The 288,358-nt window shown below is 40.7% G+C and overlaps 2 protein-coding genes and 1 non-coding gene across 4 annotated transcripts; 2 read left to right on the forward strand and 1 right to left on the reverse strand.

Annotated features, from left to right (window-relative positions):
* Positions 1-81,716: 81,716 nt before the first annotated feature.
* Positions 81,717-237,992, reverse strand: RALGPS2 (Ral GEF with PH domain and SH3 binding motif 2). Of its 2 annotated transcripts, XM_059412825.1 has the most exons (20): positions 237,708-237,992; positions 202,591-202,737; positions 197,296-197,400; positions 195,914-195,964; positions 179,922-180,005; positions 174,334-174,423; positions 168,581-168,673; positions 158,049-158,175; positions 118,653-118,790; positions 117,576-117,666; positions 113,230-113,297; positions 110,777-110,912; positions 109,846-109,997; positions 106,329-106,383; positions 103,839-103,916; positions 102,175-102,280; positions 99,520-99,612; positions 92,474-92,579; positions 90,249-90,340; positions 81,717-87,403 (listed from the first exon to the last, which is right to left on the reverse strand). In XM_059412825.1, exons 2-20 carry the CDS (start codon positions 202,645-202,647, stop codon positions 87,374-87,376), a joined length of 1,752 nt encoding a protein of 583 aa, XP_059268808.1. In that variant the 5' UTR covers positions 202,648-202,737; positions 237,708-237,992; the 3' UTR covers positions 81,717-87,373. The 2 variants fall into 2 exon arrangements, with proteins under 2 accessions (XP_059268808.1, XP_059268809.1); XM_059412826.1 differs by lacking the exon at positions 103,839-103,916 and having other exon boundaries at positions 237,708-237,991.
* ANGPTL1 (angiopoietin like 1) lies at positions 124,424-147,543 on the forward strand. The gene is made up of 5 exons (XM_059414036.1): positions 124,424-124,786; positions 130,308-131,153; positions 143,252-143,445; positions 144,846-145,116; positions 146,850-147,543. Exons 2-5 carry the CDS (start codon positions 130,331-130,333, stop codon positions 147,035-147,037), a joined length of 1,476 nt encoding a protein of 491 aa, XP_059270019.1. The 5' UTR covers positions 124,424-124,786; positions 130,308-130,330; the 3' UTR covers positions 147,038-147,543.
* LOC132026366 (U4 spliceosomal RNA) lies at positions 206,739-206,876 on the forward strand. The gene has a single exon (XR_009406880.1). It is a non-coding gene; the product is annotated as a U4 spliceosomal RNA (small nuclear RNA).
* Positions 237,993-288,358: the final 50,366 nt, after the last annotated feature.

The raw sequence follows: 288,358 nt of genomic DNA on the forward strand, positions 1-288,358 counted from the left end.
GAGGCAGACAGAGAGAGAAATTGGAGGAAGTGGGCTCCCCAGCCGAGAGGAGAGGAGAGCCCGACAAGGGGCTCAATCCCAGAACCCTGGGATCCTGACCTGAGCCGAAGGCAGAGGCTTCAACCCACTGAGCCACCCAGGTGCCCCTGCGTAGTTCATTTAAGCAGTAGGGTGTAGTGGGTAGAACGCCTCCTTAACTGGTGGTGTGATACTACTGGGTGTACCACCCAACCACTCAGAGTATCGGTTTCCTTATCTGCAAAATGGGAGTTAATCGGAGTCCTTGTTTCACAGCGTTGTTGTGAGGTCCAAATTAGGAAACGCGTGGGGAAAGTACTTTCGCCCTATTGTATAATACATGAGTTATTTTGCACATGTGTGTTTACTGAGCACCTACCATCAGAAGAGCCTAGAGAAATGACTGGGCTTGACACTAGTTCCAGACGGTCTGGTTAGGGAGGCAGCCCTCTGCAGAAAACAATCCCTACAAGGAGTCCACTGTCAAACACAGGAGTTGTATCAGCTTTTAACTGGATGTTGTTGAAAGGGCTTGGGTGTCATTTGCGGACCATGCATACATAATTCTTAGGGAAATGAGCTGGATAGCTATGAGAGTCTACCTAGCTTCTCTGCATAGGAGCATTGGTCTGACTGCCATCAGTTTATCTCCCTGAAACTTGTTTGCGACATCAGATCCTAAACCAACAGCCAAGGTCAGTTCCTCTAAGATCCTTTATCTGAAAGGGGCCCTCTCCTCTTTTCTTGCCTGGAACTCTTGACGGGTAGTTGACTGTTGAACAGTCGCTGCTCAGAAGGCAAGCATAGTCTGCAGCATCGGCTTTCTGGTGACCCCTTCTGGCACTAGGGACACTGAGAGACGTGGGTTCACGGCCTCTCTGGGCAATCCATTCCAGGGCTTAATTTCACATCCATCAGATCCTTCCTTCCACTCCACAGGCTGCAGAAGAGTCACACTGTCTCCTCTTCTGTCTTTATAGATGGCAAGCCGGGGATTCAGGACCTTCCTGCTTTCAGACAGCAAAATTTCTGTCCCCCCAGTTTTCTCTTCACTGGGCCACGTGATTCAGGCTTCTGTGAACGTGTACGCTGCACCAACACAATCCTGACCCTCCACCATGCTCTTTCCTGCCTTCTCTTCCTGGAATGCACCTTGTTTCCCAACCAATCGACAATCAGTATATTCTAGATACTGTGGGGGATGCAGTCCTTTAAGAAGGGGATGTTGCCTTCAAAGAGTTTACATGACAGGCACACAGGAAGCAGCTGCAAGGGATACAGGGGACTTAAATTTTGCAGCACGGACCCTGTGATCACCGAAAGAAGCAGGGTCCAGGAAGATAATGTGGGCTGGTATCACCAGTGAGGGAGGATTAAGGTGAGCAAAATACGGGTGGGAGAAGAGAGGGACAATATGAACCAAAGTGGCACCTGGGTGGCTCTGTCGGTTGAGCCGCTGCCTTTGGCTCAGGTCATGATCCCAGGGTCCTGGGATCGAGTCCTACATCCGGCTCTCTCTGCTCGGCGGGGAGCCTGCTTCCCCTCTCTCTCTGCCTGCCTCTCTGCCTACTTGTGATCTCTGTCAAGTAAATAAATAAAATCTTAAAAAAAAAATGAACTAAAGTTAGGTCATGCCGTGTGAATTTAAAGACGGACATCCTTATCTGATGATAGAGACTGGGGAGTTTTCTAACTTCCTTTGGCCCTTCAGTGAATGTCTACCCAATGCCAGATGCTGAGCTGGATCCCATCCATGGAAAGGCCAAAGAAAGCCCAGTTCTCATCTTTGGGAAGCTGACAGTTTAGTCTTGGGAAATAGAACAGAAGGTCAGGCAGAACCTCCATTAGGAAGGCCTGAGACTTTGCCGAGGCTTCTGGGATGCTTCTTTCAGAACTCGTGATGTAGTTCTAGCTCTCCTTGTCTGATCTCCCCCCATTTGCCTCTCTCTTCCCTCTCTCCAAGCTGCAAGGCTCTTAAAGATACAAACTGACTTTATTTCATCTTTTATTTCCATTTGTGGAGTACTTTCCCCTCCCTGATGTGTCGAGGTGCCCTGAGTGGAAATCGGAGCCAGAACTTGGTGGGACCCCCTCCAGCCAAGGGCGGTGCACATATGTCCTCAGTAGAAGAATCTTGGTTAGTGGCCCAGGGCGGAATCCTCCAGGGCCTTGTCCACGGCCTGCAGAACTCAATAGCAACTCCTCTGCTTGGCATGTCCAGGCCCAGTGCAGCTTTCCAGGCCCATATTCTGCTAATTTCTTACCTTCCACCCTAAAAGACTCACTTGCTCTGGAAACATCCCCTTTTCTGCACCCACGGTTGTGATCATCTTCCTCTGGTCTCCACCCGCACCCCATCCCCATCGCCTCTTGTGGAAATGTTATACATCTTTCAAATACCATTTGCTCACAAATCCTTTCCTGACTTTTGCAACTGTCCGTGCACTCCTGGCCTTCTAAGACTCAGTCCTTCATGCCTCTTTTGGAGTATGGTTTGTTGGTATCTTTGGGGATGTCTCTGACCCCTTCCACAGGATTGTAAACCCTTCAGGGCCACGGACAGTGTTTTATTCCCAACTGTATCTTTCTTAGCACTAACAGGGTCCATGGCCCATGGTGAACACGCAACCCTTGGAAAAGAAGTTTTAAAACAGGTCCTTGTAGACATGGGCCATCAGAGGCAATCTTTCTTGGCCTCTTCATCATTGTGTTTTCCTTAACCTGTTTCACAATTTCCAGGTCTCTGCCAATTTGTCAAGCCCGAGGACTCAAATAACAGTCCAGCAATCCCAAGGTATAAGGGGAGTAGTGTCTGAAGGTGCCTGTATACAGCAGCACCAACAGAACACACACACACACACACAGATTTTAAGAGAATACCTCCAGGGACGCCTGGGTGGCTCAGTTGGTTAGGCGGCTGCCTTCGGCTCAGGTCATGATCCCAGCGTCCTGGGATCGAGTCCCACATCAGGCTCCTTGCTCCGCAGGGAGCCTGCTTCTCCCTCTCCCTCTGACTCTGCCTTCCACTCTGTCTGCCTGTGCTCGCTCTCTCTCTGACAAATAAATAAATAAATAAATAAATAAATAAAAAAGAATACCTCCACAATGGTGGGTCCTACTGAAACAAATTAATACTACATCAAGAAAGTCCAAAGGAGCTGGAGGCCAGTTCTTGCCAGTCCAGGGTGTAGGAGCCGAGGAGAGGGAGACGGGAACGGAAGGATTACTGAGTGAAGGAACACAGGTGTCCCTTGCAGGAGCAGGAGTTCATCCTCTGCCTCCTCTGCCTCCTGGCAGGATTGTTCTCTGCATGGGGCTCTCTGTGGACTGCATCTTTTGCATTTCTTTACCAGCTGGGCAAACTCCTATCTCTCTCCCTTTGCCACCGGTTCTACAGAGCTACTCCTAGCCCACCCCTTGCTTGCAGCACTGGGACTGCCCACTTAACCCTTCGCAGGGCTTGTCTGTCATCTGAGCGAGCCTTGGAGCCTCTCAAGCCCGGAGTCCCTCCTACCCCCGCCTCTCCGCCAAGGAATCGTTCAGGAGGCATATATCTAAAAGTGGTGCCGGGGCGCCTGGGTGGCTCAGTGGGTTAAGCCCCTGCCTTCGGCTCACGTCATGATCTCAGGGTCCTGGGATTGAGTCCCGCATCGGGCTCTCTGCTCAGCAGAGAGCCTGCTTCCCTCTCTCTCTCTCTGCCTGCCTCTCCATCTACTTGTGATTTCTCTCTGTCAAATAAATAAATAAAATCTTTAAAAAAAATAAAATAAAATAAAAGTGGTGCCGATCCTTCAGTTGTTTCTCTCTATCCTAGTTATTTCTTTTCAAAGCAGCCTTATTGAGATATAACTTACATACCATAAAACTCGCCTGTTTAAATTGGACAGTCCGATGGTTTTTCGTATAAGTATGGAGTTGAGCACTTAACATGAGTCTAGAACATGTCCCTCACCCCAAAAAGTAATTTGGGCTATTTTCTTTTCTTCTGAAAATATATGTTTGTTTAGCGTTGTTGTTGTTGTTTTTAATTTGTTTATTAGAGCCAAGAAGAAAAATACCTCAAGGGGACAGTGGAACTCCTAGAATGATGAAGAATGCAAAGAAATCCTAGCTCTCCAAGCTGTTTCACTTCGCTGCCGTTGCCTGGCTGTAGTCATTTAATTAACCACTCCAAGATGTACACTTCGTTGTGTTATATGCTCCCAGGTGAGCGTCTGGGGCCACGTCTTGGAACATTCTCCAGTCTGTTGTGCCTTTCTCTCATGCCAGCGGGCTCTTCAGTGGGTTTGGCAGAGACAATATTGCCGACTCCAGATTGCTAATTCCCACCAGGCAGTCATTTTGTAACATGCTCAGCATCGTAGCCATGCACATGGGTATTTAATACACATCTTTTTTTCTTTTTGCTGTGATGGAAGCCATTTAATTTTTATTAGCTCAATTTAATGCATGAAGTAATTGCATTAATTACTGCATGAGGTTATTACAGCCACCTGGAGGTTCTGGGTTCCTCAAATTCAGCACCCCTCACCCACAGGTAATGTGCAAAGAGTTAAGCTGAGGGCTCTTTGAGCCTCTCTCATCACTAATCCGGGGATATGGTAAAGCTTCAGTCTTCAGTCTGGACCCCTATGCCTGCCCTCCCCCAAAGATTTGAGTGTAATTGTCTTAGGGGGAGGGCCTAGCCAGGTTTTTTGTTTTTTGTTTTTTTTACAAAGCTCCCAGCTTACTCTCATTTGCAACCCAGGCTGAGGACTGCTGTTCTACCAGACGCTAAGGCAAGATCATGTTGAACCGTGTGAAGTTGCAGTCTTTGGAGGGCAAAACCGGTCGAATATTGGTAATTTCATATGATTCAATCTAATATTCAGGCAACTGGTTTATATTTTTGAGCGGGAGGAAAGATTGGTCTTTTGGAAGGTATTCCATAGGAAACCAGTCATTTCTCCCCAAAATCCTGCTCTGCAGTGTGTGAGGGTGAGAAAAATGGGACCGGAGGCCAATGACCTAGGTGGTCAAGATGCCCCAGCTCCATGGACCAGACCTGCCTGCATGTCTCCTTCCAATGCAGCTGAAACATTCAGCAGCCCCTGGGCTGCCGTGCAGGGAGGGAAATGGAAGGAGCAGGCCACGGGTGAGACAAGAAGTTCTGAGGGAATATGACAAAGAGAGTCTGGTCCCTCTTTCATAGGCATGTACGTTGATGAATGCATAAATCTTAAATATAGGGCAGGCCAAATAAATCCCATGGATGGAGGAAGCCTGGCACTCAGGCCCGCAGCTTGTGACCTTGTCCTAGAAGATGGCTGTTCATGGCACAGAGAGGTGGCTCAGAACAGGGGAGGACAAGATATTTGACGCAGTAGGACTCTGAGCCCAGGGAGAAAGGATCCAACACCTCATGGCCATCCCTGTTGTAGAATTATAGATCATTCTTTCAGCTGAAGAAAATTCCGTTGGGAGAATGTGTTACAATTTATTTATCCAGCTTTACTCTCTTGGAGATGTGGGTAGTTTCCAGATTTGGGCTGTTACAAACGGTGTTGCCGTAAGCATTCTTTCTGCCATGAAGAATGTTTGGGTTTACTTAGGAGTGGAGGGGCTAGGTCCCAGGGATGCTCATGTTTGGCATTAGTAGAAAGTGCCAGTTTTCCAAAAAGTGGAACCAATTTACACCTCTATTAGCAGCGTACAAATGGCAGTAGCCCCACATTCTTGCCCCCTGAGTGCTCTCCAAGCCACGGCATTAACCGAACCCGGAATGGTATACTTCCGACCTGAGTGTTCAAGCAATGGCTGGTTTCTGTTATGTGCAGACCAGAGCTTCCTGGCTAAGGCACTCTACAAGGGCAAGTCAGGGGGCTTGCCCTGAAAGGCATCTTCTCTTTAAAGGCCAGCCATTGGGGCACCTGGGTGGCTCAGTGGGTTAAAGCCCCTGTCTTCAGCTCAGGTCATGATCCCAGGGTCCTGAGATGGAGCCTTTCATCTGGCTCTCTGCTCAGCAGGGAGCTTGCTTCCCCCGCCCCACAACTCTCTGCCTGCCTCTCTGCCTCTCTGCCTACTTGTGATCTCTGTCTGTCAAATAAATAAATAAAATCTTAAAAAAAAAAAAGAAAAACAAAAATAAAGGCCAACCATTTTTTGACATGTGTCTCACCCACCACCTCTGGAGCCGGGGAATCGTGTCTCCTTAGGGAGTGGCACAGAGGTTCCTTCCTTGTTGTTACCCCTGCCAGCTCTTATCCAGGTCTTCCTCATTTCTGTCCTGGACGATTGCTTGCTCTGCGCCTGGGTGTTGTCCTCTGGGGCTCTTCCACTCCAGTCTATCCCTCATACACTCGCAGTATTAACTGCCATATACACCTCTCAGTTGAACTTCTGAAGTCTTCTGGATAATCCCAAAACAACCAAAATTCTTTCTTTGACAACTCATTTGTCTGCCCAAGAGTATACTGAATGGCTTCTTTACTGTTGTCACGGAATCACCCAGTATAGTAACTATTCTTGACTGAGAACTCATTTTGTTTGCCAAGTCCTGTGCTAAGAGCGGCACCTCCGTTTCATTTTGTCCTCACAACAATCTCGAAATCTTCGCGCCAATGATCAAGGTGTGGCCTCTCAGCTCCAAGCCACAGCTTTCATGGCCTGCCCTGGGAAAAGCAGCTTGGACCTTGTGAAAGTTTTTCTTTCGCGGATGCCACCATGTTGAGTTTTGTCAGTAGAGGGCGCCAGTGAGGCACTATCCCCTTCCGACCGCCAGACTCTAGGAGAGTCCAGGGGCCTGCTGCTTCACCCCGCACCCCTCCCGGTGCCTGCCTGATTGGCTTTCCTGAGCATCCGAGAGGGTGGGTTTCCAGCAAGTTTAGAGATTTCTAGCAAGTCCTCCATCGCAGCACCACCATGGTCTGTCCGCTGCTCCCCAATGAGCCCCAGCTATGCCCTCTGCAGCAGTCTGGATCCCAGCCCCGGGAGGGGAGGGGCTGTCCTGGAGCTCTGGCTCCACAGGACAGGGTGGCGGCTGCCTCTTGTAGCTGCTTCTCTCCTTTTCTGTAGAGTTCTGTTCGCTTCTTACAAGCCAGTCCCTCCTTACTCCAACCCACTCCTGCAGTGAATAATTCTTGGCCTCCAACGTTCTCTGTTCAAATTACTAAATTTCTACTCTCTGGTTGGACCCTGATGGATATAACCCTCTTCTGATTGCGCTTCTGGTTTTGTTTTTTGTTTTGTTTGTTTGTTTGGTTTGGTTTGGTTTGCTTTTGGGAATTAATGATATATATTTTTTCATTTTGTTGAGTTTTCCCTACTATTATTATTTTAATCCAAATATGTCAGCCAGTAAACTGTATCTCCTCTTTGTAAACACAAACATATTAGTTATTCTCATTTTCGCCTTAAGAAAACTTTTCTGGAGTTCTTGGGTGCATTCCCACACCATCTTTTTGCCCCTTTTTCCTGGTCTGCCTTCCACATCATGTTGAGCATCTCCCTGTTGTGTGGGCACTCATGCACACGCTTCCAGATTTTATCTTTTTTGTCTATTTCTTCATCCCTGTCTTTACAGACATATGTTTTTCAAAATACCCTTTGGGGCTTTCCTTACATGCCCACGTTTATGCTTCTTTGGCCTTGTTTTAAAGCAAAGTTTCATTTACTTGTTATCCTTTGTATAGAATCTATGTTTATTAATCTCATCGCTAAGGTTCTGATAAAGAGCTTATTATATCTAGGGAAAAATCCTTATATTGTTAATTTAGTAGGGTTTGGGGAGGAACCAAAAAAAGCACACGCATGTGTTTTTTGTGCCGTCTTTACCCAGAATTCCTTGTATATATATATTTTTGAAGTCAACTTAAAAAAAATTTTTTTTTAAGATTTTATTTATTTATTTGGCAGAGATCACAAGTAGACAGAGAGGCAGGCAGGGTGGGGGTGGGAAGCAAGGCTCACTGCTGAGCAGAGAGCCCAATTCCGGGCTTGAACCCAGGACCCTGGCAGAGGCTTTAACCCACTGAGCCACTCAGGTGCCCCAACTTTTTAAAGTTTTTAACTTAACAGTATATCACAACCTGCTTCCCACATTATTACATATCCTTTTACTACAACATTTCCTTAAATTACTGCAATATTTTAAAAGGTCTTTGGCATTCCCTGCAGAGGATAGTACCAGGTTTCCCTTTGTTGGATATTTAGGCTGTTTGCATTGTTCCGAGAAATTTTTATGAGGGTTGTGGAGCATAACAGAGATGGAGGTGCTCACCTAGGACCCTGACAGATAACACAGAGGCAGCTTGTCATGCACACAGCACAGTTACACACCCCGGGGCTCCAGAGAATCCACAAGCAACTACAATTTTCTTTAATGGCCCATCCACCTACCAAGGGTAGAACATCCTGAATGTCTTCTTAGTTAGCTGCCTGTACCCGAGAAAAGGCAGAGTTCCTTATTTTCAACTTGTTTTCAGTTTTTCCGTCTCCCTTTACTACTCTATTTCTCATTTAACTCCTAATTTTGCCTTCAATATATGAGATAAATCTATTACTGTCTTCCCTGCACACAAGTAAACAGCGTGCTAATAATTTAATGTCTTGGAGTTAATCATTGACACTATCAAGTGCAATGTTTCTGTGCTCGTTCTCCTAGCTAAGTCACTGTGATGGTCTTCCACGGATGAATCGGGCCCTTCTAACTTCTGGTGGGCTCTCTGCCGCCCGCCATCTTGGCCCATTAGACTTGAGCACATCCTGTGGGGGAGAGCAGCTCTCAGCATCTCCAGTTATAAAATGCACCAAATAATGACATAATTATGCAGAAATAAATATAGACTGCTCAGTTAAAACCTTAAGTTATGGAGAAACCTCCAAGGAAAATGAAAATAAGTTTGTCCCTTCCAGTCTTTACCCTCCTCCATACACAAACACAGACCAGCAATTCACAAGTAAATGCAAGGTTTTCAACGTCCAACAATTTGGAGTAGTGAAGAAAGAAGTCAGAAGTAAAACATTTTATACAGTGCCTCTCCTTGTCCTTTCTAAAACCCAAAAGAGGCTCAAGCGACAACATTCTCCTTCTGAGTTGAAACCAACGGGGGCTGAGGCTGCTCTGGGACAGTGCTCCTTTCATGAAGTGGAAGTGAAGACTGGGCTTATTCATACATAGAACTTGCTGGGCAGTTAGACCACACCCTTGTGGGCTGCTGCTCGCACCCAGGGCTGAGGCTGGGCCTTGATAGGATTGCTGACCTCCAGAGGGCAACGTGGGACTGCTTGTGAAGTAACCTTCCTCTGTGGAAGCCCACTGAGGTGGAAACTTTAATGTTGGTTCACTTTCATCTGTGGCTCTTGAGAGTCAGCCTTTCAACCCACATTTCCTGAACTGCTCCCATATGTTGGGCCTGGGACTGACAGAGGGCATCAGTTCGGTGGGGAGACAGACCTTGACCCCCAGACTCACAAGACGGTCTGTTCATGCTGCCTGCTCCTTGAACAAACATCTACCCACAAGCTATTTCTGCGAGCGGCACACTCTCCACACAGCGGAGGGGCTTGGGGGAGCCCCTGGGGTTGGAAGCTGGTAGCCAGGGAACTGGATGGAACAGTGTCTTCTTAGATCAGACACTAATAAATAGAGCAAAGATTTCCAAAGATGCTTTCATGTGCCTCAGACTAAAAAAAAAATGTTAGTTTTACGTATTACACAGGTCACCACATTTAAGAATATTACCCTTATTATTATGCGGGGAAGTAGAGGAGGCAACGGTGGGATTGTAAGACGCAGTCACAGCCCACCCCCCCACAGGCCACCCTTGGGCTACTGGCCTCCAGGCCCCGCATTAGAAACAGAGCGAGAGTGCCATCGGACACTGTGTGCCCACCCCCTCCGCCCCCTGCCGCATCCCCCTGGAGGAGGTTACCTTGTCCTGGGGAGTCACTATGCAAATAAAAAATGCAACACTGGGTAACGAGGGCTGCTCATGAATCCATTTACTGGATCATTTTTTCATCATTTACTGAGTCCTCACTGTGAGGCGGCCCCCCGGGGCTGGGTCCTGAGGGTACAAGACCCTAGACATTGGGTTGCCTGATACAAGACAGGGCGGCCAGTTCCATTTGAATTTCAGATGAACAAATCACAATGCTTTTAGTGTAAGTATGTCCCATGTAGTAATTTGATTTGCTGAGTCTGGCAGCTCTCTCAAGGAGAGGCCATAAAGAAGGCAAAGTGCTCAGGAGTGCGGAGTGGGGGAAGGGCTTCCTTGGGGCCCCTGCTTCTGTCCGGGAGGCATCTCCCGGTGAAGCCTCCACGACCATCCTCGTGCCCTGTAGCCCCACACCTCAGTTATTCTGAAACTACAGTGTGCCTGTCTATGTCATCACCCAGGGGCAAGGTCCTTATCCAGCCTGGTCACTGGCCTAAAGCCCAGTAAGGGGGTGTGTGGCCACTACTTGTTGAATCAAGCAGATGTTCCTGGGAGACGGAAGGCGGGCATGGTGGTCAGGGGAGACCTTGTAGGGGGAGATGGCATTGTGGTGGGGTCTGACAGAAAGGCAAGCGCTGAGGGGGTGACAGGACATGCCCTCAGGGGAATGGCGGGAAGGCTCTATGACCAAGGCTAACCGCCCTGCAGTTCTTTCCATGTGGAGAAGTAACAACAGCTCATGGCCTGACCCCACCAGCCTGTGTTGTGAGTAAGGTGGATCTAGTGGGTGATATGTTTTTCCCTGTGTCTCCAAAAGGACTCCGTGTTCACCATGATCTCAGAGAAGAAATTCCCTGAGGGAGTCATGGCGGCAGCTTAACTGTTTCTGGGAGCTCAGGGCTGAGGATTACAAAGTAGACACATGGAGATGGACGGCAAGCTAATGGCATTTCAAAGGACAGTGGTAATTCCTAAGCTGTGTAAATGGTATAAGAAAGGAAATTAAGGGGACACCTGGGTGGCTCAATTGGTTAAGCAGCTGCCTTCGGCTCAGGTCATGATCCCAGTGTCCTGGGATCGAGTCCCACGTCGGGCTCCTTGCTCAGCAGGGAGCCTGCTTCTCCCTCTGCCTCTGCCTGCCATTCTGTCTGCCTGTGCTCGCTCTCCCTCCCCCTCTCTGATAAATAAATAAAATCTTAAAAAAAAAAAAATTAAAAAAAAAAAAAGAAAGGAAATTAAGCTCGTGAATGTCTGTCTGTTCTGAGTCAGGCCCTGTCCTAGTCCCTGAAGGCCTCTGCCATCTTGTTCTTTGAGCTGGGAGTGAAGGCCAGGGTACATGAGGAGAGGTCAGAGTTTTGTCATGGGCTTTTGCTGTTTTTGGCTTTTCCTAACATGTTTTCTTTGTGAATAATCAAAGTCACTTTTATGGGGATGTACAGTCTATGCATTTTTATCCACATACAGATTCTCATAACTGCTACCTCAAACAGGATACAGATCATTTCCAGTACCCTACAGATTTCTTTCAATGCTGCCCCTTTGGTAGTCAGAACTTTCCCTGTCCTTAAACTCTGACAACTAACTAAACTCTGATAACTATTGACTGATCTGTTCTCTGTTCCTACATTTTTGTATTTCTGGAAAGTTCTGTGAATGGAATCATGTAGTATGGAATCCTTGAGGCTGGGTTTTCCCTCAGCATAACACTGGAGAGTCACCCATGTTGCTGTGTGCTCAGTAGCCCATTCCTCTGCGTTGCTGAGAAGTATTTTGTTGTAGGGATCTAACGGTTTGCCCCCTCATCTCTGGGAGATGTTCTGTTGTCCCCAGTATTTGGCCATCGTGAATAATGCTGCTATAAAGATTCACATATAGGGCTTGATGTAAAATAAATTCTCATTTTTCTAGGATAAATACCAGAAAGTGAGATGTTGGGCCCCATGAGAAGTGACGGTTTAACTTATTAAGGACGTGACTGTGTTCCAGAATGGTTGTACCATTTTGCAGTTGAGTTCAGCTGTTCCTTCAGAGTTCAGATGACCCTTCCTTCATTCGTCCCTTCTTTCCTACTCACCTTCTTTTCTTCATTTGCCTTTTCTTTCTTTCACATTTTCACTGGAGTAGAACTTATGTGCTATCTTCAGGATAAAACTAGACAAAGGGTTACAGGCTTGTAACTACCACCTGGGTGATCATAGGGAACATTTCCAGCACCTCCTCCTTGCATATGCCCCCTAGTTCCACAAAAGAATTGCTCTCCGGACTTACATCTCAAGCTTGTTTATATTGCTGAGTGCCATTTTGTTGTTTGTGCAGTAAAACTTAGACTGACCCTGCTCCCCTCCCCACAGAGGAACTTATTGAGAAGCAAGTCTGGGAAACCAATAAAATAAGGTCAGCTAATTCCTAATAACAGAGCCCAGAATACAAGACCAGGTCGGCCAGTTCTTGATAACAGAGCCCAGAATACAAGGACAAGTTGGGCCAGGTAGAGACATCCAATCAGTAAGAAACACATATATTTTTTCCCTAACCACCAAAGAATGTAAACCCCGCCGTTTGGGTGCCAACCTTGAGCACCAATTCTGACCAGAGTAATAGGTTAGGTCAAACAGCTACTATAGGGTAAATTGTGATTCAATTGGCCACCTGCGTGTGACCTAACATGACTACAATTTCATTGGCCACCTATGTGTGGCCAGACTTTTGGTCTATAAAAGGTAGTCTGTAAGCTGGGGGTGGTCACTCTCTTTGGAGACGGCCCTGGCTGGTCAGTCTGACTTCTAATGCTTAACATAGAATAGAGCTTTGCATAATTTCACCTTGTCTCAGTCTCGTTCCCCTGGCTGATCAGCCTAACTTCTAATACTTATTATAAAATAAAGCTCTAAATAACTTTCACTTTGTCTCAGTCTCATTTCGCTTAATAAAGGACCTAATACTGAGTCATTTGCATTATAGGACTATGCCTCAACACCTTTATACACTCTCCTGTAGAAGAGAGAGGGGACCTGTCATCTCTGAAAACTTGCATGGACTGGGAGGTTCTGTATAGTTGACCTACCCACCTCAAAGGTCCTCAGAGTCCCTTTTCTGCAAACTCCTTTGGTAAATCCTGGGAGATTAGGATTTGGGGAGGGACTGGCCTTTCCTCCTGGAACACAGTGCTGACTGCTCTTCACAACCGGCCAGGCTCTTTATTGAGGAAAGACCTCTCTAGTGGGCAGAATGAGACAGGTTGCTATCCAGTGACATAATTGCTTCTCTAATGCAGTAAGACAGCCCTGAGCGAGTTGTAACATCCAGGGACTCTAGCCCTGTGTCCAAGGGGGCTTACGGGAGAGCCGGAAGACTTCACTTGCTTATGCCCTTGGGCCTGTGACCCTATCTGACTGTGTAAGTTATATGTACATCATCTGTCTTTTTAGGAGCATAGTCTAATTATGAAAACTTTTCTTATTGAAATGAATTATGTTTCCAGAAGTTTAAAAACCATAAGCTTACAGATTTAAAAAAAAAAAAAATGAGCACAAAGTGAACACATCCAGGTAACAACCACTCAGGTCATTTCCAGCATCCCGGGGCCCTGGCCTGTGTCTCTCTGTCTCTACTTGGTCTTCCTCAAAAGTATCCACTCCTGGTTTTAACAGATGAATTTTGCCTGTTTTTAAACTTCATGTGCAGGGATAAGTAAGTGGAATCACGCAGTTGTGTTTCTCTTCTGTCTGACCTTTTCACTCAACATGATGTTGACTGAGTCATTCATGTGATTACATGCGGCTGTAGACCGTTTCTTCTTCTTGCTGTAGAGCCTCAATGGAGGGACTATGCCACAGAGCCATTATCCTCCTGTAGCTGGACATGGGGGTTGTTTCTAGTGGAGTTCTTACAGAAAGTGCTACTCTGAACCTTCTTGATCATGTCATGTGAGGCACCTATTTCATGCACTCTGTGTGGCTCTAGAACGAGGTGTGGAATCACTGGCTCATAAAGTATACCCGTGCTCACCAACACCATTCCAAGTCAAGATTGCCAGAGAGGTATTAAAATGGCGGTCCTCATTTCCACTCCGATCAGCAGCAGTTCATGACGGTTCCTATTGCTCCTCTTGCTATGGTCAGTTTCTAATTTTTAGCCATTCTGGTGGGAATCATGGTTTTTAAACATTGCAGTTGTGACAACTAGTGGGGGGAGGGTGTCAGAACACCAACCCAGTTCCATCAACACAGGGTTCCTGAAGGTGGGGGTGGGACTCAGGGGAAGGTGGCTGGAGCTATTTCAGAAGCCATTTCCATGATCCTCATCTTCTTGGGTCTCTTCTCTCCACCATGCAAAAGTTGTGGCATCGTTAACCTCACCTGAATTAGGTATCATCTAGCAATTTCACCTACCAATGGGCACTGGCCTTGAAATTGTAATTTAATTTATAAATTTAGCACAATTACAAGGAACATAGCTAAAGAAGTTGGATGGAGGACTTGGCAGGCTCTCTTGAACCTTTCCAAGTCAGGTTGGCCTTTTCTGAAGGCAATACATAATTCATATTTAAAACATCCCAGTCCAGTGATTTGGACATAGTAAATGTTCAGTATTGGTTTCCAGTAGTACAAATAGCAACTTAAATTATTCTAGAAGAGATATGATAGTTGCTTCAAGTAACTAACACTAGCCCTACAAATGTCACTAAGCAGACTAGTTTCAATGACCTGTTCATCAGCCAGTTACCTGAGTGCCCTGTTTACTTCCCAGCTTTAGGATTAGCCAAGACCATGGAGAAGGAGATGGTGCTGATCTTGAGTTCTAGGTGTAAGTCAAGGAATGTGTGTGTGCATCTGTGCGCGTGTGCGCGCACACACACACACACACACCACTGGTTTAGGATTGAAGGGAATCAGACCATCTGTACCCTCTCACTTCCCTCTGACCCCAAAGCCTTTCTTTCGCCATTTCTGCATTGCGCATTGTCTCTTAATGAGATTATTTTCCTTTCCTGACCCTGGGAAGTATAGCAGAAAGGCAAATACATGAGTGCTGCCTCCCGATTGCTTGGGTTCAAATCCCAGCTCTGCCAAATGGGAGCCGTGGCTGTGGTGGTCATTGTCATAGTGGTTCACGTGCATCAGGCTTTACCTGTTTAAATGTGGCTGGTGAGGGGGGTGGAGTCAACGACCGCCTTTCAGGGATGCACCTCTCAGCACATCCCATTAGAAAGTTTGGGGCCTGTTCATTTGCTCAGCAATAACATAGCTTTCCCCCAATGGAATATAAACCGCATGAGGGCAGGAATGTATCTGTCTTGTTTACTGTTATATTCCCAATGCTTGCTAGAGCAGTGCTTAGTAAGACGTATTGGAGGCTCAATAAGTAGTTGTTGAATGAATGAACACTGTTCAAAGGGCAGGAGTCGCACTGCTCCTAAATTTGAAATCCATAACCCGGATGCAGAGTGAAGGAAAGTGGCTGGGAGCTAGAGGAGCGAGCAGCAGAGATGTCCAGAGGAGCACGAAGAACAGGGGCAGATCAGGACCAGCAGGGAGCCTGAAGAGAGAATGGGGCAGCTGGGGAGGCTAGAGCCAGGCCCACCACATCTGAGAGCCCCACCCAGACAGGTGGGGTCTCCAAAGTGAAGGCCACTCCTCCTTCTAGCCTCTGGGCCTCCCCTCACCCTGGAACAGCCCGACCCCAACTGCGGGCACCTCTCTCGGCTCTGCCTACCTAAAATCAGGCCCTAAGTAAGACAGAGTCTAGATGGGAGGAAACTTTCTCTCTCTCTCTTTTTTTTTTAATGGTTTTATTTATTTATTTGAGAGAGAGACAGTGAGAGAGAGCATGAGCGAGAAGGTCAGAGGGAGAATCAGACTCCCCATGGAGCTGGGAGCCCGATTCGGGACTCGATCCCAAGACTCCAGGATCATGACCTGAGCCGAAGGCAGTCGTACAACCAACTGAGTCACCCAGGCGTCCCGGGAGGGAACTTCCTCTTAATGGAAAGAGGACAGTCTGTTTCTTTAAGGTTTGGATCTAGCAGGCAGAAGGACAAAGGCAGGAACCCCACTGACAGTGAGAATTCACTCAGGCTACCAGACGTGAACTGGGACTGACTTCCCACAGAAAACCATCCAGTGAAGATTTCTCTCATTCCTGATGCATCAACGTCCCTGAAGTTTGGGAGACCAAGGCAGTTGTTCGATGCTAGAAGTACACAGTAGCCAAGATAATAACAACAACGAGGAGTAGGAGTTCGAGGAAGCTTTCCAGCTTGGAGGTAGAGCTAAAGTCAACACCATGCCAAGCGCGTTCAGGTCACTGGCTAATTTTTCATGTTGACTCAGCACCTCCTTTGAGGTCGACATTGTGCGAGGGCCTGTCGTACAGAAATGGCTAAGACGTTGGGACCCTCCTCAAAATTGCATGGTTTTGTGGAAGCCAGCCAGCTTCTGAACACGAGACCCTTAAGTGCATAAGTCTTGCCACTCTGGGACAAAGAGGTGCTGTCAAAGGGCTCCGTTGACTTTCTTCTTTTTGTATGACTCATGTCATACATACATTTTTCAAGTGAATTATAGTTGACACACAGTGTACATTAGTTTCAAGTACACAATGCGGTGATTGGGCAAGTCTATACATAATGTCAAGCTTATCACAAGTGTAGCTGCCATCTATCTGTCCCCACACAACACTGTCTCAATACCACCGACCATATTCCCTCTGCTGCACCATTCATCCCTGTGACTGACTTACTCCGTAACCGGAAGCCTGTGCTTCCCAGTCCTCTTTGCCCAGGTTGCCCATCCCCCACCCCACTCCTCTGGCAACCATCAGTTTGTCTCTGTGTTTATGGGTCTCTTTCTGGTTTTATTTATGTTCATTTGCTTTGCTTTTTAGATTCTAAGTAAAGTCATATGGTGTTTGTCATTCTCTGACTTATTTCGCTTTATAAGACCTTGTAGTTACATTTATGTTGTCACAAATGGCGAGATCTCATCTTTTTTTATGACTGAGTCATGTTCCTGTGTGTGTGTGTGTGTGTGTGTGTGTGTGTGTGTGTGTCTACAACATCTTTGTCCATTCATCTTTCAGCGGACAGTTAGGCTGTTTCCATATCTTGGCTATTGTAAATAACACTGCAATAAACATAGGGGTGCGTGTATCTTTCTGAATGAATGTTCTTCATTTTCCTTGGGTAAGTAACAGCGGTGGAGTTACTAGGTCATATGGTATTTTTTTTTTAATTTTTAAAAGATTTTATTTATTTATTTGACAGAGAGAGATCACAAGTAGGCAGAGAGGCAGGCAGAGAGAGAGAAGGAAGCAGGCTCCCTGCCAAGCAGAGAGCTTGATCCGGGGCTCCATCCCAGGATCCTGGGATCATGACTTGAGTTGAAGGCAGAGGCTTTAACCCACAGAGCCACCCACGCACCGCTGGTATTTCTGTTTTTGATTTTTTAGGATCTTGCATACTTCTCCCCAAAGTGGCTGTACAATTGACATTCCCACCAACAATGCACGAGGCTCTCCTTTTCTCCACATCTTCATCAACAAAGGTTATTTCTTATCTTTTTTTTTTTTAAAGATTTTATTTATTTATCTGACAGAGAGAGATCACAAGTAGGCAGAGAGGCAGACAGAGAGAGAGAGGAGGAAGCAGGCTCCCTGCAGAGCAGAGAGCCCGATGCGGGACTCGATCCCAGGACCCTGAGACCATGACCCGAGCTGAAGGCAGCGGCCTAACCCACTGAGCCACCCAGGCACCCCTCTTTTTTTTTTTAAGATTTTATTTATTTATTTGACAGAGATCACAAGTAGGCAGAGGGGCAAGCAGAGAGAGACAGAGGAGGAAGCAGGCTCCCTGCTGAGCAGAGAGCCCGATGCGGGACTTGATCCCAGGACCCTGAGATCATGACCTGAGCCGAAGGCAGCGGCTTAACCCACTGAGCCACCCAGGCGCCCCTATTTCTTATCTTTTTTTGATTCTAGTCATTCTGCAGGTGTGAGGTGATAATCTCGTTGTGGTTTTGATTGGCATTTCCCTGATGATGAGTGATGTGGAGCATCTCCTCCTACGTGTGTTGGCCCACTGGATGTCTTCTTTTCTGGTGTCTTTCTTACTATCTGCTTCAGAAGTTTGGAGCTTGCCATGAAGCCTCCTAATTCCCCTGAGCTGTGTCTCCCTGACTCTTGGACTCACCCACATTTTGTGAATCTGTGTGTAGCTCCAGCCTCTGATCCTGCCTCTTAAGGTGATGAGTCATGGAACTGGGGAAACTCCTGAGTAAGGAGGATCATCTGGTAAATAGTCTCCATGTATGAACTTGCCGTGTTTCCTTCAAGCTCGCTCTTCCCACTGTGTTTCTTGTGCTTTTGAATGGCATCACGATTCATCCTGTTGTTCAAGCCAGAAATCAGGAATATTAAAGCAGCATGGGTCTGAGCAGGTGGGTATAAGAAATGGAGTGGAGGAGAGTGGTTCATCAGCTGTGGCGCCATCTGGGTCCTACAAAGGTAGGTCTTTATCCTCTGGCCCTAACTTACTCCTTTCATTCAACTGGAATGTGGCCCAGAAGTCTCACCATCCCCACCATTGTCCCATTCCTTTTTCTTTCTTTTTAGGTTCCCCTGCACAAGACACCCCTCCTCCTTCTAAAACCTCCCCCACTTCTGCCTCTTTCTTTTGGCCTAAACACAAGCTTCTGTTAAAAATATGACAACAGCGGCACCTGGGTGGCTCAGTGGGTTAAGCCTCTCTGCCTTTGGCTCAGGTCATGATCTCAGGGTCCTGGGATCAAGTCTTGCATCCAGCTCTCTGCTTGGTGGGGAGCCTGCTTCCTCCTCTTTCTCTCTGCCTGCCTCTCTGCCTACTTGTGATCTCTCTCTGTCAAATAAATAAATATATATATATTTTTAAAAATTTTAGAAAAAAAAAAAAAGACAAAGGTTCAAAATGGAGTTGTTTATGCCAAGCCCTAGGTCACCAAACTGAGACTTGACTACGGTTTCAGCCTTCCCAGAAATGGAACCTTAACTCAATCAACCAGGACTCCCTGATCAGAGCTACTCGGATAATCTGCCCGATAGACCCCTGCCATCCCGATAACCAATCCACTTTTTTGTCCAGTGTCACTTCCTTATTCTGCTCCCTCCTGCCTTTAACAGGCTTTCCTGTTGTATAACTCCTTGGAGTTCCTTTCTATCTGCTGGGTTAGATGTGGCCTGACTCATGAACCATTGAATAATGCCAAGAAGATCTTCAAAAGCTACTCAGATGAAAAAAAAATAATAATACTTCTGTTTATATAAACTCATGCAAGTAAGTACTTTGGAGAAAAGATGCCTCCAACATGCAGACACGCTGACATTGAACTCGTATCTAGGATCGAACAGATGAATCTGTGCTATGCATGTTCCAGCAGCTCTGAAACACATGCCCACGCTGAAGGGTCCAGTATCCACATTTGCCTTCTTCATCATCATTTAGATCGATTCTCTCAAGTGCTCTTGTGCCTTTCCTGGGCTTCACAGAGCATTCCAGGAGCACAGGCAGTGCGGCTCTATGGAGGCAGAGCAAGTTGCATTGTTTTGCCGCTACCTGTATTTTTAAGGATTTGCTTCTTTTCTGCCAACGAATCCAAACTGGCAGGATTTTCATTCATTCAACAAAAAGACATTGAGAATTGACTCTGTGCCAGTTTGTGTGCTAGAGGCCATTGTACAAAAGTGAACCAAACACAGCCGGGCTCAGCCCTTGAACACATCCCATGCAGTGAGGTAGGCGCTAGGCTGGGGATGGGGCAGAGACTCCAGTCCCAGGCCTTGTTGGTTTTTTTTTTTAAACCTTTTCTTTTGGAAACTTCCAAACACATGCAAATGTTAAGAGAACAGTATAATGACTCCTCACATACCCATCCATTTCCTGGTTTCAACAGCTATCAACATTCTGTCATTCTTATTTCATTTCCTGCCCCTACTTCTTTTTTTCTTGAGTATTTAAAGACCCATCCCAGATACCCTATCATTTACTTATTTCAGATTTCTGTTTGGTGCTTGAAAGAATGAGGCAGGCCCTACCCAGTCTCAGAGGGGGCTGGAAAGCTTCCCAGAGGAGGTGGCATCTAAACCGAGGCTTGGAGAAGGAAGAGGAGTAGCAGCCAGGTCAGAGTGATAGTGGGGAGGAGATGGGGCATGGGGAAAAAAGTTTGAGACCGAAAAACAGTTCATGCAGAGGTCAAAGGTAAGAGGTCAAAGGTTAGGAGAGAAGGTGTGTTTAGCCCCCCGCCACTCACCTATGGTCTGTTAACGAATGGATGTGGCATGACCTGGGCGCCTGTCAGAAATTTAGGAGCAGGAGCCCCAGCTCAGGCCTAGGAATCAGAATCTGCATTTTAATCAAAATCTCCAGGTGATTGGTTTGCGCATCTAGAAGAGGCCCTGGGTTGTAGGGAAGCCTGAGGGCTCCTGCAGCAGGAGAGAAGGATGAGGAGTGAAGACAAATGCTCCGGGAGGGGCTGCCGAATGTTCTGAGCAGGGACTGGTGTGATCACATGTGCCTTTTAGACAGCAACCCTGCGGCTATGGGGAGAGTGGTTTTTTTTTTTTTTTTAAGTTTTATTTTTAATTCCAGTTAGTTAGCATACAATCTTCTATGAGTTTCAGGTGTACAATACAGTGATTCAAACTTTCATACATCACCGAGTCCTCATCACAACAAGTGTCCTCCTTCATCCCCATCACCTGGTTCACGACCCCCCACCCTGCCCGTGACCATCAGCTTGTTCTCTACAGTTAAGAGTCTGTTTCTTGGTTTGTCTCTTTCTTTCGCCCCCTTCCCCTTTTGCTTATTTGTTTCTTTTCAAAAAAATTATTTGAGAGAGCATGAGTGAGCATGGTGGGGGAGGAGGAGAGGGAGAGAGGGACAAGGAGACACCCCACCGAGTGCGGATCCTGATATGGGGCGCGATCTCACGATCCTGAAATCATGATCTGAGCTGAAATCGAGAGTCGGACACTTAACCAACTAGGCCACCTGGGTGCCCCTGTTTTATTTCTTAAATTCCACATACGAGTGCCATCATACTATGTTTGTCTTTCTCTAACAGACTTATTTGGCTTAGTGTCATACTTCCTAGTTTCATCCATGTCATTGCAAATGACAACGTTTCATTCTTTTTTATGACTAGAGAAAGTAGAGTGGTTGTTGGGGGCAGGGGACAGAAGCCCTAGACACTACCTAGTTAGGCTTTTGTTCCCTTAGAGCTACAGGGTACCAGTGGGAGCTGGGCATGGACCCAGGAGCCCAACAGCCTTGCCTATGCTGCATTTTTATAGTGTTGTTCAAACCCTGGCGTGGCTGCTTTGCCTTGGGACATAGTATTTAAATTTTCTGAGCCTCTCCCCTGGCTGTCCCAAGCATGGCACCTTCTTTTTAGGGACCTTTGATCACAGTGTCCATGAAGAATGAATATCTAGAAATAGAACCTGATTTTGATCTATTAGGGATGCAAATGGAATCAGAAATGCTGCAGCTGCCGGATCCCACACCCATGTGTCCCCCTCCACAGAGGGCAGCACTTAGGCCCGTGGCCACCTGGGGCCTTCATGGAGAGGCAGCTTGCTGGCCAGCCGACGTCTGTGTTCGAACACGCCTGCCTCTGCTCAGGCCCATTCTCTTGCTCTTTGGGGCCTGAGGATGAGTGAGATACAGAACTCTGCTACCCTCCCCCTGTCAAAATGTTCCCTGTTCTTTGGGCTCATGCCCGCCCCCTCCGTGGCACACCGTCTCTCTCCCAAGAGGAGCGCGGGTCGTCAGTGGAGTGACAGCCCAACACAGCACAAAGCTGAGTGCCTCTCGGGGACATGTCACCAGAGGAGGACACTTAGTAGGTCCTGAGGAAGTCAGATCCCTCCTTGGGGGTTCTGTGCTGTGAGTAGGGACAGAGTTGGGTTGATCACCGAGGCCATGAAGGGGTCCTTGCTGAGGTCAAAGAGCCAGAGGACCACATTGTGCCAACTGTCTCCGCGGGTTCTCCTGTGGTGCTGCACCTCCACAAGTGGCCACACGGGGTCACTGTGCTTTCATGCTTGGGTTGACGCAGCCTGGCTGGGCCTTTGCCTCCCTACAGTTTGTTCTGCAGAATTCTGGCTAACGGAGAAAACTTCGCTGAGCCTGGAAGCAACATAGGCCCTGAGGGGAGAGGGACCCCATGGTCTGGGCAAGGCGGAAGAGCAGCAGATTAGTTCCACAGTCACATCGTTTCACCAAGAGCCATCATGGGGCCCTGCCCAGATGCCCTGCACACGTTGGCCCCGTTGGCCCCATGCTCTCTGATTCACCAACAGTGAGCGCTCACCTGGACGGGTGAGGGGTGGGCAGGAAGATCTACCAGAGCAGGGAGATGGCTGAGTTATGTGACTTTGGAAAGACAGGGGGTCACACCCCTCAGGAACATCTGGTGGTTCCTGTCCTCTGCAGAGCACCCCTGCTGGTCCTGGGTTTCAGGACTACAGACCCAGGAGGCTCAACGTACATCAGGCAGGTGGCCGACCCTCCTGCTGGGCAGGGCTTTGCTGGGGGGAAGCCCCCAGAGAGTGAAGCCAGCACAAGCACGTCTCACGGGCTCCTGGACTCTCCCACTCCCCAGACGGACTAGGGGTTCCTTGACCTCAGGTTGTTGATGGCTCCCAGGACCTAAGAGGCGAAGGTGTGGGTGGAGACTTGGAGGCCGGCCAGAGGGGGCTAGGGCCAAGGAACTCTGAGGGCCAGGACTGGCTGGTATAAACCCCTGAACCCCAAACCTAGGCTCAGGCCCAGAGCTAGGCTTTATGTGGCCTGAAGCTTATGCCATTTGAGGATCTTTTCAAGAAAAATAATATAACACTACACTACAACTGTTAAATTGGCCTAAAAGCAAATATTTAGTTAGAATGAGAAAATAGATCATATCAAATTATAAATTTTTATAAGGGGGTAAGTAGTGCAGATATCACAAAATCCAGAAAAATCTCATTTCTATGAACTGCCTGACAGACTTCTAGAATACTTTCCCAGGTGTGCCTGGATGTATGCTCTTTGATCACCACTTCATTTGCCAATGATCTGGTAACATCATTTTCCACATGGAGAACAGAAAGATAATCCAGCTCTTCCTCTAAGATGGTTGGTCAAAATTTGGTGTAAAATGCTACAGGCTTGTGCTTACAAACTCAGGACGTTGGTACATTCTGTTTTGTCAACCCCAACAAGGAGGAAAAAAATGTGACACGTTTAGAATTGTATATGCCGCATTATGAAGTCTGTTCCTGAGAGGAGAACCTCCTGGCAGAAGACAACTTTGACAAAGCATCAACAAGCACAAACCCTGCTTCTACATGTATGATGACTGAAAGAATTTCCCCACAAACTCGCTTCTGACCCTGGATGTTCTGAGCCTTGTTTCTCTTACACTTCCCACCTGCTTCGGGTGCCAGGGGCCCCAGGTCACATTCCTGTTGCCACGTGACCATGAGCCAGTACAGGGGACAGTAGGAATATTCTGGAAACCACTCTTACCTCGGGGGAAGATGCTAGAAATCATTGAACTGTACTAGGAAGTGACAAAAATCATATACATAAATGCACTCTTAACTCAGTTTCCCCTTAGCCGGACACTTAATAATGTTACAGCCTCTCCAAACCCCACCCAACATGAAAGGAAGCGTGAGCAAAGAACGTCAGAGTGGGAAGACACTGGAGTCTTAACTGGTTATGGTTTATATACACCACGCTTCTCTAGATTGTAAGCAGTTGCTAAGGGTCTCTCCCAGGAACTTGGAAGAGGTCCGTGCAAGTGAGGGGTCTTACAGCTTAAGCTTTATTAGCTAAACTCACCCTTGTCTGGAACCCATCACTCTTTCCTCCTTGTCTTCTTTTTTTTTCTCCACCCAACCTGTGTTGTTTCTGGTGGAGGAATTCGTTTCCTTCCAGGCGGAAGGCAGAGCCGGTCTCACTCCCCAGCCTCTCCGGGGTCTTGGCCTTCCTTCCACTAAACATACAGCTCTTCTAAGCTTTCCATTGAGTTGATAGCTAGAGACCACAGACATAGGGAATAAAGCAAATTCTTCGGACGTGCCCCTGAGAGGCAAAGTCACACACAGGTGTTACAATGCACCCCCAGCTGTGATTGGAGGCCTGAAGTCAGTAACCATATTTCTAAGCAAAACAGATTTAGGATCTCCTGGGGCTTTTATCCCTGGAGTTAGGAGTGAAACTCAGTAGGTAGACAAATAGGATAGAGGCCGGGGCAACTGGTGGCCAAGGCTGGGGTCATGGCCACCTCCCCACTTGGCTCTCCCAGACCCCATCCTGAGCCTTCCCTGGAAGACACCAGGCTTCCCGAGGGCAGAGGCTACGTCTCCTGCTCCTAGCATGATTCTTGGTACATAGTTGGTGCTCAATGAATGCTGAAGAGTGAAATGAGACTGTGGGATCTGACTGCTCCCGCGTGGCCCCAGAGGCAGTAAGAAAGACTGCATTGGGTGTGAGTGGCTACAGGTCTGTGAAGGCCAGGAGACTGCCCATACCTGGCAGCAACTAGGTAAGCGGGCCAAGCCCTCTGCATCTCCTCCTTTGGTGCATGCTCTCATTTATGATGCTATTTTATTTAACTAGGTTCTTCCTTTAGAAATCAGGCAAAGACCAACTTACGGCCTGGCTTTTTTTTATGCAGGGATTTCTTCTGAGAGTTTCTTGGGAAGTTTACGTGTTTTTCCAAGCCACGAGTCCTGAGAAAAATCAATTGGGAAAACAGGAAAAATACTATAATTCTCCTGTGAGAACTGAAGCTTAGCAATCAACATAGAGACATGACAGGTTTGAAGGATTCCATTGACGTCAAGTGAAACCAGGAGTGGAAAGTGCTAACAACGCCAAGTTGAAGGTTAAGGTTGATGTTTTGGAGGACGGGAACAAGAACACATGGGAGGGATGTGCTCATCATATCATCAGTCTTTCTTGTAGCTGTTTTAGTATTTTTTTTTGTGTGTGTGTGTGTGTGTGTGTGAGTCCCTGTTCTGGTGCTGAGTTGTATTGCTAACAAAATAAATATTAATAGGTTTATACATTTAGTATATGTTTTACAGATCTTATGAGTGGTGTTCCAAGAAAAAAAAACCCAACAAGATTTGAAAGCAAAAATAGATCCCTAAATTGACAGATTATAACACACAATTGTGTGTAGCGTTATTAGCTTTGTTAAAAGATCTGACCATTGGGGCACCTGGGTGGTTCAGTGGGTTAAGCCTCTGCCTTCAGCTCAGGTCATGATCTCAGGGTCCTGGGATCGAGCCCCACATCAGGCTCTTTGCTCAGCAAGGAGCCTGCTTCCCCCTCTCTTTGCCTGCCTCTCTGCCTACTTGTGATCTCTCTCTCTCTGTCAAATAAATAAATAAAATCTTAAAAAAAAAAAAAAAAGATCTGACTGTTGCATGTCCAGATTCTCCCCAACGACGTGCCCTGGGGCTTCCCAGGGTTTGAATATCGGCCATAGGCAGTGGTGTTTCATGAGTACCACGAACTTGAGCGATTCTTAGGTGCTAAACAAAATTGTGAAGATATACATACGAGTAAAGAGTATGAGGAATGTTGGAGGTGTTTTAAGAATAACTTAGGATTGGGGAATTTCCAAGAATTCCCAGGGATTCCAGTTTCTTATTCCTGTGTTCTGACGTTAACCATCTGTTCAAGAATTTGGGAATGCTATTCCAGCCTTAGTGAGGATCCAATGTCAAGCTAGGGGACTGAGAGAGAGTCACGGTTTGGGGGCCAGGACACTGGTGCAGGACTGCTAGGTTTATGTCAATGTCTTTTTGGTCCATATCGCTCCACGTGGAGATCTCAGCCTTGTTTGTGTTTGGCTTGGGGGATAGCATGGAATGGGGGATTGGAAGGCATCCAAGGGGCTCTCCAGCGACCTCACACTTGTGGAACACCCATGACGGGCAACGACTCACCCTTGTCTCCTTACCCGACCCCCATGTTCCCCACTGCTCCCAGCCCTGCAGAAGGCTGTGCTTATCTTCTCCCTGTGGGAAATAACGTTTCTTGTGTCCTGCCCAGGTCAGAGTTTTGGAAGTCTGTTCAAGAATCTGTTACTTGGCTTCCTGTGTGGAAAGAGCTCTGGGTCTGATCCCAAAACCCAGATTTGAGTCCCCCATCTGTCAGCAACGAGCTTTATCACTCTGGCCTCTAACTGGTCTGTTTACAGGAGCAGTCCCCCAGGCTCCAAGGCTGGGGTGAGGTCCTGAAACCAACCAACCAACCAACCAACCAACCTGGTCAGATAACTAGATAGGCAAGTGACTGGATAGTCGAGAAGGCATTTGGGAAAGGGGCTGGTGCCTATTAGGCACAATCTCTGGAGGTCACAAAAGAAAAATGAAAACTTCTAGTTTAAACCAAATGGTTGGGAAATGGCTGTACATCTCTCTTCCTTCCCCATGCTGCATGTAAGAGGTTTTCTTAAGAAACACAAACCATGTACACTTCCAAGGACAAAGATAAGATATGTCAACAGCTGCTTAGTAGACTGAATAATTGGAACTGGCCAGCCAGGGACAATGAGGCTGCCATGGGCTTCGGCTTCCTCAGGGGTCAGGGAAGAGGTGGCACAGAGAACAGAGGGACCCTAAAAATCTATCTTTCTTTCTGCCCCTCACTCTGGTAGGAGACAGGAAGTTCACTCTTCAGAGAAAGACAAGCCAGACCCAGCTCCAGGCCACCAGGCCGAGCAGATGGGGGAGAAAGGCACGAGCTGAGGTCAGGACAATGGACTGGGAGTCCCCAGCCTGTGCCCTGGGGCCCTGGGGACTCTTTCCCACTCTGATCTGAGCAAGGCTGGCTGTTACCTTCCAGGTGGGCAGTTGGAGGATTCTTCTCTGGAAAAAATGGACCAGCCTGGGGCGCCTGGGTGGCTCAGTGGGTTAAGCCGCTGCCTTCGGCTTGGGTCATGATCTCAGGGTCCTGGGATCGAGTCCCGCATCGGGCTCTCTGCTCAGCAGGGAGCCTGCTTCCTCCTCTCTCTCTCTGCCTGCCTCTCTGCCTACTTGTGATCTCTCTCTGTCAAATAAATAAATAAAAATCTTTAAAAAAAAAAATGGACCAGCCTGAGAGAAGAGACCTACAGCGACTGAAGTTTGGGTCCTCCCATCAAAATACCCAAGTCTTAAACTGGTCACTCTGTAGATAGGCTCTGCATGCAGTCCCCATGCCCTGTCCTTGTGCTCAGAGATGCCCCCGTACAACCACCCACAGACAGCCCAGGGTCATCAAGGTGGGAGAAAATCGTGGGTGGGCCAAACAAACACAAGCTTTGCCTTGAGTTCAACTTGTAGGGAAAACGCTGAGAAAACACTATATTTAAAGACAACCATCCCTGTATTGTAGAAGAGAACAAGTAGAATTATTCTTATCTGCTAGGAGTCTGTGCTGAGTGTTGAAAGCCTTGTATTTTATGGGGGGCAAAAAGGCTTACATCAACTTTAAATTGTGAAGATTAGTAAAAGGGAACCTCATTTATAATGAAGGCGGGAGGCCAGAAGGGGGAACTCTCACACCCTACAACTCATCAATCACTGCCCCAATGAAAAGAGAGGCGCCTTATAAATTGATACTACTTATGCTGTTACTTTACTACCCTAGTAGAAGGAAGGTTTTCTCCTCCCCTGGCAATAGCCCAGCCAATGAGAGACTCACAACCCAACCAATGAGAGGCCAGTATCCTTGGAATTTGGGATGGATTTTTCCTTTACAGCAGCCCTCCCACCTTCCCTCTTTCCTCTATCCAAGAGCCTTCTTTGTTCTCTGGACTTGCCGATGGTTTGGCTTAGTTTGCTTGTCCCAAATTGCAACTCTCTGCCATTCCTGAATAGACCCATTTTTGCTCTTAAAATAACAGGCTTTTGTTTTCTTAAAGTTTTTATTTATTTGAGAGAGAGAGGATGGGAGACAGAGAGAGACCATAAGAGGGGGGAGGGTCAGAGGGTGAAGGAGACTCCCTGCTAAGCAGGGAGCCTGATGCAGGACTCCATTCTCGGATTCCAGGATCATGACCAGAGCCGAAGGCACTCACTTAACCAACTGAGCCCCCAAAATAATGGGCAGTTTTAAGATTAACAGCACCTGGTGATCAGAAGTGGGATTCAGAGAAGATCCCCCCAACAACTCCAAGGCTGGTGAACAAACGAGTACTTACACCCATTAGACCAGTTGAGGTCAGTGTGTCTTGCCACCTCTGGAGTCTGAGGGTAAGTTTTCTCTGGGCTTTTAAGCTCCACTTTCTTTGTGTTTTGAGCTCTCTAGGTTTTATTCAGAATTGGTCTCAGGTCTTGTCCTTTCTGAGAGTACATGTTTGGCCTTCGGTCTGATTCCTTTTGAAGCCAGGCTGTTCCCACTGAAACTGTAATGTTTAGGAACTTTTCCTTTTTACTCTAGAGAAAAATCTCTAAGAAATGGAATACCAGTCATCAAAAGGCTTTGATAGTGTCGCCCCTTCTGGGTTCCTGCCTGGTTTTATGGATAAAAACTGTGGTCCCACTTCAAGCACATTTCTAACTAAATGGACCAACTTAACCTAGAGTAATTTAGAATTTCAGTGGCCATTATGGGGAACTTTTGATCTTCCCAAATTTGTTTTACTCCAAACTAAATTTGAAAGCCACAGTTCCAAAAAAAGCAAGAACAAAAAATTTAATGGGATGTTTATTTTAATTGGTATCTTGAGGCTTCCAAACATTTTCAGGATTCCAAGTTTGCTTCTCTGCGAAATACTATTTCTAACTTGACTGAGGCAAATAAACAATGAAATAAGTCAAAATGGTTTCTGAGGCCTCTTTTCCCCCCTCTCCCACGTTGGCATGCACCTGTGCAGCTGCCTGGGGCTCAGGCCCTCCCTCCAGGCTTCATTTTCCTCTATTCCGGCTGCACCTTCTCCAGCCCCTCAGTACTGCCTGCTCCCTCATTCTCATTTTTTCACCCAATTTCCCTTTTCCCCATTCCCTCTTTTTCTGAACCCATGAAAACCTGCCTCTTTAAAATTAAGTTTTCAGGGTGCTTGGATGGCTTGGCTGGTTAAGCCCCCAACTCTCCCCCCATCCCCCAAGCCCCCAACTCTTGATCTCAGCTCAGGTCTTGATCTCAGGGTCCTGAGTTCAAGCCCCACCTTGGGCTCCAGGCTGGATGTGGAGCCTACTTAAAAACATTTAAATAAATAAATAAATAAATAGTGAATTCTCAGGATCCAAATAAACTGCAAATTGCTTATGCTCTCTAGATTAAGGATGAATTTTGAGCCACAGTTTCCCCAAAGTAACTGAGGAACCCATAGGGTTGCTGAAGAGTTTCACTTAGTCAGACTTAACAAGTTGGTTTCTCAGGTTTATATCAATTAATCCACAGGACTGTTGGTGAAGGACAGGCCAAATGCTGAATGACAATAGCCTGATGGGAACATCCTGAAAGGGAACAGAGCTCTAACTTTTGGCAAGATGCTAGAACACTTGCTGGAAATCTCTACGAAGCAGTTGCAGTAACTTTTCCTAAGCCTGTTGATTGGAACAGAACTTAGGCTTGCACACAAAGGCCTAACGAACCTGTTCATGACTAATATTAACATCTCCAAATTGTATCCAGAGAAAATTATGGTCTTCCCTTAGATATTAAATTCACCTGGATAACATTTAACTCTGTTTATTAAATGACTGGACTGAGATCTTTCTCTTTTTTTTTTTTATTTTTATTTTTTTTTTAAAGATTTTATTTATTTATTTGACAGAGAGAAACCACAAGTAGTCGGAGAGGCAGGCAGAGAGAGAGAGGGAAGCAGGCTCCCTGCTGAGCAGAGAGCCTGATACGGGACTCGATCCCAGGACCCTGAGATCATGACCTGAGCCGAAGGCAGCGGCTTAACCCACTGAGCCACCCAGGCGCCCGAGATCTTTCTCTTTTAGTTAAAAGGAAACACTGATGGACTAAGAAACCCTGTCCACTCCATATTTAACTAATTAGGCAAGCCAGCTCTTTTGCACCCTAGATGAGTCATCTAAAAGAAAGACTGCTAAAATTCTCAACTTTCAACTCGGCAAATAAAGGTCCCTAAACAAAATCCAAGTTTCTGCTATTATTGCAAAGAGCCAGGACATTGGGAAAAATATCATTATAAATTTAAGAGTTCAAGCACCTTCAACCCTCTGGCCAGCCTTGCCAATGTCCTCCTCCTTGTCCCACTGATGGGGCTCTGAGGCACTACAGGGACTCCTCCCAATCTTCCCTCTTAATTGGCTCAGAGAAACCATTCTCCAGACTGGGAATGACTCTCTCCCCTCACGGACTCCAGAGCTATACTCTCCGTGCTGAGCCCTGCTGCTTTAAGGTAGTCCCTAAGTTCTGAAGTATGAAGCCAGTTCAGGAAGTGGGGGCTCTCCACCAAGCCTCAACAGATCCCTGTCTCTGAGCCTGTCCCCTCTTGTCTAGGCCCCTGGAGAGGTACACACCCTTTTTTCCTTGGTTCCTCCACCCCTCTTCATTTATTGGGTTGAGATTTCTTAGAAAAGTGGCATGCAGGAATTTCTCCTCTCAAAAGGGAGGGTGATTCTAGAATGTGACCATAATCAAAAGAGCCAACAGGTGGATTAGGTGATGCTCTGTCTCTGCCAGCACCATGGTTGGTCCTGAGGATGCTGATTATTTGCTCCTGTTGCACCAGCTTCCACTCTTTGTATGAGCAGAATCCCCAAGTGATGTTGGCAGAATTCACAGGGTACCGCTCATCAGGATTCAGATAGATCCTCCAAAACCTCTCCCCGGAACTAATCAATACCCTATAAATAAAGAAGCCCTTCCAGGCACCAAGCCCATAATAGAACATTACAAAGCTCAGGGCCTCACAACCCCGCCCCCCCCCATTAGTCCCTGTAATATCTCTGTTCTACCCGTGAGAAAACCCAATGGCCAAGGATGGAGGCTTGTCCTGGACCTCCAAGCAATAAACAATGCTGTCATCGTGGTGCGCCCTGCTGCTCCTAACCCCCATGTGCTACTGACATCCCTTGTCACCGAAAGCAAATGGTTCACTGCAACTGATCGATGCACTGTGTTTTTAGTGTCCCAGCTGGTAAGGATGGTGAGTCTCCTCTTCCCTTGACTTGCGAAGAACAGAAACACACCTGGACGGTCGTGTCCCAGGAACACCCAGAGTCCTTCTTGTTTTTCACAAACCTTAAAAGCTGAAATGGGTGATGGCAAGTTCTCTGTAGGTTCTGCTTCGTTTGAATACATAGGTGACTTGCTTCTCTGCTCCCCTTCTCAAACCTCTCTACAGGTACAGCATCCTCTTGTAGATCCATCCATCCATCCATCCATCCATCCATCCACCAACATCCATCCATCCAAAAGTTAAAACTTTTGGCCCAAAAGGGACATAGAGTCTCCAAAGAAAAATTGTGGTTTGCTCAAATGCAACTTCATCTGATCTGGGACCTGATCTGGTACCATTTGGATTCAGATGAAAACCCTCACGACTGCCTAATACTGACAGTTCAGCGTTTGACCCTGTGGCAATTTATAGGAAGCTCTTCTAACTGATATAGATTTTTTGTGTTTTTTTTTTTTTTTTAAGATTTATGTATCGATTTGAGAGAGAGCATGAGTGGGGGTTGGGGCAGAGGAGAGGGAGAGAAATCCTCAAGCAGATTCCCCACTGAGCATGGAGCCCAGCTTGGAGCTTGATCTCACAATCCTGAGATCATGACCAGAGCTGAAATCAAGAGTCAGCCGGCCAACCAACTAGGCCACACGGGCGCTCCTACTGATGGTACAAAAAAGGTAATTATGCTGCTACTGCAAGTTCTTTTAAAGTCATCGAGACAGCACCTTAACTGGTAGCCACTTCAGTTCAACAGGCCGAGTTCTGTGCCCTTACTAAGCTTGTACCTTAGCCACGGGTAAAACCCAAACCACAAACATTTATACTGGTAGTCAGTATGCCTTTGGGGTAGCTCATGACTTTGAAATATTTTGGAAACAACAAGATATCTTTACCCTCCAATGGGGATAAAATTTAAAATGGCTCCTGTGTTCAAAATTTATGAGCTGCTGCACTTTTTCAGGCAGCTCTTACTATTATTAAGGTTCCTGGGCATCTCGGACTTGACTCGCTGGAGGCCAAAGGAAACCAACTTCCCGATACTTCTGCAAAAAACCCCCGCTGCTGTCAAGGGAACCAATAGCTAATCTTCTCATCATGTTCTGAAAGGATGTTCTCCCAAAAGATAACGTGGGAAAATTGAACAGGGACACCCAAGAACTGGCCCCATTAAAGGAAAGACAATATTGGAAATCTAATAATTGTCGGTTTAATAAAAAGAACTCTGGTTTAGACCTGATAACAACCTGGCCCTACCAGGAATTCTAAGATCCCACAACTTACCACTGTATATGCCACAAACCACTGGTGTACTGACAAAATGGTAAGTGTTCATGAACCAGCCTGGGTGGGAAAGTAATAAGAAGCTCCAAAATTGCCAACCTTGCTTGTCCTGCTTGTCCAAAGTATAATTCAGGGAAACCTGTTCACAAAGATGGATTTCCCACAGCTGTCCCATCTCACAAATATACATATATTTTAGTCTCAGTTTGTCTGTTTTCTCACTGGACCAAAACTTTCTGTAGATAGGCCAATGCTTCTTCTGTGGCTGAAATTCCATTAGAAAACATTATCTCCACCTGGAGACCCCTCTTGAACTTCAGATTGATTGGGGAGCCTACTTGACCAAGTCTGTGTTATCTGGCTGACTTTACAACGCTTCATTGTGTGGGTCATCCTCAACCCTCAGGTGAGTTGAATGCACTAAGAGCAGCATCAAGACGTCATCAGCAAAATTTGTAGAGACCCGCCAAGTACCTTGGCCAAAAGCATTGTCCTTGATGCTTCTGAATCTCAGTTCCACTTCCTTTGGAACTTCTGGACTATCACGCTTTGAGATAGACACAGGACATCCAGTGCTCTTGGCCTCTGCTTCCTTTGATCCACAGTTAATAAAAGGAGATATACTAAATATTGCAAAGGCCTAATTGCTTCTATCAGAAATCACCATGCTTTGGTAGGGCAGTCCTCTCACAGCACACTCCTGGGAGAAAAAAAACCCCAGGCATCACAGTTTGCAACCTGGAGATATTTTCTATTGCAAAAGACACTTCCAGGTTGCCTGGATGGCTCAGGTAATTAAGCATCTGCCTTTGGCTCAGGTTATGGTCCTGGGGTCCTGGAATGGAGCCCTGCATTGGGCTTCCTGCTCAGCAGGGAGCCTGCTTCTCCTTCCCTCTCTTTCTGTCAAATAAATAAATGCAACTTTTTTTTTTTTTTTTAAAGATACCTCCAGAAAGACTCTCAACCTTGCTGGAAAGGCCCTTGTCAAGGACTATAAACCAACCCTTGGGTTGCCAAGAGCCAGGGAGGAGACTCTTGGACTCATCTATAGTCAGCCTCAAACCAGATGGACTTACACCCCCATCTGGGGACCTGAAAGATTTCCAGGACTTGAAGCAGGCGACATGCGACAAGACAACTTTTTCCAGATGTCCGACCAAGGCCTGTCTGACTTCCTCTCATTCTTTGCTTCTTTGATGCCTTTTATGAAAAGAAAATGATCTTGTCCATATTTCCCAATCTCTTGTGAAAGGGGGGGAAACTCTTACTTGGATTATGGCCTTTTGAAATCAGCATCATCTGGATCCTGTACACTTTTTGGAAGGGTTAGAAGGTTCAGAATTCACAAAAGCCTTTCCTTCATCTGAACTCTAAACTGAATTTGGATTCTTATCCATATTCATGGTTTCTGAATTTGCAACCTGAGAGGCAGTATTATTGCTAACACATTTGTTCTCAACAGTTCTTTTGATATGACAGTACTGTTTTAGAACATCTTTGAAGTTTTGTTGTTTTGCAAAAATTTCCTCATCTGTTGTTTCGTGTTTATAACAGCACCATATCTTCCCAAATGCACCTGATCCCCTCTCTCAGCATGCTCCTGCCATAGTCACTGTTCTGCTTCATGGCCTCTCTAAATGGAGATTCCTAGGAGGTGTGTGTGACTCTGGGTTTGTCCCCATATGGAGAACTTTCTTCCCAGAAGTTGACAAACATGCCAGGAAATGTTTCAGTTGGTTCCTTTAGACCTAGGTTCCTAGCTTAGAACCATCATTCAATTTGGAATTGTTGTGGGATTTCTTCAGTCTTATAAAATTATTTAAATTTTGCATTTACCTGTCAAACTTCTATCTATGTATTTATAAGATTTTATTTATTTATTTGACAGAGAAAGGAGAAAGCACAAGCAGGGGAAGCAGCAGGCAGAGGGAGAAGCAGGCTCCTGCTAAGCAGGGAGCCTGATGACATGGGGCTCGATCCCAGGACCCTAGGATCATGACCCAAGCCAAAGGAAGATGCTTAACCGACTGAGCCACCCAGGCGCGACTCTGGTCAAACTTTTATAAAAATGATGTACCCAATAAGGAGATGATCTCCAGTGCTTACCATCTTGATAAATATGGATGATAGGTAGAAAGTACCTGAGAGTGCTCCCTCATAACCTTCTTAGTTACTCAAACATGGCCTTAAGTGATTTCCAACGGCCACGTAGTTGCCCACCCCTGTGGGCCATGACAACCAGGAAAGGTCCTTCCTGGCACTGAGGGACAAAGCCACTAAATATGGAAAACCCTACTCTCAATCAATGATGTTTTCAAAGAAACTCATATTTCCCCCTTTTGATCAAGATGTTTCTTTTGAAAATTAATTAAAGGGAACCTCATTTAATGGGGTGCCTGAGTGGCTCAGTTGATTGAGCACCTGACTCAGGTCATAATCTCAGGGTCCTGGGATTGAACCCCGCGTTTCTGGGAGTGCAGCCTGCCTGAGATTCTCTGTCTCTCCCTCTGCCCCTGTCCCTGCTCCCTCATTATACCTCTTGCTCTCTCAAATAAATATATAAAATCTTTGAACCAATAAAATAAAATAAAATGAAGTCAGGAGCTCTCACACCCTACCACTTGTCATCAATTACAGACCCAACAGGAAGAGAGGTGCCTTAAGATACTACTTGACTGTGCCAGCAGGAGTAAGAAAGGTTTTCCTCCACCCTAGCAACAATCAAGCCAATGAGAAGCCAGTACACTTGAAACTCCCAAGTTACACCAATGGGCCTTTTGTTTACAACAGCCCTCCCAACTTCACTCTTTGCTCCAAGAAAGAGCATTTGTCTCCTTTGGTCTCTGGATTTGCTTATGTCTTAGCTGTAGCTTGCTTGTCCCAAATTGCAATTTTTAGCTGTTCCTGAATAGACCCATTTTTGCTGTTAAAATAGCTGACAATTTTAAGGTTGACAGAATCGTTAATATTATTCACATAACCATAGATTTATGATTAATGTAATTATCTAAAATTTCACAATTCTAGTGACTGTTTTAATATTAGGAAGTGTTTTCTTGCATTTCCTACATTAAAAACAAGTTTTAATGCAACTATGTTTTCTTATTTTTTTATTCCTTGGATGTCAGGAGCTTTTAAGAACAGAAAATACAGCAAAATGCAATCTGATTTGGGATTTGTAAACTTTATACTAGTGACTTTACCTAGCAAAGCATTTTGTTGAAAGAAATCTGATTTTTTTTTCTTAAGAGGGGAGCTTCCATATTTTTATCATATTTTATTTCTAGAGGGAGACTTAATTTTTTTCTTTCTTTCTTTTTTTGCTTATGTATTTTTCATCTATACCAGATAACCCCCAACATTAAAGACTGAGCCAAAACAAGCACCTCCCCCTGCCCAAACAAAAAATCAGGAAACAAAGATAATGTGCACAAGAAAAAAAAAAAACAATTTTAATGATTTTTAGGAAGATCAAAATCCATAAAAAAGGAGGATGCTACATATATATTTATATGTATAGATAGATAAATATAAAGGAATGCCCAGAGGACAAAAAATACCTCTTGGAAATTTAAAATAAAATTGTCAAAAATAAATAGGAGGGATGGAGCATAAACTCATGAAAATCTCTCAGAAAGTAGAATAAAAAGAGAGATGGAAAATAAGAAAGTCAAATATACTAAAGAAGTGTCAGTGGGAGAGACCAGAAAAAATTGAGAGGATATTATCAATAAATGAACACAAGAAACATTTTTAGTACCGAGGCCATAAATTACCAGTTTGAAAGATACCAGTGATACAGTGATACAGTGTATCAGAAAGAAGAATGAAAGTAGACCTACACCAAGGCACTTAATCTTGGATTGTCAAAACATCAAGAATAAGGAGACAATATTATCGGTGTGTGCAGCTGAGGAATAAAGTCACATGTGAAGATTGGTAATGACAATGGGATGCGATTTCTCACCAGCACCACCGGGAACTCGGAGACAGGGAACCATACCTCCAAAATAATGGGAGAAATGACTTCCAATCTCAAATTCTGTGTCCAGCCAAACTCTTAATCTTGGGAGAACAGACTAAAGGCATTTTCATAGGCATGCATGACTTCAAAATGATTGACCTTTCCTGCACCCTCTTTCTAGGAGTTACTGGAGCAGGAGCTCCCCACCAAAATGGGGGAGTGTCCAGAGAGGGAAAGATGGGGATGTAAGGGATCCAGGAGAGAGGGGACAAGAATCTCTGGGCTAAGTTTGTAGGACGTCTCAGATGAGGGCTCTGAGCTCTCCCAGGCCCAGATAAGAGTGGGAGGCTGAGGGCTGGGGCACAGATGTCTCGGAGGAAAAACAAAAATGGCCCATTACCAGGATCACGCACAGAGAAGGGGTTTTGGAGAAAAATTAGTGATAGGTACATAGAGAACAGAAGGCACAACACAAGGCAGTTCTTAATGTGGGAGTGGGGTGGAGGTGAGGAAGCTGCACAGGGAAGGACATGTCATCTGATGTATCTCTGGGAACAGCATTTACCTTGTCATGAGGCAAATACTGAACATTGTGTTTTAAATATCGCCGCCGTGCATCTTACTGTAAGGTGGGAGAGTGGAATGTATGTGTGTGCAAGGGAGACTCATCCTTATCTTTCATGGTGACAAGTGGTCTTATAAATATGGAGGTAAATTTGAAAAACACAGCTCAAGGAAATAAAGGTGGTAGCCCCTAGGGTTGGGGCTCAGAGGAGGACAGGAGCCTTGAAGTACTGTTTCGCTTTGAAAAACACACACCCTGGATTATGAGGCTAAGCCCCCAAAGGACAGGTCCCCAAAACCCTGCCTGCCATCATGTTGCACTGCTCCCCAGCAGGCCCTCTGCCCTGGGAAGCCGGCTCCCCATACATCTAAGGAAGGGCTCGGAGCCCTGCAAAGCCCACCAGGGTGACCTAAAGCAGCAGCAGTCCTCACGCTGGCTTGGAAGAGAGGAAGGCGACCAACAGCGCCCCAGAGGTTCAAGCTCTGCCCTTCTCCCCCCACCTTCCTTCCAGGCTGCTGGCTTCCTGCCAAGATCAGCGCTTTACTAAATCAAAGCTGCAAACCTTAAATCTCCTGCCCCACCCCCACACCAGATCCAGCCAAACTGACTTTGCAGGAGGATTTATTAAGCTGGAGGAACCTACAGAGGAGGAAAACATCCACTCCCCCCCGCCCCCTCCAGCCACAAGGCATCTTCAATGGCTCCTGTCCTCCCGAGAGAACAGAGGGGATGGGCTGCCCAGGGAGATCCGCAGGCGGGAAACTCGTTACAGATGTGAGCCCCGGAGTCAGAGGGGGCACTGGAGACCTGCACATGTCGGGACTTTGGGGGTGCTCGTGTGTTTCCTGGAAACCAGAGACCAAATAGGAAACAGGAAGCCCCAGGAGAGAGGCTGAAATATTTCAGCATCATTTGCAGAGGCAAAGGCTCCTTGCCAGGGCCTGAGAGCAGCTCTGGTCTGTATTTCTCCTCAGCCTCAGATCATCTGAGCCCTCTCATTCCCCTGCAGTGCACCCCACCTCTCTCTCACCTCTTGGGGTAGAGGTTGCTTCTTAAAGGGTGTTGGAGTCTGTGTTCACACACACACGCACACGCACACACACAGAGCTGCAAAGCCATTTTCTGGTGCAGATTTCTGATGAAGCTGACAGTTTAACACAAATACCATCTCACGCCTCAGAGTTTCCTGCAGCTACAGCGGCCCCTGGCACCAGGCACTGACTTACTGCTTCCATGTGAGTGACCCAGGGTGAGTCTGGGTCTGTCTGATCCCATGCTACGATCTGTAGCTGGAGCTGAGCATGGCCAAGCTGGGAGAGCTCCTGGGACGTGAGCCCAGAGCTCAAAGCACAAGTGGCCCCAGCTGTACATCCTGGCTGTGTCCTTTTCTGCTGCAGACACAGGCCTGGCCAAAGGGGCCCCCTTCACGGGGCCCAGAACTCTGTCTCTCTGTCACTGAGAACTTTCTTGCTGGGAACCAGTGTGCCACTCCCTCCCAACTTCTCATCTGAAGACCCTCTCCATGGTGGGGGGGGTGCTCCATGTTTGGGGGCTCTCCTCCCTCCACACCCCGAATCTCTGTTGGAAATTCCCATTTGATGCTAGCATCTGTGAACTTAAAAGTCTGGGACAAGCATGTGCTGTGAATTTCAGGATCAGACCAACCTTGCTTTCCAGCAGGGTGACCTAGATTTCAGGCAACGTAGCTTCTCTGAGCCTCGGTTTCTTCATTTATAAAAAACATGGGCTCCTCTCCTCTTGGTGGTGGTGTGTGGATTGGGGTGGGTGCTGCAGAATATCTGGGCCTCGAGTGGACATTTCTCCAGAGAAGATGTGCACACAGTCCAGGCGCACGTGAGAGCTGCTCCGTACTGTCAGTCACGAGCTGGTGAGCAGGAAAGTCTCAGCCACACAGCCACCTGTGCCCACAAGGACGGCCACAGTGAGAACAGGAAGATGAAAAATAACCAGTGTTGCTGAGCCTGGGAAGAAACCAGAGTCCTCACGCATCGCTGGTGGGAACATGAAACAGTCTAGCTGCTGTGGGAGACAAGGGAGCAGCTTCTCAAAAGGTTAAACTGGGGGGCGCCTGGGGGGCTCAGGCGGTTCAGCAGCTGCCTTCGGCTCAGGTCATGATCTCAGGGTCGTGGGATGGAGTCGGGCTCCCTGCTCAGCGGGGACCCTGCTTCTCCCTCTCCCTCTGCCCAATCCCCTGCCCTGCATGCTCTCTTTCTCTCAAATAAATAAAATCTTAAAAAAAAAATTTATTTATTTATTTATTTGAGACAGAAAGAAAGAGAGAGCGAGAGAGGGAACACAAGCTGGGGGAGTGGGAGGAGAAGCAGACTTCTGAGTCTGCTGATACTGAGGCCTGGGCCCCACACCCAGAGATTCTGATTTCCCTGGTACGAGCAGTGGCCTACAGGTCGAGATTTCTGGAAGCTCCCCCAGGTGATCCCAGCAGCCCAGGACCTTCCCCAGCATTTCCACCCAGCTGCTCACCTCTTCCTTCCCGCTCTCAGGCTTGCTGAGGGCCCAGGGGCAGCTAGATGGGACCAGAGTACTTGAGCGTGTGAATGCGGAAGAGAGTGAGGAGCCAGATCGATATATGTGACTGTGTGAGGAAATCTCCCATGAACCCAGGAGTGGGGAGACGGAGTGGAGCTGAACACAGGGTGCTTCAGGGATCCCAGAGGTGCCAAAAATAGAAGCTCCCAGGCATTCATAGGACTCAGGCCCAGGCCTGGCCCAGCAACATTTCTCCCAGAGGCTCTTGGTTAAAAAGAGCTACAGGCCTGGCCGGAATTCAAGGGGAGGAACACACCACCAGGCTATGAATGCTGGGAGGTATGGGTCATTGGGGGCCATTTGGGGACACAAGCTACCATACAAAGCCTTTCCAGAACCGGGGCTTGTTACCCGCTCCATTCTCCTCTACTCATGTTTCTGACTACCTGGTTGGCCTCTCCTTTTTCGTTCCTCATCTTGAGGAGTGACACAACCATTCAGGCCCTTAACACTGAACTCAGACGCTTCCTGACATTTTCCTCTTCTTTCCTGCCCCTCCCCATCATGCTGTCACCACAAAATCCCATGTATTCCATGTCCTGAATACCTCTACTCTTCCCTAACACCCTCCCCACCCTGTCACGGCCTTCCTCTAGGCCACCGCCATCTCATGAGTGGGCTACTGCAAGCACCCCTCCAACTGACTAGTCTCCTGGCCTGGCCCTCTCCCGTGCCCCCCCTTCCTCCCAGAGTGAGCAAGCCACAAAGTGGGGGCCTGTCCTCCCCGTCTGAAGTCTTCTCCCTACCCCCGAGTCTTCCCAGGGCAGGCTCCTGCGTGGGGAGCATGGGGCACACCAGTCGCTTTCCCTGACCACCGACCCAAAGTGCCCCCCAGGTGCTCTCTGTGAGGGGGTTCGGTTTTGCTTTCTCCACAGCACTTCTCCTTACGCACTATTTTCTTATTTTTTTGGTCCCTTCTGTCATGATTCCTTTTCTTGTTTCTGCTTTCTGTTGTGTAGTTCTCATACTTACAGTTCTTTATGCTCTTCTATCTCCTTAGATTGAACTTACGGAATTATTACTGATACTTGACTTTTTTTTTTAAGACCTAAAAAAAAAAAAAAAAAGGCAATTTCGTGGGGTCTGACCCAATAGATCATGAGCTACTTGTAGGTGAGTAGCTTTGTGTCTTGCTGTCCTTGGCACCTGGTATGGGGTTTTAACTAGTTGGTCACATGCACTAGCTTTAGGAAAGAATTTCAAGAAGTCAGGAGGAAGGGCAGGTGTGACCCCAGAGACGTGAAAAAGAAATATGCCAGAGGGACAGGAGGCTCTAGATAAGAAGGCTCTGAGAACATAACCAGGGATAATCTCAGTGAAGAAGGAGACATGTTGAAATACAAGCAGGTGCTTCTTACAAAACACTGAATGTAAAGAAACTCACGTCAGTCCTGGAGCAGGGTTGGAGAGACAAGGTCAAACTCGAGAACACTTCTTGAGTAGCATCAGGAAAGCCAAAGCTTTGCAAGAAACAAGTGTTTTTAAAGTTTTTTTTTTTTTTTTTTGACAGAGAGAGAGAGAGCATGAACAGAGGGGAGGAGCAGAGGGAGAGGGAGAAGCAGGCTCCCCACTGAGCAGGGAGCCCAACTCAGGACTCGATCCAAGGACCCCAGGGTCACAACCTAAGCCAAAGTTAGACGCTTAACCGACTGAGCCACCAGGCACCCAAAACGGGTGTTTGTTTAGTTTTTTGTTCCTTGTTACTGTGGTTGTTTGTGTATTTGTTTTCTGTTGCTGCTCTGACAAATCGCCCCAGATACAGTGGCCTGAAACAATGCAAACTCATAATCGGACAATCCTGGAGGTCAGAAGTCTGACGCCGGTCTCACTGGACTAAAATCGAAGTGTCACAGGTCTGCACTCCTTCTGGACGCTCCAGGGGAGAATCGGTTTCCTTGCCCTCACCGTGGCTTCTAGATGTGGCCGGCATTCCTTGCCTGGTGGCACCTTCCTGCATCTGCAAGGCCAGGGATGTTCAGCCATGTCTGCCTCCCGTCCCGTGTCCCTGTGATGACCTCGGGGGACCCCAGGCTCATCTCCCTGTTGTAAGAGCTGCTGACCAAGCAACCTTAATTCCACCTGAAGTTCCATGAACCCCCTTCTAGCATCTCAGTCGTGCAGCCTGACCGATTCTGAGGGCGAGGGTGTGCTCATCTCCGGGGCACCGTTCTGGCTTTACGGAGAGTGTGCGAGTCTTTGCGGGAAGAGAGCTAATAAGAAAGATGGACGAGAAAGGGGCAGAGGTGCAGTGTGGGGAAGGTGGTAGGCGCGAGGGGCTGTCAGAGTCCACGCAGAGGCTGGGAGGCCCACAAAGGGAGCATGGGCGGGGTTGAGAGGAGCTGCGATCCCACCCAGCCAGGAGGTAACGGAGCAGACAAGAATCCTGGCGCAGGAATTCGAATGTGCAAGAAAGGCCACATTTAGCGGATTTCTTCAAATTGATTTCAACCTGACTCCAAGTCCCCATCCTGCCGGTACGGCAGGAAACTCAACAGGAATGATTACCAAAGCTTCTCCTCTCCCCAGAATCCAGAGGCCGCCCCTCCGAACAGTTACCCACCACGACCCCTGCGATCCCGTGTGCCTGGCGCTGTTCTGAGTACTTGCATGGACCAACCAACTCACGACAGGCCTGAGCCCAGACGAGTACTACTAACGTTCCTATTTGACCCGTGAAGAGGCGGAGACCCAGAGAGGTTCAGGAAGTCGCCTGAGGCCACACAGCTCCAGGCCATTGTGGTTGTGGTCAACATCCTCCATGTTCTTCAAGGGAGGAGTAGCTCCTTACAAGTCTTGGCTGGCTCAATGCCACACAGGAGGTAACCATTGCTAAGACGGGGCACCCTGGCCCCTGTGCCCCCCTCCGCACCAGGGATACCACGCAGCCGGCCACCCAGCAACCGCACCACTTGCTCAGCTCTGCCCAGACCTGCTCCCTCCTCTACCCAGATTAATGATTGTTTTTTTCCCCCCCTCAGAGAATCAGTTGCCATTAAAAATATTTATCATCTTGTCTTCAACCAATGCTGGGAAGAGACAGCCAAGTGAATACTTCTATTTTGGGCCTCATTGTACAAAACTCCCCTGTGGGGAGGGAATGCACACAGATCCAGCTACCCTCACCCATCTGGGGACTAGGACATTTAAAGATGAAAATGCCCCCATTAAGACTTCAAGAAAGTATCCCGTCACACAAGGAAGGGAGTGCCCACCATCCTCGAGTTAGTTCCTTTACGTCCCAGAGCATGGCGAGAGCCTGAGAGGAATCTCCACGCCTTGGCTTGGGCCTCTTTGAGTCATCTCTTGGGAAGGCTGAGGGTGCCAAGAGCCTAGCAGATTTTTGAACCAGTGTTTTAAAAATGGAAAAAGAGGTAGATTCCAAACCGACCGATCTGAACGTTGACAAAACCTTCTGAAGAGATTATTAAACACGTAATTTGTAAGCCATTAGCAGAGGAAATGGTCTTGTTTCCTTTAATAATGGGGTTCTCCAGACTGGAGATGTCTTGCTGTGGGTTGAAACAGGAACCTAAACGAAGACCCCCACTGAGACCTCTCCCAAGTGTCTCTCCCAAGTTCACGTGATGAAGCCCTAACCTTCAATGTCATAGCATTTGAAGGTAGAGACTTTGGGACAGAATCAGGCTCCGATGAGGTCCTGTGGATGGGGCCTCGTGATGGGTTGAGTGCCCCTGTGGGAGAAGGCAGAGACATCAGAGCTCTCTCTCTGCTGTGTGAGGACACAGCATGACGGCAGCTGGCCAGGAGCCGGGCTCTCACCAGAACCGAACCGTGCCGGCACCCTGACCTTGCACATCCGGTCTCTAGAACCGTGAGAAAATAAATCTGGTGGTTTAGCCTCCCAGTCTGTGCTATTTAGTTATGGAAGCCCAAGCAGACGAACACAGATGGGTTTGTAGCTGGCTCAGGGAAAGTTCTTGAAAAGTGATTAATGAAATTCTATCAGGGTCGGGGTGGTGGTGGTGGCGATCAGGGCAGACCTAAATTAACATATACAGGGTGCATGTGCCCTGGACCTATGCCATCCCACATCTGAATCATTTGCACGGTGAAAGGTAAAGCAGCTAACGCATGTGAAGTCTGCCCTGGGCTGGGGGTGCGCAGAGGGCTAGCTTACAGGTCAGATAACGGAACCCCAGCACAGAGCCTACTTCCACGAAAAACTCAACGTGCAGACCCCCCGCCTCCCTTTGTGCCACGCTCTCGTGACGTGTGTCCCTGAACTCTTTCTTGTACCGACAATGGCCCTCTGCTTTTGTCTAGTCCAGGAACACGCTCTCCTTTCTTTACATCCCATTCCCATGTCATCTCGGTGAAGTCTTTGTGGACCTGTGTTCCCGGGAAGCTGAGCCCTCCCGGGGCTGTGCCCTTTGCTTTGTAATTTGTGATTTAACGTATGTCTTCCTACACGCAGTCCCGGCTGCGATCTCCCAGGCTCCCGAAGTGCCGTGACGGCCTTGCTCCTTTCTCTCTGGGCGCCTAGCATAATGCCTTGCATGTAGTAGGTACTTGATAAGCATTTGCAGAGGGAAGGGGGGTGGGAAGGAGGAAAGGAAGGAAGAGAAGGAGAGAGGAATCAAGTTGACTGCTGCTCTGCTCTTGCCATGGGAAGGGGTTTTGATGATCTATTGCTACACCCCGAACCACTCCCACACTGAGTGTCTGAAAACAGTAACTATCTTATTTGCCCCTGCTCTGTGGGTCAGGAACCCAGCGAGGGCTTCACTGGGTGGCTCTTCTCCTCCACGTGTGCTGGCGGAAGCCATGCACTTAGCTGTATTTGATGGGGGCTTGAAAGGTCAAGAAGACTTCAGTCATACAGCTGGGATTCCCACGTTCTGCCATGGGGCCTGTCCCCCTCCATGAGGCTTGAACTTGCTCAGAGAATGGTGCCCATCAATAGTTGGACTTCCGACATGGCGGCAAGTTTTCAAGAGGGGGAGTCCCAAATGGCGAAGGTTCACAGAAGCAGTGGATCTTGGGAGGCCCAGGCTCAGAAGTTAGGCAGGGTCATGTCTGCCACATTTTATTGGTTTAAGGAGGCCATAGGGCCAGGCCAGCTTCCTAGGGAGGCTTCAATGAGAGGAGCAGCAGAAAGGGGTGTGCGGAGCTCCCAGAAGCCTTGCGATGTAGCCAAACAACCATATGCTTTGGTGTGGGGCCCTGGGTTCAAATCCCACCTCTCTCGTATGTAGGTCTCATGTGACTTAGCCTGTCTGGGCTGGTCCCTCTATGACATGACTCTGAGGATAATGAAGAGGGGCCTCTTTCCCAGGGTTATTGTGGGTTTCAAATGAACCCAGTTGTTACCAGCGGCAGAGCCAGAAGTGGTAACCAGGCCAGAGAGACAGCCCGCAGCCCTTCCCAGTGGCCCACGCAACCCTGGGGAAGACTCAGCGACCACAGAGTCCCCAAAGGCCAGTGAGTGCTGGCCACCTGTCTGCCAAGGAGCCCTGTCTCACCCTGAATAAGATGTAGGTCATAATCCTGCCGCTGTGTGACTAAGTAGTCTGTTCTTGTGTCTCTGTTGCTGGGTGGAGGGGGCGGTTAGTGTTGTCAGGGAGTGGGGCATGTTTGGCAGGGTTTTGGGGGAGCAGGGGGGTTGCCTAATTTAAATCCAGGTGGGAAATAAGCACGAGAAGATTTTTTTTTTTTTCAAAACACTTTAATAACACTCTCTGCCCCGAACTCCCCCAGCCGTGCACGTGAGAAGTGCAGAAGGAACTCTGACCCCACTTGCCCAGGACTGTGGGCCTTGGGCTGAGCAAGGTAACAAGCAGATGTTTCCCGGTCATGTGCATTCTTGTCACCTAGTCTGGCCGAGCTGCTCTTTCTCTCCTGACTGGTCTCCCGGCTTCCCCATGGTCTATGCTCCACACAGCCGCCCAGTATCCTCTTATATCCCCATTTCTTCACTTGTCAATTTCTCTCTTTTTAAAAAAAATGTTTCAAATTCCAGTATAATTAATGTACTGTGTTATATTAGTTTCAGGCATCCAAGAGAGTGATTCAACAACTCTACAGATGAATGGATAAAGACGTCGTGTGATATATACTGGAATATTACTCAACCATAAAGAATGAGATCATACCATTTGCCACAACACGGATGGATCTAGAGTACATTAGGCTAACTGAAATAAATCTGAGAAAAACAAATACCTTATGATTTCACTCACATGTGGAATTTAAGAAACTCACAATTGAACAAAGGAAAATAAGGAGACCGAAAACCACTCTTAACTATCCTGTTAAATTTTTAGTCGCACCTCTCCAGCGGTTCCTCACCCCGCTGCCCTCCCCTCGCACACCCCACCCTGGCCCTGCGGCCTCCTGCTCTCCCTGAAACACGCCAGGCTCTGAGCTTTGCACGGGCTTTCTCCCACATCTAGAACACTCTTCCTCCAAAGTCTGGGTGACCCGCCCCCTCACCTCTTTTAAGTCTTTGCTCATAGTTCACCTTCCTAACGAGGCCCCGCCCAGCATCCTATTTACAATTGCAGCCAGTAGCTTTCTAGGCCGCTAGTCTTTCTCCCTTCACTCAGCTCCCTGGCGGCAGGGGTTTGGTCAGTTTTCTTTGCTGCTAGACCTCAAGCCTCCGAGGCAGCTGCTGGACCACAGGCAGCCTTAGCGGTCTCTGCTGCCGCTTCCTGTGTGCCCCTTCTGACATGTGTGCAGCTACACTCCCCAGTTCCTGGGATGGCCATGTCATTTGTTTGGGTTCCTGAAAGGAGAGTAAGAGGGACATGTGCTCCTTCCAGAAGGGACGTTTCAGAGGTGGCATGTGACTGATCACAATTCCCCTGTCATTCTGGTGCAGTGATCGATGGTTCCTCGCCAGGTGGTGGTGGTGGCTTTGTTTGCTCTTGTCCCTTGGTCCGAACTGGGCGCAGCAGAGTCCCTGTAGCTGGAGGGTTCAGTAGCCCTGTCCTGAGTCATTAAGATTTGGGGGAATTTGTTGTTGCAGACGGATACAGTGGGCCCTCCACAGATATCGAATAAATTAATGAGTTGTCAATGAATCCCTTTGTCGTCTCCTTTAAAGTCCTGAATTAAAAAATCCCACTCGAAGTATATCATATATAATGATAGTCAGGATTTTCTTGAATGCCAGCACCTAGAAGTTTGCGAGTTGTGCTTACCCATTTAATCCTCAATAACTGAATAAGAAGTTAAGCTATTGTTATTCCCGTTTGTCACAGGAGGAGAATGCAGGACAGAGAGATGGAGGCCAGACCCACTGGTCTCTGCCGGACTTCTAGTCACATGGCGGAGCTCAGCCACATTCGTTGGGGATGAACCCAGGCCACCAGCCCCACCCCTGGGCCGCGGTCAGAGCGCACCAGCTGGCAACGGGAAGACATGCAGTCATCATTTCCCTACATACACGCTGTCTCTGGATATGGTGCAGGGCAGGAATGCGTGCTCCGAAACGGGGTGGGGGGGCAGGCAATCAGCTTGCTGACCTGCTGAGCTGGGTGATGGGTCACCTGGATGATTCCATGTCTGGTTAACATCTCAGGAGGTATTAAGTGGTTTGGCTGCCAGTAAAATTCTCCAATTGTGCTTTGTGCGGAGGAAAAAAAATACCCAATCATCCAAAAAAAAAAAAAAAAAAAAAAAGAATCCAAACCCTATCCCTGCCCTTTAATTTTTAAATATATATGTATTTTCCAGGAAAATTCAATCCATATGTTTAACCTTTCATATGCTGAACCGTTTCCTAGGGAATATTTGACTTGCAAAACCCTCAGAACCTTCTCCCACCTTCCTCTCCCTGTCTCCGGCACCCCCAGCACTCCAGAAACAGGAATTCACATTTCAGCAAAAGTGAACCTGGGGGGAAACAGGAAGCCTATACTCTGGGAAGGCCAAATGGCCCTGGACTGCTGAGATGCCCACGGCGCCCTCCCCCTGGGGCTATCACCTCCAGGCCTCACACTGTGTCACATGGGCTGCCCTCCACTGCTCCATGTGTGTTCCGCTCCCTGACCTCTACTTTGGAAACAGTGGAGGCATCTTGAAGGAGCTCAAAGCCTCTTTACACACTTGGAGTTGGGACAACCAGACAGTACAAAGACATACGTGAAACCAGACAGGGGTCCACATTTTTGTGGGGGAGCCTGGAGCCTGGGCCTCCAGAGTCTCGAGATAACTCTACCCATTCCTGATGGTGGCTCCTCCTGTGGGACCCACTAGGGACTGGCCAGTGGGAAGGGAGTGCGTACAGTACATCGGACCTGAAATGCAGGCTCTATGGGGGAGTCAGGCCAAGCGCCGCATGGTGTGAGCGATAATAATTATTAATGCCTGACTTTCGTGTAACACTTCATAGTTTAAAAAATGCTGTCAGCAGTTTGATGTAGCCAGTTTTTTGAAGCCAAAATGCTTGAATTCTGATTCTTGGTCCTAGCTGTGCAACTCTGGGTAAATCACCTAACCTCTCTGAGCCTGGACTTACTTATTTGTGAAATGAGGACAAGAACAACTCCCACCTCCCAAGGCTTGTTGGAAGTCTGTGAGACAATGCCAGTGAACCCACTTTTAAGCTGTGCAGCTCTAACAGCTAGAGGTGCCTGTTGTGGAGGGGACACCTCATCTCCCTTGCTGTTCAGGTCTCGGTGCTTGTGAGTCTGCCCCTGCCCTGAGGACGACACATGAATTTGCAGTTTTCCATATATATATATATATATATATATATATATATATATATATTTTTTTTTTTTTTTTTCTTACCTTTCCATCTTGGGTGCTCTGGGTGGCCAGCAACACTTGTGGGTCCCAGGATTCTGGACACTGGGGAATGTTTCTAGGATGGACCATGAAGCCTCTTAGGGGAGAACTTGTCCTCAGGGTAGGAAGGGTCAAGGACAGGCCTTGGAGAGGCCATATGAAGGAGAGGAGAGGCTTCAAGTACCTCTGGAGAGTTCTAGCGGGAAATCAATAGACACAAGCGGTGGAGGGGTTCCCCTAAGTGTTGTCAGGCCAGGAATGAGGCCTGCAAAACGAGGTAGTGCACAGAGACAACTCAGTGCCCATCCCAGGGGCCCTTCTTGGGCTCTGGGGAGCACTGGGCAGGGAAAACCTTTCCAGGGGCTGGGAGGAAGGCACGGCAGGAGTGGGGTGGGCGCTGCAGAGCTGTCTCGCACACACTGAGACACCCCTGGGGGGCCCTTGAAGCAGGGGTCCCACGATGGCAGGTGGACATAGAGACCAGCACCATTCAGTCTCGTGACCGTGATGCTCCTCGACTCAACTGAGACTCACGTGCATGAGAAGTGGAGGCGGACAGCCCCCTGCCTGCAAGGTCTCCTCCCGCGTCTGTGCCCGGCCATCACCTACACCACCTCCCCCTTTCCCTCTGGGCCCAGCAGAGTGTTGGATAAACGTTGGTGGAAAACAAGTAGGAAGAAATGAAGAAGTGGAGAACTGAGGGCCCACCCGGGACCCCCCAGTATTCAAACTGAGCCCCAAACCCGTCTCCAGCGTGAGCTGCGTTGCGTTCTCCTGCCCTGGTCTGTCCCAGGGGTCTGTGGGCGCTTTGGGGGGAGGGGGTCCCAGGCACACGGCCCCACAGAGCCAGCGTGCGGCCGCACACTCACCTTGCCCCAGGCGGGGAGGGCACAGGCACCCAGTACGGGTCTCTGCCGCGGGGGCCGTCCTGGGGGGTGAGCCTCAGCTTTGTAAGCTGTAGCTGGGCATGGGCATGGCTGGCCTCTGACCCTCCAGGCTCTCTCCTGAGGCACCTGTGTCTGAGCACGAATGAAAGGCAAATCTCCTGTGACTTCCAGGTGAGGTGTGTCTCTGCCACCCATTAGGATCACCTGGGGCGCGCTGAGCGTGCCCTCCACCCCCAGCCCCCCTCCCCGTACCCCCATCCAGGCTTCATGTCACAGCAGCGCTGGACTGGTACCCAGGCGTCAGTTTCCTTTAAAATGCCCTAGGTGACTCTAGGGTACAGCCAGGTTTGAAAAAAGGTGATGTAGGGAGCTTTAAAGAAATCCCCATGCCTTAGCCTTATCCTGAACCCATGAAACTAGGCTCTCGGGTGCCTGGGTCTCCTTTGGTCTGTGGTTGTGTTAGGTGTCCAGGTGATCCTAGTTTGCATCGGGGTGAGGTCTGATCAAGCTCAAAGCCCACATTTTGCCCACGAGTCACCTGCAGCCCAGAGAGTCAATTACCTCCCTGGGGACATGGCATACCCAGTGGGAGCAGGAAACGACTCCAGCTCCAGGGCCCTGAACCCCAGGCCAGGGCTCATCCTGTCACACAGGGCGGGCAGAGGGCACATAAGGACACTCCCTCCAGCCAGGAAAACCCACAACTGGAGGGTTTGGGTTGGCTGATTTGGTCAAGAGAGGTCCTGAGATTCCCACTTGACTTTGATCAGAGAACTTGCACAGGGCAACCACTCCCCTCCCCTGACTTTTAGTAAACCCAAAGGGCAAAGTCCTTCAGGGAGACCTTGCCCAATTTCTGAGCATGGGCGTAGAGTGTCTTGGTACTGAGGCTGATGAAGATGGTAAAGGTTAAACACGAACTCGCTGGAGGAAAAATCTGGAAGGAAGAACCACACCCAGGGGAGCCTTCTGGGCCATACACACCCCACATATTCTGGGGGGCTCTCTGGGGTCTTTGCGCTCCTGGCCCTGATTCCCAGGGCTCTTTCTGTCCATCCCAGCATGCAGTTCGGTGGGAGCGTCATGGGTCTGGAGGCCGACTGCCTGCTTCCCCTCTAGCTCCACCACCAACACCTGCTGGAAACCAGTATTTGCTGAGTGCCTGCCATCAGCAGGAACGATACCTTCTCATGCTTGGCCTCTCTGTACTCAGTTGGGGATTATTAATGCCCATTTTACAGATGGGAAAGCTAAGGCTCAGGGAGGTTAATCGCTTGCTCCAGATCACCTGGGTATGAAGGCACAGCACTGGGATCTAAACTCAGGTTGCAAAGTCCCTGCTTTCTCCTCTGGAGCACCATGACCCCAGTACCAGCCTCACCTTGTTCAAGGCCAAGGTCCTTCACCTGTTAAGGGCCTCCTCCTCTGTTGAGATCTCAGTGGCTTGCTTCTGGTCCTGCCTGATAACCCACACCACAGCCTGGGCGGGGTGTCTTCTGCACTCCTCTGGGCCCCTCTGGACCCAGCCCATGGGAGGATCCTCCTGACACGGACACACTCAGCCTGGGACAGTGGGCTGGCACTTTAATTTTACAGGACAGTTTTATTATTAACATAACATTAAGGGAATTAAAACACCATTAAGGGAATTTATTTATTTATTAAAATATTTTATTTCTTTATTTGACGGAGATCACTAGTAGGCAGAGAGGCAGGCAGAGAGAGAGGAGGAAGCAGGCTCCCTGCCGAGTAGAGAGCTTGACGCAGCTCGATCCCAGGACCCTGGGATCATGACCTGAGCCGAAGGCAGAGGCTTTAACCCACTGAGCCACCCAGACACCCCACATTAAGGGAATTTAAAGAGAAAACAGCACAATGTACAGTCTTAACGACTCCTCTTCCACAGTCTTCTTTCGTGCCACTTTCTAATCTTGAGTTGGAGAAATGTACATTTTTTAAAAACTGTGTTCTAACTACAGCGCTTATAAACAATTTTGTGTTCTGCTTATTTTATTTCGAACCAGCTTATAAATACGTTTTCCTAGGCTCGTCCTCACACTGCCCGGATCTAGCATCTAGAGTCTTTCTGTCCCCTAGTTTGTGCCATCGTCAAATCGTTCCCCAATAGCCCGAAACTGCAGTTCATTTTACACGTGACTGCGTAAGGGATGCTTCTGTCCACACACTCCCTTTGCAGGGGCGCAGAGGCCAGGACTGCTGTGTGTGGCTGTGGGATAAGAAGGGCTGGGCTGGGGCGGGGAGTGTGGGCAGATCCTCTGTCGCCTGGGCTGTGTCTGCCCCAGCCAGGGTCAGGAAGCAGGCTTCCCGGCCACCGCCCTGTGGGCAGCCGCGGCCCGTGCAGCTCTGGCAACTTCTGTGCGGTCTCAGGCTCTGAGACCCTTGGTACTCTTCCTGCTTACATTTGCAAAACTTGACTGTGAAGAGAAGACTCACCCCGGAACGCTATTTCCAGAGAGTCACTGGATGCAGAACAGTGTGCGTGGCGGCAGGGTGGGGGTGGGGGGGAGGAGTGTACGTCGTGCTGTTGGGGACCCCAGCGTGAATACCGCGTGCCCCCGACCCTAACGCTGCATGCAAATGAGCTTCTTGCATCCCCTCACACGCTGGAGTAGCTGTTTGACAGAGGTGGCCAGGAAGGACCCACGCTGTCTCCTCTAGGAGGTAGTGATCATGGGCTCGAATCCGCATGTGTCAGCTTTCCATCACTCCCAAGACCTGGAGAGGTAGGAAGTCTCAACAGAGCAAAAGTTGTCATTTCCAACAACCTCAGGAAGCAGCTGGAACTTTGGAGCCACACCCCATTGGGCAGGAAGAGGGGCTGGGGTGTTGACATGGTGGTGAAGTGACAATGAGGTGAGGGGCAAAAGTTCCCTTGAAAGCTGAAGAAGGCAAAGGTCTAAGTCCCCTTGGGGCTTTCCTGTCAATACCCCAGAGGGGGTTCCTATCCCTCTCCAACGTGGCCATCATTTTTAATGTACGCACTGTGCCTCCATCTGGGTGAGAAGCTTCTGGAAGGCAGGGTCTGGGTTACACTCTACTTCAACCTTGGGAATCGATGAGTCTCCACCACTGTGGGGCAGCCTCCTGAGCTCGGCTCTGAAGGATGGGTGTGATCTGAGTTGGTATAAAGAAATGGGAAGGGCAAGCCAGGCTGGGAGAGGGGAATGGGCAGGGAGTGTGTGGGGTGAGTGGGGGATCAGTGAGAAGACCGCACACACTAGGTTGGGCCTGCATTGAGAAAAGAAACCAGGCTGGAAACAGGGCCCCCGGAAGAGCCCTTAGCCTGGAGAGAGCTCCTCTTCCATGTCTGATTTTCTCTGGCTCAGAGTGGAGAACAGTGATGAGGGTTGGGGGTTGATTACATTTGGCACCTTCTTGTGATCATTCAAGGGGAAAAACATAACCCAACACTAGATTAGGTAAACAACCGAGATCCACGTTGCCAAGTCCAGACCCTGAGTGAAAACAGGCTGTCTAGTGCCTGTCTCAATTCAAACTACAGTCTCCCATGAGCACAGCCCTGCATAGGGTCCTGAGGGAGCCGCAGGGACTCTGAGGGCGGGGCCTAATCACTGCCTTGACCAAGGCTTTGTTGGGGGGGCAGGTGACGCTCAGGCTAGACCCGCTGCACAGCACCAACAGGGTGGCTGCTTGGGAGGTGAGAGAGGGTCCTTTCTCTGCAATGCCCCCTCTGTTCCTCACCTCTGCTCCTCACCAGAAGCTCCAGATCTACCAGGAAAACCAGGGGAGGCAGGGACCATCTTCTGGAATGACCAGGGCTCGCTCCAAATGCCTCTGCACCTCGACTCTGGGGCTCCACCACCCTCGCCATATTCCCTAGGGTCGGCAGTGGAGGAGGGGGTCAGCCCCTTCTCTGGGTCCCAGCCTCTGGGCTGTTTGCTAATTTTGGTTGAACTCTGGTGTTAAGTAAAAACATCAGGGATTCCTGGCAGGCACTCAGATGAAATGAGACTTAGAAAAACAGAAGAGTGTCCAGGTCTTCCCAAGCAGTGTAAGCAACAACAGCCCAAGCTGTTGACGGCCCCTGGAGAAGCCCCCTTGGCAACAGCCAGCCCCGCACCACCTGCATTTAACTGGGGAGCTTTTCTCGGCCTGTGGCTCAGGTGAGAAATTCTGACCCACATGTCCAGCTGACTCTTGGGATATTTCCATCTGAATGGAAACACCTCACCCTCAACAGGTCAAAGCCAAAGTCTCCCCCTACCCCTGACAGCCCTGTATGTCCACTTTGTTCTCTCTGACTCTTTCTCACTCGGTGGTGGGTTCCACTCTCCTCCCGGAAACCGGAACCAGGCACGTGGGACACGCCCTTGTCTCTTCTATCCAGACACCAGGCAGTCCCCGCAGCTCCCCATCTTCTTCCCCGTTTCTGCTGCTTCCTGGGCTTAGGGGTCTCCTTTTGAACTGTCACAGCTCACTGTTTGATGATCCTCCTACCTCTGTCCTGTCCCTTCTCAAAATCATCCTTGACCTAGCTACCAGGGGGATCCATCCAAAATATAAAGCTGATCGAGTGCCCTGCCCCCACTCCCTTGACAGGGACAGAGGAGAAAACAGTTGCAAACCATTCATTGCAGGGTCCAGTCCTGTAAGTGGGGATGTAGATCTCTGTCCCGCTTCCTTCCCCTTGTAGGAAGCAGTGGGGAGAATATGTGAGAATGGCTGAATTTGTGACTTACTGTTTAGGGCAGCACAGAGAAAGACTTAGCAGTCACTGAAGGTTCATATTGTAAAAAAAATGTAGGTGAAAGCTATAAGGCACGTTGTGTTATGCTGGAAAGAGGGCTATGAGCACCTTATCTTAAAAATGAATATTTTTGGGGCACCTGGGTGGCTCAGTGGGTGAAAGCCTCTGCCTTCGGCTCAGGTCATGATCCCAGGGTCCTGGGATTGAGTCCCACATCGGGCTCTGTGCTCAGCAGGGAGCCTGCTTCCTCCTCTCTCTCTGCCTGCCTCTCAGCCTGCTTGTGATCTCTCTCTGTCAAATAAATAAATAAAACCTTTTAAATAAATAAATAAATACTTTTCAGTGTCCGTTACCACCAAGGGAGTCCTCTTGCCCCCGTCCCTCACTACCCCCCTGTCTCATACTCACGTGCGCCCAAAGCTCCCAGATTGTGGTCTCTAGTATCATTTTCCACTAACAGGAATGAGAATTCCACCGAGGACAGCCGATTCCACGTCTTTAAGAGGCAGGGAAAAAATCATGATGGGGTCTGGAATGTCTCCTTGTTGCCAGAAAGCAAGAATGCTTTCAACAATGTCAAGGGCAGTGCTCTGAGGACCGAGGAGCCAAACCGAGGGGTTCCTGAACCAAGCCTTGACCATTAGGACATTAATTAGAACAGGTTGAGCCGGAGAAGGAATGCGGGTTCATTACAATACTCAAAAAACCAAAACCAAAACCAAAACCAAACCAAACTAAAAACCTTAAAGTGTGCAGAGAAGTGGTTGGAGATCAAAAAGAGGGTGAATACAGTGGGCTATGTTAATTTGTCTCGGCTTTAGTAAGTGAGGCATTTCATAGGAACAGGTCTTCTGTTTCTTCTACTAATTATAAATCTGCTTATAAAGGATAGACATGTGCTTGTTTCTAACTGTGAAAGCCAGAAACAATAAATGCAAGGAACTCTGAGTCAGTCAATTTTTTGGTGGTGGTTGTTTTTTTAAAGTAAGCACTGTCCCAAGAAAGGGCTTCTCAGTCCCGAGGTCACTCAGGACAACTGAGCAAAGCAGGGTCCCCTGTGTTCCCAGTGGGCCCAGGGAGGGGCAGGAAATGCAGAGATTTGGCTCCTCCTTCCTTAGGGGATAAAAGTTCGAGATGGCCCCTCTAGGTGATAACACAACATCAGCAAGGAGATGCACCTCTTTTTTTTTTTTTTTTTTTTTTAAGATTTTATGTATTTGATAGCAAGACAGTGAGAGAGGGAGCACAAGTAGGGGGAGTGGGGGAGGAGAGGGAGAAGCAGGCTTCCCACCGAGCAGGGAGCCTAATGCCAGGCTCAAACCCCTGAGCTGAAGGCAGACACCTAACGACAGAGCCACTCAGGCGCCCTGAGACTCAGATTTTTAATAACGCTAACAGACCAGGGCACTATATCATGACATAAGGCTGGCCAAGCAAAATGCCAGCTCATCTCATTTTAGGGGGGAAAATGTAATGCCACAAAACTGAAAACGTTCCCGAAAGGTGCGGACTTGAAAAGTCTTAGTGAAGTAACAAAGTGTAATTATACAAAGGAAACTTCTCCCCATATTTGATCTCTTCTCATCAGACTTTGCAACCCAGACTCAGGCTGACCCAGGACTGATTCAACCACTCAGATTTTCACAGACTCTAGCGGTTTGAGATGCTTCTCTTTTGGTCTGGTAAGATTGTTAAAATCCCTAGGAAGGTAAAAATAGTATTTGGTAAAAATCACTGAAATCCTAGGAAGGTGTTAAAATTGGCGCCCCAGGAAGGTGTGGAGTTTAGGATGAAAAACAGAGTGAAATCCATATTATTAGCACTTTTATAACAGGTTTTGATATAAAGGTATTAAGCAGTTTTGGAACTGTGATGTTCTGTATATTTAATACATTTAGAGCTTTTAAAAGGATCTGCTGTATTAAATTTGTGTATTTAAATGCTTGGAGGTGTTTCTTTATGCTGGCAATCTGTGTTAAATGTTTGTGAAAATCCAATGTGCTAAATGCATGATTTAAAAAAAAAAATCTTATTTTTTTCAGAACAACTTCAGGTTTATAGCAAAACTGAACAGAAAGTAGATAGTTCCCATATACCCCCTTCCCACAACAGCACACAGCCTCCCACCCTCCCAACATTCCCCAGCAGAGTGGGACACATGTTACAATCAATGAGCCCACACTGACATGTCATTATCAGCTGAAGTCCACAGCGAACATTAGGTTGTACACCTTGGTGGTGTACAGTTTATGGGTCTTGATAAAGGTATAATAATAAGGTATAATAACATGTATCCACCATTGTACTGTCCTATAGAAGAGCTTCACTGCCCTAAACATCCTGTGCACTCCGTCTACTCATCCTTTCCTCCCCACTAGTCCCTGGCAACCCCTGATCTTTCTATGCTTCCCTAGTTTTGCCTTTTCCAGGCTGTCCTATAGTTAGAGTCATACCATATGTAGCCTTTACACTTGGACTTTTTCCACTCTGTAACACGTGCTTACATTTCCTCCATGTCTTCATGGCTCGCTAGCTCATCCCCCTCTCCCCTTGAGTGCTGAATAATAGTCCACGGTCCAGATGTGCCACAATTTGTCCATCTGTTCACCTACAAAAGGACATCTCATTTGCTTGCAGGTTTTGCAAATTATGAACTATAAATATCTGTGCATTGGTTTCTGCGTGGACAGAAGTTTTCAACTCCTTTGGGTAAATGCCAAGCAGTACAATTGCCAGATCATATGAGAGTGTGTTCCATTGTGTAAGAAACTGCCATCTGCCTTCCAAAGTCGTGATATCATTTTGCATGGCCCCCCAGTAAGCCCCCCAGTGATGCCCCCCAGTGATGAATGGAAAGTTCCTGTGGCTCCAAATCCTCACCAGCATTTGTTACTATCATTGTTTGGGGTGTTGGCCATTCTAAGAGGTGGGTAGTGGTGTCTCATGATGACTTACAATGAAATGTAATGAAAATCAAAGCCACAATGAGATATCACCTCACACCAGTCAGGACGCCTAGCACAAAACACAAAAGAAATAACAAGTGTTGGTGACAATGTGGAGAAAAGGGAGCCCTTGTGCACTGTTGGAATGTAAACTGGGGCAACCACTGTGGCAAGCAGTACGGAGGTTCCTCAAAAATCTGAAAACAGAAGTACCATACAATCTGGTAATTCCACTTTGGGGTGTTTACCCGAAGAAAACAAAAACACTAATTGGAAAAGATACATGCACCCCCATGTTCATCGCTCCATTATTCACAGTAGCCAAGAGACGGAAGCCACCAAAGTGCCCACGCATAGATGAATGGATACGGAAGAGGCGGAGTATTACTCGGCCATAATAAGACTCAAATTTTGCCATTCACAACAGTATGAATGGACCTAGAGGGTGTTATACTAAGTGAAATAAGCTAGACAAAAACATACCATATAATCTCACTTATATGTGGAATCTAAAAAACATAACAAACACACAATAATAACAAAAATGGGGGAGAAACAGCCTCATAAATATAAAGAATAAACTGGTGGTTGCCAAGGGAGATGGGGTGGGGGGAGGGGGAAATCGTGAAGGGGATTAAGAAGTACAGTTTTCCAGTTATAAAACAATCAAGTCATGGGGATGAAAAGTACAGCATAGGGTCTATAGTCAGTAATACTGTAATACACTTACAGTTCAAAATGTATAAAACTGTCAAATCACTATGTTATATACCTGAAACTAATTTAATATTATAGGTTAACCACATTTCAATTAAAAAAAATTTTTTAATAGGCATCAAACCACATGTAAATAGTAGTCAACATTCCTCTCCATTGCCCAGAAGCTCTGCAGACCTGATGAGACATCAGTGGTCTGACTATGCGCCAGAAAGCATGTGCCTGAGTGGAGCAGGTGAGGAAGGGCCGAGTTACTCCTGGTTGTAGACGGGAGGACTTAGGGAGGAGGAGTGTCAAGGGCAAAGGGAGTTAGTCAAGGTTGGAGAGAGGGGGACAAAGAAATATGGTGGGAGAACAAAACTCAGGACGGTGGAAATGGCTAAGAAAGATTTTAAGAATGGGAAGGTTAATATCTTGTTTGGTGAAATCAGCATTGTTGGGATGGGCTCCATTTCCACAAGTGGGCTGCCCTGCGTGAGTGTGGGCTGTTTTGTGCAGAACTCCAGGAGAAGTGATGGAGCTCCTTACCTGTGTCCCTGAGGGGTAGAGAAGGACCAGCTACGGGCAGGGCGAGGTGAGGACACCAAGCCCGTAGCAGCAGGCTGCAGGCTAACTAACTAATGGGGGCCCCTTCCCCCAGGGATGCAGGGCAGGGGGAGAGGTCTCTATGTGACTCAGGAATGCGGGCCTTTATCAGCTCACAAGCTGACTGTTCCATTTTCAGGAATTTTTGTGAGTTGCTTATTAAACTATCAGTAGATAGAAATCTGCCTGGAAGCATTTACACCACAGAAGTTGGCACAAACAAATATTGCAAATCAGCAACTTCCCCAACTCCGCTTACAACGGCCGGGTAAACGGTGACTGGTGCACCATGGCAGGTGAGGTCATCCGTGATCGGGCTCCTGGCCTCTCTCCAGGCTCAGCTCCTGTCACATCCTGCTTTTCACACTGATGCCAGAGGCTTCACAACTCCTGCCTCCTGGCTTTCTGCAAATGCTGTCCGCCTTTCCCTGAATCCCTTTCTTTGTTTTTTTTTTTTTTTTTTTTTTAAGATTTTATCTATTTATTTGACAGACAGAGATCACAAGTAGGCAGAGAGGCAGGCAGAGAGAGAGAGGAAGAAGCAGGCTCCCCGCTGAGCAGAGAGCCCGATGCGGGACTCGATCCTAGGACCCTGAGATCATGACCTGAGCCGAAGGCAGCGGCTTAACCCACTGAGCCACCCAGGCACCCCACCCCTGAATCCCTTTCAAGATTCAACTCCAGTGTCTCCTCCTGGGGAAAGGCTCTGTTCCAGGGCTGATGTGTGAATCCACAAGGAAAAAGTGTCTTGACCCTCTGGCGTCCTCCCTTTCATCCCATCCCCTCCAGCTCAAGGCTTTTGAGATGCGCCTGTGCACTTGTCCTTCCTTTCTGTGTCAGGAGAGTCTGGCGTGAGGCCGGAACCTCTCTGAACTTCTACAGACTGATCTCCCAGGGCAGGTTAGTCTTGAAGGACAGTCATGCAGGACCAAGTAGAAGATGATGCCATCTTTTAATTTAGAGGGAAATTCTCTAGGGCATCTTGGATGAAGTGAGCTGAGGGACAGCAAGAGCAGGGCCTGCTGACGATGACAGGGAATGACAGAGGAGAGCCCCTGTCAAGTGCTGAGGCGTGGGGTTCTCCAGAAGGCAGCAGAGGCCTGTGGTCCCACCCATCCCGCCATGCACTGGGCCTCAGGCCTCTGGGATTGGCTCCAACGTGTTAGCGCCCCAGGCCCAGGCCTTGGCTGCCCACTGACCATGTTGCTTCCAGCCAGTGTCACTTTCCGACCCTATGGACTTGTCAGCAGGGCTGAAAATGGTGACTGGAATGAAAAATTTAAGCTGCAGGGGAATTTTTCAGGGCTGTAGAGAAAAGAGCTGTTCTTGGGGCCTTTACAAGGGTCTCTAGTTTCCAAAACAGATGCTACCTCAGGGTGCTTGGCTCCATCCATTCTCCTTGGGAGAAAAAGGTGGTAGAAGAGGAGCAGGAAAACGGAGAGGTGCCAGATGAACTGGCCTCAGGAACCTGCAGGGAGTAGGGCCTCACTGGATGGCCTCTGGACTGCTTTGCCACCCCTCTGGTCAGGGAGATGAGGGTTCTGGAGGAAGCAGCCAGGAGGGAGAGGGACAGGCAGACAACCTCTCTTGATGCTGTTTCCTGCTCTCAGGCAGTGCCCCATCATTAACACCATTTACTTCAGAGTTCTAATTGACATCTAGAAATTCTACTGACATTTTTGGTAAGATACACAAGCCAGTCTTCCCGGTGCTGGTAGGACACCATCTCCATCGCAGCAGGAGATGGATTAGAATAAAATAGAAGGCTAGGAGCCCACGAGGGGGACAGCCAGGTCCTGCCCAGGTGCTGCCCGCCTGGGCCTCCACTTGAGTGCCTTACTGCTCTGGACTTGCTGTTTCCTGAGAGTGACCAAGATGGCTTTTTCTTGGAAAGCCAGGAGCCTGTTTTTCCTGAACCTCTGGTGCCCATGCAGGCCTGCCCTCGAGGATATCACCACTGCCCAGGGGCCGGTGTGTGTGTGTGTGTGTGTGTGCGTGCGCACGCGCGAATTCGCAGCTTGCAGAAACCCTTTGCTCAAAGAACTCATCTCTGAGGCAGGTGTGCCTGCCAGACAGAGCTGGGAGTGTGAAATTTCTCAGCAGGTCTGCTCTGAGGGCTGGAAGCAACTCTAGGGTTTTTTTTTTTTTTTTTTTTTTTAAGATTTTATTTTTTTGTCAGAGAGAGAGAGAGGGAAAGAGAGCGAGCACAGGCAGACAGAATGGCAGACAGAGGCAGAGGGAGAAGCAGGCTCCCTGCTGAGCAAGGAGCCTGATGCCTGATGTGGGACTCAATCCCAGGACGCTGGGATCATGACCTGGGCCAAAGGCAGCCACTTAACCAACTGAGCCACCCAGGCTTCCCGCAACTCTAGGGTTTTATAGGATTCCGAGGAGGCCTCGTTATTCTTGTTATTCCGGCCTGAGCAACTCAAGTGTCATATGTCTACTTGTATCTTCTTTAGGTGACAGTCCTGCCGTCACCACCTGAACAAGCCATGGCTCCAAGGCAAAATGATGGAATTCCCTTTATAACTTGTGGGCCGGGTGCCTCCCTCTATGCCTCCTGTTCTTCCTGAAGCAGGTCAACCCCGCAAACAGCCGCTGGGTACTTCCGTGGGTCAGTGATTGTGCTAAGCAATGTTTAAGCACCATCTCATGTAAAGTCTCCACCATCTTGGGACGAAGCAGAGTTCTCTTACTGTTACCATTTTCCAGGTGAGAAAAGCCAAGCTCGGAAAGTTATGGTAGAGCCAGGGTGCAAACTCCCATCTTTCGGATTCAGGGGTGCGATACTGCCTTCCTGTGCCTGCAAAATTCAGGCTGATTCTAAAGTTCAAGTCCAACTTGGACTAGTCTCTGGACAATAGACAAAGCTTACAGTATCCGTCTCCTTTTGAGAAAGTAGGAAAATGTCACCCCTAGCACATTTCTGTCAATGACTTATCTAAAAGTTAAATTCAGTGTCAAGTATACCGACTACTGATGAAAACACTGAACTTCTGTCTTGTTTTCTCTCTACGCCATGTTTTCCCACTGCCACTTTCCTGGTAAGTATTATGTCGAATTGTTCGAAATTGGTGTTATTATAGGTAAAACCAGTAAAATATCAGCATTTTCATGTGGTTCGAGCTAATAGTACACATTGCAACTTGAAGAGCCTTCACGTGTCTCAACTGCTCGGTCTCCCTCCATCCCTGACCAGCGATGCCTCTTGTCCAAATTGTGCCCTCACTTCGGGGTTTAGCTGAAATAATGCCACCTCTGCCAAGAAGTCTTTGGTGAATTCCCATCTGGAAACCATCTTTCCTAAACACCCATGACACTTTACTTGCATTCCTTGTCATCATTTTCCTGCATGGTGGCTGTCTACAGGGGTACGTGCCTTTTTTCTGATGAAGGTACAATGTCTAATTTGTCTCCATCTGACAGGCTCTTTAGCATAATATCTGGCACTTCGTAGTGATTTTTCAGAGTTTATGGAAGTCAGTTATGTGCCCTCCTGCTCCTTGCAGGGGCAGTGTCTGTCCCAGGGCTTCACACTATAGCCTGTAGGAGCATCTGAGTTGGGAGCACCGGGCGGGGGGTGGGGCGGGGTAGGTGGTATCTTTCCCTCGAGTCCCCGCACTCCACTCCCTATACCGAGGAGGGATACACTCCTCCTCTCTCCCAACCTTGCCCAGGGCTAAACTAGAATGCAGACAGGGCAAGTGATACTTTTGGGGACAATTTTGGGGCACACAATCCAATACCAAGCACGTGTAAAAGTACTTTGAAAAATAAAGAGCTGTATAAACCTGAGGACTTAGTATTATCTATTCCTTCCTTAATACATTTACCGACGGCCTGGGAACTGTTAGGCAACGTGAGCAGTGCTGGGGCCAAAGTGAGAGCTCCGCATCAGGCAGACAGCAGTGGGGCAGACAGACAGAAAAAATAACCAGCGCCAACCGGGCAAACATGAGCGTGAAAGACACGGGGTGGTAGGGGTCGAGGAGCCCGTAAAACGGGGGCTTCTTGGAGAAGGAGGCCCCCACGGAATCTTGCGTAGCAGGAATTTACCACCGGGGAAAGGTTAGAATGAGGAGGGAAGGGCTTTCCAGAAACGTGAGCCCCAGCACAAGGGTTCTGAGTGAGGAACTCAGGTGTCCATGGCGAGTAGGAAGGGTGCAGGTGAGGGCTGGGAGGAGGGGCAGGTCCGGCCGGGGAGGGCCCTGGGAGCCACACCAGGACCTGGGGCTGTGTTCTGGAAGGAGGAGGTCGCTGAAGTTGTGAGCAGGTGAGGGACAGGGACAGGAACAGGAGTGGGTGTCGGGTCCATGGCTGTGTCTGTAGTGAGCACAGCAGCTGGGGGTGCGGAGAGGGGGCGGAGCCAGGGCGGGGCAAGGGCGGGGCCTACCGGACAGCCCGCTCCATCAATAGGGACGCAAGATAGCGGGAGGCTCAAATGAAGGTGGTAGAGGAAGGGGGCCTGTGGATGGAAGCAGAGAAATTGAAGCAGTGTGAAGGAAGCTGAATGTAGAAACTTAGTAAGTCACTGGATGGATGGAGTTAGGGAAGGGGTAAAGAAGGGGAGTTCTGCAGTGTGTATCCTGAGTTTCTTTCCTTTCAAATGGGGAAACAGGTTTTCCCTCCTTTACACGTTTGTTTTATTGACACTTGTTTTGTTGCAAAAAAAAAAAAAAATCAGGACACACAGAAAAGTATCTAAGTGAATAAAGATTCCTCTTAATTCTGCTACTCAGAGATAGTCAATCCCTGGGGGAAAGTTCTTCCAAATCTCTTTCCTGTGATATATAATTAAAAAAAAAAAAAAACAAACAGAATTGGGAGTAGAGTATAATACTGTTTTTAAGACTTTCCATGCTTAGGTATACCTAGGTCAGTCCAATCAGAATCTCCGAGAGCGGGGGGACCCGGCGTCAGTGTTGTTTAAAGCTTCCCAAAGGATTCTGAGGCGCAGCCAGCGTTGAGAACCAGCACTCTAGAGGCAAATTAGTACAAGTCCGCGGCACTGTGAGGGCGCCTGGGTGGTTCAGGGGGTTAAAGCCTTTGCGTTCTGCTGGGGTCAATGATCTCAGGGTCCTGGGATCAAGCCCTGCATCAGGCTCTCTGCTCAGCGGGGAGCCTGCTTCCTCCTCTCTCTCTGCCTACTTGTGATCTCTGTCAAATAAATAAATAAAATCTTAAAAAAAAAAAAAAAGACAGTGGCGCTCTGAAAGCTGCCCCCTGCTGAGTCCAGGCTGTTCCGGAAGGTTCCAGAAAGAACTCGGAAATCTATGTAGCGTCAGTGATCACAAGGCACTTTAGACTTCTACCCAAGAGTCAGACCAAATTATGATTCAAAGCATGGAGTCGAAGTCAGTATTTTCAGGTATTCTGCTCAAAGCGCCTGGATGCTCTGCCCCAGCCGATGGGTGATGGGGAGCCACTTCGGTGAGGCAGTAACACCTTAAGGTCTCCAGCCCCAGGCTCTGTGGCTAGCCGGCCTTGTCGAGGAGGCTGTTAGCCAGAGAGCAAGAGTAGCTTCGGGTCCTAGCAAGAGAAGGGATTATAAACTCCGGGAGCAGGCAGTCCCCATCCCCGAGAAAGGAAAGAAGGTGAAGAGGGAAAAGAGCCTTCGGTGCACAGGAGAGCGTCGAGTCCAAGAACCGTAAACATGTATAGGCTGCCAAACCTCACTCTAAATATATTCCAATGATCTCATGTTTTCATATGCAGTGCAATAAAAAGAGGCATTTTTATTCATCTTGGATGACAGCGTCCCGAGCTTTTATGAGAGCGTCGCAGAAGTATTAGTTTAAGCAAGCGCTGCAGTCGGTATTTGAACCCTTTGAAGTCACGTAGATGCGCTGGTGACAGCTCTTTATCTTCTTGCAAGTGGGACCCTCAAATGCATTCCCAGAGAGTGGCGGCGAACCCCTACCCCACGGGGGAAACGTCCCGAATCAGGGAGCCTCCGAGGAGAGCCAAGGGAGGCTTTGGAGGCAGCAGCACATACTTTGAAGTGATTAACATTTCGGTTTGGCCTCTTCCTCCGCGTGGACTTCATCTGTTACTCGTTTTCTCTTTGGCCAAAGAGACCACATCCATGTCCCGAAGGAGAACGCTGGAAACTTTTCTGAAAGCCCTTTTAGGTGAAGCCCACTGAGAGGGCAAAGATAGCTTTATTCCGTTTATGACCACAAGTCACTAGAGACAGAGACAGAGACAGAGACAGAGACAGAGAGATCGATAGAGTTCGTCTCTGTCCCACCACGGTCTGTGGATCCTGTCATTCTCCGCCCTCACTGAGCTGAATGTCAATCTCAAAGCCCGGGACCCTGTCAGTGCCCCCCACCTCCCCTCCACTCCCCAGGTGACAGGACCTCCAGCGCCTCTCCACCGCCCACCCCAGAGCGAACCCTCACAGGGGCTCTGGAGTCTGCGCTCCTGCCCTTTCTGGCATAAATCAAGCAGCAGGGTAGAGCTCGGAAATATGACGAATCCCTTGGCTGGCTCTTGCTCCAGAAGACAGGGGGGAGGAGAGGGAATCTAAAGTAACCAGGCCTTGGCTGAAGTGCAGCTAGAATTTAGTGTTCCTGGAGCTGGCCCCAGCCGCTCAGGGAGCTGCCAGGGGAGTCCTCCCTGGGGGCAGCCCCGGGGCTCAGGCTGCAGGAGGAGGGGGCTCCGGTGTCTGTGGACTCTTCACTTCTGAGAACGGACCTGGGAGCGTGGGGAGCTCAGCCCCAGGCCTGGGATGTGTGGGCACCTATGAGCAAGCACGTGTGCTCATGTCAGGGGCCGGGGAGGCCTGACAGTCCCTTCTGAGGGTCCAGTGGAAGGCCATCTCCCTGGTGCCTGGTTGCCAGGGCTTAACCAGCTCCCCATGCCTCTGGTCCCCTCGGGTCATTTTTCCTTGGTAGGGACACTTTGGCTCTGTCTTCCCCACCAGGGACCACCCAGTAGGAAAAGCTGGGGGTCCTGGGTGTCACCCTCCCGCCTCGTCCATCTGCTGGGCCCCAAGGCTGGTCACAGTGCCCACTCCAAGCAGCCCTGGGGGGCCAGGCTCCTCCATCAGACGCCGCAGTCCTGACTGCGCATGACAGGGTTCAGGCCTCAGAGCCAGTCCACCTAGAGGTTTCTTTTCATTTTGTACTTGAAGAGTCTGGAGAGATGGTTCCGGCAGCCACCAGACCAGAGATTCTAAGCACTTGCGTTCAGCTGGAGGAGGGCCCATGGGGGGCCTCCTTTGAGAAGACCTTGGGGAGGGCTCCTGCCTCAGCCACAGCAGCCTCTCAGCAAACACGTCTTCCTAAAACCATTCATCACCTTAATTCACTCCCCTCTCCAAACCTCTTCAACACTTGAATGCACTTTTTTGTTGAAGTGGTTCTTTTTCTTTTCTTTTTTTTTTAAGGGGAGGAGCACTGTGAGACCCTCACAGCCAGAAGGCAGACGGTTACCATCCCCCTTCCCCTCTGCTCCCCAGAGCCTCCTCCAGGCACCGGAATCCACTGCTCTGGCCACAGATCGATTAGAGCAATAAGCTTCCTGGGGCGGGCGTGGGCAGATCACCCAGTCAGGCCTCTGTCCAGGGCTTTCCTGTCACCAAAGCCACACAAATGCAAATACATTTTTCATTAGGTGAAAATAAAACTCACAAGTGACATCAACTGAAAAATGTTCTTTGAGAGCAAGTTATTTCCATTTAAAGCTAAGCACATGACAGCTGGGGACTTTTAATGGAGAGTAAAATTTGCTGGGCTGACTTACTATCAAACCACTTGAGAGTTTGTGTTTTTAATTTTCCTTTTTGGAAAAAGGCAACACTTTGGAGTCCAGAAGCGCAGATGAGGAATGGAAAGGTCTGGTCTGCTCTCTAATTATGGCCATAAAAGACCCTGGACAATCCTCAGCAAAACCATGTTCCAAAACGTAGGCACATTAATTTCCTATATGCTTTCCTTGAAGCTCACTTAATAAGCTGGTCAGGAGACAAACCTCTCTGTTCCACCATTCCCTTGGGCTCTATACCAACGGCTGCATGAGAACTGAAAACTCTGAAACTGAAAACACCGTTTCCCCGATTCACAGAAAATGCCTGGTATGACCAGTGGGTATCTGTATGGATTATATGTTTGTGTCCTCTCCAAATTCGTATTTTGAAATTCTAACTCCCACTCTGTGATGGTAGTTGGAGGAACCACCTTTGGGTTTTAGATGAGGTCATGAGGGTGGGGCCCCCTTAGTTGGGATTAGTGCCTTTAAAAAGTAAGATTTATTTATTTTATAATAAATAAATAAATAATAGATATATAGTATCTATATATCTAGTATATTATATAGATTATATTATATATCTATATATCTATATATCTAGTATATTATATAGATTATATATAAATATAATCTATATAATATACTATATTATATATACTATATATATTATATACACTATATTATATATACTATAATAATAAAATAAAATAATATAATAAATAAATAAAAGGGAGGGGAGGGGCAGAGGGAGAATTTCAAGCAGCCTGACACAGCACTCGATCTCACAACCCTGAGATCATGACCTGAGCCGAAACCAAGAGTCCAACGCTTAACTGACTGAGCCACCCAGACACCCTTGAGATTAATGTTTTTTTAAGAAGAGGCAGAGAGACCAGAGCTCTTTCTTATGAGCACACAGCAAGAAAACAGCTGTCTGTGAGGCAGGAATAGAGTTCTCACTAGGAACAGAAATTGCTAGCACCTTGATCTTGGACTTCCCAGCCTCTAGAACTGTGAGAAGTAAATGTCTATTAAATCAGTCAGTCTACGGTACTTTGTACTAGCAGCCCAAGCAGATGGAGACAGTATTCAGGGGAGAGAGGAGGTGCTCTGTGAATTATCTGAACACTTGAGCTGCATTAGACGTGGAAGAAAAAAACTATGTGATACCAGACTTCTGTTTCAGGCCAAAATAAATTCAGTTCCTCTTTCCCTCCAGAATCTTCTAGCACTTTTAGAGTCCGTAACACATCGGTTGTCTATGTGGGCAGTAGAGAGCATTTGGGGACAGGATCAGAAGGTGTCAGCTGTTGAAGGGAGAAGCTAACAGAATCTTCACTAACAGAACCATCTACACACACAGCCTGCCCTCAAGGAGGTTTTGCATGTGTGCTGCTAAGGATATCACGGTTTGCTACGTTAAGAGGAGATAGTCCAGGGTGCCTGGATGGCTCAGTGGGCTAAAGCCTCTGCTTTCAGCTCAGGTCATGATCTCGGGGTCCTGGGATTGAGCCCCGTGTTGGGCTCTCTGCTCAGCAGGGAGCCTGCTTCTCTCTACTCTCTCTCTGTCTGCCTCTCTGCCTACTTGTGATCTCTGTCAAATAAATAAACAAAATCTTAAAAAAAAGAGGAGATAACCCAATGTTTACCAGAAGATTACATCACATAAAGTCATGACCAAATAAGAGAAGATAAAGAGAAGAGAGTTGATTTGAGGAGAATTAAAAAGTAGGTATGAAACATCCCATGTAGAGCCTGGGAAAAGAGGGCTGAAGAGTAAGAATGTAGTTAGTGTTTATCCAGGGGTGTCAAGGGAATGGTAGAGAAGGCATTCCAGACTCTACCACAGTCCGAGCCCCACACTCTTCACTACCTACTCCCGATTCCTGCTTGACAAGCAGTTATTGTGTAGTTGGCTGTTCAGCTGTTTGGAGCATAATGCGGAGGACTGTTAGGTCTTCTTGGAGATTGAGCCCTTCATCATCATGGAATGCCTTCCTTTATCCTTGATCACTTTCTTTGCTGTGAGATCTGCTCTGTCTGAAATCAGTGTAGCTTTTCCTGCTCTTTTTAAATTAGGATTAGCATGGTATATTTTTCTCCATCCTTTTTTTTTTTTTTTAAGATTTTATTTATTTATTTTTGGCAGAGAGAAAGAGAGATCACAAGTAGGCAGAGAAGCAGACAGAGGGGGAGGAGGAAGCCGGCTCCCTTCTGAGCAGAGAGCCTGATGTGGGGCTTCATCCCAGGACCCTGGGATCATGATTTGAGCCAAAGGCAGAAGCTTAACCCACTGGGCCACCTAGGCACCCCTACCCATTTCTTGATTGTATTATTTGTTCTTTGGGTGTTGAGTTTGATAAGTTCTTTATAGATTTTTGGATACTAGCATACATAAGCATATATATATATACACCGATACATATGTAAGCATACATAAGCTAAGGCATTGCTGCTATTACTATTTTGAACAAACTGGTATCTGCTAGATCAATTAAGAAAAATAAAGTTTTAATTTTACTTTCACCTATCCTACCTTCAATGCTCTTCCTTTCTCTGTGTAGATCTGGGTTCCTAACCCATTTTTCTTTCCAAGCAATTCCTTTTAACTTTTCTTGCGAGATAGGTGTACTGGCAACAAATACAATTTTTCTTTGAGAATACTTTTCTCTCTTGGTCACTCTTGAACAATAATTTCTCAGGATACAGAATCCTAGGCTGGTGGTGTTGGTCTCTCAACACTTTTCTCTTCTTGCCTGCATGGTTTCTGTGGAGAAGCCAGATGTGATTTGTACTTTGACTCCTCTTATAGGTAAAGTGTATTTTCCCTCTGGTTCCTTTCAGGATTGCTTCTTCTTGATTTTCAGTAGTTCAAAAATGGTGGGTTTAGGCATGGATTCTTGCTCTTCTGTTTGTTTTTGCATTTATCTTGTTGGTGTCCTCCAAGCTCCTGGATCTGTGGTTTGATGTGTAACATAATTTGGGGGGAAATTCTCAGTCATTATTGTTTCAAATATTTTTTCAGCTATTTTTTCTTTTTTCTCCTTCTGGGACTCCCGTACAACTATGTTACATTTTTTGCAGTTGTCTCCCAAAACTTGGATGTTCCATCTTTTTGTTTTTGTTTTCTTTAGTTTTATTTTAAAATTTATTATTTTTTTAACGTCTCTATTGTCTCTGCTCTTCAGTTTGGAGGTTTTTACTGAAATATCCTCAGGCTCCAAGATTCTCTCCTCAGCTGTGTCCAGGATCCTGTTAAGCCCATCAAAGGCATTCTTCATGGCTATTACAGTGTTTTTCATCTCTACCATTTCTTTTTGGTTCTTTCTTAGGATTTCCATCTCTCTGCTTACATTGCCCACATGTTCTTACATGCTGTCTACTTTAACCATTGGATCCCTTAGCATATTAATCATAGTTGCTTTAAATTCCAACGTCCCTGCCATATCTGGTTCTAATGCTTGCTCTGTCTCTTCAAACCAGATTTGCTGATTTTTGTGTGTCTTGCAGTTTTTTCTGGATAGCTGAACACAACACCCTGGGTAAGAGAAATTTCTCCGAATAGCCCTTTAGTAATGAGGTGGTGAGGTGTCAGGGGAGGGGAGGCATTCTAACTCCTGTGACTAGGTCCCAGCCTTTTTGGTGAGCCTATACCTCTGGACCATAAACTTCCCAAGTGTTTTTTGTTTGTTTGTTTGTTTGTTTGTTTTCTTTTCCTTTCCCCTTAGCTGGGGTGAGATGGTGAGAATCTGCCGGCATGGGATATTAGCCTCCTCCCAGGTCAGCTAGGCTCTGATAATACCCCACCCAGCAGGCTATGCTCTAGTTCACTAGTTTTTCCTGAGGGCAGGCCTTAAGAGGAAGAGTGCTTGGCCAAAGTTCAAAATGGTTCCTTTTGCCCATGCTGGCAGCAAGAGGGTCATTTCCCCCAGGTATTTACTGTGGGAAACTGGAGGCAAATTTCGCAGCAGAGTGCCCCTTCCCTCTCGCCCATGATGAGGTTCCTCCTAGGGTTCTTACCTCTCAGGTGTCCACCCTGAGCCTCCAGAGATCATCAACTACAGTTCATGTTTTCCGACCTGGAGTTCATTCCACTCTTTCCCGGCTGGTCACCGCTCCTGCATCTGTCTGGCGAACTGTGATGCCTGTATTCACCTGTCTCTCCTGTCTTGAGGACAGTGCTATGTCCTATGCCCTCCTCCTTCTTTTATGGATCTTATATATATATATTTTTAAAGATTTTATTTGACAGAGAGAGATCTCAAAAAGGCGTAGAGGCAGGCAGAGAGAGGAGGAAGCTGGCTTCCCACCGCACAGAGAGCCTGATGTGGGGCTTGATGACAGGACTCTGGGATCATGACCTGAGCCGAAGGCAGAGGCTTTAACCCACTGACCCACCCAGGTGCCCCTTTTTTACAGGTCTTAAAAGAATTGCTTTTTCAGGTTCCTCAGCTTTTTTTTTCTTACTTATTGTTGGGACTGAAGTGACTTCCAAGCCCCTTGCATGCTGAACTAGAAATAAAAAGTAATTTTTAAAAATGCAAATTCTTTTTTCCTTGCACACTGCTGTACCAGGGGGCCCTGGAGAAGCAATTGGAAAGGCACGTCCTCCGTTGTCAGTCAGTTCAACCAGCATTCTGGTTTTTCTATCAGTCCGCAGTGAGTTTGGCTGGGAGGATTTCACCTCTTGGGGACCAGTCAGTCTTGCGGGGATCCATTACTTGAGGTTCCTGAAATCCAGAAGCGAAGGGCCTGATCTAGACCAGACCCGCCCTGGGACACAGATGCCCTCTGAGGCTCGGCTTGAGCCATGGGATAGTGTAACCCGGCAACTCCACACCCGCAGCTGTCCTGGTTCTGGTTCTGCTTGCTGGTAAGTTACTTTGTACATATTCTGTCTTCCATAAGTCCTTCCTTTACACTTCTTCCTTACAGTGCCATGTGTTCTGTAGCAGGGACATGGTCCCTCCTCCTCCGTCCTTTATGAAATGTATGGTAGCTCGACCACAGGGACGCTCGATGTATTGACTAGCTTTATCAGCAAAGACATTTGAAAAGGCAAGAAGTGCAAATATATCCTCTTTGGAATCCAACTGTAAACAGCATGATTAAAGCAAGCTAACACATTGTTGTTGGATCTTCTGCGTGTCTGATTCGACTCTCACGCCACTCTACTCTTGAGTGATGAGCAAGAAATTCCTTTTTACCACATCTTTCCATATTCTGTCCTACAGCTTTTGTTTTCGTTCAACCTGTCATTTACCTGTCATGACCTGCGATGCTATTTGGGGCTGATTAGAGCTTGCAGGGCTCACATTCTTTCCCAATTATGCAGTTGGAGGTCATTCTTATAGCAAATCACCATTATGCAGCTACAAGCCTCTCATGATTCCTGCAACAAAAAACTTGCTGAACTTGGGTAGTCGGAACAGCAGTACTGGGCTTACTGTGAGGCCTGAGACAACGTGGAGGGGGGCGGGGAGCACCTGCAGGAAAGGAGGGGCTCGAACCAGATGCACAAGAGACAGGATTTTGTTGCAACACTGGCTAAAGGAGTGGGTTTTGGCAACACCTTTCAACCATGATTCTATCTTCTCATTTATCCACGATGTGGAGAACAATCCTTATCTCACAGGACTGATGTGAGGACTGCGAAACATCGCATCTGTCAAACGCACAGTGTGGCGTCCGGACATACAGAGTTGGACAAATGTTAGTTTCTCTGTTTCTCCTGTGCGCAGTGCATTGGAGAAGAGGAGGAGTCAAGTCTTATGGAAAGGGTCTGCCTAGTGTTCTGGGGACATGACCTCTATAGCTGGGATCCAGAAGCATCCTGGAGTCCCACCCAAAGACCTGTTATGGCTTGGCTCCAGAGCCTCAGAGCATAAACACAAAGGGGAAACCAAGTCTGTATGTACAATTTAAGTAACTATGAAGTCATGCTTTGCTGTCAGCATGGAATGACTTCTGCCCCTCATGTGAGACAGTGGCCTTGGTCCAGCTTATCTTATAGGAAGCCCTAGAAAGTGATACTTTATTTAAGATTTTTATTTATTTATTTAACAAACAGATCTCAAGTAGGCAGAGGCAGGTGGGGGGTGGTGGGGAAGCAGGCTCCCTGCTGAGCAGAGAGCCGGGATGCAGGGCTAGATCCCAGGACCCTGAGATTGGGACCTGAACCGAAGGCAGAGGCTTAACCCACTGAGCCACCCAGGTGCCCCAAAAGTGATACTTTAAATCGCCTGCTGTGGAAAGTGGCGACCCAGCCACTTTCCACAGCAGGCAAGTCCTCAAAAAGCATGCTCGTCACCCGGGAGGCACTGGTTTCCGCTGACCAAGGGAGCAGAGCCATCCTACCCGCGGCTCCCATCTGCTGACTGCTCACTTGCGCCAGGCCCCGTGCTTTGCATTTTCCATGCATTCTCTCAGTTGACCTCCCAATAACCTCAGGAATGAGGAACTGTTTCGTGCTGATTTAAAGGCTTGAGAGGAATCAAGGGAAATGGGCCTTTGAGCAGGGAGGCTCCTGGGAGTGAAGATCCCATGTTGGCTCCAGAAAGGACATTGTGTTGTTCTCGAGGTCCACCGTCGCCTGCCAACAGCTCAGGGATTCATCATTCCTGGCTGTCCTGCTCAGCATAGTTCAGGGACCGCGGGGCATGGGACCGGGTGGGGTGCGGGGAATGCTTCCTTCAAAGTGCTTTGCAGTTTTTTTTTTTTTTCCCCTGTGCACCCACTTGGGGACAGACCTGCTTTGTCCCACTCTTGGAGCACAACTCCTTCCTGCCTATTCTCCCAGCACCGTCCAACTCCTCATCCTGGCAGGTAAAGCCCTCAGCAGCTTGGGTCTAACCTGTGTCCACTTTTACTTGGCAGCGTGAACTCCTCCCAGCCTCAGTTGTGTACTCCAGTCCTTGCTTTCAGTTATCCTCTGCCCTAAGTCCTACCCACAGGTAGGTCTTGCCTGTTCCTCCCGACCTCCCCTGACGCCTCCTGTCATAGTGCAGGGCCCCCTCCAAATAAGCAGAGCTTCCCTGGTCTCGTAGGCACATGCGGCGTTTAAGCAATTCAGGATTACTGGTGCGAACTTCTCCGTCCTGTGAGCAGAGCGGTTGCAAAACTCCAGGGACCCACAGTGCAAGGCCCACAGGGAGGCAGGCTCAGGCCCTAAGAGAAAAAAGTTATGTCTGTGTGTTGACACCACACGGATTTCTTCAGAAACTGTTATTAGCAAGGATAGTTAAAACAGGAAGCTGCTGGGTTTTTCTTTCTTTGGGTCACGTCATAGATCGCATTATCTGCCGTGTGTCTGTGCCGCTAGCAGGACTGAGAACCAGACCCCTCAGAGTTTCAATCCTGGCTCCACAAATTCCTTAACGTCTGACGTCTCCTGTTGTGATCTGGGCAGAATTATCCCGCCCTTACTGGGTTACGAGGAATAACTGAAGTCTTGCGTATAAGATCATAACCACGTCGTCAGCGATGGGAGGCTGAATCCCACTGTGCCGTGTCTGTGAACGACATCGGGGACTTGGCTGGTGTTTGCAGGGGCGCCACGAGGACACAGAGGGAAGCACCAGAGAAGAGGCCGGCATGAAGACTGCTGCTTAGTCACCTGGGCCTGGGGAGGGTTTGGGTTCACAGTGCAGGGACTGGGTGACGGGCTGGTGGCTGCCGCCAGACACGGAAATGAGTCCCTTCTTCCCAGTGACCTCCCGAGTCTGACCTCAGCAGCTGGCCTCGTGCAGGTGGCGGCTCGCGGGTCATTCCCGGTTCCCACCCTGACTTGGGGGACCCTTGCTCAGAGGCAGCCTCTGATGCCCCGGCATCTGGCACACGGCACAAGATTAGTGCCTTCTGCTTCTTGCTGGCCATTCCCAAGTACACCCTTTCCAAGAATAAAGAAAGACTTCTTCCTAGACCAACTAGCTAACCAATGAATGGATAATTAAGATGTTTCAAGAAAGCCATCGGTTAAGATTCAAGGAGCTGCTTTCCTTAAGGTGCCCCAGGTTACATTTTTTGACAGCAAGTACAGAGCTCAGGACAGATTGAAGAAAGACAAGCACAAGAGAGAACACATCCGTAAGCAAGCCTTGGGCTTTGTTTAGCCACTGTTTACTGGCTACCATAGTAGCACGCCTCGCCCAGAGGCTGTGTGACAGAGGCCTCATTAGCCAGCAGCGGGGAATGGAAATATTTGAGAGTAAAAGCCTAATTATTTTAAGACACATCAAAACAAAAGCAATGAGGGAAACAATCTGGCTTCAGCAGTTTGAGGATTCGGCATCTCGGTAGAAGCTGGTGCTGTCGCTAGCAAAGGGAGAAGAGGGCCCAGAGCGGGCGGGGGGCTGCCCAGGGACACAAGCAGAGCCCGGGAGGAGGAGGCGGCCAGACTTGTGTGCAGCTCCCCATGGGCTCACTTTCCCTGAGGAAAGGAACAGGACATTCCTTTGGAGCCGGAGGGCTGCGGAGTGGGGTCCCGAAGCCATGGGAGTCACAGCCTGGCCCGGGCTCGGCGGGGTTCCCGGGGCACCCGTCCCCAGTTTGGGACTTACGTCCTCGCTGCCTGCGGAGGTTGCATTTCCTCCCTACTTGAGTTAAAAAACCCACAAGGAATAGGTGTTTTTCTCCCCTGTTTTGAGATTGTGAATACCACCTGGTTGCACTTCTAAAAATTTATAATAGATGGGGACAGAAAGCAGAAATCGTGAGACAGTTCTCTAGTTATTTTTTTTTCCAGCTACATCATTCCTTAGCACAGGTTAAAGTCTTAGAGGCGGCCTGCCTTTTTTCCCTTTTTTCCTTCATTTTTCCTCCTCTTCCTATCCCTTCTTTTTCTTCTCTCCCTTTTCTCCTTTATTTCCGTTTTCTTTCACTTCCTTTTTTCTCTTAAAAGATTATTACTATACAGGCGTCTAAAAGTCAGGCTCTCGTAAGCTTGGATTAATTCAGCAGCACAAGGAAATCATTAAGGACCTAGGTTCTTTCCATCTTCCCTTCTCTTTGAGGACAGCTTTGCTTTCTGGCCAGCTTCTCTCTTGGTCATAAAGTGGGAGCCTAGTTCCAGGGATCGCATTACAACACCTAGGTCCGTAAAAAAATGAATGGAGAAAATTGGTCTTGGGACTATAGGAAGGGATGTGGTGTGCGGGGGTCTGGAGTGAATGGCCCTGCCCAAGGCATTCAAATACAAGATAATTTTTTCCCATGTTGCTTCAGGCTATTTTGTTGTAGTTAGAGAGCAAAAGGTGATCATGGATGTTCTGAAATAATTCCTATGAGAGTAAATGCACTGTGCCAGTGGCTGAAAGAGTCACCGATCCACTCTTAGAGAAACCAGCCCTGAGCAGCAGGAGGACCTGACCTTCCTGAGATCTGATAAAGGTGAAGGTTTTTCCTCAGCCTCACCTCTGGGCTCCACAGCAGCTGGGGACCTGGCTGCTGCTCAGTCATGCGACACACTCTGCCTCCTTGGGCCGGGGCAGGGGGGGATATCTTCCCCCTTGGGTCCCACCCCACGCTGTGGGTCGTGCTCTGGATGGCGTCCCTTCACACTGAGAGATGGAGCTGCACTCTCAGTCTAGGACTGACACTCCAGTGCTCCCTTCTAACCCAGTTTCTAAGTTCCAATGGTTCCCCAAGTGTGGACCGTACGACCCAGCATCGGCACTGCCTGGGATCTTGTTAGAAAGGTGCATTGTTAGGCCTTACCCTGCACCTGCTGATGCAGAAACTTGGGGAGCAGGACCCCGAAATCTGTCTTAATAAGCCCTCCAGGTCATTCTGGTGCCCTGTAAAGCTTGAAAGCTACTGTTCTAAATAAAGTCTCTGGGACGTTTAGAGACCAACAACTTAAATGCTGGTTTCCAAGCCTGGCTACCCATTCTTGTTATCTGGGGAGCTTTAAAGAATTATTAATGCATAGATCATATCCCCCCGCCCCTCCCCCCACCAATTCTTATTTACAAGCTAGGCTGGTGTGCAGCCTGAGCTTTGGGATTTTTAAAAGCTCCCTGGATGGTTCTAAATTGTAACCAAGGTTGAGTACCACTGATATAAATAAATATGAAGGGAGAAAAGTATACTATAAATGATTACATAGAAATCCAACAGTGAGATTCATACACTGAAATAAAATGAAGAACAAAAACCCAAACCTAACATGATGGGTTAAACTGTAAAAACAGAAACATAAGGGAGGAGAGATGACTTGGGTTCGACACTGTTGGGGATATTCCAGTCTAGGATTCATTTATTGAGAGAGAGAGAGAGAGAGAAACAGACAGACAGACAGCATGAGTGCACCTGCAAGCGGAGGGGGTGGGTAGAAGGAGAAAGAATCCCAAGCAGGCTTCACACCCAGCCTGGAGCCCAACGTGGGCCCTGAGCTCATAACCCTGAGATCGTCTTGAGCCAAAACCAAGAGTCGGACTCTTAACTGGCTGAGCCACCCAGACTCCTCACCCACTCCTAGGGCTTAAGTGGGGCTGGAAAGCTCATCAGCTCCTTTGGCAACAAGGATGTATCAATGGTTTCTAAATACTGTAGGTTAGTGTTACTTGGAAGTCCCTTTTACGGCTTCAAGACACACAGCTCACTATGTTATGGAACACTCAACATTTGATGTTCTGTTAACTGTCCTTTCCCATTTTCCATGAGTTCAGATAGATGAAGCAGATGAAATAAGCTTAAACTGCGACAGCCAGCCTCAAGTCCCCATCAGGAACAGGAAGGGTCCCTATGAAAGACCCTTTAATGCAGAAGACCCTAATGGCTCAGAGAACAAAGGGCATCCATGGACTACTTAACCAATATGCAAATAGGAAATGAGCCCCTTAAAGACAGAAAACCATGAAACTGGAAATGAGTGTTCTTGGAAGAGGGGAATCAGTTTTAGTTTAGTGAAACTAAGGAATCACTACTATTTCTGTAACTCAAGTGCAGTAAGTTACCTTGATCTGCGAAGAGCCCTAGAACTTCATTAGGTGTATCACAGCAAGTTAGGCTAGAATCAAAGGTCTCCATGCAGATCGCACCAGGCCACACTCTGGACTGTTGCCAGGTCGTCTATTCCCAGCACCCAGTGAGATACGATCACACTCAAAATACAGTCACTTACCTATCTTGAAATAGAAATTCTAACTGTGTGTTTGTGTGGTTTAAGACTTGGTAATGATTTAGGTAGTATGAGATCATGAAACATGGCTTCTCCAGGACTTACTGGTTGGCGGATGTCCATCCAAGGATTCACAGTGAATCTCCAGGTTTTTCTGTCATAAATAATAGCAGAGGGTCCCGCTTTTATATTAAAATCTCAGAACTGTTCCTGGCAATAAAAACAGCAACTTGCTTGTCTTTCTTCTACAACAGCTTAATATGTAGATGCTAAGTTTCTGAACCTAACCGGGACAAAAACCCTGATTCTGACAATTAGGGAATAACACAGCAGATTCAGCAACTGTTACTTCTTGCAGCGCCTGCAACGTGGGCAAAGGAACCCACATCGAGTTCAAGCTTCAGCAAGCACCGGGCACCCACCACAGATTCCGACTTAACTAGTCTGGGGTGGTATTCAGAAGTCATGGTTTTAAATTAAATGTTGTCACTGTTTTAAATAGGCGCTAACGTGGGTGACATACTTCCTGGTCTTCATAATCAACAGTAATAAGCAGGGGTTCTTTCATGGGTGGCTTTTCTTGTTTTTCTCTACTTGCCAGTTTGCCTATGATGAATACACCTAGCTTACTTATTTGGTTTCAGGTTTACAAGTTATTTCTTAGTTCACTAGGACTCAATGAAGCAAAGACCCTGCTGCCTTCTATTTAAAATTTCCCCCTTCTCCCTAATCCCACTCCCTGCACCTGACTCAAAGAGCAGACTGTGTGACAGGGACCCCAACTATAACACTGCCCGTGCTGCCTATGGGCCACAGAGTCCTGCTCTAAGGGCCTGAGGCACTTAGTTAGCCTCAGCTTGATAAGTGGGTTCTGCTGTTGTGTACATTCCACACATGACAAACTTGAGCGAGAAGGTTGAGTGGCTTGCTCAAGGTCATGCAGTGTTGGAGTGCTCTATATACAAATACAAGTTCCCTAATATCGTCCAGAAGGTGTCTGGCATGGTTCCTTACCAGCTTATACTCTTACCCACATACCTCACCATAACTGGTATTACCTGCCTATTTTTCACCAGTTTGACAGATATAATGTGATACCTCCCTGGTGATTTACTTTTCATTTCTCTACTAGTGAGGTTGAACATCTTTTCACAGATTAGACAGATGAGCTTCCTTCTATAAACTGTCTATTTACATCCTCTAGCACATTTTTCTACAGAACTCATTTTTGCACCAACTTGCAAAAATTCCTTGCATGGTCTTGGTATGAATCCTTTGTTTTATAAGTTCCAAAAATTTTCTCCCAATCTGTCACCTTATTTACAGCTCATAGGACAAAAGGATCATACTGGACAAACCATCAGAACAAGATAGGGGAGTCCAATAAGGCAATGGATGTTAAGTCTTACAAATGAATGCAGAGCTATTTCATAAGGGGAATGTTTAAAAACTATTAATTCTCAGGCGCCTGGGTGGCTCAGTGGGTTAAGCCGCTGCCTTCGGCTCAGGTCATGATCTCAGGGTCCTGGGATCAAGTCCCACATCGGGCTCTCTGCTCAGCAGGGAGCCTGTTTCCTCCTCTCTCTCTCTCTCTCTGCCTACTTGTGATCTCTCTCTGTCAAATAAATAAAATCTTTTAAAAAAACCTATTAATTCTCAAATTAATTCTTTATAGATTATATAAATCTATTTTATATAAATTATATAAATTCAAACAATTCCAGTAAGAGCACCAACAGTGTTTTCACTGATCTTGACACAATGATCCTAGAATTCACAGAGGAAGAGTTAGAACAGCTAAGGCAAATTTGGAGAACAAGATGGTTATAGGCTAACCTTGGAAATACTGTGGGTTTGATTCCAGACCCCTGCAATAAAGTGAGTCAAATGACTTTTTTGGTTTCCCAGTGAATATAAAAATTGTTTACATGGTGCTGTAGTATATTAAGTGTGCAACAGTGTTATGTCTAAAAAACCAATGTACATATCTTAATTAAAAAATACTGCATTGCTACAATATGCTAACCACCATCTGAGCAATTTCCTAAAATAGGACAATGAAGTCTGCCACATCAGTGGACCCTTTCATGACAATTACTCTGCAGCATGCAATGCTGTTTGAGAGCATTTATCCATAAGAGAACTTCTTTCAAAATTAGAGTCAATCCTCTCAAAACTTGCCATTGCTTTGTCACTAAGTTTATGTCAGATTCTAAATTCTTTGTAGTCATTTCAATAATTGTCATGGCATTTTAACCAGGACTAGATTCCATCTTAAGAAATGACTCTCTTGGGGCGCCTGGTTGGTTCAGTGGGTTAAAGCCTCTGCCTTCGGCTCAGGTCATGATCTCAGGGTCCTGGGATTGAGCCCCGCATCGGGCTCTCTGCTCAGTAGGGTGCCTGCCTCCCTTCCTCTCTCTGCCAACTTGTGATCTCTGTCATATGAATAAACAAAATCTTAAAAAAAACAAAACAAAACAAAAAACCACTCTCTTCACTTCCAGTCCTTTAGCTCAGCAGTTACCTCCTCCACAGAAGGCCCGAACCCCTCAAAGTCATCCGTAAGAGGGCAGAATCAACTTCTTCCAAACTCCTGTTCATGTTGGTATTTGGACTTCTTCCCATGAATCCTGAGTCTTCTCAATGACATCTAGAATGGTGAATCCCTTCCAGGTTTTCAATTTACTTTGCCCAGATCCATCTGAAGAATCAGTATCTGCGCCTGCTGTAGCTTTTACGAAATCTATTTCTTTTCATTTTTTTAAAGAGATTTTACTTTTAAGTAATAATCTCTGTACTCAATGTGGGATTCAAACTCACAACCCTGAGACCAAGAGTCGCACATGCCACTGACTGAACCGGTCAGGTGCTCCACAATTTTTTTTTTTTTTTTAAATAAGACTTAGAAGCCAGATTACTCCTTGATCCACAACTGCATACCGAGTGTGGTGTCAGCAAGCATGAAAGCAGCATGAACCTTGCTGTCCTTCTTCATCAGAGCTTGTGGGTGAGCAGTTATATATGGTTTTTCTTTTTTTTTCCCCGAGTAGTAAGTCTCAATAGTGGGCTTAAAATACCCAGTAAACCATGTTATAAACAGAGGTGCTGTCATCCAGGTTTTCTCCCAGCTGCATGAGCACCTGGCCAGAGAGCCAGCTTTCTCCTGAAATCAGGCGTTGACTCCTCTGACTGTTAAAGTCCCAGATGACTCTTCCAATATAAGGCTTCATCTCCATTGGGTCTTAGCTCTATCTTCCGAATAACTCGCTGCCTTACCCTGCTCTTCTGTGTTATGGAGACGGCTTCTTTCCTTAAACCTCATAAATAAACCTCTGCTAGCCTCCAACTTTTCTTCTGTGGCTTCCCCACTGCTCCTTCTTCACAGAATTGAAGAGAGTTAGGGCCTTGCTCCTGAAGAGGCTTTGGTTTAAGGGAATGTTGTGACTGTTTTATCTTCTCTCCATATTATTAAAACTTTCTTCATCTCAGCCCTAAGGCTGCTCTGCTTTTTTGTCATTTGTACATTCATTGAAGTAGGCTTCTCATTTCCTTCAAGAACTTTCCTTTTGTATTCACAACTTGGTCAACTGTTTGGTGCAAGAGGATCTATCTTTTAGCCTATCTTGGCTTTTTGACTAAGCTCATTTCTAGCTTTTAATTGAGAATGAGAGACCTAAAGCTCTTCCCTTCACTTGAACAGAGACAGGCCACTGCAGGGTTATTAATTGGTTTAATTTGCGTATTTGTGTCTTAGGGACAGGGAGAAATGGGAGGAACGGCCAGTTGGTGGAGTGGTCAGCACACACACATCATTTGCTGAATTCTCTTTTGTCTTATAAATGGGCACGGCTTGTGGCACCCTCCAACAATTACAGTAGTAGATCACTGATCGATCATACATCACTAGAACAAACACCGTAATAATGAAAGAAATCTGAAATAATTACCATAATGTGACAGACACTCAAAGTGAGGAAGTACTGTCGGAATAATGGCGGACTTGTGCAAAGCAGGGTTGCCACAAACCTTAGTTTGTAAAAAAATACAGTATCTCTGAGGTACAAGTACGTTTATCCTGGCTCAAAGACCAACAACTAATGAGGCAGAAAAGGGAACCCAGAAACCAAGTGTGCACATATGGAAAGCTCCTGCCAAAGGCGGTGCTGTGTGAAGTAGTAAAGACAGGTTTGGCCCCATCGGAGGATTGTCACTCTCTTTTGGTTCCAATTCAGGGACACTGAAAATTTTCAAAGGTCATTAGAGAGGTGAGGAAACTGTTGAAAACTAGTTCTTAGAGGCAAGCTCAAGAGAAATTCTTAGGGCATAACCAGCACCTCAGCCAATGCCTTATGGGAGGAGACTCCAGAGGGCTATTTCTGTACTTCTGAGAAACCATGAAATACGGTATGTACTAGCAAAGAAGGCCTCTTTGGGGACTGCTCCTACCACATCATATACCTGGGAGTGGGAAGATGAAGTTGGATGTACCAGACTTGTGGCCCCTATTCCCCCAGACCCCATCGTCAGCATGCCAGAGCGTATCCCCATTCCAGGACAGGGAAGAACAACTCAAGTGCACCCAGACGGCAGCTTTCTGTACCAAGAAAACCCTTGCCAACTAGTTTAGAATGAGAAAAAGATCAAGTTAGAGCACTTATTTAAAACTTAATGATAAAATGCACTTTAGAAATTAATGACAGAAATGTAAATATGGCAACAAATCACTCCCACACAATCTGTATTTTTAAGTAATTTATTTCAATAGAAATATTTCAGAAAACTGTACTTAAATTCATTTTTTAAGTTAGCTTATGCAAACACACTGAAGATCTCACACTCACATCTGCATATTAAGGAGAAACAAAAAGTGAGAGAGGAACCAAGCTGCACATCACTCAGGGAGGTCATAGTGCAATCGAGTGCTTCATCATTAGAGTACCTCAAGTTAACTGGAATAAAGAATAAAAATGGCTTGTGTTTTCCTGTATCTCATCATCCTCATCGGCTATGTACCCCCACAGATGTTTATCTCCTTTAGATTACACTGTGAACGAGTTCCCCACCCCCTCCCCACATATACACGCTTCAGTGGGTTGTAAAAACAGTACATTTGTCAACAATTAAGATGTTGAAACTCTTCAGAGTCTGGTGACTTATAAGCAGCTACTGTGTCTGGCCTGACAAGTCAATGATTATTGGACTGTATTTGTGAATAGTCCTAATAGGTGATAGTATCTTTAGAGGAAATGGAATATTCGCTAACTGATATCTAAAGCACATGAATATTTATAAAATTTTCAGCTGGTCTATTAAAAAAAACTTCAATCCTTTCAAAGCACTTTTACATTCCATTCCTTTAATTCCATCACCACTTCACAGGCCAAATGCTAGAAGCAAAATTTAACTACTACTACTAACCCTGAAGGATCAGTCAACCCTTGATCTGGCTTTAAAGACTATGTCTACTTCCCTATTCCAGAACATACTGGCCCTTAAAAAATGTGAAAATATCATTTTGACTCAGTTGAACAGTAGCTTCAGATCTTTTAAGAGTCTCAGAGAAGCAAAATGCTTCCAAGTTTTGTTTTGACTAAGAAAGCTTCCCTTTCAATTTATATATTGGAATTGTTTTCATGTTCCTGCCATAGTATTTCTAATGAAACAATAGTATCTGGTAGGTTAAGTGACTGCCTGTTTGTTCTGAGTCTTATTTAAATTTAAGAATGAAGCAATCTCAATCTCAACTTCATTTTTGGTTGTATCTCATGGCAAGACTTCAGTAGCTTTAATAAGACCCCAAACAAATTCTTTCTGGCTGTAATGTATTCTTTTAGGGATTTTCTAAAAGGCCTTATAATTAAACCGATGCTCAAAACCACCACTACCACCAACACAACATAAAAACAAACTCAGCTATATGGACGTGCTTCAAAGCTGTTTTTAAAAGTGCTCATCTAAAGGTTGATTTGATGGGTTTTTCATCAGGAGAGGAGCAGGGAGGGAGCTTGTCTGAAAAGACTCATGACCTAGGAGGGCTGCGGCAATGACCCAGAGGCATCTCTACAGACTCTCTTACACTTGCCGGGACAAAGAGTAAGCTGGTGGAGAGAGGGATAGCACACACTCCTGAAATAAAAGGAGTTTAGAGGGCAAATGATTATTGTCATACTTGATGCCCTAAAATTGGTCTTCAAATTGTTAAGGCACTGACCAAATTTTCCCCACACTACAGCTTAAGATACTGGTGTAATGAAATTGCTCTCAACAACTTTTAAGAGTTTGCATGTACAGATCTTTCATCAGAATCCTCTAAATGGGGAAAAAAAAAGTCACTTTAATTACAAGCCATTTTTAGGGGAGCAAGACCAAAAAGGACTTAGATAATTTTGAAACGGTTGACTTCACGTTGAAAATAATGCTCATCAATGTGATTAAATAACAATGTTTGTATCTTAAAGCTTAGAAAAAACAGAATACCAATCTGGCTGTAAAACCATAAATTTACTATGCTTGAAAAAGTAGTATAAAAGGAGAGAGAAAATGAAAGCAAGCCCTAGAAGATCACCAAAAAGGCCAGGCAAGCCTCACCACATGCTCTGTATCGTCTCCTTGTGCAACAGCAGTGCCACTGTTCCATCGGAGCCCGGGCAAGCTCATCTTCACTTTCAAAAAGGGATCCAAGGATTTCAAAAGCCTCTGAAGCAGAGGAGTTCTTTTATTAGAGATTATCTCTGCGAAGCAACACTGTTCCCCCTTATTGGCAGAAGAAGGTAATATGGTGGTTTAAGAATGGATGGAAAGGAATGTACCTCAGAAAACAAAAAGGAAATCAATAGTGGATACATTCTTCTAAAAAGTTAATGGATGAAGTCTACTATTATTATTATTATGGATTTCCAATTAATGCCGTATAGTTTTAGAAAGGTGTTTTCAGTAGGAAAGGTGTACGGCTCACAGGTTTAAGCTTGGAAGACTGCTCAACTCAGGGGGCCAGGTAAATTCTAGTAATCCCGGGGTCCACAGTTCAACTAATCCGTGGGCTGCATACACCACAGTCAGCAACCATTCCCCCGCTATATCAGCAGTGCTCCTTGGGCTCTTCTAGAAGTAAACTGTAAGAGAAATCAAGCCACTTACAAAAACTTGGGAGCAAAGAATACCCTAACTCTTGACATATGGAAAGACTCAATACCAAGACAGTCTGCACAAAAGGTAGTGTGACAGTTGTATGGCATTTTCTACACAGAAAAATAATTGTCCTTGGAGCACATACCCAGGGAGGAAAAAAAATAGGTATTGTTTGGATCCCTTTTTGCTATATTTATACAAATAATATTTACATAGTGAAGAAAATGCTATAGAAGGTATGTTTGATCAGTTCTCTTTCAAAGCTTATAGTCTGGAGATTATAGTAAAAATAATACCTCTGAAAAAAATAAAGCAAAGTCCAAACACAGAGGGGGCATGAAACCAAAACTAGTACTCTGAAGGTCATTATTGTTTTTATAATTGTGTAAACTATATAACTATAGTTCGTATAGTTGAATAGTTTTATAGTTCTTTTTATAGTTGTATTTTAAAAACTGATGTTACTTCTGTGTGAAAATAAGCTTTTATGGTCAGATAAACTGTGGAAAAATATGAGATGTGCGTCAAACTGTATTTTGGCTAGTATTATATACTAATACACCAGACTGTATGCCAATATTTATGCTATTCATAAATTAGCTTAAATTTAAATTATAATGGAATTTCTAATGAGTTGTTCTTGGCTAGGAGAGAAACAAATGAGCTTAATATGATAGAAATTTCAAGCTTTTGAGTCACTGATTTACTAAATAAGCATAAGCTTAATAAGAAGAAAAAAATTTCATCTTCCTACTAATAAACTACCTAAATATTTAATATATTTTGGTGACCTATTTTCTTTGCTTGAATTATTATGTCGTTTGGTGAATTATAGATTGAAAACTCACCTAAGCTGACTGGTTTCCATTTGTTTCAAATGCTAAAATAATCTTCAAAAGCACTATCTAATCTTTTGAATAGACAGATTTGAAGAGAGAAGAACCATGTCTACTTTCACCGCACAGTTAAAAGAGTTTTGCTCAGTCAGAGGCCGCAATTCTATACGAGGACTATTCACCAAATCTGAACACTATTCTTTCCCTGTGCACGTATACCTTAATGTTAGAGCTGAAACATCAAACACACCTTCCAGTTTAGCTCTCTCTTTGGCATGGTGTGATGTCAGGCTCTGACTTCCAGTTGCAAATCTCCTCAAATATGGTTAAGCTAAATATGGTTAAATGTATCTAGTAGCTTATTTATGACAAACAAAATAATCATAAAAAAATCCACAGGGTTCTTATCCACAGTATTTTTAAAAAGCACATACACTGTTAAAAACTTATTTCTGAAGAGAAAATACACAATTAAGGAATTTAAAAAATGTAAAATGAAAGATGTGCAAGGTCTATATAGTAATACTGCTGGCGATGCAGGTGGTCTCTATGTACCCAACGTGGGTTAAGCCTGGGAGATCATTAATTGAGTAATCACTTAGCATAGGCAATATTCTGCCCTCTCCAGCCCACGTCACTGTCCACAAAACCGGAAATAATGGTAATTTCTAACTGTGCTATATGAGAAAAATATCTGAACTCTTAACATCCTTTCCAAAAGCTCTTCTACTTTCCTCTGGATAGACTCTTAGCTAATTATCCTGTGGGCAATATTTTCTATTTAATATTTAAGCTTCATGGCCTCAAGATTACTTAAAAAAAAGTATGAAATTCTTTAAGAATGCAAATGTGAGAAATTTTATGTGAGGCCCAAAGTATTACAAGTTTATTGGAAGAGATCAGTCAAAAAGCATTTCTTATTCTGGGCCACTGCTAAACTATAGGATGCCCCATGAGTTTCTAACATCTAAAGTGTGGCCTTTATTAAAATGCCATTTTTTGTTAAAACTCGAAGGCAGTTCACCTTGAGACTTTTTTCTTTCTTTCTGCAATTCAACATTTATTCTGGGAATTAAATGCGCTGTTGCATGGAAGAGCTCTCCCAAAACAGCTTGGCCAACTACTGACAAAATATGGTTTCATGGCTGGGACCTATAGTACGTTTTTAGAAAAGTGTTTTGTAATAAAGGAAAGTTACATATAGGAAGGAAAGTTTTGATACTTAAGATTCCCAGAATCTCAATCTTTCACCTTCTTCCCTTTTTAAATTATTTTGTGTGCCTTATAATAAAATACATATACAAATACATATGTGGAAGCTCTTTTAAACAAATGTGATCCTGAATCTCATATTTAACAAAAATAATGAACATGAGTAATAAAAAAAAAACCTGGCATTGTGTACATTAAACACTGTAAAAGAAAATATCCTGATGAAAGATCAGTATATCATCTTGACGACAAAAATCACCAGTGACTGGTAGAAGGGATAATTCAATTAACTTGAAAAAAAAAATGTAATTACTGTAAAACCCCAGAAAAGTTTAGACTGGGATTATGGTTCTTTCCTAAGCAGATTTGTAGTCCAACAATGAATTCATACAGAAGGCTAAATTTTAAACTCAGTTAAAAACAACCATGTTTTCTGGAGCCCACTTGAAAAGTGTCTGGACTAGGAACATTCAGCCTTGATGCCTCCTCTAAGAAATGATGTTCCCCATACAGTTCTAAATTTCCCAAGTTTAGTGTTAACAAAACAAAACAAAACAAAACTCCCCTCATCCCAAATAACCCCCGCCCTCAATCCCAAACGAACCCCAACAACTCATATTATGAACATGTCTAATTCTGAAACTGTAGCTGTGGGAGAGCCAGGGGGGCCGCACACGACTGGGAGCAGAGAGCGCCCCCCAGCCCCAGGTCAGGCGGCTGGGCACACCCCACTCTTCTCGGGCAGAGCATCTTCATGCCTCCGTTCAACACCAGCCCCTCATATAACCCATAAGCAATGCTTTTCCTTTTTAAAGTGTATCTAAAAAAAAGGCGATTCCCCCCTCCAAAATTAGTACAAAGTTAAAAGAAATGCAAATTAGCTATGATCTATTCCAAGCACAGCACCGCCAGAAGATTCACACACACTATTTGGTGTTTCATGTTGGTTTTCCTTTCATTCTTTTAAGGCAGTGGTTTCCGCAGGTCAGTTCAGAGAAAAGAAGCGTGGTCCATGGCAGTTTGTTTTAGAACTCCAATTTGTTCTCTGGGAATATCTCACTTCATTCCCTGAAATTAGTGCTTTTTTGGTTCAGAACACCAAAGGCTGAGACACAGCCTCTGGGCTCCTCCAGGTTCAGAGCTGGCTTATAGCTGGCACTTTCATCAGCAACTTGCTCTCACTTAGGGGCAATAGTTCACCTTGCTTCTTTCTTAGGCTTTTACTCAAAAGTCATCAAGTTTGTAGGAACCTTAAAAATATAAGCAGTACAAAATTGATAGTATTTAAAAGGTGCTTTTCAAAGTACTATTTCTTATCTTTCTTCATTATTTTAATCCCAGATAACTTTCTTAGAAAAGGAATTTTGACGCAAGGTACAGCAATCATTTATGAATAATGAATAAAATATGCTAGAACATTTTTGAGAAAATCACAGAGTTAATCCTCTCTTTCTAGAAACTGAAATTGGAACGGAAGAAAGGGTGGAGACAGTATCTTTCTTGTCTACCACAGGGCACTCAGCAGATGTCCGCTGAGTGAGCAAGCGAACAAGAAAAGCAGCATGGCTCTCGTCAGGGTGACACTCTGACAAAGGGACATATCATCTGTTTTCTCATTATCTCTATTACCAGGAATTCCTACGTGCACATTTTAAAATCCAGCATGGATAATTTTATAATGAACATTTCTAAAAATTTCTTTGTGAAATCATCATGAAATTAAGTGTAAAAGAATAAAACTCATTGCTAGATAAATTCTGATCTGACACCTGGTGACTCTGAAAAATCATCAGGTTACAGTGTGAGGCTTACAGACTGGACCAGGTTTAATTCGATTCCTTATAGAAACCAACAGTAAGACAGGAAGTCCACATTGTAGTGAAGAGAAATCCCACAATAAATCTTTGAAATATGAATATATTTTGTTTTTGAAAATCAGCTGATGAGTCCTCTAGTCAAGGACCAAAGAGGGTTTCACCATGTTAAAAACACTCTTAACTCTTACTGTTTTCTAAACCTGTAGTGGGAGAGAAACTCCCACTTCAGAGGTCATTTCTCTGTCCTTTAAAACAGCTCAACAACTATCACTTCAGCAATCTTTTTCTGAAAACCTAGGATATTCAAGGAAAAAAGAGGGGGAATCTTTTTTACATGTCGCCTTCTGTAATAACACAATCATAACTGAATCATAAATCAAGTGCAATACAAATGCTCAAGTACTTAAAGTATAAATTCTCAGTCTGGTTGTAAGAAACCCATGTTTAAATAGAGTGTAAGTTCATTTCCTCCTAAGTTCCTTGAATGTGACTTAAGGTATTGTACTTGAGTGAATCAGAGTCTTCTACCAAAAATTTTCACATTTTACAGCTTCTATTTATATATTTGTTACTATTCTGATTCTCCCAAGTACACGGACAAACAAACAAATAAAAAAAACCTACTTATACTTGTTCAGCTGGAAGGTCTGCTAATATAGTGAAAGAAACTGAACCTTTATGTTGGCGTCTAGATTAATCTTGAAATCTGAGATTTAAAAAAAAAATGACACAATACTTTAAGCACACTTTAAGTGTACTTAATACTAATACTTTAAGTGTAAGCTGAGTTGCACATAAGCTCAGTCTAGGCAAAAGAAGGTCTGTTTCTTTCATTCTGTCCCAGACCCTAACTTGACAAAGGCGAAAAAAGCTGACTTTGTTCTATGGCATTTCATGTCCTTAATGGAGGGTACTAAAAATGATACCAATGCTGCTAGCAGTCGTTCATATATACACATATATATGTATATATGAAATAAAAATTCTAAGAGAGGGCGCCTGGGTGGCTCAGTGGGTTGAGCCGCTGCCTTCGGCTCAGGTCATGATCTCAGAGTCCTGGGATCGAGTCCCGCATCGGGCTCTCTGCTCAGCAAGAGCCTGCTTCCCTCTCTCTCTCTCTGCCTGCCTCTCCATCTACTTGTGATTTCTCTCTGTCAAATAAATAAATAAAATCTTTAAAAAAAAAAAATTCTAAGAGAACAGAGCCTATTCTAATAATATTTAAAAAGAATGGACCTAAAAGATAAAGATATTTGATTGTCTAACCCTGCATATGTTGTTTAGCATTTGAGACTTAGCTGCTTCTTTTATCAAAAAAGGGGTACAACTTTGATCCTGACAATACAGGGTGAAAAAAACTTTTAACAGATGATATAAACTTATGTCATGTATTATAGTATCAAAATCAGCCACGGATAACACTTAATTGTACACTTTTGAATGTCAGTACCTGAAGTCAATGGTCTTCAAATATATCCAACTAAAAACTGGCCTACAAAAGGACTACAAGTATTTCCATAACTGTAGTTATGTTTACTTCACATCTTTTCTACCAATTCATGGCTCAACTTCAGCTCTGCAACAGGGTTTGGGGAAAACAACATCATGGCTTCATTTCTCCTCTGCAGCTGAAAAGTGTCTGAATTAGACCATCTTTGTTTTGGTGAAATAAAAACAAACAAATCCAAATGGTTCTGGGTTTTGCTGCCACCACAGGAAGCCATATTGTTATTAATAAAGATGAATCAGAACAATTTTTATTAAAGTGCTATCTAAGTCTTACCTCCCTGGGGCTCTATTTTTTCTTGTCTCTCACTATATTCTACTGACATGGGCTACATCTGCCTCTTTTGAACACCTTCAGCTCCTTCCAGCTTCAGGAGCTTTGAACCCTCTGTGCCCCCCACCAGACAATTGCTCCCCTGATCTTCACAAGGCTGTTCCTTCTTGTCACTCACGTCAATGTCTTCAGGCAGATCTCTGTTGCTCACTCTTATTAAATTACATCTACTCTTATCCCTCTGTATCACATACTTCTGTTTTCCTTATATAGTTTATATTGTTCTCTATATAGTTTAAGCATTTGAGATTTTGTTTTTTTTCATTATTTTATTGACTATCTCCTCACTAAAACGTGGACTTCATACATTGCTGACTGCTGTCAATAAGAAAAAGAATAAAAACAGTATCATTTCCCTGCTTCCTGCATCAAGTTAGTCTGACGACTTCCCCTGGAACTCTCTTTCACGGGCTCCTGAGGCCAGGAGCCGCTGCTCACCTGCTGCTTGTTGCTCTGGCAAGCTGCACTCAGATGCTTGAACCACAGCATCGCATTCATTCTGTTGCCAGCTTGAAACTTGTATGAGTTTCCTAAAGTTATTAGAAACAAGGGAAAAATGATAAAATTTTAAGGATCCTGACATATATTAATTTAGCCTGATATCAAAGAGCAAAATAAAACACGACTAGAATTCTCAGTTTTCAGAATTCTGTCTCAAGCATCTGATTTTCTAATACAAATAAAAAGAAGAGTTCTCTATGCTATGTTCACACGCTATCAGTTATTCAGAAAGTCACCGTTTTGCTGTTTACGAATTTGAAGAGAACCATTTTTGTCTCCTTAAATGTTCTTTGCAGTAAAGTATACACAAATGAAAGAACTGTTTGGCTCCTCTAGATTTGTATGTGGGACTGAGAGTACAGAATATGTTAATACTAAATTTTTACAGGCAAAGCGCTTTAACAAGTTTAACACTTAAACAGAGGTATATAACGTGATTAAGGATTAATTAGTTAACATCAACTATGCTTTTAGGTGTTAGTTACATTTGCCGAAATTATCACAGATTTCTGGGAAAATCTGAAGAGTCACTTTCCTTTTTGAGAAAACCAGAAATTCATCTGTGCTATGCATATTAGACCTTGCGTTGACTAATTCAAGACTGACATATAATAAATATATCTTATACAGTTTTGTGTACTGAGGTGATAAACTGAAAAAAGAAAGGATTTACATACTGAAGGCTGCCCTAGGCTGAGCTTTATTCCCTTTTTTTACTGACCTAAGTTTTTATTTCTCAATTCATTTCCAATTCTACTCCCTCCTTTTTTACTGCATTCAATGGTCCAAGAGCCTGACCTTCCTTTAGGCATGATGGAGCTTTCCTTTGAGACTGGAACACTCAGAGAACTTTTTCACTTTCAGAAGCAAGAGTTCACCAAATGTTTAATGTTAAATAATACTGTTTTACTTGCTGAGCTCAGACGTGGACATGAGACCGACTTGAACTGAAGGCATACCTCCAATAAAGCTGCCATTTATCTACTTTCTCACTCCCGCTCTGAAAGACTGTTAGTACAGATGGCACAAAAACCTTGGCTACTTGGAAATACTTTTATCAAGCCACACTAGGGAAACTGAAAGAAAGAATTTGTTAACTAAGCCCAATGAAAATGATCTCCTTAAAATGTAATTTTATGAGTAATGCCTTTGAGATTTGGGGCTGGAGCAGGGACTTTGAAATCAGAATGCTGAATAGGGAGTTCTTGTTCCGTAAGTCAATCTATTACATCTCAAAATGAGACATTCTGCTACTATTATTTTTTTCTATATACAACATATTTGCTTAAGTTTTCACTTAAAATGTTTCAATATTCTAAAAGCAGAGTATCTGTTGATACAAATACAAAATACATTCTGAATAGAGGTCAAATTATAGGTGCATAGCCAATAATTATCATTTCAGTGGTGAGTTGCTGCAGTTTAAGATTCTGGGCAGATATGATGCATTTCCTGTCTGGCTTCCTTTGAGGTGCTTATCAACAGCTGGCAGTTGTTATGAAGGAAGAGCAGCAATCACATGGGTCACGGCTTCCAACTTAGAGATGCACATGGTGTGATTCTACACAGCCCACCCTCCAACTTCTCTGATCCACTTAAAAAACTCCTCTGGTCAACAGTCAATAATGCCATCCATAAGTCTCTCCCTACACTGTAAGCAAAGTATTAATTATTAACTCTACTTATTTGGAAAGTGATAGGAGTTAAATAACCAATTAACTTAATTAAAAACAATGGAACAAAATCAGTTAAAGGAAAACCTCTGCCACATTCAGAAGAAAAGCAATTTATTTCAGGGTACAGATGAAGGGGTACTACCTATATATATAGCAAATGTCTGAGATTTTAAGGTAACAGATTCCCCAGTTCCCTCCTTCCCGCCGCGCTGCCCCCCTACCCCCGCCTGGTTCTTAGCTCCCCAAGGATTACTCGGGCTTTTAATTGCAAGCTTATGCCCAGACAGCAAAGAAAATATGCTTATAATAGATACTGATACCAAAAAAATGGATATTATTATTACACATCACGTGACAGGATTATTTCCCAAAAGACAAAACCCCATAAACATGCTCCTGGTCAAGTATTCCAGTTAAACTATGTTTGGACCAACTGAATGTTATATACTTGCAGTACCTTAAACACTAGATATTCTAATGATTCACCTTTCTCAGAGTCAGTCAGCAGGAAGAGATCTGGGTGTTCTGGGTCATCCGCCATCATTACGATCCATCCTACCACAGATACGTTCTTATTTGATGTTGATTTGAACTGAGAGATAAAAAGATCATTAATGGAAACACCAAATTTATGGCGCATCCTAAGTGAAAATTAAGGATAAGCACATTTTCAGTTTCTCCCACGAGAGGTAAGATTTGTGACTTCATGTTGGTCGAGTCTGCTCACAGTCTTTTGACTTACTACTAAATTCCATGTAGGCACGTCCCCTTTAGATAGTCTACTACTCTTCAGATCCTTCCTAGCTTCAACTCTTCATCAAAACCTAACTATCTGAGTCTCGAGTCCCAAAAAAGCATGATCTGTCGCTGGGTCTAATAAATTCATCACTGTGGTTTTTTTTTCTGTTCCTTACTACACTGCCCCAAACCCCTCTTTTCTTAGGAAACACACCTGCATTTTAATCGGGGTTTTATCTTCTTTTTACCCAGCTTTATTGATATAATTAACACAGCATAACTTTAAAGTATACAATGTAATAGGGTTATTATCTGAAACCTGATGATTTACTAAACCAGCAGTACTATCAGACAAAAAAAAAATTTTTTTTAAAGTAGGCTCCAAGCCCAGTCTGGAGCCCAACACGGGCTTATGACCCTGAGGATCAAAACTGAGTCACCCTGGTGACCCAGACAATTCTTAATAATATATTCTTACTTTATTTCTTAAAAAAGGTATTCTTAGTATGCTTGTTACTTTTCTATACTTGAAATAAATATAATGGAAAAAAGAGCTATTAAAAAGAACAGAAAATTAGGTTAATCTCATTCATGACCATAAATGAAAAAATATATTTTTTTTTTATTATTTTTTTTTTTAAATATTTTATTTATTTATTTGACAGAGAGAAATCACAAGTAGATGGAGAGGCAGGCAGAGAGAGAGAGAGAGGGAAGCGGGCTCTCTGCTCAGCAGGGAGCCCGATGCGGGACTCGATCCCAGGACCCTGAGATCATGACCTGAGCCGAAGGCAGCGGCTTAACCCACTGAGCCACCCAGGCGCCCGATAAATGAAAAAATATTAAGCAAAATATTGGTGTATAAAAAACCTAATGGAGCATCTGGGTAGTACAGTCTCAGTTGAGTGTCTGACTCTTAGTTTCCGTTCAGGTCATGATCTCATGGTTGTGAAATGGAGCCCCACGTTGGGCCCCACGCTCAGCATGAAGTCTGCTTGAGATTCTCTCACTCTCTAAAATAAATAAATAAATCTTAAAAAAAAAAAAAAACCCAAAAACTGATATATGATGACCAATTTGGATTTATCTGAGGAATGTGAGGTTGGTTTAATGTTAGAAATCAACTAAAGCAACTAAATTGGGTTTATTTCGAGAAAGCAAGATGAGTTCAACTTTAAAGAAACTAACTTCAGAAAAATTACTAAACTAAATCACCATATTAATAGATTAAAAAGGAAAACAAATACATTCAACTTAGTTTACCCAACAAGCTTTTGAAAAAATATAATGTGTATTTGCAACAGAGTAGGAATAGAAAGGAATTTTATAATTCAATAAAGAGTATCCACCAAGTAAACCAAAACTTACACAAAAACCAAACCAAAATAAAGCAGGAAAAGACCATAAATAAATAAATCCCCAAACCAAAACCCTGCAACACACACACTCAAAGGTAAAATGCTAAAAACATTTCAAAATCAGTATCAAGGTAAGGATACCCATCATTGCTACTTCAATTCAATGGAGAATTTGAAGACCTAGTCAGCTTAACAGGATAACAAAAAGGAAATAAAAGGTGTAAGTGTAAGGAAGAAGTAAAAAGCCATTACTCACAGATGATAATACTGACAAGGAAAATCCACTCATATCTACCAAATGAGTTAAGAATGATGAGCAAGGACACTTGGAAGAGATCAGTATGAAAATCAACTGTAATTTTAGAGACAGACAGACTGATTAATTGGTCAGAGAGAAAGAGAAGGTACAACCAGGACACTTGGAAAAGATCAGTATGAAAATCAAGTGTAATTCTAAAGACTGACTGATTGATTTGTCAGACAGAGAGAGAAAGCGCAATTGGGGGAGAAGCAGGCAGGAGGAGAAGCAGGTCCTGAGAAGTGGGACTCAATCTCAGGACCCTGGGATCATGACCTGAGCCAAAATCAGACGCTTAACCAGCTGAGCCACGCAGGTGTCCCTCAACTGTAATTCTATACATGAGAAATAGAAAAGTCACTTCTAAGAGAGGTACCTAGCAATACACGTGACAAAAAGATATACAGGAGAAGTAAAACTGATAAAAGGCATCCATCCAAGAAGACATAAACCAATGAAGAAATACCATGAGATGAAGAAGATGGTCTGACTTGTAAAGATGCTAAACTGACTTATACAGATTCAGTGTCATCTCAATAAAAATTTCAGTAGCGTTTTCCAGAACTTGAGAAGCCGATTCTAAAATTTATATACAAGAGCAAAGGAGCAGAAATAGCCAACATGCTGAGGACCTGCCCTCATTAAGGCTCATAAAGCTACAGTAACTGAGGCCATGGGCTACAGGACAGGAACACACAAATAGGGCACTGGAAGTCAAGAGATGCAAATTCATGTGACAAGAGTGGACTCTGCAGACTGAGGAAGGAAGAATGAATTGTTCGATAAATGATGCCAGGAAAATTGGTTATCCACACAGAAAAATCATGAAAACAAATGCTTGCCCTTTCTGTATGCATTTACACCAAACACTTTTTTGATTCTGCTGGTTTTCATATATAGCTGACCTTTGAACTACATGGGTTTGAACTATGCAGGTCTACTTAAAATGTGGATTTTTTTGATAAATACATTACAGTAGGTGTATTTTTTCTTATGATTTTTTTTTAAGATTTTATTTATTTCTTTGACAGAGAGCGAGATCACAAGTAGGCAGCGCAGCACAGAGAGAGAGGGGGGGGAAGCAGGCTCCCCGCTGAGCAGAAAGCCCAATGCAGGGCTTGATCCCAGGACCCCGGGATCATGACCTGAGCTGAACGCAGAAGCCTAACCCACTAAGCCACCCAGGTACCCCCTTAGATTTAAAAAAAAAAAAAATTTATTTATTTGACAGAGAGAAAGATCACAAGTAGGTAGAGAGGCAGGCAGAGAAAGAGGGGGAAGCAGGCTCCCGGCTGAGCAGAAGAGCCCGATGCAAGGCTTGATTCCAGGACCCTGAGACCATGACCTGAGCTGAAGGCAGCGGCTTAACCCACTGAGCCACCCAGGCGCCCCCCTCTTATTATTTTCTTAACAGTTTTTCTAGCTTACTTTATTGTAGGAACACATCATATAATATGTATAATACATGGAATGTATCAACCACTTATGTTATTGGTAAAGCTTTTGACCAATAGCAGGCTACTGGTAGTTAAGTTTTTGGGGAGCTCGAAGTTATACACAGATTTTCAAATGCACAGGTGTGGAAGGGAGATGGGGTAGGTGCCTCCAGCCTAGTTGTTTAAGGGTCCACTGTACTAATGGGGGCATATGTGTACTCTGATTTCTGGTTTTCACTTATTGGTACTTCCTTATTGGTAAGTATTTTGAGTCTTTATAGACGTCTATTGTAAACATTACAGAAATATTCTTCGACAGGTATCTTTGTGTACTTGTTCAAGGATTCCCACAGGACAGATTCCCAGAAAAGGAACCGCTGGTTGTTATTAAGTTAAATATGGACTAGGACTGCCCACCACAAAAGCAATACCAATTTAAATTTCTGAAAACCATGGACAATAGCCTATGTTTCCCTATACCATGGCCAAGGCTCTGTTAAGAATCTTCAAATTTTTTGCCTAATAGCAAAAGAGGGCATCTTCTTTAATCTGCATTTTCTATATCTAATAAGGTTGATCATCTTTTCATGTTTATTAGCCACTTACATTTCATCTTCTATTTATCTCCTCTTTCCCCTTTTCTAGTGTCTGTTTTATTCTCACGGAGCTGTGGAACGTCTTTAGTTTTGTTACAGATTTCTTTTCAGGTGCAGTCTTGGGTCTTTAAAATTTTAACTAAGCAAGCAGTATTTATTTCCTCTCTGCCACACAGTAATGGGTTCTAACATACCTGCAAATTTTTTTTTTTTTTACAATGAATTAACTTCCATTAAAGGGTATTTTTACAGTAAATGTTTTCATTTTAAGACATCCAAGAAGAGTGAATGTTTTCATTTTAAGACATCCAACAAGAGGCTCCTGGGTGGCTCAGTGGGTTAAGCATCTCCCTTTAGCTCAGGTCATGATTGAGCCCTGTGTCAGGCTCCCTACTCAACAGGGACTCTCCTGCTCCCTTTCTCTCTGCCCCTCCCCACACCACCCCTGCTTGTGCTCTTTCTCTCAAATACATAAAATCTTTAAAAAAAAAAAAAAAGGCCCATCTAAAAATACAGACATAATAGGAGCCGCCCTTTGGTCTCCCCAGTTAGTCCACACTGCCAAGCCTATTCTGTTCCTCACAGGCAAAAAAAGTATAAAACGTATGGGTTTATGGGCTTCTGGAGATCCCCCTTCTGCATTTATAGACTTTTATGAACAGGTATATTTTCATTAGTCATTTTTTTCTCTCCAACTTTTAATTTTCAAAGGCTGAAACTACAAAGTTGAAAGAATGCCACAGTGGTTACCCACAAATCTACATTTTGTGCATTTGCTTGATCTTTTTGAACTGCAGACATCATAAAACGGAGTCTTAAATATTTCAACATGTATAGCGTAAGAATGTATTTCTATGTAACTACAATATAAGTATCTAAGAAATTCAACAGACATATCATTTTTTATAAAGTCCATATTAAATTTTTTTCAGTTGTCCCAATTATGACCTTTGTAGTTAAAAAAAAAAAAAAAAAAGACATTGTGTCCAGGATTCAACCAGAGCACACACTGCATTTACCTTTCAGACTCTTCAGTCTCTCTTAATCTATAAGAGTCCTCCTGTTCCCCTCACGCCCCTCCATCCACCACATTTTGGTCTTAAAAATCTAAGCCAGTTGTCTTGTACATTGTCCCACAATCTGGATTTGATTCTTTCTTCATGATTAGGTTCAGGTTAAACTGCAAGAACACTACACAGGTTGTGCTCTGTTTATAGAATACATTTTAATCCTTTATTATTTTCTTTCAATTTGTATTTTGTTTGAAAATGATTTTTTCCTTCATTGCTTTTAGTTCTGTGCCACATCTCTTCTAAATCTGATTCTGTAATATAAACAGGAGCCTGTCGCTCTACCCTCTAGGTTATTCTTCTAATTTCTTATTTTACCCGAACAGTTTTAATTGAAGAAGATTAGGAATATAGTCCATTTCCTTGGCACTCATTTGATTTCCTCACAAACCACTATGCTCTAATTTCATTTCACTTCTTTCTAATAAGTTAGGAAAAAATAAAAAACATTTAATTTTGAATAGCTACTTTTTAAAAATAATCATCAACTAAGTGAAATCAAGCCAAGCATCTCAAAGTGGCTATGTGAAAAGTTAACTATATCTGAAGACAAAGGATTTAATTTCGTTACAGCAACCTTTTTTCCTCCCTTTGAGGACAGCAGTATTCATCTGGCAATTACTCTGCAAAATGTTTGCTGGAACTAGTCTGTGTAACTCTATGGGTTGTGTGAGCGTTAGTCACTTTAACCAGACTACAAAAAACAGTCCTTTACCTCAATGTGAGGACTGTATCTAAACAACTGTAAAATATTAGTGGGCCAAAAAGCCAGAACTTCAGGGGTGCCTGTGTGGCTCAGTTGTTAAGTGTCTGACTCCTGATTTCAGCTCAGATCATGATGTCAGAGTCGTGGGACTGAGCCCCACATCGGGCTCCTCATCCCTGGGCACAGAGCCTGTTTAAGAATTTCTCCTCCCCCACCAACCCTCCCTTTGCTCCTTCCCCTATCCTCTCCTTTTCAAACACACACACACACACACACACACACACACACACACACACAGAACTTGAGAATTCATATGATTCCATTCAGATACAGTCCACAAATGAAGCCATGTGTTGTTTAAAGAAACATATATGGTAAATTCTGAAGAGGAAGGTAATGATCAATGTGAAATTCAGGACAACGATAGATGTGGGTGTGGTGAGGAAGGAAGGAAGGTGATAACATCTTAAGGCACTTACAGCATTCATTTAAACTGAAAATGCACCCTTCCGGTTTGATTATAAAGAACTAGAACCATATGGATAGAGAGAAGAGCTTCTCTGAATTATGCAATGTCACTAGATAATTTATACACAGTAAAAGGATTGATTTTTTTAGTGGATTACCTTTCCTCATATGGTAAACCACTTAATTTCACTCCAAAATACATGACTTAGAAATAAAATTCTTCTCAAGGGGATTTTATTAACACTACATGGAAAATTTCTTCCTTTCAAAGACTGGATCACTAGCATGTAAAAACAAAACAGCATGCAAAAAAGATTTATAGGAAGGCTCTACATTTGGAGAAAAAGTGTATTGAGAGGCTTCTTCTAAGCAATTTGCAACACAAGAAAGTGGACTATAATAAGGAGAGTAATAATTACTCCTCTTCACTGTTGAGCAAAACCACTCTGTCCGAGACTGAGGTGGAAAGATCTTTAGATGACGGTCCCAATTTCTCACATTTTACAGATTATGAACTGAGACTCCAAAGCAATAGTTTTCAACTGTTTTCTGAATAAGAAACCCAGGCCTGGGAAGGGTTTGATGCCAAGACAGACAGTGGTAATGTGCACTTTTGACCTTTTGATGGAAAAGTAGTATTCAAAAAAAGAAACCTCTAAATAGGGAAGTTATTCCAAGATCTTTCCTGGAATGGTCTTACTAAATAAAAGTAATTCTACCACAACACTCACACAAAGAATAGACGTAAGATCTTCTGGATTAGAATATGGAAAAAATCCAAATTGCTGCATCCCATTAGGACTACTTTCCTTACAACCACGAAGAGTAAACTCTGCTAGCAGTTTAGAGGAGGAATACTTACATGCTTTCTTTCTGTAGCTTTTAGAGATTTGGCAGCATAGTAAAAAAGTTGTGTCCCACACAAAGCTGCCCAATACTTTGTCCACGATGCTACCTGGAAAGACAAACACAGAAGCATTATTACCACCGGCTTCTCAGTTTCTTTGCTTTCTTAATGCCGAGGACCTCTAGCTCCACTCCAGCCACCTTAGCCTCGAGTTGAATCACTTCTGAAATCTTTACCTCCCACATTCCTGTCACTTCCACCAAAAAGACTCCACTACTTTTATTCAGATAACTACTGGTTTCATCAACAATCATACCACTTTTCAACATTATCGAGCCTTGCGCTGCCTCCCCATCCTGTAGCCTCCTCCTCTCTTCATTTTCAGCCAATACCACAGGGTCCAGCACTATACCCATTCCCTTCCAAGTACTTGAATCTCACTGTCCCTCTCTCCTGATAGAACGCCAGCCTTATTTAAATCTTAACAGTCTGATTACCTGGCACATTTTAATAACTGAATATTGCCAGAGGCATCAAACTGTGCCAACTGGTAAAATCAGAACCAGCAATCTCATAAAGGAATCAATAGTACTTCATTTTTACCCCATCAAGTCATTATACTCTTCCTCTCTGCAGACAGCCATTTCATTCCTTTTCTTAAAATTCCTTATCCTCCATCCCCTTCTAACAGCACTGCACACTTCCCAGAGAAAAATAGGTGGAATCTGGCGAGGACTTCCTCATCTTCCCAGACCAAGTATCTGTTTGCTGACCCACCTACTCAGCCTTTCTTCCTGCTGCAACAGAAGAGCTAATGCTGCTTCTATCAAAGGAGAAACTCGACCCTCCTTTCATGCTCTAGATCTCACTATCTCATTCCCTCAAGAAATCTGCTTTTGTAATTTACTCCTCTCTCCACTGTCTTGATTTCTCCCCCTCTCCCATCATTACACAAACGAGGCTTCACAGCACCCCCATCACTGAAAATGCCTCCACTGCCTGTCCCCTGCCCCAACAGAGAGCACCCAATTTCTTTGCTCCTGTTTACAGCATACTTTCTTGCAGGGCGTCTCTAATCCCTGACTCTACTTCTCTCTTGCCTGTTTTCTCCTCAGCTTGCTTTCAGTTAGGCTGCTGTTGTCAAGGTCCTTGATCCCTGACATATCCCAAAGCTCCTGTTCTTCACCACACTCAACCCCTTAGCAACATCCGGCATGGCTAGCCATTCCTTTCCTCTTGAAATACTGTAACCTCTACGCTTCTCTGGTAACAGTTCCTTCGTTTTCCTCTATGCTTCTCAGAGCAGACCTGGATGTGCTCTAGAACTCTATCCTCAGCCCTCTTTTCTTCCCCAGCCATGCTTTCTTCACAGATAATCAGTCTCACCTGGTCCCATACTTAAAATACCATCTGTATGCTAACAGCACTCAAATCTCCGTCTCTGGCCACCATCTCCGACAGAACTTCTAAAAAACTGTACTTTTTAGAGACAAACTGACGTCTCCACTTCTATACTTAAAACACATAGTTTTACGTAGCCAAGACTTACTGGCCCCCAACCCTGATACCACCTTCACCTCCATGCTCTCTCCCATACACCACACCTAATACCTCATCAAGCAACCCCGACTGTCCTCTCTGACTTCGTCTCCTCCACTTGCTGTGCCTCAGGGCCACAGGCCTTCTCGCTGCCTAACTCGGGATCCTCATGTGGCTGGCTCGCCTGCGCATTCAGCTTCTCCTCACCCTCTCACTTGCCATCCCATCCCCTTATTTCACGGTCTTACTTTCTGTCTCGTTGGAATGTCACTTGCACAAGGCAGGCGCGTGGCCTCATCTTGTTTGCTGCTCTGTTTCCAGCATCTAGTACACAACAGCGTCATAATGCCCCAGCTGACACACTCCTCCTAGTTTTTCCTAGCTGGCCTCGTGTAGCTTCTCGACTATGTGTGCCTGAGGTTTACTGTGATGTAAGCAGCAAAATCAGACTGCTTAGATATAAACCACTGTTACATTTGAAGAAGCTCTCATATCTTCAAAAGTGTTAAGTCTGGATACACAATGAAGTTTTTATTCCAGAACAGATAAATTATACTATTATTTGAGAAAAGGAAAAAAAAAAAGAAGTCTTCTTTCGTTAGCAGTCAAACTGCTTGCTGCTACTGGGAAAGAAGAAGCTTCTAAGTTATCTACAAAAGGCTCTGGGCCACTAAACTTTTATCGTTTAAAAAAAAAACAGAATGAAGTTTTGGAGGACATTTACTCTCTGGGTTTCATGAAGGAAAATGAAACTGCATTACAGAGATTTAAATAAATGACTTAGGACTGACAAAACAAAACTGGTTGCATTCCACATTGGGGGGTTGTTACTCTCTATTCTTTATCTTTCCTAAACTTATTACTAAAATATTTCATAACAGCATATACTTTCAAGGTTCTCCGAGAAGTGGTTTTGTGTAAGAACTGTATTAAGGGATGGGGAGGAGTACACCCTCAAAGTATGATCTAACTGAAGTCTAAATTAAGAAACCCGGTGAGGAAAATGCGATTTCCAATTATTTCAAATGTACTATACATCTGGTTTTATTTCATTGTTTTCATATTTTTTAGGGTCCTCTATGTTTGCTTATTTTTAGAGATATGTTAAAATATAATACATCAAGATCTTACCGTAGGCTTTTTGCCTTCTTTTAACAAAGTTTTTCTCCTGAGAACACCTTGAATAGTAACAGCTCCTGGATATAAATGCACTGCCAAATCCTCTGATTCTGCAGAACTATAATAATGGAATGAAAAAAAGAACATGTACAACCTTTTGTGTATAGTAGTTACAAAGTAGGTACTTAACTGCAAAGTAATTACTCTTAATTTTAAAACCTTGTTACTGTACTTGGCATTAGAAGACACAATTATAAAGGCTTACTGATCTAAAATTTATAAGCTGTCACAAAAGCTTAATCAGGAAGTTATTAAAGTCAGCAGATGGTTAAAAAACACACTTTATTACATATTTTAACAAATGTAATTTAGAAAGAATAGAGTGATTCACTTTAGTGAAGATTAAATCAAGGATTTAAGACTTTTTCTTCTTCTTAACATGCCCCATTTGCATCACTGCTGTAAACATTTTTTCCCATTAGAAACTTTTAAGTCCTGGTAGGAAAGGTGAGGATTCTTTTTGTTAAAAAGTATTCAGGCATAAAAAATCCAAAACAAAAAGAGCGTAAGTTCCAAAAGGAAAGAAAGGAAAAAGAAAACCCATGCTTAATTTTAATTCTAAAACAGGTGAGAGAAGCAGTATAGGTAATAACAACATATTTAAAAAACGAGTGTACTGCAGTTAAGTTGTAATGACATTTAAATGCTCTCAATGAATAAGTGTTTGATTATAGCCTAACAGATCTCCAAGAAAGGAATAATTCCAAAACTCAAGATTTCCTTTTCATTGATCTTAAGAAAACCATCACAGAATAACTAAACATTTAAATATCTTTCCCCAACTGCCTTAAGGTCCTGTATTTAAAACAACAGTTAACTTCTACAAGTCAATTAAAACATACACACTAATAAAAATCTGTCATTCTCTGGGGATCTGACATGATCTGCAGAATTCCTACAACAGGGAAAAAAACTGAAGATTGCTAGGTTATCCCGTTATGATTATTTAGGTGTCTTCAAAGTGACTTAAAAACCTCGAGACCACTAGAAATTTCATGCTATGGCTATTTATATTCAGGGAGGTATACACAAAGAGATTAGACAGCAAACTGATAGAAAGTTTACTTCTGAAGTTGGCTATTTTATTTGTTGTATTATGAAGTAGCTGATTACCCATTACCAGTAACCTCCAGGCCCATGTCAATCTAACAGTCTCATTTCCTTCTGCAGCTAATATGGTACAGAAAGAGACCTGGTTTAACTAATAAACCCACTGAACAAAATGAGTTGAAAAGCACAAATAGTATTTACTGAGACTTATCGAAATTCAGAGCCTGCAGGATATATGGAAAATTCTTAACAAAGATGAACTGGAGACTTACTGGCCAAGTAAATGCTTTGACAGTAGCCTTTGAATAATGCTTATCCAAGAACCAGCAGCTGTTATAAGGCCACCAAGTTGGAATTAATTTTGCAATCGGCTCAGTGGATCAGAAAGGAAAGTTCAAATTTATCTCTACATTAAATCTTGGAAAGAAAGCTTTTGTGGGTATTTTTTTTTAGCTTTTAAGCCAATTAATTGAGAAAGAACAGAGATACTGTGAGATCACACCCATTTAGCCAATCACCAACACCAGAAGGGAGTTCTGTGACCCCTGAATGCAGGGGGATTGTACCTGCTGGCCTTCATGTGGCTTCGATAGCCATTTCGTGCCACTCGTGTCACCGGGCCGAGAGAATGGTATAATCTGTTCCTGTTGGATTCCATTATAAATCGTATATATTACATATGCATTTATTCACAACAATACCTAGAACAATATAACAACTTCTTCCTGTAATACCGTTTTCTAAATCCTACAAAAGGACAGTATGTGGTTGCTCCTCTTTTTTTAAGCACGCAGCACAGATTTAAAAAAAGATGTTTTCTTCTACTACGGACTCTAGAAATACAGGTCTTAGTATATACCATACATTTTTATATACATTTGCTTTCACAAATCTGCTAAGATAATTAAAGAGTTATTTATAACCAGCACTATCAAAACCTAGAAAATACTTCAAAAATCCTTTTGTTTCTATTCCAGTTCTTGGACTCCAGTTTAAAAATGCTATCTGGATCTATATAAATAACTCATTTTTATGATATGTCCCTATGAAGACACCTAAAAGCGATGTGGGCTCTAAACTTAAAATTAATGTGGCCTAAACATCTCTATCTTCCTCTCTATCCTTTACGTTAAATCCAAAAAACTAATAAAAGAGACAAGCTGAGTAAAAAGGCATTATTTTATTTCTACATCAACTGAAATAAATGGTAAAGCTGATAAATGATATAAATGGTTTGAGATAATATTTATCCAAAATGGCATGTAATACTTAACAAAGGAAATAAACAGACACACACACGCACACATGCGCATGTGCGCGCGCGCACACACACACACACACACATACACACACAGAATCACCAACACTTCTTTGCCTGGGAAAAGCCAAAGGTTGCACTGTTGATAAATGTGATTTAAAACAAAAAGTATCATTTTAGCAACTTAAACAGCAACATATTTGATGTCTCTGTAGGAAATAAGGACAGAGAGTGATATGTTCAACATTCAGAAAACTATTTTCGAATTCACTCTCTACAAGAAGTATTTAAAAAATCCTAGCTCTTTATTTACTGTTTATTATTCCATGTCTGAATCTTGCCGGGAAGCATTAATTTGCTCTCAAAATTCCAAAAGCCACAGATTTAAACTTGGCACAAGTACAGACTTTTTTTTAGCTGCAAATGTCTGCAAAGTAAAACATCTGTCATAGAAGAAATACATTGTTTTGAGATGTGAAGGTGACACCGTTAAATACTTTCTTCAAAAGTAACCTGCTGGGATGAGAACAGATTACTGAATACAACACTATCCTGGTGCAAATGGAGGAATGATTTTTTTCAATCAATGTTTTTTATCTAAAGATTACAATATACTCTATAATCAACACATGATGCTCTTCCTGGAGGGAAAGAACTAAAGTCACTTGTACAGACAGCATGCCAGAGGCAACTTGTGTTTTTCTCGTTTCAGGCAAACCCTAATAAAGAGACTGAATACAAAGGTTGGAAGAGAAATAGTATGCAAAAACAAGTTGTTAAGGCCCCTCAAAAACAGTAAGACTTAGGAACACTGATAATTAGAGTAGAAAGGCTCAAGAGTACTTTGAAATGCTGGGTCTACAAATAAAATCTTAATCACGTAATAGAAAAATAAGAATATAATATTCCAATTAAACAGCATGAAATTAACCAATTCCAGTATCATTTATGGATAGTCAATAAAACTGTTTTCTACTAAAAAAGTGACTGATACAGAGTTAGATAATTATTTTCAACGCCATCAATTTCAATATGGCCCTCAAAGCTGCTTAGAAACTTAGGCTGCTCAGTTTATATACGAAAGGGAGCAATTATTTTGGCAAGAGTCAAGCATCCTGTAAATATAAAAATGGAAGAACTGAAATGGTCAAAGACAAAATAAAAGTCCTAATGGATGTTTAGTAAATAAATTATTTGCACTGTTTGGCTACATTTTTCAGGAGATCTTACATTCGAAGATCAATATTAGCGTATAAGCAGTAGGCAGATGGCAACTTTTAAAGCTTAAAGCAATAAAGAAAGGAGAAGGGAACATGCCTTACAGGATTTCATTAGAAATCCGTGCACTCTGTACATACTCTGAGGTAATGTCAATTTAAATTCAAACTTCAAGCTGCTTTACTTATAGTATAATTTAACACTGAGTCTTCTTGCCCTTGACAAGGTAGCAGAGAATGAAGTAGACTACGCTACTTAATGCCCTAATATTACTTAAATGAACCAGAATTTAAAGAAGTAATTTTAAACACATAAGTAGGTAAGTTGACTATGACTGGTTATTATGATTTTAGATTTGTAATTTTAAAAGCACTAAAGTTCAAGTATGTATCAAGTCACCAAATAAACATGTATTTATTAGCTAAGACTTAAATATCAACTTTAATTTCTGCCACCAGGCGGAAGCTTATAAATAGTCCCTTACAGATATGTAACAAATATTATCTGTTAAAATGCATATGATCACATCTTTTAAGAAAGACAAACTAAACCTGAAGCAGTTCAAATGAAGAATTCTTACCTTTCAAAAGCAGGCCATGAAGTCTCTTCACTTAGTTCAGAACCATCACTGCTACCTAAAATCAAAAGTTATTCTATTTTTTAAACATCGGAATTACAGTATAATCTTGTATTTTAAAAATAGATTCTTTAATTGTACTTCTAAAATGACAGTCATGTTATTCGTGGGTGAACATCCACATATTAATTCTTCCTTCTAGTATTAATGCTGCTAGGCACATTCTGTAGAATGTTGGAATTTATTAAGACTACCTAAAATAACAAAATAGCACAGAACAGATGTTAATAAACAATTTTTTACCATTAGGGAATGTACCATAGGCACAGAATTTTTCAAATTTAAAAATATGGTCAAAATTTAAGACCAATATAGTTGAGAAATTCTTAGAGGTTCATGCTCTATTTTATCTCTACAAGCCTTTTAAAACTTTTTATTATCCTAAGGATAAAAAGCTTAATGAAATTTAATTTTGCCTTCAGAGGCAAGGTAGAAGAGGATGGAATCCCTAAATTAAAAAAAAAAAAAAAAAGGTGCTGTAACAATCCAAAAATAGTAGTTAAAATATAAAGTTTTACGTTAACTAAAGAAAAAACTGAGGGGAATAAACTTAGAAAGTCTAAAACAACTTATACTGATTTAAATGTTATTTTAAAGATAATTCTGGTTCTCAACAAAACTTATGATTAATCTGTCTCTTATATATCAAGTGAACTGTCTATGAGACTTTCATACCAGTGTTCTGTAAGAGACACAAACTCCAGTGCTAAAAGGTACACATTGTAGGTGATGGATTAATGCCTTATCTATGTATTTAGAGTGGCGCTAGTTATATATATAATATCCTTGGAAGAACAGAGTTAACAGTAACAGAAAAAATTTTCTGGTTGTGTGGTTCAGATGAGAAACTGGAATAGAGTCTTGTAGATTATCTTTTGATTTGTAGCATTACATGGTAAACACTGGAAATTCAATCATAATTACTATGACTTATTTGCAGAAAAATGTAAGTCTTTCTAGAAGCATGAAACTCAGAGTGGATATACTTCTCTTAGCTGGGCCAGACCACTTTAGGTTATCTATGACTTCTATACCACATCAGAAAATGTTAGAGGTCACTGTCCCAAGCACTGGTTACTTTCGCTAGAGTACTTTCTCAAAATCTCCATAGTACAGACTAGTATTGTAGATTAAAGCTACAGCTAAGGAAAAAACCCTTAACTACAAACTGTGTGTGTGTAACATCTACCATCTATGGTTATAAATTACTTTCTTTCCAGAATATAGAGCTTTAAAACAAAAACTGTCCAAGGTAATATCTATGTCTAATGTTCTAATTTACAAACAAGGATATAACAATCTTTACTGTTTACCCACTTAACAGCCTTACAATAAAAATAAATAAATACAAAGGCAAAATTACAATAGTCTCTTCCTTTTTTTAAAAAGTTTTTTATATTTAAGTAATCTCTATACCCAAAGTGGGGCTCAAACTCACAACCCCAAAATCAAGAGTTGCATACTCTACTGTTAGCGGCATCCCTAAAATAGTCTTTTCCTGTTCTAAAAGAAAGGCCTCCAAACTGAGACACTAACTGTAACTGAATGAAATAACGAGATAATTATCTTGTGAAAACCAAAAGAACATCAGTGAAAAAGCCACAGATAAACTAAAGAATTATCATTACAAAATTTATGATGGGGGTGGTGGTGCCTGGGTGGCTCAGTGGGTTAAGCCTCTGCCTTTGGCTCAGGTCATGATCTCAGGGTCCTGGGATCAAGCCCCATGTCTGGCTCTCTGCTCAGCAGGGAGCCTGCTTTCCCATCTCTCTCTGCCTGCCTCTCTGCCTACCTGTGATCTCTCTCTCTGTCAAATAAATAAATAAAATCTTTAAAAAAAATTTTATGATGGGTAAAAGTCAAATATATATACTTGAGAGATGTAATTGTAAAAATTATTTTTTTTTGTTTAAGTGGTATGCCAGATTCCATAGTGTAACAAATTTTTAATGGGAAGAAAGTTCTTCTTTCTTTTGCAAAATTACACTATGTATTATTTTTCAGGTTGAGGTTGATATTTGCATAGTAACAGCTTATAGCATTAATGAAAAGGTAATGAGGTGGCTAACTTTTTTTCTATTTTGTGAATTTTATCATTATTTAATCATTTGTACCTATCAAAGGGGGAACTTTGGAATTTAAAAATCGCTGAATGGTGCTGGAAAGCTCTAAATCAGTTTTGTTCATTGCGTTTGGAACTTTAAAGGGTTAAGCAAGTCAATTTAAGAAAATGAACTCCTTCTTCTAGGATTTCTTTCTACTGACTATTCATCAATACTGAGATGATCCTATTAATAATAATAGGCTTAGCCCTTGAGCAATCAGGCACTTAATCAGAGAAGCTATTTTCCTCCTCTTGTTCCTTCTTAAGAAAAACAAAAACAACAAACAAACAAAACCTAGTAGGAAGGTTTTTCCAATAATCAAAAGAAATAATGCTCATCTAAAAGATTCAGAAAATAAAGTTTAGGAAGTAAAAACAAATTCTCCTCATAACCTCACATCCCTTTCCAATATGGTCCCAATTTTTTGGTCCCCTTTATCTCTATTCCCTGGCTTCTCGTTCTCCAGTCTACTCCAATCAGGGCTCTGATGCCACTATTTTATGAAGCAGGTCTTATCAAGGTCACCAATGACTTCTATCTTGCCAAATGCACACTGATCAACTCCCATCCTCATTTTTTTTCTTGCATTTGATAGTGATATACTTAATATCTACAGACCTAACTCGAACCCACTGAGCTCAAAAGTCACATATTCAGTTACCTGACAGCTCCATGTGGACCAAACACGTCCGAAATAGGATTCCCAACTTCTCAAACTCAGTCATCCTTCACAAATACCTCACCACCTACAAACGATTGCTCTTCTGGTTTTCTCTATCATGGCAATGGTACCATCATTTAACTAACTAACTGCTTAATCCAAAAAACTGGGAGTATGCCAACTCTACCCCTTTTCTCATTCCTACAACCAAACTGCATAAAGCAACCAATTCAACCAGCCCACCTTCTTTTCTCACCGTTCCTCAAATGCCTCCCCTTTTGGAGAAAAAATATCAAGCAGTGTTTTAAAATACCATGATTTCTTTATTAACTTCAGTAGGTACTAGTAAGATGATCCTATATCTAACTGCTACTTTGCTTTTTTATTATTTTTTTAAAAGATTTTATTTATTTATTTGACAGAGATTATAAGTAGGCAGAGAGGCAGGCAGAGAGAGGAAGGGAAGCAGACTCCCTGCTGAGCAGAGAGCCTGATGAGGGGCTTGATCCCAGGACCCTGAGCATGACCCGAGCTGAAGGCAGAGGCTTAACCCACTGAGCCACCCAGGGGCCCCTGCTACTTCGCTTTTATCAAAGTTTCTCTATGTATGTTAGGATTAGTGACTCTTTTCCAAATGTTTTATTAAGAATCTCATTTTTATACATTGTAATCCTCTCAGAGAAGTATTTCTCACCTATTGATATTCCACTAGAAAGAGTAGAACTTTCTGCTTGGCCACGAGATGGTGCGTGGGGCTCCATGACGCTGTCATCTAGTAGATGTCTTGGCCCTGCATTTGGGAATGTTGCACTCTTAAACTCTGCTGTGTTCATTTTATGAATGAAACTGGAAACAAAGAGAAGTATTTTTCATATATTTTATTATTGTTGGTTAATTCAGGATATAAAAATACTCTTAAAGATTCAAGATATAGAACATTTACCTGCTATCCTAAACTGACTTGAATTCTCATGCTAAGCTATCACATAGATATTCCCATAAAAGCCTAAAATTAACAGTTTAAGGAAAATATTTTAGGAAACCAGGCCAGGCCCTATCTTATGTAACAGATAATATTTTAATTTCATCTTGAGTCTTGGGTCCATTAAAAAATAGTTCCACATTCACTTCTGGGAAACAGCTATTAAACTTTCACAAAAATTATGGCAAAGGTAAACTATGGGCCCCATTTTGAGTAAACAATCTTGCAAAGGTAACGACTTAACAAAAGATCAGTTTCCTTTTCATTATATTTAAGAATGAAAGGAGTAATTTTTATACACCTTTACTTATGGTGACCTACTTTAAGACAAGCAATGACTGTTTTGATATAAAAGTTGTAATTTAAAAGGAGAATGGGCAATTGCTTTCCTCATTTTATTTATGATGATACTCTGTAATATAGCTCATTTATTCCCCCAAATGTAGGCACTGTTGGGAAAAGCTTATTTCCAAATTAAGGTAAAAGAAGAACTAAACGCTTCTAGGCAAACAAGGTATTTTACTAAACCAGGAAAAAACTATTGTTCTACAAATAAAACTGTATTTAACTAATAAAACATAGAGAAAACAAATTCAACTGGAAACAACTTAAAAATCTGAAAGATTAAATGAAAAATGCTGACTTATAGCCCAAGCTATGGCACTTCCTGTGTCCATGTGGAATCAGGTTCCGAGGGGACGGTGGCGTCTGTGGAAGCAAGGCTCCTTCAGCTGCCATGCTTTTTCTCCCACTCTGTGGAGATGCTCCTACTTCAGGACCTAGAGGTTAAATGCAAAAGAGAAAGAGACAGAGACAGAGAGAGACACACAGGGAGAGAAAATTTTCAGATTGTTTCAAAAAGATTTTCTTTTTAATCCCTTGATAGAAAATATAAAATGTGATTTAAATTTTAAGATAATGATACAGTTAAATCTATTTAATTGACTGAACATTAAAATATTTGCTTTCTCAGGATGGGATTGGGAGGGAGACAAACCATAAGTGACTCTTAATCTCACAAAACAAACTGAGGGTTGCTGGGGGGAGGGGGTTTGGGAGAAGGGGGTGGGATTATGGACATTGGGGAGGGTATGTGCTTTGGTGAGTACTGTGAAGTGTGTAAACCTGGTGATTCACAGACCTGTACCCCTGGGGATAAAAATATATGTTTATAAAAAATAAAAAATTAAAAAAAAATATTTGCTTTCTGGGGTGCCTGGGTGGATCAGCGGTTTAAGCCTCTGCCTTAGGCCCAAGTCATGATCTCAGGGTCCTGGGATGGAGCCCCGCATCAGGCTCTCTGCTCAGCGGGAAGCCTGCTTACCTCCCCGTACCCCCGATACTGCCTGCCTCTCTGCCTACCTGGGATCGCTGTCTGTCAAATAAATAATTTAAATAAAATAAAATAAATAAATATTTTATTTATTATAAATATTTATTTATTATAAATAAATAAATAAAATAAATATTTTATTTATTATAAAATAAAATAAATATTTTAAAAAAAATATTTGCTTTCTGAGTCTTAAAACCCAAAATCCAAAACATACAAAATCTGTTAATTTCTATCTTATTGCACTAAGCAGGCAGTATTAGTATTTGCCTCTTTTCAAGAGGAAGAAGCAGAATTAGAAGAGATGGGCCCAGAATATCACAATCATAGATTAAGCCTGGAAGTAATCACACAGAGGAGTCCCAGTTCAGTGCTCATTTAATTTTACACAGCGCTTCTCTTAGTTTTAACTTCTTCTTGGAGAAAGAGCATGTGGGGCAGGTCAAGCATTCAAGTTGGAATTTCTTTTTTTTTTTTTTTAAGGTTTTTTTTTTTTTTTTTTAAGATTTTATTTATTTATCTGACAGAGAGAGATCCCAAGTAGGCAGAGAGGCAGGCAGAGAGAGAGAGAGGAGGAAGCAGACTCCCTGCTGAGCAGAGAGCCTGATGCGGGACTCGATCCCAGGACCCTGAGATCATGACCTGAGCCGAAGGCAGCAGCTTAACCCACTGAGCCACCCAGGCGCCCTGGAATTTCAATCTATTTTGACACCCTTCAGACTTATGTGAGTTAAAAAACCGGAACTTGAAAAGTATAAAGATTTGCAAAATATCATTTTAACAAAGAAAACAAAAGCAAATGTGAGGGATTCAGACTGCCATGTTTTCCACTGCTTTTAATATACTTTCCCCCTAGGTATCATCATGACTTGTCCCCTTGCTTCCTACACACCTTATTGAATGGGCCTCCAAATACTTACAGGGTATCTAATATGAAGTTTAGTGCCAAAGTCTGCATTTAAAATTTCAAAAAAGGTACTTATTAATACTTTCTTAAACAGGGCACCTGGGTGGCTCAGTGGGTGAAAGCCTCTGCCTTCAGCTCAGGTCATGATCCGAGGGTCCTGCGATAAAGACCTGCATTGGGCTCTCTGCTCAGTGGGGAGCCTACTTCCCACTGCCACCCCCCCCACCCCTCTACTGCCTCTCTGCCTACTTGTGGTATCTCTCAAATAAATAAATAAAATCTTGGAAAAAAAATTTCTCAAACAATGAACAATTCTCCCTAATTTTAGATTTTTAATTATGTGTGGTACACATATATTATCCCCATTATAATGCAATAGGTGAATTACGGGATTGTGACTATTTTTTATTATTTTTTGTACCTGGCCCAGTATTAGAGTGAAATTGCTAAAATGTTACTAAAACTGATTTCCATAATTATTCATGTTAATAAAAATTTCCACTCAAACCACAGAAAATTTTAATGTCATCAACCTTCACTGACCAGGATAGTGTATTCTTAATAAAAAAAGAACAGGTATTTATAAACACTTGTTTTTTTGTTTGTTGTATGTATTTTCCTTGATTAGTTTGTTTTTTTGTACATTACTATAAACTCCAAGGAACTTCTTAATTAAAAAACAAAAAAACCCAAAGTGATATATTTTAATACCAAAAATAAATTTTTGCATGCATTATAAAATGTGCTAAGTATTTATTTACATTGGAGCATATTATTTCTTTTTTTTTTGAGCATATTATTTCTTATTAGGTTATCTGATTTGTTATTCAGTAATCCGAAAAAACTATGCACTAACCTACTAAATCTTCTCTCGAAGCAGCAGAGCGTGGCGTGCTTGTCCCTGGTTCTATCTTTAATGAAAGCCTGAATATTAAAAATAAACAAAACACATAAAATGATTAACATTTGACAATATTAAAATTACGTATTTCCTCACAAAAAACAAAGCATTTTAATAACAATCTCAGCTATAAATTTTTCAAGAGCAATCCTTAATAATAGTAAATCTCTTATTTCTTTCATACAAAGCAAATCTTATGGTTATTCTTAGAAATATTAGGCAGAGAAATTAAAAAGTTATATTTAAAAACAGAAAAATCTCCCCCAAACTAAATGGTTCAACACATTTAAAAATATTTGATAAATGACTAAAAAGTGATTTAACTTTAAGTTATATTGATACGTGACACTTAAATTCAGGAATTTTCATGTATTACACAAATTACTTCTAGAATTGTTACTGGATGAACAAATGGCTTCTGTAGCACTGAAAATTTCCAAAACATCCCCCAAAATAACTAATTCAACTTTTTTTTTTAGTATTTTATCCATTCATTTGACAGAGATCACAAGCAGGCAGAGAGAGGGGAAAGCAGGCTCCCTGCGGAGTAGAGGGCCCAATATGGGGTCAATCCCAGGACCCTGAGATCACAACCTGAGCTGAAGGCAGAGGCTTTATCCCACTGAGCCACCCAGGCGCTCCTTCAAAGATCTTTAATAATAAAAAAGTTATTTGCAAAATTCCTGGTAAATCCCTGTCCTTAAGTCAAAGATTATTAGCTGATAACATAAGTTCCATTTAGGATAATATATCCAGTTTTGAGTTCCACATCAAAAAGAGATTATGACTCCTATCAGTAGATGCCATTTCAAGAAACAGGATAATACAGCAGTTGTAGAAAATACTTTGGTATAGCCCACAAAGCCCATTATTACTAAGTATTTGTCTAAATATTAATACTTAAAAAAAAAGCATTCTACCAACTGGGTTTTTTCCAATGAAATTGTACAATACAAGTGATACTCATCATGATAAATCTATTATAGGTTCTCAACTTATTACTTCCTTGATAACCTCACTGCAGCTGAAAGGAACAGAGAGGAAGGTATGGGTGAGTCACGCCGCTGCCAGGAGTACAAAAAGCAGAAGCATCTTAAAGCACAGCAGTCAAGTCAGAGGTTGGGTGTCTATGTGTCATCATCAAAACACCATTCAGGAACAGTGATGCTGGTTCACCGAGAAAAGAGATTATGTTCGTATTAAAATGGAGGAACTGTGGAAGATTTCCATCCTGATTAAAAAACACACACTAGGGGCGCCTGGGTGGCTCAGTGGGTTAAAGCCTCTGACTTCAGCTCAGGTCATGATCTCTGGGACCTGGGATTGAGCCCCACATCGGGCTCTCTGCTCAGCGGGGAGCCTGCTTCCTCCCTCTCTCTCTGCCTACTTGTGATCTCTGTCAAATAAATAAATAAAATCTTAAAAAAAAACAACCCATGCATTAATTTGTAGTGTCTATACTGGTTCCCTATAGATAGATGAAGCTACCAAAAAAACAGAGGCCTTGGATACCAAAGGTGTCATTTTTATTTAAATCTCTCATCAGAAAAACCATTTTTTCTAATCATTTTAATGGCTCTTATCTTAAAATGCTGACTTTCAGCATACTGAATTAGAAGGTTCCTGAAACACAACTGCATCTTTAAAAAACTGTCTTATTCAGTCTCCCATCTGATGCCCCAATACTGCCAAGTGACTGAGCATTCCCCAAAGCAAAAACACTGCTTCCCACCCTAATCCTCTGATCCTTCCATCCCCTGGAACACTTTTCCTCACTCCTTACATGGAGATACCATTTACTCACCTGTTAAGATTAATAAGCCTCAGGTGACACTGTCTCCTGAAACCATTCATGTTCTTTTTCCCTCATTTTTCCCACTTACAGCTGAGTTAGGTCTCCCCCCCAGATCTATGTTCCCAAGACATCCCAAGCATATGTCATCTATCACAGTAATGTCTGCACTGCTTTGTCATCATCTGTCTTGTGGATGTGTTCTGTATGAGATGAGCTTCTTAAGGGCAAGAACAAGATTTTGTTTTTGTAATCCTGGCAAGTAGCACAAAAAACTCACCTACGGCAAATGCTTAATAACTATTTGTTAAAATGACTGTAATGGGAAGGCCATTCTGGTTCTAACCACTCATGGAAACAGAAATCAGTACAACAGCATTAGCTTTCCTACAAAAATGAGGGTATCTCACATCAGTATACTGACAGTTAAAGCTACTTAATGGCTTCATTGGCTACTATATCTTTTTAACAAAGTAAGAATTAGCCTAACTAAACACTTTTACTTTCACCACAGTAAATAAAAATTTACCACCCTCTATAACTGTACAATAATTTCTTAGGCTTCACTATTGAATACTTTAACTTCTTTTAAATTCAACAAGTTTGAGCCAGATATAGAAATTTTTAACAACTATTTAATCATATTTTGAGTTTAAGATATCTCACTAGACAAAACATGAGTGTTTTGTGCTATGCCAGTGATCATAGCTAAGATGGAAGAAATAGTGGTAAATATAAGATACAGACCATCAAATCCAAGAAGCCCCTAACCCAGGGCGACAACAAATCTATGAAAAAACTGCAGCCTTGAAAAGCTGAGCCACTGACCTCAGACATTTTCAGATGAACTATTTTATAAAATAAAAATTGATATAGAAATATAAAGTGGTAATATTATGGTACGGGGAGAAGATGGCAGTAAAGGTGTTTTAATTTTTATTTTTTTAAAGATTCTTATTTATCTACTTGACAGAGAGAGACAGAGAGCACAAGCAGGGGGAGCAGAAGGAGGGGGAGAAGAAGCAGGGTCCCCGCTGAGGAGGCAGCCTGACAGGAGACTCAATCTCAGGATCTTGTGATCGTGACCTGAGCTGAAGGGAGATGCCTGACTGACTGAGCCACCCAGGTGCCCCAATAAAGGTGTTTTTAAACATTAATAAAATTTTAGATACATTTAAATATATATTATCTAGAGCTTTAATCTTTGAAGAGAATTTATTTCTAGTTATTTTCCAGAATTTGTAGCCTTTTATTGGTACTTTCTTCACTGAAAACTGTTGAAACTTAATGGAACAAGGCAGTTGATAATCACATCATACAAGAAAATTTTTATATAATGCATTAATAATGAAAAATAACCTAGTCTCTCACTTTGTAAGCTTTTAAAGTATGTATAAGTATGAAGTTTATTTGGAATCTATTGGAAAAAAATCTGTAAAAGACACAAAGAAAAATGAAAGCTCGGGACTAATTTGCATAATAAAGCTAAGCAAAAACTTCTTATTTGAAATTAACAAATGAAGTTACAAGAAGCATCAGAAGCCTCAAGAGATATAAGCTCTTTGTCCTTCCATCTTTTGAAAAAAAAAAAAAAAAAAAAACGAAAAACCCCCAAAACCTGGCAGTTAAGAGGTACAGTAGTCACTGAAAATAAAAAGGCTTAAAATGTAAAAATCCTTCCTACCTTGGGCAGAACTGCAGATGTTAAAAAGAAGGAAATGGGCAGCTGTATTTTAAAAGTGATTTCTGAAACCCTTAATAAAGGACTTGGTATAACAGAGAAAAGGGTAAGTGTGGTACTGGACATATGCCTCTACCCTAGAGGTAGAAAGGTTCAATATTGTCTCAATCCATAAAAACAATTGAAAACAAATTCAAAGATGTGTCCAAAAATTACCATTAGAAAAGGAATAATTTTCCTATTTATAGAGGGTTTCATTATTTTTTCAATCTATTATAAGATAAATTTCCAAAAACATTCAGTGCTTGAATATAAAGAAAGGAAGACATTTACACTGGAACTATCAAAGATCAGCTCTCAACAACTTGAGAAAAGTGAAACACTTTTAAACAAAAGAACAGATGAGGTATTTGTAAATTGTCTCAATCATACCAAGTGCTTAAGAAATACATAAGGGTGCCAGGGTGGCCTAGTCGTTAAGTGTCTGCCTTCAGCTCAGGTCATGATCCCAGGGTCCTGGAATCGAGCTCCCCATCAGGCTCCCTGCTCAGCGGGAAGCCTGCTTCTCCCTCGCCCACACTCCCTGCTGGTGTTCCCTCTCTCACTGAGTCTCTCTCTGTCAAATCAACAAATAAAATCTTTAAAAAAAAAACAAACAAACAAACCATAAAATAAAGAATGTATACAAATACCTTTATCATAAGCACTGTAAACTGGGATTAGGCATTTGCATGATATGATATAAAATTCAGATGTTTAAACACATGGGGACGAAAGGGTAGATAGAACACAGATCAAAGTTAAACCACTTCTGAAGATCCAACCTACTTGTAATTATCATCTTCCACAAACTTCTGTAGTTCTTCTATATACTGAACGGAGTTCAGGTATTTTTGAACATGAGGCAACATGGGGATATCTAGGCAAAATGTGATAAATAATTATCTGACGCAGTATATCTTAACCAGAATTTTAAAAGTTAATTTAAGAAATACATACTTAAGAAAAATTAAGGCTGCATGGCACCAAAACTCTAGGAGGAGACTACTGAGGTAGATTTTATTTAATGTAAAACTGATGGTAATTTAAAAAATTACAGTTGCATGCTGTTTGTACAGATTAAAAAACAAAACAAAACACCAAACATACTCTGGTTTCTCTTCAGATTGTATTAAGAAAACAACAACAACAACAAATAGCTCCATTTACCAAATCCCACATATTTGATAAATGTCCTCCCCACATATACTTTTCAGAAGTTTTTAAGGTTTTCTTAGAAGTATACACATGCACATAAAATAACTTTAAAACAAATCTATTTTAAATAAATTGGATAATGTAAACTCATTGTTTAACATTTTAAAAATATATACCAGTAATGGTTATCTTTATTCCCTACCAAGCTGAAAGCATCCAAACACCATAAAAAATGAGAAAAAAAATACAACATTTTTCTCATTATCTGGGCTTGTGTAAGCTCTTTCTACATGTTTTCCCATTAAATACTCTTGAACAAAAAATTGGTTATTTATTTAATGATGAACTTAAGAAAGCCAGTCAACTGTTACAAGGATCATAGGTCTTAGTCCCTTCCCAAACTGAAAAATGTAAGAACTTTTTCTGTAACCAGGAATATCAAATGAGATGAAGATAACAGAAAATAATCTTATAAATTATGTTAGCAAAGTTGCTACAGAAGAAAAAAGATAAAACAAAATTTTAAATATGAAATACTTCAACTCCTTAAAAGCAAGGTATCAAACAGGATGCTAAATATTAAACAATCATTATTTTCCTTTATAGTAGGATAATGTTCCCTGCTGTGCAAACAATGGCTATCAATTCAGATAAATGAGTCAAAAGAAACACAGCATAATGATGTAGTATTACTCCCCAGAAACGTACCATATTCACAGGACTGCTGTAAATCAGAAATTATTCGAAGGATGTTATTCATCAAATTTGACCTTTGCTCATTTTCTAGAATGCTGCCGGTTGATGGGTATGCTGAATCAATATATGTTAAATCTGATAAATAGATACCTGAAACAAAATGAGATAAATGAGTGTTTTCTTACTTGTAGTTTGGAAGAGCATGATAAAAGTAAGAAAAAGAAAAAACCCCAAAACCTAGTTCATCACTACATTTAAATATATGCTGTATTTAGGATTTATTGTTAATACACCACAGCCTTGCTAAATCATAATCACTGAGGCATAGGTTTCCATGGATTTGGGGTCAGATACATAAATAATATTTTTGTAAATGTTCTCTTATGAGGGTATCTTGTTTTTATTTCTATTTTAAAGTTTATTTACTTATAATCCCTACACCCAACGTGGGGTACTCGAACTCACAACCCCGAGATCAAGAGTCAAGTGTTCTACCAACTGAGCTAGCCAGGTGCTCCCGATGAACTTTATAGCAGTTCCCACGGCATTAGACATGAAGTATTTGTGTACTGTCTTGTTCTGAAGATAGACAGTTGGATTTCTGAAACTGCATGTGACTACAAACTGAAACTCTTTCCCCCACTGCAACCCCACTGCCCCATTTCTCTGTGCAAACAAAATAACCTCCAAATATAACTTGGTTTTACCAGTTCTAGATATGTAAGGCGACACATGTAAAGTGTGTAAGAAAGACAACTATAGTTGAAGAGAAAAATACACTTTCCTACTTTTTACCTCATCACTGCACATTTCACGGACTCTGAAAAAACCACCTATATACCACATACACTGACTTCCAAAAAAGCCCTGTGTTCTTTTTTCATCCTGTTTCTTTCATCTTGACTATTTCCAAGACTTATCTCTGCCCATCTCAATTTTATTTAATATCTAGGTCAGTGTCAACTGTTTTTTAGTTTTCTCACAGACTCCAAGAAAGGAAAGCCCCCCTTTTACAGATGAAGAATCCGAGGTCCACAGATATTGACAGACTAATGCCATGTGAACTGTTAGTAACAGAGCTGGATCTCAGAGTATATACCTGTACCCTAGCTTCTCCACTACCCGCTGTTATAAATTCATACAGTATCTGTAATACCATTCACTTGGTAATTTTTATGACTTTATAATCTGTTTAAACTCTATATCTTATCTGCTCATGACTATAAACTCATTTAAGGCAGCTGCACTATCTTGCACTCTAAGAACATGAAAATCTTGTGCAGTGTTTTGACAACAGGTGCTTAAAACAACCTAAAATCTTGGGCTGGCAATCCTTTTACTCATCCTATTCATTCTTTTTCCATTCAGGAAGTCTTAAAGGTACTCTTGATGCCATCTATCATAAATACTTCCTTTACTTTAGAGACTCTCAACTTCTTTTTTAATGACTTCAAATGAATCTTTAGCTTAGCTGCTTTTCCTTCAATCTCAGAGGAAGAAGAATCCCTTTTTCCTCTCCACTGTGATTCTGAGTGTGATCACGGCAGCCTCCTCACCCGCCGTGGGCTCCTTTCCAGAGAAGAGCAGAGGCCTACATTTACACCTCCTCTCTTGAAGAAAACAAAATCAAGGTAACTCTTTGGTCACATCTGATTCCTTCTCTGGACAGGACCCCTGTCCCTTTTGCTATAACAAACAGCTTGAAAGAGAAATAGAGATCCCTCCACTTATTTAATCCTTTGTCTCTTTTTAATGAAATATTTGACACATATAAAAGTTCACGAGTCAGGAAAAATTACGACAGTCTCTGAAATAGGCAAAAAACAAACAAACAAACAAACAAAAAACAAACCAGGCATCCTATCTCCAGTGTATTCTTCCGGACTTTCTGAGCTATCTAACAAACTCCGTAAGTTTTTGAAAACTAGTAATAATACAAACTCCTGTCCATAAAAATGCCAATGCCTTATGTTCATAAACATAACATTTACATAAAATGTAAATGATTAATGTTCTACGGATGTTGACCAGTTCTGCAACTATGTATAAATTTATCGTAGCATTCTTGACTATATGGTAGGTGTGGTACTTTGAATTCTCTCCTGAAATGGTTGCAGTATCCTCCTGATCCCCTTAAAAATTTAATGATTTAAATAGAATCATGACATGTATTCATTTTGTATTTGTTTAAGAATCATGATTTTACCATTTTAAAAAGTATACTCTAACTCATGTAATGTTGGTTGTTATCAAGCAATGTGATACCGGTGAATGACCAGGCAGGTTAAGAAGTAGAACATTACATGTGCTGTTCATTCCTTGTATCATCTCCCTGCCTCCCCATCCAGAGGTAACTAACCACTACTCCAAAACTTAAAATTATTCCCTCGTTTTGTTTTTCCCAAGACATCTGTCTGTATCCCTGTACAATATATTTACTTTTGCTTATGGTTAAATTCAATGATAACATTCGTAAACACAGGTACACAGTAAGTAATTTATAGGTGTTTGTTAAATTTTTAAAAATAGGGCCTTCTGTGGGGCGCCTGGGTGGCTCAGTGGGTTAAGCTGCTGCCTTCGGCTCAGGTCATGATCTCAGGGTCCTGGGATTGAGTCCCGCATCGGGCTCTCTGCTCGGCAGGGAGCCTGCTTCCTTCCCTTCCTCTCTCTCTGCCTACTTGTGATCTCTCGCTGTCAGATAAATAAATAAAATCTTAAAAAAAAAAAAAAATAGGGCCTTCTGTGATTGCTGTGTCTCACCATTTTGTTTCCAGGAGTTATCTGTGTTGCTAAATGCAGCAGTAATTCCTTAGACTGAGAAGATATTAACATGTAACTGTATCACAATTTACTTACTTATTTGATACTTTTAAGTTACTTCTTCTCTCCCTGCAAGTTGCTGCTGACATTCTTGTAAGTATCTCCTGGGACACATGTACAAGAATTTTCCTAGGATATATCTCATATTATATTATATATATGGCATTTATATGGTTTATTAATGTTCAGCTTCACACTGTTTATTTTTTTTAAGATTTTGTTTATTTATTTGACAGAGATCACAAGTAGGCAGAGAGGCAGGTGGTGGGGGGTGGGTGGGTAAGCAGGCTCCCTGCCAAGCAGAGAGCCTGATGTGGGGCTCAATCCCAGAATCCTGGGATTATGACCTGAGCAGAAGGCAGAGGCTTTAACCCACTGAGCCACCCAGGCGCCCCTCCACTGGTTTTTAAAGCTTTATCAATTCACACTACCACTGATAGCATTTAAGTTTCTACTAATCCACTCTTGTGCTAACACTTGATATTATCAGTCTTCTTGACTTCTGCCAATCTTATTAGTATAAAATATTATCTCACTGTGTTCTAATTTTCCTTTTCTTGATTGGTAATGAGGTTACATATTTATATTTCTATGAAATGTCTTTTATCCATTTTTTCCTTGGATTTTTTTTTTCTTACTGATTTCTAAGTTCTTAATATATTGTGGAAACCAATCCACTTGGCAGTTAAATTTAATCCACTTTTCAACCTACTATATAGTCTGAAATCTGGGGTACCTGGTGGCTCAGTTGGTCGAATACCTGTCTTCAGTTCAGGTCATGATCCTAGTATCCTAGGATTGAGTCCTGTACTGGGCTCTCTGCTAAGCAGGGAGTCTGCTTCTTCCGCTTCTCCCTCATGCTCTGCTCTTCCCCCTGCTCGTGCACTCTTTCTCAAATAAATGAATAAAATCTCTAAAAAAAATACAGTCTGAAATCTGTATCTTGTTGAAATTTACTCTGACAAAGGTATAAGGGACCTGCTCATTATTAAATCTTCTTTTGGTCTCCTGTGGTTCTTTAGTGTCTCAGTACTTTTATTATTCCCTTTGTTCTTTGAGGCTTTACTGGCTCCAATGGCTTGGACCTTCCTACCCCCCCCCCCCCCCCCACCCCCGGCCAATTCTTCTTCTTCTTCATGTTCCCTAGAAACTGGTGTTCTCCATGGTTCTGTCATTAATCTCACTCTGCATGTTCCTTTCCTGGATTATCTTACTTCTGTAGCCTCAACCATCACCTAATTGCCAATGACTTTTCAAATCTCTTTTTAGAACTGAAATCTTTAATTTTCAATTTGACATGCCAAACTAATCATTATTGGTCTCAAAATACATGACATCCCAACTTCTTACCTTGGTTAGAGATATTACTAATTGTTGAAGTTAGAAAAATTCAAAACTACTCAAGTAAAACAGTTCAGGAGAAACTTACTATCTTGTATTTTCTCCCACATTAGGTTATTAGTGAATACAAGAGGATCAAGTAATATTAAATGATCAAGTAATGCATTATATAACATATATCAGAGCCTAAAAGGTGGCATTCCCTCTGTCCCAATGTTTTTAAAACCAGGAAATATCATAGGAAATATCTAAGTGACTTTCTCTTCCTAAGAAATGGGAAGATCTGGCAATAACGAGGCACAGCTGAGAAGGGTGCAGATCCCACCGTATTAACCTTAAATTAAAGATGCCGGTTTGTCCTAACTCATTTTCCTTTGTTACTTTACTTCTGGTTTATTTCACTTATTTACATTACTTGTCCTATTCTTGTGAGCATTTGTCTTTGTACACCTTGAGTTTGCAACCCCTGGTATACCTATATATGTCACAGAATTTAAAGAAACAATTCTGTCAAAGAGGTAGAAACTGGGCTGACTTTAAATAAACAATGTGGTTTGACAGAAAGAAAAAACAGCTCAAGCTAAGGCAGCAAGGGGGGGGGGGAAGTACATGGTATATATAAAAATTAGAAGCCCTGCAAAATTTTACCTAGAAGCAGCAATCAGTAATTATAGAATCCAAGGAGAGACAGTATGGCACAATGCTTTGGAATTAGATTCAAACCCCAGTTCCACTACTTAGTAGTGAAGTACCAAATCAGTTAAGATGCCCCAATTTTTGTTTCATTAGCTATTGAGCTACTTAATCAACACTTCTGAGTTTAATGAAATATAATAGCACAGTCAGTACTGAACAGTTACTAATTCTCTCTCTAGACTTTTCTAAATCCACAGAGCCAGCAGGGAGTCAGAACTCTCTTTTTTCAGGCCAGGGTTATGTTTGCTTTTAAATCTCTATACATCAACCACTAAGAATAACCTTATTCAAACAAGAGGGGTCATGTTTTTAGATTAGGAGGAAGTGACATTATATAACATCAGAATTTTTGACATATTACATTAATGAATTTCATATACAGACTTTCATTTATATTTAGTAATTATATGTATGAACAGTTTTATTAAGAGACATTACACAGTAAGATATATCACAACAACATCAAGAGTTGTCTATGTTTAAAACCTTCTGAAATGGCAACTTAGTAAAGTGTTTAAAAATTCTCTACAATATGAAGAGTATTACATTATTTCGGTGGCTGCCGGGTGACAAAGTCTAACTCTTGTTCTTTGTAACAAAAAACCAAACTTATCAGCCTGTTACTATTTCTGAGAAGTTGAGTACTATTTTTTCAGTACTCAAGTTAAAAGATCTCTGGCCAGCAGACTAAAATGTTTGTTTTATAATTGCCCGCTGAACTATGATAGTTTGTTTCCAGATGGTGCCCTTCCTTCAACCTGCACACAGTCTCTCCTTGTTCAGAGCTATTCAACCTCCTGCTGATCCCACCACCCCCACCCCTATTTAAGGCTACAGAGAGGAAATCCTAAGGAGGAGATTTTCCCCCTTAGTCTCCAGCAATTTTTAGTGACGTAGTATGTGGGCTGAACTTGAGTTTACTGAGAAAGAGAGGGAATCACTATTCGAGGGTGCTGTATGTACAATCTGGGTCAGCTACAGCCGGTTACTGCACTTCTCCATGTGGCAGACAGAGCAAAGCCACAGTGCTTTCTCTGCCGGATTAAAGACAGCCCACAGACCAGAACTTCCACTATACTACTTAAAATTACATAGGTGGCTTGTCAAGTTCAATTGATTAGTGTTGTAAGAAGAAAAAGAAGTTGCTTATTACAGCTTGGATTTGACGGTCCAAAGCAAAAATGCAATTGCCATTAAAGTTACAGAGAAACAAACTTCTACACTGATTTTTAAAAGCAAGAAAAAGAGCAGCAAGTTTCTGGGTCTGCTTTATCAACAGATACATAAAGGTATTTTAATATTTATTTTTCTTTGACATTCTGTGTATGTTCAAAATTCTACATCTGCAGAAATTTCAAAATCTTTTATTAAACGAAGAATTTTAAAATATACTAACAATTTATTTCAGCTGAAAAACGGCTGGGTTTTTTTTGCACCTTTATGTTAAAAAACTGATCATTATGTACTTTGTGATGATTAATGCATGCTTTGAGGTTCAATTTAGTAATATTTGGTATATATGCTTATACAGTGCTACAACATGTTAGGTTTCAGAAAATGAGTGCTTTAGTAACACCAGAAAGAAATTTTAACAAGTAACAGATTCAATGTATAAAGTTTATAACACAGTGATTAAAAACAAAGGGATACAAACAAAAGAAAAGAGCTGTAAACATTAGTCTCTCTCTCCATGCAATTCCAGTGTGTGTGTGTGTGTGTGTGTTTGTGTGTGTGTGTGTGTGCTGGCAGGTTATGTATACTGTTAGAGATCTTAAAGTATAGCTACGAAACACAGCTAAAAAGATATAAAATTAACTGAAAGGCTTTGCAACGATCTCTCAATTACAGTATAACCAAATATCAAGCAGAAATTTTGGAAACTGAAGAATTTTAAATAACTTTTCACATTTACATGTAACAGTTATTTAACTCGGTTAACAGAAATTAAAATTGCTATACCTAGAATTACTTAAGAAAGTTATTGATACATTAAAAAAAAAAACCTAAAACTTTGCAGGTTAGAATTAAGGAAAAAAAGAAAATGTGACTTAACTATTAAGTAGTCAGCAGTAATAGGAAATAAGAACCCGGAAAACAGAATTACTTAAACTGTATTAAGTACAATTACTTAAATACATGATCAAAAGACCAAATATATATATATTTTAGATAGACGTAATTTCGGTAACCAAGCAAGAGGTTTCTCTCAATGTTCTACTTTCTTTCAATATTCTACTTTAATTGTATTATGAGAACTGTTAAAAATAAAATTACTAGTTAGCAAAATTACTAGTTTGCTTTTAAACACCAAAGACACTTAAGGTTCTTTTTATGATCTGGGGATCCTCTGTTTTTCTAAAACTAAAGACATTACATGGTAAGAAACTTCAATAAGCAAACAACTGTAAAGCTCAGATTTTTTCAACTTTACTTTCATGTCTTTTCCTTAAAGATTCATACTCTAAATCCTGGGAGGATCTCTGTTGAACATATTTTACAAAAAACTGATAAAATGTCCAAGCAATACTGCCATCTCTCTCTTTTCTGTTGCTGTTTGCTATGAAAAGTGCAGAACCTCATTAAACCCCAGTTCTTACTGAAGCCTTAGGCAAACATCGAATCTGAAACCCCAAACACAAAGATAACTACTATCCCTTTCTTTAATATCTCCAGGGGATGAGACTGTTCTTAAGTCTTCCCAGAACATAATTCACAATCTAGAAATATCTAAGGCATCTTCAATGCTTCATAAATTTAAGTTCATTGCCTCATACTGTTTTTAGTGCATGACATAGTCAGTTAAATGCCTCTATGCATTTACCATCTGAAAGGAAGTAAATCCTGATTTTTATTTCTTCTCTCTACTAGCTGGCAGTGTAGCAACTATGAAGAGAAATAATACCAAGAAAATTAACTCAAAGCATGGACTTTTCCCCCCCGTTTTTTCCTAAAAACAACCAAGCAAAGGCATCGATTTAAACCTAAGTATACTGTAACTAATTTATAACATTCTCTTGGGACCTAGGAAAGTTTTAACATATACAGAAAGGTTTTATGAGGTAACACAGATTTATAAAACTTACACTTTTAAAACAGAACGTGGTGGGAAAATATTAAATAAGAGAATGTTTTCAGAAAATGTAACAGTAAATGTATTTTTAAACCAGTTCTCACTCATGACGTAGCTAGTCTACTACTTCAGAAATGTGTCTCCTTATTCTTCTTTGGATGACAACGAAGTCACTACTTTTATAAGGTCAAAGGAATTATATTTATTTAAGAACACATGTTTAGTTGCTTCCTTTAAATACTTAGGTCAGATTCTCTCATGGTACACGATGATTTATCTTACGATTTAATTGTGCAGGAGCCCATGAAGAGCCAAGGCAGACCACAACAAAGGGAAGCTATTGCTATTTTAATTTCTCATCTTTGTTCTTTCATGACAACACTGACGTAAAGTCACAATAACAGTCTTGGATTACAAATTCTTAGTTGTCCTATACAAATCTGTGTCTGGTAGGAATACAGGCTGTTCCAATCAGAATATTGTTCATGAAATTCTACTTGTTTTGAAGTTACATGACAGCTTCTGAATTTCCCTTGTTTTGGTAGCTTATTTCATAGATTATTTAAAAAAAAAAACTTTGTAGTCTAAGAATTTCCATTCTATTATTAAAGTGAAATGAGTGGAAAAAAAAGTGAAATGAGAGAATCTAAGGACTAGTAAGTTAACTATGTAGGAGAAATACTGTACATTTTACTGTCCCAGTTTTAAAAATAAACCATATCTAAATCCCACGAATCTGCAAATATAAAGACCATATCTAAATCCCATGAATCTGCAAATATAACGAAAAATCTTTTATTGGTAACTCTAGTACAATAAAAGTCCTTTTCTTATAAAATAGAAGACTTTACGGTCTAAATTTTCTCTTGACATCAGAGGCAAAAATATAAAAACAAAAAACTAAAAGTACTCATCCAAGTGCGCTTTTATCAGTAAGCAACAGACAGCCTCTGATACAAATACGGAATACTATTGTGCTCATTCCTCTTATCTCGGTTATGTTAGTGAGAGACAAATGATTTCCCACACTCCATTCACTCTGCTTTATTTTCATTATCACTCCATTTGAAAACACCAACGTAGACATGGTTTAAAAAGGAGCAGTCATCTTTGTGAAAGCAGTTGGAGTCCTTATTTCATAGATCGTAAGAACCTTCATTTTTGGGGGAGGGCTCCTAATCACAAGTTAGTTCTGTAGCTATCAAGTAACAGTAATACATACGGGGGGAAGGAATGACAGCAGAAGTCTGGGATTGAAAAACGATGCAAACAGCCTAACAAAAATGATTCACAAATACCTTTTCATAAAAGGTGAATGGGTCCTTGTAAGTAATGGGTCCATGTAAAGACCTACAAACCAGAAAAAGACTGAAAAAACAAGAAGCACAAAGTTGAGGCTCCTTTATAAGTTACAGCATGACTACGATAAAATTCACAGGTCTGGAAAAATGAGAAGAACTGAATCCAATGTGAGTGCTAATTCTGGCTTCTCTGGGACTTTATTTCTTTGTAAAAAGTGTATACATTTATTTCACAGTGTTGTTGTGAATGCAAATAGTTAACAAGCATTAAGGGATTGTTTGCTCTCGGTGATAGAAAATAGGACAAAATATGTCACAATATGCAGTGGTTAATGAAAAAGAGAAACATCAACTCTGGAGTCTTTTGCCTAGATTCAGAATCTGGCTGCATCTCTCAGAAGCTGTGTGACACTCTGGGTAAGGTCCTTAATTTCTGGATGCCAGTCCTTCAGTGAAGATGAGGACTGTAATAATCTACTCAAAGGGCTGGAGTTATAAGTAATTTAATTAATACATGCAAAAGGGCTTAAAACAAGGTCAAAAGCCCAAGAAGTATGAACTACTGTTATTACTGCATTGCTATTATTAATTGTAGGCATAAACAATTTGGGACCTGACTTCTCAAATCAAAAAACAAGAACTTGGGGGGAAAGTGGGACAGAAGAGTTCTGCCTTAGTGTAATCACTGCTATCCTTCAAAAACAGCAGTTAGGCATCCAGTTTATGAGGGGGGGAAGGCGGGCCATGTGCTCCAGCAGCCTACTTGTGTGGCTGAGGGAAGCGGCACATCTCAGCCACTCTACTTACTACTACTACACCTGAGAGAGGTAACTCGTGAAACAGGAAGCAGCTTCGGTTCTTGAGAGCGAGTACTGGTGTTTCTACAAAAACTGTACTATGAGGGACAAGTGTTTCTTTGTCATAGCAAAAATGAAACACTGCAAGCACACAAGCCGGCAATGCATGCCACAGCTAGCAATGTCAGCCGAGGAGCCGGGGAACCTGAATCCTTGACCCGGTCCTAATACTACCGATTTGCGTGGCCCGGGCTTTCAAAATGCACATGGGTGCAGAGAGGTTCTCGAAGGCACCTTCCAACTCTAACAATCATATTCAACTACAGAGAGTTTCTTTCCTTGGTAATGGTTTCAGGAAACTATTGAAATTTTACTACAATACCGTTCAGTAGACTAAGAATTAAACTGCTTTAAAAAAAGAATGAACCTGCTAAATCATATGTAAGCTTAGAGCATTTATATGATTATAGTTCAGAAAACACAATTACCCACAACAATGACTGTAAACATTCTCTCATTCTTAAACTTGTCACTAATCCCAAAAGGACAGGCTACAAAAACAAAAAACATAATGCCAAAACTTTCTGGTCTGAGATCTGTTTAAAAAATGTCTGACAGATAAAAAAGATACTTATAGAGGGCCAATTTAACTAAAACCACATAATATAAATATAAAATAATAACTAATAAAATCACCTGCTATTAACTTTAATATTAGTTAGGGAAGAGGGGCACCTAGGTGGCTCAGGCAGTTAAACATCTGCCTTCGACTCAGGTCATGATCCCAGTGTCCTGAGCCCCACATCGGGCTCCCTGCTCAGTAGGGACTGCTGCTCCTTCTGCCTCTCCCCCTGCTTCTACTCTCTTTTCTCTCAAATAAATACAATCTAAAATAAATATATGAAAATGTATTTAATACTAGTTAGGGAAGAATGTTTTAATCAATGCCTTACAAACACTGTGTATCATTTTCAGAGCCTTCAGACAATAAGTAAACTTTCCAAAGGTAAGAAAAGTGTCTTATTAGGGTCTCAAAGCACCCAAGAACACTAACCCTATGCCTCTGCACACAGTGGGCACAGAACTGAGGAATAAAAAGCATTATAGTGAGGTGGTAGGTGGAGAGCTATTCTGAAACCTAAGTGTTAGACAAATGCAAACACATTATGATGCTGAATTTAACAAATTAATAACATTAATTTTGGCCCAGTTTAGTAACACCAATAGATACCCCCCCCCCTTTTTTTAAGTATTACTGACTTTTTAAAAGTAGGTTAAAATTGATTTTTACTTTTCCCCATTGGTATATTTTTTTTACTTAAGACATGAACTTTAATGCAGTTTTCTAGTAACATATTTTGAATTCTAAAAAGAAGTAGTATATTTAAGAACTTTGATAAATTAGGAAGTGCACGCAATGTAATCCACACATGGCTGAGAATTCTGTTGGAGCACACTGGTTTTATTAGTTTTTGTTTATTTTTTTAATGGACCACCTCAAATATAAACAATTATTCTTAACCCCAATATAATACAACTAGCTAATAACAGTATCATCTTGACTGCAAGATGACACATCCTGGGTTTTGCTCATGTTTATTATTCTACTTTATTTACTTATGTTTTCATTGTTTTTTAAAAGACTTCATACAACCTCATTTCAAAATGAAGGCTTTTTTCTGGACCCTAAGTGTGCTATTCTTCCTACTAATGGGCACTGGACACTGCAGAGGAGGAGAGTTCAAAATAAAAAAAACATCCCAGAAGAGATACCCTCGTGCCACAGATGGTAAAGAGGAAGTAAAGAAATGTGCATACACATTCCTGGTACCTGAACAAAAAATTACAGGGCCAATTTGTGTTAATACCAAAGGGCAAGATGCAAGTACCATTAAAGACATGATCACCAGGATGGACCTTGAAAACCTGAAGGACGTGCTCTCTAGGCAGAAGCGGGAGATAGACGTCCTGCAGTTGGTGGTGGATGTAGATGGAAACATTGTCAATGAGGTAAAGCTGCTGAGAAAAGAAAGCCGTAACATGAACTCTCGTGTTACTCAACTCTATATGCAACTATTACACGAGATTATCCGTAAGAGGGATAATTCACTTGAACTTTCCCAGTTGGAAAATAAAATCCTCAATGTCACTACAGAAATGCTGAAGATGGCAACAAGGTACAGGGAACTAGAGGTAAAATACGCTTCCTTGACTGATCTCGTCAATAACCAGTCTGTGATGATCACTGCGTTGGAAGAACAGTGCTTGAACATATTTTCCCGACAAGACCCCCATGTGTCTCCTCCTCTTGTCCAGGTAGTGCCACAGCATATCCCTAATAGTCATCAGTACACTCCCGGACTGCTGGGAGGTAACGAGATACAGAGGGATCCAGGTTATCCCAGAGACTTAATGCCACCACCTGATCTGGGAACTTCTCCCACCAAAAGTCCCTTCAAGATACCACCAGTAACTTTCATCAATGAAGGTAAGTTACCTCTTACTGTTAAAAATGGAAGTATAAGATTAATATGTTTTATGGTTTATGAAACAATGCACATAATAAGTCTTTTTATTTTTCATCTTGGTGATGTAATTATACATGAACATTTTTGTTTTCTATTAATCAAGAATTGAACTTAATTAAATACATCTCTCAGCTCTGCGTCCAAGAGTTCCTAAAAACAGTGTATTCTGTGAGGAAAATTATTACCTTCCAACCAAATTCTTACTAAGTTACTAGCATTAAGACAGGAATGAGTCCACAATCCACTTCTAACCTCTACAACCATCCCATCAGCCTCCAGCTAGGTCCTCTCGCCGCTCAACAATCCTTTTGTTTACCTCTTGCTGCTCTCCTCATTCTCCTCCTCTCCAAAAGGAACATTTAAAAATTTGCTTTCACTCTCCTTAAGCCTGTAATTATACCTCCTCCTCACCTCCACTCTCAGACACGCATCATCTATTGCTGTAGTGAGATGAAGTCTACCCAGTCCTAGTTTCCTCCTTCTTTCATATCTTGAAAACATCTGCACAACACCCATGCCTTCTTGACCTCAGTCGTAAGAGGAAAAGGTATCCCTTCCAATTTCCAAGACTAAACAAACTACAACTTGTATTTTATACCCATATATTTTAAAAGTAAGTTTTCACTAGGATAATAAAAAACCCTGAACTGATCTTAATATCCATACCTCTATTTCTTAATTCCTTCCCTTCCTTCCCTTCCTTGTTGATCACTGATATAAGTGCCCAAAGTACAAAGATAAATACTTGACCTTTGTTTCAGTTTAGTACACTCACTGCTAACTTTCTAAATATTGTACCCCCACATCCATTTTCTAATAAAGCATTCTCCTGAATCTTTACATATTGATTTGTTTCCTCAGAGTGGAAAGAAAAGTCCAAAGGCCCCAAACTAAAAAACAAATCATAGTTCATTCACTTATTGAAAAGGCAGCACATGAAACTGCACGCAGACTATGGGACAATTTTAGACCTCGAAAAGCAGCACACAGACTGGAAATACACACAGCATGAGCACCTCTCTGCATCAGCGGAACCATGGACCACCCACATCCCTGCTTTCTCAGGCATCCGCATCGTAATACTGACTCTTCCTACTTCCCTAGGTCCTTCATTTATATCTTCTTCCTCTCCTATAGCTTAAGAAGTTTGCCTCAAGATTCCCTATTTTACAGGTCTCACACATCTTCAAGGCTACAAGTATTACCACTGCTCAAATGCGTCCTGCTTAGAGCTCTCCCTCCTGATTCTAACCAGTGCTGAATGTTTGCATCTGGATGCTCTACCATCACTGCACAAGGTGCTGCTTCCTCTCTGCCTTCTTCCAGCTTATCTGTCAACCAGGCAGCTTTCAAGTCTTAAGTATCTTAAATGTTACACATTCCCAGATTCAAAGAAACATATCTCGATGGCTCTTTCCCCAAACTGCTAACTATGCCTTGAACACATTTTCTCTATCACATTACACTAGGGTTGTTTGCATGTCTGTCTCCTACTAGACTGAAAGCTTCTGGAAGAGAGTGAACGGTTTCAAACATCTAGCCAGGATCAAGTTTTGGCACACTGCACTCAGCTTATTTCAAGCACTACAATAGATATTTGAGGAATGAGTGAATGAATAACTGAAGCTTAAAATAATCCTTTTCCCAGCCTAGCATTTTCCTTTTAGAAGTAATTATTATAGAAGTAAAACATATTTATTGAAGAAAATCTAGAAAATACTAATAAGCTTTCCAAAAAGCTTCACTGAATATCCAAACAGTAATGAAAGTTAACACTTCCATAATAATCTTCAAGTCTTTCTTTTTTCCCCGTTGTTAACATGGTAATCACTATTCTTGCAATTTTAAAAGACAACTTTCCCTGTGGTTATACCCTTAGGATCAATCTTTGTTACTAAGATTGACGGGTCATTTGATTTTGATTTTTTTACTGTGATTCATGCTGCTCCGTATTTCTGAATTTGCTCGGCTCATCCCTGTCACTTCCCTCCTGCCCCACACGTGTAGTCAACAGAGTTCTATCCACGCTGCTTTTCTTTCATGGACTTCCCCCCCCAATCATTTATTTATTTTTAAGATTTTATTTATTTGAGAGAGAGCAGGCGTGTGCGTGTGGCCATCAGGTGGGGTGGGAGGGCAGAGGGAGAGGGAGAGGGAAACAGAGCAGCAGACTCTGCTGAGCAGCACCCTGGGATCATGACCTGAGCTTAAGGCAGACGCTTAACTAACTGAGCCACCCAGGTGCCCCTTGTCCTTCATTTCTATTCAGAGCCAGAATTCTAAGACCCAAGTTATTTACGGCAGCACCTGGAAGATGGAGACTTCTGGATTATTATAGCTGTGTAAACACTGGGATGGGGTGGGGTGGGCGGGCAACTGCTCTGTGCCCCAGTTTCCTCATCTATAAAAAAGAGGATAATAATTGTACTTACTTCCAGAATTAACACTTGAGAAGTGCTCAGAATAGGGCCTGGCACTCAAAATGTTAACTCTTATTAGGAATGGTATAACAGTTTGTTGAGTAGTCTAGCTCTATTTTCCGTCTCCATCAGAATATATTCTGTATTGCCAACAGATCTATCTTCTTAAACTACCACTTTGATCACATCACACTTCTGTTCAGCAGTTCCCCATTACAGACAGAAAATGTGCATTTTGCTTAGCCTGGGTAAGAACAGTATCCTCCTCAAATGAAACTTAACTTCTTTAGCTTTTCTTCTACTAATTTCCTTCACAAAAACCATCTGCTTCGATAAAATGAATCAATTCATTGTCTTTGAAATATTTACTACCATGCTTTCTGCCTATCAGATTATAAGGCTCAGACATAAGATACAGTAAAGTGAAGTAAAATAAAATAAAATAAAAGTAGCAATTCCTCCTTGAAGCCCTTGTTGACTTCCTCAGGCTTAAAGTGATTGTTCCTCTCCATGAATGTCTCTTTTCTCTGGAACACAAAATATATACAACAGGGATGCCTGGGTGGTTCAGTCGGTTAAGCCGCTGCCTTCAGCTCAGATTATGATCCCAGGGTCCTGGGATCAAGTCTCGCATCGGGCTCCTTGCTCAGGGGGGAGCCTGCTTCTCTCTCAGCCTCTGCCTCCCATTCTGCCTGCTTGTGCTTGCTCTGTCTCTGACAAATAAATAAATAAAAATCTTAAACACACACACACACACACACACACACACACACAACATTCCTTCTATTCCCTCTTAAATTATCAGTTATCTTCACGTGTATTTACAGCACTCAAATACACATTTAAGTAAAATGCCTTCCAACTATAATGTAAGTTCCTTCCTGGTAGATGGATACTGTATCTCATTTGCAGATGCTAAATAAATGTTGGTTTAACTTGTTATTACATTTTTCATAGAGCTTTGTAAAGCTGTCATTCCACAGACCTTCATGAAAGTTTTTTAGTACATTCTACTGTACTGTATCCTTCAATTTATACTGTTCTAACTCTCAGTAACAACAGGCTACAATACCATTATGTTAGGTAAATGATGATCACTATTACCTCACACCCTTTGATTTTCAAAGGAAAGATGTATACAAAATGACCCACAGGGTATAGAAAGAAAAATATATCTATTTTTAACAATCTTTTAAAAAGTATTTGTTCTGGGGTGCCTGGGTGGCTCAGTGAATTAAAGCCTCTGCCTTCGGCTCAGGTCATGATCTCAGGGTCCTGGGATCAAGCCCCGAATCGGGCTCTCTGATCAGTGAGGAGCCTGCTTCCCCCCTCTCTCTCTGCCTGCCTCTCAGCCTACTTGTGATCTGTCTCTCTGTGTCAAATAAATAAATAAAAATCTTTAAAAAAAGAAAAGTATGTGTTTTGTTTAAGCTTTTAATGTATACTTCCCAGCAAAGTAGTTTATTTATATAACATAAATAAACATAATTGAGTTTGTGGAATTTTTTTTTTTTCAACTGATAGAATGTACCATTAGGTAGGTATGGAGATGACCACCATGGAGTATTTTCTGTGGGTTTTTAATCTTAAGTGGATGGTATCATCAGTTCTCAGAGAAATCATTATTCACATATTCATACACTGATACATTTAAAAAGGCTTATACAAAAATGAGCTCTATCAGTTCTATATTTTATTATACATTGAGTTATAGTGCAGGAATAATCCTGTATTTCACAATTAAATCCCATGCTAGGGATTCAGCATATCGAAAGTCCCATTAAACAGACTTTTGTTTTAATAAAATAATGGTGTTTATATTCCTATTTACCAATCCTTAATGTAAAAATTAAATGAAGATATAACTTCTGTTATTCACTATTTACTTGTTGCTACAAGTAAACATTAACTTTTCACTTATTTTATTCTATAAATATTGGTCTTTGATATTCAAGGACATAATGAGCTACACTGTAAGAATGGTCATTAGCACACTAGCAAACATAAAAAAGAAAGTGCACAGAATTAAGAAAACCTGTTTCCTCTTCTGTTATTGACCTTGGGGTTAATAACAATTTGCCTGTCTGAATCTATTCTCTCATGTGTATAATGAGTTCGATGGACTGGACAACTCTAACATCACGTTTTAGTTCGAATATTCTATGATTCCTATCAAATATAAATTACTGTAACAATAATAAACAGACTTGCCCTTTTCTTTATATATATAATGTGTAAAAATCTGTGTGCATATTCTAATCAGACTGGAAAATATGTCTGAGCTGTTTGGGTACTTGCACAAAAGGGGCAAAGATGGATGGTCTGCCTGTACTTACAGATGCTCTGGCACCGAGAAGTTTGTATTACTGTACTCTGTGTGTGGGAACATGGTCTAGAAGTCTAAAGTCTCTAAATGTATAATGTGTATGTATTATTTAAAAGTGTTTCAGCCAGTCACAGAAAGTCAAATACTGTATGATTCCACTAATACAACATACCTAGGGAAGTCATATTCATACAGACAGAAAGCAGAATGGTGGTTGGTGAATGGAAAGTTGTTCAATGGACACAGGGTTTTAATTCTGCAAGATGAAAAGACTACTGGAGATTGGTTGTGCAACAAAGATAAAGTACTGATGCCATTGAACTGTACATTTCAAAATGATGAAGTTGGTAAACTTTGTTATATCTTATCATCATTTTTCTAAAAAGGTATTTTAATGACAATTTAAAATTTTTCTTTTAAAAATGGTTATAAGAAAAATGCACCTCAAAAAAACTTACAATGAACTTTAAAGCAAGGGGTGCCTGGGTGACTCAGTCTCTTAAGTGTCTGCCTCCAGCTCAGGTCATGACCCCATGCTCCTGGGATTGAGTCCTGCATTGGGCTCCTTACTCAGTGGGGAACCTGCTTCTCCTTCTGCCTGCTTTGCCTGCCATTCCCCCTTCAGTGCTCTCTCTCTCTCTCCCTCTCTGACAAATAAATAAAATCTTATAAAACAAAACAAACTAAATAAATGAACTTAAAGCAAATAATGCAATACTTTTGTTAGATTAAAAATAATTATCTCCAGAAACATTACTCTCCCTCTAGCTTAAAAACAAAATAGTTGAGAATTTAACTACACACCTGGCAAATTGCCATGAATAAAATCGTTAACTCTTAATGTTATTCAGTGGCTACATTTTGGGTTAGTCTTTTATAAAAAACAAAACACATTACTCTTTTATGAATGGTATATTTATAAAAATAAGTATATTGCTTGTACGCAGATGGACTTGAGAAAGTTCCTGCACACTGTGTTAGGGCACAGATCTGAGTATCAGGACATCTGGATTTTGGCAAGACTTTTTTTTTTAGTCTTTTTAAAGACTGTTGTGATTAAATGAGGTGATGCATATAAACATGCTTGTGTATGGTCTGACCATCTATTCCATTTTTCTGTGCCCTTCCCTATATGTGCCTTGCTTTGCCATGTATGGGGATAGGAAAGGTAAGCTTTAAAAGCTATACATGCCCTCCTTAATACCAACCACCAGGCTCATGTAACCCCCACCCCCGACACCCTTCCAAAACCCTCAGTTTGTTTCTCTGAGTCCACAGTCTCTCATACTTCGTCTCCCCCTCTGATTTACCCCAAATTCACTTTTCCTTTCCTTCTCCTAATGTCCTCCATGTTATTCCTTATGCTCCACATATAAGTGAAACCATATGATAACTGACTTTCTCTGCTTGACTTAAAAATATGGGTCCTTAATGAAAAATACACCTTGGGAAATAATGTGGCATGACTGTTCAATATTTTTCTTTCTATGAATCAGATCTATTAACTGGAGTTTGTTAGTCCAATACAAACTTTTAATCATCAGATAAACTGAGGAAGAGAGACACTGGTCCTTCAAATTCAATGTACAGAATTCTAGTTTCCTGCCTTAAGAAGAGTCCAATTGTGTGTCAACAAAGATGAAGACTATTTCAAGATTACTCAATGCAAGGAAAAGGTTAATAAAACTCCTATGTTAAAAGAAAGGTACTTCCAGTCTATACTGTATGGTGCACCATTATGAATAAATTCCTGAAGCATGTCAATTAATTTATTCCTAATAATAGGCAAACCTGCAAGTTAAATCTGACCTCTCAAAAACAAAGCTGTTGCTTTTCTACTAGTCACTTAAGAATTCCTATTAGGCATTATGGTAGAGAAAGAAAAAACATTTAAAATAAGAATGTCTTATATTCTAACTCTAGGCAGAAAGTTAAGTAACATATTCAAAAGTAATGAAAAAAATTTTCTGTTAAGATCAACAATACACACTGGCTAAGACAGGTTAATGGTTTATTTATAAAAATGAATACGAATAAATACTAAGTTCTGATAATTACTATCTTTACTGAGGAGAAAAAGTAGCTGAAAGTACTACTAATTTTATACACATGTTCTGGAAAAGGGTTTTTTTTTCCCCTCAAAGATTTTATTTATTTATTTATTTATTTGACAGAGAGCGAGAGAGAGAAATCACAAGTAGGCAGAGAGGGGGAAGTAGGCCTCCTGCTAAGCAGAGACCCCGATGTGGGACTCGATCCCAGGACCCTGAGATCATGACCCAAGCCAAAGGCAGAGGCTTAATCCACTGAGCCACCCAGGTGCCCCTGGAAAAGGGTTTCAACTAAATTCTCCTAAGCCTTTCTAAGTCTAACAGGTACCCAAATTGCAAACATGAAGGCTACCACAAACAAGTGGGTTGAAAAGTAAAGATCATTTTATTTTTCAAAAAATATTTTATTTATTTATTTATTTATTTGACAGGCAGAGATCACAAGTAGGCAGAAAGGCGGGAAGAGAGCGAGAGAGAGAGAGAGAGAGATGGAAGCAGGCTCCCTGCTGAGCAGAGAGCCCGATGTGGGACTCGAGCCCAGGATGCTGGGATCATGACCTGAGCTGAAGGCAGAGGCTTTAACCCACTGAGCCACCTAGGAGCCCCTAAAGATCATTATAAATTTGCATAAAATGAAGTCTTATCAAATGAAAGCAGGATTTAGGAAACCCAAAACTCTCCAATTTGGTTAAATATCCAAGGGCATTTTAAATAGCAGAGAAGAAACAAATACTATTTTACAAATAAATACTATTTTACAAATACTTTGTAACATTCAAAAGCTTGTTCTAAGTATTTTAAGCTATTCAAATAACCTAATGAAAGTCCAATGCTGAATATATCCTTAAATATAAAATGTAAATTGTCAAAACTATAATTAAATGAGTTCAAATATTTAGAAGAATAACATTCATAAAATAAACAATATAAAGGTGGTATTTATAAGAATAAGCAAATTTCTGAAATGAGAGATATTTATGTGGATTCCAACAAGACTACTTCATATGTGCATTAACTACAACAGAGTTTAAAATAAGACCAATATTCCTCAGATATCCTTGACTATTCCGGAAGTGACAACTTAGAAAAAGTTTGACTACAATGAAGAATCAATTTCAACTCGACAGCCAACCTCAAGAGCTCCAAGTATCCCCCTTAGCCATTTACATCTTAGACGAACTAGACTTTTAACTCCTCTGTAACATCAAGCTCTCTTTGGATTCCATCCCTCAGCTCCGGTGACTCATGTGTGGCCATGATTAGATTCCTTAACCCCATAGGCCTAACTCCTCTTCAATCTTCAAGATTCTGCTCACATATAAGTAGACTTTTATCTCTGTTAATCTGGGTTAGTTATTTCTGGCCAGTGTCCCATGTGCCCTACAGAACTCCATCAAAGTACCTATTATATTGTTAAGGAATTCTCTCTTTAGTTGCCATTTCCCCCATTTCCCACCTGACTCTATGGTTGTTTCTTTACCATCCGAGCCTAAAATTTTCTAGCCTATTGTTGATGCAGACAGACACATCTGGAAAAAATGCACAACTGAGGACATTCTAGAAACCACGGTGGCTTCAGGAATCACTGAGTTCAATAAATATTTGAGTGTCTAAGTGGGCCAAGACAACCAAAAGATACAATCTTTGCCATGGAGAGTTGTATGAGTAAACAAATGAATATATTACCATGCATTACACAAAGTAATCTAAGAATGGACCTGGAAATTAGACTTTACTTTTCCTTCTATTTCACTTCCACATATAAAATTAAAGTTTTATAAATTTCATCCTATCCGAACTACAACTTTCTATCCTTCTCTTACCTGACTACAATGTATGTTTCTGTAATGTTTAGTAGCTCATATATGACTGGTAAAAAAGGAGAATATCAGTAAAACAAAGAGGTCATACTGGCTCACTAGGAGTAATCAGCTGTTAATTTTGGTGCAGTATTTTATAGAACATGAAGGTTTTCAGGAATACACTATTTTCTACAATAGACATGACTATACATTCATCTTTGATTAGCCATATTTAAATTTATTAAATAAGCATGTATTTATTAAAGGAGTTACTGCTGTGCGTTAGGGATAGCAACAAAGGACAAAAGAAGGCTACTAACAGTTGATGATGACTACTCTGTAAAGTATTGTGTAAAAAGTTCTGAATACTTTGTCATTTAGATTCAGTAACTGATAAGGTAGATAATATAAAAATAATTCACACTGAATTTTAATGGAATATGATCTAACTTATGGCCAGTCTGATAAGCTCAAAAATGTTACTTTTATCATAGTCTTCCCTAGCTTAAGAATCTATTTATAAGCTTTCACAGGCTAACCAATATCTTCATGAATACAGAAGCATAAATTCTCAACAAAATTTTAGCAAATCTGGCAACTTTTAAAAATAATAATACACTATGACCAAGTCAAGGTCATCCCAGAAATACAAGGTTGGTTTAACATCAAAAAAATAATCAACAGAATTTACCTATTAACAAACAAAAAAAGAAAACCCTGTTGTTTGAGTAGATAAATAAAAAGCTTCTGACAAAATCCAAAGCCCATCATGATAAAAACGCTTAAAACACTAGGAACAGAAAGAACAAGAATTTTTGAAGTAGGTATTACAGCTTAAAGGATATGTTTGTAATGAATGAAAGCTTGGAGTAACTCTAAAACTAAAAAATTCAATACCTAAAAAAAATGCAACCCAAGAAAGACAGCATTAAGTCTTTACAGGTAGTTTCTCAAAAATTTTACTAGTATTATGTAGTGTTTTGTCACTGTATCATGAAAACTCTGAAACAGAAATATCGATAAAACACTAAAATGTGGGCTAGAGAAATAGATCATCACTTGATTTTGTCTGTGGTTTTCAATTTTCTTGTATTTAAAATGTGAAGGCGGGACCCCTGGGTGGCTCAGCAGGTTAAGTCTCTGCCTTCGGCCTAGGTCATGATCTCAGGGTTTGGGGATTGAGACCTGCATGGGGCTCTGTGCTCAGCAGGGAGCCTGCTTCCTCCTCTCTCTCTCTGCCTACTTGTGATCTTTCTGTCAAATAAATAAATAAAATCTTTAAAACATGAAGGCAAGTTAATTCATTCATTCACTTAAAAAAAGACGGACAGAAAAAATGCAATCTTGCCATTTGCAATGACGTGGATGAACTATAGAGTATTATGCTAAGTGAAATGAGTCAATCAGAGAAAGACAATTATCTTATGATCTCACTGATACATGGAATTTAAGAAACAAGGCAAAGGATCATAGGGGAAGAGAAGAAAAAATGAAAGAAGATGAAACCAGAGACGGAGACAGACCATGAGAGACTGTTAATCTTAGGAAGCCAACAGAGGGCTGCTGGAGGGGAGGGGTGGGGGGAGGGGGCCAGGTAGGCCCCGCGGCAGTGAGTGGGTGACAGATATTGGGGGGAGGGTATGTGTTGTGAGTGCTGGGTGTTGTGTAAGACTGATGAATCACAGACCTATACCCCTGAAACAAATAATACATTATACGTTAATTAACTAAATTTCAACTGAAAAAAAAAAAAAAAGACTGATTATCCGCCTATAGCTAAAACACTGATAATGTACAGTCAGAAGAAAAACGAAAATAGTCACCATCCTCAAGGAGCAATCTAGAGGCAAGAGTTCAGTCTCTAAGAACCCCTTCTAATGATATAATTATATAATTATTTATTTAATGAGATGAATCTTTCCCCAATTAGCCCCAAATGGATCCTGTATATATTGGCACAGTACAGATAACATATTTCTTAAAATTTCAACAATCCTATTAGCATTATAGTGAGTATTTTCTTGTATGAGCTTTACTTGACTAAACTCTATTTACATGTAATTTTTAAAAATTGCACATGTCAAAATTTAAATATTTCTAGTAAAATATAAAGTTTGACAACTGGGTTTTCTATACTTTTTTTGTGTTGTTCTAAAAGATCTGCAGGGTAATTCTTATTTCTAAATCACTTAATACTTTTACATGATTATAAAAAAACAACTGATCAAAATACTGAAGAATGGTGCAACTAAAGACTGTTAGTAAAACTTAGAAGCAATCTTTCTTTAGGTCCAAAAATGTGGAAATCACAAGTTCAAGAGTCAGCTCCTCTACAAAACATTTCACAATATGTTTTATCATTTTAAAAGATATGAAGAACTTACTCATGTATTAAAAATTGGGAGGGAACCCATAAAACTACAAAATAACACAAGAGCAAATGTAGCCAGCAGTTCAGAGCATGGACTCTGGGATTAGAAAGAAATGGGTTTACGTCTAGGGCTTATTACCTTCTAAGATACAGGACCTTAGACGAGTTAACTGTTGCATCTATAGCACATCTGTAAACGATCACAGGGTCATTGTGTAGACTAAATAAGAAAATTACTGTTTGTCATATAAATTGATACAACTCTTTAGAAAGGCATTTTGCCAACATTCCTGAAGTGTATTCTTATGGACCGTTGAATGAGGGAAAAAAGTTAACAGATTCTTTAAGTTTGGGGGAACTCTGGTTTATTTCAGGGCTTCTTAATCTTTCATATGTGAATGTACACTGTGGGTTTCCAAAAGGGTAATATAATACTTAGCAATAATAAAACTTATTTGACCATGGCTGGCCATTTTCACTCAGTACCTCAAGGGACTAGTGTGTTCCGCAGAAACCAAATTTTGGAAACTGTAAACCAAGCACTATGAAGAGCTATAAAAGTGTTCACACCCTCTTGATCCAGTAGATCAATCCCACAGCATTTTTATAAGTAATTATTTGAAAAAAATGAAGCCAGTAAGATGACACTTTGTATAGTTTTATAATAGCAAAAATCAGATGAAACCTTGATATCCAATGACAAAGGAATAAACAATGATGTATCAATGTTAAAAATTTATATTACAGCTACTAAGTGTCAGAATGACTGCAGTCCCACTGCAATTTCTGTTAAAAGACAGAATCCAACTTTCTATGTGTGTCAGAATGATGACAATATAAAAATGTTTTTCTATGGACAAACACTCACAAGAGCAGTGGAAAATGAAACAAGTTAATCTTCCATATAGTGGGACTGGGGTAATTCTTTTATTTGGTTTCTTAAACTTTTATGGTGTTGTGTATATAACGGATAAAAAGTGGTATCTTTATAAAGAAAGCTATAAAGGGAAGACTTTTGATTAAAAACTATCTCAAAATGGCTCTGTTCCTATTAAGTTTCCTGGTAATCAATGACATTTTCATTATAGGACCATTCAAAGACTGTCAGCATGCAAAAGAAGCTGGACATTCAGTCAGTGGGATTTATATGATTAAACCTGAAAACAGCAATGGACCAATACAGTTATGGTGTGAGAACAGTCTGGATCCTGGGGGTTGGACTGTTATTCAGAAAAGAACAGACGGCTCTGTCAACTTCTTCAGAAATTGGGAAAATTATAAGGTAAATCAGTGATTCAGATCCGGGATGTGGAACATAAGAGCTCTTACAGAAGTAACCATCTGTGCAAATAAATAATACAGTTTAAAAATAACTATCCACATATTTTTCATTATCTACTCTCCAGTTTTAAAGTCAAAATGAAAAGGTAAAAGGGAAACTGAAGTTATCCTTTAAACTGCCCGTTTTCAGTCTGGATGATTTATACATATATTTAATTCTTAGCAAAGACTACTGCTGACTCCATTTTCTAAAAAGATAACTGCTTTTTTGTTTATGACCACGTTATGATCAGCAACTGTATTTAAGCAATATGAACTACAGAACTTAAAAAAATGACCATTTCTTGAGGACCGATTACCTCTGATAACTGCCCCCTCATGTTGTAAACTGCTTATCCCAGAGGCTGGTGCTGCTGGGAAGTAACGTGCCCGACTGTCGCACGGGACCAGAGCCGTGCAGCAATCATTTTGGAAAAAGTAAACGACCAGTCCTGGTTAATAATTTTGATGTTTACATGCTAACTGTAGGAGTGGTATACACCCTCCAGTTCAAGGAGGGCAGATGGGTGAGATTACATTCTCTACATGGTCAGTTGTTCATTCAGAATTACGTAAGTCATGTGATTACTCACTTTTAGGTGACATTTTATTGGCAGTTAAAACTGAGACATTAATACATCCATGTTAGAAGTTATTTCTAAGCAAATAACTAGGGGAAAAAAAGTCCTGTAACACAACCTTCTTGAGAACACAGGTAGTGTTAAGATGAGGTTTACTGAGCCTAAGGCTGTGCTGTTTACCTACCGTGGTGAACGCTTATAGAAACAGAAGAGTTCCTTGATTTATTTTTTAAAAAGAGTCAACAACTTTTCCAAGGTGGAACTCTGAAGATTACTGCTATATCTTCTGATATTTAATTGTAACAGAGCTAAAGAAGACAATGTACTTTAACAACAGAATATTATCATTTTTACTGAGAGATCATAAGATGTTAAATATCCTTTTTGTTTGACTAAAGGGGGGAGGGGGGACAGTTACAGATATACTCTTAGAAAGAAAACTTTGGCTCTTTGTATATGAGAGAGATTAGGAATCCTTTTCAGAGATCTGGGTAGCTTATTAGTTGATGCTTTTAGTAGCTAGGAATAATTTTCATTCTCTTCTGCCTTTTTCTTATCTGTAAAGTTTGAAGCTAGCTGTTCAAATGAATAGACAAAGTAAGAGAGAGCAAAACAAAACGACTATGTGAGGCTTGTAAAAATCAGGTAATCTATTAAAAGGGAAGTTCACCTTACCACTTAAATGGTGAATATTTATTTATCAAAGATTTAAAACTTATCTGTAAAGAAGTTTACTATCTCTACACTTATTTATCTCCTCATGCTGTTTGTTTATTAACAGAAAGGGTTTGGAAACATTGATGGAGAATACTGGCTTGGACTGGAAAATATCTATATGCTTAGCAATCAAGATAATTATAAGCTGTTGATTGAATTAGAAGACTGGAGTGACAAGAAAGTCTATGCAGAATATAGCAGCTTTCGCCTGGAACCTGAAAGTGAATTCTTCAAATTGCGTCTGGGAACTTACCAGGGAAATGCAGGGGACTCCATGATGTGGCATAATGGTAAACAGTTCACCACACTGGACAGAGATAAAGATATGTATGCAGGTGAGTAAGAAAAACTGATGTGTATTCTTTGTAGAACGACTAACTTCTATATGCATTACAGAGAACCCTGCTATTAAAGTATATGGTACTAAAAATCTTTCCAGAAAGGTAATTTTGGACTCAATCACAGGTTAGGCTGCCAAAAAGTTAGTTATCTCTTCTATAAGGCAAGCCCAAAGTGTGAATAAACTCTATCACTCCAACCAGGGGTTGAATTGAGCAAAAACTTAATTCACCTGGAAACAAAACAATGCCTGAAATCCATAACTACTACTGACTAAACATGGCAGGCACGGTTGCAGGTGCTACAGATACAGCAATGAGGAAAGTTCCTGCCCTTGTAGAGCTTATTCTCCAGGAGACAAAATGATTTGTCAGGTGGTGGCAAGTACCCTAATAAAAATAAAACCAGTGAGGGAACAGTAAGTGACGAGCAGCAGGGAGTAAAATGGGTGCTATTTTATACAGAGTGGCCGAGAAAGGTTACCTTGAGAAGGTAACATCTGAATAAAGACCTGAAGGGAGTGAAGGAGGCCAGCCATTTGGGAATATGGCTTTGATAAAGGCATTTCTTAGTACCTACACAGAAGGGAATAGTATGACTGCAACATGTGGTAGGACAGCAAAAAAGCTTTACTCAGTGGGGAAATTAATACTCTCTTTAAAATCAGTTAGGCAATCCAGACTTAACACTTAACACTACGGCACCTGAGTGGCTCATATTTGACTTTGGCTCAGGTCACGATCTCAGGGTTGTGGGCCTGAGCCCACATTGGGCTCCCTGCTTGACAGGGAGCCTGCTTCCCACTCTGCACCTCTTCCCCTCCTGTTCGTGCAAGCGGAGTCTCAAATAAATATATAAATAGATAGACAGATAAAGTCTTTTTTTAAAAAAGCTCTTAACATTAATTTTCATATACTTTTTCCTTTAAAAAAAAAAAAGATTTATCAGAGAGAGTGTGTACGAGCAGGGGGAGCAACAGGGAGAGGAACAGGGAGAAGAAAGCTCCCCACTGTGCAAGACGCAGGATGTGGGACTTGATCCCAGAACTCTGGGATCATGACCTGACCCAAAGGCAGATGCTTAACCGACTGAACCATCCAGGCTTTTGACATTTTAACCCAGGTTTGTGGCCCCGATAAAGAGATATATATCCCTCCTGAAAACTGATCTACTTTTCAGCTGTATCTTGGCCAGAAGCATGGAGGTCTCTACGTTAACCTGTTTACAATGGCAAAAGAGGAAAAAAGGGAGAGATGTAACCAAAGTATAGTATATACCATATTTATAGAAACACATCTGACCACTGGTAGGGCTACTCTCTTTTATATTATTTTATGCTATTTTAATAATTGAATTTTCCCAAATTTACTTTTAGCAACTCTGTATCTTTCCTTCCCAATCTCTCCCCTCTCCCTCTTTCTCTTTCACAAACGTTATTTTTGTTTTATTTACCCTGCTACCCCCAAATTAAATCACTTAATTTAAAAAAAGCATGTAGTAAACAAGCGAAGGGCAAAATAAAGGCAATTCAAGTGATATTTCAAGTAGCTGATACTTCAGGAGCAGTAACAGAATGAATGAAGAAACAAAACCACAAAGATAAAAGGTAACGGAAATAAGTAAGAGAACTCAAATAGTCCCAAAGGTAGCTTAAGTTTTTGATGGTTTGCAGAGTACTGCACATAGAAGAAACCTTTACTTTGATATCTCTTATTTTTTTTCCTCAAAGGAAACTGTGCCCATTTTCATAAAGGAGGATGGTGGTACAATGCCTGTGCACATTCTAACCTAAATGGAGTATGGTACAGAGGAGGTCATTACAGAAGCAAGTACCAAGATGGAATTTTCTGGGCTGAATATCGAGGCGGATCATACTCCTTGAGAGCAGTTCAGATGATGATCAAGCCTATTGACTGAAGAGAGACAGTCTCCAACTTAAACGACACAGAACTCTCTATTTTTCAGTTCCTAAAAATGTAAATGTTACATGTATATTGTTTTGCAAAATTCATTGCTACAGATATAGTTTTAAAAATGAATGTTATTGTAACTATAAAGGGGGACTTATAAATGTAATTTCATCTTTCCTCAATATACTGCAGAAGGTTATTTGTATCCATAACCCTATTTTAAAAACTGTATTGACTAAATACAGGTAAAGCTTGTTTTATAAAATGTAAATATTTGCCACAATGTATAACAAATCTTAGCTTTATTTTAAATCAAAACTGAATACATGTTCAAGAACAATTTATTTAAAAACTTTATGAGATTGCTCTAACTTCCAATAGAAAAATAATTTTAAGATTTCAAGCCAAGTAATACATTTTATTTATAAAATTACAAACAGGAAATTAGAGAAAACTCTAATTTTGCCAAAAGAAAATACATTTTGCATTGAATAAAAGTTATTTCAAACTCAATTTGTGCCTTTCACATGAAATGATTGTATCTAAATTCTTGACAACATACTATATGCTGATTTCCCCAAAGAATTAAGTGAACCACAGTATTAAAATATATATTTTAAAACAAAAATAATGTATGCAATATTTAGTCAATTTACAAAAATAGAAAGACAAATTTTTTTTAGTATCATCTTCATATGATTTGTTGAACATCAAAATTTTCTCAAATGCATTTGTGTTGTTGTATCAGCAAAATACTGATATTACAAAAATTTAATAAGCTAAATGTTTTCATATCTGAATTATAACTATAAGCATATTAATTTTCTTCCTCGCCCTACCCCCAAATCTGCTACTCCAAAGTCAGAAAGCTTGTAGAGCTTTATAAGCCATTACTGCATACTGATGGGTGGGACTAATACAATTTCAAGGAACTGTTAGATATTTTCCCAATACTGAGATTCAATAGCTTCAGAGCAGAATCCACAGGGGTTTGGCTAGTCCAATTCGCTAATTCCATTTTATGGTGTGTGTGTGTGTGTGTGTGTGTGTGTGTGTGTGTGATTTATTCATCTTTGGATATAACAACTTTATTACTAATCTTCTGGAATAATTTCCTTCCAGAAAAATGTTCATTGCTTACAGATGACCTTTCTTCACTTGATCTTAGCCAAAAGGCCGAGAAGCGATACAGATGACCTTTATTTCATTCGTGAACTAAAAATTTAGAGAAATCTCATGACTTTTGTTCAAGCAAAAAGAAAACCCAATCAGAACTGAAGATGACCATTTAAACAACTCAAGCCAACCAACATGACCAGTATTTTTTCTGTCACATGCTAAAATTAAAATTCTGGTGAAAGAAGGTAAGAGAACATCAAAACCTTATAGTATTTTTATTCTTTGTTTTACTTAAAGGTCATCTTCAAATGGTTTAGAAGTCCCTCCTACCACCCCCAGAACAAAAACAAAAAATCTGGTGTAAGACTTCTGGGATGGGGCCCCCAGATGACTAGGTCAATTAAGCGTCTGCCTTCAGCTTAGGACATGATCCCAGGATCCTGGCACAGAGAGCCAAATTGGGTTCCCTGTTCATCAATGAGCCTGTTCCTCCCTTTCTCTCTGCCCCTCCTCTCTGCTTGTGCTCTCTCTCTCAAATAAATAAATTAAAAAAAAAATTAAAAAAATATTTCTGGCACAAATTAGGCATCTAGTTGTATCAAATCTTAGTAAAATTTTCCTAGGGTATTCCATTTATTGACAGACCTATAGCATTTCACTTAAACATCCAAAACCCAATCAAGGGCAAGCCTTACAGAATTTTCACAGAAAAGGAGTATTATATTACTTAAATTAGAATGATTTGAAGTCCACAAACTAGAAAACTGGTCTGAATGCTAAACTGTCTTGGCCACTAGGCCCACTCTGTTCTCCTTTGCAGACATGATATAGCTCTGTTCTGCAGTTCCTGGAGAGCAGGGAAATAAGCACCAGAGTTGTATGACAGCTAAGGGTAGGTTCTAAAGTCAGTACTGCTTGGATTTGTAGCCTAATTCTATCAATTTCCTAGCTGTGCTACCTTGGGTGCTTTTTATACTCCACTTTCTTATCTAGAAAATGAGGATATGAACAGTACCTAGCTTATGTGGTTACTACAAAAACCAAATGAGGTAGTTTATGTGGTAAAATGTAAAGACTGTAGACTTTGGCTCTCAGATTATTACTATTCATCTATGTATTTTCTGCCACACTTACCATGGTGCCTTGCATAGAGCAGGCGATCAACAAATGTGTTAAAAAGAAATACTACCCAAGTTTTCAGACATAAAATTACTTTGATCCATGATCTTCATTTGCAAAACTAACAGAGCTATGTCATGCTATTAGGGTAGTTAGTGAAGAAACCAGACTGTAAGAAAAGATAAAGAAAAACTAAGGTAAGGATGATATTCATGGTAGGAATTTCAGTCAAATGAGGATCTTCTGAGAGATTAAATAGGTCACTTGTATCCAACAGCTAGCTACTTTGCATGTTACCTAGGAATAAAGACATGGTTGCCTTACCTTCAATATGACTGAACTGTAATCTTGGAACTGGCTTACAAAAGGATTCAGTTATTTTTATTATTTGTTTATTTATGTATTTATTTACTTTTCAGTGTAACAGAATTCATATGCACCACACTCAGTGCTCCATGCAATACGTGTCCTCCATAATACCCACCACCAAGCTCCCCTAACCTCCCACTCCCCACCCCTTCAGTTATTTTTAACAAATGAAACGAAACTTATCCTAAGAATGATTTAGATGCTATTCTGTACTCAATGGGAGATAACATCAATGTCTAGGAAACTTGACATCTCTGACACAGACTTTAAAAACTTCCAATTTTGAATAATGCTAACATTAGACAATGCCTTAAAATTCAGTAGTTATCTACAAATAAACCTATCCTCAAGTCTCCAAGCCTGGTAGAGAATAACAAGCAAATTTTCAGTCTAGTGCTCACTTGACTCTATGAGTCATGACATAAGAGTGCTAATAACTTTTTTATTTTTTAACTTTATTTATTTCAGAGATAGCCAGCAAGCAAGCGCAAGCATGAGCAGGGGGAGGGAGAAACAAACTCCCTGCTGAGTGGGGAGCCCAGTATCGCAGGACCCTGGGATTATGACCTGAGCTGAAGACAGACACTTAACCGACTGAGTCACCCACGCGCCCTGAGAGTGCCAATTCTTCTAGTGTTTTATTTCTTAGGACTCCTACTGGAGTAGTAAGTGTATAAAAACTTCTGAAATTATGAAAATGTTCAAAATTACTTATAAACCTGTACTAGTATGATTTTTATATACTTAATAGTAAGTTAGTGTCTGTGAAAGATAACCAAGTTAGAAAAGAATGATGGTACTTACAATGCCAAGTCCCTTCCCCCTCATCCCCTAAAGCCATTTAAAAATAAGTTGACTTAATTTTATCAGTGGGGTTAATAGTTATTAAGTTGTAATTTTATAGATGATTACAGGAAAGACTGACAAACTCAAAATTTTAATTTCAATACAAATTCAATACAAATTCTCCAAATACTAATAGTATGCCCTAATACTTTCTTTGAACTATAAGCGAAATAGTTATAATGCGTATCTTTATAGCAAGTCAGTTTAACCTCCCTTCTGTTTCTTCGCTTGTAAAATATGATAATATCACTTACCTCATAAAATTGTTAAGAATTAGATAATTTATGTAAAACAGAGTTGGGCACACAAAATTAAGTACTAAATAAATGTCAGTTACTAAGATTTTTATTGTTCTTTTCCCATTAAGGTTTGCTCAAAAAAATTATAAAATGTTTTTGCTGCAATTACTGAAACATCAACAACCAGAAATGCCACCAGCAAAGCTGCTGGAATTGGGCGACTCTGATTCTGCTTACAATTAAAATGTAGATCTGTATAGCCGCTACACATTATTTATTTTTTAAGACAAAAGCTCTTAAAGAAAGACTATGAACAGGGTAAAGAAGTTAATGTAACCCTAGCTCCAGCCTTTTCACAAGTTCTCAAGTGATCTAAAGTAAACCTCAGAAAATTACCATTAAAGAATGTCAGAGGAATTTTAAATATATAAAAAAGAATGAGGGCAAAAAGCATGGAAGTGAGGTAATGGAAAATGCAGATGTAATTTTGGCTGAAGAAAAAGCTGGGGCTAGCTGCCATTTGGTTAGAGCTCATTCTCGGGATTCAAAAGAAAGTGAACATGCTTTATTGCTGTTTCAGAATACAATATATAATCCAGTGAGAAGGAGGTAAAGTACTCCACGGTGTACAGGATCTACAAATCAAATCAAAGAAAGGAAAAGGGAATAAAAGTCTTAAAATACCAAAAGCCAGTGACATTTTTTGACCATTAGACATTTCTGAGACCCAGTGTTAGAGCCTTTTATACATTTATGCAAGTAAAACTCTACCAAAGGAGAAGGGGAAAACTCGTTCATTTCCCCAGAGCTCCAGGCAGCTTTGGATTTTGTAAAAATTATCTGAATAAAAAATGTGAATAAAAACCTAGTATTTTTGAAAAATATTTGTACACAAGTTAGTAGAAATTTCTATAACTAAAATGAAATAGGGGTGCCTGGATGGCTCAGTCGGCTAAGTGTCTACCTTCGGCTCAGGTCATGATTCCAGTCCTGGGATTGAGTCCCACATTGGGCTCCTTGCTCAGTGGGGAGCCTGCTTCTCCCTCTCCACCTGACAGCCACTTGCCCTGCTTGTGCTCTCTCTCTCTGACACAAGTAAATAAATAAAATCTTTTAAATAATTAAAAAAAATAAAGTAAAATAAAGAACTGTATCACAGGGTGCCTGGGTGGCTCAGGGGGCCTTTGTCTTCAGCTCAGGTCATGATCTCAGGGTTCTGGGATCCAGTCCCGCATCAGGCTCTGCTCAGCGGGGAGTCTGCTTCCTCCTCTCCCTCTCTGCCTGCCTCTTTGCCTACTTGTAATCTGTCAAATAAATAAATAAAATCTTAAAGAAAAAAAAAAAAGAACTGTATCATACTAAGAGATCAAGGCAGGTTTACCACTGAAAAATAAAAGAGGATCAGATAAAATCAGAAAATCATTTTAAGTTTAGGCATGCTTTCTTTAAACACTTCATTAGGTGCAAAAGAGGACACCGCTAACAAGGCCTGGCAATGAAATGTACTACTTCTACGACAAAGAACAGAGGAGCGATTTTTCACAAGGTAATGATGCAATCTAAGCCTCTGGTATTAAAGAGATGTTAAATTCCATAAGGATGGGGACAAAGTTCATTTTGTGGCACTATACATAATGCTGAGCAGAGACTGGCTGCCCGGTCCATATACTGAAAGAAAACTGGGGTGGGTAGGAAGCTGATAAACAAAACTGCCTCATAAATAAATCTTTTGTATTTAAAACAAATAAAATTACTAGAACAATGACAAGGGCCCAGAAGGGATCATTAATTCAACCAATAAATAAGTGCATACTTTTTGTTCTAAATGCTGAAGATAAAGCCTTGAACCAAGACATAAGAACTTACATTGCCAAAGGAGAGAAAGATGAATGAAATACAAAATAAAATGGTGCTTTTGAGAATCAAGAATGGAGGGGACACTACATTACAGAAGATTATAAGGATAGCTTTTCTTTTCTCAAAAAAAAAAAAGGTCTATTATGAAAATCAAACAAATCAAAAATTAAGTGTGTGTGATGCGGGGAGGGAATCTTACAAGAGTAAGAGGAGTCACACCTAGACGCATACAGAAAGGTAGGAGATTTTACAGAACCTTCTTTGCTTCTACTTGAGCAAAAGCAATAAATTAACCACAATAATTATTTCTATTGTTTTATTTCTGCTTGCTTTCTTTCCCAGAAAACATCCTAAGCTTGTCAAGCTACGGTCTTTTCCTCAAACTACACAAATAAAGTAGAAATGAGGCTAGGATATGCACATGAAAGAATATTTATGTTTCATACAACTAAATTTTTCATTTTTGCACAACATTCTACATTTTTCTCTCCAGCAAAGCAAAACGTCCCACACGAAATTTTTCAATAAGCCCCTTAAGATTTTTATCCAATGACAAGAACAAATGAGTGCTGTTAATAATTTTCAGATTTAAAGCAATAATTCTCATATAAAACAATTTTTTCCTTGAGATTTGCCAAACTATTCCTCTCCAGAAATACTGCATCCTTATTCTAAGAATTTTTCACTATATTGTCCAGGCTGACTAATTTTTACCTTGAATGCAAACCAACAGAAGAGACAATTTTTCAAGGGATGATGAGTTGAAAGCCAAGAAAATGTTTTAACTTCTTATAATTTAATCCACATTGAAGTTAGATAAACTTGACAGTATCAAAATAAGAGTTTTCTCAGCATATCAACTGCCACCTCCTTTTTAAAGCTTCTCTAAGAATGGTTGGATTTGGTCATAATGCTTCGAAGCAATAACATCATTAAGTTTGGATCCCCTCTCATCAACAAACATGATTTGCCTTTACCTTTTCTCTGTGAACTACAGATTCTTTCTGTTGATACACTCTTTCCATAAGAACCTTTGCAACATAACAGATAAAGGGTAGCATTATGCAAATTCTGTATACTGAGGAGGGATAGTTAAATAGGAGCTACCAGTATGCATAATGAGTACCATCTTTCAAACATCTTTAGGTCAAGTTTTTTTTTCCCCTTAAGATTTTATTTATTTATTTATTTATTTGAGAGAGGGAGAGCAAGCGAGTGTACAACCAGAAGGAGCAGCAGGCAGAGGGAGAGGGAGAAGCAGTTCTCCCCACTGAGTAGGGAACCCAATGCAGGGCTCGATCCCAGGACCCTGGGATCATGGCCTGAGCCAAAGGCAGAGGCTTAACTGAGTGAGCTACCCAGGTGTCCTTTTAGGGCAAGTTCTGTTCTATCCAAAAGCATCTTGTAAACATTGACCTTTGGGCAACTGCACTAAGCCTAGTTTCCTAAGAGTAGGAAAGGATTCTGAAAACAAGACAACTTAAATATAAAAACCACAGTCATTAATTATAAATTAGAATAAAATATGAAAAAAGCAAATATTAACAAGACATAAGCTGTTGTTTAGTCTTCATTCTTTAAAACACTTCAGTATTAAAGATCAGCAATGAAAAAACAAACCAGTTGACTAAATATTAAATCAAGCAGTGAAGAAATTGTATAAATTGAAAATGTCTCTTATTTTCTTAGAAAAAGTATGTATGGTTTGAATGATGGAATACATTTAATCTCAAGGTCTGCTGTACCACAAACTGCCTCCACATTAAAAGGATTATTTTCAAGATGGAAACAAACTTAGTCATAATAACTTACCTAACAAACATTAAGTTTTCCTTTTTCCCATCTACCAAAAGTTTATATTGCCAAATGTTCCACAATTGTCTCAGATGTTTATTTACAAAGCAAAGGGATGAACATCACATGGAGACTACCAACACATAAAATTATGTAGATGCTAAAAGAGATGTTCTCTATTTTAACTTCAGTTCCTTGTTGTTTTTTCCACTTTTGGTTTCTAATTCTTGGATAACTCTTAGAAACATCAATCTCATTTCACTAGGCAACATGAGAATTAGAGAAGAATTCCAGTAAAACCCCCAGGTTTTCAGTGCCATGGAGTGGTATATAATGCCATACCACCTCACTGGTAGACTAAGTGAGGAGATAAGACAGGTTTAGAGGAAGGAGGAAGGATGACGAAGTCACTCCTAAACATGCTGAATTAGTTACCTATAGAGATCTCATTCAGTCGGTATTTGAGTGCAAATACCTCATCTAAAATGCTTCTAGGCACTGGTAATTGCTAGACAGCTGGATGTGCCAGAATTCCTAGGCTAGGTTTGGGAGCCACTGGGTGAATTACAGAAGTCTCAATGAGACCACTCCAGGGAGTACAGCGTAAATAAAAGCAGTGGCCTGAGACTTTCAGAAGAATAGATTTAAGAAAAACAGAGAAATAGGAGTCAATATAACAAAAGCCAGAAATGTAGAAGGTAAACCAAGAGAATGGTTGCTACTACTGGAAAATTTCAGTAAGTTAAGTATCTGCTATCAACCTCACAAAATTAATATGAGGCTTGAGAAATACCTATCAAACATTTCAACTAGGAAATCAATGGTGGCCCTACTGGGAACATAGCAAGAAAAAGAGAAAGGATTAGGTACTTTTTTTTTTTTTTGGAAGATTTTATTTAATTGATAGAGACATCAAAAGTAGGCAGAGAGGGGGAAGCAGGCTCCCCACTGAGCAAAGAGCCCGATACGGGGCTTGATCCCAGGACCCCGAGATCATGACCTGAGCCGAAGGCAGAAGCTTAACCCACTGAGCCACCCAGGCACCCCGGAATAGGGTGCTTTTTAATAGCTTAGGTATAAAGTGAAGGAGAATTACATGGTAATGGTGAGAAGGAAGAGTCTGGAACATGAGAACATAGAAAATGGAAGTAAACTGAAAAGAGAAGTCAATCACTGGAGACCAAACTGAAGATACAGGCAAGATAATGGTTCTAATATTTTCTCCAAATCAACTTCTGCACCTCAATATTTGCCTCATTAGCTTTAACTCACAGGAATAATCACTGTGTTTGTTGCTGGTACCAAAGCTGGGAGAAAGTAAGTACACTCTCTAAAAGACAACAACCTTCCCAGTTCCCCCTAAAATCCCGTCACACTAGTGGTTTGCTCCCTTCTCTTTCTTTCCTCTCTATGTGCATGGCAGGGCAAAAATGTATGCACATGCATAGACAACTTCAAATTCTGTACCAAAGTCTCTGCTGTGGAAAAATGTAAAGCAAACTCCTGACCTAGACATCATGGCACCAAGATTTATATTCATTTGCTTATTTTCAACAAAAAAGAACCTTAATTTCCTTTTTTAAAAGGTATAAATTGCAGAATTTGAGGAAAACATTTCAATGAGAAACGAATAAAATCATAGAATCAGTCAATTTTGGAATGAGAACTTAACAGGGACAGTTGGAAAGATGACAGATCAAGACTTCAGAATGCAGATCAATCAAGAACTTGGTTTTACGACTATAAGCCATGCCTTCCACCTTATGGACCTTAATTTTCTAAATCATAAAGTAAGTGAATTAGAAGAAATCACCATGGTCCCATCCAGCCTAAAGAAGAGCATGATTCGGGTCCTTCGTGTGCTATTTCCAGGTAAAGAGAACCAAGGCTCAAAGAAGACAATTCAATGACTTGAAATGTTAGTAGTCCAGAAGAGTCATTTTGGAATTGAGGTCTGCTGATTCTCAGTCTAATGTTCTTTAAGTTATGTTCTTACAGAGTAAGAAGATATTGATGATTTTTAAAAAATCTTCTTTCCTCCTTACTGCCAATGACATTTTCAAGAATGCGCACAACCAAGGCCATGGTGAAAAGCAAAGCACATGAAGAAAGTCTCTCCTAACGTCTAGCTTAGAGCCTCTCTGATAGAGTCATGTGTACTATAGCCCTGCAATGTTGATCAAAGAAACAGCATAGTATTCTGGTATGTAGTGGCCATTATCCATGCTATGCTTGGGATACTCTGCCTTCAATCAGAATGCACAACACTTAAGTGGGTAGGAGAAGAATCAATGAAACAAGATGGGATTGGGAGGGAGACAAACCATAAGTGACTCAATCTTACAAAACAAACTGAGGGTTGCTGGGGGGAGGGGGGTTGGGAGAAGGTGGGGTGGGGCTATGGACATTGGGGAGGGTATGTGCTTTGGTGAGTGCTGTGAAGTGTGTAAATCTGGCGATTCACAGACCTGTACCCCTGGGGATAAAAATACATGTTTACCAAAAAAAAAAAAAAAAAAAAGAGAGAGAGAGAGAGAGAATGCACAACACTGCCCATTTTCACTGGAATCCTGTCATGTCCTACATGGTTCTAGTGAGTTCTACTTTTCTGTGAAAAACTAAGACTGATGCTCTATTACAGCAGAATCAGAGTATAATCAATTGCCTCTGTCTCTACTTGGTTTTCTAGTTGTGGGCATCATAAAGAGTTCAAAGATAACACTGAGACATTTAAATAAATAATGGATTTTCAATTACTTTCAAAAACAGTTACTGTGAAACCCAGTGTGAGTAATTACATGAAGACAATGGAGACAGAGGACAAAAGGATACTAGAAAGAAACAACTCTATGATTTGATTACTCTCTGCACAGGATCAAACCAATTTATCTTAATATATGCTAAGCATCTTATCACATAGAGTATTTTCTGTATTTAAATTTACATATACATTTTAAAATGGACAGTTTGAGACTTTTCATTGAAACAGAAAACAAAGCATTATTCCTTTTTTGTTGAAAATAATCTTGTAATATTATTGGTTAAATACTTCCTGGAATTTATAAACACTGTAAAATACACACAAGGAGAAAATTCTTAGTGAAATGATATATAAAATACATACTTGGTTGTCTCAGCACCTAGCTAAATTTTCATAGCTAAAATAACTTATTCCCCAGGAAAACAACAATACCAACATTCACTACGACTGCTTTTCACAATTTACCCTAAGAGATCTGCCAACTATATACATATAACTATATATATATATTCATGATATTGAAAATAAATTCAATAAACCTTTTGATAAATTTCTTTAGTTAATGTTAAATGTTTTTGTGGTATTAAACTTCACTGCACACTCTCATTCTTTAAAAGCATTACGAAAAGAGCTAAAATGTATTATTTTTCCATGGTCCATCTTTATTTTTCCCCCCCATGGTCCGTCTTTACGAAAAATGATACTATGAAAAACCTTAAGGGCAAAAGCTAATTTAATATGAAAATACATCCCAGGTAATAAGGTAACATATTTCTTTTTTTAACTTAACAATCTTGCAGTGATTTCTTTAAAGGATATACACACATTTTTAAAGTACCTTGGATTTTATATAAATTACTGATTAATCAAGACAGAACAGCTGGGCATAATGAACACACAGTGATATTACTCACCTAAATAGGGAATGCAAGGCGTCATCTTTAAGCTACTTATATAGTCTCTTAGCCTTTTGTAATTATCTTCTTTACTCATTACATATTCTAATTTTTCAAAGGTAGTTTTGTCTTTTCGACTTAGTAACTAAAAAATAAACAGAAAAGTCTAAGTTATTCCCAAATTCCATTTTATTATATTAAATAATTGAAGCTGTCTTTACTATAAATTTAAATTTCAGAGTTATACCATCTTCAATTATACTCTGGTAGTGTATAAAAAAAACAAAATCAGACATGTCTATTATAAACCCAGAGGTGCCTGGGTGGTGCAGTCAGTCAAGTGACCAGCTCTTAGATTTTAGCTCAGATCATGATCTCAGCACCATGAGATCAAGCCCTGCATCAGGCTCTGTGCTCAGCACAGTCTGCTGGAGATTTTTCTCTTCCTATCCCTGTGCTCTTTCCACTCATGCTCTCCATCTCTAAAAAAAAATACGTAAATCTTAAAAAAAGGGCAGGGGGGGGGGACCAAATCCACTATTTAAAAATTATAATATCCTTTGTATGTACACAAAGTCATTAACTAAGCAGTAAATTAGCTTCTCATCTTCACTATTTTGTTCTTTAATTTTTTAAGATTTTATTTATTTGACCGAGAGAGAGGAGAGCACAAGCAGGGGGAGCAGCAGGCAGAGGGAGAAGCAGGCTCCCTGCTGAGCAAGGAGCCTGATGCCATGCAGGGCTTGATCCCAGGACCCCAGGATCATAACCGGAGCTGAAGGCAGACGCTTAACCAACTGAGTCACCCAGGCACCCTTCACTATTTTAAATGGTTGAACGATTTTGTTGATCACTTTCCTAAGTTAAAATAATTACATATTCATATCCAGCTCAAATGTCCAAATACTTTATTTAATACACTGTCCCCTGCCTCTTCAAAGATTAAGATTATTCTTGCATAATCATTAAGAGATAAATACTGAATTTTGTGTTTCAGTAACAATCTTTCTTCACTAGTCCTAACAATAACCATAAAACTTGATTCACACTTTGGGATTTTTAACAAGACACTTTTTCTTTGATCCTGCTGATCAGCACTACTTCACATAGTTGATGAACAATCAACTGCACTGTTTTAGGAAGCTTATGGGGGTAGATTTGCAGTGACTGTCCTTTGAGGAAAACGGAGTCAATCTAGGGGAATAAAAGAGAAGTAAGGTCAATTACCCAAAACAGTATTAACTACTTGTTATTTTTTGTGTTTTTGATTTTAGCCATTCTGACAGGTGTTAAAGTGATACCTCACTGTGGTTTTAATTTGCATTTCCCCAATGAATAGTGATGTTGAGCACCTTTTCATGTTGGTCATCTGCATGTCTTCTTTGGAAAAAGGTCTATTCAGGTCCTCTGCCCATTTTCAAATTTGATGTTTTTTTGGTGTTGAGTTGTGTAAGTTCTTTATGTATTTTGGATATTAACTCCTTAGATACATAATTTATAAATATATCCTCCCATTCAATACACTGTCTTTTTATTTTGATGATGCATAGAAACCTTTTATTTCGGTGTAGTCCAAAAAATTTAATTTTGTATTTGTTTCCCTTGCCAAGGAGACATTATCTAGAAAAGTATTCCTACAGCTGATGCAAAAGAAATAACTGCCTATATTTTCTTCTAGGAATTTTATGGTTTCACGTCTCACATTTAATTAATTTTGAGTTTATTTTTGTGTATGGTGTAAGAAAGTGGTAAAATTTTATTCTTTTGCATGTAGCTGTCCAGTTTTCCCAATACCAGTTGTTGAAGAGACTATCTTTTTTCCCACTGTAGATTCTTGCCTCCTCTGTCATAAATTGACCACACAAACACAGGCTTATTTCTGGACTCTTCTGTTCCATTATCTGTCTGCCTATTTTTGTGCCAGTAACATACTGTTTTGATTACTACAGCTTTGTAGTATATCTTGAAATCTGGGATAGTGATGCCTCCAGCTTTGTTGTTCTTTTTCAAGAATGCTTTGACTATCTGGGGTCTTTTGTGGTTCTATACAAATTTAAGGACTATTCTAATTCTGTCAAGGATGCTACTGGTATTTTGTGTTTGCAAGGATATGGAGAAAAAGGAATCCTCATACACTATTGGTGGGAATGTAAATTGGTGCAGCCACTGTGGAACATGGTATGAAAGTTCCTCAAAATATTAACAGTCAAATTGGGGAGGGTATGTGCTATGGTGAGTGCTGTGAAGTATGTAAACCTGGCGATTCACATACCTATACCCCGGGGGTTAAAATATATTATATGTTTATAAAAAATAAAAAATTTTAAAAAAGAGCATAAAATATATTAACAGTTAAATTATCGTATGATCCAGTAATTCCACTACTTGGCATTAAACCAATGAAAATGAAAAAAATAATTTGAAAACATATATGCACTCCTTAAACATGTTTATTGCAGCATTATTTACAGTAGTTGAATATGAAAGCAACCCAAACTTCCTCGACAGATGAATGGATAAAGAAGATGTGGTGTGTGTGTGTGTGTGTGTGTGTGTGTGTGTGTAAATAAAATGAGTTCTTACCATCTGCAACAACATGGATGGACCCAGAGAGTATAATGCTAAGTGAAATAAATCAAATAAGAGAAAGACAAAGTATCATATGATTTCACTCACGTGTGGAATTTAAGAAACTAAACAAATAAACAAAGGAAAAAAGAGACCAAACAAACAAAACCCCTAAAAAACCAAAACCAGACTCTTCAACATAGAGAACAAACTAGGGGTTGCTAGAGGGGAAATGGATGGGTGAAACAGAAGGAATTAAGAGAACAGTTATCCTTGGGAGAAGGGGGTGTGATTATGGACATTGGGGAGGGTATGTGCTTTGGTGAGTGCTATGAAGTGTGTAAACCTGGTGATTCACAGACCTGTACCCCTGGGGATAAAAATATATGTTTATAAAAAATAAAAAATTTAAAAATAAAAAAAGAAGAAGAAAAAAAATTAAAAAAAAATAAAAAAAATTTAAAAAAAAGAGAACAGTTATCTTGATGAGCACTGAGGAATGTATAGAACTGTGGAGTCATTATATTGTACATCTGAAACATTTTAATGTTAAAACTGTTATGTTAATTATCCTTGAGTTAAGAAAGGGTATTTTAAAAATATTAATGAAAAAATTCAGAGAGTATGTTTTTAAGTATTTCAAAGACTCTGGAAAAAATATTTTTTTCTTTAAATATATGAAGTTCCTATTTCATTGTGATGTAATAAACTCCACTTTATGTCATAAAATGTTATTTTTTAGGATATAAAATATGTCCACCTATAAAATGCTCATCTAATTCTATAAGGATAACAGAAAATCTGAAGATTAATTTAGAGATAAGGAGACAGATTCAAAGTTGATCACAGGATTAGCAAGAAGCAGAACATACTAATACTCTCTTAGTCATCCACCCACAAAGACATCCTGTTTTTCAGTTTCTCAGTCTGGTTCTGGAGATAAAGACAATTCTGATGCCAAATGCACACTCTTTTATATAGAGTATTACAAAGAGTACAACTGGGATTCACATTGGAATTTATTTTTTCATGGGCTCCAAGAGGCAGATTATTTTCAGATAATCTCTACCAGAAATATATCTGAGCAGTATTCCTCCTTCTTCAAAACAAAATATTTTAAGGAGTCTTTTGTTTTCATATTTTAGACAGATAGCCCACAGTCTAAAACAGCAGTTGCATAATCTTCTGCTTGGCCCAGCTTCAACATACTTGATTAGCATTTTCAAGATCAGGCACAAATCTCTGCTGTTACCTGGAAGGCCAACCATCCCTCTTCTCCCGCCTAACAGAGTATTTGGATATGGAAAATATGGTGATGTGATGTAGCAGGGTAACAGTAAACCTGTTCCTTTTTTCTTAAATCAATCATTCCAAAACTTTGGTACAGAATCAGGAGAAACGCAGCTGATTTTCCCACATCTGAAACACAGAACTCTGGTAAAGAACTACATGGTCTAGTGTGTATAAAAAGGGAGTGCCTAGTTGGCTCAGTTGGTTAAGCACCTGTCTTGGGCTCAGGTCATAAGGTCCCGGGATGAAGCCCTGCATCCAGCTCCCTGCTCAGTGGGGAGTCTGCTTTTCCTTCTCCCTCTGCCCCTCCCCCCTGCTCATGCTCTCTCTTGCTCTCTCTCTCTCAAATAAATAAAATCTTTTTTTTTTCAAATCAATAAAATCTTAAAAAAATAATACGTATAAAAATAACTTATATTTGGAATTTTCATAATAATCGATAGCCAGATTAAAAGGATTCAATCTGGTGTGGGACCATAGAGCCTTCTTTCAGGAAGACTATAGGAAAAGCATGGACAAAAGAATTAATTAGATGTTAAAATAAGGTGTTTGCAGTGGTATCTCAGAAACTCGTCCAATGCCCCCAAAGCTATTATCTACGAAGTCCTGATTTTTTTTTCTGCTTTTCAAATCTTTTTCTGACATTACTAATGTTATCCCTACGATTTACTTCACTATACTCTTCCCACCAAAAAAGGGGAAAACAAAGTGGTTCTCAACTGCATGCTTTAGGTACTACACTCTTCCTCTGGCGAGGAGCATGACAACCAGGGGGCAAAGCTCTTCACATGTTCATTGATGCATGAATGTGGGAACTTCAAAATGTTCTTGGCTAGATCTCTACACCATGTTACCATAAGAAATCCACTTTGGGGAAAATGGATGAACCCCTATTCATGTCAGTCACCATAAAAAAATATAAGATTCCCAGATCACCTCTTATCACCTTGATTTGTATCCCCATACATATGTACAAATGTGTTCATTTGCATAAATAATTTATCTTGAACCTTGGATGCAGGTTAATTATAACCTTCTGTTCATGACACTCAATTATCATTAGTCTCTGATATGGCTTTCCTGTTAAATTCATTTATTCTTAAATTTCCTAACAAACACATACGCATCTATTTTCCTAAGAACCACACACCATTAACACATCTACATATGTGCTCCTTTCATATCTAAATCCCTTGACTTTTTTTTTTTTTAAAGATTTTCTTTATTGAGAGAGATCACAAGCAGGGGTAGGGAGAACCCCATGTGGGGCTCAATCAGGACCTAGAGATCACAACCTGAGCCAAAGGCAGATGCTCACCCAACTGAGCCACCCAGGCACTCCCCTTAACTGTAAGTATCCAATAATCTCCTTCCTAAATTTTGCCTATCATTCTCTTAAATTTTATTTGATTTTTGACTGAACAATATCATGCTATTTTTAATCTTTGGATTTACTTATTCAATGTTCTGACACTGAAGTTCCACCAATAATGTTACATGTGGCTGTAGTTCACTCATTTTCACCGCTTCCCTATATATATCTTCTTCTCTGAAGTACTATCATTTTCTATTTTTCTTTTTTTTTATTTTGCTTTTTAAGAGATTTCTTTATATATATATATTCCAGATATAAATTCTTGATCAGTTACAACTGCTTCACATTATTTTCCCCCATTCTGGGGCTGCTTTTCAGTCTTCTTTAAAATATCCTTTGATGAAGAGAATTCTTCCTTTAATGTGGTAAAAATTTTTCATCTTTTCTTTCACTGTTTGAGGTTTTTGTATCTTATCTGAAACACCTTTACAGATTCCAAGATAGAATCTATTCATACCAAGCCAGAGAGATATTAAGCTATTTTTCTCTTCTAAAAGCTTCCACATTTTTCATTCCACATGTAAGGCTTTAACTCATCTAACAAAGACTTTAATTTTTCCCCCAAACTAATAATCAATTTCCTGGCTCCATTAACAAACAGACCCTCATTTCTCCACTGATTTATAATGCCATCACTATCATATATCAGAATTCTATAAAAGCAATTATCTATTTTGGGGTTCTTTCTTCTGTTCCACTGGTTGACATGCACTAACCGTACATTACCAAAATAATATATCTTGGTATCTATTAGGGCTGTGTCAAAGTCTTCAACCCCATTTTCTCCTTCAGAAATAAATTGGCTATCCTGACCCTTTACATTTCCATGTAAATTTTATAAGCAATCTTGTCCTGGAAGGGGACTTTGATTCAAGGTGCATGTATCTCTACATACATTTGGGGGAAACTGGCATCTTTAAGATTTCCTATCCATGACTAAGGGATATTGTTCCATCTATTTAGTTCTTCTTTAATAACTTCCTGTGAAGTTTTATAGTTTTCTGCATATACATCTTACATATATTTAAGGGCTGATACTATAAATACATGGCAAAGAAAAAGAACCCAGCCCTCAGCCTTGGAAAAACAAACCTGTAAGGAAGAAGCTGATCAGCTAGATCACCTGTCATGGTCTACTCTGGACCGACCACTCTGGGGATGACTGAGCAATGTTCCATGGACTATACATGGTCAAGATTTAAACCAAAGGTGAATTATTCTGAGATCGCTATTTGAAAAAACGTCTTGCATATATTATCCCATATATTGTTTGCTGTTGTGTCTCTTTTTTTTTTTTTTTGAAGATTTTATTTATTTATTTGAGAGACAGAGATCACCAGGTAGGCAGAGAAGCAGGCAGAATGAGAGGAGGAAGCAGGCTCACCACTGAGCAGAGAGCCCGATGCGGGCCTCGATGCGGGCCTCGATGCGGGGCTTGATCCTAAGACCCCGGGATCATAACCTAGGCCGAAAGCAGAGGCTTTAACCCACTGAGCCACCCAGGCGCCCCTGCTATTGTGTTTCTTTTACTGATACTGTAAAAGGTGTCCTTCCAAGTGGTATTTTCAAATTGTTTCAAATACAACTGGTTTTGTATACTGTTTGTATATTCAGTTACTGTAATAAACTGTTTTTTTCTTAAATTGTGGTAAAATATACATAACATTCACCATTTTAACCATTTTCAAGTGTACACTTTAGTGGCATTAAGTACATTCACCTTATCAACCAACCATCACCACCAACCATGCATGGTCAGAACTCTTTTTATCTTCTCAAACTGAAATTCCACACCCACTGGACAATAACTCCCATTTCTTCCTCCTTTGGGCCCCTAGCAACCATCTTCTACATTCTGTCTCTATGAATCTGACTATTCTTGGTACCTGGTATATACAGAATCAGACAGTAGCTGTCCTTTTATGTCTGGCTAATTTCTCTTAGTGTAATGTCTTTAAGATTCATGCATGGTGTGACGTGTCAGAATTCCATTCCTTTTTAATGCTAAATAATATTCCATTCTATGGGTATGCATTGTGTATATCTATTCATCTGCTGATGGATGTTTAGGCCATTTACACTTTTCCAACTGGACCTCCTGGGTCTCACGGTCCATCCTCTGCAAAAGCTCCATTCTTAATCTTTTCTTTAATCACTCTTCCTTCTTTTGTAACATGAGCCTAGATTTGAGTTGGGTGCAATCCTGGCTCCTTGCTTTTCACAATTTTCTCCCAACATCCTCCAGCTTCTACTAAGTTCAAGCACTAGATCAGTGCTGTCTGATCAAATTTTGTAATGAAAATGATCTCTGTCTGTGCTGCCCAATACAATGACCACTAGCCACAGGACTACTGAGTACTGGCAACATGGCTGGTATGAATGAGGAACTAAATTTTAAATTTAATGATCTAAATACCCACATGTGGCTAATGGCTACCATACTGGACGGACAGCACTAGATTGTAACACTTATGTTTCTATCATCAATAGAGCTACTAATCATTTTCCTCATTGTATCTTAAAGGTGTTAGTAGTTGGAGAAAGAGTCCGTGAACCACCATGATTTCCGTATTTTGGTGACTGTAATTTTCACATAGATGACACTCTTACTACATGGTATCTAAGTTCCTTGACTTCACTTCCCTTCAATGAGCCTACCTTCTACCACTCTGTCTCTACTCCCTTGGTTATCCTGAATCCAAAGAGAACTGACTGCACCAGACTTTCCAATCCAGTTACCAATGCTACTTTTTCACTCTTCCTTCTCTCTTTTACTGGGTTTCAATTCCTTACCTTACTAAAACAACTTTGTACATTTACCCACTTTCTCTCTTGTGCTATCCCTGACCCCAATACGGAATAAACAGTCCCTGAAAAATTCCAACACTGGTTAAATACAATTCTCATCACTATTCCAGACTTAATGCTGAACACCTGAACCTGTCTGGAGAATACATGACTTCGCTGACTGGTTTCACCTTTAATTTATGACCAAAAATCTCAATCATAAGGCCTACCATACCAAACCCACCCTATTTCCCTAGTTAATTCATTCTCACACTCTTCTAATAAGAGGACTTTCATCTGTTCTTCTTTCTTCAAACCTCTAACACCTCTCCCCCACCACTCTCAATCAGTGACTCTGCTTTACATGTCTTAAGAAACAAGTATCAGGGGAATTTCTATAGAATCTCACCACCACAGCTACCAACTTACCTGCATGTGTAACCAAATGCATTCCCTTCTCTCCTGTTAAAATGGATAAACTGTTTCTGCTCCACTCCAGAACCAGATCAATTCCCTCCTGCCTGATTAAGGATATTGCTAGAGTAACTTCTTGCTCTCCTACCATTTTTCTATTAGGTCACTGCATCAGCATACAAACATACTGTCATGGACCTCATTTCCAAAAACAAAACAAAATTTGGTCTTACATCCCCCTCTAGCTGTCAGATTTCTCTGCAGCACCTCAACCCTGCCCTTTACAACAAAATTCCTCAAATGCATTTTCCTTATTTGCTATCTCGTATTTTTCTCCACATTCTCTCAAATCCAATCAGTTTTTGGTCCACCACTATACTGAAACCACTCTTGGCAAGGTTGCCAATCCTCTTCAACTGCCCATATCCAGTGCTCATGTCAAGGTTCTCACCTAATTCAACTTACTAGCAGCATATGGCATGGGGGATCACTTTTTTTTTTTTTTTTTTAAAGAATTTATTTACTGTCGGAGGCAGGCCCCTGGCCAGGGCGGCCTCCGCCATTAAAAGATGGCGCCTGTCTAGTTGCCAGGTTAGGATTGCCTTGTGAGACTAAGCAGAACGCCCAAAGAGGAAGTAAACAAGCATTGGTTGCTAGCGAAGTTGTTCGTTTAGGTGCACAGCCTGATTTGCTCCCTCCTGTACCCTGCTCACTGATTGGTCATGTAAGTGTATATAAGTGTGTAGACTTGCGGAAAGGAGAAGAGAGAGAAGATGCATCTGAACTGGGGCGTCTTGTCGTTCTTGTGCGCCGAGGGCGATAGTTTACTTATCTGACAGAGAGAGAAAGAGGGAGCAGCAGGCAGAAGGAGAGGGAGAAGCAGGTTAGCCGAGCACGAAGGCTGATGTGGGGCTTGATCCCAGGACCCTGGGATAATGACCTGAGCTGAAGGCAGACATTTAATGACTGAGCCACCCAGGCTCTCCATGATCACTCTTCCTTGAAAACAGTTTCATTACCTGACTGTGGAAAACTCCCACTGTAATATTTCCTTTGCTGAGTCCTCATTTTTCCAATCTAAATCTTGGGAGGCTTCCAGGGCTCTTCATCTGTATTTATAATTCAGGTGATCCTTATCTGGCCTCATATTTTAAAGAATACCATTATGCTGATGATCAAAAAAATGTACCTCTAGCCCTAACTCCTCCCTTAAACTTGTACACCTGACTCTGACCTTACAGTTGCACATGGATATTTATCAGCCAACTCAAACTTGGTATGTGTAAGAAGAGAACCTCCCTGCCCCACCACCAACACACTCCTTCCCTATACCCCCAGAATATCAGTAAACAGCATCTCCATTGTTTGATTTGATGTGACCTCTCTGGACTCACTAATCTCTTACCATCAACTACCCCATAGCTTACTCCATTCTCTCAACACTGACTGCCCTGCTATTCTTTGAATGTCATCAGGGTCTTTGTACTGGCTATCACGTCTGCTTGAAATTTTCTTCTCCCAGATTTCCACACAAATGGTTCTCTCAGTTCTTCCAGCTCTCGAGGCAACTGTCATGGAACAGAGACTCTCTTACCACATACAATTAGCCCTTGAACAATATGGATCTGAACTCCGTGGGTCCACTTATACGTGAATTTTTTTACAGCGGAGTACTGTAAATACATATTCTCTTATGATTTTCTTCTTTCTTCTTTCTTCTTTTAACACTTAAAAGAAGAAAATGCCGGCTTCAAAAAAAAAAAAAAAGAGTATAAACTAATTTAAAGATCCTTATCTATTTTAATATTAACCTTATTAAGAACTACAGAAGAAATAAATACATCTTTCTTTCTTTTTTTTTTTTTAAGATTTTATTTATTTATTTGACAGAGAGAGATCACAGTAGGAGAGAGGAAGGGAAGAGATCACAGAGAGAGGAAGGGAAGCAGGCCCCTTGCTGAGCAGAGAGCCCGATGCGGGACTCGATCCCAGGACCCTGAGATCATAACCTGAGCCGAAGGCAGTGGCTCAACCACCTGAGCCACCCAGGCGCCCCAATACATCTTTATTTCTAATAGGAAGTCTAGCCCTTTCATTAACTAAGAAGATGACTTACCGCCCATGTTTTAGTCAACCTGAAGATTGGGGCACTCTGTAAGCCAGAAACCACCGCCATAAGTGCATGAAGGTTATTCAGCTCATACAGCTTCTGAAATTTAAGAAAAAAGGGAGGAGAGAGGAGAAATAGTAAGGATAACTTTAGATTAACAAATAAAATCTAGGCAACTTGTAGTACTTCTTACTCTCATCAGTGAAATTTGTCTCTGGAGTACCCATTATGTTTACAGTAAGTTGATTTTGGCCCACAACAGAACCTCCATGTTCTAACCTGGCATTGTCCCCAAGCTCTGGGAACAAATCTACCTCTGGTTCAATAATGTATTAAGAAAACCAGTATGAAGCTTACCCAGTATGATCATGCACCCCAGTTTCTAGTAAGGAGTCTCCTTCCTTATACTGAAATACTAAGCCTCCACCTTATGATCTCAGTTTCAAGAAAGTATCCTGATCCAGTTTCCTACTCTACCCTCATAATTCCAGGGTTATGGTTCAAACCTGCTTTCCATAGTCCTTATTTCCTGCTTCCTTCTGCCTGAATCCTCTGAACCTTTGTTCTTCAACTCTCCACTTGCTTCCCAATACTTGACCTTGCTTTTTTTAGTCTCCCTACAGAACTCCTCTCTAATATTAGGTTCTGACAGTTTGCCAAGAGAGCTGCTTGACATTTAATGCTATTTTCCCTAATTTCCTCATACTTCCACATAGTTACATCTTAATGGTCCTATCTGAAAAATCATTTAGAATGGTCCTTGCCCACCACCAAGAGACTCCAAAGCAAAAATGCCTGTTTTGAACATTAGTGCAAGGACGGGGAAGGGTTCTGTTTCTCTGGAGATCTCTGACCAATATATCACCTTAACTCAGGTCTCAAAGAATTCCCATAAAGTTTCAAGGAATATGAACTCAACAGACTCAATTTTTTTTAAAAATGGAAAACAAGGGGCGCCTGGGTGGCTCAGTTGATTAAGCATCTGCCTTCAGCTCAGGTCATGATCCCAGAATCCTGGGATCAAGTCCCGCTTTGGGCTCCCCATCTCCCTCTCCTTCTGCCTGCCATTCTGCTATTTGCACTCTTCATCTCTCTGTGTCAAATGAATATTTTTAAAAAATAAATAAAAATAAAAGCTTAAGCTTAAGAAAATTAAAAAATGGGAAATGAAAAAACATAAGAAATAAGAATTCACAAATGGAGAACATCAAGTATAGGCCTCAGTGAAATGAAGATTAAATGAAGATATTATCTAGAATGCAACATAAAAGTTTTTTTAAAAATGTGAAACAAAGAGACATGAAATGTAGAGAAAAAAAGCCAACATTTATCTAGTCAGAGATGCAGAAGATGATAAAAGGATTGGTAGAAACAGCATCTGAGAGATAATGGCAGATTATTCTCTCAGATTACTGAAAAGATGTTAGTTCTTAGGGTCAGGAAGCTCAAGGAATCCTAAGCAGAGTAAAGAACAAAAAGCAAGTACAAAAAACTGTAAGTCTAGAATCGTACTTTTTTAAAGATTTTATTTCCTTTTTTTTGGAGAGAGAGCAGGAGCAGAGGGGAGAGGAAGAAGCAGGTACCCCACTGAGCAGGGAGCCCAATATAGGGCTCCCTGAGCTGAAGGCATACACTTAACTGACTGAGCCATCCAGGCACCACTAGAATAGCCTTTTTTAAGAACAAGGAAACACAAAGAGATTTCTAGGTTAAATAAAATAAAGATCACTTTAACAAAGAATTTTTAAAAATGGTGTCAGATGCTCAACATCACTAATTATTAGGGAAATGCAAATCAAAGCCACAATGAGATATCCTCTCATACTGCTGATTGGCTAATATTAAAAAAAAAAAAAAAAGAAAGAAAGAAAAAAACCTCAGAAAATAACAAGCACTGGCAAGTATGTTGGGGAAATACTGCTCATACACTGCTGGTGGGACTATAAATTGATGCAGCCACTATGGAAAGCATTGTGGAGGTTTCTCAAAGATTTAAAAACAGAACTACCATATGATCCAGCAATTCTGTTTGTGGGTTATTTACCCAAAGAAAATGAGAACACCAATTCAGAGAGATATATGCACCCTATGTTCACTGCAGCCCTACTTACAATAGACAAGGTTCGGAAGCAACCGAGTACCCACTGAGAGATAAACAGATAAAGAAGCTGTGGTATATATGATACAATGCAGTATTACTCAGCCATAAAAAAGAATGAAATCTTGCCATTTGTGATTATCTTGTTGGATCTAGATGGTATTATGCTAAGTGAAATAAATCAGACACAGAAAGACAAATAGAGTATGACTTTACTTATATGTGGAATCTAAAAAACGATATAAATGAACAAACAAAACAGAAACAGATTTATAGAAAATAAGCTGTCGGTTATCAGAGGGAAGGGTTTGGGGGAATGGACAAAACAGGCAAAGGGGATTGAGAGGTACAAACTTCCAGTCCTAAAATAAGTACATCATGGGAATGTGATGTACAATATAGGAAATATTGAAAAAATTATTGTAATAATTTTGTATGGTAGCTAGACTTATCATTAAGATAATTTCATAATGGGGCGCCTGGGTGGCTCAGTGGGTTAAGCCGCTGCCTTCGCCTCAGGTCATGATCTCAGCGTCCTGGGATCGAGTCCCGCATCGAGCTCTCTGCTCAGCAAGGAGCCTGCTTCCCTCTCTCTCTGCCTGCCTCTCCATTTATTCTCTGTCAAATAAATAAATAAAATGTTAAAAAAAAAGATAATTTCATAATGTATAAAAACACTGATTCACTATTATGCACACCTGAAACAGGATACTGTATGTCAATTACACATCAATAAAAAAAATGGTGCCAGAATTATTCAAATGAAAAATACAAACAGTAATCCATAATTCATACTTACATAAGAAATTTATTCCACATGGAGTAAATACTCAAGTACAAAAATCAAAGCTATAAAACTTTAAGTTATATATGCTTAAGTAAGACCATAAAAATTAAAGATCAGTAAGTTTGACTACTAAACTTAAGAATACCTATATCAAAACATAACATGAAAAATGATGACAAGTTACAAACAGCATGATACATATGAAAACACATAACAGAGAACTAGCATCTAGATTTAAATTAAAAAAAAAAAAACTCCTACAAAAATCAATAAATAAGAGAAAACTGTTCAAAGATCTTGAACAGACATTTCAAGAGAGAAAACCTAAATGATCAATAGAGAAAATATTGTTCAATCTCATCACGTTCAATGAAGGTTATTTGTCTGTCATTTCTTTAAAGGTAATTTATCTGTTCTCTCTATATTTCTAGGGCTTCAATGCTCACATGAGCACCAAGAGACTCCCACAAGAAAGCTTTACAGCAGCAGTGTTTATAACAATAAAAACCTGAAACTATCCAAGCTAGAGTATGCTGAAGAATTTGTGGTATATGCAAACAAAAGAGCACTCTACAACAGAGATATACCCCAAACCATGCAGTAACAGTGCTTAGTTAGTAAAAAAAAAACAAAAAAACAAAAAAACAAAAAACACGTTTTTGGGGGCCTGGGTGGCTCAGTGAGTTAAGCCTCTGCCTTCGATCAGGTCATGATCTCAGAGTCCTGGGATGAAGTCCCGCATCAGGCTCTCTGCTTGGCAGGGAGCCTGCTTCCCTCTCTCTCTCTGCCTACCTCTCTGCCTACTTGTGATCTCCATCTGTCAAATAAATAAATAATATCTTTAAAACAAAACAAAAACCAATTTTTAAAAGTATAAATGTAATTTGGAAATAATTTAAATAAAACTGAAAAACATATATAACAATATGAGATTCAGTAATACACACACACACACACATATATATATAAAACTATCAAAGAAAAGCAAACAACGTTGTGGGCAGTAGTTCCTTTTGTAGTGGGAGGGTAGGGATCACCTATGAGAAGACCTATGGGAATTCAAAGAGGGCAGTGAATACATGGACATCCACCTTACCATTCTTTTGCTACTTTTTTTTTTTTAAGATTTTATTTATTTATAAATAAATAACCCACTGAGCCACCCAGGCGCCCCTCTTTTGCTACTTTTAATCTATTTATAAATATTTTGTGTGTCTCTGAGATCAGTTTTATTCATCAAACTTGATTAGACTATACTTCCCAGTTATTTAATTAAACATTAATCTGGGCATTGCTGTGGAGCAATTTTATAGATATAGTTTACATCTATAATCAGCTGATTTTAATTAAAAGAGATTACATTGATAATCTGGTAGGCTGCACCTAATCAGCTGAAACAGCTTAAAAGACAAAAACTAAGGTTTTCCAGAGAAGAAATTCTGCCTCAAGAATGCAGCTTCAACTCCAGCCCGAGTTTCTAGACTGTCCAACAGCCCTACAATCGATTTCACACTTGCCAGCCCCCTCCCACAACTCCTGCAGCCAATTCCTTAATTTTCTTTATATATTATATATATATATATTTATCCATCCTCCCATTCTAGAGAACCCTGATACAATCTACTAAAAGAAGAAAAAGACCTGCCAGTTTTATACAGACTGAATACAGAAGGGAGGGAGGCAAAATTAGAGGGATTTTAAGAGATGGTGCATGACAAAAAAAGAGTATGAACTTACTAGGGCTTGGGACGAAAGCAACTACTGTCAAAAATAACTTAAAGTCTAAGAATCTGCGCTGGTACTAAATGATTACTTGATGAGGAGGGTAACAGGAAGACTGATAGGCAGAATTTGGTGGTTTTGAACAGAACATGTGAAGCACATACACAAAATTAAAACAAATTCAGACTCTGTGGAGAAAACAAGAAATGAATTTGTTAGCCAAAACTCCTTATTTATTTAACATATCACAGAGAGTGTTTTTTATAAATTTTATGACACTGCCATAAAATATATTTGGAAAGCTAGCTCTGCCACCTAGTGCCACAGAATGTTAGAATGTAATTGTTCCCAGGTGTTCAAGGAAAATATAAAAGTGTTACAACTCACAGCAATTACAATTTTACAATAATTATAATAATTTAAAACTGTAAAAATCGTATCCTCATTTTAGTCCACTTTCATTCAGACATAAAGTTATGTATTTACCACAAGAATGATGAAGAATGTGGCTATAATTTGCAACCTTTTAGTGAACTTAACATAAGTTTAGAGTTGTTGTGCATTTTAATAAAGTAATAGCATCCTCTTGTGAAATGGCCTGTTCACCCTCTTCTCTAAATTCTGACCATCCTTGAAGTCCATGTTCCTTTTTTCTTGCTGCATTTATTACCCATGCCCTACAACAACTACTCAACTAACATATTTGGTGAATATCTTCCTTATATTATTCTTTTATAAATAAGTCTTATCATTCTCTACAATGTTGGCAGTGATATATTTTAAAAGCAAATAACTGGTATGTGTTTTCCTATTTAATCCTGTAAGGCTTTCCCAAGTACCTGCACAAGAGTCCAGTATTTTGTAACTATCCTACTTCACCATAATCTGATCTCTGCCAATTTATCCAGTCAAATAAATAATATAATCCAGCTACTCTGAGACAGGGAGGAAAGATGTAAGAGGAAGGAGGAGAGGAAGAATAAAGAAAAGGCAAAGAATACAGACACCCAATTGAAAAAACTGACATACTAATCAATCAGGCCTTATTTTCCAGGGTCAATTAATAGTAAATAAGGTGTCACAGGCAAATATTCACTCACAAACAGTACTGAATGACTGGACTCAAAAAATAAAAACACAAGTCTTTCTTACCTTAGCAGTTTTAATATAATGGCTCAAAACTTCTGCTCTAATTTTTAACGTCTGAGCATGAAGAATTTCTCTAACAACCCAAAAGCTTACCTGCAAATGAAAATGAAACATAGTTGAATGGCAAGACTCCTTACTCACTAGGATTCAATTAATGACAGGAAATACTTGATGAACTACCTATAGCTGGTTAAAAAACCATACTTGCTCTTTCCCAGCATACCACCAAGTTGGCTACATACCCAATCTTTGGATGTTGCATACAATTCATATGCATATGAGATATGTATGTGCACAGAGACAGATATATATGTATGTATGTACTTCCACACACAAAAAAACTATGATCACTATGATTTTTCATTTGTAAAAGCAAACAACTTTTGAAGGAAAAGAGCTAATAGAAGAATGCAATAAAATTGGAGTGATAGAAGAAAAACACTATACCAATACATGTGATTTTGCCATATTCTGAGACACTGTGGCAGAATTAGGTAAGCTTTAAGAGCAGACATTATAAAAAATGCTACTTACAGCATGCTTTTCCTCTGGCTGTGTAATCCCACATTGCCATTTATTTACATCAAGCATAATTGTGTGAAGAATCCCAAAATATCATAAAGAAAAGTGTATCCAAGTCATTCTAAAATTAAGACTGTATTTTAAAAAATCATGTAATGTTTTCTAATTCAATAAACTGTATCCACAATTTCTTTTAAAAATCATTAAAAATAAGGTGCCTCGTTAGCGCAGTAGGTAGCGCGTCAGTCTCATAAAAATCATTAAAAATAATTCATCAGACAGTGTGGAGATTCCTCAAGAAATTAAAAATAGAACTTCCCTATGACCCTGCCATTGCACTCCTGGGTATTTACCCCAAAGATACAGATGTAGTGAAAAGAAGGGCCATCTGTACCCCAATGTTTATAGCAGCAATGGCCATGATCGCCAAACTGTGGAAAGAACCAAGATGCCCTTCAACGGACGAATGGATAAGGAAGATGTGGTCCATATACACTATGGAGTATTATGCCTCCATCAGAAAGAACGAATACCCAACTTTGGTAGCAACCTGGACGGGACTGGAAGAGATTATGCTGAGTGAAATAAGTCAAGCAGAGAGAGTCAATTATCATATGGTTTCATTTATTTGTGGAGCATAACAAATAGCATGGAGGACATGGGGAGTTAGAGAGGAGAAGGGAGTTGGGGGAAATTGGAAGGGGAGGTCAACCATGAAGAGACTATGGACTCTGAAAAACAATCTGGGGGTTTTGAAGGGGGGGGGGGGGGGAGGTTGGGGTACCAGGTGGTGGGTATTATAGAGGGCACAGATTGCATGGAGCACTGGGTGTGGTGCAAAAACAATGAATACTGTTATGCTGAAAATAAATAAAAAATAAATTAAAAAAAATTCATCAGAAGGCATACTAGATCTATCTGTAACACTACTAAGAGGCTCTAATCCACTCTGATCGAAGTAGTTTGTTTACCATACGGTACAATGTAACATATTTTTAATTCATTTACTATGAAAAGAAAATCAAAGCACCATCAGTTGGCTCACACTTCTGTAAGTCTAAAAACAGGGTATATTAGTAAGAAATGACAGTGCAAAATACAGTGCCACTGCCCCACAATTCATCTCCCTGTTTTAGAGAGAAACATTTCAGATTTTATATATATATTTTACAAAACCACCTCAGTATTTGTTACTATATTTGGCAATAACTATCCCTAATTTTGATAAAGTTTACCTCTAAAATATATCAAAAGCTATACTTTAGATATTTAGATATTTGATCAACAAATAGCCTATCACCTGTGAACTCAATCTAAACTGCATAATCACGGACTTAACTAAATTTAATGTGATAGGGGTGCCTGCGTGGCTCAGTGGGTTAAGCCTCTGCCTTTGGCTCAGGTCCTGGGATTGAGTCCTCCATCGAGCTCTCTGCTCGGCAGGGAGCCTGCTTCCACCTCTCTCTCTCTCTCTCTCTCTGCCTGCCTCTCTGCCTACTTGTGATCTCTGCTACATAAATAAATAAAATCTTTAAAAAAAATTTAATGTGAGACAAATTTTAAGACTAATATCATCAAGATATTAAAACATGGCCAAAAAGTTTTTTGTCATTCTTTTCGTTGGAAGTTGGGGTATATGTTAACCTCCATGTCATCTGAACAGGCTTGTAACTACTTTAATGAACAGATGATTAATGAAATTGATGCTAACTTCCAGGACAAGGTCATAAAAGAGCATGTAGGCCTTGCCTTGATTATTGGAACATTTTGTCTGGGATTCCTGAACTACCTACCATGTAAGAAGTACGACTACCTGAGACCACCATGCTGGAAAGGCTAAGTGCAGGTGCTCTCCAACTGACAGACCCAGCTAAAGCCAACCACACCTGAGAATACTGATCCAGAATGACCAACAGTAGGATACAGTTCAATAAAATTACTGGGAAAAAATCTGTTGACCATAGAGACAAAAAGATCAAGTAATTTTGAAGGAAAAGAAAATGTAATTATCATCAGACTTCTTAACAGCAACACTGTCAAGAAAAAAAAAAAATGGAGTAACATAATATCACGGAAAAAAAATTTTTATACAGAGGACAGGAAAATTTGTCAGTATGCAAGAATTCTGGCCTTACTGTTCTAGTGAGTCCTTCCTGAGTATTGTAACAGAGAATGAGCTTCAGGCAACCAAAATGCCTAGAGAAACAGCAACATAAGGATGCTACTTTTTCAAAGAACTAAGACTAAAAGAGAGTGCATTATATAATGCCCATATGCTCAGACAACATATAGTACAATTATAAAAACAGAACATCTGCAAAACATCTATCTGTTTATAGGAACATTATTGGTAATAGTATTATTCCGAGCCTTTTGTTTATTATGTAGGATAAAGCAAATGAGTGTATGATAGGGTACTGCATCATGTCCTGTGTTCCTTGAAAACCAGAATTCCGGGTGTGGAAGAAAGAACATGTGGATGTAATACAGAAGAGTTGGAAGTAAAACCCTGGTCTTGAATCTAAATTAGAAGTATCAATATGAACTAATGGGATGCTTTATCTTTAAATAGTTGTATGTCTATGTTATGTGTATGATACACAGATATCCTAGCTATCTCTGCTGAAAAAGGCAGAGAAGTTGTCATTCTGACAGCAATGAGCATTCCTGGCATCCAGGTCCACTACCCCCAGTAAGAAACCGGGACTTTAAAGAAATGTTGATTGTAGGCCAGGGACAGGTAATGGACAAAATGAACCTGAAACATATTTGTATACCCGATGGCAAGGAAACTATTCAATACTACCAGGGTCATGACAAAGGATATGAATGCCAACTTGAAAAGACTTCCACTGGCCTAAAATGGAGTATTAGTTTCAATAAAGATAACCGCAATGGGTTGACACATATCATATGCAGTTAAATTTACGAGTTCATAATGGTATTAGAAATAAAAAACTACTTGGTCACTATTAGAGAAAGACAGAACACCAATTCGTTATCTTCAAAATTATTAAATAAACGGGAAGAATCAAACATTTATCTTTCCTTGCTTATAGGAAGTGAATCTCTGGGCAAGCAAATACCAGATGAAGGAAAATGTGTCTATAAAAGCACTTCAAGGGGTGCCTGGGGGGCTCAGTTGGTTAATCATCTGCCTTTGGCTCCAGGTCCCAGGATCCTGGGATTAAGCCCGGATCAAGCCCGTATTGGGCTCGTTGATCAGGGAGGGGTCTTCTTCTCCCTCTCCCTTTGCCCCTCCACCCCCCTCACACTTGCTGTCGCTCAAATAAATCTTTAAAAAATAATAATAATCAGGCAGATAGATTCCTTTTAAAAGACTAACTTCTTTCATAATTTACTATTTCAAACCTCCTATGATGCTACTCGGAGAAATTAACAGAGTAATGGACCAACTAAGTAAGACTGTAGGATCAACTGTAACCTGGAATAAGGATAAAGGCTTTTGGTACAACATGCCATATTTGACTCTGGCAACTTTTTGGCTTAAGAATAACAGCCTTAAAATCTAAAGTCATATTTGCGAATATTTTAACAATGCTTTTGCTATGGCAAAAAAATTTTACTATGATGACAAATTCTGAGCAATTCAGAAAAATCTGAATATATAACTATATAAGTTGAATATAAAATTCAGTGAAAGACATGGTTGCCTTATATCCTATTTTAATGATTTAATCTCATTTTTAAGAACTTTGATCCACTTCATTTTGGGGAATACAGTGAACCAAATAACCTGAAAAACTGTTTGCTATATAAACTTCTAGAAATGTTGGGTTAAAGACAACAAACTCTTTTTTTAAAAAAACGTGTGACTAACTCAAAAGAAAGGATTTCCCCTAGAGGCAAAAAGAAGGGGAAAAAAGGGAGGAAACAAAGGCAAAGCTATGGTTAAAAGAAAGGGCACTGCAGCTGCCCATGGAGGATTTTCTCTCAGTGACTTAGGGGCTTTGGATTTAATACTCCTCCTAAGACATAAAACAAGTTGCCCATCTCTATTCTACCACACGATGTCTATCTAAGGGATCTTCAAAGTGCTATGATCTTGGAGAACCTGTAGGCTAAAACAATTCACTTACTGGCAGGGGAAGACAAACACAGGAGATGGAGAAAAATATAAGTTTTTCTTAAGAATCTGTAACTAGCCTCACTATAGCCACGTATGGAAGTTCGCAACCAAAACTTATGAGGAATTTAACTAAGTCATTATAGTCTTTGGTACCAGCAAAAGCAAACAAAAGTATTTCAGAAGAGATATACCCTCAAACTAAGCAGCAGCAGAATTCCCATAGATGCAGTACAGATAAAGCTTAAATGAACATGAGCTCTCAATCTAGAATTACAAAATGCATAAGAAAACCATCTTGTGTAAGGATCAGCAAAAATAACACAGAATTAGTACTCCCAGGTCTTTGGATAATAACACAGAAATTATATTGTAAAATGTTGAAAATGGTTTAAGAAATACTAAAAATAACACTAGCGTAAAAGCACACAGAACAGGTATGACCCATCTATAAGAGAATTAGTGAATTGAAATATAGATCTGAAGAAACCACTCAGAATGGGTGTACATACAAAACATGGTAAGTTAAGACACAAGTAGAAAAGAATAGCAAGAGAGTAGAAAAGAATTTCCAAGATAAATTACAGAAGAAAAAAACAGAGATCATGCAGAGAGACAATGTTGGAAGAGACAGTGGCTGACAATATTCCAGCACTGACGTGAGAAGTTAAACTACTTCTTAACGAAAATATATTAAGGGGGGTGCCTGGGTGGCTCAGTGGGTTAAGCCGCTGCCTTCGGCTCAGGTCATGATCTCAGGGTCCTGGGATTGAGCCCCGCATCAGGCTCTCTGCTCAGCAGGGGGCCTGCTTCCCTTCCTCTCTCTGTGATCTCTTCCCTTCCTCTCTCCTACTGTGATCTCTCTCTGTCAAATAAATAAATAAAATCTTAAAAAAAAAAAAAAAAAGAATAAAAAAAAAGAAAATATATTAAGGAACTGAATTTCAGAAACAAAATTATCAAAATTCTACAAGCAACTCACATGATTAAATCTTCGTGTGAAGGCAACAGCATTTGGTGCAGAACTGTATTTTTCTTTTTTATTCCATCCACAACTTGAAAGCTCCTGAAAAAAATGAGTAAAAATAAATTCAGTTTTCTTACTATATTAAAGGTTTCGAAACATAAAAGACAGTTGTGTCCTTTCCTAGAGCCATTTAACAGGAACATATCTAATACTACAACCACTCAATTAAATCACAAAAACAAACTCTACTAGTGGTATGTAAGAGGGAAAATTACTTGTCTATGAGCATACAGATGACTAGAGTTACACTTTACTGGGAAACTGGTGGATCCTTCTTTGAAGCGATTTGAATCCCAAATAATCCAGATAATGCAAGTTGAGCTTCCTACAATGTATACTGAAGCCTAGTAGATGCCAAGCCCAATTCAGTTACTCAGAACTTTCAGTTAGGCTCCCAGAACCTCACTCTCTGAGCTGACAGCCAACCTCCCAAAATGTGTGATCAAACCTCTAAAAAAAAGAGTTCTTGATACTCTAGGGTATCAAGACACCCCAGGTGTCAATTCTGTTGACCGGGTCTGTCAATAGAATTCAAAGGGCTTACTAAATCTGGATGTCAAAAAATTAAATTTTTATTTTATACTAATCTCTGATATGACATTCCTTTTTATTATAAATGCACAGTACAGATTACAGAAGAGTTAACAATACCTGTGACTTTTGTCACTGATAAAAAATTTTTCTATCACCCTATAGTTGGTACAGGCAGTCCAAAAATATCATTTATACTTACCACTAGTTTGAAATTAGCTCATTATCTCTGTATCTTAATATGTTAATAAGGAAGCACATATATATTGCTATGAAACAGTTATAAAAATATGGTGATAAGTATATTTTCATAGAATTGATTCCTTTGATTTTTTAAAGAGGGGTTCAGCTTCATAGGCTTTGTTCAAGTGCCAAAGGGGTCCAAGGTTCAAAGCAGGTTAAGAACCCTGCTGTAATGAAGTAACCACACCAGAAAGAAAGAGAATCTATCTGAGGAAATCTATCTATCTAATCTGAGCAAACTGAGTTAGGGCAGGAAATGAACAAACAAACAGAAACAGAAAAAAAATCATACAACTATTACTTTCAGACAGCTAAGGTATTGCTCCCATTAGGCAAAAACAGGAGGATATATTTAGAGGACAAAACAGAGCTTTTAGAAATGAAAAACATGATAAGGGAGATTTTAAAAACCAACATAAGAGTTGTGAGATAAAGGTGATAAAATCTTTTACAAAATGAACTCAAAATAGGAGTCAAAATATTATGTTTATAGAGTCCATAAGAGTCAATGTCTGCATAATAACAAGAACAGAGAAAAATAACTTAACAAAAAAGTTTTTTCAAAATATTATGTTTATAGAGTCCATAAGAGTCAATGTCTGCATAATAACAAGAACAGAGAAAAACAGCTTAACAAAAAAGTTTTTTTAATGCCTCTAGAACTTAAGGACAGGAAAAGACCTATCTTGTGTCTTTTATAATGGGGTAAATTTTTTAAAAACCTCAAAATCAAGGCCTAGCATAAAAAATTTTAGAGCATTAGAGACTAAGGGATTATAAATCAGTAAGATTAAAAAACAAAGCAAAATAAAAATAGATTACAGGCAGAAAAAGGGATCAAAGGCCTCGATACCTAAAGAGTAACACTGAAAGTCGAAGACAACTGAAATGTCTTCAAAATCCTAGAATTCTGTGCCCAACAAAAATGTGAAATTAAATATGAAAATATACTGCAGAGATTTTCAGACATCAAAGTCTCAGAGAATTTGTTTTATATGTACCTATTCTCAGAGAGCCAGCAGAATTATGTGGTTCCTTAAAACAAACTAGCAAATTAAGAAAAAAGAAGACATGGGATCCAGGAAACTTAGTAACAAACATAGAAAGGAAATAATATGAATACCCAGATTAACAGTAAAGGAGATCCTGGGACACAACTGTGAGTAGAGCTTAAGAACAACAGTTTAGCGGTACCCGGGTGGCTCAGTCAATTGAGTGTGTCTGCCTTCAGCTCAGATCATAATCCCAGGGTCCTGGGATCAAGCCCTGCATCAGGCTCCTGGCTCAGCTGGAGGCGTGCTTCTCCCTCTCCTACTCCCCCTGCTTGTGTTCCCTCTCTCGCTGTTTCTCTCTCTCTCTGTCAAATAAATAAATTAAAAACAAAAAGAAGAAGAAGAACAACAACAACAACAACAACAGCTCAGACGTTAACTAGCAAGAAGACAGAAATTACAAGAAGGGTACCTCTCAAAGATGAAGCAATGTCTAAGAGTTTGAACACACGGAGAAGGCATTCACTATATTCACCACTGGCAGAAAAATTAGTGACCAGTACAGAGAAAGCTTAAGTAAGTTATTAGCTCAAGGAAAACAAAATTTAAGTAAACACAGCTCAATTGTAAATAGTTGAGCCATGATTACTTATTCATGTCAAAATTATGACATAACTACATGCGAAAAAGAAGAGGAAGTCAACTGTGTAAACGTCAAGGGAACAGAATGTACAACTATGAAATCATCTTCTACAGTACCGAGTCAATAAATCATATCCAAAATTTTAAGAATTATAAATGACAGGCATTTAGATGCACTATTTTAAAACTGGACATAAACTCCTCCAAGGAGGAACACAGCTAAGACGCTGGATGGGTTTGCGGCTCAAGGGTGGGGATGATGGAAATATGTGACTTCTTAAATGTGATGTATTCTTATCTTCCATAAAATTTAGAAACAGAAATAAAAAGAAACAGTCTAAGGGGAAGATGGAGGAAATAGTTATGATGATATAATACTTCCAGAAACACAAGTACTATTCCCTTGACTGGCGTGATATCAGTGAATATTGAAAAAAGTGGTAGATTCAGATATTTTGGAGGCAGGCAGGCCTTGGTCAAAACTAGATCTACACAGCATAGGCCAAAAATGAGGTATCCAGAGATACGCCGATTCCCTTTTCTGGCCTGAGTAACCAAGAAGAAGAATACTGAGGGAAGAAACAGCAATTACTGCTTCAACACAATAGATAAGCAATAAGTGCTCTGAAGATACCAATTACTAACTTTTTTAAAACCTAAAGCTAGATTACAACCTTCAGATTTGAAATTACTGGAGGAAAATATAAAACAACAGAAAAAAAAAAAAAAAAGAATTGTTACTGAGCCTAAATACCCATTTCACATTACCTCCCTGTATAGATAGAAAATAGTGATAGACATTATGTGAATGTAAAAACATGATAACTATATTAAAAACATCTAACCTCGACAAAGTATTATTGTTCTAAAAATATAAATATTTAACTATATGAATATATATTAACTATATAGAGACATCATATTTTAGGACAATTTCCTAGGATTAAATCTATAAATACTGAATTGCTTTTCACCAATTAATATTATTCCCAAATTTATATTAATGCCATGATCAAAGTGTCTGTGTCAAATTGATACTATACTTATCAAACTACGTAATGTAGCCATTTACCAGTTCAAACTCAGTAACAAACTTCACACAGAAAATGAGTTTCACTTTCCTGTTAGAAGGCTACACTCTAACTAATGAATATCCTTGTACCTTTTCTCACATTTCTGATCATTTCCTAAATATACGGTCCTAGAAGTAAAATCACTAGGTCAAAGAGGATGAACTATTTCAAGGTTTTGATACCCATCCAACTGCCCTGCTGAAATACTGAGTCATTTATACTATTACCGAGTGTCATTTTCCTAAAAGTCTTACTGAATCTGGGTATATTTATCCCCTTTCATTGCTTCAATTTCCCCAACTGTAAGAGTAATTACGTTTGTTAAAAAGAGAGAAAAGGGAGGGTGGGGCCATGAACCAACTATAAACCCACCAAAGAGAAAATCTATGAAAACACACCTTCCCAATCTTCTTTACGTGCATACTGAGGCCTAGTTTCTGTTTGTTTTTAAAGTAGCTGATACTTATATTGTCCTCTTCTGTGTGATTTCATCTTCTGGTTTTGTGTTTAGAAAGGCCTTTTCAGCCTGAGAACAGCTGTCTTAACAGCAGCAGTAAAAGTAAGAGTTAACACTAACAGAGATTACTGTACACCAGGCACTAATCTAAGTGCTTTATACATATCAACTCCTTTGAACCTATCTTCATCATTATTACAAATTATAATAAACAAGGAATCCAGATAAAAGTATCAATGAACTACAGCTTTATTTTTTTTTTGCACTAAAAACTTCCAAATGCTTCTCTGACTCCTCAAATAAAAAATTATAAAAATGGATAAAAATTTGGATGAAAAATTCATCCAATACTTAGAACATTTCAACATCATTAATTTAATGGAAAAAATGCTTTGTCCCTTTAACTAAGCTGACAGGAAGCAGGTGGGGATGAATGAATCTATGGTCACATTAGTTGGTAGCAAATGGATGAAAATTCCACTGGACCCCTCCATTTTAAAGGAATTTGTAATTAGGGGCACCTGGGTGGCTCAGTGGGTTAAGTCTGCCTTCGGCTCAGATCATGATCTCAGGGTCCTGGGATGGAGCCCCACATCAGGCTTTCTGCTTGGCCAGGAGCCTGCTTTCTCCTCTCTATCTCTGCCTGCCTCTCTGCCCATTTGTGATCTCTGTCAAATAAATAAATAAAATCTTTAAAAAAAAATAAAGAAATCTGTGATTAGAAAATGTAAGACATAAGCAGGTTTTTTAAAACCTGTTAGAACAGTAGCTTCTGCTTCAGAAAACATTTCCATTTTGAGATGATGCTGTATTACTCGCACATCTAATACAACAATAAACTATAATGATGGAGAACAGATTAGTGGTTCTAGGAGTTAAGGATGGTGGGGAGTGAGTAGGAGTGGGACTAGCTGACTAGCGAGGGGTAACACAAGGGAGAGAAAGCACTGTGGTATTGCAATAGTTCTGTATCTTGACTGAGGTGATGGTTAGACAAAACTATACATAGAAAAAAATGTTATAGAACTATACAGGCATGTGTTATACAAACGTCCATTCCCTGGTCCAGCTACTGTACCATATACGTTAAGATGTAGCTTCTAGGGGAAACTGGGTGAAGGGTAAGTGGCACTTCTCTGCAGTACTTTTGCAACTTCCTATGAATCTATAATTAATATCCCTATACTATTTTTTTCCCCAAGTTCTAGTGAATCTGTAATTACCTCAAAATAAAAAGTCAAACAACAACAATAAAAATCTTATTTAATGGGGCACCTGGGTGGCTCAGTGGGTTAAGCCTCTGCCTTCGGTTCAGGTCATGGTCTCAGGGTCAGTCCTGAGATCAAGCCCCGCATGGGGCTCTCTGCTCAGGGAAGAGCCTGCTTCCCTATCTCTCTCTGCCTGCCTCTCTACCCACCTGTGATCTTTCTGTTTCTCTGTCCAATAAGTAAATAAAATCTTTTTTAAAAAATCTCATTTAATGAGCTGGAATTGCATTGGGACTCCAGGAATGAACTCATTACTTTCTTCTTAAACCCTGACCAGCACTTATATTAGCTAGTCTTAAAGGAATTTTGCCCTGCCCCACCTCTTTCTCAAAAGCCACTGAACTCTGTGAGGGGAAAAAAAAATTGCTTTTCCCTTTGTCTCTGTCTCTGTCTCAGACTCCAGGATCTTCCTCCAAAAAACACTATTAACGATCTGAGAAATAAATTCTCCCACCAGTGGTATCTTGCATTAGACAGCATATCAGTCTAGGCAAGGGCTATTAGATACTAAAACATCTCCATGAACACCAAAAAGTAAGCTTAGTGACTCAAAGGATTCTTTTAGGAGTCTGGTTTAAGAATAGGACTGATTTAAGTACACTGTGTAAGTAAGCCTCTATTTTAGCAAAAGCTTAATGAAATACACCAGCCTTGATACCTCTTAAAAGTTGTTCAAATGGATTAACTTACAATTTTAAAATCAGGCAGTAGAAAGAAATCTAACAGCAATTCACAGATACAAATGCAATTTTTAAATGGTCATTGAAAGAATTATGTAGAAGAATACTCATGGGCTCACTCTGAGCTATGAAACTATGAAGCCCAATTTCTCACTGAGTTTATTTTGGAAGCACGTGGGGAGCAAACACCACAACTCACGACCACCTACCCTATGAAAGAATTACTGAATTTCACAGGAGCCACAGCTTCTCTTATGTCTCTTGTAGGTTTGTTCTGTAAAGTCAAATTCTTGCTCTAAATTTCATCTTGTAGGTTCCAACACTCTTAAAAGGACTGCTCTAAGGGTGATGTTGTAGGGATACCTAAAGATAGAAGAAGAGAAAAGGCCAATATAGACCAGCATTTAGACAGAGATTGAGAGAAGAAAAGAAAAAGTGATGGAATCTGTAAAAGACTGTGGGGAGCAGGGAATCCTCACAAGAAGACCTTTTTTTGTTTCTCTGAAGTACAGCTGACACACAGAAGAAAGTCATTATGCTAAGGTACTCTTATGCTCAAAAGATGCAAAGCTCTAAAGGGAGATGGTATCTCCATTAGCATTCAGCCTATATGGCTATTTAGAAAGAAGTCTCAACCACAGATGATGTGCTCGTTACGATTCCTGTATTTTTAATCAACAGAATAAAGTTCTGAAACTTTATAAAACTTTAATGTGTTATGTTAAATCAAAAATATCTTTCTTTTCTAATGTAGTCACATCCTCTGTTCCCCCTCTGCCTTCCTCCTGACACATTATAGCTGTCCCTAGAATGATAGCAGAGATAAAGGCAGGAGCTACCTTCTGCTACCACTGATGCCATGATACACCCACTCCCCTAATCAACAATGCCCTCCCTTCCTTCTCTGGTTTTATTCTAAGCCTAAACTTACTACACCACACTCACGGTGATGAGCCGCAGTAATGTAACATACAGAAGAGTTTCTACCTTGCTTGTAACAGAAAATTCCAAATCTTTCATGTCTTCTTTGTTTTCTTCAACCCTCCCACCATATTCATGAATTGTTTACATTTTAGTTCTAACGCAAATGATAATTTCCAATAAAAAAACAACAATAACACAGAATTATGGTATTCCTGATTTTGGAACCTGGGATGTTGCCAAGATTCTAGTCTCTAACATACACAAAAATGTTAGCATACAGAATGGCCTTCAATATATCGTCAGAAATATCAACTTAATATCAACTTTAAGTTTTTCAGAAATGTTTTAATAAGAGTCAGAATTAACTATTATGTACTTTTCCTCATTTCACCACCATTCTTCCTCAATCTCTAGTGTATCCTAGTTACACATGAGAGCCTTATCTGTGCTCTGTATATAATGTCTGTTTATTGAAATAATCTAAATGACTTACTAGAACTTTATAATAAAGTGTGAAACTTTCTTCTTTGAATGCAATACATGTCAGGAACCTTTAGTCAGAGCCGGACTCTTTACGAACACTTGAGACCTCGTAGAAGAGGCAAACATTATCCAGTGTGTAATGACGACAGTACAGATTTCAAGCACAGTTCACCCTTTATGAATGATCAAAAGCACCAGAGAATTGCGATTAAAAAGAAAATCTGATTGCAAGCAAACTTTCTGTCATAACACATCCTGTGCTGAGTAATAAAATACTCATTCTGAAGAGAAACCCTATTGATGTAATAAACATACCAATGTCATCAGAACAAATATAAGCTTTATAGAATGAGAGAATTTGTAATAGACAAGACCCAAAAAACCTATAAATGTAATACACCTTCAAAATAACACTCACTGCTTCAACATGAAAGAACTCACACTGGAGGGAAGCCCTATAAACATGTCAGAGCTTTCTAAAAGAAAACAAACCTTCATGATCAAAAGAGAAATCACGCCAAGAAAATCCTTATGTGTATGAAATATGGAAAAACTTTAACAAGAGCTGAGCTTCAACTAAGTAACAGAAAATTCACACCAGAAATAAGTGCATGCACAAAATCTGTAATCTGCTGTTACTAAGCATTAAGGAATTCATACTAGGGGAAAAAACCTGAAAATTTTCTTAATTGTGGATGGGGTAAAAAAACCAAAACTCCTATTTCCACAGAAAGAACGCTATTTTATGAGTCACATTCTTGGAGTAACAGACTTTTGTTTGGAATCATTTGGAAATGATTCCAAACATGATGAACACTGGGAGATGACATGTCTGTGGGCTCTACAGTATAAAGCCTTGGAATGGTCACTAAAACAAACTCAAATACTGAACAGGTATTATTCTAGGCACTAGAGACACATCAGTGAACAAAAAAGATCAAAGTTTCTGCCCTTGTGGAATTTATCTAGTGAGAGGATAACACCCCCCAATCTATAAGAGCTTGACTCACGACCATCACTAGACCCTGATCATCTGCTTAAGACTCCTGCAGCTTTGATCAAAATTATATTTATTACTGACTGAGAACTGCCCTTAACTGTCACTTTTACTCTGAAGTCACCAATAAAAACAATCCTACTTCCAGGAATTCTGGAAGACCTAAACGGTATTCTGAAGAACCAACAGTCCAAAATCCTTTACTTCATAGATTCAGTCATTTTTTTTTTTTTTAAAGATTTTATTTATTTATTTGACAGAGAGATCACAAGCAGGCAGAGAGGCAGGCAGAGAGAGAGGAGGAAGCAGGCTCCCCACTGAGCAGAGAGCCTGATGCGGGCCTCGATCTCAGGACCCTGAGATCATGACCTGAGCCGAAGGCAGCGGCTTAACCCACTGAGCCACCCAGGCGCCCCAATTCAGTCATTTTTTAAAAAGGCCAAAGATTTGAAATAGATTCTATTAATGGCACAATCTATAAATGGCAAAGCTGAAAAAAACTGCAAGTCTTCGGACTCCCTGCTTTTATGCTTTGCCACTAAAAATTCTCTTTGGGGATTCAAAGGGCTAAAATAAGTGAAATAATTAAAAAATTTTGAGCACCCATTTAGAGCTATTAAGGTTAGACACTGATTAAAAAAAAAAGAGGGGTGCGTGGCTGGCTCAGTGGGTTGGGCCTCTGCCTTTGGCTAGGGTGTGATCTCAGGGTCCTGGGATCAAGGCCTGCATGGGGCTCTCTGCTCAGTGGGAAGCCTGCTTCCCCCACCCTTCTCTGCCTGCCTCTCTGCCTACTTGTGATCTCTCTCTCTCTCTGTCAAATAAATAAATAAACATCTTTTTTTAAAAAAGAGGTGGCAAAATACATGGCAATTTGTGCCCAAAACTGGTTTAAACAAAAGAAAAAAGAGAGAGAGATACAAAACTCCATGGAAATAAGAGTTGTAAGGACCCATTACCAATGGTAGAATATAAATAATCAAACTGCTAAACTTCTTCCTTTTTGTGATCACTGTAATGACCGTTTCGGCAACAGTATCACTGTACACTCTCCCCACCACTGAGAGAAGGCTGCAAGGGGAGGGAAGAAGCGTGAAAGGCGGATTTTGTGTGAGATGGAGCAGCACCCATAGAACCTTCCAAATTTGGCCATGCTGCTTGGGTCAGTGGGGACATGAAGATTCTTAGGATTTCTGTAGCAGCAGCTCTGGGAATCAGGGCAAAGTGTTCCAATGGAGAGGGACCCGGCGGTACAGAAAGCACTGGCTGTGCTGAGACCTGTCTCAGGCCCAACAATCCTGCACAGACACTAAGGAGTGCTCATATTTCTAGAGCCAGTGAGCTGCAGCCTTATGAAAACATGGTACTCTTTTAATAACTATCGTTCAGAGTTGACAGAGATGGGGAAGGAGAGAAAAGTTTTTTAGGAAGTAAAATCAACTGGAGAACAGGGGAAATAGGATGGAGAGAAAAGGGAAGAGTGACTCCTAGGGTTGGTTCTGAATGGTAATAATAATGGACAGATGGTGCATACCACACAGACAGGGAATCTTTAAAAATGAAACTGGAGCACACCTTTTTTTGTAGTTATATTCCTACCCAATAGTTTTTTGTATCACTGATGAACTTTCCTGTAACATTAAATTCTTTTCATTGGTAAGCATGTTTTCCATTCTTCTGACCATAAAACAAAAAGCTAAGAAAACAAAGTACCAAAGTGTTCTTTTTTCTTCTTTTGATCTGAGATAACTTCAAGTGTGAGACAGGGTTGGAGAAAAACCAGACTTAGCATTTGTTTGATTCAGATCTGCTCTTCAAGATGTGACTTTATTTAGCCAGTATTCTACTGATGACTAAGGACAGTCCCTATACCATAAACAATTTTTTGTGCCAGTTCCAAGATAAGAGAGATAGTTTCTACAGTGAAATAAAAGGCGTGGAATTTTTCCTTTTCCCCCTGAGCAATTCTGCAGTGTGCTGTGTGACAGGCACTGTGCAGGTAAGTGGCCAGAGCCTGAGACAGTGGCTGCACTTTGCAAGGTGCCCTTTTCTTCCTACAAGTTTAGGTAGGGCGCCTGGATGGCTCAGTGGGTTAAAGAACAAGTTTAGGTAGAACCAGTTCATCTAAACTGTACTTAACACAAAAGACAGGAATACAGAATTCCATGAACTGGTAGGAATTACAGGTCTACTTAGGGAACTGAATTAATGAGAGATATATATTTCAGTAAGTTCCAGGTGCCTCAGAAATTGCCTCTATTATAGAAAATCGAGTGAGACTTGGCTGGTGTAATCACCAACCTACACTCAATCACCAAGCCATACGGCTGGATTCAGAAGCTATATTCTTCGAAGTTCAAATTCCGTACAGATTTCATTTTAGAAAACTTGAATTACCACCTGAAATAAATAACAGGAATATGTACATGTAATAGTGAGTTCTGATTAGCAGTTTTAGTGAATAACTAAAAAGCTTTTAAAATTTCATGAAGCATAAACATGCTTTTTTAAAAAGTTTTACATGGGATGCCTGGGTGGCTCAGTTGGTTAAGCAGCTGCCTTCGGCTCAGGTCATGATCCCAGCATCCTGGGATCGAGTCCCACATCCGGCTCCTTGCTCTGCAGGGAGCCTGCTTCTCCCTCTGACTCTGCCTTCCACTCTGTCTGCCTATGCTCGCTCTCGCTAGCTCTCTCTCTGACAAATAAATAAATAAAATCTTAAAAAAAAAAAACAAAAAAAAACAAGATTTAAAAAAAAAAATTAAAAATAAATAAATAAAAAAGTTTTACATAAAGTTATATAGGGACTTAAACCCTGACATAACGGGTAAACGCATCACAAGATAAATTTATTAGATTCAGGGATAACTCTTTCATAATGTCTGAGGTTAAATTTTGATTTAACAAAAGTGTTCATTCTTTAGTGAATCTAGTAACTATATAATGAGGTAAACACCATTTATGCTAATAAAAAAGATTAATACACTAGACTGACTTCATGGTTTATCTGTTAATTTGTCAATAGCAAGAGTTTTGACATGACAAACAACATCTGTACAAACATTTCAGATAACTGGTGGTCGTTAATAACTCAAAGATATCCCACAACAAAGATGCTCCACAACTCAGGAATTAGTGTGCTGGAGTGTGGATATTACCATCGGTGCTGGCAGCAATGATGAACGTTAAGAGCAAGCTAAATACAACAACAGGATACCATTTACATGAAAAATTAAAAACCTGCAACAGCATTTACTGCTAAGGAATACATATACTTAGAGAAATATAGCTCACTACACAGGAATGATATAGATCAATATTGGATGGTGGCCCTCAGTGGGAGGAGGGAGAACGGCAAACATGGGAGAATGCAGAATGGCTTCAACAGGACTGGTTAGGTGGGTCCACAGGGGTTCATCTTATTAGTCCCTATGCCTTGCTGTAGGTCTTGAATATTTCATAGTAAATTAGAAAACATTTTTCTGCCAGATGAAGAAATTCTCCTTATACTGCCAGATTTCATGTAATTTTGATTATATGAGACTAACACCTAACAAGAATATTTTTGTGCTACATCACATCTTCCAATAGTTACATCACATCTTCCAATAGTTACTCCTTCAATTTCTGAAGACATTCTCTCACTGAACAAGTATTTGCTGTTACTATATTCATTTTCTCATTCTAACTACTGAATCCCATCACATGTCAGACAGCCCTCATGTAGCTTAAAACCTAGTGGAAGCAGCAAGCAATTAATCAAGTAAGTACATGATTAACAACTCTTTACACCTTATCACTCCTTCTTTCTTAAAGATACTTCCTTCACTTGGCTCATCAAATTCCGTACTAATAACCTGATTTCCCGCTAAATCACTCACTGTTGCTTTTTCATCTCTTGCTAATTCCACCTAAACACTAACTATGACCCCTCTTCCCATCTATAGTCACCTTCTTGGTAAACTCTTGAAACACCTCTACAGTGACCTCTCTCAAACTACATTTGAAACCTGGACAGTAATACAGTTATGTATTACCTAACTCTGCATTCTAACAAACATGTAAACCCAAACACGTCCAAAGCTAAACTCCTGCTCTTTCCTCCACCAGCTGCTGCTCTGGCCTTTTTCCACAAGTAGCAGCATTGCACATAATATTCTAGATGAATGGCAGCCCCAGAAGTTATGAACATAATAATAATAATTTTCCATCTCAGAGTATCAACGACACGCTTCTGGTGTCAGGCCAAAAACCCTGTCTGGCATCAGCCCTGACTCCTCTTGCACATAGTATTTGACAACTTTGCCATGACCTCTTCGACTCCCATCCTGACCCGAGCCACACTGTCTCTCACAGTTGATTCAGTCTTGGTACCAGTCCCACTCCCAAGTCAGTAGTCAGAAGTGACTTAAAGAACTACTTAACATCTCAGTCAGAAACTGCCACTCCTCAAAACCCTCCAAGAGCTTCCCATCTCTTTCAGAGTAAAAATCTGCAAGACCCTGGATGACATCTAGCCCTCACTACCCCCTTCCCTCATATAGCTCAATGGCTGTTCTCTACCTGGAACACTCTTCCCCAAACACCCATGATTTGCTCTCTCACTTCCTCTGGTCTTGGCTCAGATGGCCTCTTCCCAGGGAAGCCTTCCGGAAACCACCCTATCTACAACTGGAACTCTCATCATCCTCCCTCTCTGTTCTCTTCTGGCTGTTTTATGGTTTTCATGACACACTATCTTCACCTTACTCAAATGTAAGATCCACCAGGGCAGGAATTTTAGTCTGTTCACTGCTGTACCTCATGGAACTAAACCACTGTTTGGCATGTAACAGACACTCAGCAAATACTTGCTGAATCACAAAACATTAGTGTAAACTTGCAACTGATATACCCAGTGAAGAAGCAGAGTGTGCTAGGAGAATCTGCAGGAAGACAAGAAAAGCTTACCTGAGAAAGTCAAACTTGGTCCAAGAACTGAAGGATGAATACGAGTTAATCAGGATATGCACAAGATCAGTGGTGACAGGGACTAAAAGGCCAGTGCAGCTAGACCAGAAACTATGAGGAATTTGTAGACCATATTAGGATGGTTTGTCTTTATCCTCTGAGCAACAGAAAGCCACTAAAATGTTTTAAGAAGAGGGATCATATGAACAGATTTCGATGTCTGAAAACATTACCATGGGTGCTGGACAGAGAGGACTTCAGAAGGGTCAGCAGATGTAGGTAGATCAGTAAGAGGTACATAGTTGGGATAAAATGGCAGCTTGGATTGGGATGTTGGGAGCAGAAAGAGAAGGCATAGACAAGACACTTAGAATGTTAAAAAAAAAAAAAATCAGTGAAACTGGTATTAAGTTAGATAAGGGATTGGGGCCAAAGGTTCACTTTTAAATTTCACAAGTTAGTGTTAGATGTCCCAGGAAAATAAAAAAGTCCCATACTGACTTGAATTCTCTGTCTTCAGTAATCATTATGTACAACTTCAGTGTCCAAAGCTCCTAGTCACAAATGACCATTGGAAGGCAGCTATGCTCACCACTATACCACCAATGCACAAATGACTATTGGGAACCTGAAATGTGGCTACTGCAAAGATGTGTCCTCACTATACAGTACACACTGAATTTCCAAGTCTTAGCAGAGGAAAAAGAAAGACTAGAGACTACCTCAATAATGTTACAAAAGTTGAAGTGGTTCTGTTTCAGATGTTGTAGGTTAACTAAAATAATTAAAATTAATTTCATCTGTTTCATTTTTAGTTCATAATGTGGCTACTAGGAAATGTAAAGTTACGTTAAGTGGCTCACATTGTACTTCCACTGGATAGCGCTAATCTCATAGGAAATAGCAACATGGCCACTGCCATTTATTCAAAAGGAAAAAATATATCAAAGGATAAGATGGCCAAATTTCAGGGCAAAGAAAGCATAATTTTTGTAAAGAATATTTAGTTTGTTTTGTTCAGGGATGTGAAGAAATTAATGTTTCAGTTTTTGTCTTTTATTTAAAGATTTTATTTGAGAGAGTGAGTGAGCAAACATACACGCACAAGCCGGGGGGAGGGGCAGCAGGAGAGGGAGAAGCAGGCTGGCTGCTGAGCATGGAGCCCAACGTGGGGCTCGATCCCAGGACTCTGGGATCGTGACCTCAGCTGAAGGCTGATGCTTAACTGACTGAGCCACCCAGGCGCCCAGTTTTTGTCATCTAAATACAAAAGCCATTTTCTTTTTCTGCTTTACGTGTAGAACACATTGCTTCTCCTATCCCTAATCTAATGGTTCTACTGAGACAATTCTCAGGTATGGAGTAAATGTTAGGAAAAGACAGAATTGTGGAAATGAAGGGACTCAGATCATTTAGGCCCAGCCCTCCATTTTGTAAGTGACAAACCTGAGATGCTAAGACATTAAGTAACTTACTTGAAAGTCACAAGACTAATACTGTCTATACCACCTAAGACACAGATGTTTTCTCCAACTCCTTAGAATAATTAGTGTTCAGAGCCACTACTACTTGTACATACAACAAATATACTATATTTTGTTCCCAAAAGATCTAAAAAAAATTATCTATTTTATGGTACTGAATACTGAATTTTTTTTTTTGAGGATTTTATTTTAGAGAGTATGTGTGCACTCATACATGTGACTGGGCCGAGGGGCAGAGGAGGAGGGAAGAGGGAGGAATCTCAAGCTGACTTCACTGAAAGTGGAGCCCAATGCGGGGCTCGATCTCAAGACCCTGAGATCATGACATCAGCTGAAACCAAGAGTTGGATGCTTAACCACTGAGGCATCCAGGTGCCTCATCACTTACTCAATTTTGGGGTACAAAATCATACTTATATTACTTATTAAGAGTGGAAAAAGCATCAGTTTTTAGAGTCTAAAACCCAATTCCTACACGTAACTGTGCATCAAAGCTGTCATCCTGTTTGCTCATCAGTAAAACAGACATTACCACACTCAGGCACGCATACACACACAGAGCGTTAAAAAATGGCTTCCAGCAGGTAGAAGTATAATAAGTAAGAAATGCCTTGGGGCGCCTGGGTGGCTCAGTGGGTTAAGCCGCTGCCTTCGGCTCAGGTCATGACCTCAGGGTCCTGGGATCAAGTCCCGCATCGGGCTCTCTGCTCAGCGGGGAGCCTGCTTCCCTCTCTCTCTGCCTGCCTCTCCATCTACTTGTGATTTCTCTCTGTCAAATAAATAAATAAAATTAAAAAAAAAAAAAAGAAATGCCTTCCATGATCCTCCCTTTTCTCTCCAAAATGTTAACCACTGTCATATTACAAAGTCATAAATAAAGATGTAAGGAAAAAAACTGCTGGAGTGAGTCCTGAAACCCAGTTTCTTATTCCCAATGTCCTATGAAAAAGCTTCAAAGCCTTGGGTAAATCAGTCAACCTAAGTCTATTCACCCGTCTAAGAGGAAGCCTAACCAACCAAAATGATTCAAACAGTCCTACCTACCTATGACTCAATGATGTTTACCTATGACTGCCACATGAGTTTCTAAGGACTGAATATTATATGCACAGTCACATCAAAAGCTTTAAACATTTAAACACTAATATGAATGTGACATTTCTAAAACTTGTTATTATTAGTAACCATTCTGTATATTTAAAAGGAAAGTTCTTAAAACTACTCACATCTGGCTGAATGGCTTTAAATACTGGAACATCCATTAGTGTTATCTGACCCTGAAATAAAAGGTAAAAAAAAATGATAATTTGTCCTTAGGAATTCTACAACATGACATATATTCTAAACTAAAATTATATTCTATACTAAAATACATTGAATACTCAAATTTTTATTAGAAAAAAGTAGCAATTTTACAAGGGATTACAGGAAATGAAAACATGCCCTTATGCCATTATTAAATATGATTATTTCAGATGATCTCATACCTATTCATACCTTCTTATGACATAAATGAGGTATAGTTAGAAAATAAAAATGATTTTAAAAATTTGGACACAGTCATACATTAAATCAAAATCAAAACAAAAAATCAGATCTACTGGTTCATGGAGCAGTATTATGGTGATTATTAAGTCGTATTTCCTCAAACAGTAATATAAAATCTGATGTTTTATAAAGTTTTCTTCCCCATTTATAAAAATCAATGTCGGGGTGCCTGCGTGGCTCAGTGGGTTAAGCCACTGCCTTCGGCTCAGGTCATGATCCCGGGGTCCTGGGATCGAGTCCTGCATCGGGCTCTCTGCTCAGAAGGGAGCCTGCTTCCTCCTCTCTCTCTCTGCCTGCCTCTGCCTACTTGTGATCTCTCTCTGTCAAATAAATAAATAAATTGAAAAAAAAAATCAATGTCACATATTCTCGTGGCAATGCATGTCAAAAGACTACACATGGGTTGCCCCCAGAGCTCAGGGTTTGGAGCACCGGTCTTGTTGGGACTGCACACACCTGTGGACCTATCTTAGTCTCACTTAAGGCTACAGCTGTAAAACTAAAACTCAGTAATACACCAAAGAATAGTATGTTATAACCGAACACAGTTTATTCCTAGAATGCAAGAGCATTCAACAACAGCAAATTAAGACGTACTATTAACAAGTTAAAGGAGAAAGAGAACTTCAGTGAACATTTACATCAGTTAAGAAATAAAAGTTTTTCCAGGTATCTTTCATGATATTGCAATAATGCCTTCAAATTTCATTTTTCCGTTTCTTTAATTTACAAAAATGTAAAAATACTTCTTACATGGGTCGATAAAGCACAGCTGGCTGGCTTGGAGAGGTGGTACAGGCAGGGGGCAAAACCTACAATAAAGGTTCTTTCCCGCCAAGCTGAAGGTTTAAGGTAGGAAGCTGCTCTAAAGCTCTCCGCAGCTCTTCCTCCCTTCCCTTTCATCCCTCTGCTTGCTTCCCTGCTGTGCTACTCTCTCTCCATCAATTTCCACATTCAGTTTTTTTTTTTTAACCACCTCCTCTGCGCCTTGGCTCAACAGCATCAATGTGTAAGGTATGTGCAAAAACTTGGAGGCGGGGGGTGGGGGGAGGAGGCTTACCGCATATTCTTCTGGTGTAACCTTAAGAACGTCAAATACCACAGCATCAAAGCTTTTCTTCAGTTCGGAACCTTTGTCACTTAATGATTCGGAACTGCTACTTTTCTGTTAAATTGAAAGAAAATGCAGTCATTTTAATACTGTTTCCCAGTCAATGCCATGGAAACTCAATCGGCGTTCAATACCAAGGAAAGTGTAACACTGCGGACAACACGCTGCTTAGCTGAAGGAGCTCTAGACACAGGGTCAGGCAACCAGAAATCTAACTTGGGTTCTAGAGTCCTCTTCTTGTCTGGCAGTTTCTTCATCCTGATATCCTACCATAGCTTACAGAAATTAAAGATTTTAGCAAGACTGATGATTCTCAAATGAGGTAAAGGGAAGTTAGGGAGAAGAAATGTTATTAAAGAAAAAGACAAACTTTGTAACTTAAAGCATAAGAAAACAGTCAGGACTTCATTAAATAATTCAATCATATTTGCTAAGTGATGTGCACCTGTGATAGGACAATTGCTACTATTTTTATTATATTACAAATTTAAGGATTTTCTGCTTTTAGGTTACTATTTCAAGTTCAGATTTGCTTTTACTACATGTAGAATAAAAAGTGGCTTTTGGCTCTGAAAATCTTATTTCTGTTCTATTTCCACATCTATACCATGAAATAAAAATGTATTCTGCCTCAGTGGGCTAAAATCAGAGCATCATACCATAAGAACATTCAGATCATGCTCTATTAAATGGAGGCAGGATATTAAGTTATAGTCAATGGCACAAAAAACTCCCAAAGTTTCAGTTACCAATGTATAATACACATGTCAGCCTAGCAGCTGTGAGACATCAGTTTTGAGCACTTGTCCTTACACCTCATTTTTGTTTTCTTTCACTTTCATTAGCAATTTTGATTATCAAAATCATTTCAAAGGAAGGACCTGTCATTAATTTGGGAAATTTCTCAACCATTATTCTATTTCAAGTATTTCTTCTGCCCCTTTCTCTTCTCCTTCTGGTAGTTCCATTACATGCATGCTACAATTTCTGTCATTCTCCCAGTCCTTGGATATTCTATTCCTTTTTTTTTTTTTTCATTCTATTTTTCCCTCTGCATTTCGGTTTGGGATGTTTCTATTGACATAAAAGCTCATGAATTTTTTGTCAGCTGACTGTTGACCACTAGTCCACTGGTAAACTGATGGTGTTATTCTTCATTTTTGTTAAAATGTTTTTGACTTCTAACATTTTCTTTTGATTCTTGGAATTTCAATATTCCCGCTTCCATTACTCATCTTTTCTTCCAAGTTGTCCATTCTTTCCGTTAGAGCCCTTACCATTATTAATCATGGTTATTTTAATTCCCAGTCTGATTAATTCCAAAATCTTTGCCATATCTGACTCTAGCTCTGTTACCTGCTTTGTCTCTCCAGACTATGTATTTTTCTTACCTTTTAGCAGGCCTTATAATTTGCTGAAAACCAGACACAATGTATTTATTGGATAATAGGAACTGAGGTAAATAGGCCTTTAGTATAAGGACATATGCTTGAATAAGGCAGGAGTTACGCTGTGTTTACTGTTTGTTGTACTTAAGGTGTCTGGATCTTTAATTTCCTCTAGTGTCGTTCTTTGGTTTCTCTAGAAACTCCTTCTTGGATAGAATCTGTGCCTTGCCAGTTGTTCAGCTATACTCCTTCATTATTACAAGGGCCCTGTTACATGGTGGTAAAGTACTGAGGGAGAAGTATTCTGTAAGACCTATAGTCAGGTCTTTTAATGGGCTTGTGCCCTCAAATACCTCTCAATACCCCACAGCCACTGCCAATCCCCAAAAAAGTGAGAAAGAAAGGCTGGAGGGGGCTGGAGTTGGGTACTTCTCATCCTCCAAAGAGATCAGGCTCTGGTGAAGTGGTTTCTCTTGAGGTCGGGGAGAACACAATGCATTGGGAACATTTCAAAATGATTATTTTCCCCTCCCCCTGCTAGAAACAGGAAGGGCTTTTTCTCTGATCTTCACTGTGAGAATCTGGCAGAGCTTCTAGAGGTAAAACACAAAAGTAGGGGCTTGGGTAATGGAGTTTCTAACTTCAAGGTGTCCACACCATAGCCTCCCACAATTTCTCAACTATAGCTTAAGTATTCCTACCCATTTCTGGCTTCAGTGATTTCTTCTCCTGGTAAACTAAATCTTTACTTGCCTTTCTCTCCAGTTTTTGAGTCATCACTGTCAGTCTGCTCTATGACATCAATTTTCTGACAGAGCTAAGAAGAGTTACTGAGTTTCAGTTTGTTTAGTTTTTTTCAGGTTATGAAGCCAATAATTATGAATTTCAACCTCTTTTACATATATGAGCAGAAACCCAAAGTCCCGTAATCAAATTTTATACATAGTATTTTATTCCACATGTTTATTCTCTGTAATTATGGCTAGCTTATGTCAACATTATTTTATATCCCAAGACTAATTTAGAAATTTATTCATAATGTTAAACATCAGTTTAACACTATCAGACACATTTAACATGTATCAACTTAACATCAGACATCAGTTTCTGACCAAATAACTAAATACATTCTGTCAAGTAAAGACATTAACTTTAAACATAACTTTCTCCAAGTTTTTAACTCATTCAAGAAAAATCAGCAAACCGTAATGGCAATTTCATTACTTATCAAAACAAGTAATCACTTTCCTTTTTTCTTTCTTGTAAGTTGTTAGGAGAGGCTTAAGAAATTATGAGCCTGATGCTTCCATCTGCCTCCCCAATACCAATAAATAAGCTGGTACTGATAAGCTACACAGTACTTACACATAATGTCCACTAAGGGAATAATAGTAATTCTTTATTCAAGACAAGACTAAAAACCACTGATACTTCTCAACAGCTGAAAAACAAATTCACTCCAACTTCTGATGTCAGGAGCTTCTAGTACAAGTTAAATATAAAGCTACTGAGACAGGGAAGTCCATCACCCAGATCAAGTATTTTATCCATTCTGTAAGCTTATCAGATTTATGGGACATTTGCATTTTGATATGTTAATAGGTCTGTATTTTAAGAGAAGGTGAAAATATGTATTTTTAGTTTTACTTTCTTGCCACAGTGTAGAAAAATTTAAAAGACAGCCTTTTTGTCCACTTACCAAGTACTAAATTATACTACTCTGAGGCCTGATGTTAGTCCATTTACCTTCTTAGGAAAGGTAACAGATTTTTTTTACAGAAGTAAAATGATCTATTTTATTTAACAAATAATTATATACTGCTTCCTATAATACTAGATATATAGTTATAAATGCCATACACACACACACATACACATTTAACATATTAAAAAAATACGATTATAAAAATACCAAGTAAACATACATATAATATTAGACATCTATACAAACATGTAATATAATCCCTTTCTCACGGAGAAAGAAAAGCGATGTATAAATGTATGGAAAAAATTATTTTAAAAGTGGGTTTTTTTAAACTGCTAGTTTCAAAATAGGAAAGCTATCTGTTTAGGGGATCAGGAAAAGACTCTGCTGAAAGTGTAGCATTTGAAATAGGTTTGAAAGACAGCCAAGTCTCTTTTTTTGTGCAGAGAAGGAGGGGCACATTGGAGTGAGAAGAGAAATGCCACCGAGAAAAACTGATATAGAGAAAACTAACAAAAGTAGGAGAAAACAATGGTCTATACAAACATCAGCAAGATGTAGTATTCCTTCATTAGAATGAAATTTCAAGTCAATAATTAGTGGGGGTTAAACTGATTAAAAAGAAAATTTAGAGTCACTTTGACGAGGAAGTCCTGAATAAAAGGTTTAGGGCCATTTGTATTTCATTAGTAGGCAAAGGGGAACAACAGACAGTTTGGGGATACAATAAAGCTTAAGAGCTGTATTTTAAGAATATTAAAATTGAATTACAGTCAAATGGACCAAAACCAACAGAGAATGGAAGTACATGATCAAACTAAAAGCTTGCTGCAATAATGTAAACAAGAAATAATGGCCAAACTCAGATGGCACTGGAAGAAAGAAGGAGAAAAGGACTGGATCCTAGCGATGAGGTCCGGACAGGCTCTCAGACGGCTGCCAAGTGATGGTCTCTGTCTCCTGGCACTCACATCTTTGTGTGATTCCCTCCACTTGGGTGTGGGCAGGACTGTGACCAACAGAACATGAGAGAGAAAATGGGCTGTCACTTCCATGATAACATTAGAGAAGGCTCTAACTTCTGCCAGTGTGCTCTCCCCGCTGGGATGAGCAAACGTCTGTGGTGCACAAAGGGGAAATCTAAAGATTAAACTCAGATGGCAGGGAAACAGTGATGAGACAGACAGTGATGGGACACAGTGATGCTATTAACAGAAGTCAGAGAAAGGGGCTGCACTATTTTCTTTACAGGGTGCACAGCAGAACAGTAATGAGTAACTTCATTTTGTTCGTATTATACATAAAATGTCCGGTCCATCGGAAATGTTTAATAAAAATGTATGATGGAAGCCAGAGCTAGAGATAGAAATAAAGAAATCACCAGCATAAGGAGAATCATCAAAACCATAGACTTAGACTATTTTCATTGCTACCAAGGCCTCAGTAACTGGCTGGAGAAAAATGGAGTTGAAGTTATTAATGAACTTTGAGACTAAGGAAGTAAAAGGTCATAGACATTATTCTCATCCTCTATTGTAAGAGAAAAATAAAGGAGAAATATAGGAGCTACACTAAAGTTACTAAGGAAAGCAGGCAAGTACCCTGGATTTAAAGACAAAGAAAAAAAAGAAAAAAAAATAGGAAGCACAAGTAAAATCACAGCACGTTAACCAGAGAAATGGGCATCTAGCTCAGTCTTCACCTCCATCTTTTACACTCTAAACCACATCCCTTCCAACATTTCAGCCTAATGGTTTTTGACTCTTTCAACAGGCCTCAAATCAAGAATCTAGATGGTTTCAAAATTATGTGATTTTAATAAAAGAATCTTTCATTCTCACTTGTACTATTGGCCTCAAGGTTCATGTAATGTAAAAACACCCTAAAAAGACATTCTGTGTATCCTTTAAAACTAAACTCAAGAAAAAGTTTTAAGTAATCATTATTTGTCAAGTATCTTAAATGGATAAGGATTAATAATTTCTAGATGTACAGTAAATATGTGAATGGCATAATTTAAAGTTTTTTAAAACTAAAAAATTTATAGCTCTTCTTCTCAAGTTCTGATTTAAATCTGTGACCAACCATAATACTTAAAAAATTAGAATGTCAGGTAAGAAACTCTGCAGCTAACCTTCTCAAATGTCTTACCTCGGAAGCAACAGCAGCAATATTAACATTGCTTGCCTGCCCGTTCATCAGGTCCATGCTTCCCACAACATCAGTCCTTAACGCTATGTTAACAGCAACAGAAGACTGACTGCTTCAATGTCCAAGGCCACAAATACATTATTATTCCTGTAAAAAATAAACAGAAAATGTTAAACCTATGTCTTATTGGAAGTTTGAAACAACAAATCCACGCTTATCACCACGCCAAGAAATAAAACACTGTATTGAGAACTTGCCAAGAAATAAAAAACTTTACTGAAATCTATTTTTTATTTCAGCTAAATTACTAAATTCAGCTCAAGGACCATCTTAGATGCTCTTTTCCAATGGTCAGAAACACCCAATGCACTCAAAACATGCTACTGCTCAAAACATGCTCAAAACATGTTACTGCTATGTTCTTCATCAGTAAAGCATAAGTATAAATTTTCACTTATTGTGAGAAAAATTCAATAACTTTTTTTAGTTCTTAGTAAATAAAAAGTGTAAGACAACACATGGCAGAGTAACACACGGAGTAACTCAAGAAATCTTGCAGGATCTAAATGACATCTATAGGGGCACCTGGGTGACTCAGTGGGTTAAGCCGCTGCCTTCGGCTCAGGTCATGATCTCAGGGTCCTGGGGTCGAGTCCCGCATCGGGCTCTCTGCTCAGCAGGGAGCCTGCTTCCCTCTCTCTCTCCCTGCCTCTCTGTCTACTTGTGATCTCTCTCTGTCAAATAAATGAATAAAATCTTAAATAAATAAATAAATAAATGACATCTATAAAGCGACAACAGTAAGTGTACCATTGCTGATAAACTGGTTTATGAAGACAGAACAAATAACTGATAATAAAATATGAAACGTGTCATACAGTGACCACAGTATGTTTATTTGTACAGAGTTTTAAAGTTTATCAAGTATCTTCAATCATTATCTCACTGATCTTTACAACTGCCAGTAAGACTAAATTAAGGAGGACATTTTTAATGCTCACATAACACAAGGAAACAGAGCCTCTGCCAGTAAATGAAGAGCCAAGAATAAAATTGAAGCCATCTGAAATTCTAGTCAAATATTATTTCCACAACACCACATTTCTTTCCACTATAAGTCAGAGTATTTACTTGTGTTTTCTACAAGTAACTTGTTGTATAGCACTATGTTGTTAACTTCACCTTTCTAGGATGGAATTTCCTCCTCTCCGTAAAAATGACAGGAGCGAAGTGACTCAGGGCCCCTTTCCAACTTTTAATTTCAAGAACCCTTTTGCATAAGAGAAAATGAGAAATGCCCATAAATTAGGTACATTAAATTCTACCAACTTTAAAAACTGAGTCTGAAATAGCAATAGTAGTTCTCTTGATGCTAAGTTTCCTCTCTCTGGAGAAGCAATATAGGAGAGTGATTTAGAAGACTCAGGAACAATATTGCCCAAGTTTGAACCCAGCAAACAGTTAACTCTTCCGGGCTCAGTTTCCTTATCTATTAAAGGTAACAGTAAGTACCTACCTCCCAGAGTTGGAGTGAGGAGAAATGAATATATATACAAAGCCCACAAAACAGTGCTAACATGTGGTAAGGGCACAATAACGACCTTGCAGATTTTATCTACTTAAACCACACAAAGCTGAAATTCCACAGAGTCTTCAAATTAAAGAAGACAAAAACCTTAATATATCTCTGGCAAAATATATGTTGGTGGAGGTCTCCAAAATCCTAATTGCAAATACAGTGAATGAAAATGCCTAAAATGTTTTCTGAATGTAGCAAAACATATTGCTGGTTTTCAAATGCTTAAAAATTATTACTAATGACTGCAGCCTTTAGTCACATCTTAAATTAATATTCATTTCTTCAGATATACTCTAAGTACCTGCTAAGAGCAAAACATGATGCTAGACTCTTTTTTAAATGAGAAAGATATTAGAAATAATGGGTTTTTTAAACCATTTAGACTCATTTAGAAAATCAATGCAAAAGCACAGAAATACTTTAATTTCCTCTAATCTACAGCATTTCATTTAGTAAGCTTCATTATCCTTATGACACTATTAAGGATCAACTTATATTTACACTGCTATATAAAATGAGCTTGATAATCCAAATTCTTTCTGAAGCCACTCAGTTATTAATGACATGGCTTCAAATAGTTTCATTTCATTCCAGTCTATGCATATTCATTTAGGTATGGATCCGTAAGTCAAGAGTGCCCCCTAGTGTTAAGAAAAAGATTTTAATTAAATTTTTAAAGGAAAAACATTCTTTAAAAAACTATGCTTCAAATGTGTATACACACACACACACATATTACTATTATTTACTGAAAATGAGGTAATACAGATCAGGAATAAAAATTATGTATTGTTGAACTATATGACATTATTTTTTTTTAAAGCAGTCTTATTTTAAAAGATTTACTTATTTGAGAGAGAGAGATAGATTTATTTGAGAGCATGAGAGGAGGAAAGTCAGAGTGAGGTAGGAGACCTCATGCTGAACAGGGGTCCGGACTCTAGGATCATGACCTGAGCTGAAGGCAGTCGCTCAACCAACTGAGCCATCCGGGTGCCCAAGACATTACACATTTTAAACTATAAGTAAAGAATTAAATTTCCTCTGCCTGGTTTTAATTAAAATGCCACTCAAATAGCCCATAAATATTAAGGTTATATTAAAACCCATTACATGTAAGAAAAAAAAAGCAGTAATTACAGCAAAGCATACCTTAAAGAAAATCATATTCAGAACTATTTATAAATGCACTAGATGTCAACAGTATTTAATACTGCTGAAGAATAACAAACCTCATATGATACCATTAAAACACTAAGTCCTTGGAGAAAGAAATGGGTTTATTTTTTAGTATGTATTTCAGGAGCTTTCTGTGCTTTGCACACAGGAAAGTTCAAATTAAAGACAAATATATGTTTTTCCTAGTGCTATGAATGGCACAATCATTCATAATTACCAACATCACAACAGCTCTTTTCTTAATTAAATTATTTCTTACTTATTCTCTTCTGAAAACTTCTACAGAGAGTTAATCTCTTTTGGGTTTAAATCCTAAAACAAGCATATTGCTTCTTTCTAAGCAATTATAATCCAAAACCAAGGATATTTCTTCTCTCCAAGCAATATAATCCCCAAACAGGAAATCTGAAATGTGTAGATTTAGTTCCTTCCTTGAAGTCATAGAACTAGATTATTAAATTGCAGGCTTATTCAGTCTCCTCAACACCTCACCTTCTCAGTACTTTTTAACCAGTACTTTTTAACCAAATGAACAAAGAATTAAAGTCAAAGTATCAACTTCTCACTGATTAACCCCATTTCATAGCATTAGTTACATATTCTTTTCTAAAATAAATTATGCTATCATCATTAGGAATATTATGCTAAAGAAATTTAATAGTTTTTTAAGACATACTGTAAAAGAGTTAAGCAATCATAAGGGAAATGGTAGTGAAATGCAATTCATCAGAACAATTTCTTTGGAAACATTCAGACAATACAGAATTGACATGCTTATACACTTTGGCTTAAAAACTTAGTCCTAGAAGTTCCCCTTATGAAAACTCTGGAGAAAGAGAAAAATACAGCTATTTTAAGCACTATTTACAAAAGTGAGAACCACTTTAACGCCCTTACAAACAACCACATTAAGAAACTCAAATGGACAACTGTAAGAAAGGTGAAAATAGAAGCAACAGGTTCAAAAACAGAAACTACATCTTCTAATTAATAATATTCTTATAACTTTCATGAGAAAAAAACAGGTTAATATTAAAACACCATAATTGCAGTTCAATATTTAAAATTTCTTATAGAACTTGTTCTCCTTTGACATTTATTTTTAATTAAGTAAGTATTAAAGATATATTTTACCTGACACTTGGGAAAGGCCCAAAGATTTAAACAGCCTGGGGGCATCTAGGTGACTCGGTTAAGCATCTGCCTTCTGCCCACCTCATGATCTCAGGGTCCTGGGACCAAGCCCCACATGGAACCCTGCATCAGGTTCCGTGCTCAGCAGGGAGTCTGGTGCTTCCTCCCTCCCCAATGTTAACACTAAGCAAGATTATATCTGCTATTTTCCATCCTTAAAAAGTTCAAGTTAACAAAAGAAATGAAAAAGGTTCTCAGCTTTGCGCAGTGGCAGTATCATAGCCAATGAGGTTTATCCGAGGCGCGATTATTGCTAATTGAAAAAGAAAAAGGTTCTGATGTATGCCCAGGGTTGTATGAGACCCCCACGGCTTCCTGAAGAGTTCTCATTAGTCTCCTGCCTCTCTGCTTCCACTGTTCTTTTGTCAAAATTCTAATGCCATCTTTTCCCACTGATTTATTTGTGTATTCCCCTAATGCATTTAAAATTCCTAGATATTAGAAACCCGTATTTAGAACAAAACATGACAGAAAAACCATTATTTTTTATCTTTTCACTCAGGAACATGAACACAATACTTGACCTCAATTACCTACTTAATAAATATCTGTTAAAAGAGTGAGTGAGGGTGTCTGGGTGGCTCAGTGGGTTAAGCCTCTGCCTTTGGCTCAAGTCATGATCTCAGGGTCCTGGGATCGGATTGAGTCCCACATCGGGCTCTCTGCTCGCACTGCTTCCTCCTCTCTCTCTCTCTCTCTCTCTCTGCCTGCCTCTCTGCCTACTTGTGATCTCTGTCAAATACATAAAATCTTAAAAAATAAGAAATAAATAAAAGAGTGAATGAATAAATAAAGCAGTCATTCACAAGACATTATATACATGCCCAATTAAAGTATAGGGTGAATGGCAATCAAAAAATAATCAATACATACAATACTACACACATTTAAAAGAATATGAGGAAGATTTCTACTTCCAGCAATACAGCTAATAAATAATATAAAAATGCTGGGGCACCTGGGTGACTCAGTGGGTTAAGTGTCTGCCTTAAGCTCAGGTCATGGTCCTGAGATTTCTGCTCAGGTGAGGGTCTCAGAGCCCATCCCAGGGCTCCCTGTTCATGGGGAGTCGTCTTCTCCCCTTTCCTCTGCCCCTCCCCCCACTTGTGAGCTGTCTCTCTCAAATAAATAAATAAAATCTTAAAAAAAAAATCTTTGTAATACAAAAGAAATGTAGGAATTGTAGGTTAAAATTTTGATCCCAATTGGATAGAAAAGGCAACCAAGAGATGAGAACAGAATTGAGACACATACTTTCCTTCCCACTCTACACAACCATACTTTTACCTAGAATAAAGCCAAACATATTGATGGTCTACCCCATCAATGTAAAATGGTGAAAGAAAGGAAGAAAGAAATAAAGAGAAAAGGAGGGAGGGAGGGAGGTGGATGGATGGATGGATGGATGGATACTGGTATAAGATAACATTAAGACTAGAGGAGAGTGACCACAAATTTGTCTAAGACAAATTACAGATGACAATTACAGATGTCATTACAGATGACAATCTGTAATCCTAAAGACTCCAGCAGACACACAATGTGAATTTATACTATCAGCACGGTTCAAGACCTTTCAGACAAGAAATCCACAAAAATATGTTCACAAGCCAGACTCCTGGAACCCAAGGCAGATGGAGGGAACAAAAAGGCAGTATGTGATTCCCGCAAATAATGCCCCACTAGCAAGATCAAAATAAAAATTTACCAACTCTATAAGCAAACAACACATTACAAGTAAAAGTGGGAAACACAACAATTATTAGGATTACCTTTTGAGAACTTAAGATGAGCTATAAAATAGGAGAGATTAAAATCAGGAACCTTAAAAGAAAAAACTGAAAACACAAAATGTTATTAAGAATGCAAGACAGGGACACCTGGGTGGCTCAGTTAGTTAAGCACCTGCCTCCGGCAAGGGTCATCATGATCCCAGCCTCCTAGAATCGAGTCCTGCATCAGGCTCCTTGCTCAGCAGGGAACCTGCTTCTCCCTCTGCCTGCCACTCCCCCTGCTTGTGCTCCTTCTCTTTTTCTCTCTGGCAAATAAATAAAATCTTTTTTAAAAAATAGTGCAAGACAAACATTTGTCAGAAAAAAAATAAAAATAAATTTTTAAAGAAGAAAAATATAGTCACTGGAGAATTAAGCATCAGATTAAACACAACTGAAGAGAATCTGTGAAGCAGAAGAATTTATGCAAAAATTCTGTACAGAGTTACTGATACAGAAAATGTGTAGAGATCAAGAGAAATGAAAAACAGAATAGTAAGATTTAACACAATCTAAGAGAAGTTCTAGAGGAGGAAAGACAGTAAAAGGCAGTATTTAAAGAGATAAAGTCTGAGAAGTTCCCAGAACATGTGAAAAACAAACTCTTCTTATTCAGCAAGAAAAATAAAGAAAGTCATATTCTACATATGTCACTCTAAACTGGAGAGTATTTGCTTTAAAAGCAAGTGGAATAACACACTTTACTTACATAGGAACAAAATTATATGGAAAGCTTCTCAACAAAAGTAATGCATACAGAAGAAAAGAAAATATCTTCTAAGTACTTAGAGAAAATAACCGTCAACCTAGAATTCCCCACCCAGCTAAATTCTCATTTAAGAGACGGTGAAGACACTTTTAGACAAAGAATTTACCAAAAAAATTAGTCCATATGGCAGGCAATTAAAAATGTAAAACATGAGGGGTGCCTGGGTGGCTCAGTTGGTTAAGCGACTGCCTTCAGCTCAGGTCATGATCCTGGAGTCCCAGGATTGAGCTGTTATACTTCTATTCAGCTCAAAAGTCATGGAATTTCTACAGGATGAAATCATGTTTGGGTTTAAAAAGACAGACAAGCTAAAGGGTTGGAAGAAAGGAGAAGTAAGAACACCATAAACAAAGGTGCAAATACAAACGTGAAGATGGCCCAGAGAGGAGGTACAGCATGGAGTGCTCGCCTGCTGGCTTAGCAGAACCCTCAGGCTTAACTCTGGAAAGGGCTGAAGAAGTGAGGACAGGCCCTAGCAATCATGAAAGGTATCTAAGTAGGGAACTGAGCTTAGAAAACTAAAACCAGTATATTTCAAGGCTTAATACGCCAGAGGTATGCCACTGGGTCTTAGGGAAGGTGAGTAGTAAACAACACTCTTCCACCTTTTGCCAAAACCAGCAAAGTATCGAAGTGGTGTGCAGGCCCCTTCCCTACCCAAGCATTTCCAATCTCTGCTCTCCAGGACCCTCTTCTAAGTGTTCTCTTGTACAAGCTCTCCCATGTTCACATGGTACCCCCTCACATCAGTCATCTTCATCTTACCATCTTACCAGCACCAGAATCCCTGTTGCCACAGAGATGGCAAATCTCAGAGGACATTAACAAAAAGTTAATGCAAGTCCTGTCAATTCATGAGCAAGGCCCTCCCATAACTCCCCTCCCCCACTGCAGGACCAAGCAAGCAACAGAGAAGGCAGTTCAGGGGTAAAAATCGTGAGATGTGGAATACTAAATTCTAGGACTTAAACAAGGTGTATTATGCTGGGTTATTTAATCTCTGAAGTTTGGTTTTTTCATTTTTAAACAAGAGATGGCAAAATCTATCTCACAGAGATTTTGTAAGAATTAAAAGAATCATAGGAAAAACTCCATGCATCTAGAAATAGTATAGTATAATGGAAAGAACACAGACTTTGGAGTCAGAAAGCCATGGGTTCAAACCCTGGTCTAGGCGTTATCAGCCAGCTGTAAGGCCTTGGATAAGGAACTTTGCTAATATTTAAGCAGAGGCTCCAAGTCCATCTATCAATGATGTGGCTTAAAAAAGAAAAAAAGAACTGAGGGTTGCCGGGAGGAGGGGGCTATGGAGAGGGTGTTTGGGTTATGGACGCTGAAGAGGGTTATATGCTATGGTGAGTGCTGTGAAGTGTGTAAGCCTGACAACTCACAGACCTGTACCCCTGGGGCTAGTAACACATTATAGGTCAATAAAAAATAAATAAAATTTTTAAAAAAGGAAAAAAGGAGAGGATTAGGCACACTTCTAAGAGCCCTTCTTCTACTTCTAAATTCCAGAAGCATGTTAAAGTTACAATATAAATGAATGGATCAGGAAGAGTAAACTATTCCTCTAAATGAACCATTTTGAAAGACATAAGTACACTGGAAAAGAAACTTACCAAATGATTAAAAACATTATTTAAAAAATATTCATTTCTTAGAAATTCTAAATGTATAAACATGTTAACTAATAATAATTTTATCTCTCAGCACAAAAACCATATGAATATGCTGCAATAATACAAAGCCATGGAATTTAATGATGAGGGGTCTCTTGAGAAAGTAATTCGTAAGTGTAGATTACACATAAATGTTCTAAATTATTTTATAAATTCATTCAAAAGCACACAACTTAAAATTATTCCATCTATTCCTAGTATTATAGACTAAGTAACAAAAAAATTCTAAGCTACAATTCATTCTTTTTTTTTTTTTAAGATTTTATTTATTTATTTAACAGACAGAGATCACAAGTAGGCAGAGAGGCAGGCAGAGAGAGAGGGGGAAGGAGGCTCCCCACGGAGCACAGAGCCCAATGCGGGGCTCGATCCCAGGACACTGGGATCATGACCTGAGCCGAAGGCAGAGGCTTTAACTCACTGAACCACCCAGGTGTCCCGCTACAATTCATTCTTAATCAAAGGGGTAATAAGCATTTTTTTTTTAAATGACAGCAATTCATACGGTAATAACACACCAAACTAAGGGAAAAAAAGACAAATTCTGAAGAAACTTCAATCTCTGTAAGCCAACCACAATGACAGGTTTAGCAATTTCACACCACCCACATTGCTAAAGAAAAAAAAAACTGATAATGTCTAAATTAATCCACACATTTGAAGTCTCATGTCAAAAGAACTAAACCGTTTCCCAGAAGACTATCTGCTAGATCACTTACCAAACTATTATTTAAGTTAGGTACCTTTATATTTTTTCTAGGCATCTATTTTATTTCTAAATATTTTAGGTACATACTCAAGATGTGTATGAGAATCTGAAGAAAGATTATTTTCAAAACAAACTAAACTAAGATCTTAAATTAAAAGGAAAAAGGTAAAGACAGCAGAAAGCTGTTTCACCTATCACAATGCCACCTTATTATGCTACCTGAAGTAGAGTGCATATATTAACAATGAGCAATGAAAAGTAACTGACCCATATAAAATGTACCCCACCACCTATAAAATAGCAACTATTATTTCCCAAATAAAGGCTTTAAAAAAGTGAAGCTACTTTAAAGAGTACACTAAGATTAAAATGGTTTTACCTTAAGTCAGTAAAGAGACTCCCCACCTAAGGCTTTCAGATGTGATTTTATTGCATTTGTACTAAAGTATAGAAATACTGGGATGATCCATTTATTAACTGGCCTATATCTACACAGGAAGCTTATATTTCCATGTACCTAACTGGCCTAAAACCAAATACTTGATGAGAGATTTTCAAATGACTGAACACTAACAGGAAGTCTTAAGTAATGCCTTAAAGGTTCTGCTCTACCTCCAACAGAGAAGGTTCACTGAAGATAATTTGTCAAGTGATTCTAATACATAAGCGCTCAGAGATCTCCCATGAAACCTAGACCAAAATGTATGCGGTGGTAAACTAGAATTCAGTTACAGGCAAAAAATTAGTCTGGCTCCAGATATTTCTGCTTTGTATCTTTTTGGTTTTGGCGGGTGTGTGTGCATTTTAGCCAGATGCTCTGCTCCAGAACACTAGCCCATGGAAGTCCATTTAACTCATAATACCACACCTTTGGAAAGAACCAAAAAACCCTACATATTATATAATATGAACAATTAAAGCATGAAAACAATGCAGCTGAATCCGAAAGAGCTTTATATATTTGGCAGAAGTGTACCACTGCAGGCCCGGAAATGGTCAGAGAGAGTAACTGGGAGAGTGGTAGCATCACCCTGGGAAACTGACAAACAGTACAGTCAGTCAGGGCTCCATGGTTGGAGTGAAAACTTCACGTGAGCTGACAGTACAGCACTGTTTCTCTCAGGCTGTACGAAAAAAGCAAGAGCTAGAAAGAAGAGCAATTATATAGCCTGGGCACCTGAGAGATTCCAGTACCTGAAAGGTTAAGGCTAATAAGCTGAACAGCACACAGTGATCCACGGCAAAGGAATATGGTCTCTAAAACATCAAGGAAGAAAACTTGGTGCTGCTAAATGAGTAAAACAATCTGCCAAACAGTACCTAAAGTATAATCCTTCTGGCTGTCATTGTCATTATTACAGTGTACATCAGAGATTACATCAACATGTACTACAATGGAGCTCTCTCCAGTTTTCCAAGTCAATTTTTCCCTAACTTTGGCTTACCTGTGTATTTTTAAATTTCTACAAAGACATTATTTTCATTAGAAAAAAGTTAAAACAAAAAATAAAAACCGTGTCTTCCTACAGACTGCTTATAAGTTGCAAGAGGAAAATAAGTAGCTACACTGTGTGAAGAAACAGGACAACACCCTGAGCATGCAGACCAAAATGACCATCACCACCGAGGAACAGACTCACATCATGGGGCTCTGCTGGGATATTCTGGGAAGGGCACAGCACTTATGAGTATGAGCTGGGGATGCACAACCTGAATCCGATCTCAAGGAAATGGGACAAAAATAAACTGAGAACATTCTATGAATTCGTTCTTTTAAAAATCTCAATATTTTATGAGGCACAAACAAAGGCTAAGGAACTGTTACAAATTAAAGGAAACTCCAGAGACATGACAACCAAAGAGCCTGTACTGGAGGGCAGTAAATGCTCTAAAATATTGGAACAATTCACAAAATGAGAGTATTAACTACAGATCAAAGTACTGTATCAGTTTCCTGAATTTAATAACTTCACTGTGGTTACTTAAAGAATAATTTTGTTTTAAAGAAATACAAATGAAATATTGTCAAGTAAAGAGGTATGAGGTATGCAAACTAATTTCAAATATTTCAAGAAATAGGCATGTGTATGGGAGAAATGAGTAAATTATAAAGAAAACAGGGCAAAATGTTAAAAAAAAACAAAAACCCAAACCTGACAGTCTGAAATTATTTCAAAATAAAAAGTAGGGGGGAACCCTACTTTAATCCACAAAATTTCACAGATAACTAAACTATACATCTAATTTTAAAAAGGTACAACTCTTCCCACCAACAGATGGCGTTAGTGGTCACTTTTGAGCCAAAATGGTCTCAAGAACAGCCTTTCAGAATTAGGCTACATATATCCCAAATGTTTTGTCTCGTGTTATTAATACAAAGAATAAACAGATGACTATTATTTAAGAGGCAGAAAGTACTTTGAAGATCCCAATTTAGGATACATTTCAAATCCCCAAGTTTTCCCTTATGTTACTCCCAGGGCAGGCCCTACATCCCACTCTTGAAAAATCATGGCTGCATAACTTATTAGCAAGTCATAGAAACCATTATAGTCTTCAAATGTGCAAGAAAGAAAGAAGATGAGGTAAGAAAAATGGAAGTAAAGACAAAGAAAAGGAAGAGGGGGGAAAGGCAACTTTGCTTATTCACGATTATATTCCAATTCCCTGATTTTACAGAAGACAACAATCTCACGGGAGGTTGTATGGCCAAGCTCACATAAAATCAACTAATCGCACAGGTAGGTCTTAAATTCAAGTCTTCTGTTCACTAATCCTCAGCACTTTCTACAATACCAAATTACCCACCCCCTAATGAACCCTTAATGGAATGTCTAAATAGTATGAAAACCTGGGGGTGAAACACCTGATTTCTCTCCATTTTCACTTCTAATAGAAGTTCATGAGGTGAACAAGGACACACACAGGAAATAACATGTACAAAGGTCAGGAAGGGTGAAATCCTTTCTCACTGGCATTTAGGGAACTGCCAAACTGGCATTTAGGAAATTGCCAATCGTTAAGCACAGTATAATTAAAAGGGCAAAATGTAAAAGAGAGAGGAGAACTTTGAGGAACTGCATCTGAAGAAGTAGGTATAAAGGGCAATGGTTGTTACAGCAAAAAGAAAAGCCTGGACTTTATCCTGTAGGCAATAAAAGACAGAGTCCTTATAAATGGACTACTAACTTACATGATCTTAGAAGTTTCATTCAGAAGGAATGATTTATACTGCACACACATAGAGACCATTAGTCATTCCTACTGAATTCAGAAGTCTCAACAAATAAATACCACTGTGATGTCTTCAAGTATAACAGAACCTCGATATTTATGAGGAATCTGTCCCAGGAAACCCTGCAAAATCCCCAAATTCGAAACAACTACTCTACTATGGCATATAACACATTGAAGTATAACTAATTTTTTTTTTACTCCTACAAGCCTTTTAATGAATCTAAAAATAGTGAAATAATTTACACTTGTTACACTGCCATACAAATTGCAGAGTAGACTGATTTATACCATTAATTTAAGCCACCACAGAATCTTACATTTTATTCTGTTCAAAATTCCTCTTCCTAAAACTATTACTTTTTGCTTCCCTTTGGTCACCAGCACTAGGAGTTGGCTTGGGAAGCATCAATAGGACTGGCAACAAAAGTTACTACACAAAAAAGCAGAGCATCATCAATGCCACAGAGACATGCCTCCTGGCTTGAAACCACTTAAAAGCATAAACTTGAACAAAAATCAAAATGGCTGGAGTAATGCTTCAGCAAGAAGGCTCAATTTTGAACTAAGTAATCTTTTTCCTCTCTTCGGAAAACCTCCCCTCCACCCTTCTAGGCACTATCCTGAAAACATGATCAACCGGGCCAGCAGCATGTACACAATTCCTGTCAAAACCAGCTAGGTTCTGGATTTCCCTATAACCCCCCCCCCCCCGCCCCCAGCCTCTTTCTACAGGCAGGCTTGCAGTTTTGAAGGCCTTAGCCTGCTGCAACCTCCTCTGCCCGTCAAAGCAATAAAGCTATCGGTCGTCTTTATTCCAAACTCTCTTCCCATTATATTTTGGTTCCAAAGCACGGAGGTCAGTTTTCGACAACAGCGTGATGGACTAGTAACACATCTGCGCTCAGCAAAATCACAAATCATCATTATGTCATACACTAGTCAAGTCATTCATAAAACAGTGAAAATCACAAGTGTTAATTTGTGAAAGAGAGATCCATTCTATCAGCAAGTCACTAGCCAAAAAAGCATCACGTACTCCAACAGTAAAAATCCCACTGACCTTTTAAAAGTAGCGATACCTATACCAACACAAATATTTGCATGCCAACCTGTATCTTATACATAATACACCTTAAAATAACTTCAGCAGAAGGATTAGGAGAAATCTTCTCATTTTAGTAAATTTACAATATAGTTTCCCATTATTCAGAACTGAACAAAGTGGGTCTCTGAAAATGTTTACTCCTGCCTATCTTCCTGGGCTACTCACTGACCAGAAGAAGAGAATTTCCTATATAAATATTGAGGTGCTACAGAGATTGGAACACTGCTCTTCATTTAACAGTCCAAGGTAAATATTATTATATTCAACTTAGGAAACTGAAGATTAGAGAGGTAAAGAACAGAGATACATTCTAAGAGCAAAGAAACCTTCCCTTAAAGGTTTCCTCTTCTCATTCTCCTCCCTACCCCAATGCCAAAAAAAAACCCAGGCTTCCTCACATGTGTCACTGGCTACAATTCCTTCATACTTATTATGTCTGACTATGAAGAAATGTCAGGCAAGTCTTCACTAAGAATCTGATATTTGAAATGAGTCTGAACGACTAGAAACCGGGCAGAAGGAGGGGAAGTAGTAAGGACATTTCTGGCAAGAGAAAATAATACTTGCAAAGACAGAGGTATGGGAGACACTGGCATGGCAGGAGAATATTGGTTAATTCTTTGCAGGAAAAAAAAAAACCTGTGTGTGTGTGTGTGTGTGTGTGTGTGTGTGTGTGTGTGTATGAGAGAGAGAGAGAAACAGAGACAGAGAGTGAAGGCATGGGAGGGAAGAAGGAAACACAACAATAAAATTACAAAGACAGACTGAAGACAGATCATGAAATGCGTACAACAGCATGGGAAGAAACATGCACTTTACTCTCTAAATCAGAATTTCTTAATTAGGAGACCATGAATTAAATCCTAGGGCCAAGAAATATGTAACTTCCCCCAAAAGTATAAAAATTATGTAATGAACACAAAAATTAATTTTCCTGGCTCCACACCTATCAAGTCATTTTCAGAGGGACTCAAGATAAAAAGTGGTTAAGAAACACCATTCTGGGTGACTGGGAATTAACCGTGTCATTACAGGCAGGGATGTGTGCCATACCACTTTTATTTTAGAAAAGAAACTGGCAACATGCATGGTGGATTAGAGAGAACCTTAAAAGCAGAGACAGCAATAAGGAGGTTATTGCCCTACTCGAGCCAGGAGATTATATATACATTTTCCAAAGCTAATTCCACAGACTTCTCAAAAGTAAACTCTCTAGAATTTGTCGAACATCTGCATATGGGTTGTGAGTGAGCAAAGCTGTAAGCATGCCTTATCATTCTCCTTCTTCTCCTTTGTGGCTCATGTCATTCACTCATTCCATACCATCATCTCTAGAGGACAGTCGGAACATCAGAGCAGCTACAAGTGAAAGGGCACCGCTTTCTTCCATTTGCAACCAGCTACTACTGGGAACTGACCAGACAATACCAAGTGTCCCAACACGAAATGCTGATGGTGTAGAACAGGGGCTGGCAAACTAGGGACCACAAGCTGAATTAAGCCCTGTTTTTATAAATTAAAACTCTTATTGGAACACAGCCACGCTCCTTCATTTATGTATTGTTTATGGTTACTTTCACCCCACCCCCAAAAGGGAGGCCTGAATAGATGCAACAGAGACTGCACAGCCTGCCAAAAACAAAAGCCTAAAGGAGTTACAGTCTGGGCCTTTAGAGAAAGTTTGCATATCTGTGATCTATAACAAAACCTGGGACAGATTCTACTTCACAGCGCACTCCTTTAGTACAAGAGACAGGGTATGCAGGGGAAGGCTGTTTGGAGACCAAATTCAACCGTGTTTAAAATCAGTCTTCTGAGGCAGCCGCACGTACATCTGCAGTAGCTGCAACTTACTCCTAAACAGATTGAATATACAGAATTCCAAGAACAACTGTTCTTGGGTTATTGGAAAAATAACCCTCCATGCAAGCAACGTATTAAGAGCCAATGTTCTCAACCCCAATCCAAATCTTTGTCCTTAGCCTTCTTTCTTCCACTCAAATCTGCCTTCTCCCTCCCTTTTCTGCTAAAGTGTCTGATCTGAGAACAAGAGTCTTGGTCTATTTGTGGAACATGAGCAAAAAGGTGGCCAGGTAGGCATTTTATTATTTTTTTTTAAGATTTTATTAATTTATTTGACAGACAGAGATCACAAGTAGGCAGAGAGGCAGGCAGAGAGAGAGGAGGAAGCAGGCTCCCTGCTGAACAGAGAGCCCAATGTGGGGCTCGATCCCAGGACCCTGGGATCATGACCTGAGCCAAAGGCAGAGGCTTTAACCCACTGAGCCACCCAGGCGCCCCCAGGTAGGCATTTTAAATTAATGACACTTAAACCTAAAATTCTGTATTTCAAATAGCCACTAATTATTTGAAAAACAAACAAAAACTAAATTTTAGTCCATTGATTAAAATTGGGCTCTACCGATAGCCTCTTTCAGGTTTGGTTGGGAAATTACACACACGGTAGTAGTGATGTTTTAACATTTTTTTCAAATGGTATGGAAACAAATACTGCAACATATCCAAAAAGATCAAATTCAGGTAGTGTTTGGGGCCCCTGAGTGGTGCCGTCAGTTAAACGACCCTTGGTTCTGGCTCAGATCTGATCTTGGGGTTGTGCAATCCTGCTCTGGGTCAAGCTCTACCCTCAGTGCAGAATCTGCTTGAGATGCTCTCTCCCTTTCCTTCTCCCCTTCCCACTTGTGCTCTCACTCTCTCATATAAATAATCCCTTAAAAAATAATAATAATATTTCAAAAATTAAAGAATCTCATAAATATATCATCTACACATTCCCTAAAGTATAAGACATTACTTTCTCTGAAGATTTTTGTTTAGCAACTTCTTTTACCAGTAATACATTCAACACAGTATTCAACACAGGATTCAAATAGTAAGTGGCTACAATGATCCTAAACTGGGGTTTCTCAACACCAGCACTATTTCTTTCAAGATTTGAGAGAGTGAGAGAGTCAGATAGAGTTCACAGAGAGGGAGAGGGAAAAGCAAGCTCCCTGCTGAGCAGGGAGCCTGATTCGGGGCTTGATCCCAGTGCCCTGGGATCATGACCTAGGCTAAAAGCAGAGGCTTAACCCACTGAGCCACCAGGCACCCCAACCCTAGCACTACTGAAACCTGAAACAGAAGAGGACTGTGCTGTGCACTGTAGGCTGTTTGGTAGCATCTATGGGCTCTATCCACCAAAAGCTATTAACAGTTTTGTTAATCAAATGTCTCCAGATACCACAAAATGTCCTGTGGGGGGAAAAATGACCCCAGCTGAGAACCACTGTATCAAATGAGTTAAATTTCTTGATGATTTCTAAGAAAAAGATTTCAATGGACTTTTCCTGCTTTGTGTGTACTTAAAATAATTATGTGAAAGATACAGCAATGATGCATGTTATATAAAGTTTTTAGTAAATCTCTTATCAATTCATATCACATCAGGATCTTTATCACATCACTTTTTAAAAACAGCTTTATTTATACAGTAAACTTCACATGTTCAAAGTATACAGTAAATACCCATGAAAAAATTCTCTACAATCAAGATAGTAAATGAACATACCCAGTGACTCCCAAGGTGCCTGGTTTCTTTCATTCACGGTAATTATTTTGAGATTCACCTGTGCTGCTATGTATATCAACAGCCCATGCTTTTTTATTACTAAGTCAAACGGATATATCACAATTCGTTTAACCATTCGTCTATTGATGAGCATCTGGATTTTAGTGGCTATTACAAATAAAGCTGCTGTGAATATTAGTATGCAAGTCTCTTCAGTAAATACCTAGGTATAGAATAGCTAGTAGGTCTATATTGAACATTTTAAGAAACAAACTATTTCCTAAAGTGGCTGTACTATTTACAGTCCCAACAGTAAAGTACAGATTCCAGTTCTTTCAAACCCTTGCCAACACCTAGTAATTAGCCTTTCTGGTAATCCTAATAGTATGTATTGGTAGCTCACTACGATACTCATTTATTCTTCTCTAATGACTAATATATTTAATATAGGTTATAGATAAATAATATTTTAAGAGTTCTCCACATATTCTAGATGTAAAGCCTTAGATACTTGATTTACAAATATTTTCCCCCACTCCACAGCTTGTCTTTTCATTCTCTCAATATTTTTTGAAAAGCACACATTTTTAATTTGATAAAGTTCATTTAATCAGTGTATTATTTTATGAATCTGCTTTTGGTATTACATTTAAAAAGATCTGCCTCAAATAAATTAATTAAATAGATAAAACTATTTGCCAAACTCAAGATCACAAAGATTTTCTCTTGCTTTTGTCTAAAAGCTCTATAATTTTAGGTTTTTCCATTCAGTTCCAGGATTCATTTTGAGCTAATTTTTGCAGGCAAGAGACAGATTGAAGATCATGTACTCGTATATGGATATCCAACTGTGCCAGCATCATCTGTCAAACGGGCTATCCTTTCTTCACTGAATTGCCTTTGCGCTTGGTTAAAATTCAGTTGTCTATATATGCACTGGCTTATTTCTGGACTCTTCTATCCCACCAATCTATTTCTCTATCTTTACCTCAATACTATACTATTCTGATTAGTTTTATAACGAATTGGGACATTGGGGAGTATTAACTCTCCAACTTCCATTCTTTTTCAAAGTTGTTTCTGCTATTTTAGGTCCTTTTCATTTCTACATGAATGCTTGTCAATTTCTACAAAAAAGCATGCTAACTAAGAGTATGGAATGGGATTGCACTGATAATAGATCAATTTGGGGATATCTGTCATCTTAGCAACAATGAGTCTTTCAATCCATGAACAAGGACTACCTCTCCAAGTATCTAAGTGCTCTTGGATTTTGTTCAGCAATGCTGTGCAATTTTCAGTATTTCATACGTGTTGCTACTGTCAATGGTAGTGATTTTATTAAATTTCAACAGCCAACTATTCTAGTTTAAGAAGTACAATTGATATTTATATATCAATTTTGTACTCTCCAACTTTACTAAACTCACTTGTGTTTTAGTAGTTTTGTAGGTTCCAAAAGATATTCTACAGTCCTGTAATCTGCAGAGAAAGACACTTTTACTTCCTCCTTTCCATTCTAAAAGACTTGTTTTCTTTCTTCCTTGACCACACTGCCTGGAACCCCCAGTACATTGTGGAACAGAAATAGTGAGGGTAAACAATCTTGCCTTGTGCTGGGTCTTAAGGAGAAAGCACTTAGTCTTCTACCATTAAAATTACATTACCTGTAGCTTTCTCAGAGATGTCCTTTATTGGGCTGAAGAAATTTCTTTCTAATCCTAACATGCTCAGTTACTATCTGGAATGGAGGTAAGATTATCAAATGATTTTTCTTTCTGCATTTATTGAAACACACTGCTTTTCTTTTTTAGCTGGTTAACAGAGGGAATTACATTGATTGCTTTTTAAATGCTAAATTAACCTTGCATTCCTGGAATAAACCCTACCTGGTCATGATGTTTTGTTTTAAAAATGGTTACACTCCACTTGCTATAATTTGTTTAGAATTTGTGCATGTAGGCTCATGTGGGATATTTCTGTGTAGTCTCTTCTTTTCTCCTACTGTCTTTATCTAGTTTGAATATAAAGGTAATGTTAGCCTGTATAGGTAAAGGTCAGTTAAGAAGTATTTCTTTCTCTGCAATTTTCTGAAAGTATTTGTTTAGAATGAGTATAATTTGCTCCTTAAATATTTAGAATTCACTTGTGAAGCTATCCAGGCCTAGTTTTTTTGGTGGGAATATTTTAACAGAATTGAATTCTTTAACAGAGACAAGACCACTCAGGTTGTCTATTCCTTCTAATTTTTTTTTTTTTAACAGATTTTATTTATTTGAGAGAGCAAAAGAGCAAGTGAGAGAATAAAAGCAGGGGGAGCTGCAGAAAGAGAGAGAGTAGGAGAAGGAGAAGCAAACTCTCCACGGAGCCTGACTTGGGACTCAGACCCAGGACCCTGGATCACGAGTTGAGCCAAAGACAGATGCTCAAGTGACTGAGCCATGCAGCACCCCATCTATTCCCTCTTTAGTGAAGTTTAATAGTATGTGTCTTTTGAAAAATTTGTCCATTTCATTTTTGTTGTAAAACTTATAAACATAATGTTTATAATATTCCCTTTTATGGTCTAGAATCTGCAGTGTTGTCACTTCTATCATTCCTGAAACTAGCCAGTCTGGTTAAAGCTTTATTCATTGTATGGAACTTCCCAAAGAAAAAGTTTTTGGTTTCACTGATTTTGTCTATTGTTTTTCTGTTTTCTATACCTTTCCCCACGCTGATCTTTACCATTTCTTTTCAATTACTCTGGTTTAAACTGCTCGTTTTCTAATTTCTTAAGGTGGAAGTGGGGGTAATTAATTTCAGGTCTTTTTTCTTTTCTAATATAGGCGTTCAGTGCTGTAAATTCCTTCCTAGGTATTACTTTAGTGGCAGCTCATGAATTTTGGTGTGTTTTCATTTAGTACATAATACTTTTTAATTTCCTTTTGATCTATCCTTTGACCCACAGGTTATTTATAATTATATTATTTAGTTTTATAAGTATTCATAAAATTTCCAGTTTTTGCTAACAATTTCTAATTTAATTCCACTGATTAGAGAACATATATTGTCAATCCTTTTAAATTATTGAGACTTGTTTTATGGCCCAAAATATGGCCCATCATGGAAAATGGACTTAAGAATTGAGAAGAGGCCCCAAAACAAAAAAACAAACAAAAAGAACTGAGAAGAATACTCGGGTGTTGTTGGAAATATCCATAAATGTTAATTAGGTCAAATTGGTTTACACTATTTTTCAAGTCCTCTGTATCCTTGTGATTTTCAATATCCTGAGAAGGGTACTGAAATCTCCAACTAAAATTGAGAATTTGACTACTTCTCTTCGGAGCTGTATCAATGTTTAATGTATTTTTGAAATTCCCTTATTAGAGGCAAAAAATATTTACAACTGTTATGTCCTCTTAATTAACCAACTGCTTTATCATTATGTAACAATATCCTTTATCCTTGGAAATATTCCTTGCTCCAAATGAAGTCTACTTTGTCAAATATTAATACAGCCACTCTTACTTCTATTGTTTTAAAGTATGGTCTATCTTTTTCCAGTGTTTACTTTTAACCTATTTAAATTTAAAATATGTTTCTTGGGATGCCTGGGTGGCTCAGTCAGTTAAGTGTCTGCCTCCGGCTCAGGTCATGATTCCAGGGTCTTGGGATTAAGTCCCGCATCAGGCTCCCTGCTCAGTGCAGAGTCTGCTTCTCCCTCTGCCTGCTGCTCCCACTGAGAGTGCTCTCTCGCTCACTCACTCTCTGACAAATAAAATTTAATAAATAAAATAAAATATGTTTCTTATAGTCAAGGATATATAGTTAGATCTTGCTTTTTTAGCTAATCTGATATTCTCTGCCTTTTAACCAATATTTTCAGACCTTTTATATTTGACATGATTATCGATATGGTTAGGTATAAACCTATCATCTTGCTATTTTTTCATATTTATTCCATATACTTTTTTCCCCTTTTAATGCCTTCTTTTGGATTAAAACACTGTATTTTCTTTTTGTTGTTGTTTTGTTTTTTGTTTTTGTTTTTTTTAAGTAACTACATTTTCTGATTCCACTTTAACTCCTTTGTTGGAGTAATCTATAACTTTTTAAAAAATAGGATTGCTGGGGCGCCTGGGTGGCTCCATGGGTTAAAGCCTCTGTCTTCGGCTAAGATCATGATGCCGGGGGTCCTGGGATCAAGCCCCGCATCAGGTTCTCTGCTAAGCGGGGAGCCTGCTTCTCCTCCTCTCTCTGCCTGCCTCTCTGCCTACTTGTGATCTCTCTCTCTGTCAAATAAATAAGATCTTTAAAAAAAAAAATAGGATTGCTTTAGGATTTATGGTATACATCCTTTAACTTACATGGTCCACCTTCAAGTGATATTATACCACTTCAAGTGCAGTATAAAAATCTTTTAACAGTATACTAACCAGAATTACTTAAGACAGCAAGACAGTCAAATTACTTAAGACAACATTTTTTTAATGCTGTATACCTAAAATACTATTTCTTACCCTGCCTACACCTGGGTTGCTCTATTCTAAGTGAATGTGCAAGAAAATTAACTTCTTAGGGTCCTTAAGCTATAAGAAATTCAAGGTACCCCAAGTAGCATTATATATGTCTATGACATGTATATGATACATGTATATGATATACATCATACAGATATGCTATTTATTGAATAATTGTTATACACTTAGCATTATTCTAAAAGCTTTGTGTCATCTCATTTAATCTTCTTATCAACCCTATAAAGAAAGCTATTATTTATGATGCTCATATGACTGCGACAGAGAAGTTAACCTGCGCAAGGCCACAAGTTAGTAAAAAGTACAGCCAGAATTCGGAGGTGCCTGGGTGGCTCAGTGGGTTGAGCCTCTGCCTTAGGCTCAGGACATCTCCAGGTCCTGGGATCGAGCCCCACATCAGGTTCTCCCCTTGGCAGGGAGCCTGTTTCCCCTCTTTCTCTCTGCCTGGCTCTTTGCCTACTTGTGATCTGTCAAATAAATAAATTAATAAAATCTTAAAAAAAAAGAATACAGGGCACCTGGGTGGCTCAGTGGGGTAAAGCCTCTGCCTTCGGCTCAGGTCATGATCCCAGGGTCCTGGGATTGAGCCCCACGTCGGGCTCTCTGCTCAGCAGGGAGCCTGCTTCCTCTTCTCTCTCTGCCTACCTCTCAGCCTACTTGTAATCTCTGCCTGTCAAATAAATAAATAAAATCTTAAAAAAAAAAAAAAAAAAAAAAAGAATACAGCCAGAATTCTACTGCCAAAGTCTGACACCAAAGCCTGTACTCTTCCCTGGGAAAAAACTGGATGTGGTCTCAAGAAGGGCAGGAAACATGGAAGTACTAGAATATTGGAAGAAGAGTATCCACAGAGCCAGAAATCAGAATCTTCAATCTCTTGCTCTGGGCTTGTCTCTCTCTCACACCTCATGATTTCTCACTTGAAATTTTGTTTCTCCCGGTATAAATGCCCAATTCTTTTCTCATCCCACCTTATAATAATCTTGTCCCACCTTATCAAATGTAACTATTTTCCACCCCATTGCAAATAAACTCTTCAATCCAAACCATACCAAAAAGACTAATTCTTACTGTTTTCTCTTCAGTTGTGCTGGTTTCCTAATTATACTCTTTATACTTTAAACATACTTTTTTTTTTTTTTTAAAGAGAGGGGAAGAGAGAGAAAGAGAAGGAGAAAAGAGGAGGAGGATCTTGAGTAGGCTCTATGTCCAGCACAGAGCCCAGTGCAGGGCTCAATCCCACAACCATGAGAGATCATGGCCTGAGCTGGAATCAAGAACTGGCCCCACCCAGGTGCCCAATGAAACACAATTCATTAAGGAACACTCTGGCCCTCCCCTCACTGAGTCTCCTCTCCTCTGTCAGCAGCTCTTCAATCTGACACTTAACTACATATGGTCTTATGCTATTTACTGTGATTTCACATGTAAGATTTCATCTTTCATCAAGAAGATGTAAGTGAGGGACGCCTGGGTGGCTCAGTTGGTTAAGCGGCTGCCTTCGGCTCAGGTCATGATCCCAGCGTCCTGGGATCGAGTCCCACATCGGGCTCCTTGCTTGGCAGGGAGCCTGCTTCTCCCTCTGCCTCTAGCCTGCCCCTCTGTCTGCCTGTGCTTGCGCTCTGTATCTCTCTCTCTAACAAATAAAAAAAAATCTTTAAAAAAAAAAAAAAAAAAAAAGATGTAAGTGAGCGCAAGGCCCAAGATCTTAAAACTCTATGATAACACAGTATTGTGCCTACCTAAAATATTCAAAACTACTGTCGATAAAAACAAGCAAGTCAAAAGTGCAGTTTCTTATCTGTAAGATATCCTCAAAATATTACTCTTTTAGTAGACTTCCCTGGTCTCCCCAGCTTTAAGAGACAGGATCTAAATCACATAAAGTTACAAACACTACAACCACAAATCAAAACTGAAAAGTAGCAGAGTTTATCCTAGTGACAACTTACAGGTCATTCTTTAATAAGCTATGCTGATCAAACTTACATACTAATTCCCTGGCCAGAAATGTTCTAGTCAAATCTTGGGAATCTAAACAAGGACTGGAAGAGGTCTAACAAATAATTTACTTCAGTAACCTTAGAGATCTAGAGTAACCCCAGATATGAGAGCTGTGTTTACACTTGATCTTCAAGGTCCTAAAAGAGGAAGAGTGAAGAATTCAGCTAAATACGTTGCTTACACTCTCATTTAATCCTTACAATGATCCTATGAGAAGATACTCTAATGCCCAGTTATAAATTGGTAAACTGAGTGTAAAGAAACTTGCCCAGATTCATACAAACTTTAAGCACAGGATTAAAGCCACTATGTTGCAATATATATATATATTTTTTTTTTTAAATCAAAATTATAAAATTATTTGACTGATTCCAAGAACACTCAAATGCATTATTAGAATTTTAAGGCAACCTGAAATCAGTTTTGACATTCACATCCCTTTCAATGAAAATTAAACTCTAAGTTAGGATGCACATTTAATAGAAAATGCAAATGATACTAGACCCAACCAAAATCCATAGGCTTATTAATGTTTCTCAAGCAAGCACATTGAAGTATATCATTCTTTGTTCAAAAAATCATTAGTGGCATCATCTTTATGACATTTGGCTATCCAACTGGATAAAGACAAGAACTAGATCTTACATTAAAATAAGTTGGATGAATTAAAGATGAAAAACATTTAAGCCATAAAAATATTAGAAGTAAACATATGTGATTAAAAAAAAATCTTGGCATAGGAAGTTTTTCTAGACTAACAAAAGAAACAAGATACTGATATAACTAAAGAAAATATAAGACACAGACAGTGAACATTATTTCATCAATTCTAAGATACGTATATCCTCCCCTTTTAACCTCTCTGAAATCAGGATGTCTCTTAAAATCAAGTATGTCATGGTTTAACTGATAGCATAAGCATATATTTATTCTTAGTTGTACATAAAATAGTGTATCTTACAACTAAAGCCATCTTAGGCTCAATAAGATACTGAATTGACAAAAGATAAAACAGGGAAAACATCTACAACAAATGACTAAATATTCTTAATAAATAAAAAGCTCTTACATGTTAATTAAAGTTAACTAAGAGGGTGTTTCCACTCCACTGTTTATGTATCATGTAAGTTAGGGGTTAACTATACTACTCTATATACTTTTTGTGTATCTGATTTATTTCATTAAAAGATTTTAAATCAACGCACCTGGGTGTCTCAGTTGGTTAAGTGTCTGCCTTGGGCTCAGATCACAACCCCAGGGTCCAGGAATGAATCCCCACATTGGGTTCCCTGCTGACAGTCTGCTTCTCCCTCTCTGCTGCACCCCCTGCTTGTGCTCTCTCTCTCTCTCTCCCCCTAGTTGTCAAATAAATAAATAAAATCTTTAAAAAAAAAAAAAAGACTTTAAATCAAAAAGACTTGTGCTTTTAAAAGAATATGAGAAAACAGGTTAAAAAAGAAAAAGAAACTGGAGAATGTAGCACAATCAAAAACATGAAAATGAAAATTCCACTGCAAATGTTTAAAACTGCAAATTAAAACAGGAAGCATTTATCACAAAAGAGATCAATATGTGTGCTTTTAAAGCTTACCATCAAATCAGTGATAGCATACACACTTATACACAATGGGAGAGAATTCAAAGTTTGTACTTAAACAAGCAACCCTTGTTTTAGGAATTCATAAGGGAAATGATCAGAAAAGTACAGGAAGACTTATTTTAAAAAGATGCTAACTTTCACTGTTTGTAATATGTAGAAGTTAGAAACAACCTATATATCCATCAAGGGATTGCCTAAAAAAATGATACATCTACATAACGTGACAGCATGCAACCATTAAAAATAACAGTATAGAGAAAATGTCTTTGAAAGTCATGTAAGTATTCCTGGAAGTACACAAAGACTATTTTTCCCCCCTGTTCTAATTTAAAAATGTTTTCTATTGGTTTTTAACTGAAATATAACTGGCAAATATACAAAGGTTTTTTGTTGTTGTTGTTGTTTTTTAAAGATTTTATTTATCTGATAGAGATCACACGTAGTCAGAGGCAGGCAGAGAGAGAGAGGGAGCAGGTTCCCCGCGGAGCAGAGAGCCCAATGTGGGACTTGATCCCAGGACCCTGGGATCATGACCTGAGCCGAAGGCAGAGGCTTTAACCCAATGAGCCACCCAGGCACCCCTATACAAAGGTTTTTTTATACGAGGATCAGATTTTTTAAATCTTTTTTTTAACTGAGTTTTAAAGACTAAAATATGTACTTATGTAAGGTACACTGTTCAAGAAATTTTTACTATATAGCCACCCACGTAACCACCATTATACGAACAACAGAACTTCTCCAGTACTCTAGAAGTCTTGCTCCTCTCTAGTCTCAACCCCTAAACACTACCCTGACTTTATCAACACAGGTGAGTTTGACCTCTTCCTGAACTTCAAAATAAAAGAATCATACAGTATATACTCTGTGTCTGCCTTTTTCTGCTCAATATTTTGTTTGTGATATTTACCCATACTTCCCAGGAAGGGCGTAGTCCTTTTTCTCTGATGTGTAGTATTCCAATGTAAAGCATAGTACATATTATCTGTCCATTTTGTTGTCGATGGACATTTGGATTGTGTCTTATTGGGAGTTATGAAAAAAAGCAGTTTTGTTTTTTCAGGTTTCACAACTTATGTTATTTGCACTGTCTCTTAACTTTTAGATATTTCTATTAATAAAAAGGATTAGACAACCCAGAAAAATACAAGAAAAATATCTGGCATCTCACCACATACACAACTACCATTTTCATTTTAAGATTTGTGTTTTACATAACTGATATTATGTTACATATATGCTGTTCCCCCCCCCCAAATCAATCCCTTTTCCTTTCAGTTATTTTTTCCCTTTTTTCTCTCCCTCTCACCTTAGCTCAACTAGTAACAAACCTTTATATTTAATGTGCAACATTTTTCCATCCTTACTAGATCACCTAGATCACTTACACACATATGCACAAATACACATACATTAGGTTTTTGTTGTTTTACAAAAAACGAGATACTTTATATATTCCTCTGCATCCTGCTTTCCTCAAATATGATGGCAATGTCCTCACATCACTGATTACTTTTGCCATAACTTATTTTTTAACAGCTTTATTAAGATATAATTTCCATACCATAACAACCTACCTGTTTAAAGTGTGTAATTCAGAAGATTAAGAATACATTTATCATGATGGGCACTTACTAATGTACAGAATTCCTGAATCACTATATTGTATACCTGAAACTAATATGACACTTCATGTTAACAATACTGGAATTGAAACTTTAAAAAATAAATTGCATGATTCAATGGTAAGTAAAACCATCCCCACTCAATTTTAGAACTTTTCATCACCTCAGAACCCAGGACCTGGGATCATGACCTCAGCAGAAGGCAGATGCTTAACCGACTCCATGCTCCATGACAGGGCACCCAGGCGCCCAGTCATGGAGCATTTTCTAAGACTATTTATTTAGTTGAGAGAGAGAGATAGATAGATAGACAATCTGAAGTAGACTCCTTGCTGAGCAGGGAGCCCCACGCAGGGCTCTATCTCACAACCATGAGATTACAACCTGAGCTGAAACCAAGAGTTGAGGCTCAACCAACTGTGCCACTCAAATGCCTCGCTCCAAGACATTCATTTTTTAAGATTTTATTTATTTATTTGCTTGACAGAGAGGAGAGAGAGCGAGAGAAAGCACAAGCAAGGGGAGCAACAGAGAGAGAGAGAAGCAGACTCCACGCTGAGTGGGCTCGATCCCAGGACTCGAACCAAAGGCAGATGCTTATCCCACTGAACCACCCAGGTACCCCCCAAGACTTTTTTAAAAAATGAACAGATAAATAAGTGACTGTTTAAAAAAAAAAAAAGATTATTTATTTATTTGAGAAAGAGAATGAGAGAGAAAGAGCATGAGAGGAGATAGGTCAAAGGGAGAAAAAGACTCCCTGCCAAACAGAGGGAGCCAGATGCGGAACTCAATCCCAGGACTCCAGGATCATGACCTGAGCCGAAGGCAGTTGCTTAAGCAACTCAGCCACCCAAGTGCCCAAATGAATGATTCTTAAATCAAAGTCTGCACGTGGAGAAAAAATTATAGTACTTTCTTTTGGCATTGCTCTAGATATAAGTATTATATAGGCTAAATTTGTATGCATTAAAATATATACACATATATGTACAGATCACATATGAAAATATTTCTGATGAGATAAATAAAATAACCCTATCTAAAATTTAGAAAAAAAAAAAAAACACCTAAAGTAAGATATCTTACAATGATGAGATGTTAGATGTACTCCTAGTAAGTCAGGGATATGACATTCAAGTGGGCCCTTCATGCTGCTGCCCAGAAATCACACCGTATTTCCCCCTTCTGTTCTGTTCTCTTTTCCACTCTTTGAAAGAGGACTATAGGGGCACCTGGGTGGCTCAGTGGGTTAAAGCCTCTGCCTTTGGCTCAGGTCATGATCCCAGGGTTCTGTGATTGAGCCCTGCATCAGGCTCTCTGCTGAGCAGAGAGCCTGCTTCGTCCTCTCTCTCTCTCTGCCTGCCTCTCTGCCTACTTACAGTCTCTTTCTGCCACACAAATAAATAAAATCTTTAAAAAAAAAAAAAAAAAAGAGGACTATATCATGTATTTTTTCCTGTTTTCAAACCCCTAATATAGACTCCTATTCTTCCTTATCCTCAACCAGTGACTTATTTTCCTTAGGTGAAACCCTGCCCAAGCCACCACTATCATATCTGTGCCTATAATCAGTGGACCCCTCAACAACACAAGGTTGACTGTGTGGGTCCACTTACTTATATGTGGATTTTTTTTCCAATAAATACAGTACAGTGCTGTAAATGTATTTTCTCTTAAAATTTTCATAGTAACATTTTATTTTGTGTAGCTTACTTTGAGAATGTGTATATAATTCATATCAATATACAAAATATGTGTTGGCTGTTTACATTATTAATAAGGTTTCCTGTCAACTATAGGCTATTAGTAGTCAAGTTTTGGGGAAGTCAAAGGTCATATATGACTTCTGGATGGCACAGAGGTTGGCGCCCCAACCTCTGTGTTGTTCAAGGGTCAACTGTATTCCATCTTCTCTCCTGTTTCTATAACCTCTCCGTACTCCTATTAAAGCAAAGGCTAATCCTTCCACCTGTGCACATAGATCAGGAGTCAGCAAACCATGCCCATGCTATCTATGGCTGCTTTCAGGCTATTAAAGTAAAGCTGAGTAGTAGTAACAGAGACTGTTTTGCCCACAAAGCCTAAAATACTTACTATCTAGCCCTTTGAAGAAAACTTTGCTGACCACTATAGATTATCTCTCCTCTCATCTAATATGGGCACAGCTGGTTGCAAGGGCCCATTAAGTTCCATGCACAAGAAATAAAGTAATATCCACACAAGAAACATACAGTATCAGTGATGTATCAGATATACTCATGACAAAAAAAAAAAGGATCTTAACAGGGAGAGGTCACCTATTAAGGATGAAGACTGAATGGCAAGACTCTCGAATAACCACTTGAAACTAGGAAATTATAAGGCAATCCCTTAAATCTTCAGGGAAAATTCTTCTACCTTAGAATTCTATACCCTAACCAGCCGAATTATTAACCAGGTATTAGCATGGAAGCAAGCTATTTTCAGCCATACAAACATCTCAAAAATTTCACCTCCTCATACATTCTCTCTCTTGAAAGTTAGAGTGATGCATCTCTCTAAAACAGAGGTATGGATCTGGAGACCACAGGCTCTGATAAAGGCAAAAGACAGAACTCAAGAATCCTGAAGGCAAATCATGAGCTAAACCTGGGTGGCAGAAGTCGAGAACCACCATGTAGATTTGAGCAAAAGCATAGAAAGACCTAAGGTTTTTCCCAATTTTTAAAAATCTGAGCAATCAAATATCTGATGTGCTTAAACATCCTGGGACAACATCTTAATTAAAAAAAAAAAAAAATCAGAGACAAATGGGAAGCTAAGCAAAATTTAAAAAGAAAAAATTTTTACTCTAAGAAATATCATCATAGTACACTGCAAAGGTCAATGGTGAACATATTACGGGGTCATAATAATGTGAAAAGTGAACACTGCTTTAACCGAAAGCATGATATACTGGGTGATAAAAGATGATGTTCAAGATGGCCCAAGAATCCTAAAGCACAGACTCAGCTCCCACAGTAGCAAGCCAGGAGATAGTATGTAAAGTTGAAAAACAAAAAGTATTTTAAACTATGGGAGTAAATATCAGAAGAAACACCTAAAAGTATCAAAACTGAATGCTCTGAGAGCAGAACGTAAGAGGAAAGTTATACCAAAATGAAGCAGGGAACGGTGTTTTTCATTTTAAGTCCTGTAGTACGATTTTCTTTTTAACTGCAGTTGTATTATTTAAAGTCAACAATTAATGTGTTTGTTTTAAAAAAAAATGGGTTTTGTGTCATTTAAGGTCAGTTAATTCACTCACCACAAATATTACCTAGGTATTGACTATGTGCTAAGTACTTTTCTGGGTGCTAGGAACACAATAGTGCAGGGAAAAAGGCCCTTGCCCTCATGAAACTTATATCCAAAGGGAAAAAAATAATAAACAAATTAATGTATGCTATAATGTCAGCTAAATTAATGTTGTGAAGAAAAATAAAGGTAAGGGTAGAGTGTGGTAAGGATGCTACTTCAGTAGAGTTTTCAGAAAAGGGGTCCTTCCAAGAATTAGCAAAAAGGAAATCAACCTAAAAATGAAAATGTGTTTTGAGAAAACGTCATGAAAGTAGGATTACAGGAGGGTATCAATTAAGTTCAAGGTGAGAGCTTCATTTTAAGCCTCTCATACTCCAAAGCAAAGTATCATTCAAGAGCCTACACCGAAGTTCTCAGTGGCACACAAATTGCTAGGCACCCTTGACCTAAAGTCACAGGAATACGGCTATTTATACTCTTCCTATATCCATAGCTAGCCATTACATATTAAAGTTACCACATAAATTTCTACTCAAACTTTTTTCTATAGAATATGTAAATGTTTATATTTTAACTATGCAGTTAAAAGTTTTCCTAAATCAAAAGCTCAACAAATTATTCAAGAAGGATTTCAGTTTAATTCCAAGTTACCAAAATTCATCATATCCGATCTTCATTCTCTCACTACAATTAAACAATAAACATTGGGAATAAGACGCCTTTAAAGAAACAATTTATAGGGTAATGCAAAACATTCACTTTCCTTTCAAAGGACCCTCACTCAGAGGCCTGAGGTAGAGTTTCAATCTCTTGAATTATCTTTTCACTGAAAATTGAGTAACTAAAAAAAATGTATTAAGGTTGAAGGGATAACTTTATCCCAAATATGGCTGTTATACAATAGAACCTCATATTCAAAAAGTAGGATTTTAATGTATCTTATTCCCAAAATACTTATACCTTAAAAGTACACCAAAACTGTGTCTTTTTTATACAGCACAATAACTGATAATGAATGAAAGAAAGGCAGGCAGGGACAAACCCCCCAGCCCCAAAGAGGAAACCACCCTTAGAAGGATTTAATAAGGAGCCCACCACCTCTCCCACTGATAGGTAGATGACAAAAACCTGACTGGATGACAGGTGCAGGGAGTTAATCTGATTAAAACACCGCCTGCCAACAAGCCCATAAAGATCCCTAGTTCTAGGGGTGCCTGGGTGGCTCAGTTAAGCATCTGCCTTTGGCTCAGGTCATGATCCAAGGGTCTTGGGATTGAGTCCCCCATCAAGACTGGCAGAGGGCTCCCTGCTCTGCAGAGTCTGCTGCTCCCTCTTCCCCTCCCCCTGTTCACAATCGCGCGCGCGCGCGCTCTCTCTCTCTCTCTCTCTCTCTCACACACACACACACACACACACACACACACACACGTGCTCAAACAACAACAAGGAAGAAACCCTAAATCTAAATGCCAAATAAGCAACCCTCTTGGGTCCCCTCCCGTGTCAGGAGCTTTGTACTATCACTCAGTAAGGTTTGCTGCCACCATTCTTCTCTGGTCTCTCTCTCCATTCTTGACCAAGAACTGGGGACAACAAAGGAGAAGAAATCCTGTAATAGCGATACTTTTGGATTTTAAATAGGTTTTAAAGTTTAACTCGCAAAAAGAAAGTAAATCCAACTGTTTCAATTAGGGTAGGGTTTAAAGTTTAAATGTTATTTAGAAATTTCTGGAAAAGCAAACCAGTAACAACTGTACGCACTGATGTTGATGCTCTCCCCACCAAGCTCTACCGTCCTAAGATGGAGCACTGCAGTACAGCAACAGCTACAACTCAGGTTTGGGATGACTGCTTGCTCACAGGCCTTGTGCTTTCACATCTAAAATTGAGATAATAATGCCTACAAAGACAGCAGTCCTGGGGGGTGCCTGGGTGGCTCAGTCAGTTGAGCATCCAACTCTTCTTGATTTTGGCTGGGGTCATGATCTCCAGGTCCTGGGACTGAACCCCACAAGGGCTCCAGGTGTCAGGAGTCCGCCTGGGGATCCTCTATCTTCCCTCTCCCTCGGCTCCTCCCCTCGGAAGCACGCGCAGTGCGTGCATGCTCTCTAAACTAAGTAGATCTTTAAAACAACAACAAAGTTAGCAGCTCTGTCAATGAGAAGTACCCATATATTTAAGTATCAATAATGCATATTAAAAAGCTTTGTGATCACAAAGAACTACACCAATAATCATATTTTAAACAAAAAAGAAAACTATCACTTCCAAATTTTTCTGATTTCAGCAAAAATGGCTATCAGAGTCTATGGAAGAAGAGTGGGACACTGGTCCACTCACACACACAGCCAGAAAAAGAAAATGTAGGGTTTTTTTTTTTTTAAAGACTATTTATTTGTCAGAGCACAGCAGGGGGAGAGGTAGGCAGAGGAGAAGCTCCGCTGAGCAGGGAGCCAAAAGCAGGACTCCATCCCTGGACCCCTGGGATTATGACCTGAGCTGGAAGCAGAGGCTTAACAGGCTGAACCTCCCAGGCGTTCCAAGAAAAGATGATGTTTTTTAAAATTTAGACTTAAAAAAAAATTAGACTTCCTCGTAAACAAGTGCCAAGAGAGACTATTTTTAGCAAATATTTTACTCTACAAACCAAAAGACTAAAGTTGTTTAACCACATGCAAACTGCGCATCATCTGACTTCAGGTAGAGTATTTATTTTTGGTTATACTTGGGAACCAGATACCCAATGTATATAAACCTCAGCATATTTCTTAAACAACTGTCTTAATGCTTTTGTTCACTCAGTAATAATTCCCACTATTCTTAGAAGGAAAAAACACAAACAATATCCTTAACCAAAACTCATCACAGGTGATTTTACTTCTTAACCTTTAAAACTAACATTAAACAAACAGCATTATCTGACAATGGCTAATAGATTATTTACTCATTTAGTCTTTAAACTCCACCAGAGCACAGACCTGTCTTTTTCTGTTGTATCAAAAATTCGGAGGCACCTAACTGGCACCGATTATGTACTCAATAAGTATGTGTGGAATGAATGAATGATGGAATGAGTAAACTGGGCTTCTAGACTAAAGCTTAAGTGTGTAAAGTTGCAACAGAACATTTTCACTTATATATATATCCATCACTGGGTACAAACAAGCACAGTCTCAATTACAATGACACAGTAAACTGAAAAAGACACATACTATGTATTTGAAAACACAACTCTATTACTGGTATGTAACACACAAAGTAAAAGATTCACAAAGCCAGTTTTTTAGGTTTTTTTCCTCAAGAAATTTTCTTTCTTTTCTAATATCAAAATATACACATATATTAGAAAAGGCATGCTGCAATCTTGATAAACCAAACACTATCTTTAGAGTTCTGTTGCAATGGAATAATTTAGGCAAAGTGAACAGTATTTCTGGAGTTCACACAAAATATTTTGAAAAGTCAAAGTCCTTAATTAAAGGTTAAATAAAATGAGTATATTTCAAAACTATATTGAATTTTTAAAAGGGAAAATAAACCAAGCTTAGAATAATGTATACAAGAAGTCATCTAGTATCCTTTATTTGATCTTTAAGCTAGTAAGACAAGTTATTTTCCAAATTTTTAAAGCTGTATTATAAACTTCAGACTCACAAAGCTTGAATTAGAGAAGTTACTTTTATTAAGGTGACACTGTTTGGTAAGTTCCTTCATATAATTCTAAAGTCTACAGTATGATATTCAGCAGTAACAGTACAGTAATATACATTATATTCATGATTCTACCCAACTTGCACAAGCATTATTATCTGGGTGGAACAGGCTTTATGGCTAGCAAGCTGTGATCTGTGAATGCAATAATATACATGCATGGATCGAAGTTTTCCAAGATTCTGAGGGTCATCTTCAAAGAGACTTAAACAAGAGTAGATCTGACGGGTGAATACAAAAATACAACAAAATCAATTCATAAACACCGATACAAAAACAAGGCTCTCTACAAAAACTACAAGCGTTGGAGAAGGAAAAAAAAAAAAAAAATCCAGGGCACATAAAAGATAAAACACAATTAATTGCTGCCTGTGTTTCCTACTTTACGGTATTAAACAGCGGTTATTAGATACTCCTTTTTAGCGCTCTCTTAAACAGGAATGTAGTGTTTCAATTGCCCCTCCTCCACAGTTAACATCAGTGCCCTTTCTTCCTCCTCCCTTACCCCTCCCAGTTCAAACAAATTAACATTTGTACGAAGGTACCTCCTATCAGCTCGCAGCTTCTTCCCAAACACGCCCACGTACACTGAAACTGGCCTGCGTCTACACAACACACAGCTACAGGAAAAGAGCTCCGAGGGGGGTAGGTGGGAGGGTAATTTAGCTCCGCACAGGTTTATGGCTATTTTCCAGGTATTAGCTCCTCACGCTTAGCTCGGGTTTCTGCCAAATCACCTCCAAAACCCGGTGTTTATGAGCCTACCTAATCCCATACTGCAATGGAATTCCAGATATTTGCAGACAGATATCCCGGCTTTGCAAGTGTTTGATCAGATCCGTCCGGAATCTCTTTGCTCGATACGCCCGCTCCCATCCGTACAGCAACCCGACCCCCGGCCGCGCCCCCGGCCCCGCACCACGCCGCGCGCCCGGCCCGAGGCCAACGCAGGACCAGCGTCTCCCGGCCCGGGGCTGGCGGGCGACCCGGGCTGCGGGGGCTCGGTAACAGGTCACCCTGACCGCGGGCGCGGGTTCGCGGGCTGCCGGCTCAGCTACCGGCTTCGGGGGCGCAGCGCCAGGGCCAGGGGAGGGGGTGTGGCCCGGCTCCGCGGTCCCGGCGCGTTGGTCCGGACTCCCGCTCACCTGAAGGGAGGCTGAGGCACAGCCGGCAGCCAGGGCAGTGCGGGCGGAGGCCAGGGGCTTTCGCCACCCAGAAGGGAGAGTGAGGCTGCCTCAGGGGGCCACCGCGCCCCCGGTCTCGCCACAGAGACCGGGAGCTGGGACCGCCCGGCCGCCTCCAGCCTCCGAGAGAGAGCCGCCGAGGGAGGCGCGGCCCCGGGCCCCCAGCACCCTCCTCCCTCAGCCGGAGCCTCGCAGCCCCCTCTCCGTGCCGAGGACGAGCTGCCCCGGGGCCCGCGGCCAACAGCTCCACACCGCAGCGCCGGAGCCGCCGCCATTCCCCGCGCCGCCGCCGCTGCAGCTCCGCGCCGCCCGGGGGGCGCAGCGCACCCACCTTCCCTCCCCCGCACCGCCCGCCGAGGCTCCGCACCGGGCCCGCGGCCAGAGCACCGACCTGTGCAGCCGCGGCCGTCGCTTCGAAGGATGGGAAGACGACGCCGGCTTCAGGCTTCGTCGTCGCCGCCGCCACCACCGCCGGCCACCACCGCCTAGGCTAGCGCCCGGCGACCCGAGCAGTCGGCGTCTCTCATTCAGCGCGCCGCCGCCGCCGCCGCTCCGGGGAGGGGATTAAGCTGGATCCACCCCGTCAGCGCCGGGGGGTGGGGGAGGAGAGCGGACCTGGCGGGAGCGCGCAGGGAGGGCGGGGCGGAGCCGTGCGCGCGCGCACCAAACGAGCGCACGAGCGCGTGCCCCCTGCGCCGCGCCCGGCAGGGTCTTCGCCGCGCGCGCCGCGCCAGCCGCTCTACTGCCCCACAAGCCCAACCGCCGCGGGGGACCGGTGTCCGCGGCGCGCGCCGCTTGCCGCAGACCCTCGGCCCCGCGCTCGCGGGAGGGAGGGGCCGCTACGCGCGCAACGGAGGGGCGGAGAAGGGTTGGAGGGCCGACAGGTGGGGCACCCGCCGCAGCCGACCACCTCCTCCCGCCACGCGGCCCAACACGGTGAAATCCACCCTGGTGTCCGTCGCTTTCAGCGCCGGCACCTCATCTTTAAGGCCGGAGAACAAAGTCTGAAAACCCTTGGCCCCCAGATGAGATATTCCGCCCGCTCCAGGGGTGGTTTGACAATTAGTCGCTGCGGGCAAGTGAGGGGGTTCCGGATGTGCAGAGCCACCCCACTGCAGTAGAACATAAATTATGGTGATCAATACTCTCACACAGAAAGACTGGGGAAGTGTTAGAAGTAGGCCTTGGTAAGGGTTATGCAGGGGACTGCCTGCCCTTGGCTTCATAAGCAAATGACAGAAATTTGACATGCCCGGGGTCTCAGATGGATGAGTTCTGGGTGAAAAGTATTTTCCCGTCAATGCGTGAACAAGATTCTGAAATATCAAATATTTTCTGTGAATGAAAAAGGAATGGATGCGGGATGAACGGTGGAACGGTGTTGTTTTGGAGGGTGCACTGTATGGGGTGGCCTACTTAAAATTAGCAACATTTGATGCCCTGTGACTGTAAATGGAAGGTTTTAAGTGAGCCACCTTTATACACGCTGTCATTAGACCACTTGGAAATGGATGAGTATTCGATGATCCGCAGCTCGCTCTTGAAGGCCACGTGCAGTTGGATGCGGACGGAATACTATGCACTAGCCTTGGGTATAAAACATGAGAGAACCAAAATTGTTCCCATTTGGTTTCTTTCCTCCCTTTAATAACCACTGAGCAGAAATAATTAATCTTGTATATTGAAGAATGCTCATTATTTCCTTCTTTGATCTCCTGGTATCCTAGCCGTTTACTCTTAGGGAAGCTAGAATGTCTTCAACGCCTTCCTTTCAACAGGGTTATTTCTTTAAAGCCTTCCCTCCCCCTCTCCACAAGGAGTAGGAAAGGTAGGAAGGAAAAACAAGGGTAGGAAGAGTTTATGGTTTTTGAATGTTATTGCATTTTGCTTTCAAAGACAGTCTTGAAAGGAATCATAATGAAATCACTGGGAGAAGTAGAGAAACCAAAAGAAGGGAAAAAACAACTTTCAAATAGAATAGGCTTAGAAAAAAGAAAACAGACTATTGGTTAAAAGGGGGGAAGTGTGTTAGGTATACAGGAAGTTTTCCCATAGATGCTAATTGCTCCAAGTCCCAAAGAAACAACAGGCAAACAATTAGCACTTGGAGGAAAAATCCTTCTAGTTATCAAGTTAGGTAAATGTTTATCCTTTCTTAAGTGTTAATAAGAGATTAAGGAAAAGATTGACTATGTGCCAATAATAATACATACAACAATTACACACACACACATCCCATTTTAAGAAATAAATATTTAGAAATAAGAAAACTGAGGAACAACGGGGAATTCTAGATTTAACGTCTTGGAATTACTTTAAACTTGAATTAGGGTTTCATAAAAACAAATAAGCCTGTGTTTCTACATCTACCAATAATTTTCACAGTTTACCATAAGAGCAGTGAAGTTTTCATTTGGATTTTGACAAGAAAAAAGCATATGACTCAGGAAGGCAGGCCATGGATATACTAAATTCTTATTAGTACTGAATTTTGGAGTTTGGAATAATTACTCAAAATCTGTTTCTCATGTTGATAATCTCTAAAATAATAGTTTTATTAACCTTTAGAGTTGTGTTGAGCTCAAACTTCTGAAATTGGTGAGATTAAAAATTATGAATAAAAATATGGAAAGAAATTAATTCTCAACATCTTTTTTTTTTGTCATAGCTTGGGAATTATTTTAGAAAGCCAGTGTCCCTTCCTAATTATTGATATGCAAATGGAACAATGCCTTTTTATATTTAAAGAGGACCAGCAGCAAATTTTCTTTATCAGAGCATCTTTTATCACAGTTAAATTCTGTACGTTGCTTTTTGTATTCCATTTGCTTTTGTCAGAAGACAAGAAACATGCAAAGTCTTAGTGTAACAAAAAATACTAATGTATAAAAGAGAAATGCCATTATATAAAATACAAATCAATAAGAATTCAATATGCTTAACATTGTTTCAGAGGAATCACCATTATGTAACAGTTTTATTACTATCCATCAAAATTATTTCCAAGGGCTAAGCCAAATAACTCATTTAGATATAGAACAAGCCATTTCAGAGAAAAGAGACCACCACGGCAAGAACCAAATCAACAAACAACTCCTCTCATTACTGCTGTGAAAATCAAACTGTCATAGTTAGAAAGCTTATTTCAATAACCCCTAATTCTGTTACAACCAACAGAATTTCTGTAATGACATAGACCTCTATTATTTCTCTAACCATTAATCTCTTTTTTCAAATATATAAATATTGGCCGGACATTTTTTAAAAAGTTATTGGTTACATTTGCAATGTTCTAATTAGAAATCTAGGCAAAATAGCATACCCAAGATTCACTCTGAGGGAAAGGATATATGGGAGTACTTTGAAGAGGTAGACACACGCTCTCCAGAAATCTGACACCAAGGTACAAGGAGAGCCTGCCACCATTCCCAATCAAGTGAGACATGCCACAGATACCAAGAACAAAGATAATCAACAGTCCATTCAAACATGAGTACCAACTGTCAAAAGGCATAAGGCCTAATTCAAGATTGATCTGTTTCTCACATGGGCAACTCTATGCAAAGAGTGGATCGCCAGGGAAGTATTTACTTAGTGGTGACTAATGTTTCCCCAGAACAAGTCCTGGGGGCCAACTAGTATATAAATAAATGTTTGCATGAACTAATAATTTTCAATATTAACTTTAAAGATGATTTCAGTGGTGCCTCACTTACCTGGACAGGATAAAGAGGGTGTAGTGAGGGATTGAATATAATTAGATATTCTAGATAACAGAGGTTTTCAGCTTAAGCACTAGAAACAATTGAATTTAAACCACATGTATTGATTTTTTTCCCCCTGAAATATCACCAGTTTCTCTGTCTTAAACTAATAAAACATAGTATAGTTTAACCTATTCCTAATGACCCAGAGGTATTTTAAAATCAAAAGCAGTAATACCAAGAGATGTGTGTGGGAGTTTAGAAGTACTTGGTATCCTTCACTATACAATAAATAACTGTGGCCTACTATGTTCCTGAATTCCTTTGAGTCTAATTGATCTGGATGGTGTGCATTATTGACCTTCCTGATGGTGCTACACCACTGCCTGCCTACATGTATCAACATCCCTCCCTTTGAATTGTCTTACCACGTTAGCCTGGGAAATCAAACAACCAATATTTTTAATGTATGTATAAAATAAAAGAATCTCAAAATACGCTAAAACAACTCCAATATGTGTGGAACATTTACTTAATTGAAAGGCCATTTGACAACTTTCATGTTTTCCTCGATATTTTGGACATTTGGGTTTACCAGATAAGTGAATCATTATTGCATTCTACTTCCTTTATATAAATGTTGGACATTGTTCTCCAAACTTAAAGGAAGGTGGGGATTTTATTAATATTTGTCTCAGGAGTTTCCTTATATATCCTGCATCCAAAATAAGGTTAGAATTAAAAGCCCCAGGAACTGATAAATCTGTATCAGTAATAAATAAATAAATTGAGTGGAGAAGAAGGGAGTACTCTTGTTAATGGTGGAATATTGAATGCCAACATGTAAGTGTGGAGGGAGTACTGGAGTTGGACAATCTCCATTTTGCAAACATTGTGGCAAAGATTGGGTAAGACCAAAACCATCAATAGATGCTAAATGTAAGGAGACATTTTGATGAGGAACAGGGTATTTGCATCATCTCACAGTTCTTCCTATAGACTTCCTATTAGTTGCAAGGAAGGAAGAACACGAATTATACACTAGAGAAACTGGACAAAATCTTGACCAGGTAATCAAAATTAATGTCGTGAGTGAGGGGACAGATGGACATTGTCTGCCATGAGATGTGATTCCCAGAGGACATGGCACCTAAGGAGGAAGTTGAACGAGGAATCTGGTAAATATCATATTCCAAATGAAGAATATTCTAGGTCTTGGGATGCCTGGGTGGCTCAGTGGGTGAAGCCTCTGTCTTTGGCTCAGGTCATGATCTCAGGGTCCTCAGGTCATGATCTCAAGGTCCTGGGATCAAGTCCCGCATCGGGTTCTCTGCTTGGCGGGGAGCTTGCTTCCCCCCTCTCTCTGCCCGTCTCTCTGCCTCCTTGTGATCTCTCTCTCTCTGTCAAATAAATAAATAAAAATCTTAAAAAAAAAAAAAAAAGAATATTCCAGGTCTTGTTTTTTAATGGAGGAGGGTGGCTGTATTCTTCAAAGATGTCAGCATCACGAAAGACAAAGGCTATGAGCATATTCCAGCCATGGAATATGAGCCATGATAACTAAATGTAATACGAAATACTAGACTGGAACCTTTACTAGGGGTTGGGGGAAATAATTCTATAAAGCACATTATTGGCTTACTTGGAAAACAGGTGGTATATTGATTAGATCAAAGTATCAATGTTAAAATCACCAAAGTGGGTAACTATACCATGGTTTTGTCTCTAAATGCTGTGGTATTAAGGAGTAAAGGACTAGGAGGTATGCATGTTGAGAAATATATATACAGAGACAGAGAGAGAAGAGAAAACATAATAAAACAAGCAAAGCATTAACAATAGGTGATTTAGGTAAAGGGTATTTAGGTGTTCCCCGAAAATGTCTATTAATTTGAAATTATTTCCAAATGAAAAGCTTTTTTTTAATTTCAAAAAAAGCAGCAGCAGTAAAAGCAATCCAGTTGACTCCTCCCCTGAAATCGTCTCATCTCTTGGGTTAAAATAATAGAAACAATGCATTTTATAATTGAGGAATCATCTAACTTTTTATTTAATGAATGAGGAAACTGAACCTCAGAGATTGAAGATTTAACTAAAATTCCTTAATCAGTTAGCAGGATGGCACAATCTTGATTCTATTTCTGTCTGTAGTTGCTAACCTGCTACTGCTGAGTTCCTATCATTTTCCCTCGTTCCCCTTTCGCACTCTGAGTTTCCTGTGGGCCTAAAATCTCTATCTACGATCATACAGGGGGCTTGTATAGTCTTACCATTTCAGCTACCACTGCTTCCCTGGGAATTTTTTTTTTTTAAGGTTTTTATTTCACAGAGAGAGAGAGTAGGCAGAGTGATAGGCAGAGGGAGAGGACAAGTAGACTCCCCACTGAGTAGGGAGCCTGATGCAGACTCAATCCCAGAACCCTGGGATCATGACCTGAGCTGAAGGCAGCTGCTTAACCAACTGAGCCACCCAGGTGTGCCCCCCAAGTCCCCCGGCATTCTTACCTTGTCTTCTGTCTGATTGCCTCCATGACCTCTGTATGAGGATATTTCATCACCAGTTCAACCCCTACATGTTTAAAACTGAAATAGCCACAGAGGAACAAATTAAAATGACTAGTAAAACCTATGAAAGTAAGTCCATCCTTACTGATAAAGACACATTAAAACATATCAGATATGTTTTGCCTCTAAGACTGCCCAATTAATAAAATCTATATAATAATTCAATTTTAGCCAAGATGTGGGCAACAGGTTCTCTCATACTCTGATGGTAGGAGTATGAATGAACATATCTCCTTGCTGGGCAATTTGCCAAAAGCAAGGAAAGATTTACATGTACATACCCTCTGACCTAGCAATTTCACACATAGATGCTTATGCTACAAAAGTGCTGTGACACTGTTCAAAGAAATACACAGGACTGCTCACTAGATATTGTCTGTAAGAGCAGAAGTTGCAATAGTAAATGTCCCTCCATATGGGGGTGGGTAAATGCAATTATATTTTCTTACAATGAAAAGATAGCTCTATGTAAACCAATGCGGAAAAAAACCCAAATAAGTTTGTGAAACCTATGTACACCAGTGTTCCATTTCCTTTTCTTGGTTGGTACATACATAGAAATTAGCCCGGAAAGCTATGCAAACAAAGCCAGCACAGTGGTTGTTACCCCGAGAGAATGGAATGACGGGTAGAGAAGGGGACTCTCATTATTCTATTGTATATAGTTCCATTGTTTGCTATTGTTGTTTTTTATTAGAAGTATGTATGCCTTTATAAAAGCAACAACAACAACAAAGGTGTTGTTTTTAATCTGAAATATTTTAATTTCTTAACCAGCATTTCCGTCAACACCACTCTTCTCATCATTCCTTTTCTCTCCTAGGTTTTACAATCACCATAGACTCTCTTCTCTCCTTTATTATTTATCCATTTAGTTCTGTCCCTTATAATTTTTTGCAGATTTTTTTTGCAAATATTAGACCAAACTATGTACATAAAAATTACTCCTACTTGAACTCTTAGATTTAGCTACTTTCCACGCCTCTTTTTTCTTTAAGATTTTATTTATTTACTTGACACAGAGAGAGATCACAAGCAGGCAGAGAGGCAGGCAGAGAGCGAGGGGGAAGCAGGCTCCCTGCTGAGCAGAGAGGCCCAATGCGGGGGGACCCTGAAACCATGACCTGAGCTGAAGGCAGGGTATTAATCCACTGAGCCACCAAAGTGCCCGCCTTTTTTCTTTTTTACACACCTACTCCTACACGACTGTCATTGTGTCACACGTCTTCCCCACCTCACTCAAAAATCCCCAAGTTGTTCCTTGTGGTTTGCCAAGGTGATATCCAGGAACTTCCATACCTCAGTTTACCCTACTAATCCACCTCACCATCACTCTACATCCTAGCCAGCCCATCCTCTGATGTATTCATTCAATAAACAAACACATATTTCCCCTCACAAGCACCAATTATGGACCCACTCCTATCATTGCACTTCAGCACACCTTTTGCTTGCCCTCTTGTGTCCCTTCTCAAACTCTTCAGGGCCTGACTTCAGACCGGCCTCTACCCCTTCCATGAGGATGTGCCTATTAGCATTTCACACTGACATCTCCCTTCTCCAAACCCCTACTCAGATTATTGTTGGTATCATTCTCTCACTTTGAGAATGTATTATACCCCGACTTATGCTTTCACTAGTATGTGCATTTCTTATATTCTCCAATCGATGGACGCTCCTGGAGAACATAATGCAATCCCTCTCTCACTCTCTTGCTCTCTCTCCGTGGATTCATGTTTATTGAGCATTTACATTAGACAGACAACACATTAAATGCCTAGCCTGTGTCATTTTATTTAGTCCCACAACAACTGTGAAAGGTAGATATTTTTACATGTGGAAATGGGGCTTAGGGGCACCTGGGAGGCTCAGTGGGTTAAAACCTCTGCCTTTGGCTCAGGTCATGATCCCAGGGTCCTGGGATCGGGCCCCCAGATCAGGCTCTCTGCTTAGCAGGGGAGCCTGCTTCCTTCTCTCTCTCTGCCTGTCTCTCGACCTACTTGTGATTTCTGTCTGTCACAGACAGAGAGTGAGGGGGAAGCAGGCTCCCTGCTGAGCAGAGAGGCCCAATGCGGGGGCTCGATCGATCCCAGGACCCTGAAACCATGACCTGAGCTGAAGGCAGGGTCTTAATCCACTGAGCCACCAAAGTGCCCGCCTTTTTTCTTTTTTAAGTAAAATCTTAAAAAAAAAATCTTAAGTAAAATCTTAAAAAAAAAAAAAGAAAAGAGAAAATGGGGCTTAGAGATGTTCAATAGCTATCCCAGGGTCATGCTGCTAGGCAATGACAAAGTTGGGAATTAAATTCAGGCAGGCTGACTCAGTCTCCAGGCTGTACTGTCTCCCTATAAAACTGTGCTTCTTATATATTCTTGTCAATTAACAGCACTATAACATGTACATTAATGAATCATGGAAAATACTTGTTAATTATAATATACTTTATGCTAACAATGAACAATTTGACATGTGATACCCCATATATATGTATATATATATTTTAAGATATTATTTATTTATTTTACAGTTGGGGGGTAGAAGGAGAAGGAGAGAGATAATCTCAAGCACACTCTGCACTGAGCACAGAGCCCAACTCAGGGCTCAATCTCACCACCCTGAGATCATGGCCTGAGCTGAAGTCAAGAGTCAGTTGCTTAACTAACTGAGCCACCCAGGGGCCTTCATAGATTACTATTCTTAATTTTAAAATAGTCTTGTAGAGGCACCTGGATGGCTCAGTCAGTTAAGCAACTGACTCTAGATGTCCGCTCAGGTCATGATCTCAGGATGGTCAGACTGAACCCAACCTTGGGTCCTGGCTGGACATGGAATCTGCTTGAAATGTTCTCTCTCACTCTGCCCCTCCCATTCCCTGCTTGCATGCCCTCTCTCTCTCTTAAAGAAGAGCAGTGTCTGGGTGGCTCAGTCAGTTAAGCATCTGCCTTTGACTCAGGTCATGATCCTGGGGTCCTAGGGTCCTGAGATTGAGCCCCATGTCAGGCCCTCTGCTCAGCAGGGAGCCTTCTTGTTCCTCTCCCTCTGCCTGCCACTCCCCCTGCTTGTGCTCTCTTTCTCTGTCAAATAAATAAATAAAATCTTTGCCGGGGGTCGGGGGGAGAATAGACTTTTCTAGAATTTAGTTTGGTTATAGTATCTTGTTCAAGAGTCCCAGAGCAAGACTGCTTTCAAAAACCTAAACACTTCTAGAATAATGGGAAAAGTTAAATGGGAAAAAAATGGCTTTAGGTCCAGTTCCTCATTTTGTCCACCCAAGTGCATTAAAAATATACATTGCAGGAGATAATAGTAGTGCAGTAATAAAATTGGTTATCACATTACAGATGGGAAAAGCTTACTGCATAACCATTGAGTCCATTTCCCTGGAGAGATGCAATTCTATCTGTGGTTTCACATTCCAGAAAGAAATATTCTTACTCCTCCTGGAAATTAGTAACATAAGCATTTTAAAGTATTTCTGTTAGATCAACCAATACATTTTATGTACTTTTTACTTTATTTAATTGAGATTTCTTTTCACAAGACAGACTTTCTTCATTATGACTTAATCCTGCAGACACAAATTTGAAACTCACTGTTGAATACTGGCAATTATATCTGCCTTTGAAAGTCTCCATATCTGTAACACAGTCGTTATTATTTAAGAGTATTTCACTGGAGAAAGTACAGTGGTGGCAAAATTAGTTACAGATTGACTTTCAGACTGTGACTCCAGTTAGAAAATAAAAACAGCCTGATATGTCAGTTACTTTTCAAAAAAATTATTTTAAATTTACTGATAAAAACAGTACCAGCACAAACCCTGAAACTAAAATAAAACCACTTTAAAACTAATGGGCTTTGGGCTGAGATATCAAAACATAAAAATCGCTTATGTTTACTTACTTATGTTTCAGTATTTTTCTTTCCTGTCAACGTTATTAATTTTGAAATATTAACTGCAAGAGGGGCAGGGCTTCTGATAGATTAAAAACATATTTACTGACCACCTTCTAAACATGGTGAATGGAATATACATGTTTATATCTGTTACCTCCCAAAACTGCCCTAAAATTCCAATAAAGAATGACAAGAATGGGAGAGGAGAGGATGACAAAATTTTGGAAGATAGGAAAAAAAGGATAAGTAGATTTAACTAAGCAGAGAAAAGTTAGACTAACTGTTGAAGGGGAAGGCAAAAAAAAGTTGATTTGCACATTAGAACTCTAGAAAGTTGAGGAATTGGAGACAACAACAGGGACTGAGGAAAGTGAGGATGAAAAATGCCTTTAAAAATGGAAATGGAGGGTGCCTGGGTGGCTCAGTGGGTTAAGCCGCTGCCTTCGGCTCGGGTCATGATCTTGGGGTCCTGGGATCGAGTCCCGCATCGAGCTCTCTGCTCAGCAAGGAGCCTGCTTCCCTCCCTCTCTGCCTGCCTCTCTGCCTACTGTGATCTCTCTCTGTCAAGTGAATAAATAAAATCTTAAAAAAAAATAAAAAATAAAAAATAAAAATTAAAAAAAAAAATGGAAATGGAGGGGTCCCTTGGTGGCTCAGTGGTTTAAGCCTCTGCCTTCGGCTCAGGTCATGATATCAGGGTCCTGGGATCAAGCCCCATGTTGGGCTCTCTGCTCAGCAGGGAGCCTGCTTCCCCCTCTCTCTCTATGCCTGCTTCTCTCTCTCTGCCTACTTGTGACCTCTGTCTGTCAAATAAATAAATAAAATCTTAAAAAAAAAAAATGTAATGGAGTCTGCCTGAATGGCTCAGTCGGTTAAAGTAGTTAAGGCTCCACCTTCGGGTTTAGGTCATGATCTTAGCGTCCTGGGATTGAGCCCCATGTGATTCTCCCTCTCCTTTGCCCCTCCCCCTGCTTGTGTGCGTGCTCTCTCTCTCTTTCACATAAATAAAAATCTTTTTAAAATTGAAATTGGAGAAAAGTCTGCATAAGAATCAATTGGATAAGCAGCCCCTATCCTGCCTCAAGCTGCCACCCCTCCCTATCATCCCAGAGGCAGAAAGGACTTCTGTTTTATAGAGAATTAAACCAGAGAGCTCGAGGTGAGGTATCTGATTTTTAAATAAGAACAATGAATCAAGGCCCACCACACATTTTAGGAAAGTCTCTAACATGAAAGGTGAAGCAAGGGGAAATTTTTTAAAAGTTGAAGCAATATCTATAGTAAAATACAATATTGCATTTGTTAAATAAGACTAGGATACCATGAAAAAGTTACAAAGAACAAAGAAAAGGTTCTTACAAATTAAAAATGTAACAGCCAGTATAAAGATATCAGCAGGAAGTTAGAAGACAAAATTGAGGAAATTTCCCAGCAAGTAAAAGACTCAAGACACAACCGTGTTATAACTCTACACTGAGCTAAAAGTGTGGGCATACCAGTGTTATTATAAATTTTTGATTGGAAGAAAACTGGTAACATTTCTGCAGAGGGCAGTTGGGCAATTTTTTTCAAAATTAAAAGTATACACTCCCTTTTTATTTTTTTATTAACATGTAATGTATTATTTGCCCCAGGAGTACAGGTCTGTGAATCATCAGGTTTACACATTTCATAGCACATACCCTCCCCAATGTCTATAAGCCAGCCAGCCCATCCCTCCCCTCTCACCTCCCAGCAGCCCTCAGTTTGTTTCCTGAGATTAAGAGTCTCTTACGGCTTGTCTCCCTCCAGATCCCATCTTGTTTCATTTTTTCCCTCCCTAGCCCCATTCCCTTTTTTTTTAATAAAGCTATATATATATATACATATATATGTATATATATTTAAATCTTATCTATTGATTTGAGAGAGAGAGTGAGCAAGAAAGAGCATGAGCAGGAGGAGGGAGAGGGAGAAGCAGGTTCCCCGCTGAGCAGGGAACCAGATGCTGGATCATGACCTGAGTCAAAGGCAGATGCTTAACGTTCTGACCCACCCAGGCACCCCTAAACATTCCCTTTAACCCAGAAATTCCATTTCTAGGAATTTTATCCTACAGATAAACTCATTTGCATATAAAAAGATGTATATGCAAGGATGATAATAGAGGCTAGAAATATACTAAAGGTCATCAACCGGAAACAGACCCCCAAAAAATTACATTACATCCATCACTAGAATAGGGCACAACCAATGTACTCATACAGAATGAATTCTAAAGTATACTGAAAATAGCAAGATGTGGAGCTATTTGCTTATACACAGAGGGCACATTGCCAGTAAGATAGACCAGGAGTGATCATGGTGATTCTCCCTGTAGGAGAACTGATAGCTAAGTTTGCCTTTTGGGGTCTTTAAATTTTTTTAAAAAATATTAATATATATTTTAAAAGTATATATATATTTTTAATTTGAGAGAGAGAGAGCAGGAGGGCAGATCATAGGGAGAAGGAGAGAGTTTCAAGAAGACTCCACAGTGAACATGGAGGCTGTGGTGGTATTTGATCTCACGACCCTGAGATGATGAACTGAATCAAAACCAAGATGTTCAACTGACTATGCACCCAGGCACCCTATGTATTTTACATTTTACATCTACTTTTTAAAAATTATTTTTAACCTACTGAGTTCATTTATCATTATTTATATATCATATATCATTATATATACACCTCCATTTACTGTTAAATTAAAAAGTCTTACTTTCCATTCAAAATAAATTTTGTATTTCTCCTCTAAATCATTTCTGAATCCATTAGCAATTTTTTTTGGTTGAAATGTCCCAAATTAGACCCTGTACTATAATAAACAATGCTGAGTATAATGTCCTAATGACTATATACACTCTACAGTCTTTGGTTTTTAATTATAGGACAATACTGATGGCATATGGTATCTTTTCATATTTATAGTGTGTATACCTCTTTACCCATACTTCTTTTTTTTTTAAGATTTTATTTATTTATTTGACACAGAGAGAGAGAGCAGAAGGGAGAAGCATTAGGCAGAGGGAGAAGGAGAAGCAGGCTCCCCGTGGAGCAGGGAGTCCAACATTAGGTTCAATCCCAGGACCCTGGGATCATGATCTGAGCAAAAGGCAGGCACCTAACTGACTGAGCCACCCAGGCAACCCTGTTCTATGTATTTAAGAGTCTGGCTGTCTGCCTTGTCTGTTTCTTAAACCACTGGGAATTACTCTCTACTTCTTATACCCAACCATTGGCTACCTAAAATACAAACTATGATACATAGACTGTTTTCAAGCCTCCTTACTAACAACTAATCTTTTATTTATTAATACATCTCAATGTTTATCCTAGTAGAAGTAATATTATACTGGTGAGCTTGGAGTTAGTCATCATTGTCCTGGTAAACCACAATCAACAACTCAACCCTCCTTTTTATATCTAGTTTCTTTCACTTTAAAAATAAGATGGTAATATTCACCCTGATTTTCTTCATATCATTATTCTGAAGATGAAATCACATCTTCAATCCAAGAAAGAAAGTAAGAAAAAAGAAAAGAAAAAACAGCTTTGGAAAGTGTTTTTAAGTGCCAGCTATTATATTACTATTACAGTAATAATATTTTTTACATGTTAAAATGTTAATTTCTGAGCACTTCTCTCCATCACTGAAGTTGATTTAAAGGTTTGGAACCAGCTTACACAGTCAGAGTATATCCATTTTCTCCCTTGTTTCCAAATTGCTTCCGAGGGTCATCAGGTCTATGCTTAGGTAGGCTGTGTGTAGTTTGTTCCAGATTTGTGCCTTGACACTGTCTTTCAGATGTCTTCCGATGCCCTGCCTCGCTTCTGCCTGGTAGCCTTGTCCTCCCCATGTCCAGGTCAGGCTCCTGGAAACTGGACTGAGCCTATCTTAGGCTTGTGGGAATTCACACAAATTTACCCAGGCAGCATTTAGTCAACACATTTTACATGTTAAAATGTTAATTTCCAGAGTTAATTATGTGATAAACCCATGTTAAGTTCTAAACTCACATTATAAAAGCTCACTCTCCTGTTACATTTCTATGATGTCAAGGAGGCAGCCACGTGGTGGGATCCAAAAAATTAATCATCTTTCCACCTCCACCTTTCTTCAGAAAGGACAAAGCTCCACCCTATTCTTCCTATAAACACTTTCCAACTTCTTTTCCTTTGATATTTATTTAAATTTGATGCAACCTGTATATATCTATTTCCCATTAGGCAGGCTCTCGGATGTGATTTTCTCAGGCTTCATATAACTCCCTAAGGACAGCCAAATGGGTACTTAGGTTTCAGGTGAAATATGAATCCTGTTCAATTAACCATATAAATTTTGTTATATAATCAGCAAACAGAAGTCAAATCTAAAAATAGTATTCAAGATCTAGGACAAGAAGTGGAGATAAAAAGTCAGAAAGAAGACAAAATCTTCAGGTAAAGAAATAATTCAACTACTAAGATAGTAGTATTTGTTTTCTACAGAAGGCCCTCCAACATAACCCACCCTGCTGTGGGGTTGATAAGAATCTTACGTTTCCTGTCTGAATGTTATCAGGAATAAACTAAAAATGTAGCCAATGTGAAAAAGAACTATAAATTTGAAAATTTTAACATGTTCAAAAAAATCTCTCTTCCTAAAAAAATGTTTTACGGGAGGGAAAAAATACAAAAAGAAGAGTGTAGAAAGTAACTGTCTGGACACAAAAGTGCTCATGTCGTTAAAACAGAAATATTCTTAGAGTGGAAAATGTTGATCTGTCTGACTCACACCAGGTAATCTCTTGATCTATAGTTTATTCCCAAAATGAATCTTTCTACCAGGAGTGGTGAGGGAAAGAAGTGGAGAGAGAAGAATGAGACCCCAAGTAGATAATCAGCTCTACAGTCTAGATAGGGAATTTGGAAAATTCTCATTCTGGTTCATCTCTTCCCCATTGAGAAGAGTCTCCTTATCTTCCATATCCTGACTCAGTCTCTCACCCTGCAAAGCCCAGGGGAGACTAGTTGCAATACCTGTTACCCCAGGAGGCCCTTCCAAAAAGAACAAGATCTCCCCTATGTTCATTACATTTGGCATCCGGGCTCCATGGTGTGCCAGATTCAGTGTTTTTTGTTCTTTGGGTTTTTTTTTTTAATGTACGTAAAAGAACTTCTGGAAACCATTGCATTACCAACAAGCAATGCCTTTTCTATGGCACTTCCTACCTCGTATTTTATTAGTATCTAACTTCTTATAAAAAAGACTTTAAGCTCCTAGACCATAAGACTGCAAATGGGTCGTCCTTCCTTACCACTATGCCAGTGTTTTGCCCAGAGAAGTTTATCCTTACATATATAATGAATGAAGATTAACAATAATGATAATGGGCAAGTCACTTTTCCAAAGCTCTTGAACTAAAATGTTTGTAGTAGTAAGCCAGCAACTCCTTCAAAATCCAGGTCATCACACACTTTCTCTTTTACTTCCTTTCTTACTGACTAAATTTTTATTCATGATACAATGTCATATACCTTCCTGCAGGAGATGCTTTTATGTTGTACCTTTTCTTAAGCCAGATTATAAGTGGCTGTTTTCTCTTCCCGGAGAGTTTCTAAGTTGTTTTCTTTTTTTTAAATTATTTATTTTCTTATTGACAGAGAGAGAGAGAGAGAGAGATCACAAGGAAGCAGGGAGACAGGCAGAGAGAGAGGGGGAAACAGGCTCCCTGCTGAGCAGAGAGTCTGATGAAGGGCTCCATCCCAGGACCCTGAGATCATGACCTGAGCCAAAGGCAGACGTTTAACCCACTGAGCCACCCAGGTGCCCCGAGTTTCTAAGTTTCTTAAAAGTGGGGACTGTGGGCCATCTGGGTGGCTCAGTGGCTTAAAGCCTCTGCCTTTGGCTCAGGTCATGATCTCAGAGTCCTGGGGTCAAGCCCAGCATCGGGCTCGCTGCTCAGCGGGGAGCCTGCTTCCCTTGCTCTCTCTCTGTCTGCCTCTCTGCCTACTTGTGATCTCTCTGTCAAATAAATAAATATATAAAATCTTTAAAAAAAAAAAAAAGTGGGGACTCTATCTTGAATCTCATCATGCCCTTCATATACCATTCTGCATGCAGTGTTGATCAATATTGACCAAATGCTCCCCATGGACCAGGTGCTTTCTAAGCATTTAATATGCATTTAATCAGTTAACCCTCATGGCAGCCTAAGGGACAAGTACTGAACACAAGCAGCCAGCTCAGGGTTATACAGCTGGGAAGTGGCAACACCAGGGTTTGATCCAAGACAGTCTTACTCCAAGTACGTGGTCTTAACCACTCCACTTTACTGATTTCTAGGCTTAAAGAATTAGAGTGGCTTCCTAAATAACCAGTTTAATCTAAAATGTTTATTAGGGGCACCAGGGTGGCTCAGTGGGTTAAAGCCTCTGCCTTCAGCTCAGGTCATGATCCCAGGGTCCTGGGATCGAGCCCTGCATCGGGTTCTCTGCTCTGCGGGGAGCCTGCTTCCCTCTCTCTCTCTCTGCCTGTCTCTCTGCCTACTTGTGATCACTGTCTGTCAAATAAATAAATAAAATTTTTAAAAAAATAATAAAATGTTTATTAAAGGCATGATTTTTGGTAAACAATGATTTGTAATATAATCAGGTAGCTGAGATGATTCTTCTCCATTTATCGTAAACTTTATATTTATTACTAACCCATCTATTTTTTTTTAAGATTTTAATTATTTATTTATCTGCTCCTTACCAACTGTGGGACCTCAGGCAAGTCACTGACATTCTCTCAGCTGCAGTTCTTTACTAGAAAAACAGGAATAAAATCTCCCTAAGAGAGCTACCATGAAGTGGAGAGGTGGTGTAGGAAAGATGACTAGATAGCATCGGGCACATAGTAAATGCTCAATTAATATATTTGTTAATATTCTCTTAGCATTCACATAATTATTATTGCATGAGAAAAATCAACACAGAGCTATTCTTAAGGATCTGTCCTCTTGCCAAGCCTACTGGTGCTGTTATTTTCTTGTGTTGTGTTAAAACCCATCCGACTATAAATCTCATTGACGCTTATGCCCCATTAATCAGTGAAAGGAGACAGTTCTCTTTGTATGGAGCCACATATCATTGCTTTAGCTCCCTGTCCCACCAGAGACTGGGAGGTGGCTCACATTTCACCTCTCGTGGTTAATCCCACAGCTGTCAAGTGGAGAGTACATTTCGCCTCCCATGGCTAGCCCCACAGCTGTCAAGTAGAGGAGAGTACAATGACATCATTGATCTTGGGATATTTCTTTCAAATAAGAATAAAGAAAAATTTCTCTATCGTTCTTCTAATGCAAAGTTGTTTATAACTGTATCTCCTAGGTGCCCAAAACAGGGAGATTCAGGGCAGATCATAAAAACGGATCAATGAGGAATTCTTGCGATCCAGGTTGTGGCAGCAACAAAAAGGAAAAAGAAAACAAGTGATGCTGACTATGATCTAGTCTAAAATCAGGCAGGGTAGCATCGCAGCATCTTGGAATTGGAGGAGACATGAGGATCTCCTCATTTTCCTCCTCTTACCTGATACTCGGATTCCCCTACAAAGAACGGCAAGTGGTCATGCAGCCTCTGCCAGAAACGTGGAGCCCTAGAGACTTGGACTCTTGCACTGAGCTGTGACACAACCCAGACAACTCCACCATGGCAAGCTCCAGTTTCTACTGTGAAACGCTGGCTCTCCAGCTGACCTTCTCAGCTGCATGGCCCCCCGCACCCCTGCCCCCCCCCCCATGAAACCGGCAGCCCCCACCTCACACATGGATCCTATTCCAAAAGTTCACGGAAGCCTGTTCCTTGGAACTCAGAAGACAGTTCCTGCTGAAACATGACAAATGACGGTTGGGATCTCAGGTTTGTCCACAGCACTCTATTTCATTCACACTGTAGTTAAATTATGACACTAGTCTAAGAGTAAGTGGGGTGGGGGGAAGGAATGTCTTCCCCCTTTTCTGGACACAGGTCAACACGAAACAAGGCTTTGAAAAGTGTGCTATTTACTTTGGCACACTCTCGCTTCCTTTCCCTTCCTTCTCTTCCATTTTCTAATATCATTTATTCTAGGGGCCCAGACACTCTAACTGTAGCATCTACACAGCTTACTTCACTCTGCAAAGTCTGTCCTCACTGTTCTTGATCCTCTCCATCCCCCGTTTTCTGACCCTCTCCCCAGCCCCTTCCCTAGCTGCTGCTCATCTGGTCACCAAGCCCCCAACTTCTGCTTCCTCACTGAAGCATCCCCAGCTAGACTAGGGGAAGAGAAGGAGATCTGATTTAAGTGAGGTGTCAACACCTAAGCCCAAGGAGAGCTGACATGTGTGCCTAGCACGTCTCCATGAACTCATTGACTCTCTAGGTCCCTTATTATTATTTGCATCACATAAATGAGAAAACCGAGGCACAGAAGGGTTAAGTAACTTGCCCAAGGTCAGTATGCTATCATCAGTGATAGAGTTGGGCTCTGAATCCAGGCAAATACTGAAGACTGTGCTCACAGGCTAACCTTCCCAGGGGAGTTGGTATCTAAATATGGAATGCTTCTTAACCTGAATGAATCTCTACATTTCAAGCAGTGTAACAGGCAAGTGAAAATATTTAAGCGATGTTAGAGAACATTATGGGACAGGCAGCCATGAAGCCAGGGTAGCAAATGCCCAAGTAGGTGGTGAAAATGAATGAAATGATCCACAATGATGGCTTAAATTGTACTCTTTCCTTCCATGCATGACCTGTAGGAATGTTCTTCTCATCCACAAAGAAAAAGATTCACTCTCGTGTTTCTTGGTTCTCCTGTTCCACCTTTCTCTTCCTAATGTTGGTACAGAAAGAGACATAAGAAATAGTTGACATTTCTCATAGCGTACTTCTAAGAAAATGGCAGTGTCCTTGTGGTGGTGATAAATGGCTAACAGTGCTGGTCCATGGTGTGTGAGGTGTGTCCTATTGCACCTGGAGGGCACAGGTTTCTTGAGGAGAGGCAGCCTTTCTTGACCCTAGGTTATGCGCAGTCACCTAGGGCTGAGACTAGGCTTTCAACTTCTTTGCTCTACTGCCTGGGTTCAACTGACACCCGACCATGTTTTTAATGTGCTTCATTGTAATATATTCATTTTCATGGTGAATGGTTGGTTGCATCTGTGAATAAATTAGAAAGATGTCTGTACTTACCAGTACTCCTTCACTTGCAAGTGCTATAAACCCAATGCAAATTATCTTTTTTAAAAAAGGTCTACTTATTTTAGAGAGAGGGAGAGAGAGAAAGAGAGAAAGAGTGAGCTAGCAGGGGAGGAGAAGAGGGAGAGGGAGAGAGAGAGAATCTCAGGCAGACTCCTCGCTGAGCATGGACTCCGAGGCAGGGCTCGATCTCATGAGTCAAAGTCAAGAGTCAGAGACACTTAATTAAGTCAGCCAGGTGGCCCCAGCTCAAATGATGTGTGGGGATGTGAGGACCTGATGTCAAACCTGAACTAAATCTACAAGCCCGAGCAATATAATCAGGCCTCCTCTTCTCGTCTCCCAGAACTTCTACTAGTGTGTGGACCTCATCTACTTCTACAGATGAGAAGATAGCATTCCAGATGAAAATTTTTCCAGGCCCACACATCTAGCTCTGGTTGAAGAAGTCCTTTCCTAGGGAAGGACCTGGACTCGATCATCTTAGGTTGTGTGTGCTGAACCAACCACCTTACCTGGGGAGTTGCATTACTTTGATTAGCTAGGGCTAGTTTACCTACTTGTCACCATGATAGGGTAAGAGGGAGCAATGGAGACCCGCCAAGGGCTAAGAAAGTACAAAGGGACAGTTCTCCAAATAAAGAGTGGCTCTGGGCAATCAGGAACTATAGCTGCCCGCTCTAATGTTCAACGTTATGTCTAGCTTGAAAATAGGGAAATTCAAGGGCAAAAAAGTAGCTTACCTTGGATAAATCAAAACTTCAGAACTAGCTTTAGTGCATGGTCAATTAGTAAATGTCTTCATAATTATGATGTCTGAGTAAAAAATGAAAAATTCAGTCAATCCTCTAGACGTTTCTAACTAATTATTTTGGTGTTTTATGAAAAATATGGTTAATTAAACATCTCCTTTTTTTTTTTTTAAATCTGGATGTTTTCTGTGTTATCTAGATTTTCTTTATCTGGATGCTATATATACCCAGTTGAATGCCACTTAGAATCTAGAACACATAACCTTGTTTTTCTGGGACATGATTTAAAAAAAAAAAAAAAGGTTAGGGGCATCTGGGTGACTCAGTGGGTTAAAGCCTCTGCCTTCTGCTCAGGTCATGATCCCAGGCTCTCTGCCCCACGTCAGGCTCTCTGCTCCGCAGGGACCTGCTTCCTCCCGTCTCTATCTCTGCCTGCCTCTCTGCCTACCTGTGCTTTCTCTCTCTCTCTGTCAAATAAATAAAGAAAATCTTTAAAAAAAAAAAAAAAGGTTAGATTTTAAAAAGTGATTTAGTGTCTTACCATAACATGTTTCCTTTCAACAAGTTATAGCTAAACCAGAGAATGAATATGTGATGAAAATGGAGAACTTGCATTGCCATTACATTTCTATAATTGAATTGAAAAAAGAACTAATGTTAGAAAATCATTTACGGGGGCACCTGGGTGGCTCAGTGGGTTGAGCCTTTGCCTTCAGCTCAGGTCATGGTCTCAGGCTCCTGGAATCTAGCTCTACATTGGGCTCTCTGCTCAGCGGGGAGCTTGCTTTCCCCTCTCTCTCTGCCAGCCTCTCTGCCTACTTGTGAGTTCTCTTCCTGTGTCAAATAAATAAATAAAAATTTTTTAAAAAATCCTTTAAAAAATAAAAAGAAAAGGAAAATCATTTACGCCTCTGTATGTTTTTACTATCCTCTCCCCCTATATTCCATTGATGATTTGTGCAAAGCAATACAAAGCCATCAGTGGAATTCTCACAGGCGAAAGCTAATACCATGGTCACATTGTAGAATTTGTTTAGGCCTCTACGTGACTATTTGCACTACCTGGAATGACAATTGGTTTCAGGGAAGCCTCCTTAATGATTAATCAAATATCTTGGGTCGTTCTGCCTTTCTGTGTCTAACACATAGTTCTGTTAAGGGTAAAGCTCCAAGATAGAAACATTATTGATCTCATACTGGGAAATGGTCTAAACTCAAAACATTTGAAGCAGCATATAGGTAGATAATTCTTCACTGTTTTAAGTGAAACTGTAATGTTTTAAAGTATAACATTTTAAAGGCACATTTAATAAAACTGATACATAAGGTTTATATGTGATTTATTTTTACTGGCATGCTTTTTTGAGAAGCACACAAATGTATTTCAAGTAGTATATAAACACACAAATATTTATGAAATATGATATAGTGAAGGCATACCATAAAATGCATTCCAGTTTTAGTCAATCTTCACCTTACTTTAGCTTTTAATATACTTAATATATACTTCTTCTTATTAGCAAGAAATAAATTTTTTAACTTTATGATGAGAGGGGCGCCTGGGTGGCTCAGTGAGTTGAGCCTCTGCCTTCAGCTTAGGTCATGGTCTCAGGCTCCTGGGATTGAGCCCCACATTGGGCTCTCTGCTCCGTGGGGAGCTTGCTTTCTCCTCTCTCTCTGCCTGCTTCTCTGCCTGCTTGTGATCTCTGTCTGTCAAAAAAGAAATAAAATCTTTAAAAAAACCACTTTACGATGAGAATTTAAAAAAAACCACTTTACGATGAGAATCATACATGTAAACTTAAATATGTGCAAAAGAATACATACTTTTCAAAACTTTTATATAATGGCCACAGCTACAAAGTTGGAGGATACCTACTCTACAGAATAAAATCCCACTTCCTTAGTATGACTTTCAAAACCTTTCATAATCTGACCCCCAACTTTCTTCCTAATTTCAATCCTTGGCTATATTTTGCTGTCAGTTTTTAAGAATCCTAAGCAAGATTAACAAAGTTTTTTTAACTACCTCATACTTTGACAGTTTGCAGAACTGCAAAGTTTAAAGAGAAATTCTTAAAAGAAAATGGAGAGAAAAAAATTAATCTTCGAAGGAATAAAAATTAGATTCAGCAGTAAAAGTAGTCATCAAAAATGGTAAAATAATATCTTTAATGGGTTGAGAGAAATAATGAGCCAAAAACTATATAGCTACCAAAAAGTATCTTTCAAAATTAAGAGAGTCTGCCAATTTATTGAAGGAAATTTTATAGAATACACTTCAAGCAGAAGTAACATAATCCCCAATGGGAAGTTTGAGATATGAGAAGAGATAAAGAGCAAAAAAAAGGGTGGTAATATATATGTATTATATATTATCATATGTGTATTATATAAAATAAAACATAAAATACTGTGTATAATAATAAGATCTTGTTAGGTTAAAAATCAATATAAGATAAAAGCACATCTACAATATATACATACATATAGGTCAAGGAATGATTAGAAATAGAATTTTCAAAAGTTCTTGGGTTATTTAAGAGGAAAGTAAAGATATCGATACACTTTGGACTTTGACAAATTAAGGATGCAGGCTAAAATTTCCTGTATAGCCACCAAAATAATGGAAATAGACCATAAAACTTAAAAACTATGATAGGGGAAGACAAATGGAAAGAAAAATATTTTCAGTCAGGAGCGCCTGAGTGGCTCAGTCAGTTAAGCATCTGCCTTGGGCTCAGGTCATGATCCCAAGAGTCCTGGGATGGAGCCCCCACATGGGCATTGGGCTCCCTGCCCAGCAGGGAGTCTGCTTCTCCCTCTCCCTCTGCTCGTCCCTAGCTCTTACTCTTTCTTCCACTTGCTCAGTCTCTCAAATAGATAAAATCTTTAAAAAAAAAAAAAAAATATATATATATATATATTCAATGAATCCAAAAGAAGGCAAGAAAAGATAGCAAAACAAAAACAAAAAACAAAAACCCAGAGGGAAAAAAAACAAGGACAAATAGCAACAAATAAGATTAGGAAAAAAAGGTGAAATATGGTCATAATTAAGATATGTAAATATATTATACTCACTGGCATTTTATAGGCCTCATTCTCTTTGTACGGTGCAATTAAATTATTAATGAGTATCAAAGAAATTACTAGAAAACTCTCACACATTTAGAAATTAAACATACTTTCAAATAGCTCAGGATTAAAGAAAAATACTAGTAAAAATTAGAAAATATTTATAATTGAATCATAGTAAATATGCTGCAGCAGTACTCAGAGAAAAGAAGAAAGTTTGAAAGTTAATGAGCTAAACACCCAACAAACAGCATAAATCCAAAATTAGTGGAAAGAAGAAAATAACTCAGTTGAGAGCAGAAATTAATGGGAAAAACATACTAGATAAAACCGACCAAGTCAAAGTTGTTTTTTTGAAAAGGTGAATAAAATTGACAAAATTCTGATAGGCTGATCAAGAAAAAAGAGCAAGGTCATCAATAAACAATATTAGGAATGAAAGGGAACATTTTATACATGTTGGGACATTAAAGGTAGATCACCCAATTACATGTCAGTTAAATTGAAAACATAGGTGAAATGGAAAAATTCCTAGGAAAGTATAACTTAACAAGACTTCCTCAAGAAGATTTTGAAAAACAACAACAAACAAAAACCCTGACTCTCAACAAGCAGGTTTAGAGGGAACATACCTTGACATAATAAAGGCCATATATGACAAACCCAGAGTTAACATACTCAGTGGTAAAAAACTGAGAGCTCTTCCTTCAAGATCAGGAACAAGACAAAGACCACTTTTATTCAACATAGCACTGGAAGTTCTAGTCATAGCAATCAGAGAAGACAAGTAAATGCACCCAAGCTGGCGAGAAAGGAGTAAAACTTCCACTATTTGCAGGTGACATGATACTATAAAAAACTCTAGAGAACCCACCAAAAAACTAACGGAACTGATAGGTGAATTCAGTAATGCCACAGGATACAAAATAATTAGACAGAAATCTGTTGCCTTTCTATACAGAAATCTGTATGCCTTTCTATATATATGTGTGTGTGTGTGTGTGTGTGTGTGTGTGTGTATCTAGATAGATATTGATTGATATCTATCGATATCTATCTAGATATATATATACATATATGTATATATATATATATATATAATGAAATAGAAGGAAGAGAAACTAAGGAAATGGTCCCACTTACAATTGCACCACAAATGATAAAATACTTAGAAATAAACTTAACCTAGGAGAAAAAAAAAAGCACAAAAACAAACAACCTTTACCCCCAAAACTGAGTATACTCTTAAAAATTGGAAAGTGCTTAAAATATTCCTCAAAACCAAACCAAAACATTTACACAACCTACCCCTAATGTTTTTGCTGACATTTCTACCGAACATTCAAAGAATACCTAATTTGAATCTTTAAAACCTCATTCCAGATTATAGCAAAAAGAGAGAAATATCCTAATTAATACTATATGGATACATAAACTTGGGATCAAAACAAGTAAGGACAGAGCAAGAAACAAAACTTGGAACTCACATACTGGAATTAAAATTAAAAAAACCTATAACTTAGTCTTAATTATAGATGTAAAGTTACAGATACTAAGCAAAATATTTTAAACTATATCTAGCAGGTTGGATTTATCACTGAAATATAAGGTACTTCAACACTAGAAAATCAACTTACATAATTCATCACATTAACAGATGAAAGGAGAATATTTGTATGATTATTCTAAAAGATGAACAAAAGATTTGGCTAAAATTCAGTGTCCATTAATGATCACAGTTTTAGCAAATCAGGAAAAGATGGGCCACATGGCAGGTTGGAAAAACATGGCCATACAGTATTTTGCTGCTGCTCCTATCAGGAGGTCGACTCTATTTTCTTTCCCCTCAAAACTGGGCTTTCCCAGTGATTTGCTTTGAGCAACAGAATGCAATGCAAATCGCCTTGTATGATTTCTGAGTCTAAACTTTAAGAAGCCTGTGGATCCAGTTGGAAGCCCTGAGCTTCCATATAGGAAAGTCAGGCGCTTCTGCTGAATAGATGAGTCAAAGATAGAGGCCCTATAAGAAGTAAAACCATGAGGAAAAAGAGACCCTTGTCTCCCAGCCATCTTGGCAGTACTGTACCATCTTGAACCTTGTCCAAATTGCAGCCAGCCCTTTTGATAGTACCTAGTATGGAAAGGCGAGCTATCCCCATGAACCCCACAGCCAACCTACAGAACTATGAAAAATAAATACTTGTTTTAAGCCATTATGTTTTCAAATGGTGTGTTACGGAGTAATAAACACCTGCTATTAATAATTCTTACCAAAAGCCTACAGCAATCATCATAGTTAATGGTGAAATACTGAATACATTCTTTTTAAGATGAGGACAAGACGAAGGGTTCCATATCACTTCTATCTCTATTCTATTATACATCTGTCTATACACTATTATACATCATATAGGGGATCCTGCTGGGAAGAGTAAGATGAAAAAAAAAAGTAAGAAGAAGAAAATTACATTATAAAGATTAGGGGGTACCTGGCTCGCTTAGCCAGTGGGACATGTGGCTCTTAATCTTGGGGTTGTGAGTTTGAGCCCCATATTGGGTGTAGAGATTGCTTATATAAGTAAAATTTAAAAGTATATATAAAGATTAGAAAGAAACTAACTGGTAAATAATGGAAAGAATCTACAGATAAAATTAATAAGTAATTAGTTGATAAGAGTGCTTAACAAGGCTAATGGGTAAAAATGGTATTACCTAATATGCCAGGAATAATTAGAAATTGTAAAATTTGAGGGTACTTGGGTGTTTCCATTGGTTAAGCAGCCACCTCTTGATTTTGGCTCAGGTCATGATCTCAGGGTCATGGGATCAAGCCCTGTGTCAGGCTCCACACTCATTGGGGAGTCTGCTTCTAATTCTCTCCTGCTCTCCCTCAGCTCCTCCCCCACTGGTATGCTTTTGGTCCATAAAACAAATATATAATTCTTTTAAAAAAGTGAAATTTTAAAAAATATTATCTATCTACCTATCTATCTATTTATTTATTTATTTTTAAAGACTATTTATTCATTTGAGTGAGAGAGAATGAGAGAGGGAGAGAGCACAAGCAGAGGGAGAAACAGACTCCCTGCTGAGCGGGGAGCCCAACATGGGGCTCGATCTCAGGACCCTGAGATCATGACCTGAGCCAAAGGCAGATGCTTTAATGACTGAGCCACTTAGGCATTCCCCAAAATGTGAAAATTTTAAAGTTCCCTTTTATAATAGCATAACAAATAAAGCTTACAGAAACATATAACACAAGAAGTGCATGACAATATCAAACATTATTTTTAAGTTTGTTGAAGTCATTAAAGATGACCTATGTAAATGGAAAAATATACCACTTTAGGTTCTAGAAGTCCCAATTTCATACGCATGTAAGTTCTACCCAAATTGTTCTATAAATTCAATGCAATTTCTACCAATATGAAAACATAGTTCTTCTTTTCTTTTTAAGCTAATTTAAAAATACATATGGGAGGGGCTCCTGGCTGGCTCAGTCAGTGGAGCATGCAACTCTTGATCTCAGGGTCGTGAGTTCGAGCCCCACATTGGGCATGGAGCCTACTTAAAATAAACAAACAATAAAAACTTAAAATACATATGAGAAAGAAGAGGCCAAGGACAGCTTGAAGGAAAACAAGGTTGGGGGCGAGTTGGGGGTAATTGCCTTACAAGATACTGAGATTTACTATAAAGCTGTAGTAATTAAGTGTGTGGTATTAGTTCAGGAATAGCCAAAGTGACCAATAAAACAGAATAAAGAACCTATAAACAGACTCACACAGACGTGAAAAGTTGAACTAGGTCTATACTGTCAGCACAGGTCATGGGGAAAGGATCAGTAAGAGGTGCTGGGAAAATGGATTACACCTGGGAAAAAGATTAATTTGCACCTTCATTTTATTCCATATCCCCTAAATCAGTTCCAGGTGGACTGAATACATAAGAGTACAAGGCAAAACTGTAAAACTTTAAAAAACATAATGCAGGATCATATCTTCATGATCTCAGGGTAGGGAAGGATTTTTTGAACAAGATTTAGAAATCATGGGGCGCCTGAGTGGCTCAGTTGGTTAAGCTGCTGCCTTCGGCTCGGGTCATGATCTCAGGGTCCTAGGATTGAGTCCACATTGGGCTCCTTGCTTGGCGGGGAGCCTGCTTCACTCTCTCCCTCTGCTGCCACTCTGTCTGCTTGTGCTGTGTGTCAAATAAATAAATAAAATCTTAAAAAAAAAAAAAAAAGATTTAGAAATCTTGAAGCAAAAAAAAAAAAAAAGATTAATATAGTCAATTGCATTAAAAAAATTAATACCACCAAACTGGTCAGTAAAGACAGGCCATGAAATTAGAGAAGATATTTGCAAAAATATAACTGGCAGACAGTGTATAACCAGATATAAAATAACTTCTAAACAGCAAATAAGAAACATATCACTCAATAGAAAAATGAGGATAACATGTCCTAACATTCCCTTCACAGAAGAAACTTATGAAAAGATGGACCACCTTTTTAGTAATCAGGAAAATGCAAATTGAGATCACAATGGGACACCACTGTATAACCAGTTTGGCTAAAACTAAAAAATCTGATGGTAACAAGTGTGATAAATATATGGAGAATGGGAAGAAACTCACACACCACTGATAAGCACATACACTGGTACAACCATTTTTGAAAACATTGGTATTACTGAATCCATGACGAAGAGGCACATAGGGGCTAGCAACTCCCTGATGGGTAAATTCCTGAGAGAAACTGACGTGTGTGTGCTGGGGGCCTTGCACCAGTCACAGGGCTGAAGAGCGAGTCACAGATTAACACCTACCTTATGATTTCATTTCTATAAAGATCAAACAGATGCAAAACCAGATACTATAGTGTCCAAGGATAACAAACGTATGTGATAAAACTATAAAGGAAAGCAAAGAAATGCTATTTACAAAATTCAAGGTAGTCCTTACCTCTGAGGAGAAAGGGAAGTTTAATATTCATTCTTGAAGTTTGAGTACTTGACATATATCTATATAGCTATATTATATTATATATTATATTATTATATGTTTGTTTCAATCTATGCAATATTTAGTAGACTTTGTCAAGTGTTCAAAAAATCCTCACATTCAATCAGGATGACCTCAGGGAGGCATGACTGGAATTGGCATTGTCACCAACAAAGCTCACTGGAGTAGAATTTGCCAAAAGGTGGCCTTGGGAAAGATCTGCTCAGCTTCTCCAGTAATCTGGAGAGCAAGAATTTGTTAGCATCTGTCAAATCCAACCCCCTGCACACACACTCAGACATGCACACCTCCTTCTACGCTCCCCTCTCCCACACTTGATCCCTACAACACTTTCACTCCTCCCGGGATACCATATTTAATTCATATTCATTTGTAGCCTCAATATTTTTCTCTCCCCACCCCCCATCTGAGCAGATTGGCAGGCTCTTTCATGCTTCCTTGTCCTGGGGATTTTTACCAGACAAAATATCTAGCAGAGAGTGTGATGGCAAAGGCTCCTCGTGGACTGGGTGACAATCTCAAGTCCCTTGCAGAAAATAGATGGGATTTCCTGGAGAAAAAGAGAGAGGGCAAACTGGACCAGGAAAGGGGAGCCAAACTTACAGTGTAACAAACTTAAACTGCTTAGTAGCAGTCCCCAGAGGAGCATTAGCAGGGCTGGCTACACACTGTATCTACAGACACAGAACCTCAGCCCCACCGTCCCAACCTCACAAGATTTCCGGACTTGAGGACCGGGTCTGCGAAAGCAGAATGCCGCCAGCCTTTAAGAGACCACAGGCTGCTAAGACTGGCGGCAGAACTTGGATGGGCAAGAGCTGAGAGACACTTTGCCATTTTCCAGGGACCCGGAAAACCTCTCTACATCTGGATAGTTCTGGTAAAAGAAGGCCCCCCCTTGGAATTTCCAGCCAACCTGGAGTGTGGAGGCTCAGGGTTACAATTAGGTTGTTGTAAAGAAAATATCTGGATACTTGTTTCATTTCTGAGTCTGTGGTCTGAGATTCACACTTCCTCGGTAAAGATCTTACCTACTCCCTATAAAAACTGCAACAATGTACCATGTTACTGGTTATACTCTGCTTCAACTGGAATACAGGCTTGTTGATGGCAATGATTACATTAGTTCGTCTCTGCGTTCCTAGGCCCTAACTTGTAGTCACACGGATGGCAGTTGCTCAGTCAGGAGCAGATCCAAGTGTTGTGGGGCCTGAAACTCTTTATTTAAGAAAAAGAAGACAACAGCTAAGCAAAGCAAGTCCATCAGAGAAAGACAATCATCATATGATCTCACTGATATGTGGAATTTGAGAAACAAGGCGAAGGATCATAGGAGAGGAGAGGAAAAAAGGAAACAAGATGAAACCAGAGAGGGAGACAAACCAGTAAGAGAGACTCTTAATTACAGGAAACAATCAGGATTGCTGGAGGGGAGGGAGGTAGAGGGATGGGGTAACTTGGTGATGGATATTGGGGAGGGTATATAATGAGCAGTCGGTATTATATAAGATGATGAATCAAAGGCCTGTATTCCTGATAATAATATATAATAATATATAAAATTTACAAAATACAAATATTTATATAAAATATATAACAATGTATCATATATAATAATATTAATAATAATCATACATAATGTTAATATATTAATATAATTAATAATTAATTAAAATTGATAATATGTTGATATAATATGTTAATTAATTGAATTTAAATTTTTAAATGTTTAAAAAGAAAAAAGAAAAAGGAGACAGCAGCATACATACAAAAAAGGTATAAAGGCAAATTTTTATTTTGAATGAGAAAATAAAATCACCACAGTACATTTTTTCATTAAAAAATGTTTATTTCATTTTTTTAGGATTCCCTCATGGTAAAATTTTCAAAAATTTTTTATTTTTTAAACACTTTATTTATCCAGTTATTTGGAAGGGAAGAACACACAAGCATGAGTGGGGGAGGGGGTGCATGGAGAGGGAAGAGGAACAAGCAGACTCCCCACTGAGTGGGGAGCTGAAGGCAGGACTGGATCCCAGGACCCTGAGATAGTGACATGAGCTGAAGTCAAAAGCTCAACCAACTGAGCCACTGAGACATCCCCCATTTTGGTGAATTTTTTAAAAGATGACAAATATCACTCACAGAATCCAGAAAAAAACAACATGCTATCTTTATTTATAGCTGAAAATACTTCTGTAGGGGGCATCTGGATGGCTCAGTCCATTAAGCACCTGCCTTTGGCTCAGGTCATGATCTTGGGGTCCTGGGATGGAGCTGCATGTGGGATTCCCTGCTCAGCGGAAAGTCTGCTTCTCACTCGCCCCACTCATTCTCTCGTTCTCTGAAATAAAGTCTTTAAAAAAAAAATACTTCTATTATGCTATTTTTACTGCACTTTAAAATCTGGATAATCTCTATGTGACAATTTTGTATTATCATTTTATAAAGGGAGAATAGAAGGAAAATTTTGTCGTCTAGTTTGGTTGATCAAAAACTTTTTTTTAATGTTATCAATAGGGATGTGTAAAATACTCAATGTTCAGGGCGCCTGGGTGGCTCAGTCAGTTAAACATTTAACTCTTGATTTCAGCTCAGGCCATGATCTCAGGGTCGTGAGATTGAGCCCCACATTGGGCTCAGTGCAGATCCTGCTTGAGATTCTCTTCCCTCTTCCTCTCTCCCTCCCCCTCTGCACGTAGGCACTTTCTCTTTTTCTCAAAATGAATGAATGATTCAATCAATCTTGAAAAATATACTCAACTTTGGGGCGCCTGGGTTGCTCAGTGGTTTAAACCTCTGTCTTCAGCTAAGGTCATGATCTCGGGGTCCTGGGGTCGAGCCCAGCGTCAGGCTCTCTGCTCAGTGGGGAGCCTGCTCCCCCGGCCCCCGCCTGCCTCTCTGACTACTTGTGATCTCTATCTCTATGTCAAATAAGTAAATACAATCTTTTTAAAAAAACAACAACTCAACTTTCCACACAGATGTATTTAGAGTATATAACACTACCTTACAAATACAAGGATTCCAACAGGTTCTATTTTGCTCCATTGCTGTCAAGAAAAAAAAAAAGATGGCATTTATAATTGTATAAACAGCATAATTCTATCTATTCCTGATGCAGAAAACTTTCATTTTGAAAAGAAATTAGTGATAACCAAATTTTCTACTTACAATTTCACATGTGTGAAGAAGACAAGAATTTTCCATGAATTTGCTTCTGATTGTATGTTTGAAACCTCCTTTCTCTTCCACTCTCCACATACTTTCAATGCTAGAGTCCATGTTCATACTGTGGCTCCTGGCTTGGCACCTTCATGTCTGGGCAAGCGGGCTCACTGGGCTGTTGAAGTGTTCCCAGATGTTGTTCTGACGTGGGGAAGCCAGAAATGACTAAACTATTTACAGAAGTGATTGTGAGCCACTAAACCCACACAAAACCAATCCTCAAGTCAACAGCTCCTTTGCTAGATCCTAAAAATGCCTGTGACAACTCCAAGGTCACTCTCCTCAAGAAGCATGCCTCTGAAGTAGGACTGCAAAGAGATCAAAATCTTCATTGATTGCATTTAAAATACCTACTATGGCAAATTTTACAAAAACATATGAATGTGTTGAGTGGGTCTTGAGAGGAGCCTTGCAAGTGAGGGGTGGTGAAACACCAGCATTCATAGTCTTAGTAAATTTGCTGATAGGCTTGATAAAGCTTTGTTGAATTAATAAATGAACCAAATGTGAGACTCTGGCATTTCTCAAATCTCTCTTGTGGAGTAGGATAGCTTACAGTAGAATAGCGTGTGCTATCTTTCATTCCCTCCATGCTCCTCAAATCTGATGAAAAGTTTCTCCCCAGGCAACTTGACTTGGGGGTGGGGGTTGGGGGGTGTTGCCTACACAGCAGACCCGAGTGTCCTGGTTCTGGAGAAAGCACATTTCCCATTACAGGGCAATACCTTCTCAATCTGATTAGAATATCGCTCTCTTGAGAGCTTGAATTGTGTAGCTGGGTCCTGAGAAAACAACACCTCAGTGGACCCTGATAAAACTGAGTTTTATGACATAGAAGGGTGACAGCCCAGTGTACCGTCACTTGCAAAGCTCTGCCACCAGCAGCCAAGCTGGCCTTTCCCAGAGAGATGCATCTCCATCACGCACATCTCAGAGCTGTAGCTCTGATGACTCCGATGACGCAAAACAGCATTCACACTGGGTGGGAATTATTAACTGGATAGATATTCACTTGATATATACAGGTGCGGTTTAAAAAGAGGGGATTATCCCTTTTCCACTACTTTGTATACTTAAAAAAATTAATGCTGTTTTCTTAATAACTTAAAATGCTTTTTAAATAATGCGTGCTAGTATGTGGTATTAGGAAAGAACTTTTTGGCATCCATGAGACAAGCAGCTCTTAAACCCTCCAGCCCAAAGGTGGCAAAGAGCAGAATCCCCTTAGCAGTTGGGACTAGAAATGCAGGGACATATCAGTGGTTTAGGACTATGCTTGGATTCTTCACTCCCTCAAGTTCCAGGTGCTTTGAGGGGAAGAGAAAAGGACTGGGATGGCGGTCACCATTTAACTACTGACTCCATTCTTTTTCTTCTTCTTTTTTTTTTAAGATGTTTTTTTTTTTTTTTAATTTGACAGAGTGTGTGCACACACAAGCAGGGGGAGCAGCAGGCAGAGGGAGAGGGAGAAGCAGGGTCTCCGCTGTGCAGGGGGCCCAGTTCAGGACTCTATCTCAGGGCCCTGGGACCATGACCTGAGCTGAAGGCAGACACTTAACTGACCGAGCCACCCAGGCACCCCTAAATGACTCCATCCGTAGGAAATCATAGGGTTGAAAGCAAAGAGCTCATATCATCCAGTCCCTCCATGGTACAGATGGGAAACCAAGGACCAAGCATGGGTTAGTTCTGCAAGGTCACACACCCAGTGATCCATGTGGGGACTCTGGAATGGGCTTAGGATATTATTTTTAGGCCTAAGAAACTCAGAATTGAGGGTCACAGGGGCGCCTGGGTGGCTCAGTGGGTTAAGCCTCTGACTTTGGCTCAGGTCATGATCTCAGGGTCTTGGGATCGAGCCCCACATCAGGCTCTCTGCTCAGCGGGAAGCCTGCTTCCCTCTCTCTCTCTGCCTGCCTCTCTGCCTACTTGTGATTTCTCTCTCCCTCTGTCAAATAAATAAATAAAACCTTTAAAAAAAAAAAAAAAGAATTGAGGGTCACAGAGGCTGTAAAGAAAGGTATATAGTGAGCCAGCCGCCGTCCCAGATTATTTGCCGAAAGAGAGTTGGATCCACACTGCCTCAGCCAAATTAACAGCTGGTAACAGTTGGAGGCAACTGTCAGTTCTTAGAATTTTGAGCTCGCAAAAATCTTGCAATTAATGATATTAGGGGATGGTTGCTCCTCCTGGTCCCATCCATCATTCTTCAGAAGGTGACTGGGACCACCAGCTGTCACACGCCAACTTCCTTCTAGCTAGAGCTAGAAACCAGAGTTGGAAAGGGGATAAAACCAGTACCAACCAACTGCAAGCTGGTATCTGAAAGCAAGTCCACCGGGGAGGTTGACCTTGTCTACTTTAAGAAGAAATAGGAAACAAAGAGAGGAAAGCAGCGCAAAACAAGATAAAAGTTTCAAATACATATCTCCAGGGGAAAGATACAACAGGGAAAAAAAAAAGCGGGGGGTGGGTAATAGAGTATCTCTGGGAGGTATAGAAAGAACTGATAATTGCCTCCCAGGAGGGGGACCAGCTGCCAGGGGTTTTCGGAGTAGAAGAGACTTTGCTCCATATAACCTTTTGTACATTGAGGCTTTGGAATCATGTGACTTTTCTTAATTTATCGTTTTTTTAAATTACATATTTGAAAATAAAGTAACAAGGGAATCTTCCTCAAAATTAGAGCGGTTTTAAAACAATTTCTGTGCAACAAGGATCTGATCAGCAGAAGACAGCCCAGTCCTCCCCAGGACCTGCTGGGGAGCGCCAGCTCATGTGGCCCTAGGAGAAGTGGCCTCTGACCACAGCAGGACCCTGGAATCATGACCTGAGCCAAAGGCAGAAGCTTAATGACTGAGCAACCCAGATGCCCCATCATAGCAGCACTTTTTAACATGAGCCCAATGCACATTCCTCCCTCATTTCTAATATTTCTTGCTGTAACTAATAAACATCTCCCAGAGACTAAATATTTTTTGGAGAAGGATTAAGTGTAGGCAAATCCTATTTTAACAGCTATTCTCAGGCTGTCGAATTCAATATAATAGAGCTCCTGTCCTGGACGACAGTCCAAGTGAGCAGTTTTGCTCTTATTTGTTGGTATATAAGGAGGCAACGGTGAAAATTTTATTTTTCTTTAAAAATACCTATGTACGTGTATGTACACTTAGATAACACTTTTTAAGAAAAAGATTTCCAGGATGCCTGGGTGGCTCCGTTGGTGGCCCAGCGTCCTGGGATTGAGTCCCACATCGGGCTCCTTGCTCCACAGGGAGCCTGCTTCTCCCTCTGACTCTGTCTGCCATTCTGTCTGTCTGTGCTCGCTCTCCCTCTCTCTCTGACAAATAAATAAATAAAATCTTTAAAAAAGAAAAAGATTTCCAAGACACAGCATTATAAGGTGTCAGATCTATAAAGGATCAGGTCAAATAGGATATGAAATAATCAATGTAGCAGGCTCGATGTAGTGATAGAAATGGATGTGCAGCAAGACCCAGCATTCAAGAAGCAGGACAGCATGACAATTTAAAGCATGGACTCGGGCAGGGAGGCGCCTGGGTGGCTCAGTGGGTTAAGCATCTGCCTTCGGCTCAGGTCATGATCCTGGAGGCCTCAGATGGAGCCCCATGTTGGACTGTACTCCCTGCTCTACGGGGAGTCTGCTGAGCCCTCTCCCTTTGCCTCTCCCAGCCCTCCTGCTCTCCCACGCATGCACATGCTCTCTCTCCCTCTCTCTCAAATAAATAAATAATATCTTAAAAAAAAAAAAAGGTGGTGATTCTGTTTTGAAATCTAAAGCAGAAGCAGAAGGGATTGAGACGTTCTGGAGGGAAGGAATGAATAAAAAGTATATTCTTGGGCACCTGGGTGGCTCAGTGGGTTAAGCCTCTGCCTTCGTTCAGGTCATGATCTTAAGGTCCTGGGATCGAGCCCCACATCGGGCTCTCTGCTCAGCAGGGAGCCTGCTTCCCCCTCTCTCTCTGCCTGCCTCTCTGCCTACTTGTGATCTCTGTCTGTCAAATAAATAAATAAATAAAATCTCTTTTTAAAAAAGTATATTCTTTTTGCTGTTGTTTTTTTCGACTTTTTACTTACACGCCACGTATAAGTGATCCCAGGTGCTACTTGTTTTTTTCGGGCTTATTTCACTTAGCATAATACCCTCAGGTCTATTCATGTTGTTGCAAATGGCAGGATTTCCTTCTTAGAAAGCATATTCTGTGGGTTTTTTTTTTTTTAAGACTTTATTTATTTGCTTCTCAGAAAGAGAGTGTGAGAGCACAAGGGGGAACACCAGGCAGAGGGAGAAGCAGGCTCCCTGCTGAGGAAGGAGCCCGATGGGGGGCTCAATTCCAGGACCCTGGGATCATGACCTGAGCCGAAGGCAGATGCTTAATGGACTGAGCCACCCAGGTATCCTTAGAAAGCATATTCTGAAATACATTTCTCCCTTTCACTTACAGAGTTTGGGGTGTTGAGGTTTGTGTTACGTTTTGGTAAATGGTTTGGGGAAACAGGGGAGAGTCATTGGTGAGAGCCAGTGGAATTGGAATGCTCAAAACCCTAATGGAGCCTTGGGTTCAGACAAAATAATCCAGGCTCCCGAGAGGCCCTCCGTGACCTGCACTGGCCAGTGTCATCCAGCCTGGTGGGTTTCTTTTCTAGAAGCCTGGTAAGAGGGTTCATGGGAAAACTGGAGCTTGTGTCAAGGAAAGAACCATCTCACACGTTTCGGTCAGGAGATTCTGGTTTTCACTTCGTGCTCATCTCTTCAGACAGGATTCCTGCCTTAGGTGGGACATGGATTAGCTCACTGTAAGTAACAAGGGCTCCGTGTTTGAGGTAGAATGATTTAAAGGGGTTTTGGGGAGGTACTTATAAAAGAGTGATAAGAATTTAAGGCATTCAGAAGGAAATGTTGTTTGTTGATGGAACCAAAGAACTGGGAAGCCCCCTTTCCTTAAAACCAGAGCAATGATGGCAAGAGGAATGAGGAATGAGGTAAGGAGGAAAAGTGGAATTTAGATGAGTGGAGGTGAAGGTCAGTCCAGTCAAAGAGCATGTTGACCCAGACCACAGATGGGGAAGTGAGCAGGAGGTACAGGAGGCAATGGCATTCATGGGAATGGTCAAGGTTCCTCTGACCTCTGAAAGGGTTCGTTTGATTGCATATTATGATTAGTTGGGTGTTCCATTTATGCATAAATAAGATATCCCTTGTCTGTTCTGGTCTATAGAAGAAAGAACAGAAAAACAGTGTTAACCTTCTTAAATTATTTCATAAATAGTCCTATTCCTCATATATTAATGAAATAGTAAGTGTTATTCAACTAATACGTCAATAGTAATTGTTATTCAACTAATATGTCAAGTGTGATCAGAATCATTAACTAACAAATAAAATATACTAAATTTGCTCTTTCTTTGAACACAAAAGTAGTCAAAATGACATTTTTGTCTTGTCCCAATCTAGTAATACATTGACTCCTGAAAATAATAATAAATACCATTTCTTGAGTCTATTCTATTCCATGTACTGCCTAGCACTCAACACACATCTTGTTTATGAAAATTCAGACCAACCCTACGAAGTTGTAGTATTATCTCCATTTCACAGATGAAAAATGGGGTCTTGAGGGGCACCTGGGTGGCTCCATTGTTAAGCATCTGCCTCCAGCTCAGGTCATGATCCCAGGAGCTTGGGATTGAGCCCCATATCGGGCTCCCTTCTCTGCGGGAAGCTGGCTTCTCCCTCTCCCTCTCCTATTCCCCTGCTTGTATTCCCTCTCTCACTATCTCTCTCTGTCAAATAAAGAAACAAAATCTTTTTTAAAAAATGGGGTCTTGAAAAGTTAAGTAACTTGCTTAAAAATCACAAAGCTAGTAAGTAATAGAGCCAGAATTGGGGTCTAGCTTTTTTTTTTTTTTTTTTTGAGAGCGAGCGAGCACGTGCGGGGACAGAAAAGGACGAGCGGACTCTGCAGTGAGCATGAAGCCTGACACAGGGCTCCATCTCATGACCCTGAGATCATGACCTGAACAGAAATCAAGTGTTGGACGCTCAACCGACTAAGCCACCCAGGTGCTGTGGGACCTAGTTCTATCTCATTAAATCCATCTCCTTTCCACACAGCCCTGCCTTTATGTATATAGACGCGTTTATATGTGTGTGTATACAGAGAGAGCATATTCACAACACTATGTGGTTAAATATTATGCATGTGTACACAGCAAACTTGAAATAAAAAATTTAATTTTCTTTATATATTCGTTACTCATAGAAACAAATCTATTCTGGGGAAAAGGTCTTTGCAAAGAAGTAAACATACCAATCAGATTTTCAGAGGAGCCCTTAAGTTCTTTGGAGCTTAGGTATGTGGCCGCAAAACAGCCTTATTTTTTTCCCCTTTTGTTGTGGGTTTGTTTTTGAATGAGTTGTATGGCCATGACACGTTTGATTGTTATTTCTTGGGCTTGTTTTGAAATGTGTATTGAAGCCTTGTGAACTTTGCAGTTCCTATGGTCAACACATTTTTTCTTAATGACTGCTAACTGATGTGTTTTTTCCAAAACTTGTATGGGAGTCTGACCTCTTTTAACCTGCAGGTCTTAATTTTCAAAAAGAATTCCTCTATTTTTATACTAAGCTAGATACTCATTTTCTTAGTTTTCCCTTCCAGCTTAGCAAATCTTCACGGGCTCAGTGTCTACGCTAAGGCATGTGAGGGATTCAGCAGGAGGACACAGTGTGTTGGGAATTTTTTTAATGATCAGTTCTTCAGAGGGATCAGCCTTTGTCATCCTAAGCCCATCCCCTTCCCCTGCCTACCTTCATCCTCCTCTTATGGCACTGTGTCCATTTCTTCTCACAACCAAGGATTGTTTCATTTTTCTACCTGTTTCTAGAGTGTTGTGCCCATGGGATATATGTTGGAAGAGTGCAGAGCCCTTTCTGTCTTCCTCGCTGTTGCCTTCCCAACACCTTAGCATGCTGTCTGGCCAAGGGGCCTCTGAATAAACATTTGGTGACTGAGGGAACACACAGAAGGCCATCTCCAGAGCCTCGCAGTGCCCACCACATACATGATGGGTGCTCAGCAAATCTTTTCTCATAAAGAATGAATGTGGCCGAAAGTGGTTAAGGGAAAAAGTAGGGTTTGATTGGATCCCGTAGTGGGAGCATCCAACGTTTTGTCTATCCAGTACAGCTATTTTGGGGGAAATGCTCCTTGCAATCATATGGGGTTACTTGTCATGATGTATTTTGGTGGAGGAAAGTGACATGGCCCACAATGACTCAGTCACTGTGAGGCATTCTTCTGGGCACAGTGACTATCCCTGGGTAGGTACGATGTGCCAGCCACGTCAATCAATGTCTTTTTACCAATATTTTTAAAACCTGAGCTGGAGAAAGATATTCCTTTTTCTATTAATCAGAAAGCTTTAAGGATTGGCACCTAAGGCAGCTATGTCTTTGCCCACATTGGAAGCTAGTCTGAGAGAGGACACCAACAGGCAGAGATGAAAGGCAGGGGAAAGCAAGAGAGCCCCGACAGCCAGTATCCATTCTTTCCAAGGCTTAACTATTCGGCTTCAGACCTGTGAGCCACTCCAGTCTTCTCTCACCAATAATCCTCTGCAAGACGACAACATGCTTGAGCCACTAGGTTTAGTCTGAAAATCCCAACATAAATGAAACTGAGAAGGCAGACAGGGATGGGGACAGGCTTCTGGACAAAAGGGCAAAAATCACATTTAAATATGATTTTTTAAAAAACTTTGTAACCAAACACTTTTATGATAAATATTTTTTATCTAAACCAATGCATGCTACGGCCCTCTCCTATGATCCTCATTTATATAGTTAGCTTTGGCCATTAAAATAGGAAATGAAACATGGTGATATGAGGAAATAACTCAGATATAAAGTTAAATGGAGAAAGCTAGATATGAATAAATATATAGCAAGAGTACAAGTATAAAGTACAACGATGCAGCGAAGTCACAGAAACTTTAGAATCCCACTTTGAGGGCGCCTGGATGGCTCAGTTGGTTAAGCTACTGCCTTCGGCTCAGGTCATGATCCTGGAGTTCCAGGATTGAGTCTCAGAATCGAGTCTGAGGATTGAGTCCCCATCAGGCTCCCTGCTCAGTGGGGAGTCTGCTTCTCCCTCTGACCCTCCCCCTTCTAGTGTTCTCTCACTCTCTTTCTGCCCACTTCCAAAACAGTTTTAGCTCAAACCCAGCATTTGTATTGCAACCCAGAAAAACATACAATTAAACTAAATACAATATGACTTTCTAACTAGAATTTATAGTTACAATAAAATACAGTTATCAAAAATATTGGCTTAGAGTTTGATATAATTAACTGCATAGCCTTTCAACAAAAGCACACATGTCCCAATTGTAAGAATACCAAAAACTGTGCCTGGGTTCAGAAGCTGTAGTATTGCAATAAAGTTAAAATGACTTCTTGTTCCTATAATTTAAAGAAGAACAAAAAAGAAAAAGAGTGGAGACAGAAATTGCTCAGCTGAGAACCAAATCATTTGCCTCAAAAAGAGTTCAGTGATTTTCTTTTCTTTCTTATGTATTTGACAGAGAGAAAGAGAGTGAGAGAGCCCAAGCAGGGAGAGTGGCAGGCAGAGGGAGAGGGAGGAGCAGGCTCCCTGCGAGCAGGAAAGCTGTTGCGGGACTTGATCCCAAGGACGCTGGGATCATGACCTGAGCCGAAGTCAGATGCTTAACCTACTGAGCCACCCAAGTGCCCTGAGTCTGGTGATTTTCTAATCTATATAGTTAGATATAGATATGACTGTAACTTAAATAGATAAAATGTGTAAATCAATTAAAACAGTACAAAGTGGGTGACCAGTATCTGTTAGTAGCATCATCATTTGAATCTACATTTGCACAGGAGGCAGAAAATTTGTGAATGATAGCAGATGTCACTTCTCCCTCTTCTGAATCCCATTCCTTATTATTTCCTCAATTTCCACCAGCTCCTTGACTTCGGTGTTAAATTCAATAGAATTGTTTTTAAATGGAGCACCCAACATATTCCTAGTATTCTATTTTTGAAGCCTTGTATTAATTACCAATCCTTTCAAGTCTCTCTTTTCCTTCCAGACATCAGAGGAGAGTCAGTGTTGGGGTGGCGGCTTTTCCAAGTCAAGATCTGTTGGTAATTGATTTTACTAGGGGCCGGTTGCATGTTCTACTTTGTGGAGCCTGCACATTTATCTGCAGAGCATAAAGCATTTTGCGAACACTAGTGGAGGGAATTCCCCAGTGCACATGATTAATGTAGCTCCATCGTCCCCTGTTCCTTCTATCTTGTAGAATGTCCCTGAGCTGTAGTTCTCCATCCTGTGCTTTTTAGATTTCATCACTGGCCAACATGGACTCTTCCCCGCTGGGGGAGGGGAATCTGAGAACGTTCTGCAGAGTATGCAATGCTATCCAAGGGGGCCCTATCTTAACTTCCTTCTTGTCCCCAGCACCTTGTCCCATGCACCTAGGCACCTGAAGGTGGGTGACCAGGAATACTAGAAAAATGCACATTAATATTTTTTCCTGCCTTTGCCTATAAGAAGTGTAGAAGGCAATTACTGGTGGGAACGAGAGAGAGGGAGTTTGGAGGGAGGGTGCATGGCAGGAAAGTTGATAAACTAAAAGGAGCTGCTATTCTTTCTCTCTCGCAGCCCCTCTGAAAAACTAAACACTTTAAACTTGAGTTGTGGGGCTTTGAAACTGACTGATCCTCCATTTGTTCTTGGGATGAGGACCTGGTCTGGACTGCTTCCTCAGTGGAGGAGATCTACTGAAATTATTTCAAATACAGCAGTAATCCAGCATTATCTGTGTCAAATGACTTTTTTTTAAAGCTTTTTTTTTTTTTGAGTGGAAAAATACATATAGCTTGACACTGTTTAACCATTTTTAGGTGTACAAGTCAGTGGCATTAATTACATTATGAACAGATTCATTCATTCATTCATTCATTCATTCAACATATCTTAATTCTACACCGTGGGGCAGGCAGCACCGGCAGTGAATATCAACAAAAGAAAAATAGATCCTCGGTTTTATGGGGATTTCTTCATTCTAGCACAGAGAGGCAGAAAACATAATAAATCAAGAGACTCCGTGGCATGTTTAGACCATGATAAAGGCTCTGGTTAGATTCAAGGTCACAGCGCTCCCAGCATCCAAAGGCGTCTGTGTCCTTCAAATAGCTCAGAGAACTTTGCTCATCTGCCTCTTTCCTCAAAGCTCTGCCTCCCACGATAGCTAGTGATTTGGGAGAGTTCACTGGTAGCCTGACTGGGTAATTAATAAAGAAGTTATGTTCATTGGAACTAATCATTAACAAAATCTACAGCAAACTCTGATGGCAGTCAGGGCAGTCGATAAGGAAGGGTAAAGATCTCTGCTATACAGAAATAGTGTGAATTTCCCAACACAACACTTTGAGGATGAGTGTCAAAGTACAGAATTCAAACAGAAAGCCGTACTTTTTTCACCAGTAACGTGATGATTTTTTAAAAGGAAGGGGTCAGGGGTGTGGGGTGGCTCAGTTGGTTAAGCCACTGCCTTCAGCTCAGGTCATGATCCCCCTGGGATTGAGCCCCACATCAGGCTCCTTGTTTGGCAGGGAGCCTGCTTCTCCCCCCTCTGCCTCTGCCTGCCACTCTGTCTGCCTGTGCTCGCTCTCGCTCCAAATCTTTAAAAAAAAGACTTTCCCTCCCCCCCAACACCAAAAAAAAAAAAAAGAAAAGAAAGCCTTTGCCTTCGGCTCAGGGCATGATCCCAGGGTCTTGGAATTGAGCCCTGCGTCGGGCTCCCTGCTCGGCGGGAAGCCTGCTTCTTCCTTACTCACCCGCTCTGCTTGTGGTCCCTCTCTGGCTGTATCTCTCTCTCTCCCTCTGTCAAATAAATAAATAAAATCTTTTTTTTTTTTTAAAGCAGGGGTTGTGCCTGGGTGACTTGGTTGTTGGGCGTCTGCCTTTGGCTCAGGTCAAGATCCCAGGGTCCTGGGATCGAGTCCCGCCTCAGGTTCCCTGCTCGACAGGAAGCCTGCTTCTCTCTCTCTCTTACCCCCCCTGTTTGTGTTCCCTCTCTTGCTGTGTCTCTCTGTCAAATAAAGAAAATCTTCAAAAATAAAAAATTTAAAAATTAAAAAAAATCTTTCTTTTCAAAACCCTAAGGTGGTCAAGGAGAGAGGGAGTGAGAAAGTGGTTTATTGTGCTCTGCGATGACAATGGAAAGGGGATCCCGAAATGCTTGCTTTTGTCAAGTGCAAAGATGCTATCTGATCTTTCTTATAAAATGTTTAGTTTCTGCTAGGGCTCTTTGAGGTTTCAAGGAGCACTTCTATACTAGAACATTTCAAGTGTGAATGGGGAGGAAAGTAGTGGGTGCATGACTATGAAACTAGACCACACTTCGACCTTGACCAGAATTAACAAACCGGCGCAGAGCAAACATGCCTCCACCCACCGCACTCCAAAAGCGTGCGAAATTACTAACATAGTATTCCAGCCACAAACATGTAACTTGGGAAAACAGCAAGTAAAATCAAATTGAGAGACATTCTATGAAATAACTGAACTGATTTCTTTAGAAATGGCAAAGATGAAGAAAGCCTGAGGAACTGCTGCAGATCAGAGGAGACCAGAGAGGAGGGACCTGAGTGGTTTCCTGGGACATGGGACTTTCAGTGCTAAAACCAGAAAGTCAGGCGAGCAGGGACGAAGTGGTCACCCTCATAAGGAGACATGATCATTAAATGCAATGTGTAAAATGCGTGATTCTGGACTGGATCCTGGACCGGAGGGGGAATGATATAAAAGACATTATTGGGACAATTCACAGAATTTGAACAAGGGGCTTTTAAAAAAATCATTGTAAAAGATACGTAACATGAAATTTACCATTTTAACCATTTGTAGGTGTACTGCCAAGCGGCACTAGGTACATTCACAATGTTGTCCGATGATCATCACCATCCACTTCCAGGACATTTTCGTCTTTTCCAACAGAATTTCTGTGTCCAATAAACAATAGCTCCTAATAGCTCCCCCCACACTCAGGTAACCACCATTCTACTTTCTGTTTCTGTGCCTTTTCTTTTCTTTTTTTTTTTTTAAGATTTTATTTACTTATTTGACAGAGAGAGAGAGATCACAACCAGGCAGAGAGGCAGGCAGAGAGAGAAACAGGCTCCCTGCTGAGCAGAGAGTCTGATGCAGGGCTCGATCCCAGGACCCTGAGATCATGACCTGAGCCGAAGACAGAGGCTTAACTCACCGAGCCACCCAGGTGCTCCTCTGTCTCTGTGCTTTGACTCCTTAACCTACCTCATATGGTTGAATCACAGAATTATTTGTCTTTTTTTCTTAAGTTTTTTTTTTTTAATTTATTTGAAGAGAGAGAGAGAGAGAGCAGGAGCACAAGCAGGGGGAGGAGCAGAGGGAGAGGGAGAACCAGACCCCCTGGTGAGCAGGGAGCTTGGATTCGGGACTCAATCTCACCTGAGCCGAAGGCAGACGCTTAACTAACTGAGCCACCCAGGTGCCCCAGTATTTGTCCTATTATGACTGGCTTATTTTATTTAACATGCCTTAAGACTCAGCCGTGTTATAGCATAAATCTGAATTCCATCCCTTTCTAAGGCTGAATAACGGTCCCTTGTAAGCGTACACTGCAGCTGTTCATCCATTTGTCTACTGACGGACATTTGTGTGGTTCTTACCTTTTGGCTGTTGTGAATACGCTGCTGTGAGCATTGGTATAGACATAGGCATGGACTTTAGACTGAATTAAAGTATTACATCAATGCAAAATTTCCTGAATTTGATATCCACAATGCGGTTATGTGGGAAAATATCCTTGTCCTAAGGCAATGCACACTGAAATATTAAGAGGCAAAGGGGTATGATATATGCATCCTATTCTCAGTTGTTGCAAACAAAACAAAACAAAAAACAACCTAGAGACACAGGAAATGTGGCTCCGCAGGATGGATCTGGGTAAAGAGGATGGGAGTACTCTATATTATTTTCGCAACTTTTCTGCAAGGTAAGAGTTTTAAAAACACATGGGAAAGCAAGGAAGGAAGAAATTTCATTTCTGACAACCACGCTTCATGGAGAAAGAAGAATCTAGGAAGAGCCGGCCCTCACAGAGCCTGAATTGTAACAAGGGGAGTGGAAGGTAGGCCGGAATTCATCAAGGCTTCATTACGTATCTTGTCCCTGTGAGCACAAGCTGGCCCCAGGCCCTTGGCTGGTGCTCCACTCTTAACGGTTTCTCAACTACTCTCTACTTCTTCAACTGTTCCTGCACCTACCAACCAATTTCTCCATCCTGCCCTCTCTTCCTCTTGTCTTCAGCTTGTTCATAGCCTCTGTTTCCTCACAGCTGCTGCTTCCCCTTCTTGGGCATGTGTGGCTGCTGCTGTGTCTTCCTCTGGTCTAGGCACCGTGGCTGGGTCATGTGGTACAGAGCCTGGCAATCTTTCTGTAGAAAGAGCTGCAGTCATGGCATGGAAACTCATGGCTTGGGTAGTCCAGTCCTGATTAAAGGACTATGTCTGGGGGGCACCTGGCAGTGCTCAATCGCTTAAGCATCTGATTCTTGATTTTAGGGTCCTCTGACTGAACCCCATGCAGGCTCCATGCTGGGTGTGGAGCCTTCTTAAGTTTCTCTCTCTCCCTCTCCCTCTGCACACATGTGCATGCGCTCTCTGGGATGGGGGGAGACTATGCCTAGAATACTTGGTGTGGTTTAGAGACTTGGTACTGGGGATGCAGTGTGGAGAGAAAAGCTAACCATCCAGTCTCACCCCAGGCATTATGATTCATGCTTGATTCCTCTTGGAAATGTGTCAAAAAATAGAAACTATGTATAAAATTTCCAGAGACTTGGAGACAAGATGTCATTGTAGTCTTGAAACATATTGATGATGAGAAAGCCTTTCTCCCTCCCTCCTGCCATTCCTTCTTCCCTCCCTCCTTTCCACAAAAATCCATTATGTGAAAGGCACTATAATGATGCTATGGGGAATCTAAATTGTTTAACATGTGATCCCTGCACAACGAGCTCACAGTCCAGAGCAAACAAAACTAAAGTTTGTCACATGTTCATATGCATCTAACCTGCATTAAAAAAAAAATGGAATATAAAGGAAAACAGTCCATCATACCTAGTAATGGTAAATATTGTTTAGGGAATTTTTATGTGCATGTACGTGTACACAGAACTGTAATATAAACTATATTTCTCCTGTGGGTTATAGAAAAACCACCTGCAAGCCCCTGATACAGTAGAACTTAAGCCTACAGCTGTGGTGCTAACCATGTGCTGATTCATACCTCCAGCCTTGAACTTGATCCTGAGCTCTGAACAGGGCTCCAACGGGCTGCTGGACATCTCAAACTCAACATATCCAAAATTGCCCATATCATTCTCCTCCCCCAAATGTGTCCTTCCCCTATCATTGTTGGTTATGGACACTGGCATCTACTTGGTAAGTCAAGCTTGAAGCCTACGAGTTCTTTACAGTGTCTCCTTCTCTAGTCCTTCTTCAGACCCAGTTGGCCAGTTGGCCTCCTCCTCTCCACCCTCACTGGTGTTCCTTGGTTAGGCCATGTGTATGTTCGTACTCGGCTTCTTTTCATTCCTTCCTAACTAGAACCCCTGTTTCTGGTCTTGTTTCTGGACACTTCCCCAAGTCTGTGTATCACATTGCTGCCTAAATTATCTTCCCAAGGGGCTCCTGGGTGGCTCAACCCGTTAAGCATCTGTCTTTGGTTCAGGTCATGAGCCTAAGGTCCTTGGGTCGAGTCCTGCATTGGGCTCCCTGCTCATGGGGAGTCTACTCCCTCCGTCTCTGCCCTCCTCCTTGCTCATGCTCTCTCTCTCTCAAATAAATAAAATCTTTAAAGATTAAATAAATAAATTATCTTCCCAAAATGCCCCTATCGTATTTTTGTTCCTGGTTGGAAACATGTCAATGGTTCCCGCTGCTTTCAAATTAATACCCAACCATGTGAACTGGAGTCTTTTACTCCTGACTTTTACACTTGCATCAAATTACTTTCTTTGTTTCTTCACCTGCGTTTACATCCTACATTCTCTTTCTGGACATGGCTCTGATGTTTCCTGGTCTCATGACCTCTTCTGACTGCCTTCTAAGCCTTCCCTATCATCCTGACAGGCCAGTGCCCTGGAACTGATCAAACCACATGGTCATTGTTGCTTGGTTGTCTTGATGTTGAGCTAGCTGACAGCAAGGACTGTTCCATTCATCTCTGTGAGCCAATCAACTAGCCAATCAGCCTGACATGCTCAGCACTGAGTACACGTGTTGAAAGAGTGGATGAAAATGAAATCTCTTACTGGTCCACTTTTTTATTATAACGAAAGTACAGTGATAATGTTAAATACTTCTTGCAAATACTGCAGTTTTCAAAGGTCATTAGAAATAGTGGGTAAATGATTGGCCAGATGCGCTTAGTCTAATTCTGATTCTATCACTCCCTTTTCTGTTGTATCTTCTCTGGTTCCTACAACACGAGAATAAGAGAACATTGCCTTCTGCTTGTGGGAACATCCAGGAATTCTCCTACCAACAGATCCCTGTTTTTTAACAAAAAGGAAAAGAAAAGGCTAGAAAAAGAAGGCAGGAAGGCAATGTGGATCATATTTATTTTACTTCGGAAGCTTTTTGTTGTTCTTATTGTCCACCTGTGTTGTTGTTCAGGCCTTAGGGAGGTAGTCCAGATCTGTTGTTGCTTACTTTGGATGTGAACATGCTTGGAAGCAGGGGGCCTGGCCCAGAGTGACTTTGAGGAAACTTCCAGTCCAGACTCTATAATACAAGGACTCAAAGTCACCCCATGAGTTGCCCTCACTGAACTATCTTGATTTGCTCTCCATCCTGGACACTGTGAACATCGTGGCAAAGAAGATTTGGTCCCTGTCTGGAGGAGGAAGGGAACATTTTTCTTTGTTCCCAGGTATATTCTGGTTTTACTTGACATAAGTGAGATCTAGCCTTTTCTAAGTTATTCATCGATTTTGTTTCAAAGGGTTACACCTCTGGGACCATGTAGAGCTATTCTTAATGCAGAAGTTTGGAGCCCAGTAATGGGAGCTCTCAGGGTCAGTATATTCTTTACCTGAAATAAACACATTGCGGAGGCAAAATGTTCTTTGAGGTTTACTTTTTAAATAGGCAACATGGTGATATTACCACCATACTTCTGAGTATTCACTGTGCTATGATACGTGAAGCACCCGCCAAAGACTCGGGTACCCAGTGCACTAACACCCACTGGAGGAATTCACTCTCGTGATGCATGAGGCAACACTGGAGACATTGAGGCTGAACCAGGAAGAGGGTGGCACTAGCTCAGTGTCCCCACCACCCCATGGCAATGTGGTGGTGTATGACGTGGTAGGGCCATGGTGGAGGGATTTTGTTCTCAAAGACAATAAATGGCTTAGTTCCAGGCTTGCAGATAAACACCAAAGTGTTGCTTTGGTGCTATGCAATGTGCCTTTCTCTTATTTATTTATTTATTTATTTATTTAGAGACCTAGAGAGCACACATGCACGGGGGGCAGAAGGAGAGAGAGAATCTCAAGTAGACTCCACACCTAGTGTGGAGCCTGAGACAGGGTTTGATCCCAAGACCCTGAGATCATGACCTGAGCCAAAATCAAGAGTCTGACGCCCCAACTGATGGAGCCACCCAGGTGCCCCATGCCTTTCTTATCTTTAAGGAGAGGTGGAAGTTAGGGAATGGTAACAGGTCTTACTACCTAATTAGTCACTTGATCTTAATAGAAAAAAATAGAAAAACTGAGTCCCTTGGGTTTTACTGTACTTATCTAGGTCATTTCCAGCTTTTTCTCACAGTAAATCAAGTCTCCACCACTATTGCAGGAAACAACATCTGGAATAAATATGATTTTGCAAAAGGTCAGCGTGAGCATCTTCAGGGCGAGGCTGTAAAGTTTTATTTTAAATCATAACAAACAACGTTCTTAAGGGAGCTAGAACGAAATTAGGAAGGGATTCACTGGCAATTCTGCTGGGGTCATTTTTCAGTTATTAAAATCCTGACATGTTCCCAAAAATATCTCCAATGTGTTGTTAGAAAGCCTCTCATCCCCAGGCCTTCACACGAGATCCTATACTTCCCAGGTTCTACAGTGAAGATGAATTACTCCCTGACCACTGAGTGACGTAAGGTCCTCCTGGCTAGACCCATTCTCAGAATCTGCCATGACCTCCGAGTTTCTGAGATATATCCCAAGAGCAAAGTGTCTTCTTCCTGGAACTTTTACTTAAGCAATAGGGGAAAGCTAGCTGTGGAACACTTTATTTTTTCCTGGGGCTCTGCTTGAGTGTTGTCCTGGCGGCAGAACTTTCCTTCACTCCCCGTTTCAAGCACTATATGATACCACACTCATCACTGACAGCTGGTCAGCCCCTTGGAAGGAGTCACCAAATAACTTCTCTCTCTCTCTTTTTCTAAAAAGATTTTATTTATTATTTATTTGACAGAGAGAGAGAGAGAGCGAGCGCACAAGCACACACAATCGGGGGAGAGGCTGTTTCCCATATAGTGATCAGGGAAGACCTCTTTGAGGAGAAAACATTTGAGATTTGATCAGAGACTTGAATGATGAGAAGAAATCAGCTATGAGTTAAACCAAGAGCAGAGTGCTCCTGGGAAAGGGAAGGGAAAGTGAAGTTTTGGAGGAAGGAATGTTCTAGAACAGCAAGAAGTCTAAGGTGAGGCAGAATGTAGAAAGAGAAGAGGATGGAGAGAATGCAGAGGTCAGAAACTGTATGATTTTGAGGGAGAGAAGAATCAAGGGTGACCTCTTAGTGCTAAGTCTCGTACCTTAGGGCTTGGGGGAGGAAGTGAGTGGGTAGGGGAGCTGTCAGATTTGGAAACGAGAGTTCATTTTTACCCATATTAAGTTTAACATCTTTCTAGGCATGCAAGTGAAGATGTTGAGTAGATAGGTGGGTATACACGAGTCTAAAACCCAATGAGAATTCAGGTCAGAGACACAAAAAGCCAAGGACCTAGGCACGATCATCTGGGAAGAGAGCATCCGTTAGAAGAGGTCAGAGCTTTGGGGCTCACCAGCATTTAGAGATCATGAAGGAGAAGCCAGACAGGAGAGTCTGAACTTGTGGCCACTGAGAGTTTCCACATATCCAAACACATCTGTGGTACTGTGTGGTGCTCTAATCACTTCATGTACCCCAGGCTTGTCATGATACTCAAGATGGCAAACTTCTTGTGACTGCTCATGTCTCTCCACAAGAGCAAGAGTAAAGGTCCAAAGTGTTTTGTTGATGCCTTCAGACTTGGCGCAGCCTTGTTTACCCCGTACTTCTTACTGTTCCCAGGTCTCTCCCAGAGCAGAGCGAACACTGCCAGGCTATTGGGGAAAAAGTAGCTACTTCCTTTCTCTAGGACTCAATCTGTGGGTTAGTTACGAATTCTCAGACTTCGGGGCGCCTGGGTGGCTCAGTGGGTTAAGCCGCTGCCTTTGGCTCAGGTCATGATCCTGGGATCGAGCCCCGCGTCGGGCTCTCTGCTCCACAGGGAGCCTGCTTCCCTTTCTCTCTCTCTGCCTGCCTCTCTGCCTACTTGTGATCTCTGTCTGTCAAATAAATAAATAAAATCTTAAAAAAAAAAAAAAAGAATTCTCAGACTTCGGGGCGCCTGGGTGGCTCAGTGGATTAAGCCGCTGCCTTCAGCTCAGGTCACCGTCTAGGTGTCCTGGGATTGAGCCCCGCATTGGGCTCTCTGCTCAGCAGGGAGCCTGCTTCCCCCTCTGTCTCTGCCTGCCTCTCTGCCTACTTGTGATCTCTCTCTCTGTCAAGTAAAATAAATAAAATCTTTAAAAAAAAAAAAAAAAAGAATTCTGACTTCTTTTATTGGCAGTAAATCAATACACAGAGAGATTAACTAATTTATGCGCAGCCCAAACTGAGTCAAAAGCTAGCCTTGGGCCACACTGCATCATTCAGGAAAGTGTGGGCTGAGGATTGCCAGGCAGGGGACCACCTGGAGTGTTAGTTTTTTAAAATATTGCTAACATCTACGGCTTATCTACTAAGTGCTTCCCAGATAGTAACTCTTAACCCTCACAGTAACTCCTCACAATAGGCAATATTGTTCCCATTTTACAGATGGGGAAACTGAGGCAGGGGAACATTCCAGAGGTAAGTAAAGTTGCAGATTAGTCTGGATCCTGAATCCATGCTCTTAACCACAACCCTAAACAGCCTGTTGAAGGGGAGTCTCTAGGAATGGGACACAAGACTGGTCTGTATTAAGGAAAGTCTCTGGGACAGTTTTATACTTATGGAAGTGTGAGAACTGAAGCATCATGGGATCTCAAGTTTGTTCTTTGAAGCTCTGGATATCTTAATATTTGGTCTACTAAATCAGTTATTTTAACATCTCTAAGAATCCATGTTTAAGTTAATTTATTAGAGTCTCCTAAACTATTCTGAGT

This window comes from Mustela nigripes, chromosome 10 (assembly GCF_022355385.1).
Source record: "Mustela nigripes isolate SB6536 chromosome 10, MUSNIG.SB6536, whole genome shotgun sequence".
NCBI lineage: Eukaryota > Metazoa > Chordata > Mammalia > Carnivora > Mustelidae > Mustela > Mustela nigripes.

Bases quoted from the DNA above. Each gene is read 5' to 3' on its own strand.
- ANGPTL1 (XM_059414036.1), top strand. From the start codon at position 130,331: ATGAAGGCTTTTTTCTGGACCCTAAGTGTGCTATTCTTCCTACTAATG. The intron at 143,446-144,845 runs GTAAATCAGTGA...GTTTATTAACAG, and splicing joins GAAATTGGGAAAATTATAAG to AAAGGGTTTGGAAACATTGA. The intron at 145,117-146,849 runs GTGAGTAAGAAA...TTTTCCTCAAAG, and splicing joins AGATAAAGATATGTATGCAG to GAAACTGTGCCCATTTTCAT.
- RALGPS2 (XM_059412825.1), bottom strand. From the start codon at position 202,647: ATGGACCTGATGAACGGGCAGGCAAGCAATGTTAATATTGCTGCTGTT. The intron at 168,674-174,333 runs GTAAGAAAGACT...CTTAAATTTCAG, and splicing joins ATTATATTAAAACTGCTAAG to AAGCTGTATGAGCTGAATAA. The intron at 87,404-90,248 runs GTGAGCAGCGGC...TATATTTTTAAG, and splicing joins GCCAGAGCAACAAGCAGCAG to GTTCCTACAAACTTGATGAC.